Source organism: Colossoma macropomum, unplaced genomic scaffold (assembly GCF_904425465.1).
Source record: "Colossoma macropomum unplaced genomic scaffold, Colossoma_macropomum, whole genome shotgun sequence".
In the NCBI taxonomy this organism is placed as follows: domain Eukaryota; kingdom Metazoa; phylum Chordata; class Actinopteri; order Characiformes; family Serrasalmidae; genus Colossoma; species Colossoma macropomum.
In genome coordinates, this window is record NW_023494792.1 from 40106275 (window position 1) to 40363728 (window position 257454).

The following is a 257454-nucleotide window of genomic DNA, read 5'->3' on the forward strand; positions in this document are numbered from 1 at the left end:
GTATAACTATAGCTAATAATATTATTCAATATATCTACAAGTAACTGTTAATGTTATTACTGACATACTGTCAGTGCAGCTATAAATAAGTGTTAGTATGATTGTATTTACAATAGATATATATAGCTTATAGCTGCCAAAACTATTAGTTATTCAAATATTATTCAATAAAGCTGTGAAAAACTATTAGTTTTTAAATTTTAAATGAACAGCTACTAATAATTATTAATGTCATTCAATATATCTACAGATAACTATTAATACTTTTCAGCTAGTTGATGCTTTGTTGGTTTGCAGTGATCTAAACTGAAGATTCATGATCAGTATTGTAGACTAAGTTTGTCTGCCTACACTATACAAAATAAAGTTATCTAAACGGCTCTTGGCTTGGATGCAGAGTTCTGGGAAAAAGCTATAACTGGTATAGAACCTTTACATTATATGGAGTGTTTTAAGCTTTAAAAAGGTTCTTCACACTCACAGATCTCAATTATAAAGGTTCTATAAGGAACCAAAAACAGTTCTATTACATCGCTCCAGCAAAGCTGACATGGTTGCATTTGGCTCCTTTGTTATGTGCTTCTTTCTGAGTGTCATCATATAGTTCTTTTAGCAGTGTGTTCCCAGGTTTGGAAGTGTTTTGGCTCGCAGGCAGCTTCAGTTTAAACCTCTATTAAACCTAACAGCTCTTTTACACGTCTTCATTTATAGGCAGTGTTTCAGTGATGATACAAGAACAGGATCATTTGCCTGAGGGACTTATTTTCTGAAAATGTGTCTCTGTTCCTTTGAGGAACTGGTGCATCTCACTGTGTTCTCTATCTGCAGATAAGACGCTTCACCTTTACCATCTGCTGTTGATATGATACTAGAGCTGAACCCAGTCAGTCGAGGTTTAATTTCATGCTTATATTCTATTATTATCTCCATTAACCCTGTGATCCCACCTGAGAGCTTTTTTTATATTATTATCTGGATTGTTTAACCCTGATAGGGGCAGCGTCAGTGCCTGGAGTATTTTGTAGTAGCTGAGCTATGAAGAGCTGGGGCTACTGCACAGACACACAACATATGTATGATATGGATTTAAAAAAGAGAACTAATAAATAAAATTAATTTAAAATGTAAAATAAATAGGAATGTGAGATTGCAACTAACATAACCTACGCTCTCAAAAAAGATGGATCTTGTTCAGTGAAAGGAATGGTTCTATTTAGAAACATAAGTTCCATATAGAACAAGTTCATGCTTAAATGATTTTTTGCATGGTGAAATGGTTCTTCCTGGTTCTATATAAAAGATGGTGAAAATGGTTCTGTGTAGCACCAAAAAGGGTTCTACCATCATTACGATTTCAAGCTTGTCACAATAGATCAACCCCCTTTGGTGCTATATACAACCATTTTCAAAAAGGTTCTATATAGAGTCATATACAACACCCTAAAAATACATTTAAACATGAAATGGTTCTATATAGAACTCATGGTTGTAAATAGAACAATTGCCTTTACTAAATAACCTTTGAAGAACCTTCTATTTTAAGAGTGCATAATGCAGGTAACCCATTACTGATAAACTACAAACCAGCTACACTCTTAAACAAAAGTAAAGACAGTGGTTCTATATTGAGTCGTGAACATTTAGGGAACCATTTGCATGCTTAAGTGGTTCTTTGCATGGTGAAATAGTTCTTCAGATTGATGAAGAATGTGCTGTAGATGGTTCTATATAGAACCTTTTTGAAATTTGTTCTATATAGTACCAAAAAGCGTTCTTCTACTGTTACCTGACATTGTAAGCTTGACATCGTAACAATAGCAGAACCCTTTTTTGGTGCTATAGAACCCTTTTCAAAAAGGTTTTATATAGAACCATCTACAGCACATTCGCCATCAGTTTGAAGAAACATTTCACCAAGCAAAGATCCCTTTAATAATGCAAAGAATTCTTTGAGTGTTCATGGTTCTATAAATTCTTCAATAAAGAACTCCAGAAGAACCATGTTTTTAAGAGTGCACGATAAAATCCATGATGAAAACTCTCCCATATACCACACAACATTCACCATCGCCATACACTACACAGCCACGCTCTTAAACATAAAGACACCAAAAGGGGTTCTTTGGAGCAGTGCCATCATAGAACTACTTTTTTGAAAGATCCAACTATGTAAAGGTTTGGTATATCTTTATAATCAAGGTGAACCACTTTCAGTTGCCCAAAGAGCCGACATAGTTGATTTAAAGAATCGACTATGTAAAGGTTCTATATATTCTTAAAAATAGAGGTGAACCACACTGTGTTCCTTAAATGACTTTTCAGTGGATAATTTAAAGATTCTGTCATTTTCAATTTCCCAAAGAATGTTTCAGTGGATGTTATTTTAAAACCAGCTATGTAAAGGTTCTTCTTGAACGTAAAGATGAACCACATTAAGTTCCCCAAAAAACTTTTTACTAAAAAGCCCTTTAAAGAACCAACTATGTAAAAGTTCTATATATTCTTAAGAATAAAGGTGACGTAAAAGGTACACGTTCTGTATATTCTTGAAAAAATAGGTGCATAAATGTTTCATAGCTTTGTACAGTTCTAGGAAACTTCTTTAATTGATATATAAGTTTTATCTTATGTGAAAGTTCTTAAAAACACAAAAACAGTTCATCACACTCACACAAATCATTTACAAAAATCATTCCTTATAGAACTATATAGAAAACCATATAGAAAAGTTCTCGAAAGGGCTAAACATTGTTTAATGACATCACTCCAAAGAACATTTTTGCCATCTTTTTTTAAACACTGAAAGAATTCAGACTTTACATTAACTGTAATCAAAGAGAGGCAATGCTCTGGTTGAAGCTTACTTATGGGGAAATACTAACTCTTTTGTAAGTTTATAGCCTGATAATTGTATAAATGTGTCTAAAATAAGCACAGTATTGAGGAGTTGAAGGTATGTAATTGGATAAATGAAGAAGATTGTCTGTGTATAACGATACTTTGTGTTGTATACCATTACAAATGTTACCACTAGAGCTGGCACACTGATGAAGTGATATAGCCATTGGGTCAATAGCTACTGCAAACCGAAGCAAAAGGAAATGAATATGACTAAACCCAGAAGATATAAACTGGGGAAAACCTAAATTTGCCAAGTGTAAAGAAGAGAAAGTTGCAAAAGAAATTGTGACCCTGATCAAGTCAGTTTGATCTTCTGAAATAATTGATGAGACTTTGATCTCCAAATGCAGTGCAATAGCTTTGGTGAACATTCGTCCAAAAGTTGTAGACATTCCTTCTGAAATGGAGGGATATTAATAGAGAGGTTGTCTTCCCTTTGATGCAGTAACAGCTTCTATTCTTCTGGGAAGGCTTTACACTAGATGCTTTAACATTGCTGTGAGGATTTGATTGCATTCATCTACAAGAGTATTAGTGAGGTCAGGTAATGATGTTGGATGATCAGTTCTGGATCACAAACGTCACTCCAACTCATCCCAAAGGTACTGGATGGAGCTCCTTCACACCAGAGAACACAGTACCACTACTCCACAGCCCAATGCTGGGGGGCTTTATACCCCTCTCTTGCATAGCTGCTCGAGAGTGTTCTATTCTATTGGTCAATGCTTTTCTGTGGAGATTATACAAACTGTGGGTGTGCCAGTGAGCTCCTCTGTCAGCAAATGGTGATCTTAATGTAGCTCAATTCATTCATTAGAAGGGCTGTCTGAATACTTTTGGATAGATAGTGTTCAGCATTAAATGGATATTTAAATTACAAAGACCTGGGTAATTGTTTTTTTTTTACATCATTTAAAGGCACCAGTTGTACTTTACACTGTGTTAACATTTCATGATGAATAGACCAATAGAAGTGGTCCAAAACTACTTGGACTAGACTAACGTTATACTAACATACATTAAAGTGAAGATTTTTTTTCCTTTTTTTATAAAGTAACCATTACAGACATTAAAGGTTTTTCTATAATAGCAATGACATGGAAGCTCACAAAGGAGATTATTTGACTCACCTTTAAATAAGAGGCTCAAGGACAAAAGACTAAAGTGTATATAGAAAGAACAGTTGAACATTTTTATGAAGCTTAAAATAAAATCCATCTGGGTCATGGGATTTGGGACTAAAAAGGAAGAGAGACCAGATATCAGAGAAATCCGAGAAAAGTATGCCCATATGGACCATTTGAGCTGTCTGAGATGTGTAACGATAACTAAATATTAAAGAAGCTATTATTACTGTGCAGGTCATTGTCTATCATAGACGTAGGAGGAGATCAGTGTGATCAGTTTAGATAAATCATTTAAAGCTTGAAAGCCTACATGCTTTATCTCATAATTCATATGCTTTTCGATTTAGTATCAGCACTACATCCACCTCTTTGGATTTGTTATATTCTCTTTATATATATTTATTGTCTTTAGATAAGTTCTGTTCTCATTATTAGAAATACCTACTCTGTACTTCCACTCAGTGGCCACTTTATTACAAACCCCTACATTACACTGCCACTCACTGGCCACTTTACTGGAAACACCTACCTTGTACTTTCACTCACTGACCACTTTATTAGAAACGCCTACCTTGTGATTTCACTCACTGGCCACTTTATCAGAAACCCCTACCTTGTACTCTTACTCACTGGCCTCTTTATGAGCTCCACCTACCTTGTAGCTCCACTGTATAGGTGTACAACTACAGACTATAGCCCATTTATTGCTACATAGTTTATAAGCCCCCTCTACCCCTATCATTCACTGGTCAGTTTCAGTTCACAGTGTGAGCAGCTCTGTGATCAAAAATAGACTATTAATGAAGGGCTAGAGGTCAGCTAACACAAACTTTGTGCATCAACACGTGAGCTACAGAGCTACAAGAGAGGAGTTTCTGATAAAGTGGACTGGGAGTTTCCATTGTTTTACTTCTTCTTCTAAGCAGATAAAGCACAGTTTGGTTGCACAGGTTTTTAACCCACTGTGAAATGTCATGTTGTAGTCATTAGCATTTCCTTGACTGCTCGTGTTGTGTGATATATATGTGGTCTGAAGGGTTAGCATGTGGCCTTTGTCAGGCAGATTTGATGTTGAGTCATGAGAGCGGATCGTACAGTGTATCAGCGTGTGATGGTGAATGGAAAATGTCAGAGAGAGGAAAATAGAGCTGAAGAGCCTTTAGCAGCGACGGGGGCTGTCAGAGCTCTCCACAGTAACTTAGAGGCTTCAAAACACTGCATGTGCATTAGAGTTCAGACAACAACTATGAAGTGAAGTAACTAGGATTTTGTGACCCGTTCAGACCTTCACTGAGGCTTTTCTGCATGTGTTTTGCATTATCATTTTGTCACAGAAGGAGAGAAAGGAGATAATGAAATAGATAGAAGAAAGAAATAGAGAGAAGAGACAGTAAAAACAAGAGAAGGAAAAGGGAAGAAGAAAACAGGAAAATGGCAACAGAAAACTAAGAAAGAAAGAAAGAAAGAAAGAAAGAAACACAAAAAGAGAAATACAAAGAAAAACTAAAGAAAGAAATGAAAAAATTAAGAAAAATAAACAAAGAAAAAAAAAGAAAAATTATAGAGAAAAGAAGAGAAAGAAAAATAAGGAAGAAAATATTTGAAATACAAAGAAGGGATGGAAAAGGATAAAAAGACGAAAGAGTAGAAAGAGAGATGAAAGAAAAGAAAGATGAGAGAAAGAAGAAAAAGAATAAAAATGAAAAAAGAATACCAAAGAAAAAAAGATGAAAAAGATGAGAAGAAAGATCCAGAGTAGAAGAAAGAGAGGCAAATGAAAGACAAAACAGAAAGAAAGACAAAGAGAACAATATAGAAGAAAAAAGTTAAAAAAGATGAAGGAAAAAGAAAGAGTGGCAAGAGAAAAAGGAGAAAATAAAAAAGAGAGAAGAGGGGAGAAAAGGAAAAGAAAGACAGACTAGAGAAGAGCTTTTAAAATTGAGCACATTGGGACTTTTCCCACCATGTTGCTGTCCACAAACTGTGGTGCTAAATCTCAGAGAAGAGGAAAGAGAGAAAGAGAATTAAAAGTGAAAGAAAGAAAGAAAGAAAGAAAGAAAGAAAGAAAGAAAGAGTAGACTAATTGGAAAGAGAAATATAAAGAAGAAAAATTAGACAAGGCCCTTTCCTAGATTAGGACCTAAAGCTTTTTTCCCAGTCGAGTTGCTGTCCACTGGCTGTGGTGCTGAATCTCAGTCTGCAGCTCACAGTCTGGCTTTTAATCACATCACTCAAACCAGACTGGATTAATCATTCAGTAGCTTTTACTACCCTCAATTGATTTGTGTGTTAAATGTGTCGAGCTGTGTTTCGATTAGCTGTGCACTAATCTGTAAACGTTAAAAACAGTGATTAGACCAGCGAGATCAATTCATACGGGATTAATATATCATGATGCCAGACTGTAACAGAGCAAGACTTTTCAATTACAGGCTTCATTTCAGAGGCGTAAACTTTCAGATTCCATCTACATTTACTAACACGATTATTGTTTTTCCAGTTTACTTATATTTGGCAATAACTATATTGATGTACTGACTTTCATACTTGTACTGGTACTATATTATTCCTAAGTAGTATGTTACCTTACAGTATATAATGTAATATATTACAGCCTACTATATAGTATATATATATATATATAATATAGACGATACCGATCATTACATAACAGTGTTTAATTACAAATTACAAATAATCTGGTACATTAGCTATGTTATCAAGCCAATTTAGCTATGTCATTAACGTAAGCTGACTTAGATAAGTTGGCTGATTAACTAAGTGTTTGACAGTGTTGTCTACTATATGTTTCTGATACTTGGGATGTTACAGAATAAAAAAAAAGTATTGGGAGTAGATATTAAGAATGGAGAAATTTAGTATCTGTATCCTGAGTAACGTTTTGTAAAGACAATATTAAGAATAGAGTTAGTTTTAAATTTTTTAAAGTTAGTACACCATCAATGCTTGTGTACTAACATTTTTAATCACAGCATATAAAACAGCTTCTTTAGAGACACAGATGTTCCTGCTAAAGCCTGAGTAGACTGATAAATCAATGTGATGAGCCAGTTGTTAATCTCAGTGTTACTGGGCTCTGCTAAAGCCTGAGTAGACTGATAAATCAATGTGATGATCAGTTATTAATCTCAGTGTTACTGAGCTCTGCTAAAGCCTGAGTAGACTGATAAATCAATGTGATGATCAGTTATTAATCTCAGTGTTACTGAGCTCTGCTAAAGCCTGAGTAGACTGATAAATCAATGTGATGATCAGTTATTAATCTCAGTGTTACTGAGCTCTGCTAAAGCCTGAGTAGACTGATAAATCAATGTGATGATCAGTTGTTAATCTCAGTGTTACTGAGCTCTGCTAAAGCCTGAGTAGACTGATAAATCAATGTGATGAGCCAGTTGTTAATCTCAGTGTTACTGAACTCTAAAGGGATGATGGAACTGACCAGTCTCCTCAGTAGTGGACATGTTTTCAAGTGTTGAGCTTCAGCATTGGTGATGAGCTACATACACGTCATTCATTTGAAACCACATAGCTTCCCACCAAATTTGTAAGATTTTGTTATTGGGACATGGCGAATACTTCATGAGACAGTAGTGGGATTGTGGGAGCAGCAGTGGACTGAAGCATGAGATGAGAGTCAAAATAATGTTGAGAATTTTGTATCTTGATTTAACTAAGTGAAACATATTAACAGAAGAATGACATGAACAAAACTGCCAACCAGTAACAACAAGGAACAGTGTGAATTACCACTGCAGAGTTTTTCCCATGAGCCTCATTAATATGTATTATGAACATATTCTAAATGTATTCTGATAATGTTAGTTTTTTTACGTATGGTGTGGTAAAATTAACAATTTTAAGTTTCCTCTCTAGACATCTTGAAGGCTTTATGAGGTACTGCATTTGAACAGTTGCTTGTTGTGAGAATGAGGAGCAAAGCTCCTTTTAATTGGATTGAACTGACTACAGTTTGTGTTACTCATCCTCTAGCCCTTCAACAGTGGTCAGTTTCTCTTGGCTGGATATTTTTGGGTTGTGGTCCACTTTCAACCTAATGACAAGGAACTGTGGTTTTTAGTTTTTGTGTTAAATGATTTTTTCTTAAATTTAGAGATCTGTCTTTATTTCATTTAGTCAGTACTTAGCAGCCTGCAGTGTTTCCATCATTTAGCTGCTTTTCTTCATTTGAACTCATCTGTCTAATGTGCCTCAGTGAAGAGCTGCTTCATTTAAGACTCATTTGGAGGAGATGTGTGTGTTTTTGGAATGGTTTTATTTGCATGAAGTCTGTTGGTTTGGCATTAATTTAATCGTCCAGTAGGTGGTCAGTGGTGTATGATAAATCAGCCTAAATGAGGAGAAATTGTCCAGCATTAGCGTTCCCTGCATCCAGCATACGAGTCTGGAAATGGAGTCAGGACGTTAAATAATGAAGAGTGACATCCAGTACATCTGCAGGCGAATAAAATATAATCTACTTACAGAGAGAGAGAGGGACAGAGAGAGAGAGAGAGAGGGGGGGGGGGGACAAAGAGAGAGATGGGCCAGAGAGAGAGAGAGAGAAAGCAGGACAGCAGAATGAAAGCATGAGAAAAAAGGGAAAAGAAATATAGATATAGAAAGTCAAAGATAAAGAAAGAAAGAAAGAAAGAAAGAAAGAAAGAAAGAAAGAAAGAAAGTAAAAGAAAAAAGGAAGAGAAAGGAAGAATAAAAGGAGCAAGAAAGATATAGAAAGTCAAAGAGAAAGAAAGAAAGAAACAAACAAACAAAGAAAAAACAGTGTGAGGAGGGCAGAAAGAAAGGAGAGCATGAAAAAGATCAGAAAAGGAAGAAATAGCAAAAGAAAAAACAGTGGAAAAAGGATAGAACGAGAATGAAACAGAGAAAGAAAGAAGAAGTGAGCAAGTGGTCATTACAGGTCCTCGCTGTATATAATCAGGCTGTAATCAGTTTCTGTGTAAAGACTAATGAAGCTGCACTGTTATTATTCTGACACAGATCTGTTTCATATCATAAATATTCAGCTCTAATGTCAGAATTTTACTGAATTATAGCCTTTGTTATCATAACTGTTAGCTTACCTACCAGGCTGAATGTTACAGTCATAGCACTGAGACTGAGTTTTCTGTCTCCAGCCATACAGACATAGATAGTTTTTTTAAGTGCACAATACAATATTAATAATATTAAGCCATGTATAATTACCAGGCTCCATTGCTATTAAAGTGCATTAATTCTCTGGAGCACAAACCCACTTCTGCCTACTATTTAATTTGTATGGACTTTTCTCTGTACGCCTCTTTGTGTGGACATTCAGACACAGTAATTTAATTTCCCTCTTTTTTTTAAATAAAATAGAAAAAATCAGTGGTATTTAGCTCTGTGTTAATTAATGGAGAACATATTGGCTCACTTTACAGTTTTGCCTCCAGGCCCCCGGCAGCCTCTTATTCAAAACATCTCTAATTGAATGTTCGGATTAGGGCAACATTTTGCGCGTCGTGCCGGGAAACGTTTCCTGTCGATAAATGTGGCCTGACCTGTGTACTGCTGTTTTAGACTGGTTTATTTGTTACGACATATCTGGACAGTGTATTGTTTATATTACTTGTTGGGTGCTTCATAACAGTCTAAAGGACACATATTCTACTTCTCTCTTGCATTTCATTTCACTTATGATGCTTATGCAGTTTTATGTTTCAAAAACAGTCACAATTTATTTTTACATGATCAATTTCCAACCTCCCTTTTGCCTTTGAAAAAAACAGTCTGTTTTTGTTGTTACTGAAAATGTAAATGAGCTCTGTTCTAATTGGCTGTGCTGTACTGTGCCTTGTTCAAAAACCAGTGAAACATTCCTTATAACGTAACTGTAAATAAGTGGGGCTAAACTGCTCTACATTTAACTCACTTAACTGCTGTAAACTGAAGGGGTGGGGCTAAAGTGCTGTAAGATGAGTTGGTTGGGCTGAACTGCTGTGGGCTGAATGGTCGTGGCTAAACTGCTGCTGGATGATTGGGTGGAGCTAAAGTGCAATAGGTGGAGTGAGTGTGGCTAAAATAAAAAGGCTGTGTGGGTGGGACTGAACTGCTGCAGGCTGAGTGGGAGGTACTAAACTGCTGTAGGCTGCAGGTACTTGAGTTAGGTTCAATACAATTTACAACTACTGAGCTTTTCAATGCAGAAAAACCTTCAATCTGATGAAAAGAATAACATGCTACATGCAGTAAAATTACTTGACAGCATTTGTTTGCATAGGAAGTATATTACCAAGTGGAATTTAGCTGGAGTTCTCAACTAGTCGAGCTGAAGTTTTAGTAAATTGCAGACCACTTTTCTTTAAAAAATACTAAAACGCATTACTGAATGTAGCACTTTAGTTCTGTCCTTCAAACTAAAGTCTTTTTCCACAAAAAACAGGTTCATATTGAGCCTGACTGGTTTTAAAAAAAGGTGTTTACTTTTACAATGTAATGCCTGCAGCTAAAAACAAGACTAAATTAAAATTCTATACTAAAGACTAGGACTCCAGAGACTCAAGACTCACTTCAGAGACTTAAATTGCCCTCACATATCAAAGACTTGACACTCAACTCAGACTCGCACACAGAGACTTGGATCAGGCTCACACCTCAAACTCTCAAGACTCGACTCAGACTCGCACCAAGAGACTCAAGACTGAACTTGAGCTCTCACCACAGACACTCAAGACTTGATTCAGATTTGCACCTCAGAAACTTGACTCAGACATAAAGACTTGCAACTTGACTCAGACTCACACCTCAGAGAATTGATTCAGACTTAAACCCAGAGACTCGCAACTTGACTCAAACTCACACCACAGAGACTTAAAAGTCAACTCAGATTCCTACCTCAGAAACTTGACTCAGACTTGCATTCAAAAACTTGAGACTCAGCTGAGGCTTGCACTTCAGAGACTCAACTCAGACTTGTGCCTAGAGATTTGAATCGGACTCACACCTCAGAGACTCGAGACTTGACTCAGACTCTCAGCTAGAGACTTGACTCAGACTTGCACTCAGAGAATTAAGACTCAACTCAAACTCACACCTAGAGAGTCAAAACTCGACTCGCACCAGACTCACACCTCACCAGTTGAGACTTGACTCTGACACGCACCCAGAGACTCAAGACTTGACTCAGACTCACATCCAGACACTCATTCATGACCCGAATAAATCGAAATGCGAACATCTCTGCTCTCTGCCCCGAGTGTCTTGAGAAAGCCAGAGTGTAATTTGAGCACAGCTGTATGTGTTCTTCAGCACAGCACAGAATGTGGAGAGCAACAGAAAAAGTTTTGCATCTCGTCTCTCTGGAGAAAGCCTTTAACGTCTCTCTCTCTCTCTCTCTCTGTCTCTGCAGTAATCAGAAGAGAAGAAGAAGAGAAGCTGAACGCAGAGGACGTTCTGTAGGTTCTGTAAGTACCTTCTATAAAAATGTTATTTTTTTCTCACCACAATCCAATTAACGTCATAGCAAGTGCAATACATTCAAGACAACTGTGACAAGCATTTATTTTTCCTTTTAATTTAAAATAGAACTTTAGTTACTTTCAGAAACACACACACACGCACACACACACACACACACACACACACACACACATACTCCTTATATGGTCTTCTTTCCATTTTATCTTCATAAACACAACAAAATGGCCCTTGAGAGTGTTTTTTTTTATATTTAGTGAAATTCTTTTCACACACAGGTGTCACAATATTTTTGCTGTCAAAACCTCATGTTTCCAGAATAGTAACTTTATAGCAGAACATTCTTAACTTGTAACATGGTTTTTTACAAGTCATTTTGGACAATTTCTATTTGTTCAGTTCAATTTGACTTTTGTAGTATGCTCAAAAGTAAAAATGACAAAAATGGAGGTACACAATTTTTGAGTGACAGCAACAATACATATTCAAAGGAAACATCTACTCTCTCTCTCTCTTTCTCTCTCTCTCTCTTTCTCTCTCTCTTTCTCTCTCTCTCTCTTTCTCTCTCTCTTTCTCTCTCTCCATACATATATATATATATATATATATATATATATATATATGTACACATATATACCTACTACACATACCATGTGTTATACTTTAGCAGATAGGTTTAGCTCGGACAGACTCAGAGGCTCATTTATGCTATACCTTGAGGTGTACTTTAGTATACCTCAGTACAGTATAGTAATTCCCACAGAGATGCCAGCAAAAATTACTGAATAAATTGAAATGATATAAAACTAAGATTCTTCAAAAGATCAGATGTGATGTTCTACAAAATTAAACTACATTTGATTCTGATGTATATCTTAAAGAAAATCTTGATATGTATATGCATGTCACAAACCTTACAACACACTTAATTAGTTCTTACAAAAAATAAATGCCCACAATGGCCGTTCCACTACTGCTTATTAAACTGTGCAGTTAATACAGTGAAGCAGCTAACGTCCATGTTTGCTGGTTAGCTAATGTTTTCTAAGAAAGTTAGCTTTACATGGTAGTTCATCCAAAGCAAAATGGAAAAGTTCTGAACTAAGTCTCACAAAGGTAACAAGTTGTCTAGCTACTGTTAGCTGGCTAAGTAGCTGTGTTGCTGTCCGCTAACATCATTGTACTTGTGACAACGTAGCATAGCTAGCTTCTGTGAGAGCTAAAGTTACAATCTAATAAACAAATGCAGTAGATCTGCAACTATCCTAGAATTCTTTAACAAGCAAATGTTTATTTTCCTTCCAATTTAAAATAGCTCAAATGGGTAAGCTAATGGCTAGCTAAGCAGCTGTGTTGATGCCCACTTGTGTTGTCATTTTATTTGAGGCAGTCTACTATAGCTGCTTCGTGTAAGCTAACGTTGGCTGGTATAGCTAACTTAGTTGTGTCATTGTCCACTGATTAATTTGATGGTTTATTTAATTGGTTGTTAATTCTCATGACAGCTAGCTTCAGCTAACCCTACACTAATGCCAATGAGTATGCCTTTAACCCTTTAATGCTGTGGCTAAAGCAAATATTACTCTCTTTCAATCAACTCTTCTCCATTAATAACATGATTTTTCAGCACTGTTGTCACTTTCAGTTTAGTATGTAAAGAACACGGAAAGAGTTTTTAGGGGAGAGCGGGGCATATTCCTATCAGACAGATATTTCTCTAGTTTCACCCTGAAGACTGGTTTTAAAGTACAAAAGTAACCTTTTAGCTGTTAATGTCTTTCAGTTATTGAGTTGGGTATATATCAAAGAATTCACAAGAATATTATGTTAATCATTCCCACAGTGGCTGTAATATATCATGTACAAAGTATATCCTCCACACAGCAGGTTAGGGTAATTTAGACCTGCAAAGTAGACAATGAGTGAGCTCCATATCCCACCTTACAATTTCAAAAGAGTTTATTTTTTTAAACACAGATTAATCAAAAATATACTTTAATCTAAATAAAATATATTTAATTTCACTGTTAATTTCACTTTTTTCTGTTTCTGTTCTGTTTCAAAATAAATTTGATGAATATAATTTTGTGTATTTAGGTTGGAAAGCTTGTCTGCTTCAAACAACTAAGAATCGCATTGAACTAATTGTGTTTTACATCAATTTACCAGCATTTTTAGTGACTGTTACAGCTAACCCTCTCTCTGTCACAGTTAAGCCCACTTTTGAACTTAGTTGTAACATCTACACTCACTCTGTTTTCAGCTGTAGTGTTTATAAGAGGTTATTAATCATCTACAAAGGGCCACTCCAAATAAAGTGTTACCCAAAGTTTATGTTTTCATGTGTAGCAGAGATGTGTAGGTTTTATATACAAAAGGGATTAATCTTGCTAATTTTTTTTTTTTAATTTAGCAGAAACTGAAATGTGATGTGTTGTAAACATGAGAATGTAAATACGTGTATAAGAATACACTTCACACTTCACACAATCATTTTTTATTGTTATTCTAATGAAAATTGTGTTCTGAATGTGGTGCACACTCTCTCAGAAACTATGACAATGCATCCAACAATAAAGGCAGCATAGAGCTCTATTATACAGTGATAAGAAACGCAGTAGCACACAGAAATCTCCAATTCCACATGCTGGTCCTAGTAACTACTCTGGGGACAGATTTTAAACAGTAAAAGGAGACAAACACAAACACAACAAATGGATCGCTGGGGATATGCAATGGAAGACTTTTCTAAGATCATAGAGAAAGAGAAGAAGGCAGTGAGCTGTATGATCTCTGGGGGGAGAAGAAGTTTCTATTCAATAAGCAGAGAGTGTGTTGCTCTGGGACGGTAAACAGAACTCCTATTCCCTCCAGTGTGGATACAGTATACACTAATATACAGTAAGTGTTGTCAGACACGAGCAGAGCATTTTTTTCTCCCTGTCTCATGATGAATGGATCCTTCTGTCTCTGTCGCATCTGTCACCTGTGATTTATATACTGACTCAAACGCTGTAAAAAAAATAAAAACCCAAACTGCACAGTCGCATCCCATTAGCAGCAGTATTAATTACTCATTAAGCTCTAATCCAACCTTTTACCTGCACAGTACTGTGAGAAAACCCAGCTCCACGTTTGTGTAATCACTAAATTTCAACTACTGAAAATAATAATAATTTTTCCAATGATGATTTTTATGTTGTTTGATGTTTCTTTTTGGTTTCTTTTACAGTGAAGTTGAATGATTTAGATTTATCATGAGTTTAATGTTCACGTTTTTATGTCACCATCGATGCATTAAGAGTTTTAGAGTTCTGTCCATAGGCGGAGACTTATGTTAGCCACACCCCTGCATTTTAGAGCAGTGAGTGAGACTGCATCACTGTCCCTCATGACCACATGGGGAGCAGTTAGATCCCATTGTTTAAGTAAACTTTTTGTGTTTTAATGAAAAATATTATGATTGTATATTTACAACTGTTCAAAGCTATATATATATAAAGCATTAATTTGAAAACTTTTGTATTTAAATTAAATTTAATAATATAAAAATACATACAAATATTCATTTAAATTCAGTTTTCAAATGAATGTTATCTTTTAAAGTGTGATTTAGATGTTTCCATGTAGAGCCATCACTAAAACAATGGAACCTTTCTAAATTCATAATAGTATAAATATAATTCATTTTTATATAATTATTATTGCAAAAATGGTTAAAAATCATTGCATCCTCACTCTCAATTTCCAGTGCTACTAGTTTGTAACCTAGCCCAAAGCCTAAAGCTTTGTTTTGGTGGCAGTGTATTATCACTGATTCCATTCCCGCTTTAATCCTCTTAGATTTCTCCCCCTGATAATCCACATTGCCTCCTGGCATAACTGCTACAGTGCTGCGCTCATGTTTGGAGGAAAGAGAGGAGAGGCCAATCCTGTTTAGACTCAGAGCCATCGGGTCAGTTGGAAGAGGATACAGGTCAATGTAGCAGCTGTAAGCCTGACCAGCTAATTTAGCTAACACATAGATGATCCCAGGACCCACAGTTCCAGTACAATCCAGAAGGATTTGAGGGGTCTTATCTTCTACCAGCTTTTCATGTATATATCTTCTATACCCTCCCTGGCCACTTTCTCAGAAGCTCCTCTTTTGCAGCTCCATCTTGCTGGTGTACTGTTGGAGACTATAGCTCATCTTTTGATACACAGTTTGTGTTGGTCATCCTCTAGCTCCCATGTGTCAAACACAAGGCCCGTAGGCCAGATCAGGCCCGCAACACAATCCTAACCGGCCTGCAAAAGTATTTTAATTTTCTATTAATATTAGCCTGTTTCACAATGCGCTGCATTACAGTGCCCAGCATGCACTGCAACTGCACTGTGTGCTCTGACTCTCCTACCCCACCAACAATCTATGGGACAGCAGTTACACCTCAATTCTACACAATTCCACACCAATCATATCATCAAATGCACTAGCTGCATTTTAGCTGCAGTTCAACCAATATAAACACTTAACGTCAGCTCAGCAGCTCAGAAATTGAGCTTAATGAACTTGCTGCAAAGAAAAGTTGCCAGGAGTCTAGTTCAAGCAAATTGGTAGGTTTAAAAGACCTGGCTCCTGGGGACATTTAAATAATGAATATTTTAAGTATTCATGTAATATTTCAAGGTCTACTGCAAGCGCCTTGATTTTACTCCTGAAGTTTTTGCATGTTTTAAATAAACGATGGCCAGTTCGGGTTATTACACAACATTAATTAAAAATAAAATTAAAAAACATTTTTGTTCTGGCCCATGGATTTGTTGAGATGTTTTTTAGTATGGCCCCTTTAGTGGTTGAATTTGACACCCCTGCTCTAGCACATCATCAACAATCAGTTTCTGATCACAGAGCTACTTTTGGCTGAATGTTTTTGGGTGGTGGACCCCTCTCAACCTAGCAGTGACACTGATGGGTGTGAAAACCCCAGAAACACCACTGTGCCTGATACACTGGTACTTGTGGTGAATTGTGCATGACAACATATGGGCTACAGTCTCCGATTGTATACATACACCTAGTAATAAAGGTGCCAAAAAGGATTCTTTTGAGTTATGCCGTAGAAGAACCACTAAAGAACCTCTTTAAACAACCCTTCATTGAAAGATTTTAGGAAAGCAAGAGCAGTTAATCCCAAGAGCCCTTTTGAGAACCTTTAATTTGAGGAGTTTAGAGTTGATCTATAAGGTACATGGACCTCATAAAGTGGCCAGTGAGTGGAAGCTCAAGTAGCGGTTTCTAAGAAAATGGTCAGTGAGTGGATGCGCAAGGTAGTGGTTTCAAATTAAGTAGACAGTAAGTAGAAGCACAAGGTAGTTTCTTATAAAATGACCAGTGAGTGGATGCACAAGGTGTTGAGTTATTAGAGGTACAAGGTAGGCTTTTTCATAAAGTGGACAGTGAGTGTAAAGAGCTGTAATATCTTTCCCATATTTTCTTTAAATGCTGTTTACAACTTTGGGCTACCTCTTTATGGAGCATAGCCTAAGGGAAATAACTCATATGTGGAAGAATGATGGACTCAACTGTGTGACACCATAGACGTGGGTTGATGTTTTTATTAATTGTTTCCCCGGTGATCGATGGCGGTCGTTCCTTGTTCTGAAAGGGAGCTGTCAGAAATGCAGCGGGGAGGCGAGGTCACCTTGTTTTGAGCTTCCCTGATGACCAGCTAGATTGACAAGCCGCTCAGCCAGTTACTGCTAATCAGGAGTCCCGCGGGGTGGGAGGGGCTGGAGAGGGATTGTTATGCAAAGCAGAGTGCGTCCATAGAGAACAATCAGAGAAGTGGAGGGGAAATCAGCCCCATCTGTGCATCTCCTTTTTTTTCCAAACACGGTCAGATGTCACACAGTTGTACAGAAACTAAAGTTGTAAAAATTTTAATGAAAAACCAAACTTTTCTGGCTTTTATGAAACATACCATTAACTTCCGAGTCCATACAGTCCATATATATAGAAACAGAGCTGCATTAACAGCCCATGTTGAATTCACTGTTTTTGTGATGTTACCAAACAAACGCATGTACATACATAATATAGGCACCTATTCAGTTACAGTGGTGTCGGCCTGCCCATTCACTTCAATGTCATAAGAAGTGTTGCAGCCCTACTTTTGAAATTAGGTACTATACAGGGAAGCCAGGCGGAACAGTGCTCATTTACATATATCAGGCTTAAAGACAAAGCCTGTTTTATTCTAACTCATAATGATACGTTGGAAAATAGAACTACGACAGTTTTTGCTGCGTAAAAGCATGCAAATGTCATAAGTGGACCTCACGGAAAAAATAAAACTCAAGAATAATATATGATACGGGGCCTTTACACCCAAAGCAGCTTCAAGCTAATAATGAAAATTGTACAGAGGGGATATCTGTGGCTCTTCTGGAGCTTTTTGAAAGGATTAGCGTAGAGCTTGCCACTATAACACGCAGTAGCTCCTCTTCAGATTACATTAGGGGCACTTTTGTGTGAGCTTTTAGGGTGCTCCTTCAGCAGAGGACTCCATACCCTTCTCCATTTCACTCTCTCTCTCTCTCTCTCTCTCTCTTTCTCTCTCGTATTACCTCAACTAAACAAGCTTGCTCGTTCTCTCCACAGATAAGGCTATTTTTTATCCACCCCTGTTTCCCCGTCTAAAGGGACAGGCTATGCCCAATGTTCCTCTTTTAATCTTCTACATTATACTATTTCATTTCCTCTCTAATTCCTTAATCAGCGCGGCCGCAGCACCGATACAACTGCAGTTACACCAGAAGCAATTTCACATCTCCGATGCGCCACTCGATTTCTAGCCCTGCAAATTTTGCAATTGTTCTGTTAATAAGCCATCGTGGATGTATCACCGCTTCCATCACTTAGACCGAAATGAATAACTAATGCATCCATCAAGGGACATTATCTGAAGATTAGAGACAGCGCAGGAACCTTTGTGTCTTCTCCACTGCAGAGATGATCTCTTCTGCACTAACACAGGCAGGCATAGCATGGTTATGCAGTAAGAGTTTGCATTTTGGAGCTTGAGATGAAATGAGGCAAGCTTACAAATAATCACACCAGGAGAATTACTCAGATAAAAAGCATGCTGTGACTTTCAGGGAATTTTGGGTAATGCCTAAAGCCACAGTCTTGCAAGCTGAGCTCCTCATTTTGGTGCTGAAAAATGTTTTTGTTTGTTTGTTGAAGAACAGTGTTTATTGAGGAATGACAGTGTTTGGTGAAGAATGATGATGTTTGGTGAAGAATGATGGAGTGTGGTGGAGAATTTTGGTGTTTGGTGAAGAATGATGGAGTGTGGTGGAGAATTTTGGTGTTTGGTGAAGAATGATGTTTGTTGGAGAATGTTAGTGTTTGTTGGAGAATAATAATGTCAAGTAGAGAATGATGGTGTTGGACAATGTTGGTGTTTGGTGAGGAATGATGGTGTTTGTTGGAGAATGTTGGTGTTTGTTGGAGAATGTTGGTGTTTGTTGGAGAATGTTGGTGTTTGTTGAAGAATAATGATGTTCAGTGGAGAATGATGATGTTCAGTGGAGAATGATGGTGTTGGAGATTGTTGGTGTTTGGTGGGGAACAGTGGCGCTTGTTGAAAGACAGCTTTGGTTGGAGAATAATGGTGTTTGTTGGAGAATGATTGTGTTTGGTGGAGAATGACGATGTTTGGTGAAGATTGCTAGTGTTTTGTAGAGAAAGACAATGTTGGGGTATATGCAGTGTATCTATATCTATCTTTATTTCGTTGCATTATTGTTGTTATTATTAATGTTCTTAGTAGTAGTAGTAGTACTATTAGTAGCAGAAGTAGTAGTATTCCTTTAGGAACTATGTATCTATTGGTACTTTCTATCCATCTATCTAATAAACAGAGGTTTTTTGGGGTTCATTTCTTTTTCACGCAGGTGAATCTGTATTCTAAATGTGCAATTGTCTGACCTGTAGGTGACTAATTATTTATCTGGTGATTCTGGGTATGAAACAGACAGAAGCAGAGCTCTGCTGGTGTCAGAGGAATGATTTAATGCCGTAAGTAATTAGATCAGGAATCCAGTCTTGTTGCAGATGATGATACTCCTGTAGTGTGTCTGATTTCACCAGATCCATCTGATCCTGCACTCAGCTCAGCTGACAGCTCGCTCCACACAATAATTCAATTTCTGCTCTGCTCCTGTAGGCCCTGCAGTGGCAGGCAGACATTTTGAGATGCACTATAGCCACTGAACTGTAAGGTGTGTGCGTGCGTGCATGTGTGTTTGTGTGTGTGTGTGTGTGTCATCTCTGTGTCGTGATCTCTATCCACACAGAAACAGGCCAGCCCTGCGGGGAGGCTTTACAGCAGATTGTGCACACGCATGAACACTGATGGGCACACATGCATGCAGACGCAGGCTACATGCACAAGCAAGCACACACACAGACACACTCAAAACATGCACAATACACATGAGGCACACATATACACACAGTGTAGTCATATTTTGTTAATACAATACATTTTATTTATGTTTTGGAAGATCATTTTAGCTGTAAGTAAATATACCAATATGTATATAATTTATATAATTATCATATATACACATCATACATCATATGTATACACATCATGCATGGCTCACACACATACACACACTTAGACACATACACATCTGAACCAACGCTTCCATCTCCAAAATAGTACAATCTTTAAAAAGACAGCTCTTTAAGTAAAGACAGTTGTTCTGTAGAGAACCATGATCACCCAAAGAACCATTTTCATGCTTAAAAATTGTTCTTCAGATTGATGTAGAATGTGTTCTATATGGTTCTATACAGAACCATTTTGAAAATGTTTCTATATAGGCCCTAAAAGAGTTCTGCTATTTTTACGATGCCAAGTTTGTAACAATAGAAGAGCCCTTTTTGGTGTTATATAGAACCCTTTTTTCCTGGCAGATTGTAATATACTACAGGAAATGTAGGAAGTAAATCGGAATTTTACCTGCACTCTGTAAAGCTTATCTCACAACAATAGCTACAAAAGAACACATAAGTAGGCGGAGCATAGACAGGTCGATTTTACACCCAGAAGACGAAGAGCAGATTCTCAGAATTCAGTTAGTGTGCAAAGAGGTTAGGGCTATATCTGAGTCACTGCTCCAGATGTGGAGTCCTAAAGGAGCTCTCAGTCCTCACGCTCTCCAAGCTGAACCTCAGAGAGAAAGCGAAGGATGACTCACGAACTGTTTTATCTATTCGGTGTGTGTGGAGGCCACTCCATGCTGGCTTTGCTCGTGATGAATGCCAAGCAGCCTCGGGGGGCTTTGAAGTCAGATGCTAGCATTGATCTGTGGAGCTGTCCATCATCCAGACCTGCAGATTACTGTCCACCACCACCAACAACAACAGCAGCTAAACCAGCACTCTGCCAAACACAGCTTTGTGGAAAGACTGGAGGTTGGGTGAGCAGAGTTGTTTTATTTGGATCATTCCATTCGAAAGAGTCAAAATTCATAGCCGAGGTCAGGCAGGTGCAATGCAGACATAACTATTGTCATAAACAGGGAAGGAAAGAGATAACTGAAAATCCTGACATCTCTGAGAAGTAGATGGTTTTTAGGAGTTAAAAATCTGTTGATGTAGCTCAAAAAGGAAATTAGCATATAGCATATTTCTAAATCTTCATGTAGATGGTAGCTAGTGTTGAAGTGACGTGAAAAAAAAAATTAGTAAAAAAAAATTGTGACAACCGCAATTGAAAAAAAAAATATATGCGTGGCTACAATAAACCCAGATACTATTAAAAAAAAGGAAACATAAGAATGACTGGGGACAAGCTAAAACAAACAAACACATGATCTCATGAAATACAAACTACATCAAGGAAACAGGAACCACTCACAACAAGGCTTTAAATTTTAGGTCCACTCACAAACGTGTTCTTCTATAGGTACTGTTGTGACCTTGGACAGCTTTACAGTAGCTCAGTGTAGGTATTGTGATATAAACTGTAGCTCACAACTCAGTTTATATCACAATACCTACATTTAGAGTGAGATATTCATTCAACCTAATGAGAACCTGTAGCTCACAACTCAGTTTATATCACAATACCTACATTTAGAGTGAGATATTCATTCAACCTAATGAGAAACCTGTAGCTCACAACTCAGTTTATATCACAATACCTACATTTAGAGTGAGTTATTTATTCAACCTAATGAGAAACTGTAGCTCACAACTCAGTGTCTATCACAATACCTACATTTAGAGTGAGATATTCATTCAACCTAATGAGAAACTGTAGCTCACAACTCAGTTTATATCACAATACCTACATATTGTTGTGCTTTTCGATTTTGCTGTCAATATATTTAGCAATATATTGGAAATCCCTTAAGAGTAACTTCAGCTGGTTTACTGAAGCTAGCTAGTTAGTGTCAGAGCTGTGTAGGCTATGACAATAACTTTGCCAGCTAGTAACATTAGGAGTTCAAAATGAAAAAAAAAAGATATCAAAAAGATAGATAGATAGATAGATAGATAGATAGATAGATAGATAGAGAGAGAGAGAGAGAGAGACAGAGAGAGATCACACTCAGCTAGCTGACCTTAGCCTAATCATTTTACACACAGCAGCACAGCAGAAACCATGTTAAAGGGATCAAAGTAAGAGCTTTTTAATCTGTTCTTGAAGTGTATGAAATATCTGGGGCAGGTTTACTCCAGATGAGGCAGCGGTGAGTCACAAACACATGCTTTTCTGCAGCTAACGCTAAGCAAGATGCAGCTCCTGTGAAAGTCACACATAAAAAAGACATAAATAGCTGTCGTGCTGGTGTGTGTATCAGAGTGTGTTTGAGTGATTTAATTGGTTTCTGAGGGTCCATTGTCCTCATAATGACAGGAAAACTAGACAATCTGTGTGTGTTAACACTAAGAAAACATAAATAGCTGCTATGTCAGTGCATATGGTGGTGTGTGTGTGTCTGTGTGTGTGTGTGTGTGTGTGTGCGTGTGTATGTGTGTGTGTGTTTGTCTGTGTGTAGGCATTTTAGTCACTTTTGAATGACGTGTTAATTGACAACACAGTTTTGGCACATTTTATATAAAAATATCAGACATGGTGTCTGGCTTTTGAAGCTGAGTTAACTGCTTAGGTACTGAACTGCATGTGAATGCAAGTGATCTATTTTTCAAGCTTGATGCATAGCCAAAAAGAACATAGCATACACTATATCCATCCAAAAGTATCCAGACAACCTTTCTAATGAGTGAATTCAGCTTCTTTCAGGTGCACCCATTGCTGATATAGGCATTCAATTACACACACGTAGCTTGTACAATCTCCATAGAAAAGAATTGAGCAAATAAGTATACCATGCCCAATGCCAAGCATCAACTAGAGGAGTATAAAGTCCCCCAGCATTGGGCTGTGGAGAAATGGATCTGTGTTGTCTGGTGTGATGGCGCTCTATCCAATACCTCTGATATGAACTGATCATCCAACATCAGTATCTGAACTTACTAATGCTCCTGTGGCTGAATGCAATCAAATCTTCACAGCAATCTTCCAATATCTAGAGTAAAGCCTTCCCAGAAGAGCAGAATTATTGTTTTCAGACGAAATGCTGTCTTCAAATGTTTGGATGTCTCAGATTCAGAGTATGTAAGTAGAACACATTTTCTGAAAAGATATATTACAAAAAAAGACACTACATTTGAACACATTTGTGTTGAAAGTGTTGTCCCATAAGGACAGGAAAACAAGAATCTGTCTGTGTATGTGTACGTGTGTTCATAATGCAATCATTTGATGATCGTATTATCATCCAAATCCCTCTTCTACGCTTTAGTATGCAGTGTGGGTGGTGTGTTTGGAGATTAAGTTGAAGCTTCAGTGTTTTCTGCACCACACACACACACACACACACACACACACACACACACACACCACACACACACACACACACACACACACACACACACACAAACACACACACACCACACACAACCACTCCTTTACAGGCCCACTTTCATTCTGGAGGAAATAAACCAATTAAATCAACCAGGCGACAGAAACTTCTGACAAAAAAATGAGTAAAATCCCCAAATTTTCACCATGTTTTCATCCTTTTTTTCTCATTTCCGGTGGAATGGAGTGGACTGGACTCTTCTACTTTTTCATCCTCTTCAGCCTCTTCAAGAAATCAATAGAAATGATGAGAGGTTGATAGTGAAGTCCTCAGTCAAAACAGCCCATTCAAAGCCTAAATGTCACCACATGGAGGCTAAAGAAGATTTATTTAATCGCACAAAAAAGTGTGGTTTTCTTTGAATCCACTCCTTCCTTCCATTTACTTGGACTGCGAACTTCGCAGCGCTTTCTGGAGAGCAAGATAACGTCTTTTTCAAAGTTTGAGGCGCTAGCCATTTTCTGGCTGTCAGTAACTCACAGTAACTCTGGTATCATGACAAGCAGAGGGCTGTCATTATACCAGAATTTCGGCTTTGATATCAAAACCTAGTGCAATACTCCTAAACACTAGAATAAGATTATATACCCCGTATTTGAGCCCAATAAACCAGCCTATACACTATAATAGGAGATATCCATAAGAGACCTCAATAAAAACTCATATATTACAATAAAAAATAGTCTATAAACAACCATAATAAACACTCGTATACACTCCAATAGGAGATATCAGTCCATAAATCTCAATGAACACTTCTATACACTCAAATAGGAGATATTAGCTCATAAATGTTAATAAACACTCCTATACAAAAACTAGGATAGTAGTCCATTAACAACCTTAGTAAACACCCCTGTACACGAGAATAAGGGATATTAGTCTATAAACAACCTCAATAAGTGCTCATTTACACTAGAATAGGACATAATAGGCTATAAACAACTTCAGTAAATACTCTTATACAATAGAGTAGTAGATGTTAGCCCATAAACGTCTTCAGTAAACAATTCTATATACTACAATTGAAGATATTAGCCAACAAACAACCCCAATAAATAGTTATTAACACAAAATAGGAGACATTAGTCCACTAACAATCTCAGTAAATGCTACTATACTCTAGATTAGGTGATATTAGTCCATAAAAAACTTCAATAAACACTCCTCTGTGATAGTAGATATTAGTCCTTAATCAGCCACAATAAACAGTCCTGTACATTTCTATATTCACCTGTCAGATATAACATTAAAACCAAAATCCTTGTTTCTACAGTCATTGTCCATTTTATCAGCTCCAATTAACATATAGGTGCACTTTGCAGTTCTACAATTACAGACTGTAGTTTATCTGTTGCTCTGCATACTTTGTTAGCCCCCTTTTACCCTGTTCTTCAATGGGCAGACCACCACAGTGGAGGTATTATTTGGGTGGTGGATCATTCTCAGCACTGCACTTGGGTGGTCTGTTAGTATGTGTTGAATTTAGAAGAGACAAAACGTGTTGATATACTTAGCGCTGGCGTACAACTAGAACTAGAACTAGTACTACACATACTACTCCACCATATTCTATTTTTGCGTGCCCGTGTCCTTTTCTGTTCAATTTGCAGCTGGCAAACTTTATTCCCATTAGGTCTGACTGCAGCTTTAGATGGGGGAAATATTCCAAAAGAAGTGTAAGATGAGTTCATTCATGCTAGTGCGCCTTGCAGTCACTCTTTTTGAGGTTGGTCAGCGCTGGGCAGTTGCAGGGACGGATGCGCTGAGTTAATTAGAAGCTCGGCTGGTGATGGACAAATTCAGCTTTTGGCTTCTGACAGAGTGCCCCGGCTTGACCCAAAAACGCTCCGAAAAACAGCATCATTAATGATTTAAAAACAGCCCATCTCCCTCGCTGCATGGCAATCTGTCAACATGCTGCGGCCTGCTTCCCATTAGTTTTACCACAATGAAGTTATTGATTTCTGAGAGCTCTCTGAAATGGCTTCTTCTAATGTGCACAGACACATTATTTATTTTTCATTTCCACTGCTGAAGCTTAACATCTAAAAACAATAAAAATAAATCCCAACCAACACGACATGTCAGTGTTTTTGAACCATATCCATGGTGTTTACACATGGATGCACAGCAGATGTGCATTTTCTTAAAAGATTTTGATCTTCATGTAGGTGCCGCAAAATTTTAGAGTGGTATTAATCCATGTGATTTGATCCGGTTACCATCGTACAGGACACATATTGCACAGTATCTGTGTAAAAGTTGAACTTTAAAATGAGTGAACAGTTCCTGTGTAGTTGTTATAGAGATACAGTGAAATCACAGACTGGTACAGACACAGAACCTAATACATGTAATACATCTGCAACAGTGGATACCTCAAATGTTGTTACATTTTTGTTGCATGTATTATTAATGTGTAACTACACAAGTATTACAGACAAAATACAAAGTGAGACCCGTTTTTGCTTTTGTCATTTTTTGATGTCAAAGCAAAGAGCAAAAGATCACAAATGCAGATTCAAATATTTTCTTACGTAATGTGAATCAAATATAAATGTAGTTCATTATGTAACTACCTATGTAATTATAATGTAATTACTTTTAAATACTAGTTGTATAATTTCATTTGGTAATGATTCTTTAGAAGATGCCTCAGTGCATTATAAAATCTCAGATTTCACCATGTTTCGATCCAATTTAATTCACAAGTATGTTTAAAATACGCTGAATACACAAATGTAACTGTAAACATATTTTACATAATACTGGAACCTAGAAATGCAGCAACAAGTATTATTATTATTATTATTATTATTATTATTATTATTATTATTATTAGAAGCAAGTTAGTATGATTAAATATAAGTGATTCTGACATTCCAAAATCAATGCAGTTGAATTGCACCCCCTTATTGACATATCATTGAACTATGGGCTCCTATTAGTTAGGCCTTCAGGAGCTGTGCATCATAGTGACCACTAACATAAATAAGAAGTGACAGAAGAATCAGCCAATCATGTTTTAATTTACAGTGGGTGGGACAGATTTTGTGAGTAAAAACATCACCCTAGACCTTCTGGAAGTCCTAGATAAATCACTGACTGTGAGTACAACTGACCAGTGCAGTTCAGTGAGTTATTAGCAAAGGAAAACAGTGGTGGCAGCTCTATGCCAGAGCTTTTTATTAAAAAAAGTCACTGCAAATCTACAACGACATAAAAGACATGTTAATATGTCTGTCACAAGCTTCAAATAAAACATGAAATGGCTTCTAGAAACTTCAGATATCTGTGCTTAATCTAGAACAGCTAAAATACGTAGCACTAACATCCTATTAGAATCCTAATGCTAACAGAAATTAGCATAATCGTAGAGATGTTTTTTTTCCCCCTTTTTGGCCGCATTTTGACATTTATGTCCCAAACTGAAAGGTTTGCTCTAATAATCATGGTTTGTTACTGCTAATTGTCCATGAAGCCCTGAGTTACCTCACTTTACAGGGGAACACTCTGGGTTTGATGACGAGAGTAAAACGTAACTATGCTGCTCCTACTTGATCTGTGTTTCCTGTAGCAGCAGACTGATTGTGCTCGGAGGGATTTCTCAGCATGGCCGTCTGCAGCTCAAGCCAAAATGCCCAGCTGCACGGTTAATGCAACGCTGGCTCATAGCGCACCATAAATTGAACATCAGAAGGTAATTCGGAGTGTCTGTTTGTCGTGTTCAAACACGTTCAGGCCGTCTGCCTGTACAGCCGCATAACAACAGACGCTTCCAGGGGCTTTCCTCTGCTCTTATCTCGTCATTTCAGGGGTTTAGGGTTTTGTTTGTATAATCAGTACAAGCACAGCTACACTGGAATATATTATTGCCCTGTATTAGTTCCTCATTCAGCAAACACCTGACACAGAAGACAAGACATTTACTCAATATAGTTACACTGTATATCCAAAAGTATCCAGACAGGCCATTCTAATGAGTGAATCCGACTGCACCCATTGCTCACTCAGGTGTTTTACTGCACATGCACAGCTTGTATGATCTACATAGAAAAGTATTAACTAAAAGAATGGGATCAGCCACAAATGAGTTTAAGTTCACCATGCCCAATGCCTAATCTTGGTTATAAACCCCCTAGACTTGAACTGTGGAGTAGTGGAACTGCATTCTCTGAAATGATGGAGCTCTACTCAATACCTCTAGAATGAGTTGGGGTGGAGTTTGTGATCCAGAACTAATCATCCAACATCAGTACCTGGCCTCACTAATGCTCTTGTGGCTGAATGCAATCAAATACTCACAGCAATTTTCCAACTTCTAGCATAAAGCTTTCTCTAAAGAGAAGAGGCTGTTACTGCAGCAAAAGACAAACTCTTTATTAATACCCTGCATTTCAGAATGGCAAGTGTCTACAAACCTTTGGACATATAGAACCTGATGTATTTAGCCATTTGTGCCAGTTTCAGATGCAAATTGGACTAATAAACACTGGAGTGTGTGCATGGTAAAACACAAAATGCACTTCCCTCCATCAGGCATAGACATTTAAGGGTCGTGAGAGAACCCCGCAGAAAGTGGCTGGAGATATCACACACATTTTCAATTTACTAAAGTTTCAGCAACGTAGTAATGAGTATATACATCTGGGGACAACTTAAATACTTGGTAGTGGACTGAGATGAAATCTGCCACTAACTAGGGTACACCCCCTCTAAAACCCACCAGCAAATTCCTCTAGTGCTATTTTAACATCTGGAAAACAATGAATCAAAGCAAAACAAGCTAGCTAGCAAAATGCTATTGCTAGCTAAGGAACAAAAAATTCCCTTGTAGGAGGTAATGTTTATTTTCACCGCATGTAATGCATTCTCGGCACATGCGACACACATGAACTAGTGACAGGCGAAAGGTCGACGACTGCACCACCACCCTACTTTGTGCTCCACCTTCATGAATCATTGGATTGAATAAGAAATGTTACACCCAGTTTGATCCAAACCTAATAAGTCTATGTTCCCACCCACATTTAGCCCAAAATTCTTAAGGTTGTCCTCCAGGCGGTCTTGTTACCATATCATGTCTGGGTCCGCAAGACTAACATAGCATTGCATTAGTAAGTGGGGACTGTGCCACCCAAATATTATGCCAGGAAATGAGATCTGGATGCATTTTGAAAAAGGCAAATGTAAACACAAACCTGACTGGATCATCATCAGATCAGCTACAGTGATCAGTTAAAGGCAATTGTAAACGGGGCCTGTGCAGTTTCGTGTACTGTTACTGTTGGTTATTGCATGAAGTGAAAAACGACAGCAAACACAGCCCCTGTTTTGTTATTTTAAAAAAAAATCAGCACTGGCATTGCCACTTTGTTTCTCTGAAGTGCTTGATTGTGGATTTAATGAAAGTGTGTGTGTAAGAGCCAGGCCTGTCACTAGGAACACTGTTCAAGCCTCCAGCTGATTAATAATGCCAATGCTTCAGGATAAAATAGTGTTTAAGGAATCTAGTGGTTAGTGTGCATGCTTGTACTTCTCACCCAACTGTTGGGGGTAAACTGTTTTTGTGGAGTCTGATTTTTGTGCTAGTGCAGTACAGCGAAGGTTTATTTTAATGTGCACATGCAGAAATTGTTATAGACAAACATTAACTAAGTTTAGATGTACCCCATTGGTTAGATGGGTTTATATTCCAATGTATTGCTACTGTTTCTATTCTCATTCATTTTTGTTAAAGAGAAATCCAGCTTAGACCTATAGTTCCTAATGTGGGCGTGATGCCGACTAAAGAATGACGCACGACTATAGCAACGGATGTGAATACACTGATGTAAATACATTTTGATAAGTTCAAAGCATTGAGCCACAAGTGTGCAAAATAGAGTTGCTATTGAATCATAGTGTTGGCATAGCTCCAAGCTGGGCTGGTAACTTCATTAATGACTGTGTGAACTTTGTAAAAAATGGATTCTGTGCAAATTCACAGCCTATCATCTTCTGTGCCATGTTCACAGTTCTCTGTAGCTGCTTCCAGTCCTGGGTGAAGGTGTCGTGGTAGCAGATGCTTTAAACATTCAAAGCGATCTCGACTGCACTGCAGGAGAAGTCGGCTAATGTCTGTTTTAATATCATGCATGACTTCAAACGTCTCAGGAAGTAAATGTGTTTTTACATTTTGGTGAAGACCCCGTTGGTGTCATCTGTCTGTGTCAATCTCACATACAATATGTGCAGTCTCACACCTGGAGCAGTTAACTACTGTGGATGCTGAAGTTTGTTCAAGTTTGTTAATATAACTGTTGCTAGTTGTTGCCGGTGGTCAGGCGTAGTGGCTGTCAAGACGACTGAACTTGTGGTTTAACCTTGAAGATGTTCAGTTACTGAGGACAGTTGTGAGTGCCTGATTTTGTGTGGAAGTAGGGAAGCAATGCTGGGGAGGTCCCTGTTGAAAAAGCAGCACAGGGCTCCTGAGTGGCGCAACCGTCGAAGCGTTGGCCCTATCATCAGGAGATTGCAAGTTCGATCCCTGGTGATGCTACAGCCATCCGTAGCCGGGAGTCCAAGAGAGCACAATTGGCCTCTCTCTCTCTGGGTGGGTAGGATAGCCTCCTCCTTCTCCCCATCACTCAATGCGATGCTGATCAGCGCAGGCGTCTGTTAGCTGATGTAACAGATCTGGCGGTTGGCGCTTTCCTCCGAGCGCGTTCAGCTGTCCAGTGACGTTGCGTGAGCGTCAGTTCGAAAAGAAGCGGTGGCGCCTCACAGGTCTCGGAGGAAGCCTGTGTTAGCCTTCACCCTCCTAGCGTTGTTAGCACCGTGTGATTGGGGGAGTCCTAACTAGCGGGTGGAATTGGAGACGACTAAACTGGGGAGAAAATTGGGAAAAAATCTAAAAAGAAAAAAGCAGCACAGCACATGTTGACTAAAAAATCAATAATTATTGGTGTATTATCAAGGTATAATACACCGGGTTATAAATATTGGTCAATATTTTGGACCAATCTATATATCTGTCAGGCTCTGCCAGGTACCTACAGTGGGGTCCAAAACTCTGAGACCACTAGTAATATTACTATTTTGCATTCACGAGAAGGAATAAGGAAGGAATAGAAGGATTAAGACTAAAAAAAGACCTTTTTGTGCAAAGGCTTTAACATGGTCACTGTCTCATATTTGCTTCAGTTTGAATAGTGACCTAAAAATTCCTTCAATATTTCTTCTTCATTTTACCTGTGACTTTTCTTTGTTTTAAATGTTTCAAAAATCTAAAACTTTCTGTTGTTTAGCTCTAGGCTTAAATGAAAAAAAAATAATCCCTGATTTTCAATGTGGTCTCTGACTTTGGGACCCCACTGAATGAATAATGAATGAATACACCGTTGAATGAATAATGAAACATCTTCTACGACTAACACACTTTATTTTTAGAATTTCTTCTACTTAACAATTTAATCTCTGAAGTGTCACGATTGTTGTTCGTTTTAGCTCTGGAGTCATGTGCACAAAGAGGCAGTACAAGAGGCAGTACAAGTGGGGTTAGAAGTTAAAGAACATATTCTGAGAAGAAAATAGTCTCATCAGGTCCATATTTTCTTTTTTTTCTTGTCTTAATATGCCTGACTCAGCTCATAAATGTTTTAGAGCTTTTTTAAGAACTGAGTCAGATGTGCTAAAAGAACACCAGAGAATGGTGTCCCCGGGGAAGAGAGTGATTACGGGTAAAGTGGACACAAGCAGCCACCCGCAGAGCTTCCCTGAAACATCTCAGCCTGACAAACCAGAGTTATGTGCTATGGAGCCAGGGTTAAAGAGGAAATCCACTGAAGTCCTGCAAAATTAAGTGGTTAGGATGTGATGTGAAATGTTATGTTCTAGAGAAACATAGCAAGTCAGTGGTGGTGATAGAAACCAGACGAAACCAGAATTAAATGCTTCTACGCTCTTAAATAAAATCCATAAAGGGTTCTTTGAGCAATGCCATGGTAGAACCATCTTAGTTCCCTAAAGGAGGACTACAAACCTTGTTTATAAATGAGATGAAAGAACCTTGACATAATATAATGGTTCTTTACCAATATATGGCTTCCTAGCACCTTTATGTGGACGTTCCTCATGTCTTTAAAAAGCTGTTCACACTCACATACCTCACTAACAAAGAATGGTTCTCTTAAGGCCATGAACAAGCACCAGCGTTTGGTTGGTGTGCCGTACTCATGTTTGACCGCTGAAGGACACAAGAATGTTCTCTTCTCATTCATACGTATAAAAACTCCTGCATGTAAAGACATCATTGTGGACATCACGATCCCTGGATCTTATTACCAACACTGTAAGAAAATCAGAGTCAGTCTCTCCAATTGACCATTGCACATCAAACCACTCGAAATGACTTTGTTTACATCTGACGACAAAATTCTGCAGAAACTTGAAAAATTAAATTCCCCTTTAACTGAGTTTCTGTTCTCTGTGTTGTTTGACACTGAATGAGTGAATCTAAAGTGTCTGGAGATGTTAGCGAGAGAACATGTTATAATTAGACAGCTGGAACAGATAGCATCCGTCGCGCCTATAAAAGTGCGCACAATAGCAGCCACACAATAGCAGACACATAAAAAAGCACACAAAGAGCAGCGAGGATGTTCTTCCTGAATGATCTGGTGTTTAAATGCCTGTGGAGGTTATCAGAGCCCTCAAACAGATGTGTGTTTTTTTGTTCTGAGTGTATCTGTTCCCTAGAGTTCTCTGTGTGTGTTGCATATTTCTGTTTTTCTCAGCCCCAGAGTGACCTGCTCATGTCTCGAGGGAGCTCACAGCTCCGGAGCTGGGCTTTCCTGATAACGCCACTCAGCTACAGCTGCAAAATACTCAATACCCCAGCTATGAATCTCAGACCACACTCTCAAGGATCCTAAATGAAATAAAGGTTCATGGCTTGGTCACATGGTGCTAGGAAAAATCACTAATTGATATAGAAGTTTTATATTATGTGAAAGATGTTTAACTGTTAAAAAAGGTTCTTCACACTTGCATTCTGCACAAAACCTTTTTTTTTGTCATGTCACAAAAACATTGCAATTAAAAATGGTTGTTTTTTGCAGCTTAGTTTCCACATATGGACTGTATGGGCTGACCATCCCTTCTTTCCAACCCTTTTGTGCTGTAGATGGTTCTATATTGAACTTTTTTGAAAAGGGTTCTGTAAAACACCAAAAAGGGTTATTTTATTGTGACAGTTTGCCTTATAGTAGAACCCTTTTTGTTGCTATGTAGAAAAAAGGTTCTATATAGAACTATATACAATACATTCTCCATCGATCTGAAGAACACTCTCATAATGCACAAAACCCTTTAATCATGAAAAAGGTTCTTTGAGTGTTCATGGTTCTATATAGAAGTGTTTTCTTTACATGGACCTGTGAAAACCATCTTTTTTAAGAGCACAGGAGATGAGCTAACTGACATTTCTCTTGGACAGCCCTCAGGTTTGGTTTAATTTATCCAGCTAAACTGATAAATCTTGATTTATGAAACATCTCCCAGGACTTTTATTGAAAGGCAGTGACCTACAACCTAAAGGCAAGCTCAAGTTAAGCTCTAAGCATCTTTGCAGCTTTCTCTACACCGCATGTTTTTGGCATTATTGGTATAAGATGACATACCTTTGGGGTGTTTGCACTACAGAGGATTGGTGGAGGATTATGGGATGTGACTCAGCTTCAATCAATGAAATTCACACAGTGCAGTATGACAATAAAGTCCACTCCATTATTTAACACTGCAGACACAGACTGTTCTCTGCTCTGGCAAGAAATACCAGAGAATTTCCAGTGAAGAGAACTGCCACTCAGTAATGTCTTCTGGGTTGTCAGATGCTCGAAGGCACTCCAGAGAGAGTGCGAAAAAAGTAGGTTCCTATAGAGCTTTTGTGCAAAACCGTACTTTGTAAACACTTTATCATTTTTATACAGACACATGACTCATTCTGTCAACACAGAACATCATAATATATTTAAACACTGCTGTCATATCTTTGAGCACTTTTAAAGTTCAGTTGTCGGACTTTCTAACAGCGCCTGATGTACATTCATCACGTCAGTGAGTGTGAATTGTTTTACTCAGCCAATTAGCTGAGTCACCAACAAATCAGCTCTCACAAGCAGTAATGCTAGCCAACCAGTCAGCTCTCAGTAGCAGTAATACTAGACAACCAATCAGCACTCACTGCTAAATACAAAACCAGCATACAGTAGGTTGTGTTGTGGATGCTGGTTTGCTGTTCAACCAGCATGACCTGCTGCTACCCTGCTACAAAAAAACAGCAAATGTTGTGTTTTGGATGCTGCTGTTAATTAGTGTGCTAAGATTTCGTTACTTGTTAGCTATATTAGTCTCCAGTGCAAAATCTAAGAAGCAAACGTCAGATGCCAAATATGTCTTTAAAAGATTTGGGGTGAAAACATTAATTAGATTTTTTGCCAAACTATTGCTTCATGACACAGCGTACCAGAAGAGCTTCTATGTCATCTACACAGCTGTAAAGACTCTCACATACTGGCACAATACACTTTACCACTACATATTTATAGTTTATTTATTATTTTGTTGTTTATTGTTGCACATCATGTGCCTGAAATATATATGCCTGTAAAAATTTCCATTTACACCTATCAGGCATAACATTATGACCACCTCCTTGTTTCTACTCTCATTGTCCATTTTATCAGCTCCACTTACTATATAGGTGCACTTTGTAGTTCTACAGTTACAGACTGTAGTCCATCTGTTTCTCTGTGTACTTTGTTAGCCCCCTTTTACCCTGTTCTTCAGTGGTCAGGACCCCCATGGACCCTCACAGAGCAGGTACTATTTGGGTTGGGTGGTGGACTCACTGTCCACTGTGCACTGTCCAAAAACTCCAGCAGCACTGCTGTGTCTGATCCACTCAGACCAGCGCAACACACACTAACACACCACCACCACGTCAGTGTTACTGCAGTGCTGAGAATGATCCACCACCCAAATAGTACCTGCTCTGTGAGGGTCCATGGGGGTCCTGACCACGTAGAATAGGGTAAAAGGGGGCTAACAAAGTATGCAGAGAAACAGATGGACTACAGTCTGTAACTGTAGAACTACAAAGTGCACCTATATAGTAAGTGGAGCTGATAAAATGGACACAACGAGGTGGTCATAATGTTATGCCTGATCGGTGTAAATAATCACTGACATATGAAAACCTCATAGCTACATTTGTTTCCTTTTTTATTTTGGAAATAATGTATTTCCATTGTGTGAGCAGTTGATTATAAATGAAGAATAGAAAGGTTACATTTCCAGGAAAGTATTTCTCTTCTCCTATAAAGATTAGATAGTGATGCTATGCACATATGGCGATAACTTACTCCACTTTTGTAATGTTTTTGGCAGTCAAATCGATAACTTAAGCCAGAACTCAGAGTCCTGTGAGAAAAGCCTGTTAGCACATTGCCAGCGCCAGGAAAAGAGATGAGTGGTGTTAATGGTTCTGTAAAAAAGGACGCAGTTGTGTTCTCCCATTGGAGACGTCTATCAATGCTTTAAAGGGAAATCCCAGTAGAGAACTGAAAAACCTGCAGGGCCCCTCAAAGATAAGGAAGAATACGCTGTCTATATGCTGCAGACTCAGACAGGGAATCCTCCAGACTGCTTTAGGATCAGAAAAATGATCTAAGTGCCACAGATCTCAAACCACACCTGGATCTCCTAAAACGGGGTTTTGATCTCAAATCCTGGAGTTTCTACAAGCTTATCCAAGGCCTTTGATTCGAATTGTCCAGGTTTCAGCTGCCATAGAACTGCACTCATTCAGCTATATTGGTCACTTTATCAGGAACCACTGCCCTTAGCTTCCACACACTGGCCACTTTATTAGAAACACCCACATTGTGCTTTTACTCATTGGCCACTATGTCAGAAACCTCTACCTTTAGCTTCCACTTTCAGCTCCACCATGCTGGTTGATGCATACTTTGCATTAGTCACCCTCTTGCCCTTCATCGAGGGTCAGTTTCTGACCACAGAGCCACTCTTGGCTGGATATTTTTAGGCGGTGGACCACTTTCAATGTAGCAGTGACAGTTAGTGTCACACTCCACAGCTACTGTGGCATGGCTAAAGTTACTGTGAGGGATTGTGCTGCCATATATACCGACATTACAGCAAACAGAGAAAGAATGACAGTGTGTTAGCTGCTCAGTGACAGTGACAGAGAGAGACAAATAGAAGCAGAAATGATAAAAGGATAAACCTCACAAAGTCTATATTAAGTCAGAAGATTATCCAGATGTTAATACTGTAGCTGTAAGGCAATATGAGATAACATGGCAACAACTACACCCGATCTATCCTAACAGTGTGAGCATTTACACACATATAACATGAATATCATTAGAGATGAATATCTCACTCTAAATGTAGGTATTGTGATATAAACTGAGTTGTGAGCTACAGTTTCTCATTAGGTTGAATGAATATCTCACTCTAAATGTAGGTATTGTGATATAAACTGAGTTGTGAGCTACAGTTTCTCATTAGGTTGAATGAATATCTCACTCTAAATGTAGGTATTGTGATATAAACTGAGTTGTGAGCTACAGTTTCTCATTAGGTTGAATGAATAACTCACTATAAATGCAGGTATATTGTAATTATCTATTTACATTGATTATTTGTGAAGTTATCTGCCCTGAGATTTGCTCTCCACTTCTGAAATATAACAAATATTAGGTAATTCTGAATGTTCTACAGTCATTCTCAGTCATTTATAATCTTCTACAGCTCTGTTCATCATTCTGTACACATCTGACACTTCTTCATTTCATTTGCAGCTTCCTAGCATCCCACTAATTACCTGAAACCTGTGAAGTTGTACAGAGCGAGCACATTAGAATCATTTTATACACTTATCTGCAATCAGATTGGATTTATATTACTAAAAACATTGACTCCCACCTTCCGAATGGTTGTGTTTATAGTGAAAACAGTAAGCAGGTCAGTAGTTGGCAGTTTTGTTGTTAAGTGTGGTCCTGTCTGTGCATTCTGTAACTACAGTATCACATCCAAAAATACCAGCAAAAACCAGCGGCTCCTTCCACGTGATTAACACCCAGCACTGCTATTAACGTGACTGAGTTACAGCAGGTTTTGCCCAGGTTGCTAAGGAACAAAGCTGGCTCCTCAGATTCGTGTTATTTCTGATTTTCACGTCACAGCTTTCACACCTCCAGAGTATGTGCAGCAGCAAGAGCGATGAAGAGAAAAAGAGAAAAGACGAGAGGGAAGAGTGTGTGCTTTAACCACTCAATGTTTCCATGGAAAATCAATACATAATATAAAGCCATCAGGCAAGATATCACACAAACACTAAATAAAAGAGGGCCTCAATCAGGAAAAAAGAGATAAAAAGTGACAGAAACAGAAATGTGGCATCTTAAAGTGGGCCTATTATACTTTTCCAGTTTTTCCCTTTCTTTTAAATGGTTCGCAAAGTAACAAAGCTCAAAGTACCTGCCAGAGGGAGGAACTCTCTCCCACAAAAACAACTTTTCTCAGCTGCCTGAAACACCTAATTTAAAATTGCAGCCCTTTTCTTTTGGTACAAGGTGATGCAATTTTATAACACAGTCCTTTTTGCCTGCCTAACAACAAGCTTGGCACACCCTCACACAATGCACAGTAACTGCCAGGGGCCGAGAACAGTTTGCTCAGTTTTGTAGCTGTGTTGAGAAGACATCCCTTCACAGCCTGGGACGGTACATTTCTGCACATAGTCTGCCATTTTTATTGCTGCTGCTTCATTGTCCGTGTTTTATTCTTCACAATACCTACTGGGCTAGAAGGTGGGTTGCTGTAGGTAAATTTTGGGGTGTAAATTTAATGAGTCAAGACTTTTAACAGTTTAGGATTTCGGAATTGGCCCATTTTACCGCCCTGTTTGTCAAATGTAGGATTTGTATTTGATTTGAAGGAGGAGAGAAGAGTGTTCAAGATTCACAGAATGTACATTCCATTTACCGAACTCTCCTTATTCAACAGTGCCAATGTAAACAGTTTTCTGTTCAATGACACCTTTAAATGTATGTGCCGACCAGTTTTCGGACAGGCCTCCAAAACCAGGAGTGCCCAGTCAGTTTAGGGATTTGAGCCTGTGACCTCCTGGTTGCTGGTTCACTCATCTTGGCAACAAACATTAGCATTATACAAATACCTGCTGATTCACCATGAATTTAAAAATTGACTGATTATGCATTTACGTTTTTGAGATCAGCCATTTAACCTTGACTGCCCTATGGAGGAACGAGCGTGACCTTCAACCACTGAATATTCCAGAATTACAATACATAGCAAAGCGGTATCAGTCCAAAAATAGCACAGACACAGACTCCTGAATCTGCTTCCGTGTGGAAAATGACAAACTGACAATAGAACAATAAGAAAGTGACAGCGTATGGGGTAAAATAAATATAAATGTATATAAAGCTGACACTGCATCTGTCTGTCCTTCAGCCTGTCAATCTTCCCCCCCAGAGTGAAATGTAAAATGCTGAAATGTCAGCTCTGCTCAGCGACGGCATTTTGGCTGAGAGCACATTAGCATGTTCGGGTCACAGCGTCTTCCCCACAGAGCGGACCAGCACAAAAAAACATTTATTCCTCTAAACACTGTAGAGGACAAAGAGAGAGAGAGAGAGAGAGAGAGAGAGAGAGAGAGAGAGAGAGAGAGAGGGAGAGGGGAGAGAGAGAGACAGAGAAAGAGGAAAGAGATGGTAAGGGGAAAGAGAAAGAGAGAAAGAGAGAGATAGAACACAAATAAAAGAATTAAAAAGGACAGGGAAGAGAAAGAATGAGGAGCGAAATGGAAAGAAAAAGAAGGAAAAGGAAGAGAGAGGGAGAGGGGAAGGTAGGGCAACAGAGAAAATTAAAAATAGAGAAATGCAAGGAGACAGGTTAGAGTAAGAAGGAAAGAAGGAGAAAGGGAGGAAGAACAGAAAGAGAATAAGAGAAAAGGAAAGGGAGGACAGGAGGAAAAAGAGGGAGAGATTACAAGAGAAAAGAGAGGGAGATAGAGGAAGAAAGAGAGAAGACACAGAGACAAACAGAGAGAGAAAGAGAAAGAGAGAGAGCGAGAGAGAGTGAATCAGTCAGTATCGTGTCTGTCTATGACCCTACAGTGACCAGTGTTTTCACTCTGTATACACGCCTGAGTCAAACTGGCCTAAATTGACCCCGACCAGCATTAGGTCGAGAACAGAAACAAGCCTTCAGCTAAAGCTAAGCTAAAACTAAAGGCCTTTCGTCTGGTCAGAGTGCAGGTCAGTAGACAGCTGACCAGTCTGCTCTTTCTGCTTAAGTTGCACATAATTTACTCTACTTATAAAATCCACATAAACAGGCTTAGAAACCAGAGCATCCCAGACAAAATATCAGTTTTTCACGTAATTTCTTTTTGTTTTTTTCATAGCACACATGAAGACGCAGTATACACTGTCTGAAACAAAGCAGGGCTGTTAAAAGAATAGTTCAGCAAAAATTCAAATGTACATAGTTTTTCACATACCTCAGATATAGATGCTTAGTCAAGACTTGTTTGATGTACAAATTTGGCTCCTTTAGTTTAGCACATGACCTATGAGGCTAATGTAGCTAACAAACACAAGAAGTCAATAGTCAATCAAATCTTTTCCGTATATGTATCCCCAAAACTTCTCTCAACCTGCTCAAACTGCATCCAGGTCTTCATGAGGGATGCACAGACTTACGCAGAGTATGACTTGAACAGCCAATCGTGTCAGAGTCAATAAAGAAGGTAAAAGAAATCATACTACCTATATGCTTAAATATGCAGAAAATAGAGCATTTTTAACAGTCATAAAGTAACACTGTCACCAGAGTCAGATCAAACTAAGCTTAAAGATAGCTGGGTAAGCAAGTAATACTGCATCGTGAGACAAACCCCTGGATCGAGAGTGCTGAGAAGGTGATGTGTATTTTAAACTGTAACTTATTAGAGCATCCAATCACCAGCAATACATAACAAACCAGTTATAAATGTATTTAATTTGGACAGGTTTTAGACAGCTACAATTTACACAGTGGTAGTCATTATTATTAGTTAATCAAATGGCTAGGACCCACTAGCAGACCCAAAGTTTTATTGAACACTTCTGTATAAGAATAGCTCAGCCAGTTTGCATTAAAGTCCCTGCAGTTACTGAATAATAAGTCTTGGAATAAGCCTGGGATTTTAAGGGGTTAAACTATGATATAGTACCTCAGACAGCAAGATAGATGGCACCCCAAAAATCCTGGTTGGTTGCCCCCAAAATGATGGAGCCAGCCCTGCCTAAACCACATCAACAAGCTTGTGCTACTTTAATGAAGATCTGAATGTGGTTTGACCAACTGAGAGAAGTTTTGGGGGTGCATTTACAGAAAAGATTTGGGTGACTATTGACTTCTAGTGTGTGGTAGCAACATTAGCCTCATAGCTACAGTGGTAAACTAAATAGGGGCAAAATTTGGACATCGAATGGTCTGTACTTCTTTAATCAGAGACTTTTTCAACCATCAGGCATGAGGTCTTTTGCTGAGGATGAGTATAGGTCAAGATTAAACTTATTTTCATTCTTGTTGTCTTAACTAACTGTATAACTGTATTGATTAAGATTTTTTAACTAGTATCTACAGACACAGAGACAATCCACTTCACATTTTGATAATCTGATGAAAAGGGCCAGGAATGTGACCAAATATGGATATCTTATTTGGAGTGAACATATAATGTATTCTAATCAGATATATAGTACAGATATGATACAAATGGATGATCCACTTCTTATGTCTCTTCAGAAAATGAAAGTATTAATAGGGAGTTTGTCATCCCTTTGCTGCAATAACAGCCTTTACTCTTCTGAGAAGGCTTTACACTAGATTTCTGTGAGGATTTGATTGCATTCAGCTACAAGATCATTAATGAGGTCAGGCACTGATGTTGGATGATTAGTTCTGGATAACAAACTCCACTCCAACTCATCCTTAAAGTGCTGGCTGGAGCTCCATCACTCCAGGGAACGCAATTCCACTATTTACAGCCCCATGTTGGGCGGGGTTTATGCCCCTCTAGTTGATGCTTGGCATTAGGCATGGTGATCTTGCTTTTCTGTGGAGATTATACAAGCTGTACATGCCTGTGTTAGTAATGAGAGCAGCTAAATTAATGAGAGCAGCTAAATTCACCAATTCGAAAACCTGTCTGAAAACTTTTGTACATGTATGTACAGAGGTAGGGGACCACAGGAGGCCACAGGCACAAAAGAACATATTTGTGGGTGGAGCACAAAAAGGTCAAGGTCAGTTCACTTTTGAAAATTGGTTGGAAAGGTCAAGTCAGACATAAAACTCTTGGCTTCAACACAGGACAAAGTGCACTCTCTTTCCTCCAGGCCATTGTCTAGCAAGCCGCGGCCTTTTACTCCACAAACCCCTGCCTTACCACCAGGGCAAATGGCCACGTCTCAAACTTGCCAAGCGTCCAGACCCACCTGGAAGGGCCTGCATTTACAGATGAAAAGAGAACAGGAATCAGCAGGGCAGCCACTCTGCGTAATGATCGCCCACACCGGGGGACATAAAAGTCCTGTAAGGGCTCGGGGAGAGGGGTTGAGTCACTCGCTGTAGCCTCCGGACGCGGCTTTTACCGAAGCCTCACTGCCTTTGAAGCCCCAGCTCAGCCCTGATGCTGGAGAAGTGCATTAGAGGAATGGAGGGAGGGATAATCATATGGGCTTCAGGAAGACACAGTAATAGCATCCTCCATTTACTGCCCTTTGTCTGCCACGCACAAGTCCGATACGTCGAGCATTGCAAGCAGAGTCTGCTGCAGACACGTTAGTGGATTTAGAACATGTTTTTTTGCCAATTACAATATGTACAAGGAATTTCACCTGACACCTGCTGTGTCAACATACATTTCAACACAAAAATTATATAAATTATGCTATTTCATGATTTCATGTTTCGTCATGTTTGAACATTTACACTGAATTAAATACATTAGAAATTTTATATATACAGTTGTGTGCAAATTTTGGGCAGCCCTGGCCACATGACATTGTTGATTTTTGAAGTGAAAAGAAATAAACACAACATCTGCAGCAAATGTTTTAACAATTAACAGTTGCCTACAAATGGTAATGCACAGCTACGTTATATTTGATTAACTTAAGAAACAGAAAACAATAATGTGCACAAGTTTGGACACGCTACTAAGTCAACATATCAACACATACAACATATCACAGCTTGCAAACTTTTTTTTTTTTTGGTAGCCAGCTAGGAGTCTTTCTGTTCTTCCCCCAGTCTTTTTTGCCAAACGCTTTTAACTCGACAATATGCTTGGGCCATTTTGCATGCAAAGCATGTTTTTCAGAGACATTCAAGTTCATGGACAGTAAAGGACATTCCAAAAGCTGCATTCTGTAATTCTTGAAGCATGTCAGGGTGGATTTTAAGGTATATTTTGGATCATTGTCCTGTTTTAGAAGCCAGCTTATTTTCAGCTACAGGTTCTTGTCTGGCTGAGGCACATTTGCTCCCATAATTTGTAAATTGCCTCCCAACCTCAATGCAGTAGACCCACCAACATGCTTATCAGTTGGCACAGTGTGATTTTCTTTAAATACTCTTCCTTGGTTTCTCCATTTACTTTGGAGACTGTGGCCTAAAATAACCATTTTTACTTTGCCAATCCACATCACATATTTGTAAAATGTCTCTGGCTTATCTAGACAATGTTTTTTTTATACTTCAGATATTGACTTTTGTAGTGAAGTTGCATGTACGGTTTCCTTCTGATGACCCGTGCAGATTATGTTTGAAGCAATGCTGCACAGAATAAAATATGCACTACCATTCCTCTGTCAGCTAAACCTTCCTGTAGGTCCATTGCTGTCATATGGGGGTTTTGCTTTGCCTTTCTGGCCAGTATATAGCTGTTCTATCTGAGATTGTTCTTCCAGATCTTGCATTGACTTCCACAGTTCCCCTAACAATTCTTAATTAAAATGTAAGACAGTGGAAATTGTGAGCTGGAAGGTCTTTGGTATCTTTTCATATTCTCCCACTATTTTGAAGGCATCAATTAGCTTCACTTTTAGATGGCTGTTCAGTACTAGCAGAAGGTTTGAAGAGTCAGAGAATATGTTATTCTTTAATATATTACTCTAATACATTCTTAGACTGCGTTTTAAATGAAGCAGCCAATCAGAACAGAGCCTTTTACATGTATCAATTTTAAAAGCACAGTGCCAAAAAAAAGCATGTTTAATTATATTAATATAGTAAGGCAAAGATGTATTACAACAGTTTTGGTACAAAAAAACACACAAATATAAGCGGACCTCAGGCAATAAAAATAAAATATGACAGAAACATAAGATATGGGTTCTTTGCATATGTGCGAGTGATCAAAGAGGAGGAAGAAAAGCACACACACACAGCGTGAGAGGTGGTATGAGTCAGCTTAACCTTGTTAAAATGCGCAGTGTGCAGAGATCCGCTATAGAAAACACTCGAGATGCTCGGCGGATGACAGTACAATAGTGACCCACGGCCTGAAGGAGTTTGAGTTTGTGTGCTTCAGAGCCTGCTGTGTGTGTGACATGTGTGCCGCACTAATGCTGCGACCAAAGTGTGTCATGGTGATGCAGTATAGACGGTGTAATAACTAGTGTCAGTCCATCTTAGGCCTGAAACACACTCTATATAAGCGCACAAACACAAATGACAACACCCTGGTGAACATGTATGCTTCAAGTATTTCTCTTTGTTATTTCTGGAACAGCATTCCTTTTAACCCCTTTTTTCACAGAAGCTATGCAAATAAATGCAATTCCTGCATGTTTCGGAGGTCCCTCAGTTGAGCTATGCATTTATGTCTTCAATAATGTTGACAGAATGTATTTAAATTAAAATGAATATGATTTATGAAACCAGCACCAAATTGGATTTGCATTCTTATAGGTGCAAGTCAACATTTATAAAAATGTTTTTATTGTGTATATTATTTTGTGGCATTTCTATATCATATTTTAATATTAAGAAAGCTGCAGTTGTGCTATCTGTTTTATGTTGGCACACCTGTCTCTGTGAAGATATGTGGATTGTTTTCACAGCAGGGGTTCTCAGCCCTCCCCTTTCACCTCAAATTGCTTGCCAGCAGCTCAACACAGAGTCACGATAGTTAACAATTAACAGCAGCAGACAACATTGCAGACGTGCAGTAAATACGGACAGACCATGCAAACACTTTTCAGTAAACTCTTCTGTACAGTACACAATAACCATGCAACTATATAACCACAAAACACAGGACAGTAGAGACTAGCCACTGAACAGCAAAGTAGACCAGCTGCTGATCCACAGCAGTTAATATAACTATGCATGTATTGTCATGTATTTGCCTTTGTCACTAAGTAGGAGGTGTTCAGGAACCAGGAGAGATTGTCAGTGATGTGCCCTCCCAGGAACTTGAAGCTGTGCAATGTCTCCACTGTTGTATTATATTACTGCCTTATACCACTGCACTATTATAGTATTTCACACAAAGAGAGCCAACAGGGTCCTTATTAACCTGATAACAGAGTTATGGGTAAAGATGTTTTCTTTGACTTTTGTTAATTTAAAATATTTCAGTCGAATTTCATTCCAATGGCAGAATAACCGCCAGGGAGCCTGCAAAAAAAGGCTACCTACCTAATCACAGCAATCTAAAAGTGTGTGCAACAGTTTCTCATTAGGTTGAATGAATATCTCACTCTAAATGTAGGTATTGTGACAGGAACTCTTCAGTAGTCATCTATGACTTTTTGTTCACTGGGGTGTAAATGAGGTGACACAGACACATGAGGCCACATTCCCTTAAGAAAGCCTTTTCTTTCATCTAACCACAAATGTAAGAGTCTCGAGTTCATTTGACACTACGGGAACTTTGGAATTAGGTTCTGTGATCAGATAAGATAAAAACAAAACCTTAAGGTGGGTGTGGTGTAAAAGGAATGATGGTTATCAGAAAGGAACCTCATTGCCACTGTTAAGTATGGTGGAGGATCTGCGATGTAAAATCTGGCTGCCTCTGCCAAAAAGCTAAAACTGGGTCGTAGTTAGATCTTCTGGCAAGACAATGATCCAAAACATACATCCAAAGGATCTAAGACCCCAGAGGATCTGGAGAGATTCTCTACTGAGGAGTGGTCTCAGATTCCTTGCTCTGTACTCTCCACTTTAATCAAGGATTGTAAGAGAAGACTAATTGCTGTTATATTAGGCAAAGGGAGGCTGCACAAAGTAGAAATGCAGGGGTGGCAATAACTGTGACACATAGTTTTGTTTAAAGAAAATATGAAGGTTTTAATATTCTTAGACAAAATTAACCTCAATTAAAGGTTAGATTTCCCCTTTACCCCTTTTACCCATCTTTACCAAGGGTTTCAACTGTAGTTGGATTATGCTTAGTTTCTGGATCAACAAGGCTTCTAACCAGTCACTAGTGGAGATGTGGTAAAGGCTGTTTAATCACTGGTGTCAGCTCAGTGTTAGGAGAAGAAATTCCCATAAGCAGCTGAAGCTGTAGTGCCACTTTCTCTCTCAAGTGAAGAGCTCTAATGAACAGAGATAAAAATCAGAGCGCTCCTGCCTGAGCTACAGCTGCTAACCGCTGCTTAATGACAAGGTTACAAGAGGACACACAGGACGACATTCAGATGAGAAGGAGATAAATCGATAAATCTAAACTGAACATTAGACGTTTGAGGACAACTGATAGCTACAGTCATGTGTTTGCAAATGACCATTAACTAAATGTATTACAAGTACAAATATATGTGTATGTATGGGGCATATTATTATTAGATATATTTACCAATCTATATATAATATTTGAGACAATATTATATGATACATTTTAGACTTCTAACTGACTTGGACTTCAGTGTCTGATTCACTTGTACCAGCACAACACACACTAATACACCACCACTACGTCAGTATCACTGCAGTGCTGAGAATGATTCACCACCCAAAGTAGTACCTGCTCTGTGGTGGTCCTGTGGGGTTCCTGATCATTGAAGAACAGGGTAAAAGGGGGCTAACAAAGTATGCAGATAAACAGATGGACTACAGTCTGTAACTGTAGACCTACAAAGTGCATCTACATGGTAAGGGGAACTGATACAATGGACAAAGAGTGTAGATTCAAATAGATATTCCAAATAAACTGCTCTGTACATAATATACATATATCTGTATATATATGTATATATACACTGCATGTGAAAGATGTGTTATAACCCACAACCTGATATATAAAGAAGGCATGGCATCCCCAAACTTTTGACACTCTGCATACTCCCGATTTCTTAATTGCAAGCCGCAGTACCTCTCACCCACCAGTGGGGGGAGAGGAAGAGCAAAGCAACTAGCATTAGTCAAGCAACACTGCTTACACTACACATGTGCTGTCGCCATGGCGACCTCCTTCTGACCTAGTTGGAATCACATGCCCTTACACACACACATTTGCACACAGATGTATCATGCTTGTACACACCCACAAATACACTTACATGTTCGTAACTGGCTGACATCTGTGCTAGACCCCTACCCCCCACCATCCCACACCCCATATGACCAGCGGCCCACTTACAAGTGCCTTTTCAGTCCTAATTACTGCCCAATTTTGGTGTGTGACACACACACACCAGCTTCTCCTCATTACTCCATCTGTTCATTACAGACTCATTCTAAGGAAAATCCTGGAAAGGGTTAATTGTGTCATTTCATATAACGCCCCATTAATTTCATTTTCTGAAACACTCCGGCACAGTGGAAGTGCAGGGGCTGATGGGAAGGGTCTTTTTCCCCTGCTTTTCAGTCGGTTTAAAATGGAAACCCGCTGCAGTCTGACATTAAGCTCCTATTCAGCCTGTTCGTGTGCAGACAGCAGCTAGCCTGCAGTTAGCCCTGTCCTTAACTGCAAGCAGTCTGAAAGGAGAGCTCTTTGTACAGGCATTTCAAACCACAGTGAGCCTTCACTTTTACTGCAGGGTGCCCACTCATACCCAAACACCATGTAACACCTAGTGCTGTAGTTCTGAGAAAAAAAAGTGGGAATACTATAAATATGCACCACCTTACCACACCTAGGCTTGGTGAGTGTGTATGCATATAGTATTCAGAGCTTAGATTTTTGCAAGGTTTATGCCATGGCCTACTTAAACCAGAATCTCCCTGGGGCCAAAATTCTGTAAAGGGGCCCTTCTACCTGACCTGTGAGCCATGTAAACTATTTACACCCCAGTGGTACCACTACAATCCTCCCTCCTTTGAAACAGTTTGCTCCATCTGTTGGTCTAAGAATAAGTAGACCCATACAGAACAGAATGAGGTATAAACAAACATTATTTATAATGATAGATAATACTGTTATTTATTTTATCAGCTGCATCAGGCCCATTCAAACTGGCTCCACCAGATTTCCTTTTATACATTTTGAAATATAAAACACTATTTATATTATGGCTTGGCTGAATAAACGATGGTTATTATTTACTAAGAAATGTGCATTCATATTGCCCATAATGCCCAGAGAATCAACATTTTAAATTCAATATTTAATCTATAGTCAATGTCAATCCATGGCTTTCCAATTTGCATTAATCCAGAGTTGTAACTAAAACTTGACTGAGAGGTTAGATAATCATTATCTTCTTTTAAAATGATGTGTGTCTATAAGAACTGTGCCACCATGCTCATATACTGAGATCCCATTGTTTTGAAGTAAATATGTCCCAAAGTCTGAAAATCAGTGTGGAACATCAAGAATTGTCACTACAAAAACATATAATTTCTTCAAATAAGTAATTATCTTTTGTATTTTAATGAAAAATATGATTTTATGCGTGTACAACCATTCAAAGCTGTGTTTGCTTGTCATGTACTGGCTAGAGTTTTTGAGTTATGCTCAAAATTATGCAAAATTGTCACTGTAATTTGTAAAAAATTGTAATTGTTTTGTCAGTGATTATTCAATAATTCAATCATTTAATCAATTAGTCATTTATTTTTATTAAAATAAACATAAGTAAGGTATAGAGTTGCTCAAAGCAAAGGATTTTAGCCTAAAAGTCCAACATGGATTTGAGATGTCCTTCACTCACTCACCACTTTAATCACCTGTTACTGAGCTTAAATGATCTGCCTGTAATAAACACTTAAATTCTCTTATCAATTGATTTTTCACATTAGCATGCTTTACTAAAATTCAAATACATCAACAATTTTAATTCATTTTCATTAAATGTTCACAGTAGCCTCCCACTGACTGAAACTATCCAATAAAAACACTCACAGCACTGCAGTGACACTGACATGGTTGTGGTCATGTTGGTGTGTGTGGTGCTGGTATGAATATATCAGACACAGCAGTGTTTGAGTGGTTGAGAGTGGACCACCACCCTAAAATATCCAGCCAAGAGTGGGTCTGTGGTCAAAAACAGCCTCTACTTGTACACAGTAAAGTGGAGCAACAAAAGAGGAGTTTTTTATGCAGTGGCCGAGAAGTGTAGATCAGGTGAAAATGTGCAACTCCAACCTTCTGTAGAAAACTCAGGAGATGAATGTGTTGGGGTGCTAAATTTGCAGCTCAGCCTCTTTTTATCCCACGAAAACGCCTGACTCATACAACTGACTCACAGTGAAAGTTAATTTACTCTGTTTGTTAAATGAAAGGATGTGATTAAACAAAATTTGCTTATCTCAAAGTTAAAGTTAAGTTTGGGCTTGGGTTTTAACTGCTAATTTTCAGCTGTCTTTCACTTTCAAGCTTTTTTTCACTTAACTCAAAGAGGCTTTATTAACATAACAATGTTAACTTACAGCCTTGTCAAAGTATGCTTATCCTCTATGCAATTTCGTTGACGTTTGAAGCGCTCATGTAATGGAAAATCAAATTTTCCTCGCTTGAATGACACGCGAGTTTGATCTAGCATGTAAACAAGTTTCAGAACATGCTGTTTACTCAAGCATCCATACAGTAGCTGCAAAACTAGGAAATCAGTGATTTGTGGTGTTATAAAACATGCGTTTGCATATATCCGCCTATTCAGCCGATAGCAGTTTAGTCTCACTCATGCTGAAGTTATGAGGAGTGTCTCACTCATGCTGAAGTTATGAGGAGTGTTTCAGCCCGAACTGCTTTTTGGATGAGGAAACCAATCAGAACACAGCTCATTTACATGTATCAGGCTTAAAGGCATAGTAAGGAAAGCAGTCTGTTTGATTCTAAGGTATAACGAGAGCTTGGAAAATGATTATGTAAATTAATTTAATTATGACTGGCCTTGGTACATCAAACTCACACAAACTTGATAAGTGGACCTGAAGAGAACATAATTTAGCATTTAAAAGCCTGGTGTATTGAGAATTACTTATTCAGAGTACTATCTGTGAGAGTCCAAATAACCTGAATAGACTCCATTCTTTCATTCTATACCTGAGATTTCAGTCTTGTTAGGTGAAGCACTAACCCCGGGACCGGCTGAATGCAGTAGGATGCTGCAGGCTTGCGTGAGAATAAAAATCATCTTACCTCACATCATCCCTACCGAGGGGCCTCCAGCTCAAGAGCCTCGACACAGGGAAAGGCAGAGAGGGAATAAAAAGACTCTGTCATTCTCTGACATGATGCAACACACACCAAAACAGCCCCAGAGCTAGAGCAGAGTGCATTAGAGGTGTAGTCAGTTAAAGGGGAATTCTAGTGAATTTTCAAAATGTCGGCATAATTCAGTGGTTGGGATATAAACAAAGTCATCCAGAGTGGTTTGAGGTGAAATGGTTCATTTGTAGAGATATTTACCTGCTCAGATTTCTTTACAGTGGTGGTGATAGAAACCAATGCCAATATGCAATATGATGGTGGTTAAATAGTGGTAAATGTGAAAAAATAAGTATTCTTCGGTGACTGTTTTGCTTTAGGATATTCTTCTCGTATCTTTCCACCATGAATAGATTAAAATAAACATATTAAAATAAGACTAATTTAGCTAACAAGTAAAGGAAGCCTCTACTCCACCAGTCGGCACTGAAGCTACAAGGCTAATGTAGCTAACAAGTAATGAAAGCTTATACCCTACCAGAGAGCACTACAGCAACAAGACTATGTAGCTAACAAGTAGTGGAAGCTTATATGTCAGTTTGGCTTGCAGGTAATTAGTGTGCTAATAAGCTTTGATTAACATGTTAGCTACATTAGCCTCCTAGCTCTAGTGAGAAACTTCATTCACTAAACTTGACTAATTCTAGACTAATTGACTACCTTTGGGATAAGAAGATCTGATCATCTGTAAATCTGATTTTTCACCAAATTATCATTTTAAATCTAATACACAAATGAGTTCAAATGCACCTAGTGCTAATTCCGGCATTTGCCAGGTTTTTACCCACCTGAGCTGCCACCATCCTACTTGTATCGGCTCTGTTTGGAAGATGTCCGGCTGAATCTGATTTAGAAGCAGTGTAGCCTTTCTGGTGACAAAGCCGAGGTATGCTAGCGTCAGGCTGGATTTGACAGCCATTTACGTTAGCGTCCAGCATTCATTGCAGGACAAATAGGAGCAGGGGACCAAGTGTATTTAGCTAAACAAGGCTGATCCTGTGGAGGCTTGGCAACTACCTTCGAAGGATAAATGAAACAATAACACCGGGAACCGCAATGCCTCTGAGCATTTTTACCCCACTGCCAGGTGGTGGGGAGGCAGCCACTGTCTTCTGGTCCCCATCCAGCACCCTTGCTGGTCAGCAGGTACCATTCTGAGGTGTGTTATTACACTGTACCGCAGGAGAACTAGTGGCACAGTCAGGATCTTATGGGTCCCCAGTGCAAAATAACTTTATATATTTATATGTATGTACATTGTTTGTATATTGCATTTAATTCTAGAGAGACACCAAATCCTTGTGTGTGTCAACATACTTGGCCAATAAATCTGATTCTGATTAAAAACCCCCTTTTACTTTCAATGAATAAAAAAAAAAAATGAAAAGGCAGTTTGCTTATTTCGTCATGCAAATCAAGGCATGCCACTAAAATACTAACCTAAATGTTTATGTTAGAGTAACGTTCTAAGAATCTAAAGTGAATATGTCACTAATGAATATGTCATGTTGCAGGTTTAGGACATGTTTGAAAACAGTTGCCGTAGATGAGATGCTTTATGAACTGTGAAGCCATTGCTAGGAAATCCCAGGTGGTTGGTAAGGTGTTGCTAGGCCATTTCTATGGTATCCCAGGTGGTTGCTAAGAGGTTGCTTGGCCTTTGCTATGCTATCATACACGCTATTGTGTATAAACATATATGGTGTGCTTCTGCTTTTGGGACTTTCCCTTTTCTTTTCAATCTCTTTCTTTTGTTCTTTCTTTCTCTTTCTTTCTCTTTCTTCTTCCTTTCTCTGACTTTATCTTGTTCACCTTTCTGTGTTTTTCTCTCTCCCTTTTCTCACTCACTTTCTTTCTCTCTATCCTCTCTAATGTTTAGGAGTTCATCTCTCTCTCTCTCTCTCTCTCTCTCTCTCTCTCTCTCTCTCTCTTTCTCTCTAGTGAGGATGCTGTTTGCTAGTGATCACTGCTCTAGTTGAGTTATATCAGTGTATCAGCGCACATCACCAGTGAGCTTTTGGCTCTAGAGTTTTTTCAGGAGTGAGTCACCCCTGAAGCACCTTGAGTAGAGGAGTAAACACACTACTCGTCTTCATTGTCTTCATCAAGGTAATCCTGTTTACTCTCAGGGCTCTTGCTCTGGAGGACAAAGTAGTGCTCAAGAAGAAAACTCCGTCTCAGATGTAAGCAAGTCTTAAAATGGCCAAAAATCAATTTACCCAGTTTCTTCTCTTACCCCACATGTGCTGCTTCTTTAATTTTAGCACACGTAAGCAATAATGCAGGCAGCAATTAATGGAAGCTTACTAGCATGATTATTAGGGTGGTGCTAACTGCAAGCCTATATCACATACATTCACCTTAAAGTTGTTAAGTAACGTCATGTAGAGTTGTTTGTGTAGTTTCTGACACTGTGAGACACTGTTATCTGTAACCATTACAGCTGCTGGCTGAAAAGCTTGGTTAGGGTCAAGGACGGTTCAGAATTTGATGTAGCCCTGTCTTCACACCCTTCTTCAGAATCTGACGAAATGTGCTGCAGGTCAAATACTGTCTTATCGAACATCATCCAATGTGTACATTTTGTACGCGCTAAAGTAGAAACTTAGTAAACGTTAGCTGTAGCGTAAAGCGAGTCATAACTTAGCAACCAGTGCTCAGTGGAACAATGGGATAATGATACATTATCACAAATAACAACATGAGTAGAACACTTCTCAACGAATCAGATTGTGCCATTGGAACTAATTGCTGTGTGACACCCTTTAAGTGTCCTTCTCTACCTTCCATTTCTTGTAATGAAGTTTTTGAACCCCACCACCTTCCCATCTCCTCCCTGTTCCTCAGTACTAGCCTGGCCTTCTAGCTTAATGCAGAAGAAGAAGCTGCCCAGAACTCTTCTACAGAGTCATACAGTCATACACTCGATTCTCACACTACAAACTTATGTTAAAAGAATGGTCTAAAACTCATGGTCGATCACTGAGACCGCCACTTTACTTCATCATAGTTCATTTGCATTTGCATGTGGAGAAGATCACATTTGTTGCTGTTAAATTGCTATATTGCAGTTACAAGTCACTTACATCCATAACCCGTTGCATTTCGCTCTGTCGCTAATATAAACACTAGGTTAGGTATGTGGTTTGCTTAATTTTAGTTTTTATTTATATTTAGAGGGGTTGTGAACAATGACAAACATTTCTGCAAAGGTGCCAGTTTTGCCATTTTGGCTAATTTTCAACTCACTAAGCATAATGCTAATTTAAATGCTAAATATCTTCTGTCTTCCACTACTGAGCAACATTACCTTTATAGCTCCAGTGCTAACTAAAGAGACAAACTTCAGACACCAAAAATGTCTTGCCTGATTTGGCTGCTTTTGGAGTAAGTGGGAAATTGTTTATACTTTTGAATTGATTTGTCACCGAACCTTGCTTTGAAAGAGACGCACAGCTTCCTGCTCACATTGAGACCGTGAGCATGTGTGCATGAAAAGATGCACTGGGCCTGGATCAAGGCCACCTGTGAAGCGTTTGAGATTCAGAATGAGGCTGTGATACAGAAGGACAGGATTATTGAAGAAAATCTCAACTGGAGGACATTATGGGGAAAATGAAGGCGACTCTTTTTGAAATTAAAGCTTTTTTATGTGAAGATTGTGTGGGCTAGAGTCGTTTTGTGTTTTTAATTGGCTTGATGTGGAAAGCACAAACTTAAAGGTCCACTCAGCATTGCTAATACCTGAATGTTTTCCCTTCATGTCTAGTTTAAAGCACTTAAATCGATAGTTCAAAGAAAATACATTTACACAAGTTTCTCCTTAATCATGAGCGGCTTCACATTATGGATACTACTACTGTTTTTAGCAACATAACAAGCTTTTATTCATTTTTTTATAGGTGACGGTATGTCTTACAGGAATGTAATTAGAATTATCCTAATTGTTGGCCAATAGGTTCCATTACTTGTTAGCAACACTAAATGTTCAAAATGTTGGAAATGTTTCAAGAATTCTATGAACAAGAACTTAAAAATAATCTACTGAAATTTACAGTCACATTTACATTAATTTTTGTTAAGATATCTGTGTCAGAGAATAATACAGCAGTTACGAACAATATTCTCAATGAGTGATTGCAAGGATTTTAGATATTTCACCCCCTACAATGAGTAATTTCATCAACAGTTTCAGGTAACCTCGAGAAATTTGTAGAAATCTCTTTGCATAAAGGCAAGGCCAAAAACCACAACTGAAAGCCTTCGATCATCAATCTTTTAGAAGGCACTGTATCAAAAACCATTGTAGATAAACACCATCCATTGTTGCATCCACAAATGTAATTTAAGACTATACGATGCACAGTGGAAGCCATATGTAAACAATGTCCACTTCTCTGGACTTCAGCTCATTTGAAATGGACTGATGCACAGAGGAAACATGCATTGTGGTCTAATGAGTCAACCTTCAGGCCAAATAAGAAAAGGGCCATCCAGATTGTTACCAGCGTAAAGTTCAAAAGCCAGGATCTGTCACAGTATGGGGGTGTATTTGTGCCCATTGCATGGCTAACTTGCACATCTGTGAGGCCACCATTAATGCTTAAAGATGTATGCACCTTTTGGAGCAACATATGCTGCCTTCTAGATGACGCTAGACAATTACAACAGCATGGCTGCTTAATCAGAGAGTGTAGGTGCTAGACTAGTCTCCCACTGAAAGTGTGGCGTATTATGAAGAAAATTCAACAATAAAATAAAAGCCTGTACCTCTGCACAGCTGAAGCCTTGTATAATGGAAGAATGGCAAACAAAAATCCACTTTCAAAACTGGATCAATTTGGTGTCTTCAGTTCCCAAATAATTATTGTGTTAAATGCGATGTAAGACAGTGGTAAACTTCTTTGTAATGTGTTGCAGGCATCAAATTTGAAATCATTCTGGACATAACATGAACATTTCTTCATTTTTGTTTACAGCTTCCTAGTGTACTACTGATTATGTGAAGCCTGTGAAGTTGAACAGGACTAAGATACTACAATCATTCTATACACTTATCTGCATCTTGATTGGTTAAACATTAAAAACATTGATCCCAAACTTTTGCTCAGTAGTGTAGCAACTATATAAACTAGGATCAAGCATATATTAATATTATTTGTAATGTTATAGAAAGCATTTTTACTTTAGTAAATTATCAATTTCTATCCATTCACCACTTCCTTTGCTCTTTGAGAAAATGGACCATTGCTGGTTTCATTGCTAGGTATATGATCTGTTTCCATGGAATCACCCAGCACGTTCTCTTTATGGACTGTATTGAGCGTATGGACTGTACTGACTGTATGGACTGACACTGCTTCCAGTGTTTACTGCATGTTGTCCTGAAAACAAGAAGCATTATAGCTGATGAGCAATGGCAGCATCCCCAGAAATAAACATGAAGCAGAGATCAGTGTCATACTGTAAAGTCATGACATAACACAAGCTTTTGGGTTTATTATTACTCATTGGTTGAATCACATGAGAGAGGCAGGATTGTGTAGATGTCACAGTAGCTTTTCAGGTGTTCCACTGAGATGGGCTTTTATAGGAAATATAATGTGAAAAATGTACTTTTTTTAAATAATTGTTGAATGTGGGGGTGTAAAACCTTTTAATCCTAATTTAGTTGAAGCCTCCAAAAGAATAGGCATGACCATGATTTTGACATGCTTTTTTCCTCTCGTCAAATGGACTAATGTTCCAGTTTGATTCACCAAGTTCTTAATGTGGTTCTAATGTCAGCAAAAGCAGCAACAAATGCTATTTTCATTTCTAAACAAAGAGATAGATGTTATTGTTTTATTATATCCTAGGCTGTAGTGTAGTTTGTGGAGAGGGTTGAAAATCGATCCAAAATGTAGCATTTAAGTTACAGTTTACAAGTTGCAGTTAAGTTACAAACCTCTAACATAAACACTGAAACATTGTTAAAGTTTCAAAACATACTGTTTACTCCCCAGCTCATTTTGAATCATGGTAGTGATGTTACAACCCTGAACACATCTACATATGTCCATTTAGTGTATAGTAAATTAGTGCACTCATTCAGCCTACAACTGGTTAACCCCTCATTCAGATTACAGCAGTTTAAGAACATCCTTTCAGCTTATAACAGTTTAGCCCCACTTGTTTTGTATATATCAGTTAAGCCCCACCCATTCTGTCAGCAGCAAAATATCTCCACCAATTCAGCTAATAGGAGTTTAGCCCCTTCCATTACAGCCAACAGCAGTTTAGCCCGGCCCATGCAGCCTACAGTAGTTAAGCACTGCCCATTCAGCCTATAGTTGTTTAGCCTTGCACATTCTACATACAGAAGCTTAGCCCCACCCATTCAGCCTTCAGTAGTTTAGCCCCCCTCATTCAGCATGTAGCAGTTTAGCCCCACCCATTCCAAATACAGAAGCTTAGCCCCACCCATTCAGTCTGCAGTAGTTTAGTCCCGTTCCTACCTTTGGGAGTGTTGTTCCTGCAGACAATATATAGCAAAGTTACTGGAAAAATTGGGAAAATTATTGAACATGGTGCTGTTCCTGGCTGTCAGGAATCATTACAGTCATCCAAAGATCCACACATCTAAAAGGTGCAGCTTAAGTTAAACTTAACAGTCCCGGATTTATGCTCAGACTGCTTTTTGAACAAAGCACAATACAGGACAGCCAGTTAGAACAGAGCTCATTTACATATGTCAATCTTAAAGGCACAATCTGTTAAATTCTAGGGGGTACAGAGAAGCTGCAAAATGGTCATGTAAAATGAATTATGAGTGGCCTTCAGAGGAAAAAGAACACAATACAAGAAAAGTGCCCCTTCTTTCCTAGACTTATGATTGTGGCTCAGCGGCAGAGCAGAGGGAAGAACAGCCTGGGGAAAAGAGAGAGATTTAGAAAAGTCAAGGGGGAAAAAAAGAGAAGAGAACGGATTGACTCAACTCAGAACAATAAGACACCTCACTGTTCTCATTTGTCATCCTTTTCTATTTCGCACAACTCAACAGGCTTCCCTCTGTTCATTTATATTTCACTCACTCACACGTGCTCCGCTTTAGAAATGAAAGCACAACGCATGGTCCGTGGCTGCTGTTTTCATAAGAAACCCAGCAGAGTTTAATGTCTTTAGAGTAGCGAGAGGCTGCCTCGGTTGACAGTGCCTTCTGTCTCTGAGATTTACTGAAGATTCAGATTGCAGAACGCTCGATGAAAATCAGTGTGATGGAAAGACTCTCTCTTTGGTTAGAGATGCTGCTTGTTTTTCTACTATCGGCCTATTTGACACCTCACGCTCCACTCCAAATGAATGCAGGCGAAATAATGATTCCTCAGTACCAGTACCATATGCTTCAGTATGAGCTAGCAATAAAGATGTTCTTTATAGCTCTTTGAAACCACAATTAGTCATCTCTACAGGATTTTCATGCTCTCTTTAAACAGAAATCAACAAAAATACAATACCATTGCATATGTTAGGTAACTGCTCTGTACAGGGATGTGTGAAGAGGTTTTGAGTTTTGAGCAGCATACAAGTGACATATACACAGTGACATCATGCAAAATGTTGCAAAATATCAAACATCTGGTCTTGCGGGGCCACATTACAGTGCCTGTAATAGGAGTTTGTTGTGATCTAGCTCCTTTGTGAGCTCCATCAATCATCACCTACAGAAACTGAGCTTCCAGGCAGGACAAAAATTACATTTATAAAAACCTACAGTTTGATAACAATTGAGATGATTTTCATAAGCAAAAAGCACTTGCGATAGCCTCACAGACAAAACACTGCATCTGGCAGGTTCCAAAAAGCAAAAAAGATTTCCAGTACAGCCACTTTGCCCTGCCTAACTAACATCATAGATTCCTGTTGTCCAATAAGCATTGATCTTTGCTTCACTAAAACAGTGTATATCTGAATCTGCCATTAATTCACACTGACGCCTGGCTTCAAAATGGTTCTATGGAATGGGCTTCCATTGGCTTCCATTGACTACTTTATTTAGTTGTTAATTTAAACAGACCATTACAAAACTGTACTTTTCGTTTTAGCACAGTACTCTTTCAAAAAGCAGCTAGTGTTTCAGATTGTTTTTATTAGAGCAATTTCTTTGCAGACTTCTGCAGGTTTACATCCAGAATGTCTTCAGACACTTCAGAGTTCACAATCACATCAATGAACACGAGCTCACTGACACCAGTGCAAGATAAACAGCCCCAGACTTTGAAGTTTTCACCTCTGTACATTGCAGTGGTGGTTCTCAAAATGGCCCTCAGGGTCATCTAGATGGTCCAGACTTTTGCCCCAACCACTGTTTTTCAGTACACTTAGTGCAGTCTTCTCCACAAAGTCCACCATCAGTTTGATGTTGTGCTAAAACAAATACATTCATAAAATGTGTAACAAATATCATTTCATGAAGTATCCTTCCTGCTTCCTGCTTCAAACGATGTTCTGGAAAGCTCACAAAAGTACCCAAAAAAGAACACATTTGTGGGTGGAGCGTGGATAGAATTATAGTCAAAATCTCATTTGTAGACCAACACTAAACTCTGGCGTTTAGAAGCAGGCTGTATTTAGATCAGGCTGTTGAGAACAGATCCTCAGTTCAGAGCGATGTATTCCCACTGGTGTAGTACTGACAGTCATTATAAAGGTGACCTGTGTATGGTGGAGTGAGTCTGGCTGGGGCAGATGGTGCTCTCTGGTCTCCATCCAGCAGAGCAAAGCCTGGAGGACAGCGAGAGAGGACAGTTGGTAATCACTGTGGTGGCTGTGCGAGTTATGACGACAAGTCCAGGCTTGAGTAGACTGCTCTCACCCCCACACTGTGACTGACATACTGACAGCAAGCTCTCCAGTGTGGAAAGCAAAAAAAAATTACACATCTTCCCCTTTAACCCAAACACAGTTGATCAGTCAAGACATGTTTAGTGCTACAAGGCTAATGTTAACGCTTCATTTTAAGAAACACATTTTGAGGGTTTATTAAGGTCTTATTTTTTGTTCAGAAAAACCTAATTAGAGCTAATTTAAACTTTATTCATTATGACCTGTGTTACTGCATAATTGGAGGTCTGTAATGAGAAAGCCACTAACACTCGCATCAATAATTTTAATAATAAACACTGCAATTATTTTATTATGTAAATTATTGAGCATGTATTAAGAAACTAAATTCTCATCTTATTAGTTATTTACTAGTTTAACAATCTTAAGTGGCTGTTAAAACAAGTTGAAACTACAAATATTCAGATATTTGGCTGCCATGAAATGATCTTTACTTGAGAATATGGGATGCAAAGTGACTTACTAAGAAGACTATTTAGCTCTTTTAAGCCTCTACTTGACTTGACGACTAAAACTTTACTTTAGAATATGAAAGACATCTTGAAAGTATTAGTGACTTATTAAACTCTTTGTGGCTATAAAGCAATGAAATTCAGAATATGATGCTACCTAAAACCTATAGGAATAAAATGTCCATTTTAAATGCCTGTTATCCACTTACAAGATATGAATTTAGATAATTAATTAAATCTCGTTTGTCTTAGCAAAGTGTTTGTGTGATATTACAAATAATAATGCAACTATTACTGATTTTCACATTATGTGCTAATACAGTTCATAATTATTAGTTTAATGTACAGTGAATACATTTATTTAACAGCCAACAAGTGTCTAATTTGGGCTTTATTGAACAACGACTAAGATTTAATAACCCTTGCTTAAGTGTTCCTTAAAATAAAGTGTTACCTTAATACATAATAGAAGATTATACCCCACCAAATCAAAATCGCATTGTACATTGTGAGGGGGGCCGCAGTGTGTTTTTCTGAAGGTGGAAGGTCTTTTTCCTTAGTTTCTGCTTCTGGTAGTCTCATAACTGTCACCTGCTGTGCTAGAAAACTCTGCCACTCTTCTCTATTAACTAGCAAGTGTAGTGGCACTAATTAAAACAAGCTAAACTAAAAAAAACACATCAACATCTTTTTTTATTAAGTATATATTTCCAATGCAGCTATTCACATTTGACATTGGTATGCAGTCAAGAAAATTACACAGCTAAAGAAACATGTCAACCAAACAAAAGGTATGTGCAGTAGAATAGAATGACACAGGACAAAATATTGAACACAATACAAAAAAAAGCACTAAACCACCTGATTCCACTAATTAGTTCTCCTACCTGGGCTAAATAGAATCAGCTGGGTTAGTGCATGTTGATAGGCTAATACTTCCACTATTTGAAAATGGGGTAGCCAGTTATAAATGCAAGTAAACAAATCACCTGCTATCATGAAAGAAACATCTCATTATGGCTAGAGGCAAAGAGCTCTCCTAAGACCTTCGCAAAAAAGATAGTTGAGCAGCATAGAAATGGCACTGGTTACAGTCAGATTTCTCTCCTAAATGTTCCTATAAGCACTATTGTGTGGGGCATCATAGTATGGGGCTGCTTCACTTCTCAAGGTACCAGCAGAATTCAAATTATTGAAAGGAAGATGAACAGAGCCATGTAACAGGAAATTCTTGAGAAGAATCTGTTGTCATCCACCAGTATGATGAGGATGAGACCTGGATGGACCTTCAAGCAGGACAATGATCCAAAACATACTACAAAAAAGAGTCTCATTTGGCACCATAGGAAAAACATAAAGATGTTAGAGTGGCACCAGAGTTTACCTCAATAGAAAATGTATGGAACTGAAGATCAAGGGCTCCCCCAGAAACTTCAGAATTTAAATTCTGTCTGTGTAGAAGAATGGGCCAGCATCCCACCTGAACATCCCACCTGAACACAGAAATGAGTTCCTTTGTACAGGAAGCATCTTGTAGCTGTCAGTGCAAACAAAGGCTTCTCTTCCAAATATTAAATACATTTTAGCTCATGTTTAATTAGTTTTTTCCTATGTTACTACACTTTTTCAAGGATCTGCTGTGCGGTTGCATTGATTTGATTGAATACATTGATATGAATAGCTACATTGGAAATATGTTTCATAAAAAGTTATATTTCCCCCACTGTATGTCATACAGTTCACAAAACTTAGCGACTATAACCGTCACTGAAGGCCCGCCTTCCTTTTGATCTGATTGATCAGCAGTCACTCATATTGTAGGCAGAACACATAAACAGCATGTCTCTCCCTTGGAAAACAATAGAAGAAAAATAGGTCCACAAAAAATGTGTGTGAACTCCCCATTAATCAACACAGACTTGACTTACACTGTCGGCAAATCAGTGGTGAAAACATGAAAGCAGCAGCAAGCTGTTCCACGTTTGTTTTGTTTGTTTGTTTGTTTGTCTCCTGCTAACAGAAAAACATGCTTTGTGTGAGTTTATTGAGTTTAGTTCACTTGATTAGCATGTGGTTAGTCACCAGTCTGCAAAAATCAGTAGGAAAGAGTGAGATCTATATGTATCTATTATCTATACGAGGAGCCAAATGAAGATGTTGCGCCAGTTCAGTCCCCTTTCATTACTTACACCACTGCCTGCAATGGATTCTAATATGCTCATCCTGTACAACTTCACAGCTTCCAAGTAATTAGTAGGACACTAGGAAGCTGGAAACAAAAACCAAGAAATATTAGACATGCCCAGGATGATGAAGAGAGTGCTAGATGTTTCTAAAATGACTGTGAAAACTGGTGAGTATCAAGAATGAAGTTCTAATAAGATCCAAAAAAACGTCCAAAATTCCTCATATTTCAGAAGTGATGATCAAATCTTGTGGCAGAAAACCTGGCTTGCAATTTATGTTTTATCGTTTAATAACTTCTTGCAGAGGCCAATATGCATGAAATATTGAATAGCATATCTTGAAAAAACATTTTGTGTCTAGTTAATAATACACTATATGGCCAAAAGTATGTGGACACCCTTCCTAATTATTGATTGCAGGTGTTTCGGCCATACCCTTTGCTAACAGGTAAATAAAAATAAAGCACATAGCTATGCAGTCTCCATAGACGTACACTGGCAGTAGAATGGATCATACTGAAAAGCTCGGTGGCTTCAAATGTGGCACTATCATAGGATGCAAGCTTTGCCACAAGTCAGTTCGTGGAATTTCTGCCCTGCTAGATCTGCCCTGGTCAACTATAAGTGCTATTTTTGTGAAATGGAAGTGTCTAGTAGCAATAACAGCTCAGCCATGAAGCAGTAAACCACACAAACTCACAGACTGGGGCCACTGAGTGCTGAAGCCCAAGAATCAAGGACTGCTCCAAAAGAGGTCCAGAAAGACTTGGAAGCAGCAGGTACAGTCGTCACAGAGAAAACAATAGGCAATGCAGAAATTCCCAGACATACACCAAATTCTTGGGGAAAGCCTTCCCAAAAGAACAGAGGCTGTTAGAACCAGAAAGCGGGGGCAACTCCATATTAATGCCCATGATTTTGGAATGGGATGGGTCTCACAAGCTCAGATAAATCTCATGAGCACAGGTTCACAGATTTTTGTCCACATAATGCATTTAAATCTACTCTGTGTGACCCTTTACTGTGTATATTATGACAAAAATATCAATATGACAAGTCATAAAACAGTAGCAGTCTTCTTGAAGGCTGATTTTTGTCTGTATTTTTGTCCATGTTTGTAGATAACAGTATATTATCCAGTGTCACAAACCACACAATCAAGCTTCAGATTACTTGCTAGTATGCTTCTATTACTTGTTAGCTACATTAGCCTTGTAACTTCAATGTAAAACTAAAGAAACAAACATGTTTTGGCTGGTTGTCTACACTTGAGTAAAGGGAGGCGGAGGGGGACCGTTTAAATTTGATTGTTTGCTGAACTTTTCCTTTAGTTAGTCACAAAGTCATGCACTGAGGATAATTTTTGGTGAAGATTAAACTGAATTTTCATCCTAGTTGTTTTAACTTCAGAGTGGACAAAGTGGACAAAGCCAATGAAATTCACATTTTGCACTCTATCCTTGAAAATGGCTCAAACGCCGTCTTATCACTCAGCACAGAACGTACTCTGACATTTTTTTTTATATAAATTATTTTCTGCACACTTTCCAAAGATGCCATATAATTAGATTGCTTATGTGGGCCCTGCTGCTTTCCTCTTTCAACACGCCAATGCATGAATATTGATCAAAACATGACCAGAGAAGTGTTTTTGACATGTAATTGTGTTTTACACTGGCATACAGGCAGGCCAGTAGACATATCTAGGACCTAAGTGTCGGTCTCAGTAATCATCAAGTGTTGGAGGACTGTCACGATTGGTGGTTTGAGTCAGAGGGGTCAGCTTTCTACATCTCAAACTGCAAAACCCATTACACTCTTAATATCTGCTCTGTCATACCCACACAAGCTACTACACGGCCGTCACTCAAAGGTCAGATTACTTTTTCCTCTATGCTAGACACAAGACCAATGAAAAGCAACAAAACTTAGGCATTAGCATTAAAGAACCCATATCATGGACAAAATCCCAGGCTTTTTACATACTAAGGCTCATTATTCAGTAACTACAGTGACTGCAATGCAAACTGGGTGCGTTTTTCTTAGGGTATAAACATGTGTAATACAATTTTGGGCCTGCCAGTGGGCCGTTTAATGGGTTAAACTGCATTCACCGGGCATGTTTTATTGTAACTTCACTTTTGGCTTTGTTTGGCCTTGAATACAGTCTATTGCTCTAACAGTGGATATTTTCCTCCAGGCTAAGCCAAACATATGAAATGCATATGAATATTATCCTATGAATATGGTCATTTATCTGCTGAATTTCAGTGATTTTAGCTTGAAATTCAAATGAATGTCACTCCAACATCAGTTAGATTCCAGTCTCACTTGGTCTCCATGGAAACCAAAGCTCCAAAGCTAATGAAGACTGTTTAAAGGTAGCACCAAATCAGCCACCACTGTAAGGTTATTCACCAAAGTTGATTAGTTAATGAGAGGGTTTCACATAACCATCACTGAACAAACATTTAACCTATCAAGCTAAAAGCTAAATAGAGCTAGAAAGACAGTACAGACTAAGTGGTGCTGTTTGTGGTGTTAGTGCTAACTTATGCTCCACAGGTTAGATTCCAAAAAAACTGATGCTCTTCTGAGAGAAATTTAAAGGAAAGATGCTGAATGCATGTTTTCAATGGATGCTGTTGTTTCCTACTTGCTTTGTAGAGCTTTTGTGTAGTAATATGGAGGATTTGCCACTGAACCATTCATGAGATCGATGCTAAATGGTCATCATTTTACTTTTTCTGATGGCAAGAATTTTTTTTTTGTCTTCCACGTTTTCAACAATATATTCCTCTTATCAAAAAACGTATTTTTTTCAGGAACCTTTTATATGTCAGTATATCAAATAACACTGAGAAGTCCAGTGTCATCATACTGAGCTTGTGATGGAGGAGAATGTGATAATGTAGAATATTTCAGGCTAAACTAACCAGAACGCTCCCTGTCATCAAGATTGAAGCTGTCAGTTTTAAAGCTTCTAATGTCAGCCTTTTCTATGAATTTTGCAAAAAACAAAAAACATTTCTCTTTATCTAGTTTGTGTGACAGTGTGGCCATGTTAGGCTTAAAGGACCATGCCAACGACAAATAACACAAAACTACCATTGTTGAATTAAAGTTAACTAAAAGTAAACTTTTTTGACCGTGGCTCCTCTGAAGGCTGAAATGGTGTCAACTGGAGCTGACAGAGAAACCAAAACTCAAAATTAAAGCATTTTAGCTTGAAAGGCATTTATTAGAAGATTTTTGTCCCATATTCATGTCACTGAATGCTGTGTGTTCCTCTAGAATGACTCCACTAACGCTAGCTAAATCTAGCCTAACCTATTTCATCTTTTTCCTGACGTTTGACCTGTTTGACACTGTTAGTTACAGATGTAAACAAATGTATATGACCTGATCAGTAACTACTGAAGGCCAAGTTGTGTTTAGATAAAGGAAGATTTATATACTACCGTTCACTGAAACTGTACTTTTTCTGCCATGATGAAAAAACGGCTACAGATGTGACCAATTAATATTCATGCCATCTAAAATTTACACACAGCAGCCCATGTTCCAGCCCAGTAGGAAACAATGACAATGGAGCAGCAGCAATGAAAATGGCAGACTATGTGCAGAAATTGTATGGTTCCAGGCTGTGAAGGGGATATCGGCACTTTTCATACCTTTCCCAAGAAACCAAACTGTCAACAGGCATGGTTCATGTTCATCTTTAACTGAGGCTGAAGTTTTCACTATAACCAAAGTCACATACCTTTTATGTAGATGCATCCGAGGCCAAATTAAAATATTGAATAAAGGCATTCGATTGCACCTCTAACACAAAAAAACAGCTAAAGACTCTAAACTGAAGTAGAGTCAGAGTGATGGATGTTGGAGTGTCGTTAATACAAAGTCAATACAATTGGAATGTTTGCTATGTACACTGTATAAACAGAAGGGGATCCAGCTGGAACGAGGTCAGAACATGAGTAAACAAGCAGAAGGAAAGAAAAGAGTGAAGGATGAGTGTAGTAGCTGGTTATGAAAGGAGAAACCGCCGCTGAATTGTGGGTCACTTTTTCTTGTTTACTTTTAAAACACACACACACATAACCAGCTGAAACCGATTAGCTGCCGAGGCAGAGAAGAGAAGCAGGTACTGAATGGGCTCCTGAAGCTCTGCATCATTATTCGGGATGATTTACACGCCAAAACAGCTGCTGGATGCTCTGGCCACTGGCCAGTAGGCATAAAGACCCATCTTCCCACTGGAGGAACCAGGCTGGCAACAGTTCTTGTGCTCACCAGCTTTAGCTCCTACTGCACAGGTGGGACTACTGGGCTGGGGCGAGAGCGAATTTGGTGGAGCTGTTAGGATGAATCTTACAGAACAATTTGGGCTGTAGGCTACACAACTCTTAGGGTGGAGTTTGCACAGCTGTCGGGATGTAGTGCAGTTAGGGTGGAGCTTAACTGTAGGTGGGACTCCCAGATCAATAAGGGCAGAGTTATTACCATAGGGCTTACACAAATACTCAGATGGAGCTTTCAGAATAATTAGGGTTGGGGTCTGCAGACCTGTTAGTGTGAAGCTTGGAGCTTGCAGAACTATTGGGGTGGAGTTTGCAGAACTGGGGACAATATTTCGCAGCTGTCGGAAGAAAACCTTGTGTCTCTATTTTTGTCGTTTGTCTGTTTTTGGCATAATTTGAAAATACCTGTTGCTGTTTACATTGTGTGTAAATTTTGTGACCAAGAGAAATGGCCCAAAATGACTTGGAAAAAAAATCTGGTTCCATTGATTTACATTAAAAGTAAGTCCTGTAAAGTTGTCATTTTTTAGGTACAAGGTTTTCTTCCAACAGCAGCAATATGCTCATATGTAGATTTCATATTTTTTATACTGACATCAATTTTCAAAATTTCCTTTGCTTATGAGTTTTTCAGTCTGGCTTGCAAATCCATTGAAGTAGAGCTTACTTATCTGTTGAGATGGAGTTTACAGAGATATGTGGGTTGGGGCTTACATAATTATTGGGGTGGACTTTACATTGATCATTTGCAAGTTAATAACCCACCTCTCAGCCAATTACAGTGTTCTTTCCTTGTCAAGCAAAAGAGAAACACATTGGAACAAACCTGTAGTGAGAACTATGGTGGCAGTAAATTACTTTGAATTAATATTAGAAAATAGATTCAAGCACATGTTGTTCTGATCATGTGGAAGGTAAAGCTGTTTTTATTTCATTGCTGCAGCTGAAAATGGTTTGGATTAAACTCTATGGAACTTTGCTCAAAGCTTAGTTTTAGAACTATGAACAGACTCAAAAGTAAGCTAAACTTTACAGAAAATAAATGTATGTAAAGTGTATTTCCCAAATATCGTTGCAAGTGTAAGAAAATGATCATTTTTCTGTTGAACGTACTTTCATGTTTGGAATACATTTTAGAGCAAAACAATGTTTTTGAAATGCATCTCACATATAAAGAAATACAGGCCCATTAATTGTTTTTTTCATATGGGTGAGATAACACTCGTTTTAATATGATATCTAATGATAAATAGACTAACTGTATAGAACAATGCTATAAAGAGCTAGCCAGCTAAGTTAGCTTTTCTCTCAGTTTGGCTGTTGAGGTCTTCATACATGAACTTAGTCAGATTAAATAAGTACAGCAATATATAATGTTAATGCTCTCATACGCATGTTATCATTTGTATTGTTGGCTAATGTTTGCTACAAGACGATGAGTTGCCCTCAGCATCTAATGTTGCTCTGACAAGATTCAGCATTAGCTTTAGCATTAGCTCGAGTGTTACATCATCTGAAAGGACAGGTTTCTTGGCTCAAACCTGCTAAAGTCTTTGCTGGTTTAGTTAATGCAAACATGGTTTCCAGAATCCTTTTTTAATTTAATTTGACATGCATTCATATTTTGTCAGTTCTCAACATGTATATCTGCACTGAACATCCCAGTGCAGCTTGGCCTGAACTAGCATGAACATAACAACAGCACTTAGCAACTAAGTGCTATGAATTAGCACCTTTGACTGACTGTGATGTTCATTATGTCACTGTGTAATTTTGTTTAAATAGCATAGCAAAGCGATAGCAGTAACTCTCTAAAAGTTCAAATCTGTCAATTTAGATCTATAGCTAATAACATACTATAGCATAAATTGGATCCCTTGGTACATAGAAAAACTATGACAAAGGCTAACTTACAATAGCGTACGAGCATTCCATTCTTAAAGCTAACAAAGGAGCACAGACGCCTGTTAATTCTCTCGCTTTACCATTCTGAGAGTGTTTCACGAAAAGGCTATCAGAGGTGCCACCTATTCATGAGATTTCAAAGGACCATCTTTCTCCGTTATTGGCTCGGGTCCAAAGCAGAGATAAAGCAGCTTTCGGCTGATGGGACTGCCAAATGGCCCAGCACACGCTGGCGTTTTTTTTTTTTCGTCCCAGCTTCAGGAAGGTGTTATCTATTGTGGCAGTAAAGGGGCTGGGTTTGTTATAAAGCACCATGTTTTTCATATGCCAGTGAATAAATTGTCTGTCCACGATTTTCGTTTCCACACCTGTCAGGCCAAAGCAATAGCTTTTAATCTGTGCATCAAAGCAGTGAGAAACAGCCTCCTGATGGAGAGACGAAACGAATGACCCGTTCCCTCCCTCCCTCATTTCTTTCTCTCTGTCCTGGCTGCTTCTGCAGTGTTATCGATAACTGGGCCTCACTGGCCCGTCCAGGACTTATCACTTTTTCATTTTCAAATTAAAGAGTGAAGGACGATAGCGCTCGTCTCATATGAATGATATCCAGTCCATTTGCCTCAACACCTTCGCTGGCTGTCAGTATTGATACTGCTTTGAAGAAGAATTCAGCTGTGTGTTGAAAGGCTGTTAGTTTAGGTGATTATCTTCTATATACAATGCGTGATTTGCTGCTCAAATGTTGAAAAGCATGCAATAATAAGGCCAAAATATGAATAGTGCAATAAATTAGGCAGTGCATACATTAAGATACATAATGGTTCTTACAAAAGCAATGATAATTTGAACAGGTGCAAAACACCTTCGGAGGGCAGCGGTGAGTAATGTTTGTTTATTTGGTGTTTGTTAATAACACCTTTAGAGGGCAGCAGTGAGTGATGTTTGTTTATTTGGTGTTTGTTAATAACACCTTTAGAGGGCAGCAGTGAGTGATGTTTGTTTATTTGACGTTTGTTAATAACACCTTTAGAGGGCGGCGGTGAGCGACGTTTGTTTATATGACGTTTGTTAATAACACCTTTAGAGGGCGGCGGTGAGCGACGTTTGTTTATATGACGTTTGTTAATAGCACCTTTAGAGGGCGGCGGTGAGCGACGTTTGTTTATATGACGTTTGTTAATAACACCTTTAGAGGGCGGCGGTGAGCGACGTTTGTTTATTTGGTGTTTGTTAATAACACCTTTAGAGGGCAGCAGTGAGTAATGTTTGTTTATTTGATGTTTGTCAAATTTGGCAGTCAAGTTGGACCAGTTTTAACAGAGGAGGTTCTGAGTTGTAATTTGAGAAGAACTTCATCGGCTGATTGGTACAGGATAAAGTATTTGAGTAATTGTGCCAAATGACACACATTCCACATATGAATTTAAATTCATTTTGTCCCCTGAGGTTAACTTATTATGTTTGTGTGGTTTTATGTTTCAAACACATAACCCATTTTTACATGACCATTATATGACTCATCACATGATAGATTAAACAGGTGAAGAACATCAATAGTAAGAGGAAGCTCATCTCTGATAGGTGGACCCAGATGATCTGGGTTCTGGGTATTGGAGCCCTGAGAGTCATGGCTGAAGGGATGTGTTACACCATTAGGCCTTTAGTATGTGTCTACATGGCGAAGGATTGCCTCTCCATTCCCCGCTGCGTTTGCTGCAGGCACCGTTGCCCATCCCACAGCCCATCAACACCCCATCACCACCCCAGCAACGTACAGCATCTGAGATTCCCAGCTGCTCCTCATCCTGCTCCTCCAGCACATGGCTCCATTCCACCAGCCTACTAATGAAGCTAGCACGTCATCCGTGAAAATGATCCATCGATACAGGCCTCCCCCCACTCCCCACTATAGACAGAGAGCGAGAGATTACCTGGCTGATGGGAAAATCAACAAGAGGAAATGACACAGGCTCCTCGGGCTGTTTTTTTTTAATGCTTACATTTAGGGCCATCGATCGCTCGGGAAATCTTCACTCCAGGGCAGCCAGAAAACATTCGCTTGCTCTTTAGGTTTTGTCCCCTCAAACCTACAGATGGATCTTACACTCTGAAAAAAAATGAAGTACCAAAAGGGTTCTTTGGAGCACTGCGTTAGAAGAACCTTTGTTACTTCTAGTACTTTTAAATGGATGGTTCCTTAAAGAATCAGTTTTGTAAATGGACTAAACCTTTTAAAGTTTAAAGAATGCAAACTAGAAAGCAAAGAGATCAGGTGGAAAGATAAAGGAGACTTTTGCGTAAGTCTCTTGCTCCTTAGATATTTCTTCTGAGCAGAAGACCTCAGTAATCTCATGAGTTTTAGTAGAGCAAAAAAAAAGTAGAGTAGAGCAAGGTCACAGATAGCGCACAGATCTGCCTTATTGGTGATTTTACACTCATATGAGATTTGACTGATGCTATTTCTTATAAGGATTTTTAGAAATAATGCCATTAACCCTTCTGTGCCATTAAAGAGAAATATTTCAGCAAAAACATTTTCCTGAGTCCACATAATGTAAAGGTTCTTTTCCAGTTAGAACTGTACATCCAAGCCAAGAACAATTGAGTAATCTTTATTTTTAAATGTATAGCCCCATTCAGATGGGATTAAGCCTATATGGGGTCCTGGGATCATCTCCTCCTTTACAGGTGCTTTTCTGTGACTTTATTTCCATCTGGATTGGCCATTTTAGTGTTTTTCTTTCTCCTCCCTGACAAAATTACAGGCCAAATTACCTACATTTTTTCACCAATCTCAGTGGTGGTCTGATAACTTTAGCCCGCATCCGGATACACATCTCCATGTTTTTCCAGGCAGATTGGAAAAGAAGGTTACTTTTTTTCTGACTGCAGCTACTTTATTCTCAGAGAGCAAATATTTATATGAAACACTCCCTAAATCACAAAAAGATGGAAGGAGGTTTGAAAGTGTTTTGAGTTTCTTTACCACTTAATTGGCCTCTACACTGGGAGAGCATTAACAAGAGGAGAAAGCAAGTTCAACAGATATTGTAATATTATGATATCAGCTACAGTAATAAAACATTATATTAGCATATAAATGACATTATCAACTTCAACTTGACCATTAGTGACACAAATCCAGGCTCATAGAAAATACATGAAACTTGCTCTGCAATTTTATTGCCATCTGGATGTGATAATTTTGTCACTGGGAGTTTTATCACAATCCAAAAATTGTAAACATGTGCGTTATCATGTTTACAGTAAGGTAGTCTCATAAGTTATTTAACTCTTGAAGTTACTTTGGGTTTTTCCAGTAGTTAGTCTCAGCTTCTCCTACATGGCACAACAAAACAATAGTCTGTGACTAGTCAGTTTGATGATTTATGATTCATCAAGTCACCTTTTTCGTTAAGAATAGGCAGTTCTTGGCCACATTGAAACCCACGAGACTCTCTGACAACAGACAGGCATCTGACATGCAAGACTAAACACAACTGCACTCCATCAGTTGTAAATACAAGTATCAAACTCATGCATGTTCTACGTTTATGAGTTCAAGAGTTTGTGTTGAGTTGTGGTGTATCACCAGCAAGAACATTCTCTGTTACCATGGCAACACAGTATACCAAAATAGCAAACGATGCACCATTGGTAAATATATGAATGATGCTTCAAATTCTGAATTATAATGCATGTAAATGATAAATGACAGCGTATGGAAAACGGTGAAGCTGATATGCCCCTTACTCTCTTACAAGCTTCTTTCATTTTGGGTCTTTCATGGAAACCACATCAATCCAATCAAAATTAGGCATCTGGGTGGAGCCTGCTGGAGTAAAGTTGTAGGGAGGGGGCAGGGCTTATGCTATGGACAAACCCACACTCAAATTACTGGCCTTTTTTCTGAATAGTTTTCAGAATAGCTTGTGATTGTCGGGCATTATTTCGTTAGATTCAGCTGAAAAAGTTCGAGTGGAGAACATTTATATGACTGAATTTAACCAATCTGTGTCGAAAAGAATTAGATTTGAAAATCGCAACAAACTTAAAAATATGGATTTAATTACCCCTCTAGTAATTACTGAATATTTACTGTATATTGAATTTACATACTGTGTATATGTGCATTTTGTATTATATTTATTGTATTGTGTTAATTTGTTAATGCTTTGTATCCTGTATAGTCTGTTTACATGAACACCAATTACACCAAGACAGATTACTCATACATGTCAGTAAAGTGATTGTGATTCTGATTCTAAATGGTATCTGAATCCCAGGGCCTTCTGTGATTGCTGTAGCATGTGGACACTTATATTTGGACTTTTTGCAAAGTCTGTGTCAGCTTCTTTTTTCAACCTTTGACCTCTGTCTTTCAGATCAGAGCACAACTGCCATCAATTCGTGGGAAAGAGAAGTCCAGCAGCAGGCGCCGTCGAGTTAAAGGTTAGTCTCTGTTCTCTGGCTTCAAAGATGGTAGACACACACATAAACACACATAAACACACATAAACACACACACACACACACACACACACACACACACACACACGGTTTCATTAGAAATGCCAAAGGCTGGAGAATTGCCCCAGCCATTCACTGCCCAACACCTGCACTGCTTTCATCCACTGTCTGGCTGACACCTCCATTCTGCCTGAGCGTTATCTCTCACACCTCACCAAACACACACCGCACCGAGCCAGAAAACAACACACACTAATGTACACAACCCTGGGGAAATCAATACCTATTCCACTACACTCATATATATTTAGATCATCCTACAATTCTAGAAATATATAACAGGCCAGTGTCTCTCGCTCTCTGTCTTTCTCTCACTCTCTCTGTAAACACATAGACTGATAAAAGTGACACGCTGATTTGCCTGATTAAAATATGTACATATGATATATATATACATACATGACCTCCTTAAGACCAGACACACTGGTCATGTGTTTGCTATTGTTGCCGTATTGGGGATGGAGTGAAAAAAGAAAAGGATTTGTCAGGCGCTCCTATTCACCTTCATGGGTTAAAGAGTTGGACTAATGAAATATCGATTTCCTTCCTGGAAAGATACAAACAGTCCTTATTTGAAATATGAAAAGCAAAGCCATTGAGAAAAATGGTGAAATCCCAGAGGAGCAGACAGAGGCTTGAACTGAATCAGACTGTTGCATACTGGGGAGGAGAAAGGTTGACACTCATAATAAGAAGTAAAAAAGAAAGAAGTAAACAAAATAAAACAAGCATTTTTACAAATGTGTGTGTCAGTGCTGAGGGCCCTGAGCTCCCTTAATTTTTGTGTCAGATCCATGTCATAACCTAAAACACTGCATTGGCAAGCTGTAACTATAATGTGCAGCAGCTCCATTTCATTGTTTACAGGGCTGGCTGTAGCCTTTGTGAGCCATAAGCAGGATATTCCTGGAGGCCCTGCATCATGGTTTTTGCTTTTTAGGTCTCAAAAAGAGGTTCTGAAAAGAGAGGATGTCTGCTTTAAATTCATGTCATACCACGATTTCTTTTGTTGGGTGTTCTCATGCTCAGGTTTATTGATGCCTCAGACAGAGTCGGATCAGTGGCTGTTTGGATGGCCATTCAGGCCTCGTTAAAATGCCATTTTTCTTTTGCGCGTGGAGAGTTTGCGCCTTGGGAAGTCGGAGCTTCAACTCTGGCTGGGTGAGCTGAGAGAGAGAGAAAGACAGAGTGAGAGAGAGAGAGAGAGAGAGAGAGAGAGAGAGAGAGAGAGAGAGAGAGAGAGAGAGACAATTTTTCATCGTTATTGGGTGTGACATATCCAAAGTGGCAGAGCGGCGGGCGCCGGAGAGCCGAAGGAGGCCAAACACTCTTCCTCATTCATCCCTCGCTCCAGGAGCCGCCACAGAACCACCATAAAAACAAAACAATTCACCAGCGGCCATTACTGACGACGGGGTTAAAGCGAGGAGTGGATGCACACTTCTCTCTCACTTACACACTACTCACACACTCTACCTAAACAATTTTGCAGAGAGAGACAGAAATCCATCCCTCTATCTCAGGACTGAGCTTCTGACCAATCAAAGACAGCCTTCTGACCAATCAGGGTCGAGCTTCTCACCAGTCAGAGACAACCCTCTGATAGAGGTCGACCCCTCCAGTTGTTTTGGGTCACAGTTCTATCTTTGTGACATTTGTGGTGTCAAGCACATCTAAAATTTCCCTTTGCAGCTGAGGAATTAAATCATACTACATATACAGGAAGAATAAAATCCTGTTCCTACCTCGATCTAACACAGTATAATCCAGTTACTACTTTTTTCACTGACACAGTGGCAGGGCGACAGCTCTGCTTTTAACTGTTACAAATGCTTTACTGTCTCTTATGTAGTATGATTTCTTTTTCCTTCTTTGACAAGTAAGCCGCTCAACTCCTCCTCATGTGTCACACAATTGACTGTTAGTCATAAACAACTGTCTTTCCTGTGTACAAACCTGGATTAACCTCAGCCTGAGTATCTAAACCTCGATTAATTGAAACCTGAGTATCTAACCTGGATTAATCTCAGCTTGATTATTTCATCCTGAGTTAACAGAGAAAATGGTTAACCACCATTCTAAAACAAGTTAACCGTGTCTATGTTTTTAGGTTTTGTGAAGCTGAAAGTCAGAAACCATGTCGATTGTGATTCATGAGACAGATTAATGAAGGTAACAAGTCATGGAAGCTTGTTATCATGCTAATTATAATGGTACCAGCAGTTTGGGCCTCAAGACTTACTCAGGTTGTTTCTGACACTACGTGACACACTGATATCTTTAAACATTGTACACATATATTGTTAGCATAACTACAATCCTGAATTTTGATCTTATCACTGCACAGTAATAACTAAGGTGAAGTAAAAAGAGATTTATTCTGTAATCAGTGGCCAATTTTAAAATCAATCACCAGAAATGTGACATGAAGTTTTGTAATTGTAATGACGGAGTAGCAGTGAAGTTTCTCAGTAAGGTCATGCTGAAGGTGAGTGGAGTGCAGAAAAGAAATGAGTGTTTGTTTAGTCGTCCTCGTCATGAGCTGCACGTTTTATCACTGAAAGCACACACACTGATCTCATACAGTAATTACTGCAGTGTGTGAGTGTGGTTATGAATGTGTGTGTGAGAGAAAGAGAAGAGAGAGATGGAAGGAGAGAAAGAGAAGGAGGGAAGATAGGAAAGAGAGAGAGGGGAGAGAGACAACAAGGCAAACAAAGAGAGAAAGAGAGAAGAGATATAAAGAAGAGAGAAAGCAGAGAGAGAAAACAAGGCTGAGAAAAAAGAGAGAAAGAAGGAGAGAAGGTTGAGGGGAAGAGAGGAGACAGAAAACGAAGCAGAAAGAGAGATGTAGGAAAAAGAAATGAGAGAGTAGAGTGAGGAACAGAGAAAGAGAAGAAGAGAAGAAAAGAGAGGGAAGATAGAGGAGAGAATAGGGAGAGAAAGAAGGAGGAGAGAGAAAGAAGAGAGAGAGAAAATAAGGCATAGAAAAGAGAGAATAAGAGAGAAAATGAGAAAAGGAAGAAAGAATAGGGAGAGAGAGAAACTGAGAGAGGAGAGAGAGAGATGAGAGAAAGAGGAGAAAGAGAATGTGAGAGAGAGAAAGGAAAGAGAAAGGGAAAGAAAGAAAGAAAGAAAGAAAGAAAGAAAGAAAGAAAGAAAGAAAGAATAAGGAGGGAGAAAAGTAGAAGAGAAGAAGGAGAGAGGAGAATGAGAGGGGGAGAAAGAAAGAGAAATAGGAGAAAGAGAAAGAAAGAGAAAGACAGAAACAGAAAAGAGAGAAAGAAGAGAGAGATGGAGAGAGAAAGAGAAGAGAGAGAGTGAGAAAGAAAGAGTGAAAGAGAAAGGATGGAAAGAGGAGAGAGAGAGAGAATGAAAGAGAGGCAGTGAGAGAAAGAAACAAATTAACCTCATTAAACGCTTTTGTTCAGATCAGTGATTGTGACTCGAAGTTGTGGTTATCAGACGTCCTCCTGCTGATAACCGCTGCTCCGCTGATTGACGTGTTCAGTCTGTTTTCTAATCTTTACTAACTCACACTGCCTGTCAAAAGTTATGAACTCTCAACTTTTCTAAATGTTTTATTAGAAATGCATTTTTTCTTTGTTGCGTAGCGCAGAGTTTATTTTGTAGCTGTTGTAACAAAACCTCATATCTCCAAAAGTTACTTTACAGGAGAAGAAAAGAAAAACATTCTTAAAGCAACACTGAAAAAGTCTCTGAAAAAACTTTAAAAAGGCTAAAATAAAAAATGCAATCACTATATAATTTGTCAACATGCTTATTCACATGCTACAGTGAGATTGTCCTGTTAAAGACCAGGAAAACCCCTTCTGATGAAGCATCTTGAAGATGGGAAGAACTTTTGAAAAACTGTTTGGGACGGATGCATGAGGATGTTTGAATTATTTATTTTTTAATGCTAGCTGGCTAATGCAGACGGACGAATAGCTAACGTTACTGCAAGGAAGCTGAATACCATGTGTATTTATTAGTCACTTCATTAATGGCTACACATTATTACCGTGAGGTGATTCTCAATGACTTTATGCTGTATTTACAAAATGCATGCTGGGTATTGCAGTGAGAGAACACTGATGGATGAAAACACAAAATAATATAAAAAGAGGCTCAGAGATACAATGCTGCACTACAGAATACTATACAACACAAAGAATAACATATCTGCATTAATGTAACAAGATTTTATTTTATAAGTAATTTTGGACAAATTCTATTGGTCCATTTGTCATATGTTTACCGGTATTTTTACAGGGTGTGTTGAAAAAAAATGGTTTTAATGTGGCAGTGATGATATTAAAGACTAATTTAAATACTTATAAAATATTTGAAATTTTCTAAGAAAAAAATACTCCAAAAAAAAATTAACCAAACATCAAAAGTGGTGGCAGTGCAGACTTGCATGTTAGCATTTAGCCTTACTAGCTAAATCTCCATTTTTTCCCTCTGTCGCTATTGCCAAGTATCTTGACTTTATTGATGTATCTTGAGGCTACACATAGTCAGTTCCTGTTTCTGTTTCTGCTGTAATGTTGCATTACCTACATTGTATATGTGGCAGTATATGTGGAAGATCTCTTACAGTAACTTCAGCCATGCTACACTAGCTAGTGCTGTGGACTACGAAGTTAACTTAGCTAGCTAACAATGTTAAAGGAGAATTCCACCCCTTTTCTAGTATGTCACCATAAGTCAGTAGTTGAGTGTAAGCAAAGTTGTTCAGAGTGGTTCGATGTGAAAAAGTTCATGAATAAATGTACTGATGTCTTTACAGTGGTGGTTACAGGAACCAGGGGTTGTGATGTCAACACAAATATAGTCATTTTGTTTAAAATCCAAGACCACCAGTGGACCTACACGTGTCTTCTAAGTTTTCTTTATGTAATGTTGATCATGGTAAAATAAAAGGAAATCTGAAATGAAATGACATGAAACCTCAAATGAATAAGTTTACTTTTGGAGACTATATTCCTTACATTTCATGTACCTCTCCGCCATGAATGGATTCAAAAATGAAAAAGTTTTAGGCCAAATCTTTTCAAAACTATCATAAAAAATGTCTCAGACACCAGACAGTGTATTTATAACTGTTTCATGCAATATCTTTCAATTAGGGGCATTTAGAGGCATCAAACTATTCAGATGTCTGGTTCCTACCTCATATCATATACAGAGCATTTCTCATTACACTACTCTGAATGACTTTGTTTACAACTTAATCATTTTGCAGAAATGTTGAAAAATCAATGGAGTTCCTCTTGAAAGCTGGTGAACTTTCTGTTTAGGCTGTAAATCATACGTTAATCCCTAAAACCTTGATTACACAACAAATATTTACCAGATCTATCCTAACAGTGTAACACTATAAATGTGGGTAACTCTGACAGACTGAGGTGTGCTATACAGTTTCTGAGTAGGTTGAATGTAAAAGTCAATGTATGTAATCACATTTCAATGGCTATAGTAACTCTAGACTTCTGAAGGTTAAACTGACTCACAAAAGAGTAGGATTCAGTATTCTTTCGCACACTATTATCAGAAGTGTTTACACTCTCCAAATCTGGAAGTGTAACTTTTCTGCAAAGACATTGCAAATGTTCCTCTAACTTTCAGTGCAGGTGATTAGTTCAGCCTGTATGATCTATTACACAAACCTGAGCACCGTGCTGGGTCATTAGCTAGCTTAATATTGGGGGCCGGAGTAAAGAGAGAAAAAAAGAGGGAAACACTCTCTCCTTCGCAAATGAGACTTCTCTCCTCCATGTGTGCATTTCATCTGCTACCTCTTCTCCATCACAGTGACCTCTGTCAGGAAGGGAAAGAGAAGAACGAGTGTAATCTATACGAGATGAAGTAATGAGAACAGACTTCCATTAATTGTTCTTAATTGTTCTGAGCAAGCAGGACGTGAGATGGGTCTCAATTACCACGAGGAAAGACTCGGTGCTATAATCCTGCCATCGGAATGGTCCTATTTTACACTTGTGAAGTCATAATTATGAAGTTTTTTGTGTCCAAGTGCTTTCGAGCCAGAGACATGGTTAGCATGTTAGCTATCATGATCTATTTTATGAAATTTTCATAGTAGCCAGGCTCTGCTTTGTCAAAAAACATTGAGTATTTACTAGCCAAGCTTATGGTCAATGCATCACTAATGTTTAAAACGCATCACATTTGGTTAGCTGGGTGAACTGCAATGCGATGTGATCTGATCGTGACTTTTGTGATGAGATCACTCGAGACAGATGCTAATACCAGATATGAACAAGGCTATTGTGTTTGTTTGTGTGTGTGTGTGTGTGTGTGTGTGTGTGTGTGTGTCTGTTTCTGCTGTTGACAGTTGTATTTAGATGTATAAGATATAGATGTATTTAGATGACATGGAGATGAATGTAACGTTTTGTTGACCTTTCTGTAAAATATTGCGGAATTGCATTTGATTCCACTCAATAACATGGCTGTTTGTGGCCTGTTGAATATAACATATTGTACACCAGATGGATTGTATATTCTGCATATATATATATATTATATATATATATATATATATATATACATGTTTCTGCCATTTTTAAGGTACAATTTCAACCTATTGTTTGACTTTTCTGTATTAAAAGGAAATAAAACATAAAATGTAAAAAGTGTCAGCATTTGCATAGGACACCTGTTATGTTTTCTTTCAGTATGTTAAATTAAAGTAATAATCAGTAGTTGTGTATTAAACTGTGCAGAAGTTATTCTCTGCAAAGGATATGTTAACTTATTTTCAACAAATCGTCATTTTAGAAGGGGCGCACAAACTTTTGCTTATGACTGGATATATCTATATGGTGTGTGTGTTTGTGTGTGCTGTTGCACTGAAAGCTTGTTATTGTTCTTCTCCCACACCTCCTACATCACACCCACACATTCTCTCTCTCTCTCTCTCTATATATATATATATATATCTTTCTGTCTTTCTCTCTGTCTTTCTCTCTCTGTCTTACTCTCTCTCTCTCCCTCTCTCTCTCTCTCTCTCTCTCTCTCTCTCTTTCTTTATATTCCGTCCATAGTGATCAGTTAGTAAGATATTAGGTAGGAATTAGCAGCGGTGCCCAAAGGTTTTGTCTAGGAGGGTTAAAGTGTAATGAAACAATATACATTACACTATTTTTGTTACTAAATCACTAAAACACAGTGAGTGGTATGTAGATGTGACAGTGAGCATTGTGGAGAATGGAGATTCAAATAATTATGTTTTCTAATGCAACTGCATTGTTTGTACGCCAAACGATCAACACCAATCAACAACTCACTTCAGCAGTCCTCCTCCATTTCACATCTCGTGTTGTTTGTAAGCTGTGCAACATTGTTTTCTACATTTTCCATTTACTCTTCTTTTGAATTTCGCTCAAAAGATTGTGAGAATACCTAATTGTGAACTAAGTATCATAAATCGAATTGACTTGTAAGTGTATTGTTACACCCCTGGAGGTTATGGCGACTTTATGGAGAGCCAAAACAAATGGGACTACAATTAGGGGAGCCCTGGCCTAGACCATAACGCTTCAAAATAGAAAAATAAAATATAAAATCTGGTGTCAACACAGGGTGTATGATTACAACGCAGCTCAAAAATATGTAATTGCAATGGAATATGATCTAATTATGTTCCCTGGATAAAGGTACTGAAGACGTACCGTTGAGAGTACCACCCCAGTGACGCAGGGATACCTTTTTTTCTGAGAGTGCACAAAATAAACCTAAGCCCAACCTGAGCCCAGTGTTGTTCATGAAAGAGGCTGGAGCTCAGCCTGAAACCCAATATTTTTTTGGGACCAGGTGGACTCAGGTTGGGTAGCAGACCTCTAGTGTGTGTGTGCATGTGTGTTTTTGTGGCAAAGAGGACAGGACAGGGAGTGTGTGAATGGGTGCGTGTATGTATCTATTGTGACCCTACAAGAAGAAGCTGATTTTTTACAACCATTGCAGTATTGTGAGTGTGTTGCTAGGTGAGGCATTTTGTCATAGTGTGTGTGCGTATGTGTGTGATAATTTAATTATCAGAGGCTCGACAGACAAGGCTAATGAGTGCTGTCCAAATCCTGCCTAATCCTCAACTCATTCCACAAAGTGGACCTGGCCCCAGGGGCCTCCACACACACACACACACACACACGCACACGCACACACGCACGCACACACACACACACACACACACACAAACACACACACACTTAGCCCGCTGTCTGTCACTGTGTACGTACTGGCTTAGTATATCATTAACCAGACGGGCATTACAAACAAGAACACTAAAAACAACAGCAAACTCTGTAATATTTGACAGGCAAAGTGTTTGTGTGTGTGCGTGTGTCCTGTGCATGTGCACAGTGGAGCTCTGTCACTTTGAGGTCAGAAGGTCAAATCTAGCCTTCAATGCCGCTTTGGAAATGTCTTAATTGCATGTGCTGCGTAGAATAGCCAATGAGGCAACTGTAAGCAAATGCAGCAACTGACTCCGCCTCCTCCATAACAATCACACAGTAAATTAATCACTGTGGGAAATGTCTCTTCTATCTATCTATCTATCTATCTATCTATCTATCTATCTATATAGTAACAATGGTGCCAGAAAGTTTGTGAACCCTTTAGAAGTCACTAAATTTCTACATAAGTCTGACCTAAAATGTGATCAGATCTTTATTTATAACAATAGTTAAAGAAAATGCTATAAAAAAATGACACAAACAATTATATAAAAGTGTTTTCATTCATTTATTGCACAAAGTGATCCAACATTACATGTCTTTGTTGGCAAAAGTATGTCAACCTCAAAAATAATAAGTGTTGTTAGGGGATAATTTGGGTCAGAAAGTTCAATAAATAGGATGACAATCAAGTGTGATCCGGTATGTCAAGTGTGAGTGTGGATGACCCTGTCCTATTTACACTGGCATGCCAAAAGTCATGGGATAGCAGTATGTAAATTGATTATAAAGTGTTGTTACCTCAGGGTTGGGAGTGCCCACGCCTGTATAAGTTAAACACTGGCCAGTGTATAACAGGGTAAGGCATAACAGTGGGTGCCAGACGGATAGGACATTCCATTTCTGAAGTTGTGCGGGCATTTAATGTTCCTCGATCCACAGTGTCATGTGTGTACCAGGAAGACATCATAAAAGGCATTACCACCCACAGTGGACAGCGTAGTGGCCGCCTATGGGTGCTTAATGATCGTGACCAGCGGTGCCTGGCTAGAATTGTCCATGCAAACAGACAAGCGACTCTGGCAGAAATCAGGAGGCCCCACACACATATCCCACAGCTCAGTGCAGCTTTCTTTAGCTTCCATGGGATATGAGAGCGGAGGACCCACCAGAGTGCCTCTGTTAACACCATGACACCGGACACAGTGCCTCACCTGGGCTTGTTAGGTTGCTAACTGGACCCTAGAGGACTGGCAACATGTGGCATGGTCCGATGACTCGTAGTACTTATTGTTTTTGGCTGTTGGTAGGGTTCATGTGTGGCGCAGACCCCATGAAGCTATAGACCCCAGTTGTCAACAAGGTACTGTGCAGGCTGGTGGTGGCTCCATACTGGTGTGGGGTATGTTCTCATGGCATGGGTTGGGTCCACTGGTATGCCTAAAAAGGTCATTGACCAGTGACCGCTATGTTTTACTGCTTGGTGACCATTTACAGCCCCTCATGGACTTCATGTACCCTCTGAATGATGGGACATTCCTGCAGGATAATGCACCATGCCATGGGGCCAAGTTGTCCAGAATTGTTTTGAGAAGCATTCTGGAGATTTCTGATCAATGGTTCAGCCACGTCGAGTTGCTACACTTCACTGGGCTACAGGGGGTCCTACATGATACTAGTTCCTGTCCCATGACTTGACATGTCAGTGTATAAAACACATCACCTAACCCTAACCCAAACCCTATCAAAGTATAGTCTTCACCACACACATTTGTAAGGACACACCATGCCTTGGTCAATGGAGATTTCTGAGGATCTTGGAAAAAGAGCCATTGATGCTCATCAGACAGCAATTTCTGAAGAGTTTGGACTTCAGCAATCCAATGTGAGGCAGATAGTGTACAAATGCAAGGCATATAATATTCTGGGAGATCACAAAGTACCCTATGATCGCATAAAGAAATGCAGGGGTGTCTTGCACTGACCACCATCAGGCAAACACTGAACAAGAACAGCTTAATAGCAGGGATGAAGCCTTATCTTTCCAAGACGAACATTGCTGCCTATTCAAAGTTTCCTAAAGACCACCTGGATGAGCCAGAAGACTGCTGAAAGTCAAATGTTATTTGGGTTATTAAGGCAACTAATAGGACTTTATGGCTTAAATGAGAAACATTACTATCTGTTAAAACTGAACATTGCATTCCAGTAAAAGAAATTCATCCCAACTTTGAAACATGGTGGTGGCAGTATGACAGTTTGGTGCTATTTTGCTCTCATTAGATCAGGACTGCTTGCCATGATCAATGTAGCTAATGATTCTGGAGATTCAACAGGAAAATATCAGGGCATCTGTCTATGAACTGAAGTTTAACAGAAGGTGGGTCTTGCAGCAAGACAACGATTCTAAAAACACCAGTCAGTCTACCAAAGAATGCTTGAAGCAGAAGAAATAATGGGTTTCGGAATTTCCAAGTCAAAGTGCAGACCTTAATAGAATTTTTTTTTCAAAACAGAATTTGTGAGACAATACACACTTTTAATGAAATAATGTTAGATTTCATGCTCCAAAATGCGTAATAATTGTAGTTCCTTTTAACACAATCAGTGATATTCCTAAAAGTGATCATCAGTGCAAAATGAACTTCACTGCGCAGCTCTCAGAACTGGAAAAAACTGGTTTGGTTAGCCTACCTCAGAAGAAGCTAACGTTTGGTTATTATTCATCAGCTTCTTATTCAAATTTTCCATTCCACCTTAAATGGTGCAGGAGTTACACGCTGATGCCAGAGAAAAATTAAAATAAGAAGCTCTGGGCTCAAGTTGGTAATAAGCTTCAGCTTTGTCTACGTTGTATGGTTGATTAGCCAAGCTGTTGGAAATGGCGAATGAAAAGAGCAAACTTTATCTGGAAGATGCAAAGTTATCCTTGCATTTATCTCCTGTTCAGGAACACAAATCCCACACTAATACCTCATATATGCTATGACATCACTCACATGTCTCAGTTATTGGGGTGAAGGGAAAACACGAATTGCAGCAGCTACTTTTCCACGTTGAATTCAAGCAGCTGCTATGTGCCGATTCTGAACAGTCAAACTATAAACTTGCTCCACAAGGAGGTTTATAGCTTTCGATTGGCACCTCTACCAGAAGGTCAGAGCCACACTTTATATACAAAGATCCAAATGGAAATTAACTTGTGATGCTCAGTTCATTTAATTTTGAGATGTAGCATTATAGTCCACAAATAGTCCAGAACCATAGTCCACAATTTGTTGCTTACTTTTAAGCCATAGGAACCAGGGTTGGACAGAATACTTTGACAAAGTAGTGATGCCTGAATACACTGTCTTAGATGTATTCAGTAACGTATTCTATTACAATACATTAAAAAAGTAACGTAATCATAATACATTCACAATTTATCTTGGTAAAGCACACAGGGAAAAAATGTATTGTTTTACTTAATTTACACTGTTCCTCGCTGTTACTGTTTGGCAGTTTTATTAATGTAATTATTCTTTTAATACGCATTATGAAAAAATTTACTTCTCATTTAAATGAAATCCCAAAAATTTTCAACTTTTTTTTTTCTCTCACTGCCTGTTTTAGTCCACTGCTGCTCCCACAATCGAGCAGGAGTTCAGTAGAACACTGATGCTAAGCACATCACTTGCAAACACGTCCACTACTGTGGAGATTATCAGTTTGATCATCTCTCAAAAGAGTTTAGTACTGCTAAGACAAATTACTCGTCACATTGATTTATCTGTCTACTCAGGCTTTAGCAGTAACTCCAGTGTAAAGCTGCTGTTGATTGAGGTCCTCTTTAGAATTTGTCTGGCGAACATGTTTGCTACATGCCGTACACTGATTCTGAATACTGTCTTTACAAAATTTACTTGGACTGTATACAAATACTTAATCTCTGTATTCTGAATACATTTACCAATACTTGTATTTTGTTACATCCCAAACCTGATAATAACACATATTTGCCAAACAAACACTAACAAGATATACATATTGTATATTGTTTATAGATTGTATTTTTTTTTCTGTTTTTTATTGTCTTCTGATAAAATAACAAGCACTGATATCTTTTTGGGGAAAAATAAATAAATAAATGTAGAAGTTAGCATTTCTTTTCTAATTCTGTATATTATATATAAATATATATTGTGTCATTATCCAATAATGGCAACACTTATTTTCTGTATTATTGAATTTGCATATCATTATACCCTTAGTGAATATGTTTCAAATTGGTTCATGGTGACATAATCAAAAATCATGTTTTAGAGGCAGACTAAAAGTCATTATATTTTGATGGAAAATTATGGTAAAACAAGAATTCTTTTAGATGTTATAATATAATGAATCCATGATCATGACCAAAGACATGAAATAAAAAGGTGAGAAAGGTTTCAGGTTGACTCTACTCTGTTGCCACTCAAGAGTGAAAAACGTTTCCTTTCCCTGTTCTGCCTGGTTCAGATTCTTTTGCGGCTTTATGAATCTCCCTGCTGCGCTAACTGCTTGATGTCAAATTTAGTATCCTGAGCCCACATGCTCACGTAGACCTTCATTAATACTCGAGTGGCTCTCACAGTGTCACTCACACTGCCACACTCACCCTCCTCCACTCCGACACACCCGCACGGCTAACAGCGCCGCACACAGCGGCTAAATTTAGACCGCTGAGTCCGATCCAGTCGAGCGGAAGATCAGGGTGTATCACACAGAGAGGAGCTGGGGACAGGAAGGCCTCCGTGGTGATACTTGGCTGTTTTGGACAGGCTATCAGAGAATTCGTGTTGAATTCTAAACCGATTTAGCTAAAAATCAAATAGTCAAAGTACATAAGCACAGTGGCAGCCATCCTGAAGCCATTCTTAGTCGTGTTGTGTGTCATACAGTGTCAGAAACCACATAAGCAAGTCTATTTGAGATTACTTAACAACTCAACATGGTTTGAGGCAAATGTGCTAAGCTAATTAGCATGCTAATAATCTTCCATTCCTTGTTAGCCTTGTAGCTAAAACTAAATAAGCAAACTTCAGAAACCAAACATGTCTTGGCTGATCGACTGTTTTGGTGGGGGACTGGGGGGTTGATGGATGTTGTGTAAATTATTTTTTTGGAAAAACTAGGGCATTAATTTTGGCAAGTTTAATGCATTTTCATAGCTCCTAATGCCGTTTGGATCTCTTCATTTCAACACAACATCTGCAGAGTGGCATCAGATCCAGCAGGAGAGAAGGAGGCGCTGAGAGGAGAAACAAGTGGAGAGGGGGATTTATCACAGAGAAGTGTGAAAGGAGCACCTGCACTGGAGTGTGTGCCAGCCTCCTGAAAGAGGGAGCGAGAGCGAGAGAGAGAGAGAGAGAGAGAGAGAGAGAGAGAGAGAGAAAGTTTTTTCAGATGAAGCTGTTTCTGTGGGTTTTGGCAGGTTTTGTGCTGCTGGCGAACAGGATGTGTAATTAAACCATCAGCCGTAATTAGGGGAAGTTTTTAACACATTCAAAGCCTCTCTCTCTCTCTCTCTCTCTCTCTCTCTCTCTCTCTCTCTTCCCCTCTGTCTCTTGTCCATCTTCCCTGTCTCACTCCCCACTGTTTTCTCTCTTTTTATTCCCCTCAATCTATCTATCTATCTATCTATCTATCTATCTATCTATCTATCTATCTATCTATCTATCTAACTGTCTGTCTGTCTGTCTGTCTGTCTGTCTCTCCCCTCTGTCTCTTGTTCAGCTTCTTATTTTCCCTGTCTCTCCCTTCACTGTCTTTCTTTTTCTTTTTATTCCTCTCTCTCTCTCTCACCTTCTCTTTTCTCTCTCTCATCCTTTTATATATTTAAAGGAAAAACTGATGGCTTTGGAACATTTTTTGTTGCAAATTTTGCTGCAAATTCATTTTTCACTTATTGAAAACAGTTTAGTGCTGGAGTTTCTTATTAGGGCATGTCTCGGCCTGCAAAACGACGCACGCCCTCCAGAGGTTTACTTTGGAAAGTCAGACGTGAGGTCAGTTGCGCTTGGGTAAAGACGACTGATCTCTAATCACTCTCACTGTTCAGCTCTTTCACTCATACTAAAGAGCTCTTGACCTTTTTGTTTTCTTCCTGAGAGCTTCCTCTTCTTCTGAAGCCTCGCTTTGATCAACATCGTGTCTCTTTTCTTCTCCTTCTTTCTTCCTATGTCTCTCTCTTTCTTTGGGCCAGGTATATTTGCACTCATGACAGGCTAAAAATCTACCTGCAGATGTGTTCTACAGTAGTGAGGATGAACACTTTGCAGAATGTTGGTAAAAGGTGTTTCTGTCGATCCTTCCACTGGGAGCAGACAACTCAACACTATGAGTCTGAAAAATGTGTAGCTGTCAAGAAGATGGGGCCAGACATGATCTCGTAACCAGTGTACGGTACGAGACAACTTGTTAAACTTTCAGTGCCGGTACTCCCCTCTAAAACCCACCCCCAAATCCCTCTAGTATGTGCTCTTCTAAAGTATGGCATACAGTCAATAACACAAGCAAAGCAAGCTAGCTAGTGAGAAATGCTGTCATTAGCTCACATTCATTCTTCAAAATTAAGAAGAAAATGCCCTTCAGAAATGTCTTTTAATTTAGTGTTGCCAGAGGTGTGCTTAAACACAATCCATTCAATAAAACCACATCAAACATTTTGTCTGAAGAATATTGTTCTTGAATTGAATGCTTGTTTGCCAACAGGATGTGGTAAAAGTTTAATTTACCAAGTCTGGCCAGGACTTGGTTATATGTCCATTACTATCTGTAATGGAGGAGCAAGTTCCTTTTTTAAATGCAAAGGGGATTCCAGTGGCATACACTGGTCACAGCAAAGAAATGGACAAGAAAATAGCTTCAGGCAATTTAGAGAGATGGCTTGTTTGAGTAGCTGTGGACAAAGTTGCTCAGGTTTACAGCAGATTTTACAGTTTACAGTGTATAACTGTTGTCCTTTTTGCATGCTTTTTATTGGCTGTGACGGGTGGCGCGTTATTCAGCTCAAAAACAAATCTGAGTGTTCCTTTTTTTGGGAAGATAGCTGCCAGTTCTTTCTGCATCACTTTTATTCTGGCAGTATCATCAGTATCATTGTGAACCACAGAGGCTGCATACAGCTGCTTTCAACCCAGCATCAACTTTTAGTACTTGTCCATTGATATCTTCTAAATCTGACGCATAGTCTTGTTTAACAGAACTTTTTTACATTTCAAAAGGTCATGTTTCATTTTACCACATGTAACATGTAATGTAATGTGTTTTCAGCTGTGATAACTTACATTACAATCATGGGGCTAATGACAGACTTGTTGTCCATCTGCAATAGTCACGAGCACACCAGCGCCCTCTGCTTTGAGCTCCGCCTTCACAAGCTGTAGGACTGGTCTAGAAATTTCACTCGACAGTTTGTTTCCACCCCAATAAGTCTACATTCCCATGCACATTTAGCGCAAGTTTCTCATGGCTGTGCCCAGATGTGTATTCTTGGTACAAGATCACATGTGCTGGAAAACTGGACATCTGAGATGTAAAATAAGGGTTTATGGATTGATGAGTCTAAATTTGTAATTGGGGTCAATTGGATCAGGAAAAGTATAAAATGCAAACAACTTCTAAGACTGAACTTTGGAGGCAGGCAGAATAAGCATTTGTTGTGTCTATTTAGAAATCATTACATTTCATAACTTTTACATGATCCTCTAATTTACCTGGGACAACGTCAGTCTGTAGCGTTGGTTCCCACCATGTATTTCCCTCACACACTGGAAAAGTAAGTTGATTCCAGCCATTCTGTGCAAAGTTTGCTCCAGAGCAATGACCTCTCTTCATCTCTTTACACCTTGAGGACAGAAAATGATCTAAACTAGCAGTAGCTACTCATAGTATAGAACCAAATCAAAGTCTAGAATAAAATTGAAACAATTTACAAACAAAAATGCCACTAAACAGCTAACAACCAGTATTTTCTGGGTATTACTGTCCATAATGGAGGAGCAAGTTCCTTTTTTTAATGCAAGGGGGATTCCAGTGACATACACAGGTCACAGCAAACAAATGGAAAAGGAAATAGCTATCTACACATAAGCTATTCCACTTGTTAAGCTATCTAACGTTAGCTTCACGTAAATGTGTTACAATCGTAGTCTGTCAGGTCATGTTAGATAAGCAAACTGCCTAAATTTAACCATAGGAACGACTTCTAGCAATCTAAAACTACGAGTATGTTAAAGCTGTTAATAAATATGACAGTCTATCAAAACCATAAAGACAGAAGAAAAGAAATGACATTTATAAATGCATTCATCAACAGAAATGACTGTTCCATTTGCCACATTTTTCAAATTGAAATGATGGAACTCTCAGCCGTTGAACAGTGGGATTGCCTTATCTTGAATAGCCTACTATGTCAGCCATAGTGGCACCACTGCTAAATTTGAACAGTGCTAAGTTGGGTCTTGCACACCCCTGTAGAGGTAGTTTTTTGCACCCTTGTTTGTATGTATGGTTTTTTTTTTTTTTGGGACAAATTTTGCACCTGAAACCTGTTGTAAAAGGTTCAGTACATCTGGCTCTGAGTGTTTCTCTGTCTAATATATGAAAAGTCCCTGAGTTAGAGCTCCCTGTGGATATGTGGAGTACGTGTGCTCCGCTCTTTTCTTTTACTTCATTACTGTAGCAGCTGAGAGCACTGTTCTTAATTTATTTTCCTGAGGCTGACCAGACCCTCCTCCGCCAGCAGTGCATCTAAGAATATCGGATTAAGTGCCCTTCTGCTGGAACCATCTTCAAAAAAATGAGCACCCTGCCCCGCTTTGGCAATTGTACTAAAATTGAGCGGGCATGCACACGGTCCTCCCGCAAAGCTTCCAGAACAAATCCTAGTGACTCTATCAGGAAAAGGTTTAAAATGTCCAAAAAGATTTTTGCTCAAGACACTCTTGTGATTATACTCATACAGTAAAAACTGGTACAATACAGAAGTGGGCAAACTTCATGTTATGTTAGAAACTACAGCATTACTGAAGGATACCACATGTTAACTCCTCTTAGCCAGAAGCACAGAAGAAGCTTAGCTGTACCAGTCTACATCTGCAGAACATTCAGAAAACACTGACATAGTTTGACTCATTAACTGCTAGATTGGCTGAAGGAGTGGTCACATGTAAATGTGTTCAGGGTTGTGACGTCACAACCATAATTCTATAATTCAGAGGTCTAAACAGTCTGTTTTTTTAGCTTAGTTTCTATAGAAGGACTGTTAGTAATGGGGAGCTTTAATAATGCTTGCATACTACATCAAAGTATTTTATTTAAAAAAAAACATCTTTTTTTATTTGTCAGAGAGCTAAACAACCTGATATTAGATGATAGTTCAACTGAGTTAACCAACCTAAGACTGGATATTAGCAGTACTACTAAAACCTAACTAACCTAATGTTATATGCCAATATATCTATCAGAGAACTGTCAAGCCTGAGATTAGATGCTAGCCTAGCTATCAGAGAGCTGTCTAACCTGGGATTAGATGCTAGCCTAGCTACCAGAGAACTGTCTATCCTGTGATTAGATGCTAGCCTAGCTACCAGAGAACTGTCTATCCTGTGATTAGATGCTAGCCTAGCTACCAGAGAGCTGTCTAACCTGTGATTAGATGCTAGCCTAGCTACCAGAGAGCTGTCTAACCTAAGAATAGATGCTAACCTAGCTACCAGAGAGCTGTCTAACCTGGGATTAGATGCTAGCCTAGCTGCCAGAGAGCTGTCTAACCTGAGATTAGATGCTAGCCTAGCTATCAGAGAGCTGTCTAACCTGTGATTAGATGCTAGCCTAGCTGCCAGAGAGCTGTCTAACCTGAGATTAGATGCTATATCAACTGTTGAACAGGTAACTAAACTTGCATTAAGCTTTACTATAGAACTAACTGATTACCAAATTATCAAAGAACTGTCAAACGTAAAAAGTCAGAACAACAGGCTAACTATCAAACAATGAAAAATGTATGGTTAGACAAATGTGTGGTTTTCTATGAAGAGACGTCTAGCTAAATACCTGGAACTCAGTAATGAGAGATCTGGACTGATTTTAAATACCAGCATAGTCAAGCTAACTTTATGGTTAGACAAAGTGGTTATAGTGAGCTTATCACTGGTTTGACTTTCAAATAGCTAACAACCTGAAATTAGATGTTAGCCTAATAATCATAGAGCTATCTAACCTAATACTGAATGGCAACATATTAATCAGAGAGCTCTCTACTTCGAGACCAGATGCTACTGTCAGAAATTAGATGCCAGTTTCTCTGTCAGTGAGTTAATTAACCATATAGTAGATGCTTGGTTAACTGTGAGAGCTTTCAAACCTTGAGATGAAATGTTAAGCTATTAGAGAACTATCTGGCTTGAGATAAGATGCTGTCTTAACTTTCAGAGAGTGAACTAACCTAAGATTGGACGCTAGTTTATTTATTACTGAGCTAAATAACCAGATGCTATCTTAAATATCAGAGTACTAACCAACTTAAGATTAGATGTTAGCCTAATTATCAGAGAGCGTTCTAGCATGTTGTTAGATGCTTCCTTAACTGTTAGAGTGCTAATTCACCTGAGATTGGATGCTATCTTAACTATTATAGAGCTTGCTAACCTGCGTTAAGCTTTAGCATGTTCTAACCTGAGATCATACACTACCCTGCTGAAAAAGATCATTAGAAACCATCAGGATTAAAACCTAATGGTTTTGCTTTCTAATGGGAGTTGGCTTACAATATCACTTTCAGCCACTAGCTTCCTGTAGAAAATGTTTGGATCCCGTTAGGAAACCATCAGATGCATTTAGAATTAGCCATTGGTAACCTGGTAAACCATTAGGATCCTTTGCATTGATATCAACCCATTAAAAAAGACATAACACATTACAAAACCATCATAAACCGACAGAAACACTTATGGTTTCTATGGGTTTTTCAGCAGGGTAAATACTGGAAAATTAAAGAACATAATAAGAATCATCTTCTTTGGCCATTTCCAAGCAGCAGGTGAAAAGTAATTCCTCCAAAGGCTAAAATGCATGGCAATGCACCTCACTGTGTGTGCTCCACTGTAATCATCAGCCACACTACTACCTGTTTCGGGTAAATAGCGCTAAAATAGCCACCGTGGGCTGAGAGCTTTTTAAATTGTGGCCTATTATTTCAGCTCTGTAAAGATGCATTATCGTGATGCCAAAAAAAAAAACGGTGCGGACGGCCAGCAGCGCACAATTGTATCTCCAGTTCTGTAGTGTGCCATTTTCTAGACAGACAGCCTTTACTTTACCACCCTAAGAGAAAAATGTGTGTGCGCGTAGATGTATGTGCGTTTGCGAGTGTGTGTTGCCTTAGAGACAGAGAATAAGCCCTTTGTGGAACGAGGGTGTTGTGTTGTTTCTCTGTTGACTGCTCGTTAAAGCCAGCCTTGATGTTCAGCGGAGCAGAAACGGTCAAAATCCTGAAATTTCTCCGCCCTTTCCATCAAGAATACACACTTGAACACACCTTCACTCTCACGCTTGATACGTGCCGCTCACTCGAGCTGCGTCCCAAATCTCTACAGGCACACTACATCCATATCACTGAAGGTGAGACGACAAAGTCTACATCTGAACTATACAAGACAAAAGCCAAACAGTGGACCTTTAAGAATGAAGGTTCCACAAATGGTTCTTTGGAGCAATACCATAGGAGGATCACATTTGGTTCCCTGAAGATCCTTTCAGTGGATGGTTCTTTAAATAGCTATATTTGTAAATGAGATGCGAGTGTGAAGAACCTTTTTAAAGTTGAATGAATGTCCACATAGGGCTTATTCTCTGGCATTGTTACAAACAATCCTTTTGGCATACAAAAAACAATTTTGGTTCCCTGAAGAACCTTTCAGTGGTGAGGTCTTTAGAGAACTGTTTTTGTAATTGAGACATACAAGTGTGAAGGATCTTTTTAAAGTATGAAGAACCTTTACTTGATTGACCTTTCAATTAATGGTTCTTTTGAGATGTGTGAATGTGAGAATCTTTTAAAAAATGAAAAGAACCTCCACATAATGTAAATGCTCTAGAAAGAACCCTTGTGTTGATAAAGAATCTTTGCTTTATGTAAGGTTATTTAAACCTTTAAAAGGTTCTTCACACCTACAAATCTCTTTTTTAGGGCACTACAATGTGCCCATTATGGCATCTCTTTTTAAGACAAGAACTACTTTTGGTTTCCTAAAGAACCTTTCACTAGATGGTTACAAAAATAACCATTTTTGTAAAACAGATCTCGGAGTGTGAAGAACCTTTTTAAACTGTAATGAATGTTTACATGCTTTATTAGGTAATCAAAGTGGCTCAGCTTTGGCTTCACTCCAAATAACCCTTATTGTGGCATAGAAGAACCACTTTTCCCTAAAGAATCTGTCAATTAATTGTAGAGAAATATTTAAAAGACCTTCTTAAGCAACCTCTACATAAAGCCTATTCAAGAAACTAAAAATGGTTCTTTTTTGGAATCACTTCGAAGAACTTCTTTTGGCATAGAAGAACGATTTTTGTTTCTCAAAGTAACCTTTTAATAGATGTTTTTTTTTTTAAAGTACCATTTTTTGAAATGTGCTAATGTAGAGAAGCTTTTTAACCTTTAAATAACATAAAGGTTTTAAGGCATCAAAAGTTGTTCCTCTAGCAACTGATTCAAAGAATCAGTTGCTAGAGGCACTTTTGGTTCCCTGAAGAGTCCATTAGTGAACAGTTCTTTAAAGAACCATTTTTGTAAATGAGAAATGTAAGTGTAAAGAACTTTTAAGTTTAAAGAACCTCTACATGATGTGAAGATTTCTGTACCATTTAAAGTTTTTTTTCTAGAACTGCCATAGCCTAGAATAGTTAAGATACTTTATTTTTAAGTGTGCGAATATCACTTTTTCATATGATATTTGTGTTTTTTCTTTCACTAAAGAACATTGTTGCACAATAAATCATTTGTTAATCATTTGTCAGTCGTTGTGAGAAGGCCACAATATGCAAATGAGCGAATGAGTCCTGTAACAGATGACAAAGTCTTATCATGTCACATTATTGATTCACTAGTGCATTTTAACAAACTGCAAGGCATATCGTTTTGAAATACGAAAATATTTCGCAGGTATCATTCATCCCTACTATGTAGGCAGGTTCTGTGTGAATTGGGACGCAGCCCGGGCTCAGGGCAGAAGCCTGTTTGTTTGGAGCAGAGGGCTTAGTGAAGGGTAATCATTAAGCCCTGGCTCTTTGTTTGAGCTGGGTCTGATTTGCTGCCTGAATGATTATTGCATCCCATCCACCAGGCCCCATCTCCACTCAAAAGACACACACACAAGGAGCTTGCTTTGGAGTGTTTTTGACTACTCACACGGTGTGTATGAGCATAAATCAGCTTTTCCCAACAGCGACTTCAAATGTGTGTCATATGAGGAGAATGGCAATTGTCTCGTGCTGTTGTATCAAACAACTGAATTGTATAGTTCGATGGTGCTTTTTCTGTGCTAACATTCATTATTCAGCACGTGGAGGACTTCATAATCATAGGGGTGCATAGAGAAAACACCACAGTGCTGGGAATGAGGACTTTTGCTATAGCAGATATCAGTAAACTCAAAACACATTTATATACACAGAAACAGAAAAAAAGCTGAAGTACTCTTTTAAGAGCTTTATTGTCATCCAATCCATACAAAATGAAATGAAATAAAATCCTGTAGGGCAGGGTGTTCAAAGTTTTTAGAGTGCTGATGTCCAACAAGACAAAATAATAGACAAATAAAAAAGGTAGGGAGGTTTGTAAGTAAATATTATAATATTATACCATATACTGTTACTAATTACTTAAAAATACAATTTTAAAAGGAAAATCTATGGGATATTTTCTATTGGGACGTTTTCATGTCAGTACCTAGTCACAGAGTTTTCATCCATAGGCGGAGCCTTATTTTAGCCACACCCCTGCATTTTAGAGCAGGAAGTGAGACTCTCTGTCCCTTATGGCCGCATGGTGAGCAGTTAGATCTCATTGTTTTGAAGTAAAAGTCTAAAAATTAGTGTGTAACCTTTAAGAATTGTCACCATTGAAACAAACATTTTCTGCAAAACAGTAAACATTAGTGTGTTTTAATGACAAATATTATGATTTTGTGTGTGTAAAGCTGTGCAAAGCTGTGTTTGCTTTGTCATGTACTGGCTTGTGTTCTTATGAGTTATGCTTAAAATTAGCTAAAACTGTGACTTCTGAAACAGTCACTAATGAAACTTTTCCAAATGTTTCAGTAGTGACTTTTGGGAGCATGACTCAAAATCAACAGATTGGTTTTGTAGTGAATGTTCAATCATTTGTTTTAGTACATTAAGTGTAATTCAATACAGAGTCAAATTTTAGTCTGACATCTAAGTCAGTTAAAAGTTGGTTTAAGCTAGTTCGGTAAAATGATCTATAAGCAAACATGGTGCAACCAAACAACATGGTGCAGTACAATACACTGAATTACAAGACAATCATTAGACAGTGAGCACAATAGACATTAAATGCAATAAATATACAGTAAGTACAGCAAATACACAGCAACAGTCAATACAGAAAATACACAGCAACAGTAAATACAGAAAATACACAGCAACAGTAAATACAGTAAATACATGGTAAATGCACAATAAATGTGCAGTAAATATACAATAATTGCAGTAATTACACAGTAAATATACAATAAATGTAAATGGACAATAAATACAATAAATAAATAGTAAATATGGCAAATACACAGATAGTGAATAAACACTGTTAAAACAGTGAACGCAGTAAATACACAGTAAATACCATAAATACAGAAAATGCACTGTTAATACAATGAATACATAGTAAATGTGGTGAATACACAGTAAATATAGTAAATTCAGAAAATATACAGTTAATACAATAAATAAACTTACTGCAATTGGATGACAGACTGCAGCATAATAATAAATTACATTACAATAAATGAATAACTAAAAGTCCAGAACAAACCAGATTAACTATGTAACCTTCATGTAAACAAAAAAAATAGTACACAGTAAGTAGTCTGTACGCTGTAATAGGGCACATGCAGAGTGTGTGTATGTTTGTGTGTATGGCTGTATGTAATCAGTGACATTTGCTTTCTCTACTAGCTGAGGGCTTTTCTAGTATACGCTGTCATACTAACACACACACACATACACACACACCAACACAAGTGAAGGATGATAAGCTCAGTAGCTCAGGGTTTTAGGGTTTATACTGTGGACTTAAGCGCTCAAATATAAGATGCATTTTGTGTGTGTGTGTGGGTGGGTGTGTTCTACAGGGGCAGAAAACCTCCTTCTGCTCCCGCGTTCCTCTCTGAAGGTCATGACCTTGAAGGCTGATCTAAGTACACACACACACACACACACACACACACACACACACACACACATACACACACACATACATACATCTACCAATCAATACCAAGCCTAACGGCCTGCATGTTAAAGCTGGAGATAAACAGATTTAAGAATCTAACAAATTGGATTTTAAAAATAGATATACATTTTTAAAAATTTATTGAAACCCTCCACATGTAGTACTGTGAAAAAGACAGAGGCCACCCTTCACTTATTTGCTTTCCAGTCAAAACAGCCATTAGTGAAAAAATATAAATCATATTTTTTTCCATGTTTAATATGTCCATTCTTTGCCTTAATTACAGATTCTGTTCTTTTCAAGAGACTTGCTCTCAGTTTTTCAAAGAAACCTGCAGGGATATTTTTCCACACCATCAACATAAATATAATAAGTAGACAATAAATAATAAATAGACTGTCTAAGAAGGTGGTTGCAATTTTTGCTTCTCACCATCTAAGTGCTGTTTAACTGATGGTGACAGTTTCTGTTGGTCTACCAGGTCTTGCATGACTGTTAGTAGGGGTGTAAATCTCTGACCTCACAACAATTTGTGCTTCTTTTAGATGTCTGGTACCCAGCCAAGCAAAATATCAGGTTTTGGACTGGTTTTGGGCCAATTTTTCATTTACAGCTTTGGGCTTGGATCGGGCTTAGTTTGTTTTCGAAAGAGTGATTTGTTTATGCAGTAGATTTGTATAAATTTCACACACTTTCACACATTTTCAACAAAAACTGAAAAGAAACTGTTTGAAATTCCAGCTGAGTCAGGGACGTCTTCATTGTGGAAACATCATGACCTGGTTGTTACAACAGATAAAAAGCATTTCATCATGTGCAATGTAGAGCGTGCAATAGCAAGAGGACTGACACATTGTCTCTTCAGCAACACATTTACCAAGCACAGAGTTGCTCCCATTCCACAGTGGGTTTGGGTCAGTGTTGTGTTTCAAATTTAGGATTAATGCGGTGGCAATGTACTTAAATTTAAGCCAAATAAAACAGAGAAGCTTCTTTTACTGCTTTAATCCCTTTATTTTCATAAAGAGATGGAGAACATAGTCTGCAGAGAATGCAGAACTGACTTGAGGGGAATATTTCATACAATTTTATACCCTCCAAGCCCCCGTCTCCTCCTGAACTGGGCCCCTCTTAGTTCAGTTCCTTTCTCACCACTGTTTTTGAGCCCACTAAACAATTTATTACCACATATAGCATAATGTATACATTTCAGGAGGACTTCAGGGAGACTTGTGCCGCTCTACCCAGAACCTAAACCTTCACAGGTCACCAAGCTCACACGCAATGGAGCACACAACATACACCCCACATGGCACCATGAGGCGCAGTGGATACATACACTACAGTAACTGTCAGGCCTGGACGGTTGGGTCTCAAAGTCACAGGTGCAGATTGAGTTTCAGATTTAGCAGCACCATTATTGTCTGGTGGGATCAGGTCTCAAAGTTGCAGTTTTGGGTTGGGCACTAGTTTCAAATTCAACAGTACCACTCAGGCCTGGTTGAATAAGATTTCAAAATCGCGAGTTTGGGTCATTTTCAGGTTTCAAATTTAGCAGGTCGGGTGTCAGAGTCATGAGTTTGGGACAGGTTTGGGCTTCAAGGTTAGCAGTACCAGTCATGCCTGGTCGGGTTGGGTCTCAAAATTGCTGGTCAGATCAGGCTCATGTTTCTAATTTAGCAGTACCAGTTTGGTCAGGTCCAATCAAGTTTCAAAGTTGTGAGTTTGGATCGGGTTTGGGTTTTAAATTTAGCAGTACACTTTGGTCTGGTTAGGTTGGGTTTCAAAGTCGTGGGTTCAGATTGGGTTGAGGTTTTAAATTTAGCAGTACCAGTTGGTCTGGTCAGACTGAGTTTCAAATTGGTGAGTTTGGATCGGGTTTGGGACTCAGAATTAGCAGTACCAGTTTGGTCCAGTCAGGTCAGGTTTTAAAGTTGTGAATTCAGATTGAGTTCAGATTTTAAATTTAGTAGTAACAGATTCATCTGGTCGGGTCGGGTTTCAAAATCATGGGTTTAGATTGGGTTCACGTTTTAAATTGAGCAGTACCTGCAGGGACTGGTTGAGCTAGGTCTAAAAGTTGCAGTATATGGTCGGGTTTCAATTTCATGCCTGTGGAAACCTCTAAATTCTCTAGTGAAATATTTTGCTATGAGGACCTATTTACACTGTACTGAAATAAATACAATAAGCCAAAACATGTTTGTTTAGATGTTTGTTTGAATACATCCTGATAAATTTCGTTTTGTCCAAAACGTGACCACATACTCTACTGAATATTGTTATTAGAGATTATAATTCTAACAATCTATTTTAACATTTCAAAACACATGTTCAGATATTACACCCCTAATATAATTTCCACTCAGTCAGACACAGTCATGCTCACTGTAAAGTCCTTTATTGCACTGTTTAAAATAATAATTAAAAAAATAAATAAATAAAAAACAATAAGTGAATATAGAATATAGGCGTATTAAGTGTTGTGGTGGCTATTCTGGTCTCTGTGCGTTCTGACCGCTGCTTCAGGCAGCATTAGCATTAGCATTAGCATACGTTTACCCCGGGAATGCCCTTGACCAGAAAATCTCCTACTGCTTCTAAGCGAGTGATCGAGAGAGAGAGAGAGAGAGAGAGAGAGAGAGAGAGAGAGACTGAGAGAGAGAGAGAGAGGACAAGAGAGTGGGAGGGGCAAGTGTGCAAAAGGGGGTTGGGAGAGGTGAAAAGAGAGAGGGGGATGATAGAGGTAGAAAGAGAAGGGGGAGGAAAAGGAGAAAATGGAGAGAGAGAGAGGAAAAAGAGACAGTAAAAAAAGGAAGTGACTAAGAGGTAAAAGGAGAGGGAGATAGAGAGACAGAAGAAAAAGAGGAGATGGGAGATTTAAGGAAGGTAAAAGAGAGAGAAGAGAAATAGAGGCAGAAAGACAGAAAAAGGAAGGAGAGAGAGATAGAGAGAGCAGATGAGCAAAAGGGAGGTGGGATGAAAAATAAAAGAGAGGCAGAAAAGAGAGAGCAGAGAAAAGGAGAAGCAGGTACAGTAACTCAGAAAGATAAACAAACTACTAAAAATGTGAATCATACTGTTTTTGTGGGGGAGGGGCTCATAAGCAGACACGTGGGTACAGTGTGTGTGTGTGTGTGTGTGTGTGTGTGTGTGTGTTTGTGTGTGCGTGTGTGTGCGCGTGTGTGTTTGTGTGTGCTCGAGTGTTTACATCAGCCTGTACAAAGACAAAAGCAGGGTAGGCGTGAGTTTACTGAGCAAAGAGACAGAACGAGCGCGAGAGTCTGTCTAAAAGAGAGAGCATGTGTCAGAGAGAGACAACAAAAGAGAGACAGAGATAGAAATGGAGGGAGACAGAGAGGAAGAAAAATGAAAGAGAGACAAAAAGTGAAGGATGGGGACAGAAGGAGAAAGCGTGAAAGAGATGAGAGACAGGAAAGACAGGAAAGTGACAAAGAAAGGGAGAAAAGAAGAGGAAGAATGAGGGAAAGGCAGATATAGATGGAAAAAGAGAGATAGAGAAAAAGCGATGGAAAGAGAGAGACAGCAAAAGAAGTGAGGAGGGAGACAGATGGCAAGAGAAAGAGAATGTAAGATGAAAAGTGAGAAAAGGAAGCGAGAGAAAAGGAAATGAGAGAAAAGAAAGGCAAAGAAAACTGTATCTGAGTGCAATTAGCACAGTAATGAACGCAGAAGTCGTGTCATTAACATTTTCTTTACTGTTATGTCTGTTTATGTGTTGCTTTAACAATACAGGTGTAAATCTGTTAATCAACGAATCTTATACTGTATAGAACTGAGAGAGAAAGAAAAGAGGCTGTAATGGAGAGAGCTTGAGAAAGACAGAGAGCATTAGTCAGTGTGTGAGAGAGCAAGAGCGTGAGGGAGTGGGGAAAAACTGGAGAGTGAGCAAGCAAGAGAGAGAGACAGAGAGAGAGAGCGAGGGAGAGGGAGAGAGGGAGGGGTCAGGGATAGGTGGGCGGGTAGAGGAGTATGAGCGATGCTCAGAGAGAGAAACAGAGCGATAGAGGAGAAGGAGGAACTGAGGGATTCAGCGCATCGTGTGGATGTAGACGAGTGTGTGTCGTTTTCCTGCTGGAGAAAATAAACGAGTGTGAGAGCTGTGGTGTTTGGTTGCAGTCTGAATTAAAGCCAGAAGAGGAACCGCACTGCCAGGTAAGAGAAAAGAACCTTTACTGTATCATACTGTATCAGAACGAGAAGAGGGACTAGTGTGTGTTCGTGTGCTTTGTGATATCTGTACCATATGTGTGATTGATATATGTGTATATATATATATATATATATATATATATATATATATATATATATATATATAGTCGTGCAATGTGTGTAATGCTTTCAAATATATTGGACACACTACACTAGACAATGTATTTATGCTATATAATGGCAAAAAGAAACTGGAAAGACTTTAAAGTGCATTTATGTAAATTTGCTATAAATAGTATAGTGTATTGGATAGTAAACACATATGCACGTATGTATAAATATATTCGAGCTTATATACCCTATGAGAAAAAACTATGAGTACAAACTATGAGTATGATTTTTGTTCACTTTTTGATTTCTGTCAGTGTTCCACACTGTGCTGTTCTAGATTTAATTAAAAGGGACTAACTGTGCTCTCCTGCAGTTGATCAGTGTTCTTTAAGTGTGGATGATATCCAGTAAATATATAGATGTAATTATCTTAATCATAATAACGATACATGTCATTATATTACCCATCCCTATAAATATATGCATACAGTATGTGTGCGTGTGTATGTATTATAGAACACACTGAGTATGGTACATAAGTATTAAAAAACTGGACACCAAGTGGACTAGATTTTTATACTAAATTATACTAATGTATGCAAAGTGTATGATTCACACACACACACGCACACACATATCTATATTTATGTGATGCTATATGGTGCTATAAAATGATAAAGTGAGACAAACTGGATAGTGCATTTGAGCTAAAATCACCAGGCAGCGTGTGTGTGTGTGTGTAGACTACCGTGAGTGAAGTGTATAGCAGTAAGATTGAATTCAGGACGTGTTGTGTATTCGCAGCGGCGGTGAGGCACAGCTTTGAAGTAATGAGGAGTAGAGAGCCGTGTGTATGTGTGAGTGTGTGTGTGCTTTAGGGGGTTGAATAACTTCAGTGGCGTTTTCTCCCCGCTGAAGCGCTCTATTTCTGGCTCAGACTCAGGGGACTTCATCTCTGCACATGAATAAAGGATTTCCTGTCGTTCGCTCTCTCTCTCTGTCTCTGACTCTCTGTCTCTCATTCTTTCTCTTCTCTCTCTCTTTCTCCATCTCCATCGTTCTGTCCCTACTCTGTCTCTGCCTCTCCTCTCTTTCTCTCCTCTCTCTCTCTCCACTTGTTTTTCCTCTTCCTCTCTCTCTTCTTAGTCACTTTCTTTCTCTCTCTCTCTCACTTCTCTTTTCTCACCCCGCCCACATTTCTCTCTTTTTCCTTGAAAGCAGGCTTAGTGTACGCTTGGGTGTGTGACTTTAAAGCGATACGTTGGCAAAAAAAATCTAATGCCCTCAGTTTCTCCTCATGACCCCTGTGTAGTCGTTCAGCTAGTCCTTGTTTGGTTTTGAAAGCTTGCTTTTTTAGTTCTGAGCTACAAAGCTAATATAGCTAACAAGTAATGGAAGTGTATAACCCACCAATTAGCATGGTACTAGTTGCAAGTCCAATCCACACTTTTAAACCTTAAACCATGTCAAGTTGTTAAGTAAATAGGCTTATGTGGCTTCTCTCACAGTGTACTGTTTTCCATAAACATGGAGTAAATTACATTAGCATAGCTTGAAACAGGACTAACAGCCATCTGAAAGCCTGAATTGAGTCTGGCAGGTTTAAATATAATATGACCACAGGGCTCATTACACACCTGCAGCGTATGCAGGAAGCTGATGTATTTTTAGCAGGTTTACTGCTCCATCTGCTCCTGCATGGATGGACCACAGTGTTTCTAAAGGAACAGTTCAGTCATACATTTGAACATTGCTATGAATAAAAGCATTACATAAATGATATCCTGATAATGGGTGAATAAAAGCTTCCATTCATTGTAATTAAAGGAAAAGTTCAGTCAAAATGATAACATTGTTGATTATGAATGAAAACATATGGCTATAAATTAGCATTAAATGAAATTAATAATGAATGTAAATGACATCATTCATTCATCAACTACGAATGAAAACACAGCTACAAATTAACATTACATAAATGATATGCTAACTGGTGATTACAGGAACAATTCAGTTAAAAATACTGAAGTTGCTATTAATAAAAATGAATATCAACAAATTAGCATTGTGCATAGCACCAACAGTTAGCTAATGAAAGTGATTAGCTTACTATAGCAACATTATGTTCATGGCTACATTTGATTTTAGTTACCTTAGCATTAGCATGTTTGGACAAGTTATTCCTTTAACATTCATACACTCTTAAAAAAAAGATCTTAAGGGGTAAAGAAAATGGTTCTCTATAGAACCATGAACACTCAAAGAACCTTTTGCGTGAATAAAGGGTTCTTTACATCATGAAAGGGTTCTTCAGATTGATAGAGAATGTGCAGATTGATGGAGAATCCTTTTCAAAAAGTTGAAAAGGATTCTCCATTACATACAACAGAATCTCCATCAATCCGAAGAGCCATGCAAAAACCCCTAATCATGCAAAGGGTTCTTTGAGTGTTCATGGTTCTATGTAGAACCATTTTCTTTACTAAAGAACCCTTGAAGAACCATCTTTTTAAGTGTGTAGATTGAACACAACTTTAGCTAACAGGTTATAGCATTTCTAAACACTTCTGTGCACTACCAGTCCGTCTAGACAAAAACATAACAGAACTTTCCATAATTCAGTTATCCGTATTTCATTAAAAAGACACACTAAAACGCAGAAGGCAGGTTGAGTGCTAACGTTGCCAAAAATGAATGAAAGTGACCAACAGTACGTGAATGACATCATGCTGATCATCATGCTAGTAGGTCCTGTTCACGCTTAGGCAGATTAGGACGTTACATCAGTCTGTTTCCTTTAACATTCATTCATTCCTTTATTTAGAAACATGAATAAAAGGATGGAAGGAAAGATTTTATTGCAAAGCTTCAAACAGCTCATGTATTTGCCTCCATTGTTCTTCATAAAGGCGTAAAGCTGCCCCGAACACTCCTTCCTTTTCTTACGCACTTTACATAGAAATGAATTTGCTCTGGTTTCAAATGAACTCCTTCCTTCCTCCTTTTTTTTTACTCACTGTTCCTGAAAAACGGATTTGCACTTTCGAGCATGGTCAAGGTGGCACTGTGAGAGAACAATCAAGGACTTGGCTGCTCTCTTCTGAGCTTTTGTTATGCTGGAATATTCACATAAAAGAAAATGCGATGGATGTTTCAAGTTCATTTTGGCGGAGTGAGATTACGCACACTCACACTCACTCTTTGCTTTTTGTACCTTGTAAAGATGTAAAATTACACATGTCCTTTATGTGTTATTGCTGTATAATATACAGCAATATAACATGATATGAGAATATAAGAAAATGAGATATGACATAATATTAGAATATGAGCTTTAATATGAGAAAATCAGCTGTCTTTTACTTCATGTGAAAATTTTATGATGAATGAACCAATGGAAATGCTCCAATATTGCTTGAAATAGAATCTCTTAATAATAATAGAGTCTCATTCACTTACATTAAAAGTAAAAGAAAAACCATTTTTGCCGTCTCCTGTACCAATATAGAGATGTTTTCTTTTGGACAGTGATGATATGTAAGCACCCATATATGATAATAGTATGTCATGTATGTATTACAGCTCCATTTATTTGATTTCCAGTCAAAACAGCCATTAAGTACAAGATAATTGACTTGCATAAGAAGGGAAAAGTCAAAGGAAAATAATTGAAAACAGAGGAGTTTCCAAAACTGATCTGGAAGACCACCAAAACTGTCCCCATCAGATAAAGCTACTTAAAGCTTTCCCCTTTGAGAGAGAGGAGAAAGTTAAGCTGAAAAAATCCAAAGGTGTTTCTGTCCATCCTTCCACTGTGAGAAGACAACTCAACACTATGAGTCTGAAAGGATGTGCAGCTGTTAAGAAGCTGTTACTGAGAAAAGAAAATAGACCAACAAGAACATTATTTGCAAATAGAGTCCAGACCTCAACATCACTGAATGTGTTTGGGATTATTTGGATTGTGAGAAGCAGAAAATGCAACCAGCTTCTGACACTGAACTTTGGAGGTGTGAAAAATATCCCTTTTTTTTTGTTGAGAAACTGAAAGCAAGTCTCCCTGAAAAGAACAGAAGCTGTAATAAAGGCAGAGTGGACACAATGAATACAAGAAAACATTTAGATGTGATAGATTTTGTGTTAAAATAATATGTTTTCTGCTATTTTTCTGACACTGAAAAATGTATAACATGCAGTTAACAGCTGTTTTGACAGGAAATTAAATAGATGAAGAAGAGTGTCTCTGACTTTTGCACAGCATTGTATATGTGTAAGTATTTATATGTAATAATATGTCACATATCCAATTAAGTCTTACATGTAATGTATTTGTTTTTTTCTAATTTTAATCTTAACTTCAGGAACTAAAAAGAAATGGTTTTATTCCTTCAGTTTAAAAAAAACAAACATGGAGCTTTTGTAAGAAGTACTTTACGATGTGAGGACTGTTTTGTTCTGTTTTTGCTCTTGTGTGGCAGTTTTTGTGTTGTGTGTGTGTGTGTGTGTGTGTGTGTGTGTAGTCCAGCTGTGGTGTCATTAATTGTTAATGAGTGACTCTGGCAGACTCTCTATTGATATGCTGCTTTTGTTTGGTTAAGGCCTGCTGTTGTCTGCTCTTCTGGAAAGAAAGTAGGGCGACACAATATATCGCTTGCTAATTCCTATCATGATAGTGAGCTTTGAAAATGAGCCTGTACATAATCAATATTTCTTTATATCCTTTCTATTATACCCATACTGTATTTTACTTCAAAATGTGTTCATCATATGTTGTATTTCAATTGTATATTTGTTAATAGTGTGCCTACTTAGTCTAAATGACATGATAAGACAAATTCCTTGAATGTGAAGAATGTTTGGCTAAATAGGTTAAGATGTGTTTTTGTTCTGATTCAAATTCTGATCTAAATTTGCTGCTATATTGGTTTATTTTACATTTATTACATCCCTGATCAACCTCACATGATCTATAAGTGTTTTAATGATCCAGGAACATTTAAATTATTTTGATTAAAAAAACCTCCTAGTAAATAATACGCAGTAAATAAGATAACGAAAAGATAAACGAAAATATTGTTTTGTTGTTATCGCACCATGTATGGTACTAGTATATGTAATATTACTGAGCTGTGAGCTACAGTTTCTCATTAGGTTGAATGAATATCTCACTCTAAATGTAGGTATTGTGATATAAACTGAGTTGTGAGCTACAGTTTCTCATTAGGTTGAATGAATATCTCACTCTAAATGTAGGTATTGTGATATAAACTGAGTCGTGAGCTACAGTTTCTCATTAGGTTGAATGAATATCTCACTCTAAATGTAGGTATTGTGATATAAACTGAGTTGTGAGCTACAGTTTCTCATTAGGTTGAATGAATATCTCACTCTAAATGTAGGTATTGTGATATAAACTGAGTTGAGGATTAAAAATTGCTGTTCTTTGTTTGACTGTTAATGGTAGAGAGAATTATTAGCAGTGACATGAGAGCAGTGTTGGTCAGCAGTGCTGTGAGTAATCAACGCAAACACACACACACGGCCGAATTTCCGCCTACGGTCCTGGATGCATGAACCAGACGATTAGAGCAGAAACCTCTGTGACATTTCACAAGTGTGGTGAACCAGCAAGAGTGTATGCATGCAAGAGTGGGCAGTATCCAAAATTTGGTCTTCTCTTCAGAGACTGTCACACTGTCATTAAAGCAAAAGAAGGACAGAACAATATACTGATCAATTCTGAAATTAAACTTCAAAAGATTCATCTTTTTCGATCATATTGTTGCTGAATCTATAATTTGTAATAAAAAGGTTTGTTTTTATTTTCTTAATTAGAAAAGAATGCAAAATAGAAGCATGAGTGCATATGTACATCTGTATGAGTTGCATATGAATGTGCGCATTAGTGAGAGTGTTAATCTGCATGTGTGTGTGCGTGTGTGTTGTGTGTGTGTGTGTGTGTGGGTTGTGTGTGTGTGTGTGTGTGTGTGTGTGTGTGTGTGTGTGCATGAGTGTGAGTTTGATTGGCTGTCTCTGTATCACTCTGGGGGAAAAGATTAGAGTCACATGATCAGTGATGTGGGATTCAGCACCAAAATCTGCTTCACTTAATCTCCTCATACACACACTCACACACACACACACACACACACACACACACACACACACACTCTGAGGATTTAGATAATCCAGAGGTTTTGGCCTGCTGTCAGAAATTAGCTGTGTGATTGTCCAGTTTAGTGCTGACCCGCTGTAAGGTCAGTCATGTTCTCTCTAACTGAACTCCATTCACACACTGCCAGCATTCTACTGAACACATTCAGCACCACACTCATGCGGACAGCGGCGCAAAGACAGGCTGTGATTGGTGTGTGTGTTTAATGGAGTTGGTGCTTTTTGTACTGTTTTACTTTGAAATCTAGTTTATTTTTTGTTGTTTTTAAGGATGAATTTTGGTTAAGTTAGTAGGCTCTAATGTTCAGATGCCCCTAAGAACCTTCATGAACTAGACCAGGTGTGTTAGATTAGGGTTGTAGCTAAACTCAGCAGATCTCAGTATATACATATATATATATATATATATATATATATATATATATATATATATATATATATATACATATATGTGCTTGATGATTATATTACATAAAAATGATCTAAAGATTACAGGCTTGTTGTTTTTATCGTTATCATAAATCATCATCAGGGCTTCTCTGAAGGTCTAGAAGGCCCTGAGGGTTCCACACTGCAATAAAATACAACTGTGAAAATGAACTAGTCCAAATCATCCAGTATACACTGCAAAATGACGTTTAACCAAAAATACTTCAGATCAGCCTTTTTGCTGTTCCTTTCTATCGTGGGTACAGTCCACCCGAGATAACACTAAAGCACTGCTGCTCTCCTCCCATAATCCAGCACAGTGCGTCTCTCAGGCCAAATCAATATGACTAATCCCTGCTGGCCCATAGTGAACATGATTTATCATCATGACTGTGTTGATTCACCGTATTGATTTGAATGCACAATGTTTTACATCATGGTTACAAACCCCAGCAAAACGAGTGAATGTCGAGTAATGATGCTGATTTATTGTTCCATTTAAAGTCCACTACTGGCAATCTGTGAATGCTGGCTAACACAGAATAGAGTACCCAAAGGGTTTGTCTGGGACTGTTCTATTCCATTAATCAAATAAGCAGGTTCTGGCTTTGGTGGACGTTGATGTATGTAGGGCAGATTATAAACTATATCGCATGAACCAAAGTGACTTTTCAGATCAAAGCAGTTTAAAGCGATAGTTTGGCCAAAAACCTCATTTACACAACACCCCCCTTATCCTAAATGTAGTTGATCTGCCAAGATGAAATAGAAAACCACTTTTGGTTCCTTGAAGACCCTTCCACTCAATGGTTCTTTTTTTGTAAATGAGAGTGTTTCAAGAACACACACAGAATGTAAAGGTTCTAGACAAAGTGAAGGGTTTCCTAGCTTTACATTTCTGGCCACTTTATTAGAAACCATTCCCTTATAGCTCCACCTTGAACAGTGAACAGAAAACTCTGCAGTATGTCACCTAATTGAGATGGTGCATCAGACATGGTTCATTTGCATATGTTCATTAGCATAATTAAATAGGCATGAGGTAGGTGTGTTTCTGTAGGCTGTTAAAAACAGAACTCTGCCACGCTCTTTCTTTCTCTCTCTCTCTCTCTCTCACTCTCTCTCTCTCTCTCTCTCTCTCTCTCTCTCTCTCTCTCTCTCTCTCTTTCTCTTTTTTAGTCTCTTTCTTTTCTCTCTCACTCCTACACTGCTCTCTCTCTCTCTCTCATTCTCATCTAACTCCATGTGTGGATGTGTCCACCTGCTGCTGAAGGTTGAGGAGCTCTGTATTGAGGGCTGTATGTATAAATACTCTGTAAAACAGAGACTACATCACATCACAGCTCTGTTTGGTAAACTTTGTTTTTGTTTACACTAGATTTATGGTAAACACTCTTTCATTCACTATTTTGATGCTTTTTAGTTGTTTCCTTTTCCAAGATGTTCAACTGTGCTATGAGGAAATACACGATTACATGATTTTGTTCCTTTACATTATTTTGCACTTTTATTTTTGGCTATTTTTAAAGCAGACCGAATGTCGCCATTTCAGAAAGGTCCAGGTGGGCTTTCACAGCGGATTTTTCACAGGTGGGCCAGTAGGGGCTTCCAACAGATGGGCCCAATAATAGAGAGAGAGAGAGAGAATTAAAGAGAGAGGAGAGAAAGGCAAAAAAGAGGGAAAGAGAGATAGAGGAGAGAGAGTGAATTAAAGATAGAGAAGTAAAAGGAAGTAGGCGAGACAGAAGAACAAGAGTCAGAGAGGGAGAGAGAGAGAGAGAGAGAGAGAGAGAGAGAGAGAGAGAGAGAACGAAAGAGAGAGAGAGGATGAAGGGATTTTTCCGTTTCGCTGAACTGCAGCTGTCCTCTCTGTGCTGAAGCGTGTACATCAGTGGCCTGGCTGCTCCTCTAGAACAATGGACACTTGCTCTTTTTACATGATCTCATCCTGCATTCGGAACATTAAAGTCATAGTTCAGTTCTGTGAGAAATCAACGTTAAACAGTAAAATATGTTATTGTTTTCTACTCCTATCCCTCCGATCATAAACGAGCACTTGCGCCCTGGCAGCCAATCACTTCACATCCTCTCCTTTTTTTTTCCATCGCCACAGCCAGTGAGGTTCTTTTGGCTGCCTTTACTCTTCATCAGCCAATCAGAGACTTGTGTCAGTGTCCCTGTAGGTGTAGACATATAAAACACACCTGAAGAACCTTTCAAAGGGAGTTTTTTGAAGAACCGTTCTTGTATATGGATGTAAATGAGTGTGAGGAACCTTTTTAAAGTTGAAAGAACCTCTACATAATGTAAAGATTCTAGAAAAAACCTCTGAGTGGAGGTTCTTTAAGCGTTTGTAAAAAAGCTTCTTCACACTCGTACGTCTCATTTACAAACATGTTTTTTAAAGAATTATCAATTGAACGGTTCTTTAGGGAACCAAACATTTTTCTATGTCATAAAACCTTTTTTGTCACTTTGTTCTGAATGGCGTCTGCCCAGTGATGGACTGGCGACCTGTCCAGGGTGTTCTCTGCCTTCCGCCCTATGTAGCTGGGATAGGCTCCAGCCCCTCCGCGAGCCAGGAGGATAAACGGTTTAGAAAATGTGTGTGTGTGTGTTCTGAATGGCCCTGCAATGGACTGGCGATCTGTCCAGGGTGTTTCCTGCCCTCCACCCAATGACCCCTTGGATAGGGTCCAGCACCCACGGGCCCCAGGAGGATAAGCGGTTTAGAAAATGTGTGTATTTTGAGCTCTTGAGTTTGGTATCTGGGTGCAGCCTATCTGGGTAAAATGGCCACAGCTTATGATGTGGTGGACGCACCCACACTCAAACGACTGAGATGCCCAGTTTACTCTGTTAGGCTGAACTCAAATGTCTAGTCTTGATCACTGACTGTGGTTTCTATGAAAGACTATAAATGAGAGGTGCTCTAAGAGAGGAAAAGGTGTATCAGCCATACAGTTGTCCATTTTCAGTTTTTAGAAACTGTATTTCATGGAAGTCCATTCTTGCCAGCTAGAGTGATTCTTGCAACAGCATGACCAAACATTGACTTACTATGTCAAAAAATGATTCATTGCCCCAAAATATATACTATGTCCAAAATGAATTAATATGCAAAATATTGACATATTGTGTCATAATAATGACTTAGTATCTTGAAATGATTACTTACTTACTTGAAATTTGGTAACTTAAAATTTTGACATTTAGTAACTCAAATTCTTTAAAAAAATTGTTATTATTTTATTAAAATGTCATTGTTATTCATTAAGCAAGTCATTATTTTGAGATTCTAATTTCAAGAAAATAAGTCATTATTTCAAGACAGTAAGTCATTAGTTTAAAAAATAAGCCTTTTTTTAGAAAATGTGTCATTAAACAATTAGTCATTATTTCAAGTCAATCATTCGATAAAGAAGGTCATTATTTTGAGATACCAAGTTAATATTTTGAGAAAATAAATCACTGAAATACTAAGTCAAAATTTTGAGAAAATAAGTCATTATTTCAAAATATTAACAGAGAAGGAGAAACAGAGAAGGAGAAATAAGGTGTTATTTTCTCCTCTATGTGGTGGCAAAGGGCTTCTGTAGTACTGAAAACGTTACACCCTCAGTGTTTTAAAGGTAGTAAGTGAATATGTGTAAGGAATGAACAGCTGAAACACATCCACAACCTTGAGCACCACGACTCGCCCTTTGGCTCACGATTAAAAGAATCTATTTCTGAATGCACAGGATGACACACACACACACGCACACACACACATACACACACAAATACACATACACACAAATACACATACACACTCATACATTCACACACACACGCACACACACACACACACACACAGACTTCCTACCTGCCAGCCCCCATTAGCACTGTTATATAACAGCTTCTTTACAGCCTCCTTTATCTGTCCTCTCTTTATTCACATGTACTGACAAGCCTTTAGAAATGATAGCTTTTTCGCCTCTAATGACCTTCATATCATTTCCATTCGGTCAGTTACAGAAGCACAAAGGGCAGTGGACCTCCCACTACTGTGCCTTAAAGTGATACTCTGGTACTATATCGCATTTATACAATTACCCCTTTACCTATTAAGATTAGATGTAGTTACCTAGCTAGCATATATTAGCTGCATGCAAAACTGCTATACTGCACTATTCTACGCATAATATGTTTGTAGACACCTGCTTCTCAAGTGTTTCTTACCAAATGCTGGAACATTGCTGTGAGGGCTTGATTGCATTCAGCCACAAGAGCATTAGTGATGTCAGGTACTGATGTTGGATGATTAGTTACTCCACTCAAGCTCATCCCAAAATTCCGTCACTCCAGAGAACCCAGTCCCACTGCTGCACAGCGCAGTGCCGGGGGGCTTTTTGCCCCTCTAGCTGATGTTTGGCATTGGGCCTAGCGACCTTGGTCTCATATGTGGCTGCTCCAGAGCATCCTATTTTACTGGTCAGTGCTTTTCTATGGAGATTATACAAGCAGTGTGTGAGCAATTGATTGCATGTGTCAGCAATGGCTGTAGATTTGAGTAGCTAAATTCACTCATTAGAAAGGCTGTCTGGATACTTTTGGACCAACTGTCCTGCTAATTGTGGTGTAATTCAAAAAATTTGTGACTTTATTTGTGCCTGAAAGAGGAAATAATTGATGAAACTGGGTTCCTGTAACTCTAACATTGATCTTAGTCGATCAGCTAAGGTATGTTTGGTGTCTGAAAGTTTGCTTCTTTAGTCTTACGCTGGAGCTAACAAGTAATGGAAGCTTATACCCCACCTTAGCACTGTAGGAAAACTGAATAAGCGGATATATATAAATGTGTTGGTTTTTGTGACATCACAAAAACAAATCCAAATGTGCTGTTTTGTAGCTTAATTTCCATAAATGGACTACATCAAAGTCAGCTTTTCATGATGTAAGTCCTTTAGGTAACCTAAAATAGACCTGCTTTTGTGGTTTGTGGTTGGTTCAGTTGTGTAAATTAGATTTTTCTGCCGAACTGTCGCTTTAATAGAAGTCAGTGGGGAATTTTCTTAAAAGGTTGCAATGGATTGAAATCTTCAGAAGCACGGCTGTATTGACGATTGGGAAAGGAGCCGTGTTTTATCTGTAAAAGCTTGTCGTTTTTTTTTCCTCCTTCGTGCTTCTCTTGCTTGTCGTTCATTGACATGTTCGCTGGAGAGGCAGATTATTCGGCATTTGGAGTAATTACTGCTGTAAGCCGGCCATTTGCGAGGTCATATCTGCTCTGCGATCACTGAGGTCCAGCGTGGATCACGTTAAAAAGAGAAACGTCCTAAGTGCATCTTCCCTCCGCTGCTTTTCAGTCTTATCTACTGATGGCAAAGCCTATATATTTATTTATTTATCTATTAGTCTTTAACCCTTAGCAGTCTGGTGGCAGTCATTACTGTCAATCTGCAAGTATTTAAAAGTTTTGCACTGTTAAATATACTATTTGAATGTGATTATGTACAACCCTATTTCCAAAAAAGTTGGGACGCTGTGCAGATTGTAAATAAAAATAGGATGCAATGAGATGCAAATCATGTAAACCATATTTTTTAAGGAAAATACTACAAAGACAACAAATCAAATGTTGCAACTGAGAAATTTTATTGTTTTTTGAAAAATGTATACCTATTTTGAATTTAATGCCAGCAACATGTTCCAAAAAAGTTGGGACTGGGGGCATGTTTACCACTGTGTTTCATCACCTCTTCTTTTAACAACACTCTGTAAGCATTTAGGAACCGAGGAGACCAATTGCTGTAGATTTGAAAGTGAAATGTTTTACCATTCTTGTTGATATAGGATTTCAGCTGCTCAACAGTTCAGGGTCTTGGACTCTTTTAATACATGCAGAATGTGGTTTGTCATTGTCTTGCTGAATTAAGCAAGGCTATCCCTGAAAAAGACATCTGGATGGCAGCATATGTTGCCAAAACATGTATATATCATTCAGCATTAATGGTGCCTTCACAGATGTGCACGTCACCCATGCCATGTGCACTAATGCACCCCTATACCATCATGAATACTGGCTTTTGAACTGTGCACTGATAACAAGCTGAGTGGTCTTTAGCCTGGAGGACACAGTGTCCGTGATTTCCAAAAAAATTTCAAACATTGATTCGTCAGACCACAGGACACTTTTCCACTTCCCCTCAGTCCATTTTAAAAGAGCTTGGGCCCAGAGAAGGTGGCAGCATTTCTGGATCCTGTTTATATACAGTTTCTTCTTTGCATTTTAGTTTTAACTTGCATTTGTTGATGCAGCAATGAACAGTGTTCACAGACAGTGGTTTTCAAAAGCGTTCCTGAGCTCATGCAGTGATTTCACTACAGAATCATGTCTGTTTTTAATGCAGTGCCACCTGAAGCTCATGGCCAGCATATACTGGTTTTTGGCCTTGTCCGTTACATACAGAGACTTCTCTTCAGATTATGTGAATCTTTTAATGATGTTATGTACCGTAGATGATGAAAAGTAAAAGTTCTTTGCTGTTTTACGTTGAGAAACGTTATTCTTGAATTGTTGCACAATTTGATCGTGCTGTCTTTCACAGAGTGGCGAACCCCTCTCCATCTTTACTTCTGAAAGCCTCAGCCTCTCTGGGATGCTCTTTTTATACATTATCATGTTACTGACCTGTTGCCAATCAACCACCAGGTGTTTTTTTTTGCATTACACAACTTTACCAGCCTTTTGTTGCCCCGTCCCAACTTTTTTGGAATGTGTTGTTGGCATCAAATTCAAAATGCAAATATTTTTCGATAAACAATAAAATTTCTCAGTTTCAACATTTGATATGTTGTCTTTATACTATTTTCAATTAAATATATTGTTTAAATGATTTGCACATCATTGCATTTTGTTTTTATTTACATTTTGCACAGCATCCCAGCTTTTTTGGAAATTGTAATTTGGGTTATAATTACATATACAGTTAACCAGGGAACATAATTACATTTATGTTTGATTTACATTCTGTGTAGAAAGTCTGTATTTCTGACTTTTTCAGCTTGTATCAGTGTCGAAAAATGACAAAAAATGTTCCATCTTTCACATCAAAACTTTTCATCAAATTCAATCAGAATCAGTCCTCTTCTACTCACAGACACAAACGTGGAATAGATTAAAAGTTTCGAAGCTGCGCTTTCCACACAATTCCTCCACTTGTTTCAATGAGCTATGAGTCATTGAGAAATTATTCAATCAATAATAATTCAACATCTCGACTTGTTTCAATAGACCTCTGAGGTTATGTTGTCATTTTGTACCATTCCCCATTAGCATCTAGCAGAGTCCTGGGTCTAGGATGTTTTTCTCTGTGTGAGAAATAGATGGTGTTTTCACTGCTGTTCCACCCTGAAGTAAACATAAATGTTCCAAAGCTGATGCGTGATCCTCTGAATTATGAGGGCACTAATTTCCTAATGTGAGAATAGTTCATTGTGCAAGCTAACACTGCTGAACTAACATCATAAGACAGATAACCAATAGACATTACCCCATACAATCCAGCACGCTTTGTCCAATAGTGATAGTTAAAGAAGAACTATGTAAAATTGAAAGAAGTAGCGTTGCTAAGCCAGGAGTCACTCTGTAAAGCCTCAAATAGTCATTTTAATGTCAGAGGTGTTGGGTCATATTTCACAGGAGGTTTCCAGCCCACATCATACGTCTTTACATATTATCATAACGTGCACAGGCTCAGAAAGAAGGCCTGACTCAAAATGTAGGTCTCAAATGCATTGCTACACTGATGAACATATGAAGACAACAGTAGATCATTCACTTACATCCTCAGAAAAAAAAACGCCCACACGGGGAAGGAAGACGTCCACACGGGGAAGGAAGACGTCCACATGGGGAAGGAAGACGTCCACACGGGGAAGGAAGACGTCCACACGGGGAAGGGAGATGCAACTGATGCTACAAAATGTTCTTTTTCATGTTGCATGCAGTTACACATTTCCACCAGAGAGGTCTCCAAATCCCAAAATCTTAGATAGTGTGGCTTTAAGTGAATCAAAATTAGAATCGGTCTGAATTAGAATCAGAATCTGATTTGGGGTTAGAATCTGGGTCAGAATCAAAAATCCTCTGGAACAGAATCAGAATAAGGGATCCATTTGGATCTGAATCAGAATCATAGTCCATCAGGAATCAGGATCTGTTGGATTACAATAACAACCAGGATCTCCTGGATCAGAATCAGACTCAGGATCCCTCTAGATCAGAATCAGTATGGATTCAAGATCTGACTGGATCAGAATGAGAATTGTGATTCATCTAGATCAAAACCAGAGCCCAGTGCTAGGCTCCTAAAGTGCCCATACACTTTAAACAAAAAGTAAAATACATAATTTTATGATGATGAAAAATTTCAGAACTTCAGAAATGCCGGATTTGAGCACTTACCTACATGAATTAAACCATCAATTTATTAGAGCAAAAAGTCTGGATTGAGCAGTGTGGCTTGTAATGCGGAGGTAGCCAAAATGACGCCTGACCTCAGAGTCTATGAGCTACAAGTGAGAAATTATTAAACAAAGTGTGAAAAGAGAAATGAACACCGTGGGGACCTGTAAGAGGGTTAATATGAGAAATGTTCTAAGTGCGTCTCCACTTTACTCTTCTTTAGCCTTGTCTAGGGCTGGCAAAGCCTTTTTTTCAGTCTTTAGTCTTTGATACAATCTTTAACAGCACTGTCAAGGTAATTTATGCATCAAAGTGATTCAACATCGTTTAAAATTTCACACAAGGGCCAAGGAGATCAATGCAGAGGTCATTTCACTGGTTGCTTATTCAAAGACCAAACATCGTCCTCCTTTCAGGGCTGACTGAGGTTAGAGAGGTTTCTGATGAGTGCTAGACACTTTTCCAGTTCATTCGTCGTCCAGCAGGGGGTTAGTGCAAAATTCAAAAGCAATCAGACTCTTTTGTCCTCCATAAAGACCCGTACTGAATACCAAACGCCTCCATCAGCTCACAGTGTAGAGCACCATACGTCATGTAGGGAGCCATTTTGGATTCTGCATTTTCACTAAAGCAGCACGACAATCAGTTTTAACTGAGGAAAGACGAGCAGCATTTACTCTTTTTCTCTCTATTCTCTCTCTCACCCTTGTTCTCCTCTCACTTTCCTCTGTCTTTCTTCTTTTTTTTTCTTTCCCATTCTCACTCTCTAACTGTTTTTCTTGCTATCTCCTTTTTCTCTCTCTTTTTCCTTTATCTTTCCTCTTTCTTTTCTCCTTCTCTTTCTGACCCCTCTCTTTCACTTACTGTCCCTCTTGCTCTTTCTCCTCTTTCTCTGCCTCCTTTCTCTCCTCTAAAGGTTCTCTTTCTCTCTCTCCTTCTCCCGATTTTTCTCTCTGCATATCTCTTCCTTCTCTCTCTCTCTCTCTCCCTTTCTTTTGTCCTCTCCCCTCTTATCTCACTCTGTCCTTTTCTATTTCTGTCTCTCTTTCATCCTCTCTCTTTTTCTCCCTCTTTTCTCTCACACTCCCCCTCTCTTCTTTCTCGTTTTCTATCTTTTTCCCCCTCTCATTTCCCCTCTTCTCTCGCTTTCTCTCTTTTTTTTACACTCCCCCTCTTCTCTTACTTCTCTCTCTCTCTCTCCTCTCTCTCTCTGATTAATGATCAGTAGATAAATTTCATGCATTATTCATCTCTCTGTGTTGTGTTCACCTGGGTGTGTGGAATAATGCAGGCTGATTTTTTTTGGCACCGTGTCATCGTTCCTGAAAAGCTTCAGATAAATTAACAGCCTGATAAAATCAGCATATTCCCTCCATCAGTGTGAAGAGACAGAGTCAAGGAGAGAGAGACAGAGAGAGTGGAAGAGAGAGTTTTCAAGCTGTGGACGGCCTTTGGCTCTTCTTGATCCAGACAGATAGTAAATCAGTACTTCCCAATCCCAGTCTCAAGATTCCACATTTTGTGTTTTTCCCAGTTTAATACAACTAAATCATCGCAGCAGCTCTTAAAGCTCTTCTCTCTTAAAATAAAGGTTCCTATATTGTTCTTGGCTTGGACACATGGTTCTAGGAAAAACCTTGTAGGATATTTACATTAAGTGAAGGTTCTTTCAACATCTCATTGGCAAAAAATGGTTCTTTCTCATGTAGTAATCACACTCCTAGTCCTGTACAGGCTTGCGGAGATGCATACTGTTCTCAGACAGTGTGCATGTGTGCGTATGTGTGTGTGTGTGTGCGTATGTGTGTGTGTGTGTGTGTGTGTGTGTGTGTGTTTAGCTGTGCCGCTAGCACTGGGTCCCTGCGTGCCATGGCTGTCAGTGCGAATCGTTCGCCAGCCTGTCGAGATGAGAAACCCCCTTTGGGGGGGGGATGAATTACCCACGATGCATCAGGAGAGCACAGCACTCATGGACAGAAAGGGACAGCATCGTGATCCACCTGGATCAGAATCAAAATCAGAACCAGTATCAATTAGAATCAAAATCTGCATCTTTCAAAATCATACTCCGTCAGAATCAGGATTCATCTGCATCAGAATCTGAATCAGATTTATAAACTGTCTGGATCAGAAATAGGTCAGTCTGAATCAGAATAAGAATCCAAATTGGGGTGAGAATCTGGGTCAGAATCAGAAACCCTCTGGATCAAAATCGGAATCAGTATCTTACTGAGACAGAATCATGATCTGTCTTATTCAGAATCAGGATCCATCTGCATCCGAATCAGAATCAGAATTAGAATCTTTCTGGATCAGAATCAGGTCAGTCTGAATGAGAATCAGAATCTGAATTGGGGTCAGAATCTTTGTCAGAATCAGAAACGCTTTGGATCCGAATCAGAATCAGTATCTATTAGAATCAGAATCTTTCTGGGTCAGAATCATGATCTGTCTTAATCTGAATCAGGATCAATCTGTATTAGAATCTGAATCAAAATTAGAATCTTTCTGGATCAGAATTAAGTCAGTCTGAAATAGAATCAGAATCCAAATTGGGGTCAGAATCAGAAACGCTCTGGATCAGAATCAGAAACAGAATAAGGGATCCATTTGGATCAGAATCAGAATTATAGTCCGTCTACATAACTATTAGATTAGAAATCCATCAAAATCAGGATGAGAATCAGGATCCATCTTAATCAGAATCAGGATCTGCTAGATTACAATAAGAACCAGGATCTCTTGGCTCAAAAATCTAAATCTGTATGGATTCAGGATGCGACTGGATCAGAATCAGAATTGTGGTCCACCTAGATAAGAATCAGAATCACAATCCATATGGATCAGAAACAGAATCGTGGTCCATCTGGGTCAGACTTTGTCTAAATCAGTATCAGAGCCCAGTGCTAGGATCTTAAAGTGCCGATACACTTCAAACAATAAACCAGAAACATATTCTTATTACATGTTTTCATTCTTCTTTTGTTGTCAAATCCTCCTCTGTCTGCAGCTGGCCCAAATATATGACATGATTGCTTGCATGAAGGAGCAGCTGTTCATGGATTTCTGGTTCATTTGTTTACCCGCTGGTGTAGAAGCTGCATCAAAAAGTGCTTATACTTACAGCTTTTCTGTGGAACATGAAGACTGAGGGTTATTTTTTGCAGTTCTTCTGTTCTCTTTAAGTTCCTTTGTCATCTTAAGTACCTTCTCGTCTTTGTTCTTGACCGAGTCGGCCGCTGGTCATGAGAGAGCAGCAATAACGGAAATGACCGTTTTGGCTGCTATGACTCTGTGTGAGTGTGTTGGTGAGGAAAAAAGCCAGAGCGTGGCGTTGAGCGCGGAGCGTCACCTTTTAATGGAGCGAGAGTCAGAAATCTGCATTAGTGCTAAGGGCTTTCTGAGACTGAACTATTTATAGCACTGTGTGCACTCTACTGGAAGTAAACACACACACACACACACACACACACAGTAATGCACAGTGCACATGCACTTGTGCACTCATAGGTGCCACATGGTCAGCCATATTAGACCACTCACTGTCCATTTTATTAGAAACACTGACCTTGTGCTTCCAGTCACTGGCCACTTTATGAGCTCCACCTACCTTATAGATCCACTATATGGCTGATACTATGACTCATCTGTTGCTGCACAGTTTATCACCATCTGCCCCACTTGTCATTGGTCTGGTGACCACAGGTCTGCTGTTGTCCAGATATTAGTTGGGTGGTGGGTCATTCTCAGCACAGCAGTGACACTGACATGGCAGTGGTCATGGTAGTGTGTGTGGTGCTGGGACTGCTAGGTCCACCACCCAAATATATCCAGCTGAGAACGGCTTTGTGGTCAGAAACTGACCGTTGATGAAGGACGAGACACAAACATAACCTGTGCATCAGCAGATGAGCTACAGTCTCTAACTGTACGCCAGCCAGGTGGGTCTATATGAGAGGGGCTTCTGATAAATAAATGAACACAGGGAGTTTTAATGGCACAAGCACTTAAGCATCTTCAGGCCGAAGGACATCGTTTTCCACTCTAGATTTCATCGTGACCCTGTATAGCTCACCGGTAGCTGTTTGCGGCTGTGCGTCTGTGTGTGGTTGTGTCCACTGGAGCGTGGTAAACAGGGCTGCATGGTCCAGGAACCAGGCGAGGGAGGTGATCCGATACAGCAAAAAAATAAAGAGGCAAAGAAAACAAACCCTAAAGCTGGATCAACAGGACAAATAGAACATCACACTGTAGATCAGGGCAGGTGTGCACACATTCGGTGTTGAAGAGAAGCAATGTTGTCCACCCTCAGTGTAAGATTAGACTGTAAATAATGAGATAAAGCTGAACTGCTTTAACTGAGACACATCATTTTTCTAATGAAGAACAAAAAACAAAAGTTTCAGTCTCCTTACCTCTCTTTCCCTTCTGTCTCTGCATCATCTTCTTCTATCTCTCCCTCTCTTTCTTTTATCTTCTATCTCTCTCTACCTCTAAGTCCTTTTCTTCTCTTTCTTTGTTTCTCTCTCGCTTTCTTTATATATCTTTCTCCTCCTTCTTTCTCTCTTTCTGTAATTTTTCATTCTCTCTCACCTTTTTGTTATTCTTCTCTCTTTACTACTCTCTCTTTTTTCTCTTTCTCTTTTTTCCTCTCTCCCTACTACACTGTTCTCTCTCTGTCTTCCTCTCTAAGTCACTTATCTCCCATTCTTTCGTCTTTCTGTCCTTCCTCACTCTCCTTCAGCTTCTCTTTCCTTCTGTTTTTTCTTTCTCTCTTCTCCCTCTCTGTCTTAACCTATATCCATCTCTCTTTCTTTGTCTCTCGCTCCCTGCTACACTGTTCTCTCTCTCTCTCTCTCTCTCTCTCTCTCTCTCTCTCTCTCTTTCTCTCTCTCTCTCTCTCTGCCTCTCATTTTCTGTATCACTCCTTGCTACATTGTTCTCTCTCACTCTCTTTCACTTCCCACTACACTGTTCTCTCTCCCTCTCTCCCTCTCTCTCTTGCTCACTCTTTTTCACTTCCCGCTACACTGTTCGCTCTCTCTCGCTCTCTCTCTCTCTCTCGTTCTCTCTCTCTCTCTCTCTCTCTCTCTCTCTCTCTCTCTCTCTCTCTCTCTCTCTCTCTCTCTCTCTCCTTCTCTATCTCTTTTCCATCAGTTTATCTGTCTCCTTCGTGTTTACTCCTCCGTGGTTGTTTTGAGCAGAGTTTGGAGTTTCTCTTTAACGCAGTGTCACTCTCTCTCTCTCTCTCTCTCTTATCTGCTGATATCGCCATGGCTCCCAGAGTGCAGATGCGATGCTTCAAAACAAACTCAGCACTGCGCGTGTGCTCAGCTGAAAATGTCTGCTGATAACATTTTGCTCCCTCTCGTTCAGACTGCCAACCCTTTAGAGCGCTGAGCAGGACAGAATAGATCACAACTCAACAAAGAAACATTTATTATGTGTGTGTGTGAGAATATTATATGGGGACATCAGTCTGCTCTGCATGAGGAAAAATACTTTCCCCCCCAAAAAAAGGGTACGTATTGGGTTAAGTTAGCAAACACTTATCAGAGTTGCCAGGGTTGACAGTTTTCCACTAAATTTTGTGGTTTTTGATTAGATTTTGCAGAAAAATATATGCTTCAATGGACAGGCAAAATGTGGACCTATAAGGAAGAAAAAACAACAGCGACAACAACAACAAAAATAGATCTTCTTAATATCTCAGTAGTTTCTCACAGACAACATTAAGAACAGATGGAAAGACAAAGGAGACTGCTTAAGTCTCTCCTGCTACTCAGATATTTCTCCTGAGAAACAGACTCCAGTAATCTCAGACATGAGTTTTAGCATAGAACTCAATAAAGTCACACAGTGTGATCAGATTTGCCAACATAGTAACTCTTATCTTCATCTTCAACTGACCTAAATACAGAAACTCAACTGTTTCTCACCCCAGACTAAGAGCCTTCTTAGTTTTCATGCTGTGAGTAACTTTAACCATCTAATGTCTCCTTTTTGTCTAACACTATTTTTCCTACAGAATTTTAAATGTACGTAGTCAGACAAGTACTAATCCATGCTAATGCTGCACTATATGCATATATAGAAGTACAGAAGGTGGCCAACCTTAATGGTACAAAACCATTGCGATTTGAATTCAGCAAGGTCGACAACACTTTAAAAAAAGGAGAAGTGCTGAAGGAGAAGGAGAAGTCTTTTTTTTCTTTTCTGCACTCCTTTCTCTCAATGCATACAAAATGCACCAGGCGGGAATTGATTATTTCTCACATGTCTCCATATGATTCTCCTCTCTCCTGGAATGTGTAAGGGGAAGATGCTATATATAAAGTCTTAACACCATCCTCCGAGAGCCTCTGTTGCCGTGGCAACCACAATCTCCACACCGCGATCAGTTTCCCCCCACTGTAACAGTGAGGATAAGCTCATCATTTCTCTTTCTGCTTTTTTTCTGCTTTCTTAAAAGCTGATCTTCTCAATTATTACACTAATTCGCCTAAAGGAAAGTGACTTTTCTCAACACAACCAACCACGTTTCGAAAAGGATTTTTTTTACTTTGGCCAAGAAGTACAGGCTTTGGGTTATTCATAGGCCCAACCTGAAGGTTTCTGCAGCATAAAAACACAGAATATACACCATATTTTGAAAAAAAAACATTTCCTTCAAACCCCACACCTTGATGGATGTGGAGCCAAATTGTCCCGCAGTGGAAAAAACATCCAACATCTTGCAGGGAAGAAAAACACCCTCTCAGAAAGAATTAGATCTTGTCTGGTTTGAGGAAAAGCAGAAGCTTTGTAATCAAATATTCTTCTGCAGCTTTGGCTGCTGCTCCCTCCAAAGGAGCTTTTGATGGCCGCTGAAAAACAAGGCAGCGAAAAACGGGACTCGATTTTGAGGCCCTGCCTGCTGTGCGCTGTTAGGAGGAGAAACACAGAAATGCACATTTATTCAGTGCCGAAATCGTCCAGAGCTGCACCTCCTGGCTGTAATCGCAGCGTTTGCCTTTAGCGGTTTCATTCTGGCTTCTCTCCACATGAAATGTTACATTCAGGCATAAATATCCAGCTGCAGCCCTGCAGACTGACCTGAGCTAACAGAAGTAGAAGATGGCCTCTTCATGTTTGAATGGATGTGATTTCTTCGACATGAAAGGTTTGATTTGGTTAGTTAGTCAATGGAACTACTCCAACCCAATAAGCTAGCTAGCTAACACACTATAAAAAGTGGCTCATCAGTGGCTACCTAAAATTTACTTCATGTGCTAACAAGTAAATTAACTAGTTTTTTAAAGTAGTTGAAGTAAACTAGTTCAATTGCTTGTTACTACATGAAGTATTTTTTTTAAGTAGATCTGAAGAGCCATTTTTTTTACAGTGTGTTAGCTAACTAGCTAGCTTACTTGGTGCACACTAAAAGAGTGGTCTTAAGTTATCAAACTTTTTATCCAACTCATTTTAAAAATAATTATGTAAAAACAGACATTTAGCTGGCAATGTTAATGTTAGCTTTCCCAACCACGCTAGTTTTTTAACTAGATAACACACTAATTTACACTCTAGCTAATACACTAAAAAGATTTTAAGCCAGCCGTCTTTGTATAATGTTAGATTAATTTTGCTAACAAACACCCAACTACCCCAACCACATTAGCTAGTTAGCTGGCTAACACACACACATTAGCAAATTTTATGGAGTTTTTAACATAAGGGTCATTATCAGCATACTGTGGCTTTGAGGTCTCATAACTTTCAAAAAAAAAATCCCTAAAGTGGCTTAAGTTATTTTTCCCATGAAGTTTTCCTAAGATGACAAGGTGGACAGCAATTCTCGGACATGTTTAAATAGATTAATATTTTTATGAAAATGGCACAATGATTAAGCAAAATGCCTCAATTATTAACAACTTTAATACTTCAAGACAATATAGAAATTTTTAAAATGTTATTTATTTAAACACTCAAAACAGTTATTCAACTTAAGCATGCAGCACCTCAGACATGTCAAAATCCCCATGGTATAAAATGGGTGAAATGTGTTTTAAAGTGAAGGTTAATATTCCTATATATTCATAATATATTAATTGTTTCACAATATTTGTATTAAATGTAAATGACTATGCTGGAGACACCAAAGACACATTACAATGATATTGACCCATAAACATGTTTCTACAGTATGCCTTCTCTAAAAGTTTCTTTTCACTAACAAACTAACCTAGTGTTCTGTTGGAGAACTCTTATTTGAAACACACCAATCTGTGTAGAATAGAATTAGAGCTCTGTAGAATCAGGACTTTTTAACATATAGAATATAGAAAGTTAAATCTAAGATTGACCTCAGAATCGGAAAAAGTATCAAATCTGAAATGTGTATTGTTACATCTCTAAAATGCACTTTAGAAAGGAAGCAGAAAGGACATTTTGCAGCAATGTGCAGCCTCCATCTAGCACATCCATCTTCAGGCCAGGATGACAACTAACGATCCTCTGCCTCCAGCAGAAGACGAATGACCTTATTACTGCAAAGAGCCATTCAAAATAGGATCATGTCAGGCATGGTAAATGCCCCGCTTAGAATATACACACCTGCCACGCGGCGGTGTGGAGCTGAAACTCGCAGTGTGAGATGGAAAAAAATTCTGTAGATCTGACTCAAATAAATTTACACACACGCACACTGGGCGTGACACGAGCGGCCTATTACAGAAGACGCTCTGTGGTCTTCTGTGAGCTCCTCAGAGCTGTGTGCTGTAATAGATTGAGGGCACTGTGTGTGAAGTGTGTGTGTGTGTGTGTAGTTCAAGCTTTGCTAATATGAAAGAAAAAAACACTGATACTAATGAACTGATTTAGTTTTGTTGGTGTAGTGTGGAGAGAGAGAGAGAGAGAGAGAGAGAGAGAGAGAGAGAGAGAGAGGGAGGAGAGTGAGCAAGGAAAGAAATAGAGAGTGAGGGCGACAGACAGAGACAAAGAGAGATAGTGAGTGAGGGAGAGAGACAGACAGAGAGAAAGAAGAGAGAAACAGACAGGGAGAGAGAAAAAGGAGAAAAAAGAGAGAGTGAGGGAGAGATAAAGGAGAGAGAGTGAAAGAGAGAACGAGTGAGGGAGAGAGATAGAGAGAAAGAGTGGGGAAGAGAGGCAGAGAGAAACAGAGAGTGAGGGAAGTGGAGAGAGAAAAAAGGATGAAGAGAGAAGGGAGAGAGTCACAGGAAGGCAAAGAGAATGAGAAATGGGAGGGGAGGACGAGGTGAGAGAGAGAGAGAGAGAGAGAAAGAAAGAAAGAAAGAAAGAAAGAAAGAAAGAAAGAAAGAAAGAAAGAAAGAGAAAAAGATGCCTGCTGGGAAATTGGTGTCCATATGCATAATTATGGGATTAAGCAGATGATGAGTGATTATTGGTGCGTGTGTGTGTGTGTGTGTGTGTGTGTGTGTGTATGAGAGTCAAACAGAACCACAACAGCCTACAAAACACTTTACGCTCCATACAGTCCATATATATGGAAACTAAGCTGCAAAAACAGCTTCTTCTTTGCTGTTTTCTGATGTCACAAAAAATGACACATTTCCATATATCTATCTAGAGCAGAGCTCATTTGCATATATCAGTCTTAAAGCCACAGTATCAAAAACAGCCTGTTCAATTCTAAGGGATAACGAGAGGTTGTAAAACGGTTGTGTCAAAATTAATTGTGCCTGTTTTTCGTACACAAACCTGCACAAATATTCTAAGTGGACCTCAAGGGGAAAAATAAAATACAGGAAAAATAGAGGGATATAGGCTCTTTAACGGACAGAACATCTAACACTTCCAGGTTTTCCTGTTAGCATGTTATTTTCTCTCTGCTGCTCATATCAGGGGGAGTAACCTCATCATCCACCCCCCGAACACCCCCCAATGTCAGCCTGACCTAGAAAAGGAAAGCTTTTTATCACCCGACTGGCATGGCGATTCATTTTCATGTCAACAAGAAACAGTCTATAACCAGGCTGTGTTCACTTATCACAGAATTTCACTTTGCAGGTGAGAACCGCATCTCTAATCTAAGACTGAATTGAAGGACATAACCATTAATTTATTATTGGGGCTGACAGAAATGAGTAAGCATTGGCATATATCCACTGTCATATCGAAATACAGTCACATGCATTAAAGGGCTCATATCATGGAAAAAATGACTTTCCTTTCCTGGAAATAAATGAGTTTTATGTAAACATTGTTAAGGTTTCAAAATATACAATTCATTCTCCAGTCCATGTAAGGAAACTATGCTGCAAAAACAGCCAGCATTAAATTAATTGTTTCTGTGAAGTCACAAGCGCCAGCTCATTTACATACACTTACCGAACATCAAACATCAAACCTTGGGGCAGATGGGCTACAACAGCAAAAGACCACGTTGGGTTCGGCTTCTGTCAGCCAAGAATTGAAATCTAAGGCTGCAGTGGGCACAGGCTTATTTATCTTATATCAGTCTTAAAGGCACAGTAACAAAAAACCCTGTTTAATTGTAAGAGAGGTTGGACGTGTTAAAATGTGTTAAAATGAATTATCATCATTTTTGGTAAATAATCCACAAAAATGTTGTTTTTTAAGGAAATGTATGATATGGGCCCTTGAAAGTTAAAGGGGAATTCCACCAGTTTTTCAAATTTTCTAAGTTAATTGTAGAGAAACTTACCTCAGTTTTCATTACAGTGGTAGTGATAGGAACCAGAGGTCACAATGTCTACGATCCAATTATGGCCATTTTATACACTATTCAAAACCAAAAAAAAACAAAAAAATGGATTTCAAAAAATATGTTTTGGGCCAAAGACTTTTCAAATGATCATAAAACAATGTCTCAGGCAGCTTATTCATAACCATTTTATGTGGTAACTCTCTGTAAGGGAGCTTTTAGGGGCATTAAACTCTTCAGACATCTGGTTCCTATCACCACCACTGTGAACAATTCTGACTTGGTATTTGCATTTCACATCAAACCACTCTGAATGACCTTGTTTACATCTTTGTTTACATCTTTGACTTTTCCTTTTAAGTTGCCGAAAATACAACAAAGTTTGCTCATTTGCATCGGACAAACATTTTGAAGAGTTCCGTGTCCCAAAACATTTAACATCCTGTGTCAATAGTTTTGTGTAAATATATTTGATGGTAATTTGGGAGAAGGTCATGTCTCAGTTTGACCTTTGAGGGTAAAAGTGAAAGGGATATTGATACACCAGTATTGATCAGCCTGCTGCGTCAGACCCAGTGTGAGGTTAACGAGACAAACAGGAATTACTGTCAAAGCAAAGCTTCAAACTGGAGTTTAATTCAGTGCTGCAGGGGGGCAGGAGAACCAATCAGAAATCAGCGAAACACACTGCACACACCAGCGGGAGTGGTGTTATTGTTTGAAAGTGTTTGCTGTTGCAGTGGAAAAAAACAGCTTACAAGTTATTTTCTGGTGACAGCTTTAAATCTTTGGACTCTTTTCATTCTCCTTTGAAATTCCACTTTGACTAAAGCTAAGTCAATAAACAACCTCAAAGAAATACTCCTATATGCTAGATATGGAGATATTAGCCCACAAGCGACCTTGATAAACACCCCTAGACACTAGGTTTGGAGATATTAGTCCATAAACAACCACAATAAACACTCGTATATGCTAGATTTGGAGATATTAGCCCATAAACAACCGCAATAAACACACCTATGTGCTAGATCTGGGGATATTACTCCATAAACAACTTCAATAAATAATCCTATATGCTAGATTTGGAGACATTAGTCCATACACAACCTTGATAAACTCCATACACTAGAAAAGGAGATATTAGTACATGAACAAACTCAATAAGCACTCCTATACACCCGAATGTAAGACATAAGTCCATAAACAACTCTAACTAAACACTTCTATACACTAAAATAGGGGACATCAATCCATGAGCAACCTCAATCAACACTCCTAAATGGTATATATGCAAGAATAGGACATATTAGCCCACAAGCAACCTCAATAAACACTCCTTTACACTAGAATACAAGATATTAGTCCATAGTTGACCTCAATAAACACATCTATACACTAGAATAAGAGATATTAGCCCACATGTGATTTCAGTAAACACTCCTATACATTAGAATATGAGATATTAGCCCACATTCGATGTCAAAAAAACACTCCTATAGACTAGAATAGGAGATGTTAGTCTGCAAACAGCCTCAATAAACTCTGCTATATTAGAATAGGAGCTGGTCAGATAGGGTTAAAGTCAGTGTAAGCAGTTTGTCCAGTCTGAGTCTGTCTCTGACCTGCACTGTTTCTCTTTGTGTCACAAACAGTAACAGCTGTTGTACACTAAAGCTAATTTCCTCCGTCCTGTTGTTCCTCTTCTTGTTCTGCTGAGCTCGCTCGCAGCCCGCAGGTCCACTCTGCTTACAGCAGCAACAGACGCACACGCACGCTCTCACACACGTATACACACACACATCTGCTGAGCCAGCTGGACTGCGCCGGACACAAAGGTCACAGAGAGGTCACGGCAGGGCTATCAGTGTGAGTCGCTCAAGAAAATTATGGAGAAACTCAATCAGTGAGGGCAGAGAAAGAGAAAGAGGACAAGAAATGGATGGAGAAAGAGAAAGACAGTGATAGACGCAGAAAGTGGGGAACGACAAAAAATACATAGAAAGAGAAACAGGAAGAGAAAGAGAAGCTGAGAATTGAGAAAGAGAGAAATAGAGTTATAAAGAGAGAGGAAAACAAAGAAAGGCGGAGAATATAGGGAGAAAGAAACAAGGATAAATACAGAAAAAGAAGAAAGATGAATAGAAACAGATCAAAAAAGACAGAACAAGAGAGGTAGAAGAAGGAAGGAGATAGAGAAAGACACAAAGAAAGTGAAGGAGAGAGAGAAGGTAGACTTCTCATGGCTGACTGGTGTGCAGTGTGGCTGAGTGTGTGTTCGTGTGAGACGGACGTTGCAGTGCATCACACACACACTGATGGAGAGAAATGAAGGATGGAGAGAGTTCAGCATAGCGGGACATGAACGACAGATTGTTGTGTGAAAGGAGGGGCTATTTTAGGGTTCACACATGCACACCGTCTCCAAAACCCTGAAACACCAGTTTTAAAGGGTATTAATAGGGAGTTTGCCCACCTTTGCTGCATTAACAGACTCTACTCTTTTGGGAAGGCTGTACACTAGATGTTGGAATATTGCTGTGAGGATTTGATTGCATTCAGCCACAAGAGGTCAGGTACTAATGTTGGATGATTAGTTCTGGACCACAAACTCCACTCCAACTCATCCCAGAACACAGTTCCACTGCTCCACAGCCCAATGCTAGGATATTTATACCCTACTAGCTGATGCTTGGCATTGAGTATGGTGACCTTAGACTCATGTGCGGCTACTCCAGAGTGTTCCATTCTATTAACAATGCTTTTGTAGCCCTAGCAGAAAAGGCAGCATAGACCAACATAGCTGGTCACCAGCAAAACCAGCATATGTTGTGTTTTGGATACTGATATGCTGGTTAACTTGCATATGTGGTTTCTGACACTGCACGACAACATTTATCTATAAACATGGACTAAAGTACAGACAAAATTTTCAGAAAGTTGATGCTACTCTTTTTAGCCATGCTAACATAACTTTAGTGCATGTTTATAAATAACAGTGTGTCATACAGTGTCACAAGCCACATAGGCAAGTCTGTTTAAGATTACTTAAGAAGCACATGATGATAGGCATACAGTTAGCATGATGCTAATTAGCACACTAAAAAGCTTTTTAGCTACACTAGCCTCGTAGCTTCAGTGCAAAACTATAGAAGCAAACTTCAGACACAAAATATGTCTTGGCTGTTAGACATTTGGGGTAAGGAGGAAAATTAGGTTTTTGGCCAAATCATTACTTAAAAAGAAATGTTCGGCTCTAGAACAGAACGGCCAGCCCCCCTGGTGATGCTCCTCTATTTACATGCAGATTGCATGCCTCTCCTAATAGTACTTCTGAAGCCATCGTGTTGATTTTTCAATTCCGTGCCGCTTTACCCTCTTTGCTTCTCGGACCGTGATGGAAATTTCCATCCATTCTCCGTCATCAGGACAAGAGCTGCACGTACAGCAGCGCCGTCTTTCCTAATAACCACTCCTTTCTCAAAAGCTTTGGCCTTTTTGGAACAAGAGATGCAATCATGGTTTATACCTGCTGGGCATTGATTACAAGATGCTTTTTTTTTTTGGACAACTTGAAATCGCTCTGTTGTCATACAGTACACTGCAGTGGAGGCCAAAGCTAAAGCAATTTGCTTCAACAGCAGGGAAATACCCCTTCAACATAGTTAGAGGGAGCACAGCAAATGGATTTTAAGTTACATAAGACAAATGCCAGGCCTGCTCTGTTTGTGCCCAGAGCCAAAAACAAATAAGCTCAGGGCAGTAGTGGAAATCTCTTAGGCTAGTGGCTCTGAATCCTAGTAATTGAATTCACATTATAAAATGAATAGTTTTGGGTCTGAGTACCCTCCTTGGACATGTTTTCAGAAGCCCCTCTCCTGTAGCTCCACCCTGCTGGTATACAGTTGCAGACTGTAGCTTATCTGTTGATGCAGTTTCTATTAGGCATCTTCTAGTCCTTCATTGATGGTCAGTTTCTGACCACAGAGCTGCTCTTGTTTTGACTTGTTTTGATTTTTGGGTGGTGGTCCACTCAGCAGTGACACTGATATGTGTAAAAACTTGAGGAACATTGCTGTGTCTGATACTCTCATACCAGCACCACACACACTACCATGACTACTACTATGCTAGTGTCACTGCTGTGCTGAGAATGATCCACCACCCTAATGATATCTTACGGAAGTCCGGAGAGGCCATGAGCTGTTGTTATAATTTTCTGGATTGTTATCTTGAGATAACAAGTTAACTATCTTGTGATCTCAAGATGACAAAGGTGTTTATCTTGAGATAACAAGTTAAATATCTTGTGATCTCAAATTAACAACTTTTATCTTGACACTGCAAAATAATTAACTACAATATCTGGAGATAACAACTTTTGTCATCTTGAGATCACAAGATAGTTAACTTGTTATTTCAAGATAACAATCCAGCAAATTTTAACTACCTCATGGCCTCTCCGTACTTCCATAATATCTGGACACCAGCAGCCTCCAATGATAATTGGAGTTTGATCAGCTACAGTCTAGAATTGCTCATTTATATAATGGGGCTCATTTATATAATGGGTTTCTAAAAAAGTGGCCAGTGAGTGGAAGTGCAGGGTAGTTGTTGTGCCCAGTGAATGTATATTTTAACATAGTAATATGTACGAATTAGAATGGAAAATATTGGATTAGAAGGAAAAAAACAGATTATCATCACATATGCAGGAAAAATCTGTTTCATCTGGCTTCATAAAGACTTTATGAGAGTCTTTATACGTAAACATTGCTTGAAAAATTGGCCATTTAGAATACATTCAGGTGCATGGCTGTACTTTTCCAGCCAAACAGAAGGAGTTTAGCAGTTTTTTGTGTCATTTGGCTGAAAATGTAATATAATCATTTGTAGACATGCATTAAGAATGGCAGGCCTCTGTGTGTGTGTCATTTCCTCTCAATGGTTTTGCGCTCACAGCGGTGTGTGTGTGCTGATGGAGCCATTTTAAATCACGGCTGATTTCTCCCTCTCTACTCCCTCTCGGCCCGGCTAACAGCTTGTTCAGTCAAGGGTTATCAGCTGCAGATGGTTTCAGACAATAAACATGATCAAATATGGGGGTGGTTACTGCACGGCTCCGCGGCTGAAATATGATTATGATTCTGTACAGTTTCTCTGCATTTCTCTTCATTTGGTTCGTATACATTTTCACTCTTTCTTTTCCGTCTTCACTCTCCTTTTGAGTTTTTCTTCTCAGAAAAGAGTCAACTGAAACTGTGATGCATGCAGGAAGGCATAATTTAGCATGATTTATGATTGAACACTGTTCTTACTCTGATCATAGACCTACACTTAAAAAATATCTTTTCAAAGGAAAAAAGTACTCTGAATTCTATATGATGAAGTCAGGAAATTATAGGCAAAATTACAAAAAAGGACTGTTTGTGCTTTCAAGTGTAAATGTGGCACAAAAGAGGAATTTGAAGAAATGCAATTTGCTCTAATGTCTCAGAAATGACAGAAAATGAAATATAGAGCTTATGAGGTTCATATACACTATATGACCAAACGTATATGGTTACACCTCTTAATTATTGAGTTCAGGTGTTTTAGCCACACCCATTACTAACAGGTGTATAAAATCAAGCATGCTGACAGTAGAATTGCATGGCTCTGTCATAAGATGTGAAATTTCTGCCTTGCTACGTCTATCCTGGTGAACTATCAGTGCTATTACTGTGAAATGGAAGCCACGCAAACACAGAGCGGGCAGAGTGCCGAAGTGCATAAAGCATAAAAATGCTAGAGCTGCACACATACCTAAGATCACTATGTGCAGTGCTAAGCGTTGGCTGTTATGGTGTAAAGCACGCCGCCACTGCTCTCCGGAGCCGTGGAAACATGTTCTTTGGAGTAATGAATCAGAATCAGAATCACTTTATTTCACCAAGTGTGTTGCACACACGAGGAATTTTAGACAATTATATGCTTCCAGCAATTAGGGGAAGGCCCTTTCCTATTCCTAGACATGGTCTGATGAGTTTAGTGTGGAGAAAATCCAGTGGCCTAACCTCAACCCCATTGAACACCTTTGGGATAAATTCAAACATTCGAGCCAGGCCTTCTCTTCCAAGTTGGATCAGTTGGATCAGATCCCACAAACACATTCCAATCTTCCCACAAGACCAGAGGAGTGGAGGGTGTTATAGCTGCAAAAGGGGAGCACTTCCGTATTAAGGCCCACGGTTTTGTAATAGGATGTCCGACAAACTTATGTCAGTGTGATAGTCAGGTGTCCACATACTTTTGGCCAGAGAGTGTATGATATAATACATACTGTATATTTCACATACTGTATACACATACTCTATAACACCCATAAAAAAAAAAGTTTTCTAATATGTCCCATTGGTAAACTATGATTGTACATTTAATGTTATATTATTTTATTTCATGATGAATGGACCAATAGAAATGCTCCAGAACCACTAAAATACCTCTGTATATCAGCTTGCATTAAAAGTTCAGAACAGAGTTTTGCCTTCTTCTGTAAAGTTACTATTTGGGAGAGTAAATGAGATCTAGATAGGTTTGATTGGTAAATTATTGCTCTTGAAAGAATGCAAACAAATGTAAATGTAAGTATTCATGTCTTATGTCAGTAAGACCTTACTTTAATGCTACTTATATAGAGACTTCATAACATTTATATTAGCAATGAATAACGTATTTAAAAAGTTGTACTTGAATATTTATGGACAGCTTATGTTGCAAGATGGCGTAAGATGCTTTATGGGTTATGTTTTATGTATTGATATAAGGTCCCTTAAACTAACATGAGGGCAGTTGTTCCATTTGTAACACTGTTAGGAAGCATTATTCCCAAAGAATGGAACATAATAAGGCAGATACCTCATTAAGAACACCATATATCAGTGCTATGAAAGATGTTGATGCCCTGATGTTGATGCCATTTTCATACATGTTTTCCCTTAGCTTAAGGGCTCTTCTCACAGAACTAGCAAATGGTGATCTTTATTAGGTTTCTGGCTTATAAGTTTCATTACTTGGGAATGAGGCTTCCTAACAGTGTTATAAATGGAACAACTGTCCATCACTTTAAGAGCCGTATGTCAATATCCATTAAAAGATCTTATGTCATCTTGTGAATGCAGATATAAGCTGCTTGAAAATACTGTAGTATTGCGTTCTTAAATATATTATTCAATTGTTATGCACATATGTGATCACTATGTAGGTAGCCTTCTAATGAAGGGCTACTGAATTTTCACTGTGTTTGAATTTTCAGAAGTATAGATATTTTGCCATATTTTTAAAGAATATTTGTAAAGGTTATGATACCTTTAGTCAGAATTGACCCCAGTTCAGTCTGTGGCTGTGTCATGTAGTCACAGATCGTTGAGTGGCATTTTCCTCCTGAGTCATCTGAGCACTCCTCAACATCATTAATGGACTCAGTGCAGACATTAAGAGAAAAAAAGCAGCCTGACCAGAAAAACAGTAGAGCTTGTTAAAGTACTCCCACCATCCCCACCCATTAATGAACATGATCCATCACTTTATTGAAAAGCAACTGGATAGTCCACCCTGCAGCCGGACAATTCAGTGTCCATTTCCTCTCTTTCTGCCTCAGCTTTAACTGATTCCTGCTAGCTAATCGTGATTTATCGTGTTTACCCCCGGCCAATCAGCAGACTGAATGGTACGGCTAATCGCAGTAGCTTATTCTGGGCTATTCTGGCCTCATTTGTAAAAAACAGCTAGGGTCCTCCAGCCCTCAGTGAGCTCTCCTGTGATTAAGCCTTTTTAACATTACTGAAAAGATGGTTGCTGATCCTGAACAAAAAGAAGTAGACTGCTTGGCTCTTTAGCATTAATTGTGATTTTATGACCTACAACAAAGCTTTCTGTATCGCAATGACCATTTAGAGAATAAGGGCCTTTCACTGAGATACATTACCCTATTAGGCTTATATTATCATATTATCATAAGAAAGTAACTGGTACCTTTCACATCTACACACTGGCCACTTTATTGGAGACACCAACCCTGTACTCCCACTCATTGGCCACTCCAGGATCTCCGCTTGCCTTATAGGTCCTGAGAGGTGTAATTACATTATTGATTGCATAGCTACTTACATAGCCTACATTTCTGTCTTTTTCCCCCAACAAAAATAGCAAACATGTAAAAGATGTTTTTCCTTTGCGCAAAATAAGACTATGCTCCCGATAATAGCTTTTCATCAAATTCGTATCATAATAAAATATAAACAAAAGTGATATGGGCTGAAAGTCTAGGGTCTGCACTTTCAACACATTTTCTCTACTTGTTTCAATGAAGTGAGAAGTAATTCATATAAAAGCATGAGTTTGTTATCACCAACGAAAACTGTGACTATGAAGGCTTTATTTTCTCAAATGAATCTGTCCTGGCTGATTAATTACTAATGGCACTCTACAGTCCTCAATGCAAATGCTATATTGAGGTAAAGAGTGTTTGGTTCTGTCAGCGTTTGGCTCGTGACTGTGCTGAAGCGAAGGCCTACTCCAGGAACAATGCGTTCTGATTGAAAGCCACTCAGCCCACTCAGAGATGGAGATGCTCCTGATGGGGTCAATTGGAAACCTTTAGTGGGCGATTTTCCGTGATGGAACGTTCCGCCTCCTTCTTTCTTTCTTTCTCGTTGACTCTGTCCTGCATGACCTCTGTATTTGTGGTGTTCTTTGTTTTAGATTTCTTTTCAAGCAGAAATGAATTCAGCTTCAGAACAAGCCGTTTAGTTGCAGTTGTGTGGAATATAGCAATTCTACATTCATTCACTTTGCAATCACTTGTTATATTAAATAATTTTGTTCATTTCTTTACAGTGTATCATGTAGACACAACTGATAGTATTACACTAAATACTATTGCACATTATAAGCTGGTCACCAAGAAGTTATTCTTAAATGTTTATTCAATTCTTCAAACATTGTTCCTGAACAATAAAAACGATTAAAAAATGAATATTATACTATAATTGTCTATTTGCGGCATTTTTGGACACAATATTGCATATATATTATGATAAATATACCATAGGAGTTTTGCCTCAATCTCTAACCGCAAGTTCATCATCTGATTTAATGCACTAGCTAGCTAATATTTTAGGCCTGATCTAACACACTAGTTACAAGCTAGTAAGTTAGCCATGAGCTAACATGCTGGCGACTAGAGGTGGGTAATCCAGGCCCAAAAAGTAAAAACCCTCCACAGGATTTTGTTCCAACTGCCTGAACACCTTTGCTGCTGGTTTGAGCAAATTAGAGAAGTCAAGCAGTTGGAACAAAATCCTGGGGAGGGTTTTTACGTTTTGGACCTGGATTACCCACCTCTACTGACAACAAGCTATGTTATACCTGACCCAACATGCTAGCAATGAGCTAATACTTTAGCCTAGAGATAATTTGCTAGCCACAAGCTAACACGTTAGGCCTGATGTAATATGTTACCCCAGCTAGCTTTGAGCTAACTTGTGAGCCACAAGCTTTATTAGCCCTGATGTAATATGCTATCCACATACTAATATATTAGCATATGCGCAGGCATAGGTTTATGTACTGTAATATGCATATGCATGTATATTTGCATGGTATCATATTGTACAGCATGTATGTAGAACAGAAGTCTTATAGTTTCTATTGTATTCGGCTGTTTTTTGTAAGGGTTTTGAATGGTATTTTTTAAATCAATTTTATCGTCCATAGTTCTGAAATGGACCTTTGTGTGTCCATCATGATTACAGCACATCACCTCCCATTACTCACTCCCAATACAGCAGCTAATGGAGAAGCATGAAAGCTTGATTTGGTTTGTCTGGCTTGTTTGTGTGTGTACGGATGCTGTCAGAAAGAAGACAACGACTTAAATTACAGTCATCCACAATCCCAAAGTCTAATCAAACTGAGTTTAGGTTGTCCCCAAAAGAGCCATCGATCCAATCTTCATGCTTTTCCACCCAAGACTCTGCCCTTAATTCACACCGCTTACTAATTTACACCATCAGTCAAAATCCACCTGGCCTGTCCTTACAGCACTTTATCATTTCTCTTTTCTTTTTTGAGGAAACTCAGGGCCCTTTTTCCTTTTTCTTTTTCACTCTTTGTAAGACTATAACAAAAGCAGGACTTCACAATGGCTTAGTAAAAGAAGGCGAATCTCTCATATTGCAAAATGACAAGATGATTATTACTGCATTTCTTAGGAAACTTATTGTCTCTTCTTTGTGTAATCACAGATGGCCTTGCTTCTGATTGTCTCCTTAGTGAAGAAGCCACACATTCAATCAGATTTAATCATATTCCCTCTCTTTTCCTCCATCTGGAGTGAAAGAATGAAGCTCCAATCGCTCATTTTAAATAAAGCGTCCACATGGACTCCTGTAAAAGTATCATTACTCAATAATTACAGCTATTGCTGGTATTCAGGGAGTGACAAAAGCTGTCACCAGGGTTCTCCTTTAAATATGTTCTCTTTTTAAAGCAGGAATGAAGACTTCTTAATATTATCATCAAAAAAAATCTCACTTCCATCATGTTAGCCTTGGACTTTCAATGGCGTTTATTATTGTTGGACAGTAGGTCCTTTGCAATACAATATATTGTAGCAGCTTGCCTTTGGATGTTTACATATGTTTATTTGGAGGTAAATTCAAAGCATTTTATATTGGCAAAAATAAAAGCGTTAAAATATAAAAGTAAATACACAAGGCACAATGAAATGAAAAGGTATTTAGTATTTAGCCTGCATAAGAGAACAGAAGTGTTCATAACATATAAGATGAACATAAAACTATAAATCATTTTTTAAATTCAGCTTGAAAAGCAAAAGTTGGCTTGACAAAGCTTTTTGCTGAAATCCCAAATGGTTGGTAAGGTGTTGTTAGGCCGTTGCTTTGTTATCCCAGGTGGTTGGTAAGATGTTGTTAGGCCGTTACTTTGTTATCCCAGGTGGTTGGTAAGATGTTGTTAAGCCGTTGCTTTGTTATCCCAGGTGGTTGGTAAGGTGTTATTAGGCCGTTGCTTTGTTATCCCAGGTGGTTGCTAAGGTGTTGCTAGGCCATTGCTATCATAATCCAGCTGCTTGCCAAGATGTTGCTAGCTCATTGCTGTGGTGTTCCAGGTGGTTGCCAAGATGTTGCTAGGCCATCGCTTTGTTATCCAGGTGTTCCGGTGCCAAAAATACCTTAGTTTCCATATATGGGTTGTAAAGACTGGAGAATAAGTGGTATGTTTTGAATATTAAGAATGTTTACATACTACATCAAATGAAAAAAGAGGAACATTGTTTTCTTCATGTTATGGGCCATTTAAAGGTGTCACGTCTCTCCTTTTGGAAGGTTTTACATCTCAGAGTCAAACATGAGGCAGGCTGAGTCATTATGAGGACAGAAGGAATAAAAAAAGTGTTCATACACCAGACTAACCCCTAGGGAGTGAGAGGGAACAAAGGCGCGCTCCGGTCATAGAGCATGTACCCAATCCTCCCTTACTGCTCCACATTCTCACCCCCTCGGATAATGGAGCTATTTTAGCACAGCCTCAAGCAAAACTCCTCTCTTTTCCTCTCTCTTTTCTCTCTGTCTCTCTTCTTGTCCTTTTTAGTCCTGGTCAAGAGTTGCAGGAGGTTTCCTGCCGTGGTGTAGTGTATGTGATATGCAGCTATACGCTGTGCATCCACTAGGATTTCCGTATACTCGTCTGAAGGAATACAGAATTTTTTCAACCTGACCTCTATTTGTTGTATCGGAAGCATATAGTCAGTTTACACAGACACTAACTTTGACACATCTCCCTGCATCTAGAAAAGAATGGAAAACTCCTTAACTCCCCTTGACTTATAATAGAAGTCAATGAGCAGTTGCTGAATGCCACAAATAAACTCCAATTTGAAATACATAACTATATAAGGCAAATTTGAAACTTCAGTTATTTCACTCTAATATTACAGATGTTATGAAGAGACAGAGTGAGAGAATGTCTTACCAAAGCTGTTGTTATTAGTTTAGAAAGTTAGTTATCCTTACTAATTTTCCGACTCTGAAAAAGTAGTTCCGGTTACTTTTGCTAGAATATGTTGTACACATCTTTCAGTTTCAACGTAAAAATGACAAACACTGCAAAAGATGTAAAGCATGTTTTTCTTTTTAATTATAACTTCAAATCAAAATAAAATATCCTCTCTTCTGCTTACAACTACACATGTAGTATAGATTGAAAGTCTAGAAGCTGCACTTTCCACACAATTGCTACCCTTTTTTCGATGAGCTACAAGTCAGAAATAACTCATATGAAATTACAGCATGCTTTTGTTGATGCCACTCGTAACTGCAAAGAGTTTTGAACTCCCTACATAATCATCAAACCCCTCCACACACAGTCTCTCACTTTTTTCTGCCATCTCCGGTAACTCCCATTACTGAAGCTCCACTCAGCCGTGCCTAATTAATTACCCAGGCTAATTTAAATTTCCCACTGTCTGGCCTGCTTAGAGAGATCCAGGCTGGAAGACAAGGGCCAAACGCGACGCTGCTTTTTAAAAGAGCAGCTTAAGCCTCTCAGTCTTAGCAGCCATTTGTTGGGAATTAGCAGATGGCTTTATTTGACGGATTGGCCATGTGAAACGTTTAGAGCCGTGTTTGTTTTTGCCACTGAGGCGCCATGGGAACCATTTTCATTTCATACCTGAGCGGAGTGTCAGTCCTGTCTGTGTTTGATATCAAAAGAAATATTTTCTTAAATTAGAATCTAAAGTTAACTTCCTGGCCACTTTATTACCCCTCGGCCTTGCTGGTGTGCAGTTAGAGGCTGTGGCTCATCTGCTGAAGCACAGTTTGTGTTGGTCATTCTCTAGCCCTTAATCACTGGTCAGTTTCTGGCCACAAAGCTCCTCTTGGCTGAATATTTTTGAGTGGTGGACCCCTCTTAACCTAGCAGTGACGCTGACAACACTGCTGTGTCTGAGACACTCATACCAGCACCACAGACACTACCACGACCACTGCCATGTGATTGAGATTGATCTTCAATCTTCAGACTTGAGAACTTCAAGACAACAGTGGTCCAGTGATGACCAGTGACCAATGATGAATTGAGTAGAGGGGGGCTCGTATATTACAGACAGGCCACAGTCTGTAATTGTACATCTGTATAGCGAACCTATAAGATAGGTAGAGCTCTAAAAGTGGCCAGTAAGTGGAAGTACAACATAGGTGTTTCCTAATAATGTGGACAGTGATATAAATTTGGCCACCAATTTACAACAGCCATTTCAATCCCAGTCCCCAATATGATGCACCATTTTTGTTTTTCCTCTACCACACCTGACTCAGTGCATCAGTTGATTCAAGCCCTTCATAAGCTGGATCGGACAAAAACATCAAACAATGTAGTCTTGGTTTCCACATGGATTTGGATTTACAGGTTTACTGAAATATTACTGTATTGTATTGTTCCACACAGGGAGGTTAAAATAGCCACTTTGCCGTTTTGTTTGCACCTCTTAAAATCTGGGTTCTGGCCTTCAAAATGGAAGCCTTACTTTCTGTAAACACTATGTGCTATATTCATACACTATATTCCATAGTCTCTCTCTCTCTCTCTCTCTCTCTCTCTCTCCCTCACTGTCTCTGTCTCTGTGTGATGCATCAGTTATTGAGATGTTACAGTAGAGGGAAATCAATAACTATTCTATTTCTGCTGCTATTTTTAGCATCGTAACTGGAGAAAAGCCAGATAAGGTTGTTTATTTATTTAGTGATTTATTTAATTATTTGTTTCTTTTTGCAGAGTCAATAGAGCTTTTTAGGGACTGGAGCATCTAGACCCTCATGGCTTCGGAGAGAGAAAGAGAGAGAGAGAGAGAGAGAGAGAGAGAGAGAGAAACAGAAGCAAAAGAAAGATGGAGCAGAGAAAGAAATAGATTGGATAAGTGGAGAATGAATATGAGAGTGAACAGATCCTCTGTATTCACTCGTACAGCGGAATTTATCAACACATGACAATGTGTGTGTGTGTGTGTGTGTGTGTGTGTGTGTGTGTTTATTGTTAATCATGAATATTTCTTAGTAGTTTCTTTTCAGCACCATGGACATCTCCAGACCACACATGTGAGAGAGAGAGAGAGAGAGAGAGAGAGAGAGAGAGAGAGAAAGGGAGAGAGTGAGAGAGAGAGAGGTTACAGTGTGTTTAGATGTGTAAGGACTGAAGGACAGAAGTCATCGGTCAGTCAGTCTGAAACACAGCACTGTAGATTACCTGTCAGAATCAAACCATCACACAGACGCACACAAACACACACGACACCGTCTAAAACCGTCTCTCTCAATCATCTCTTTTTGTCTTTTATCTCCCTCTCCCACCTTCCTTCCCCAGTTTGTCATTTATTCCCACTTTTCTCCTCTTTCTATCATCACTCTAGTCCGATCGGTTTGTCTGGGTGGAAATGACTCTGTGCTGACTGAAGAAAGCTAAATGTAGCGACTGATAGCAGCTGTTACAGGCAGACTGACCGTGTGCACAGGTCAGAAACTGTTTTAAAGGAACAGCCTTACCAAATATGGCTAAACAATAGCTGTTATGAATACCACCAGTACAAGACACCAGTTATCATAATAGCATTTCTGTAATGCTAATTGTTGATGATTAACTATTTAATAATATTGATTAATGAATACTTCATTCAGTGTTAGCAACATGAACACCTTTTGGTGGACAGATTCTTCAAATCTGTGACATCGCATTGAGCAAAAATAACTGATTAGCACCTCCCCAGGATTTCGTTCCAGCTGTCTGGACACCTCTACTATGGGTTTTAATTAGAGAAGGCAGGCAGCTGGAACAAAATCCTGGGGTGGATTTTTACTTTCAGGACCTGAACTACTCACTTAAGCTAACTGGGGGTAAAAAAACAGGAGTGCAAACCAATAGCCACCAGTAAGCATGATGGCATTTCCATCATGCTAATTAGTGGCTACTAGTTGGAGGTGACTAACTATGTAAGCTAGTATCCACCTGTTGCATGTAGCATTTCTATAATGCTAACAGGTGGCTATTTGCTGTCATTTACTGTTAGCAATATGAGCATTTTTGACTGAACCAGCATGACCAAGTGGGTTGACCAGCATGATCAACGTTACCAAGTTAGTCAACCAGCATGACCAACATAACCAACATGACTAAATTAGTCAACCAGCTAGACCAACATGACCAAATTAGTTGACTAGCACTACCAACATGACCAAGTTAGCCAACTAGCATGACCAGCATGACCAAGTTGGTCGACCAACATTACCCGCATGGCCAAGTTAGCTGAGCAGCATAACCAACATGACCAGGTAAGTGAACCAGTATGACCAAGCTGGTTGACCATCTTGGTCAAGTTGGTTGGCTGGTTGGCTAGTAGGCCAGCTAAATCATTAAACTCAAATGAAAACATGTCCTATGCTGGACAACCAGCTAATCTGGTCTACCAACTTAAACATTTTAAACTGGTTTGGTTGATGCTCATCTTACAGCACGTTTTAAGGTATAGAGGAAATCTGGAGAAACTGTCACAGACTGCACATTGTTAAGTTGGTCTACTAGTTTAACTAACTAGTTGACCAGCATAGGATATGTTTTCATCTAGTCCAACTGGATCTTGTCAGTGACCTATAACATCACCAGCTTAGACCAGCTTGCATTAGTTGCATTTTCCAAAAGGAAACATCAAATGTAACATTCTTTTGTTACAAATGGGTGTAAAAAGTTTAATTCTTCTAAGAAAAGTAAGGAATCAGTTGTAGGGGAGATGCAGGATTTGTCCACTCGCCATTGGAAACTCCTAGTTTGTACATAATGAAGGGCTAGGGGGTGGCTAAAAGAAACTGTGCATCAACAGGTCTCTAACTGTACACCCACAAGGTGGAGCTACAAGAGAGGGATTTCTGATAAAGTGGCCCAGGAAAGTTTTCACAGCTAGCAAACATCCTCTAAAGGAGACATGGTGTTACGCAATGGAGTAATGCAATATTCAGATTCACACTTCAAGCACACAGCACTGATGGTACAGCCCTGTCTGTATGTGTGCAGTGCGCCATGGGCAGGATGTTCTGTCAATCCGTTAGTGAAATGCAGAGCGAAGGACGGTGTGAAGTGGACGTGGTGTTTGCTAAATGCTAAGTGCTGTGTGTGCGCAGGGCTGGATGCATATTGATAAGCAGATGATGTGTGATGCAGCCTGTGTGTGAAAAGGACATGAGCTGATTCAGTTTAACACTAAACCCTGTTCTGTTTGGAACAGGAATCAAACAGAATAATGTACAGCTGTCAAACAAAAAAGGAACTTTCACCTATAGACGTGGAGCCTTATTACTTTAGTGTTTATGCTAAATTCTACTATTCAATGTAGTTTCACCATTAATTATATATTTATTTATTTATATGTTACATTACATTTATAATCTATTTACATTCTGTACTGTTTTGATAATTTGCTAATTGCTGGCTACTAATTCTGCCTCCTGTCCTGACTTATCATATTTACAAGATGAGGGCACATGAATGCCACCACAATGTCATAATTACTAGCAGGAAACACAGATTGTTCAATAATTTCCAAGTTGGGCGTCATTTAAAAGGTAATTTCAGATGCTGTTATTTGTATTGTAAACTAGTTGTGTTTCAGTTATTCAGCAGCCACAAGAACACTGCAGCCTAAAGTCTTTTTACTGTACATGCAAAAAGACTGGTACGTGAACATATGCTATGGGATTTTATGCTTCTAACTGGAAAAAAACACACTGAGAATAAACTGCTAATCCATAAACGCATAATAATTTACTCTCTTTGATGATAAAAAAACAAAAGAAAACAAAAAACGATTTTTACAGGCTGTGCATTTTGTTTTCGACCAAAACCACTTGAACACATCTCGTATTATACTTAAGACCTCCAAACTCATAAGTATCAGCTTCCAATGAACAATTGAAGGTAGTCTAAGCCAGTTGTCTGCAGTTTTCTGCCATTTTCTCTATAACTTGGCAACTTGGCAAGTGGTGGAGTAAAGCAATAACCTTATTGCTTTTCTAAAACAGTGGCCAAATACGATAAAATACACAACACTCAGTTATTAGTAATAATGATGGACATAAACAAGGATTCCACCAAGAAATATAGTTCCTTTAGAGTATGGTATCATTGTCAAGCAACCATTGACTGTTGAATGAGGAAAAGAATGTTCAGTCACCCGTCGCTGTATACTTCCTGTCATATAACAACGAACATAACACATAACACAGCACCGTTTAAAGCAAAAACCTTCATTTATACGTACTTTTTGGTCACCAAATTACCACCACAAGTCTTATATAGCACCAACCTAATGGCGCCCCTTAACCCTGATGCTGGGGCTGATTTTCAAATGTCTCCCTTCTCCCTACATAGTGCACTAAATAGGAATTAAATACTGGCTGCTGGATCAGCCCAGGTCTGACTTTCCAGTGTGTTTTTAATTCACAGTTAAAAACGGGCACATTGCTCGGGACAGGCCACCAAAAATGGGGACTCTCCCTGGAAAACGGGGACATCTGGTCACGTTAGGCTACTAACAAGAATACAGGTGGCAACTATGTTTGAATACAAGCTAATAGCCACCAGTCAGGTTGATAGTATTTTGATAAAGGTAACTGCAGGTGACCAACTCTGTATACAGGAGCCACCAGTTAGCATGATAGTGTTTCTGTATTGCTAATTGGTGGCTACCAACTAGTAATACAAGCTGGCATCAGTTAGCATGATGATATTTTCATCCTTATAATTTTTGGCTATTTACTTTCATTTATTATGAGCAACATTAGCATTTTTGACTAAACTACGTATTTAAATTTGAGACAACACAATGAGCAAAAACAACCAAAAAGGTTTTGATCTAAAACATATTTTAACAATTTAAAAAGTTAAGCACAATAGTTTCCAAAGGAAACTTCTTGTCTGATTTAACACTATCATTATCAATATCACAAATAAAACTCAGAGGACACATGTAGGTTAACTGGTAGTATTAGTTAGTAAATAAAATGGCTACATTTGTATTGTAGACATTGTGACTCGTTGTTCTCATCACCACCAGTGTAAAAACAAGTTCTTGACAATGAAACTTATTGACATTAAACTATTTTGAATGACTTTGTTTACATCTCCATTTATGCTAAAATTATGCTAAAATTGTGAAAATCCACTTGCATTCCACTGTAAAAAGCATAAGTTGATTATTCGTGTTTATCTGTTGGTGTAGTCATGTAGCTTCCATTTCCCCAGAACAGAACTCCGTTCTAGCTAGGTTATTTTTTCCACTGAGCTGAAGCTGAAACTCTAGCAGTGCTCACCTCTCCATGGATGAGTTTATAAATGAGTTTTCCTTACATAACCTCATATACAGCCCAGTCCCAGAGAGATATCCCATCATGCTCTGTTTCACCTTGTCACTTCTCATCTTTTCCTCTGAGCTCCTCTTTCCTCTTGCCCTGAGCCAGCTTTTCATTTTTTTCTTTTTCTCTTACTCCCCCTCTTACTCCCCTTCTCTCCCCCTCTCTTTTTTCCTTTTTGTCTGTCTTTTTCCTCTTTTCTACCCTCTCTCACCTTTTCCTCTTCCTCTATTTCACCTTTTCCTCTTCCCAACCCCTTTTCTTTCAATTTCTTTCCTTCTCTCTCTTTTTTATGTTCCTCCTTTTTCTCTGTTTGCTGTTCCTGTTTTTCTTCTACCTCCCTAGCCTTCTCTCTCTCTCTCTCTCTCTCTCTCTCTCTCTCTCTCTCTCTCTCTCTGCTCTCTGTCTCTCTATAATTGTCTTAAATGTCTATCACTATTCTAGCTTCATTTATTCTTTACTCTGTCATTTTTCTTACAAGCCAACTCGTCCTTCCTGTACACAAATGGCCTGAGCTTTACTGGAATTCCTTATAATATGTTTTTAACTATTTCTGACATATATTAAGGCCTTTAATGCACTTTTGCATACATTTGCATTTGAGTTTTGCCAAATCAATACATTTGTTTATTTGTCTTAATTTGCATTAAGTACTATAGCTCTTACATATTTGTCTATCAACAACTTTAATAAATGTTATTATACTCAAGAATAGGATAAATGATTCCAAAAACAACCTGAATAAATGCCTCTATACACTAAAATAAGAAAAGTCCATAAACAACCTCAAGAAACACTCCTTTACAATAGAATGGGAGAATATAGTCTACAAATTACCTCAATAAACACTACTATACACTAGAATATGAGGAAAAATTCCATTAACAACCTCAACATTCATATTCAATAGAATAGGACGCAGTAACCTGTACATAACCTTAATAAATGCTCCTATGCACTAGAATATAAGATACTATTCCATAAACAACCTCAATAAACACTGATATACACCAAAATATGAGATATTTGTCCATAAACAACCTCATTAAACACTCTTATACACTAGAATAAGATGTAGTAGCCTGTAAACAACCTCAATAAATGCTACTATACACTAGAATAGGAGATATTAGTCCATAATCAATCATAATAAACACTTCTATTTACCAGAATAGGATATAGTAGCCTGTAAACAACCTCAATAAATGCTCCTATACACTAGAATAGAAGATACTATTCCATAAACAACCTAAATAAACACTCCTATATACCAGAATATGAGATATTAGTCTATAAACAACCTCAATAAACACTCCTATACACTAGAACAGAATGTAGTAGCCTGTAAACAGAACTATACACTAGAATAGAAGATATTAGTCAATAAACGACCTCAATCAATGCTCTTGTATGACATTAGCCCACAGTTTACCAAAGACTTGGTTTTTTAAGACATTGGAGTTGGCATGGCTGCATCAGTATCAGTGGAGGAGGTTTGCTGTTTAGCTTGTTGTAATAATGATTATGAAAATGTTGATGTTTGTTGTCATTATGGCGCTTTGAGTGGGTGTTATTTGAGTAATTTCCATCATTTAATAGCTTTCTTTGACTGATAATGGCAGAATAGAGGACTCGTTTCTCTATTATAAACACCACACAACTATGTAACCACAGCATCGTAAAATGGCAGCAAAATGTGTCACAAAATGGAGACTTAGCTCAGTCGCCTGAAGTCAATAAAACACTCCAGGCATCAGACAAAGAAGAACAAACATGAGTGTTGAGAGATTTGTGACCCGTCGTGATTGTAGCTGGGTTTTTGTGAGTCATCTGGTTGCAGGGTACAAGCACACTGCTGAGTAGAAACATAAGTGGATGTTTTAAAATGGTTGTTACAAAGAAGTGCCATTTATTAAAGCAATTGGCTGATGAATATTTAAATTGACTTCATTTTCCTCCTTATCCCAAATCAGCCAAGACATGTTCGGTGTCTGTTTTTCTATGCACTTCTGCACTAGAGCTATGAGGGCTAATGTAGCTAACAATAAAGGAAGCTTGGTTGCATGTTAATTAGCATCCTTTAAATTGCATTCCTAAATCATTTCATTCATCATTTATTCATTCAACCTCATCTGCATCTATTTGTCCCTTAACCTGAGACTTGCTTGTGTAGTTTCTGACACCGTATAACTCAGGACAACTCATTCAGGATAGATTTCAAGGTTCTGCTACTAGTCTTTAAAGCTCAAAACAACCTAGCACCTGGTTACATCACAGAGTGTCCGTCTGTTTATGTTCCGGCACGCAATCTAAGATCTGCAGATAGTGGCCTTCTACAGACAACCTCTGTACAATACAGAAAACATGGAGAGACTCTTTCAGTTATTCTGCTTCTAAACTGTGGAGCTCAATTCACCTTTTATTAGACAGTCAAGCTCAGTGCTCACTTTTAAGAAGCACCTAAAAACGTATCTCTTTAAATTAGCATTTAACTAAAACTGAATGTCTCATGGTTTTTATCTTGTAATTCAATCTTCTTCATTTTCTTCTGATTCTAATTAAGTACTAATGATCTTTTCTATAACTATGTTTTATCACCTGTCTGTAAAGCACTTTGAGCTGCCACTGGCATGAAAAGTGCTATATAAATAAAATTATTATTATTATTATTATTATTATTATAACACTTTTGTTAATCTGAATGGACAAAATGCTACTTTCACTTTGCTACATAGCTAAGAAAAAGTAACAGAAGCCTAAACCATTTTTACACATAATAGCATGTCACACAATCTTGGCCCTTTGAAGTAATGGAGAAAGTTGTGTATTTTTTTCACAAAACTGTTGCTTTACTACTACTGCCACAGATTAGCATTAGCGGTCGGCTGTGAATTGCACTGGATCGCTGGCTGTATGCCAGAAACGTCAATCACCACACACTTCTCTCTGTCAGATCCTGGCTTTAGTCCTGTCCATTGTGGCCCTAAGCCAGACTCTTAACCTTATGTTGTTTCCTCGTTGACCCGACAAGATCCGTTAGTTCCTCTTAGGCCGAGCTTCGCCATGTCCGAACATCAAAGGTGGACGGGCTTTAGCTGGAGCTGTCAGTCATTCCCTCCTCATTCACTGGCCAGTTAAAGTTCATGTTTAGCAAGAAAAGAGGCAAGGCACTGTGAGTGCTGCTTTAGGTCTTTGCTTTCTTACATTTTCATGACAAAACATGTCCAAAGCACACCAGCGCTAACCTACAGGACCAACAAAATGCTCCTGACTTTGGAAAAAGCTTACAAAACCTTCATGTTTCATTTTTATAACTGAAAAAAATAAGAATTTAATAAATAAATAAATAAATAAATAAATAAAAAATGAATGTGTGCGGGTGTGTTTTTTTTCCCCTCACTGGTAGACTAGGGCAAACAATGTGTCTCTCTCACTCAATGACTCACCTGTCTGCCAAAGGCTAAGCAACTCTAGCACACACACAGATAGACTCAAACATCAAGTCTTGACTCGAAGCCTGTTCCATATCAGATGTTATTCTCAAAAATACCTCTTCCCCAGTAATCCTTGTAAAGGTTTTGGGTTTCTGTGCTTTCAATTACTCGGCCTGCGATCTGCACCTCCCACAGTGGATGACTAATAGGTTTTAATGAGCTAAGGTTTGAGCACTGTCACAATAATGAGTTGATTTTTATGGGCTAGCTTTTAGTCTAGGCTACATGTAGGCTTGGTTACAGCCCTGCTGAAAAACAAAACAGCACAGACCAGCATGCTGGTCTAAGCTGGTTTTCTGGTGGTTCATGCCGGTCTTGGTTCTGGGTTAGCTGGTCACGTAGCATGGTCATGCTGTTTGACCAGCATACCAGCATCCAAAACACAACATATGCTGGTGATCAGTTATACTGGTCTGTGCTGGTTTTTCCAGCAGGGCCATTAGTCAAGACATGTGTGGTGTTTAGTTTTGTATATGAGGTACGAGGCTAATGTAGCTAACAAAGGAAAGGAAGCTTTTACTAACATAAAGGAAGCTGCAAAATTGCTGCGCTTAATCATGTCCTGCAAGCAGTATATTCAGGGCTTTTTCCCCTTGTCCTCACTAAGAGGTAGTGAAAAAAGGAAAAGCTTATATGCCTCCTATTAGCATTGTGCTAAATGCATGCATGATAATGAGAGGACTTTTATGCTTGTATGAGCTTGGTTATATGCTACCCCTGCTAGAAAAACCAGCATAGACCAGCATGCCAGGGTCACCAGCAAAACCAGCATATGTTGTGTGTTGGATGCTCGTATGATAAACCAGCACCAGACCAGCATAAACTAGCATAGACCAGGTTAGACCTGCATGGTGCATATACTGAGTTTCTAAGTCAGAAATTCAACCTTGCCTACATTTAGAGAACAAACATTGATCGAATTCAACAGTTAGCAAAGTAAATTGCATTAGTGTATTATTAGTGTGCTACCAGAGGATATCTGGATTTGTCTGCTACAGCGTTAACCCAAGAAGCCTCAACCTTCTCAGATTCACTTCTTTCTCCACTTCCTCCAGGTTGATTTTAGCCAAGAACAGCATTTTTACCAGAGTAAAGCTAGTAAAGGAGTAAGTCTTACATTCCAGACAGTATGTTCCACTAGTGCTTCTTCAACTATAGGTCGTGGCCCAATTTGGGTTGGGTCAGCACATGATGATGAATGTTTGCTCAAGTGAGGTGACGTTTGTAGACGAAAAACACAGGTCAAGTTTTGAGAACACACACATTAATGCCATCTTTGACATCAAGTTTAAAACTCACAGACTGTGACACCACATCAAATTTTTAACAGTCAGTTGGATTTGTCTTGTGGAGGCTGACCGATCTATGAGATATGTTGTCATGATTACTCCTATAGTTGATCTGCTTGTTTTTAATGCTTTAAGATTTGCTGCAGTTATAACGTCGTTGTTACTCATTTATTCAATTTCTTCCATTTCGTCTTGTCCCTGATCTCAGAGCGACCAAACAAATTCATTGGATTTGACCAGAACATGTCAGTGTGTCAAAAATAGCATTCCTTTTGAAAAGCTGTTTGTAATTGTGCTTACGGTAGAAGGGACATACCCCCTACCAATCAAAACAATAGAGCTAATATGATGGACAGGACAAATGTGAGAGAGGAGGAACTGATGGCTCTACCAACAACTTCCACTCTTCCAACAAGTGATCGTTTTTTTTTTTCTTGGGCCCCAGTTTGGTATCAATTCTTTCATTTTGTGTTAAAAAGCTTAACCCCTTAAATGGCGAGGGTCCACCGGTGGACCAAAGCCTCAAAACGGCATATAAAGTTAGAATACAGAAACAATTTAGCGACTGCATCAGCAGTAGCGATTCTCAATAGGGCTGAGATGCCATAACTTGTTTGTTTTGAATGAAGACGGATGGACAGTTGGTCCTAATCCCCTTTGTGTGTTTTCAACTTGGATGGAAATTTAAATTGTATTGAGGAGCACTGCACAGTACAGAAAGCCACTTGGGTCACTCATTTCCATAAGCTACAGAATTGCTGCTCTTAAATGCAACTTGCAAGCAACAAAGCTGTCATATTTAGGGCTTTTTCCCCTTGTCCTCAGTGAGAGGTAATTGAAAAAGGGGAGGAAATCTTTGTGCATGGGCTAAATAGAGTAGCAGTGGCCTCGCAGTAAAGCAGGGTTAATAACTTTTCCACTGCTATTACTCTGGAGATTGCCTTCAGCGAAGTTAAAACCTGCCACAGGACAGGAGAGGCCTAGGACGGCTTATTCTTATCTTACTTCACTTTACACACACACACACACACACACACACACATTATTACGAGGGAAAAAAGTCTATTCTGTCCTGTCCTTTCAGTAAAAAGTGTGTGTATGTGTCTAAAGGGAGGAACAGAGTATTTACAGTTATTTTGTATATTGTTGCTGTTGTGAAAAGACCTCACATTACCAAAATGGTAACTTTACAGGAAAATGAAAAACATTCTTTCCTGTGAATGGAAGTTAACAGAACAAAATTTATACCCAAATAATTTTAGCGCATTTTTATTGATCCATTAAGCATAAAACTGGTTAACAAATTAAAGGAACAGTAAAAGAAATCTGAGATTCCAACAGTGATGATAGTGATGCACATTGTATATGTGTTTTATATTATCTAAGCCACTTATCCTTCTGAGTCGTGGGGGGTGCTGGGGCCTATCACAGCGGTCATTGGACAGAAGGCGGGAAACAACCTGGACAGGTTGCCAGTCCATCGCAGGGCAGACACACAGACATATACACTCACACCTAGGGGCAATTTAGTATGTCCAATTGACCTGGCTGCATGTCTTTGGACTGTGGGAGGAAACCCATGCAGACACAGGCAGACCATGCAAACTATGCAAAGGACCCTGGTCGCCCGGACGGGGAACCAAACCCAGGCCCTTCTTTCTGTGAGGCGACAGCGCTACACAGGTCTTTATATTGACCTGGGGTGGCACAGTGGTCAGTTCAAAGAAGACATGAGCAAACCTTTTTTAGGAACACTTTACTTGAACCCTGCTACATAACATTAACATAATGATGCCATAAATATGCTGTCATGACTTGTCATGACAGACTTTGTTCAGTGATATAACAGTGTGAATTTAACATTTCTGATAACTGTAGTGACATATGTCATAATGTTTGATGTCAATGCTCATTTTGGCTGTGTGCTCTAGTCAGCCATCATGACCTCAAATATTATGACATCTGTCATGACAGTTACCGGTAGAGGTAGCATGACGCTGTTATATTGGTAGACAATCAGCTCTAACAGCTCATGACAGCATATGACATCTACCATGACATGTTTTTGATATGGCTGTGTCAATGTTATGTTACAGGGAAAAAGGGAAGTGTTACCACAGCTTTGTTTTTGCCATATACATTACTTCCCATCTACCATCCAAGAAATTGTGAAATATGAAGTCTGTGCCTCGTTGCCATTTTTCCCTTTTACAGAAATCATATGAAAAATAAAAATTGACAAAAGGGAAAAAATAAAAAACTAGTTAAAAAAAGTAAAACCTCTAGCAAGCGGATCCTGTTTAAAAGCTTTATGTAAGGCATCACTGTTTACAGAGTGAAGCAAATCAACACAAACCAAACTCTAAATAAGAGCTAAATAAATGTTCTTATGCAGATTAGTGTCCGTTCTGCGCAACTATCACTAGTGGAGTACATCAGTATGCAGTACATACAGTTACTTAATCTTTCTGCTGTTCCTTTTAAGATAACGCTTGCATTTTTGATTATGTAAATGGAACCATTTAAAAATGAGACGTAGGGTTTCTGCTGTGTTACGTTTTTTCTCGGCAGTTGCCTGATAACCATCACACAATCAAATAAAGTTAATAAAGTGCTGTTAATTGTTTGATGCGGCACGAGCGAACAATTTATTCTCTTTCACTGTGTTTAATTTAGTTCACTTCTTTTTTTCTCTCCATTTCATTGTAGTGCAATTATACTGTTAGAGCTCCCTCTGGATCAAAACAAGAGTCCTTGTTATGATTATTAGTTTATTCTCACTGTGAAGCAATTTTGAACTGTCTTATCTGTAATAACGGAAAAACACACCTCACTGTGGTCGACACAGAGTGTCACTCACTTACAAACATGCTGCGTTTCAAATGGAGTTTAAATGACCATCAATACTTCACCTCCATCTGTGTGACTTCTGTGTGATCTCTTTCAGCCTCTGTTCCCTCTCTCCTTCCCTCTAAATCTCTCTCTCGCTCTCTCTCTCAGTCTCTCACTCTTTCTCTCCTCTTCGTCTGTTTCTTTCCCTCACTTTCTCTGACATCCTTATTCTTATTTTTTCTGTTTTCTTTCACTTTCTCCTTTTTGTTTTGCTATCTATTTTCTTTTTACATTGGCTGTTTTTTATTATTATTCTTTATTCTATATTCTATATTTTTGTCTCTCTCTTTCTCTTCATCTTTCTCTCTCTCTCTCTATATATATATATCTTTCTTTCTCTTCTCTCTCTCTCTGTCTTTCTTTCTCTCTCTCGCTCTCTCTCTCTCATGCTCTCTGTCCTATCTCTCGGTCTCTCTCCTTTTCATTCTCCATTTTCTATTTTGGCCTCCCTTTCTCTTTATCGCTTTCTCTCCCTTTATCTCTCCATCTTTCTCCCTCTCTTTCCCTTTCTCTTTACCTCCCTATCTCACTCTCATTCTTTCTGTCCCTTTCTCTTTCTCCCTTTCTCCCTTTTTTCTCTGTTTCTTTCTTTTTTCTTTCTCTCTTCTTTCACTTTCTTATTCTTTGTTCATCATTATTTCTCTTTCTCTGTCTCTCTCTCTTTGTCCACTTTCTGTTCTTTCCCTGTCTTTCTTTCTCTACTCTTTCTATCACTCAATCTTTTTATCTCTACTGTTCTCTCTCTGTTTCTGTCACTCTTTTCTATCTTTCACTCACTTTGATGATGACTCAGTTTCTCAGTTTCTCTCTTTATCTGTCACTGTCACTGTCTGTCTCTCTCTCTCTCTCTCTCTCTCTCTCTCTCTCACACACACACACACACTCTCTGTAGATGTAGGAGTATACACTGCCAGCTAAATACATAACCACTAATTTACTGTAAATATTTTTTACATCTACTTTACAACTTCTGGAGTTTTTGTATAAACACCTTGGCCACTTTCTTAGAAACATCTCTCTTGTAGCTCCATCTTGCTGATGTACAGCTGGAGACTGTAGTCCATCTGTTAATACACAGTTTGTGTTGGTCATCCTCTAACCCTTCATTAATGGTCAGTTTCTGACCACAGAGCTGCTCTTGGCTGGATATTTTGGGTGTGGTCCACTCTCAACCTAGCAGTGACACTGATGTGTGTAAAAAATTGAGGAACACAGCTGTGTCTGATAGACCTGCACCAGCACCACACACACTACCATGACCACTACCATGTAAAATGTAGCTGAGAATGATCCACCACCCAAATAATATCTGGACAACAGAAGTCCTGTGGTCAGAAACGGACTAATGATGAATAGAATGGAGGGAGGTAGAGCAAAAGATGGGCCATAGTTTGTAACTGTACAACTTTGTAGTGACCTATAAGGTAGGTGTTTCTAATAAAGGGGCCAGTGAGTGTTCAACCACAGTTTTTTCTGGTTGCTACTGTTAGCGCGGTCATTTTCTGCTTGGCTGACCAACAGAAGCAACTTGTGCTTTTTTTCTCTCCCTTCACTCCACCACCATCCAAAAACCTTGATCAATTCTGCATGCAGGCCAAATTCTCTCCCCTTCTGTCTTTCTGTCTTTCTCTCTTTCTTCCTCTGTCTCTCTTTTTGTCTTTTGTCTCTTTATCTCCTTTCTGTTTTTTCTCTTTCCCTTTTCCTCTTTTCCTTCTTTCTCTCTCTCTCTCTCTCTCTCTCTCTCTCTCTCTCTCTCTCACACACACACACATTCGCTCTCTTCTTTCTCTCTGTCTCTCTCCTCATTCTCTTTCTCTCCTTTGTCTTCTTATCTCTACTTTTCTCTTTATCGGTGTCTTCTCACTATCTTTTTTTTCTGTCACTTTGTCTGTTTCTCTCTCTGAGTGTCTCTCTCTCTCTCTTTTCCCTTACTCTCTCTCTATATTGCGCTCTGTCATTGATTAATACCATCGATTAGTAGCACTAGCATCAATCCAAGGCTTGTTCTCTTGTTCTTTCTAAAGTTTTCTTTGTTTTTCTTTGCTTTTCTTTTCTTTTTCTCTGCCTTTTTGTGTACGTGATCTGCTATTTGACAAGACAATTACACATGATTAGCCTCTTCCTGCTCTGGCCCTTTTTAAACTGATTATCTCTAAGCGATGCCCTTCACGAATGCCAGATGCCTAAAGCCTGCCTCGGATAATCATTAGTGCTGAACTTTACATCCAATCAGTCATCGCCAGCTCCAGCATGGTATACATTTAAAGCGACAGCTCATTGGAAAATCAACAGTACACACTTCCACCACTAGTCAATCAGTGAAGTTTGCTTCTTAAGTTTTACACTGGAGCTATGAGGCTAATGTAGCTAACACGTAATGCTGATTAGCTTACTAAATAGCATTGTGCTAACTGCATGCTTACAGTTGCAATCATACAAGAAATGAGCAGTTTGCAAAGCAGGCATTATCGCAGCTAGACCAAAACTAAATGAAAAATAATCCTCCATTTTGTAGCATTTAGCAAGCTAGCTAACTTATCAAAACCAAAAACAGTAAAGATAATTATGCCAGACAATTATATGCTTGTGAAAGAATAACGCTGCAATAAGTTGTAGCAAAAAGGGTAACTGGCCTGGTTGGCAGCAGTAGGGTAACTGGCATGTAGCATTTTGCCAAGCAGCTAACCTAGCAGTTAGCAAGCTGCTGAACCCCCTAATTTAAGCAATAAAAACAAAAAGGTAGTGTAAAGACACCATCAAAGACAATCTCTCAGTTGACTGTAGCAGGTTTTTCGTTCTCCAAGTTTTTTTTGCGCAATTTTTTCCATTTTTGCGCATTTTCAAAATTTGAAAAAACACCCAAATGTTACAAAAAGAGTTTTATTCTAGGATGGAGAAGTTAGGATATCACTAAAGCTGAAATGCAAAAAAGGGTGATGGGAAAGGGGATTTTTTTTAATAGATTCTGGCGTATCGAGTAAGTGGGAAATGATTGGCCCTACAGATGGTCCGATTGTGGCACATAGCTTTTTGAACATTCTGAAATGCCTAATCAAAGCTCATTTGCAAGTTGGTTCTATGCTCCTAGAACTATCTGAGGCATTTGTGTTCTCAGATGTAAGGTGGATTTTTTTTAGCCCTCATCAGGTGGGCCATTGCTCTCCTGCCTGGCTTCTCTGAGCTACAAAAAACACAGCTGTAAAAAATGACAAATGGTTGTAAAGACAATTCTACTTGAAGCAAAAGCTGAGTTAAATCTCTCCATCCTGCTTGTTTCGGTACAGCCCTTAATCATAGTGTCCAACATCATCTAAAGTTTCTTTGCATAACTGTAGTGGATGGAAACACGACTTAATTTGCCTTTTTTTCTGCCAAAATTGTGTAATTGCACATATCATTTGTGAAATGTTTGAATGGAAACCTGGCCTATGTCTTTTTTCATCAGGGCTGATGTATTTATTTATAGCCCATTGAGAAGAAAATGTAAGGTTTGTGCTTATACACTACAAACATTAACACCTCCTTCATTTTGGATTTTCAATACTGCTATATGAAGGTCAGTGTGAACTAAACTTGATGTGAAGTTTTGCTTGTAAAATTTATTCACTCCAGACATCTGTGATGCAAAAGTGCTCATTGCAGCAACTTCCACTGAAATTCATATCACTTCACTCACAAAATGTAGCTGAGAAAAAGCTAGTGTGACTTTAAATCATCACACACTCCCCTCAAACAGTGTTGAGTTGTTAAGTATTCTCAGATAGTCTTGCTTATATGATTTCTGACATGGTTACAAAGACAAAAATCAGCCTTCAAGATGGCTGCTACTGTTTTCAGCTATGATAATGTGTTTGTCCATGTTTATAGATTACAGTGTGTCATACAGTGTCAGAAACCTCATAGTCTATTTGAGATTACATAATATCTCCATACTGTGTGATGATTTAGGCATGTAATTTGTACAATGCTAAATTGCATGGTGCTAATAAGCTTTAAGCCTCGTAGCTCCAGAGGTTCAGAACTTCAGACACCAGACATGTCTTGGCTAAAAGACTACTTTTGGAGTAATAGTGGAAAATTGTGTAAATTTGATTGTATCTTGAAACTATTGCTTGAACTAAAACCAAGTACTCTAGTGCTTTAGTAAACAGTCTAAGATGCAGGTTTGTTCCTGAGCTTGTCTGAAGTGTTTGTTGTTAGACTTGTCCTAAGAGAGTGAACTTGTCACACACTCTTAATCTGAGGGTTGAGATTTGAGTCTGAATACCTGCTTTATCACCTGCCCAATGGGAGAATTCATTAAGCTAACCAACTAGGATGTCAGGAGCGAGAGGAAAAGCTCTTTTCCAAAGTCACTCTCTCCATCCCTCACTCGCAGGACCAATCAGCGAGGTAATGGACCTGCATCCAGCTCCAGCTCCACTGCCCCTGCTCTGTAGAGACACCCTGCAAAACCACACAGGAGATATACAATCTTCAAAATAAAGGCATCCACAAAGCAGTGCTACACTTTTAAAAGAGATCTTCAAGAGTTCTTTTAGGAAGGAAAATGGTTCTATATAGAACCATGAATAATCAAGAAACCATTTGCATGCTCAAATGGTTCTTTACATGGTGAAATAGTTCTTCAGATTGATAGAGATTGTGTTGTAAAAACATTTTTTAAAAGGGTTCTATATAGCACCAAAATGGGTTCTTCTATTAGTACAGGTGTGACATACTAACAACAGCAGAACCCTTTTTGGTGCTACACAGAATCCTTTTCAGTTTCGCCATGGAAAGCATGCAGGTGGTTCTTTAAATGTTCATGGTTTTTTAGAGAATCATTGTCTTTACTAAAGAACCCTTGAAGAGCCATCCTTTTTAAGATTGTGTAGAAAAAACACTTTAAGTTCCGTGAAGAAACTTTCAATGGAAAAAGTGCCATTTTTGTAATTAAGTTCCATAAAATGTACAGGTTCCAGTACCAATGTTTTTCCTAGCACAATACATCAAAGAACCAATGCCAAGCAACAATTTAGGAAATTATTAAGCGTGTACTGTCAGTATGACGTTGCTCTATGCTTTCTAGAGCATTTCATGATCGAAGCAGAACATTTCATTTTTCTTGCATTGTGTATCATAGTGTTTACTTTTTGTTTTGTTTTTTTATTTTAGTACAGTCCACACGTTTATTTTTTCCCATTTTCTGTTTTACTATTAGTTTTCATTAATGGTGATAACCCTATATAGTAGGAGTGTCCTTTTCTTGACATGGAGCGAAAGGTCACATGGTTTTGATGCATTCAATTTGGAATATGTTCATCCTTTGATTCGTCGTTTGAGATTCAGCAAATTCACTAATCACTGAACCTCCGCTGTGTATTTTAAAGCTCACTGCCTTTCATTGATTGCATTATGAATGTATTTATGCTTTAACACACAGCAGATATACTGAAGTGGCACATCACGGTGACAAACGGACGTCAGCTCTCACTAAGTGGATGTAATTGATAATTAAACACTTCACTGAGCTCTGACTGTAAATGTGAAGACAGAGACCCATGAGTTCATTTAAGCCCTGCTGGAGAAACCATGGTGTGGGGTTAGGCTGCATTAAGGTTCCAGATGATGAAACAACACGCAACAGAAATGGACCTAGAATACACCCCTACAGTGCCTCGCCCAGCTACATGGCTGGAGGTTAACGTCTGGGTGATTTGGCAGCCTCCACATTTCCACACACAGAAAAGCTGTGCCATATCCCTTTCTCTGCCAAGCAGGGATGAACTGACCATTGGGAATTTTGGGAGTATTCCCGGTGGGCTGCTCTGTCTGTTGGCCGTACTGTCTGTCCACAAACAGAGAGAGATACACACACACTGAAAAATGTGAATTTACTTGATTGTGTACATCATTTGCACACGAATAAAACACATTACATCAACAAAATATTATCGTTCAGTTTACAACAACTGTGTCTGTGTGACATTTTATTTATCGTCAAATCGTACAATTCACCTACACCCTCAAAAATAAAACACCTTTTTGTGTGTTACTGGTATTTTAACGTATTTAGTGTTTTAATCTCTTGGAACATATTTTTGTGTAAACATACAGACTGTGTTAAGATATCTGGTTGAGATAAAAGTAAACACATCTTTTTAACGATATCTGTTAATAAGCCCCTCCCGGTCCACCAAAATGCACAGAGAGAAGAGAAAACTGATGAGAGAAAGTATACCTCTGTGAAAAATGAGACAACAATATGAAGAAATGTAATCCCTTGAGAAAGAGGCAGCAAAATGCCCACAAATTTAGTTTACTATTTCGACATCTTTAGAGTGAGGGATTGTAGCAGCAGGAGTTCGCAACTGCGGTACTGGTGGGCTGGTGTCTAACATAGTGTGGAGGGTTCCCTACCTTAACACACCCACTAAACCTGGCAGTTAATAGATGAGTGTAAATCACCAAATTGTGCTGGACACCAGCCCTCCAGGACTGGATTTGTGCACTCCTGTGATAAAGCATAGCAGCTTGTTTACAATGTCTAATGCTAAGTGCTGAAAAACCAGCACACACCAGCATGAATTCCATACTGGTCTGGTGCTGGTCGGTTGCTGGTTTACTCTGGATGACCAGCATACCAGCTTCCAAAATACAACATATGCTGGTTTTGCTGGTGACCAGTCATGCTGGTCTATGCTGTTTTTTTCTAGTAAGAAAGCAATAAATTTCACTAGAAGACACATTAGTAACAGTAAAGGCTGAGTTGAAGGTTTAAGAGTACAAATTGACCAGCTAATTTGGCCATATTCAGGTACTTAGCTAGTTAGCTAGCAAGGAAACAGCAGTTGTCTTACTTGGTTATGTGATAATTGTTTGTAACTGTTATACAGCTCAACCATTGTATCACTGAAGCAGCATGCCAGTTAAAATATTAGCAAAATACCTGATTTATTCCAACCTACGAATAAATATAAATTGCCTGGGTACTGTTAGTTCATATTTTAGCTAGCACGCAAGTGATGTAGGTACAATGCAGGTATTTTAAGGAAGATTGCATCGATTTTTCAAAATTTCTATATAAGAATGTAAACAGTCATTAGTTGTTAACAGAGACATTTAGAATGCTTTGATTGAGATTTCTTTACACTGATAGGAACTGAGTGTCTCAATGATACAACACAAATATAGCCACTTTATTTTATTATCCAAAACAGCCAATGACCCTACATGTGTCTTTTGCGTTATGCAATGTTAATAATATGAAAATACACACACACACACACACGCCATCTAAACCGCTTATCCTTCTGGATTGCAGTGGGGTGCTGGAGCCTATCCCAGCTGTCATTGGGCGGAAGGCGGGATACACCCTGGACAGGTCGCCAGTCCATCACAGGGCAGAATATGAAAATAGCGGTACATTTTTAAAAAAATATGTATTTCAGTCCAAACCCTTCACAAAACTATCATAAAGCAATGCCTCTGGCATCGGGCAGTGTATTCATAACCATTTCATAATAACTGTCTGTGAGGGAGCTATTAGAAACATTAAGCTCTTCTGACATTTGGTTCCTATCCTCACCATACGTTTCTTTAGAATTAAACAATTCACATCAAACTCCTCTAAATCACTATTAACATTTGAATCATTTAATTATGCAGAAATTTGGAAAAATCCATAGACTTCCCATTTAAATAAAATAACCAATGAGTGCACACTGAAGAGTTCAAGAATGGCTGGTGTCTGCCTGATTGTGGTGGGCCAGTCTGAACAAAAGTCCAATTTTTAATATGAGTCCATCTCTGCTGCCAGAACAAGGCAGAAACGACCCTCTGGACCACCTGAAAATGAAACTGTGACAGTCCAACCAAAACCGCCAGCATTCAGGCACCGAATGCAGAAAGTGGTGCCAACAGGCAGGAGGCGATGGCTCTCACTGCAGGGGATAAGCGGTGGGTCTTTCAGTGGCTGCTGTGGAGTTGGAATGACAGAGTGGAGTGTGAAACACAGTTGGAGAGAGTGAGAGAGGGAGAAAGAGGGATGAGAGAGGAGGAGGAGAATAAAAGTGAAAGACATACTGTGCTGTCTGGTGGAGCGGTAATTGGGTAAGGGTTTTAACACCTTCCTACAGCTTCATAGCGAGGCCAGACATGGTGGAAATGGGTCTCTGGAACCTGTTCGATTTTGATGTGAGCACAAGATGAAATGATACAACAGATAATCTCAGTTTAATCTCCCTTGCAAACTTGTCCTACTTGTATCCTACTTGTATCTTAATCCTTGGAGTCTTCCTTTCAGTGGTTGTTCCTCATGCTGTTGTGGGGTGGAGGGGGGGTTCTTTTCGGGTCTTGGTTCCTGTTTATGTTGTTCGGAGTTTCTCCTTTTGAGACATGATTCCTCTCAGTGTTTCTTCCTCATGTTCTTAGGAGTTCTTCCTGACACTGTTTCCCTCACTGATGCTCATTAGGGGCCTGTATCTACATGTATGGACAGGCTGCCTAATGGCCAAGTCTATTATAAAAGCCGATACAAGTAAAATCAAGCTGAACTGAGGGGAACAATATTTTGATTAGGTTCTGTTGTTACCAGAATGTATTTAACCTACAATAGATCAACAGAAATTATTACAAAAAGCTGGGTGACTTGTCATCTGCTGCCTTCATCTGTACGTCAGTGTTTTCTCTTTGTAGTTTTATTCATAAGCGCTGGTTTCTTATACAATAGAGAGACGGGGCTCTATTCACTAAGCTGTTTGTGCTGATGAGAAATAGATCGACTTCAGAGGGTGCTTATTTTGAATAGCAGAACAGATATTCTCTGGCCATTGTGTTAAAGGTCACCACCGAGTTGTAATATCCGTTCACATCAGTAAATAACTGTGTGTGTATGTGTGTGTGTGTGTGTGTGTGTGTGTGTGTGTGTGTGTGTGTGTATAATTAATCATTCAGTATCAGTCTGAAGGACGCTGAAAAAGGTGAGAAAGGGCAAGTATTGACTTCACTTGAAATGGAGATATGATCTGGGACTTGTGGCAGGATCCCCCAGTGAGAAGCTCAAAGATGCTTTTGTGCTTCTCACAACACAAGTAAACCTCAATTCACTCCAACCTTCTCCACTTACAGCTTTTAGGATAAAATATAACTATACCATGAGCTCTTGTAGTGTTGTAAGAGACAGAGAGGAATGGTGTTTGGTAGAGAAACAGGGTGTTTGTTGGAGAATGATGGTGTTTGTTGGAGAATGATGGTGTTTGTTGGAGAATGTTGGTATTTGTTTAAATCCAATGGTGCTTGGTAGAGAATTGTGGTGTTTGTTGAAGAATGATGATGTTTGTTGAAGAATAATAGTGTTTGTTGAAGAATGATGGGGTTTGTTACACAATGATGGTGTTTGTTGAAGAATGATGGGGTTTGTTAAAGAATGATGGTGTTTGCTGGAGAATGTTGGTGTTTGTTGGAGGATGATGGTGTTATAAAATGATGGTGCTTGGTTGAGAATGATGGTGTTTGGCAGAAAATGAAGGTGCTTGGTGGAGGATGGTGTTTCTTGGAAGTTTGTTGGAGAAAGAGGGTGTTTCTTGGAGAATGTTGGTATTTGTCTGAATCTAATGGTACTTGGTTGAGCATGATGGTGTTTGTTGAAGAACGATGGTGTTTGTGGAAGAATGATGGAGAACGTTTGTGTTTGGTCTTTGAAACTCATGGTGCTTGTTTGAGAATGATAGTGTTTGATAGAGAATGATAGTGTTTGTTTTAGAACATTGGTATTTAATGGGGAATGATGGTGTTTGTTGGCAAATAATAGTGTTTGTCAGACAATGTTGCCATTTGTTGGAGAATGATGGTGTTTGGCAGAAAAATTGTGGTACTTGGTGGAGGATGGTGTTTCTTGGAAAATGATAAAGTTTTTAGAGAATGCTGGTGTTTGTTAGAGAATGATGGTGTTTGTTTTAGAGCATTGGGGCTTGATGGAGAATGATGGTATTTGATAGCAAATAACTGGTTTTTAGAGAATGTTGGCATTAGTTGGAAAATGACGGTGTTTGGCAGAATAATTATGGTACTTAGTGGAGGATGGTGTTTCTTGAAAAATAGTAGTTTGTTGGAGAATGATGAAGTTTGTTGAAAAATGTTTGTGTTTGATGGACACCAATTTTTTTTTTTTTGATTTGACTGATATGGAGGGACCTTTAGCAACACCACTTTGCAGCTGATTGTTACACTGAGACCATGACCACCCCCTGGGGCTCACTCATGCTGCTTTGGCATTTAATTGAAGACTCTTTCTTTTGTCCCGGTAAATGCAAATTTAGCCTAATGGACATTATTTTGTAGCTCCTACCTTGTATGAGTAATTACAGGTCTTTTTGTGGCAGTTCTTTTATGTAAAACTCTGACTCACTCTGCAGAAAGCAAGCTAAACTTTACAGGTGTGCATTAGGTCCATTCAGAGAGAGCACGGTAGCAAACAGGCAAACACACACACACACACACTCATATACACACACAAATGTCCTCCTCAGTCTTCCCATAGTTCAGTGGGCCTGCCAGCCACCCACATGCCCAGAATGACACTCGGCTCCTGAAACTGCACGTCTCATTTCAAGTGTCACCAGGAGCTGCTGTCAGTCCTGATGATGCTCAAACCTCCTCCAGCCACGAACTTCTTCTTTCTCTACACATCCTGTTCTCTCTCTACACATCCCTTTCTGTCTACACATCCCTCTCTCTCCATCCACATCCCTCTCTCTTTCACATTCTCTGTCTCTACATTCCTCTCTCTTCAGTTCAAATCAATTTAATATTTAGTTTATCAACATCATTAAGAATTTACATTTGGATTGACAGAGCTTTGCCACAAGCAACGTGTATTGTAGCTGTTTGTAATCTTTGTAATTTTAAACTGGTGTAATGTTTTACACCAGTTTAAAATTACAGCTGCCCTTTACATTGAGTAAATATTTCCCGATGAATGGACCAATGAACATCATCTCACAATACAAAGGACAACTGGAATTTTCAAATGGTGTATAAAAAAAATACAAAAAAATGTTACGAGCAGGTTAGTGACATTCAATTAGTGGCTTGATGTTTTATTAAATTCAGTGGATGACTAGCTGCGCTCATGCTACAGGGTTAGGTTGAAAGATCAGTTCAGCTGCAGAGTCCAATCTTCTCAGTCATCATGTTGCAGTGCTACCTGGTGCCTAAACATGTCACCAGCCGTGCAATTTTCCAAACAATTGTCCCTACATTTAGGGTAATCTGAACCAATCAAACCCATTCTTTGTATACAAATGGTTTGATTGGATAAAAAGAAGCAGTTAAACTCCGTAAGGAGACGCGTGGATTTCGGGACATTTTGGAATGCATTTCTGTCCTGGACAGGCAACCAAAAACCTGAACAATCCAGGGTAATCCTGGACAGGTGACAGTCTGTAATGAGAAAAATGTGTGATATAACAGCCACCAATACAGTGCTTGTTGCAAAGCTTTGACAATACAAATGTAAATTTTTAAGTCAATAAAGCAATGTCAAAAAATCTATGATGAAAATGGGACTGTATGCTGTTCACAAGAAAAAAGGACCTGGGTAATAAACTTTCTTTAAGTTTTAAATCAGACTACAACCTTTGTTGTTTGTCTTTTTTACATCTTGGGTCAGACTGAGTCATTCCCCTTTGAATTTGGAATCAGACAAGGACTTTCTTTTTGAGTTTTGAATCAAACTGTGACATTGTCATTGAATTGTGATTTAGTCATTTGAGATTAGTTTATTTCTCAGAATAATTAAAGAAATGTCAGTGTGATTTGCAAAACGCTGGAGTAGTGCAGGAGTTTTAGACTGAATAATTGCTAGGAGCAGTTTGGAGTTTAAATGCTCCTATTAGTTTATATGACAGGCACAGCACATTTTATGATCTCAGCAGTGTCTCACTGCAGACGTAGATGATGGTCCCTCCCCAGTACACTTCTGAAATTGTCTATTTCTTAAACTAAATTTGAGTACTTTCTCCTTATATTCCATTATGATATTCTCTCTCTTGTGCTCTCCCTCTGTTTCTGTCTTTTTCTGGACTCAAGGGGAAATTAGCATGAGAAAACCTTCAGACATGTTAGCCTCCGCTCTATGCTGACCAGATTTAGACTGAAATCCTTGGCGTATTCTTCCTCCTGCAAAGTGACCTTGTGTTTTCAGAGTTTCAGAGAATTACAAGGCCAGTGCTTTTGTTTTCTTTGAGGCTGATTGGCATGGACAGCGTCTCAAAGCAAAGTGATGTCATGTGAAAAACAGTGGTTTGGTAGACAGGACTAAAAAATCATGGATAAAGCCATGTACTATCCAAGCTATATTTGAGCTAAGCTGGGTTGCCAAACTGTTCATTTAAGGCTTGGTGAAAGGACTGATTACACAGATGCTATGCACTCATGTGTTCGAACATAAGCAACTAATCATATTAGAAGTAACTACACATAACCAACTGTTGGCCTACAGTGTATCTCAGTGCCACTTTAATATTTGCCCACCTCTAACCACACCTGGTCTAAATCATCAGCTAATTATCAATCCCAGTTTGAACAGGTGTGTAATACAGTGTGATGCTCTAAAATACGTAATTACGCAACTAACCCGTCTACTTTATTGGAATCATGTATTTTGCGCCTTCACTTACTGGCCACTTTATTAGAAACATCTATCTTGTATTTCCACTGACTGGCCACTTTATTAGAAACACATATTATGTGCTTTCACTCACTGCCCACTTCATTAGAAACACCTACCTTGTACTTGCACTTACTGGCCACTTTATTAGAAACATCTAGCCTGTACTTCTGCTTACTGTCCTCTTTATTAGAAACATCTATCTTGTACTCCTACTCACTGGCCGCTTTATTAGAAACACCTACCTTGTACTTCCACTCATTGGACACTTTATTATGAACCCCTTCCTTATAAGTCCATTATTTCCGCATCAGTGCACATTGGTCCACCCAGCCAAGACCATCTCTGTCGTTGGAAAGTGACCGCTGATAAAGGGCTAGAGCAGGGGTGCCCAAATGTTTGTCTTGGGGCGACAATATTTGTGGTGGGCTGAGGTTCAAAATGACAATACAATCTACAAATTGGGGTTTTGAATCAAGTTTTTAAAATGTATTTTATTACATAACCCTATATTTTATTTCTAAAATACCCATGAAATAAAATTTTAAATTAGAATTTAGTAAGGAATAAGTTCTCTCCTTTGGTGAGGTGTTGTGGTTATGGTACCTCTCTAATAGGTCAAATCAAACATCTGTGAGCCAAACTTTGGGCACCCTTCTTCTAGGGCATAGCCTGAGGTCAGGAGGGGTTTCTAATAAAGTATAAACTGAAAAAAGTAATGCACTGAATTGAGATCTTCTCCACATGGATTAAGTATATTACATCAACACACTTTTATCTTTGCATTTACTTACTTTTATCATTAATTGTGTTGATGTAATATATTTGATTCATGGAGAAATGTTGTGCACATTTGAATGATATGAATTCAGTGCATCACTTTCCTTATTTACATCCATACAAAGGTAAATCATTCCGAAAGGGCGTCATAAACTGGAAAAAAAGTTGAAAAACTGTTCAGCTGTCTGCTTTACTAAAATAAAGGTCAGATTCACACTTACTCATCTGCGTCAATGTGACTGCATTCAAAGTGCAAAATTTCTGTCATCGTAAAACGATACGTCATCGTTAAACTCAAACACAAACACACACACACATAAAACACAGCAAACACATACCCACCCACACACACACACACACTCCATATGCACCATGAGCCATTATCCCTGCTGTCACCATAGCGATATGAGCGTGATGATGACAACCTGCCCAGAACAGCGGCAATAACAAGATCTATTGTCTCTACAGCCAACCTCCTGCAGAGAGACGATGACTACACACACACACACACACACACACACACACACACACACTCACCTAACCCAGCGCCAAAACACAGAGGATCACAGATGGGAAAAAAATAGAATGTAATCAACTTTGAAAAAACATTATTGACTAACAACAATTCAACCCAGCCAATCCAAAAACAGCGTTCAGAATCCGCTCCAGTACTTCAGTAATCTTTATGACTGTATGATCCTGAGTCGCTCCTGAACTCGCCCAGTGTGTGATTATTCCGGCTGAGTGTGTAACGGTACAGTGGGGTAATTATAGATGAGTTTGAGCACAAATGATTACAGAGGAGTTGGACAGTGGGTGGGAACCGTTTCCAATAAATTGGTCCAAAGGTGGGAGAGACAAGAAAACTTCAAAAATGTTCATAAAGCAGTTGAAGCTGAGAGAGAGCAAGAGAGACAGTGAGAGAATAAGAAAAACAGAAAAGAAAGAGAGAAAGAAATAAAAACAAGAACACAAATCAAGATAAAACAAAGAGAGAGAGAGACTGAGTGAAAGAAATAAGAAGGTGTGAGAGAGGAAGGATCGAGAGAGAAAATAGGGAAAGATTGAAAGGGAGAGAGAGAAATGGAGAGAGATAGATTGAACTTCAATCACTGAAGAGAGAGAATAGAGAGAGAGACAGAGAAGGGAGGGGCCAAAGACAAAAGAGAGAAAGACAAATGAGGACAAAAAAGAGGAGAGAGAAAAGAGGGAGATATTGAGAGAGAGAGCGGGGGGGGAGAAGAAAGATTGAAGTAAAAAAACTGAGAGAGAGAGAAAGATACACAGAGAGATTAAAAGAGAGAAAAATGGAAAGAGAGAAGAAAAGAAAGAAAAAAGAGGAGAGGAAGAGAGGGAGGGATTGAGAAAGCAAAAGAGTGAAACAGGAAAAGACAAAATAATTTAGACAATGTCAACATACATATCATGTGTCAATGCATTTCCCACATTTCATTCCTGTCTTCATTCTCCTTCAGCAGGGCTAAATATTTATTTACCTTTCTAAACAGCAGGTGGCAGTGCAAAATGTAAGCAAATGATTAGCAAGTAGCTATTAATGCCAACTGAACTTTTTCAGGTAGTCTTACTGAAATATTTTTAGTCTGGTGTCATGGTTTTCAGGTTGGTCAAACAATAATGGGCACCCCATAGAGAGTCTAAAATAAGTGGGTTTCTATGGAGTCTTAGTGTAAAATTTTAGTTTGTAAGTGCTTAATCGTTTTATACCTACAAATCGGCTTGTTTTCTCAACACAGAACGGTATAAATCATTTCAACACTGCAGTCATATTTTGAATGCTTTGAACTCTAGTTTCAAACTTTCTAACAGTGTCTTATGTACAATAACCATCCCAGTTAATGCAAACTGCTTTATTCAGCCAGTGATCTGATCAGCTCACCAACCAATCAGCAATCAGTAGCAGTAATGCCAACCAATCAGCAATCAGTAGCAATAATTCTATCCAATCAGCATTCAGTTGCAGTAATGCTAACCAATCAGCGTTCAGTTGCAGTAATGCTAACCAATTAGCGTTCAGTTGCAGTAATGTTGGCCAACCAATTAGTAGCAGTAATGCAAACTAATCAGCACTCAGTAGCAGTAATGCTAACCAATCAATACTCAGCATCAGTGATGCCAATCAATCAGCAATCAATAGCAATAATGCTAACCAATTAGCACTCAGTAGCAGTAATGCTAGCCAACCACTCAGTAGCAATAATGTTAACTAATCAACACTCAGCATCAGTGATGCCAACCAATTAACACTCAGCAGCAGTAATGCTAGCCAACTAATCAGTAGCAGTAATGCTAACCAATTAACACTCAGTAGCTGTACTGCTAGCATTCTACTTCCCTAAAACTTTTTGCTATATTGAGATATACTGATAAGTTTTCTGTGATTTCTGAGAGATTAATTAAAATAATTAAAGGGATTTCCCACAAATAACTTAAATGGCTCCCGATGAACGGGCCCTAGTCTTAACTGTAAAATAACCATGAAAATAGAACATTATAGGGAAAAGAACGCAAGATGCCTTGAAACTTTTGACTCTCAGTGTGCAAGGTCAGTGCAGCCTTTGTGTGAGTGTTATATGACAGGCTTCAATTTCGTACAGGAGTATGTGTGTGGGACGTGGTGTTTACACAGCTGCTTTCATTCATCTGCTACTTCATACAGAAGAAGAAAAGGCAAAGGTCACTGTGTGTACTCACATCTGCCTTTCTCTGACACTAACTGCCTGTTACGGGTCCTCTCTGTTGTTGTGCCCTGTGTCCTATTCAGATACAGTCATGGCATTTCTGATACAGTCACTAATAAAACTTGTATACATTAACAAACACAGAAAATATAAGATGAGAAACACTGCAATAATATTTATAAAATATTATTGTTGTAATAACACATCTTTTGTACATAGATGCCTCACAAAATGTGTGTAAATAGAACAGACTTAATCTGTGTGTCATCTGAGTTCATTTGTAATTTGTCCTTCTGTACTAATTTCCAAAGACATGTGTCCACAGTAAAATGAATATAATGTAATGTCTCCCTCTCTCTCTCTCTTAGCTTGTGCCTGGCTGCCGTAGCCATGAGTCGGAGGGAAGCTTTGGTGGGAAACCCAGCCCCCAGCGTGGGGCCTGAAACCCTCTCTAACAGCACAGAGCCTGCCGCCCCCGGAGGTGGGGGTCCGAAGGATGAGGCCTTCTCTAAACTCAAAGACAAGTTCATGAACGAGCTCAACAAAATACCATGTGAGTTACACATACACATACTTTCCTCTGGAAATGCCAAAGTCTTTTTTGCCTCTTTGCTGTTTTCCTAAATAATCCCAAATCTACTCTTACTTTCATAAGTCAGACAACTACAGCACTGATATATGGATTAGTGGCCTACACCCATTTCCATGGTTATGCTATAGTAATTTCCATGGTTACACTACATTTCTATAGTTTACACTAGGTCAACACCCATTTCTTTGATTACACTAGGTCCACACCAGGGGTCTTGAACTCTGGACCTGAAGTTGGATGATTTCCTTGTCCAAATATATTTATCAACCCTTGTGTGGTGTTCATGTTTTTGTTACTCAGTGGTCTTTTTTAAATCAATACAGTCATAACAATTTATGCAAAAATACCAGATGTTTAAAATATCACAAGTGGTCAGTGTAGGGTTCTCCTTTAGCAGCTGTAGCCAGTCAGCAGCCTGTCCATGTTGTCCACCCTCTCACACACACACACACACATATACAAACACATATACACACCCAGACACACACACACTAACAGCAGGCCATGTATGAGGAGAACAGAGTGAAGGACACAGCACCTCCACACTTTTATTCCCTGCAGGTTCACCCCAACACCACACGTGAAGACACTGAAAATGTGTTATTTTATATGTTCTTCACAGAAAATGAGCAAAGGACAAGGAATCTGGGGTTGAAATAATAATAAATTGTATCATTTTTTCTTTTCGTAAACATTGAAAATGGGTCCCACAGACCTGAACACCACACAAGGGTTAAACCTGTTAATTAACTGATGAGTCAAATCAGGTATATTTGAGCAAGGAAATCACCAAACTGTGCTGGATCTTGTCCAACAGAACTGGAACTTGAGACCCCTGGTCTACATTCATTATCATGGTTGATTTCCATGAGTGTGTTATACCTATTTTCATGGTTACTCCACACTCATTTCCATGATTACGTTAAATGTACTCGCATTTACATGGATACGCTACAGTCATTTTCATAATTGTTCTAAATCTATGCATTTTCATTGCTATGCTAGGGTTGCTACCCATCCACGATTCTCCTAAATTTTTGCTGAATTTTGGTTGTCTATCCAGGAAAAAATGGATAGTGTCTTTCTTGACACAAAATGTCTCTAAATCTATGTTTTTTGCAGTTTCTTCTTTTTTATGCAATCAAACTATTTGTTTTAAAACATTTTTTACCTTAAATGGGAAGTGGCTATTTATTTTAGACTGCATGGTGAGTCTACACCCATTTACATGTTTACACAACAGTTACACTCATTTCCATCTCTACATCCTTTTCTGTGGTTATGCTAATCTTTAATTACGTTTCATCAGAATGGTGCATACCGCAACAAAAAATGTTCATCATTCAATTTCTTTTTTCTCACTGTCTCATTTCTGATGTGCAATAATTTGAACACTTATTGAGCCTTTCCTGAAATGAATGGCACTTAATCATGGCAGCAGAAAACATGCTTCATCCGTCATTCATGTCCTTTATTCATTACCTGACATATTTTTTATTTATTTATCATGTTTAATAGCTCTCATTGTTTCATCATCTCATCTCAAACATAATGAATGAAAAAAAGAGATGCAATGTGAGCGTTTCCTCTTTCTCCAATCTGAATGTAAATAAGAGACTAAATGAGGTTTGGGATCCATCATTCATACATAGATGTTACGTCACTACTGAACACAAGACCTCACTTTCTCTTATCCTTGAAGTTTCCTTGCTAGTAAAAGTAATATACTAGCAGTAATGCAAACCAATCAACACTCAGTAGCAGTAATGCAAACCAATCAGCACTCAGTAGCAGTAATGCAAACCAATCAGCATTCAGTAGCAGTAATGCAAACCAATCAGCACTCAGTAGCAGTAATACAAACCTATTAGTACTCAGTAGCAGTAATGCAAACCAATCAACATTCAGTAGCAATGATACAAAACAAACAGTACTCAGTAGCAGTAATGTAAACCAACCAACACTCAGTAGAAGTAATGCAAACCAATCAGCACTGAGTAGCAGTAATGCAAACCAATCAACACTCAGTAGCAGTAATACAAACCTATTAGTATTCATTAGCAGTAATGCAAACCAATCAGCATTCAATAGCAGTAATGCAGAACAATCAGCACTCAGTAGCAGTAACGCAGACCAATCAGCATTCAGTAGCAGTAATGCAAACCAATCAGCACTCAGGAGCAGTAATACAAACCTATTAGTACTCAGTAGCAGTAATGCAAACCAATCAGTATTCAGTAGCAGTAATGCAGAACAATCAGCACTCAGTAGCAGTAATGCAAACCAATCAACACTCAGTAGCAGTAATACAAACCTATTAGTATTCATTAGCAGTAATGCAAACCAATCAGCATTCAATAGCAGTAATGCAGAACAATCAGCACTCAGTAGCAGTAACGCAGACCAATCAGCATTCAGTAGCAGTAATGCAAACCAATCAGCACTCAGGAGCAGTAATACAAACCTATTAGTACTCAGTAGCAGTAACGCAGACCAATCAGCATTCAGTAGCAGTAATGCAAACCAATCAACACTCAGTAGCAGTAATACAAACCTATTAGTATTCATTAGCAGTAATGCAAACCAATCAGCATTCAGTAGCAATGATACAAAACAAACAGTACTCAGTAGCAGTAATGTAAACCAACCAACACTCAGTAGAAGTAATGCAAACCAATCAGCACTCAGTAGCAGTAATGCAAACCAATCAACACTCAGTAGCAGTAATGCAAACCAATCAGCACTGAGTAGCAGTAATGCAAACCAATCAACACTCAGTAGCAGTAATACAAACCTATTAGTATTCATTAGCAGTAATGCAAACCAATCAGCATTCAATAGCAGTAATGCAGAACAATCAGCACTCAGTAGCAGTAACGCAGACCAATCAGCATTCAGTAGCAGTAATGCAAACCAATCAGCACTCAGGAGCAGTAATACAAACCTATTAGTACTCAGTAGCAGTAATGCAAACTAATCAGCACTCAGTAGCAGTAATGCAAACCAACAGTATTCCATTCAGTAGCAATAATACAAAACAATCAGCACTCAGTAACAGTAATGCAGAACAATCAACACTCAGTAACAGTAATGCAAACCAATCAGTACTGAGTAGCAGTAATGCAAAACAAACAGTACTCAGTAGCAGTAATGCAAACCAATCAGCGTTCAGTAGCAGTAATACAAACCAATCAGCATTCAGTAGCAGTAATGCAAACCAATCAGCACTCAGTAGCAGTAATGCAAACCAATCAGTATTCAGTAGGAGTAATGCAAACCAATCAGCACTCAGTAGCAGTAATGCAAACCAATCAGTATTCAGTAGGAGTAATACAAACCTATTAGTACTCAGTAGCAGTAATGCAAACCAATCAACACTCAGTAGCAGTAATGCAAACCAATCAGCATTCAGTAGCAGTAATGCAAACCAATCAGCACTCAGTAGCAGTAATGCAAACCAATCAGTATTCAGTAGGAGTAATACAAACCTATTAGTACTCAGTAGTAGTAGTGCAAACCAATCAGTATTCAGTAGCAGTAATACAAACCTATTAGTACTCAGTAGCAGTAATACAAACCTAATAGTACTCAGTAGCAGTAATACAAACCTATTAGTACTCAGTAGCAGTAATGCAAACCAATCAGCACTCAGTAGCAGTAATACAAACCTATTAGTACTCAGTAGCAGTAATGCAAACCAATTAGCATTCAGTAGCAGTGATGGTAGCATTCTACTGCCCAAACCTAGTAATGTAATAATAAACAAATACATAAATAAATAGAAAAATAAACAAATAAAATCAAACTTATCCAGTTTTCTCTTCTTACCCAAAATATAAGCTTGCTTATCTGGTTTCTGACATATGACTTACTGTTATCAATAAACCTCAAAAAAAGGTTGGACAGTATACAAAATGACAAGAGCAGAAAATAGTGATTAGTACATCTTCTTTGATGTGCACTCAGTTGAAAACTACAAAACAGGATATTCGATGTTTTACCTTGAACCTTTGTAAATATATGCTCAATCCAGTTTTGATGCTTGCAACATGTTCTCGAGAAAATGAGACAAAGCATGTTTACCACTGCGTTACATCATCTTTCCTTTTAACAACAAAAGACTATAATAGTTTGAGGACTGAAGACACTTGATCCTGTTTTGAAAGCTGAGTTTTTTGCCATTCTTTAGTTGTATAAGTCTTCAGCTGCACAACTGTACAGGGCCTTCGTTGCTGTATTCTCTTCATAATATGCCAGACGTTTTCAATGGGAGACAGTTCTAGACTGAATGCAGACAAGTCTATCATGTGGACTGTGATTATGCAGCCATGCTGTCGTAACATATGCAGAATGTGTCGTCTTGAAACAAGCAGGGATGTCTCTGAAAAAGACGTCATCTAGAAAGCAGCATCTGTTTCTTTAAAATGTGTTTATATCTTCCAGCTTTAATGGTGCCTTCACAGATATGCAAATTACCCACTAATTCTCCCCCCATACCATGACACACCCTGGTTTTGAACTATGCTGGTAGCAATCTCATTGGTTCTTTACTTCTTTGGAGAACACAATGTTCATTATTTCCATAAGACGTTGACTCATCGGGCCACAATTGAGGTTTCCACAGAATGTTAGTCAGTTTCAGATTAAATCAAGCCCAGAGAAGTCGGTGGGGTTTCCAGATGTTGTTGACTTATGACTTCCACTGTGCACAGTACAATCTACACTTGCTTTTGTGGATGCAGTGACGGATGCTGTTTATTGACAACAGTTTGTCAAAGCATTCCTGAGCCCATGTGGTGTTATCCATCATAGAAGCATGCTGTTTTTTATTTTGGTCACGTCTCAGATTTCTCCTGATTCCATGAATCTTTTGATGATGTCATGCACTATAGAGGGTGAAATGCTTAAGAATTTTACAATCGCTCATTTGGGGAATGTTGTTCTTTACCCGTTGCATTTTCTGCTGATGCATTTTTTGACAAAGTGACGAGTCTGGACCCATCCTTGCTCATAAAGAACTCGGCCTTTCATGGATGCTTCTTTTATACCCAAACATGATTGCTTCACCTGTTTAAGATGTTTCTTTCACAATATTTCTATTCTTAAAATGCTCATGCGCCAACTTTTTTGGAACATGTTGCAGGAATCAATTTCGGGATGAGTATATATTTACCAAAAACAATGATTTTGATAAGATAAAACATTACATATCTTGTCTTTGGACTTTTTTTTATTTAAATATGGGTCAAAGTGGATTTGCTAGTCACTACTTTTTGTTTTATCAGTGTATTTTTATTACATTATTGTACAAGAAGGATATGGACAAAGATATGAATGAAACAATCATTTTACATTTGGCAGACAATTGTATCCACAGCGGCTTACAATTTCATTTTACACAGGTTGGCAAGGGTAGTGTTAGGAGTCCTGCCCAAGGACTCTTACTGGTACAGTGTAGGGTGCTTTCACAGGTGGGGTTGAACCCCAGTCTACAGCATGGAAGGCAGAGATGTCACTCACTACACTATACCAACCATAGTTGTTTATTTTCCCAACAAATGAACACCTATATATTAAACTTATAACATGTTGCCAATATCTTTATTTCACATACTATTATAACTTTTTTGGAATTGAGGTTTGTATAAACATAGATAAAAGGATAGCATAGCTTAAAACAGAATTTGCAGCTCTCTTGAAGCGTGAAATTTGTCCATACTTTTGTCTATTTAAGACTACCTAACAACTTAATGCTATTTGAGGCAACAGTGCAATGATTTAGGCATGCAGTTTGTGCAATAGTAATCAGATTCAATTTGTAGCTACATTAGCCTTGTAGTTCCAGTACGAAAATTAGAGAAACTTCAGACACCAAACACATCTTGGCTTATCAACTACATTTGGTGTAAGTGGAATTGTGTAATTAACTATTCCATTAACATGATGCAGTCCAGCTGCATGCTACACTGTTCAAAATGGCACGTAGGCATAGGCTAAATATAGATGCATTCAGTGGCATTGGCTTGTGTGGAAGAGAGTCTGGTGTCAGGAAATGGCGGCAATTAAAAAAAAAAAAAAGCCTGGATCTGCACTGTTCTGTGAACCGCATGAATGACGCACATGTCATGTTGCTGGTGTGCAGATTTGTGTCATGGCACAGCTGATAAGGGGGTTATTTTCCATTCATTTAGCCCTTTGGGAAGTAACACCAGTCGCTAGTTCAGCTGTAGAGGAGAATATTGCCTTAAAGCCAGTGAGGATGGATTATGATGGACTGGAGCTTGTACGTGCCAGCTTTGCATCTCATATAGACTGAGTTAGGGAGCCAGAGTGGGGCTAAATTAAATTAGGACAGAGGAACATATTGGAGTTTTAATACCAGGCCAGGTAGGAGGCCTCTCAGTGTGGTGTAATGGGATTCCAGATGCTGTAGAATATTTTAGTCTTTAGTCTGTGGCCATTTAAACACAAGATAGATGTTTCTAATAAAGTGGCCAGTGAGTGGAAGCATGAGGTAGGTGTTTCTAATAAAGTGGCCAGTGAGTGGAAGTAGAAAGTAGGTGTTTCTAATAAAGCGGCCAGTGATTGGAAGTATGAAGCAGGTGTTTCTAATAAAGTGGCCAGTGAGTGGAAGTATGAGGCAGGTGTTTCTAATAAAGTGGCCAGTGATTGGAAGTATGAGGCAGGTGTTTCTAATAAAGTGGCCAGTGAGTAGAAGCACAGGGGTTCTACTGGCAGTGTAGGTTCATTTTCAAATTCTGTTCCCCATATTTGTGCATTATGTCATCATTTACATCCCCATAGCTTGTCAGTTCTGGACAAATGACTCCTATTTGGGGAACCACAGACGAAAGTCATGGAGTTGAATAAACTGAAAGTTTAACAAAGTAAATGGTCATAAGATTTTTTTTTCAGGTTATAGTTTTTCTGGATTGCTTACAGGCTGTTATTACACACTGGCACACAGTTTAGAATATCTAAAACGTCAGGGTTTTTACTTGTGTCAGTGTAGCAAAACTCAATATATTTCACTGCATTTCTCTCTCATTACAAACTGCATCCACACTTTTTTTGCAGAACACTAAACAGTTCTCCACCTCTAACCACCAATTTTTCTCCCATGAAATATTTTTAGAAGATGAAGAAAGAAAATGCACACATTTGGAGATTATTTACAGAGCTCTGACTGCAAAGGGACAAACATTACAGAGCTTTTCTCTACACTCCTGTATCAGTGAGAGAATGAGGAAAAAATAAAGTGTCATTTACCATAAATATCAAAATATATAACAAATATAATGCAAATAGATAGAGACAGACATTAGTGTCCAATAACATATAATGTATATATGCATGTTTTGCTCCATGTAGTAAAGCCACACAGTAATGTTCAGCAACTGAATACACCTGCCAGCGTTCAGCCAATGAGCTCCAAACCAGCAGCAGACTCACAAATAAAAACAGCCGCTAAAGGCACTGCACTGCTATCTGCTGTATGATGAAGCAAGAGGAGAGGAAGATGAGGAGTGTAGGGATGGAGAAGGTGAAGACCAGTAAGATGTCTGTGGTTTGTGCTGGGCTTGTGCTACCCAGTTGAAGTCATTCAAGCTTCATGCCAGGACCAACTAAGGCTCGGATTTACACCTCCTGCCCAATTCAGGATTTCTAAATCCAGGAGCACAATCTTCATCAGCAGATCACCCTGCTACAAGTTATAGAGGATGCATTTGGGAGCATCTGAGTCAGGACTGAAGAACTCATTTTAAATCATTGTAGACAGTTCATGGTTTTGTAGCCACAGATTCGCTTTGATCTTAATGTGGGTGAATCTTCTGAATGTGTGTAGTGTTTTGAAAATGTGTGTGAGCATTTGAGATCAGGAACACTGTGTCCTGAAATGTGTGCAAGCAATCAAGAAAAACTAAGCAGAAGCTCATGCACAGCTGCTGGAGAGCCGGCCTTAGCAATCAGGAGTTCAGCACTGAGGTCAGGATTCAGCACACTTTCACTCGGCAGCTGAACAGTCTGAGTGATTGCATGCATTGTGCATGAAAGACAGCAAAAAATCAGTTTCTGTGGTTATTTGAATCCCTACAAGAAAATACTTGGATTTTAATAGAAGCTTAGAAGCCACATGTATGGTTATGAGGCATTCTTGAGATTAATTTCATTAGAACTTCATTCTGGAGATTCATTTTATTAGAACGTCATCTTGAATGCTTAATTTATTAGAACATCATTTTGGATATTAATAGTAGAACTTCATTCTGGATATTTCTTTTGTTAGACTTCATTTTGGATATTAATTTTGTTAGAACTTCGTTCTGGACATTAATTTTTCTTAGAGTCAAGGCTAAAAAGAAGAAACTGCCTTAAAGGTTTTGTGCAATCTCTTATGACGCAAACACACACACACACACACACACACACACACACACACAGGCCACTTTAATTACCACTTTGCCTTACTGTAGACAACTGTAAAATAAAGGGTTGCCGTGTTGGACTCAGACGGATATGCCCCTTCTGAGCTGGAGCCAAGAGCCAGTCCATTATAGTGCCTTAAATTACTGTTTTAGTCACCCAACTCCATCACATTCACACACACACACACACACACACACACACACACACACACGCACACGCACACACACGCACACGCACACGCACGCACACACACACACACACACACACAGGCCATGCCTGACTGGGCTTCACTCTGCCTCAGACCACCGATTCTGTCAGCAGAGACAGATATGCACTGGAAAATAGGGACAAATGCTCACATGGATATACTGCACACACACTGGCTAGCATGTGCTACTGATTTATTCTGGGCTTGTGGATCTTCTGCAGCAACAGCCCTGTCAGGCCAAAAACCACATGTACACAGCCCTCCACTGCATTCCACTGTTCAATCTAAAAAATTGAATTGTTTATAACTAGAAACTACAAAAATCACTAATTAATGAATCTGTTGTAAAACAGCAGAGTGATGTGTTCAGCTACATGGTGAAGCCTGCACGACCTTAATGAAGACCTGGATGCAGTTTGAGCAGGCTGAGAGAGGTTTTGGGGACGTTTAGTGTTTGTTAACAACATTAGCCCAGTAGCTTCAGTACTAAACTAAAGAAGCAAATTTGGAATATGAAAGATGTCTTGGCTCATCAACTATATCTAGGGTAAGAGGGAAAATGTGTAGATTCAATTCCTTTCCTTGTCTTGTCTTGTCTTGTCTCATAATTCATTATTACATGACTATTTGATGATCTCTGTTCTGATTGGCTATTGGTTCTGATTGGCGGTCCAGACTGAAACACTGCTTCAGTTTGAATGAGTGGAGCTAAACTGCTGAAAAGGTGGATAGACATTGGTTTTCATGACATCGTGAAAATAGTGAATTCAAAACAGGCTGTTTTTGCATGTTAGTTTCCATGTATGGACTGTATGGTTTAATGTTTACATAATACATCAAAGTTTTATTTAAAAAAAGCAAGAACATTTTTGGTTATTGCATGATATGAGCCTTCTAAGGAAACTCCAATAGACTTGCCTATGTGCTTTCTGACACTGTGTGGCATACTGTTATCTATAAATACACTATAAGACGATGAAAATTGAACACAACTTAAAAAGTAACTTATTACACAGCTTTGCTTGAGCTAATTCAACCTAAGGACACCCAACTCAAACTTCTTGGTTTAATCAAAAGTTCTCCTAACTTACATTTAATAGTTCTGCATATTAGTTAGGAAAATAATATGGAATTTGCTTTTCACTCAATTCCCCCACTAGCTGGAATGAAGCCAGTTATGAACGGCTGTGGCATCGCTCGGGTCCAACCTCACCAACATTGTGTTGAAGTTGAAGTGAACACATAAATGGTTGGATTCAGGACCCCTGAAGTTATTAAGATTTCTGTGTCCTCAAAAACACTAAAACATTAGCAGCTGTACTGAAGGCTAAATTTTATCCATAATTTTGTTAATTTTTAGAGATAACAATTGCCTCAACATGGTTTCTTGACAGGTGTGTGATGATGCAAGTTGCTCATTTGTGGAGTTTGAAGCCCTATTACTTGTTAGCTACAACTTCAGACACCAGACATGTCTTGGCTGAATTCAGGGAAAATTGTGCCGGTGAATTGATTTAATGAAGGTTCCTTCCTCCACTAACACCAAAATGTGTGAAAAAGACGGTGACATGTAACATTAAAAATGCATCTGTTTGCTCCAACAACGACTCTGTGCCTCTGCAGGTGGGAGAGAGGGGAAAATAAATGTGCAAATGTGTGATATTTTTCATTCCATTTCACTTGTTACCAATAGCGTGATGTGTTTTTTCCCCCTGAACTTCAGTAAATATTCATGGTGGCTCATCTGTGGCCTGCTGTCACTGTGGCTCTTTTGACTAGCCGTCACACGACGCCACTTTCTGTTTGCGTCACCCTTCACACGTGGAGCTGTGTGCAGAATCACTTGGACAGGTAGCTGTCCATCTGCCACACACACTTTGTCACACTACCTATGCATTAAAACGCTAATCAGGAATAAGGACCATGGATAACCAACAGTACAACTACTTTGTGTCATTGTAGAACCAAAAAATCTATTCAGAATTGCAGGCATGAGGTGTACCTTGAAAAACACCTTGAACAGGTCTTGGATAAATTCACGGATCATGGTTTAGAGAGCAGGCCTTTGGGCGCAACAGTGCAGTTTGTTTATGCTAGGAGATACTGGAGTGTTTCCGGCTGGCACTAAAGGAGATTCTAGATATTTTTGCACTACCAGTACTTCAGCTGTGTGAGGACCACAAACTGACTGCCAGTTCCAGAGAAGTGCTTTAAATACAGGAATACCAAAATGTTCACTCCCATTTTCACTCCTTCATTAATGTTGTTTGTTGGAGAATGTTGGTGGTTGCTGAAGAATGATAGAGCCCGGTTGAGAATGATGGTGTTTTGTGGAGAATGAAGTTATTTGGTGGAGAATGATGGTAATTGTTGGAGAATTACTTTTTTTGGTGTTTACTGGAGAATGACGGTGTCTGGCGTAGAATGTTGGCGTTTACTGGAGAATCAGGGTGTTAGAGAATAATGATAATTGGAGAATAACATTATTCGTTGGAGAATGTTGGTGTTTGTTGGAGCATGATGGTGTCTGGTGGAGAGTGGTGGTGTTTCGTGGAGAATGATGATGTTTTGTGAAGAATAAGGGTGTTTGTTGAACAATGATGGTAACTGTTGGAGAATGATAATGCTTCTTGGGGGATGATGATGTTTGGTGGAGAATTGTTGTGTTTCGTGGAGAATGATGGAAATTGTTGGAGAATGATGACATTTCTTGGGGGATGATGATGTTTGGTGGAGAATGATGGTGTTTGGTGGAGAATGAGGGTGTTTGGTGGAGAATGGTGGTGTTTGATGGAGAATTTTGGTGTTTGGTGGAGAATAATGGTGTTTGTTAGATAATGATGGTAATTGTTGGAGAATGATGACATTTCTTGGGGGATGATGATGTTTGGTGGAGAATGATTGTGTTTGGTGGAGAATGAGGGTGTTTGTTAGAGAATGATGGTAATTGTTGGAGAATGATGATGCTTCTTGGAGGATGATGATGTTTGGTGGAGAATGGTGGTGTTTGGTGGAGAATGATGGTGTTTGGTGTAGATTGATGTTTGGTGGAGAATTACAGAGGCTATTGGAGAATGACGGTGTTTGTTACATGATGCTTGGTCAATGCGCTCTTGGCTCAAGAGCACTCGCAGGCTTCTGCTTAACATTCAAGCCCAGCTGTTATAGCCTCAGCGGAATAGCCGTCTTAGCTCTTGCCGTTCTGCTCACTGCTGCGGTTGCATGGCCCACTTGAGTACATGCAGTATCGAGTGGGCGATTGTGTCACAGCCAGCTCTAATGAATCTCCCTTGCTCCAGCCCAAGGCTCCTGTTTTCAATGACAATTAACCTCTCAGCACAGCGACAGCCTGAGCCATTATTGCGCACTCTGCCACAATTACTCTAAATAATGAAGACAATGCAGCAAGGCTCCAGAATACGTGATCTCTCCGAGTGTGGTCCTTAGAATCACTTTCTCTCTGAACTGGAGCAAATTTACATCGGATTTGTACAAAAGCCTCAATTTATGCCAATTTCATGCTTGTTGAAATGCACACTTTCCTGAGAATTTACAGCATTTGTTCCAGAGTTCTGTGTGTAGGATTGATTGTTAAACTGTGTTTCTTGTCTTGATGTTTGATTTTGCCCTGCACAGACAGAGTAGTTTGATTTGGTAAATTGCTTCTTTCAAAGTATCGAGTGGGAAAAAATGTTTGTTTTGATAACTGGCTATAAAAATTGGTCTCACAGTGTTTTCTACATGTATGTTTATTAATAAACTTATAGAACGTTACAAACAGCAGAAGCCAAAGTGAGAAGAACTCCACAACTAAAACAAGAGCTTTATCCTGGCTTGAATGAATGCAGATGTAGCTTACAGCTAAAAAACATTTCAAAGTTTAATACCAGTCATTTAGGTTACCTTGTTTACATCAACTTTATTGCATATAAATCGCTTATGAAAACAGTTCCTAGCAGGGTTAGTGTTGGGGTTAAGATCTCAAGGAACATTCATGTTTTTGATTATTACAAACAATGGTAGTGTAAACAAAGTCCCTTGGAGCTTTAAAACACATTTCATCAGGGAAGTGACTACTGGACCTTTTATCTAAAGGAAAGATCATCAGTTCCATTAATGGAGGGCCAACGTTCAGCATCATTTGGTGATTGACCTGCTAAAATGCATCTAGTTCAACTTACCTGTTAATTGCCAGGTTTAATTGCCAGGTAAAGCAAGGAAATTAGCAAACTGTACTGAAGACCAGCCTTTAAGACCAGAACTTATTACCCTTGGTTTATTACTAGGACTTTATTCACAATCATTGTCATCAAACTCCTCTATCAAACACCATCATTCTCCACCAAACTACCCTCATTCTCCAAAAAAAAACAAAATTATTCCCACCAAACACCAGCATTGTCCATGTAATACTCATCATTCTCCAACTAACACATTCTTCAGTAAACACCTTCATTCACTACCAAACACCAACATTTTTTATTAGACTCCATCATTCTCCATTAAACACCAACATTCTCTGATTCCATCTTTCTCAAACACCACCATTCTTCATCAAATACCAACATTCCACATCAAACTCCATCATTCTCCACCAAACACCACCATTCCCTATTAAACACAGTCATTCTCCATTAAACACTGTCATTCTCTATTATACACCATTATTCTCCATCAACTAAAAACATTATGCACCAAACAACACCATCCAACACCAACATTCTCCACCTAACAGCTTCAATCACTACCAAATACCAACATACTTCACCAAACACCAACATACTCCAAAATCAAATCAAATCAATCAAATCAAATCAGATTTATTGTCACATCACAAGAGTACAGGGACACAGGTGAGTGAAAAACCTGAGTGCGAGTTCCACAAATTATGCAGAGAACAGTATTTACACATAGATAAACAAAACTATAGATAGGATAGAAGAATAGATAAAACCAATTTAACTAAAATATATACATATAATCTTACACAATAACTTAAAAATAATAATATTGCACCGAGACATATAATATTGCACTGGGAATGTAGAGTGAGTGTAATCAACTATATACTATATATAGTAATGGATATTACAGTGCTATGTAGATGTGCAAATAATCACACTAGGTGTGGAGGTCGAAGATGGTACAGTAGGTAGCAGAGTATTTAGTAATCAGACTCCATCATTCTCAAACACCCACATTCTTCATTGATCAGGAGCACTGCTGTGTCTGATCCACTCAGACCAGCGCAACACACACTAACACATCACCACCACTCTGTCAGTGTCACTGCAGTGCTGAGAATGATCCACCACCCAAATAGTACCTGCTCTGTGAGGGTCCATGGGGGTCCTGAACACTGAGGAACAGGGTAAAAGGGGGCTAACAAAGTATCAGAGAAACAGATGGACTACAGTCTGTAACTGTAGAACTACAAAGGTCACCTATATAGTAAGTGGAGCTGATAAAATGGACAATGAGCATAGAAACAAGGAGGTGGCCATAATGTTATGCCTGATCGGTGCATCTTCAGAAATTATTTATTTTACTATAATTCCATAATTCAGTGACATTATTATTTATTCCAATGAAAATTATGTGATAGAGTGAACACAGTTTCCAATTGTCATCACCAACGTCAAGTGAGAGCAACAGTGGCTGCATGTTCCAACCAATGAGTTTATATATCTTATATCATACAAACAGTCAATGGTAAAATGTAGCCTTTTGCTCTCGTTCATACAGCTTGTGGATTCTTGTTACAGTGGAGGCTCCCAAGGGGAACTGGAGCTTTCCACTCTGCTGCTGCTTGTGTTAGCTTGCTGCTTGTTCATGCAATATGTACATAGTTCAGTTGTACTCTGTGGTTCAAAAATGTTGTAGATCTATATAAATTTCATGTTTAATTAAAAATGGCAAGGTTAATTGCTCCTCGAAGGGTGAACCCTAATTGCGTTAAACTAATACGTTGGTACAACAGATCAAAACAAAAACATATACATTCAATCACTTTCAGAATGAAAGGGCATATTAGAAGGGCAGAAAGGTTACCTGTGATAATCTCTCTCCTTCTCTTTCTTTTTGTTGTATAACATGTCGTACTACTGGGGTTAATTGACCAACAACGATCTGTCACAACAAATTAGTCTGGGTTGAGGAACATTACTCTGCTGGATCATTTTACTCTGCCTGGCTGCCTCTCGCTCTCTCTCTCTCTCTCTCACTCTTTGCTGAACACAGCAGCGCTCCCTCTATCAAATCACGTCTATTATGTTTGTTGGTGAGTTATTGAGAGTGAAGGAGTGGACCTCTGGGCTCTGAGAATTTAAGAATTCGGATTATGTTACTGATCGTATCCCCCCGTGCTTCAGACACCCACTAACCCGCTGGCTAAAAAACCTCTTATTGCATTCAGATCAGCCCAATATCTGTGTAATGAGAGTCGGGCAGCCTAAAGAGACTCACAGAATGCTGACCAGCCCCCTACTGCCTTTAACATCCCCACAGACACATTCCACACATGGCCGACGTCTCGAGCACTGATGTTAGCATAAATTACATCAGGCACAATTGGGTTTCCTCAGTGGCAGCCCAATAACTCAGTGACTTCATAGAGAACAGCTCATGTCTCCATTTCCTCTATTTAACCTTTAGAAGTCTAGATGTATTATTGTTGTATTTGCTATATATTTGATTAGCTTTGCATAATTATTTTAATGTAATTACATAGTAAAGTAATTCATGACTGAACTTCATTTACATTCAGTTTATATTCTGTTTTGACAGGTTTGAGTCTGCAACTGTCAGAAACTGACAAAAACCATGGCAAAAATGTTATAAAGAGCAGCAATTACTTTTCATCAAACTCAATGTCATTAAAAACTTCTCTTCTGCTTTCAAATGTGGATTAAAAGCATAGAATTATGCTATATCAGTTTCCATGGTTATGACGTCCATTTTCATCGTTACATTACACCCATTTCTACAGATACATTACACCCATTTTCATGGTTAAATTACATCCATTTCCATGGTTACATTACATTGATTGTCATGATGATATTACACTCATTTCCATGGTTACATTACACCATTACACCCATTTCCATGATTACATTGCACCCATTTTCATGGTTACATTACATCCATTTCCATGGTCACTCTACACCGATTGTCATGATGACATTACACCCATTTTCATAGTTAAACTACTCTCATTTCCATGATTACACTACACTCATTTTCCACAGTTGTGTTACACCCATTTCCATGGTTATGCTACACCCATTTCCATGGTTACATTATACACATTTCCATGGTTACATTACACCCATTTCTATGGTCACTCTACACCAAGTGTCATGATGACATTCCACCCATTTTCATAGTTAGACTACACTCATTTCCATGATTACACTACACTCATTTTCACAGTTGTGTTACACCCATTTCCATTGTCATGTTACACTGCCATGCCATGGTGACGTTACACATATTTCCATGATCACGCAACACTAGTTTCCATGACTGTGATACACCTATTTCCATGGTTACACTACACCTATTGTCATGATGGCATTACGCCCATATCCATGGTCAGGGCTACACTCATTTCCAAATTACACTATACCTATTTCCATGGTTGTGCTGCTCCATTTTCCATGGTTACACTACACCCATTCCTACAGTTGTATTACAACCTTTTCAATATTTACACTGCACCCTTTTCCACTGTTGAGTTACACACATTTCCATGGTTATATTACACCTATTTTCATAGTTACTCACATCCACTTCCATATTTCTGCTGCACCCATTTCCATGGTTACACTACAGTTATTTCCATGGTTACACAACTAGCCAGGTCCGTGGTAAGGAGTAATGTCTTCATGAGAAGACATGCACTGTTACTGGTTGAATGCAGTTCCAGTGAAAATAAAGAAGATAACGATCATTAACTTCGATACTAAAATGTCTCTCTCTTATACAAATGCAAATGTACGTATCAAAAGTTAAGAATCTGCACTTCCCAAATTTCTCTGCTTGAGCTTTGAGTGAGAAATAATTCATATAAAATTACAGCATGATTTTGTCAGTGCTGGCTGGTAGAATAGTCCACTTCTGATCCTGGCAGATATCTCAGCAGCGGTTGTGATTGAAGACAGGACACATGTTGATTTCATTTTTCCACAACAAGCTTTTGCAGCCTACAATCTACACTTCTGAAAGCAGTTTTGACAAGTGAGCATGATAAAGTGCTTTGTGCCAGTCCTACAGTTATTACTGTCTCAAATGTCAAAATTCTCAGATGGCTGCCAAATACAAGAAAGTAAGGATCTTTTTTCCTTTCTTCAGCAGTCATCTCTGATAAGAATTCTATCTGCTGTCCAGCTCAGACCCTTCTCCATCCTTTTCAGATAAAGCAGGACACACACAGATAATGTTTTCTTCTTATAGAGATAGAGGAAAAGAAGGGGAAAGAGTGTATGCAATGTGCCAGACACACGCTCTGCTGGAGGAGGACCCCTCGGTGGCAGACCGGGTGTGCGTGAGCCATAAGGACACGTGTGTCGTCCTTGAAAGCAGCGGAAGGAAGGCAGCTTATGGCTGTCTCCCCAGGACGCGGCAGGCTTTGCCAAGCTGCTGCTCCGGATGAGCTTTAGCAGGAAGCTAACGAAAACAAGGACACATATTGGATTATTGATGTGGAGCACCACTTTTATTTAGCATCCCTGGTGTATTATTTCATCTAAAAAGTGTTCTATAATGTTCAGATGATCCATACGGTCATTCTGACAGATTGTAAAACACTACAGGAAGTGTAGGGGGTGATATGGCTTCTATTGTTTCTTTTCAAAAGCACTCTATAATGTGTATATGATCCACACAGTCATTCTGACAGATTGTAATACACTGCTTCAAAGTGTAGGGGGTGATATAGCTTCCACGAGTGAGAGGAACAGGAAGAGTCAGAATAGTTCAATTAGTGGGTTAATCAAATAATAATAGATTCATCAAGTACATAAATAACAAATTAAATACTTCGTCAGAGCTCCTCCCTGCTTCTTTTTTGTCTATTTACATGTGAAGTTGCTACGTATAACCCTTTTGGCATCTTTATTTTAAAGCGAGTAAAGAAATGGTAGGAAACCGGAGTTGCTGTTGGCCGAGATTGCTCCAGCTGTGAAACACAATCATGCTATCCCACTGAGCGTGTCTCTGTGTGCGTGAGTGTGTTTCTTTGTGGGTGTGTGTGTGTGTGTGTGTGTGTGTGTGTGCATGGCAGAACAAGAGATAACCACAGCTTCAAGTTGAAGAGCACATGCTAGCGTGGCGCTCTCTCGGGAGAATAGACACTCGCACAATAGAGTTAATTAGCAAATGCTTCAATTGCTTTCAGGGACTCAGGTCCTTTTAATTAAGAAACACAAAAGTGTCTTTCAGAATGAGACATGTGCCTGATGAATTAGATAAAACGGCACTGGATTCTGCAGCACTCCGCTCGCTCGCTTCAAAACATCACACAGCCAAAGCAACAGGGCTCCAAACAGAGTATTAGACCAGAGAGACATATTAAAACAATTGTACGAATGGGAGAAGCATTAAAAACAAATTAATTTTCCCTTTGTGATGAGCAAAAGTAATCAGATCGGGGACAAAAACAATTCGCATAATTAAAAAACATACCGACTGTGTGTACGTACTCATCACACCAGTTCATTTGTTCAATCTTGGAGTGAATAATTCCTTCTCTTCTGTGCGGTTTCATTAAAGACGTGTCAGTAATGTCAATCGGGGGGCGTTACAGAGAGAAGTGTTTCTCTTCACCCTTTATATTCACCCTTTACAAGTTGTAGACATGAGCCGCTTCTGAGACTGCTATAGATTCATGGATGTCAATCCAAGTCCAAGGGACTCTCTTGCACATTGGTCTCACACCTTCCCCAGCGTAATAACTGTCAGAGCACGTGGCTGATAACAAAAGCATGCTATAATTTTGTATTATTATTTCTGAGTTGTTGTTCATTAAAACAAGTGGAGAAGGTCTGTGGAAAGTGCAGATTCTAAACTTTCAATCTATTACATACTACATTAAAGTTTGTCAGTTATTATGATTAGAATTTGATGTAAAGTTATTGTTGTGTCTATATTCTCTACACTTTTGCCATCATTTTGACTTTTTTTAATATGTCAAACTATTTTCTTTGCTTCTTCATTTTCATTCTAACAGCATTCAGCCAAAAATCAGGCAATTCATGACTCATTTACCGTAACCATGGAAATGAGTGCAGTGTAACCATGGAAATGGATATAACTCTACTCCAAGCACTGAAATGGGTCTAGCTGAACAACAGAAATGGGTGTAGTGTAACTAAAGGAATGATTATAGTGTAACCATAGAAATGAGTGTAGCAAAACCATAGAAATGATTATAATGTAACCACAGACATTGGTGTTGCATAACCATGGAAATTAGTGTAGCATATCCATGTAAATGGGTGTAGCCTGACTATGGAAATGATTATGGTGTAACCATAGAAATGAGTGTAGCATAACCATAGAAATGGTTATAGTGTAACCATGGAAATGGGTTTAGTGTAATGTTTCCCAACCCTGATGCTTAAAGCCCACTGGCTGGCGTATTTTTATCAACATCCCCTTACTAAGTTAAATTGGGTGTGAGAAACAAGCACAAACATGAGCAAGGTGGAGGGCCTTCAGGACCAGGGCTGGGACACACTGGTGTAGCGTAACCATGCAAACCTAAGTAGTGTAATCATGGAAATGGGTGTAGCATATCATAACCACTTTCTTTTGTTCTGGGCCGTTATTGGTAGACCTGCAATATTTACAGATTTCATACACAAGCCTAGATCACTTTGAAAGTGGAGCTTTTGTTGGATTACATGGATTACATTGTGATTCATCAAAACACCTATATAAACTAATCTGGACCTCTCACTGATCAACATCAGTATTGCAAAGACCGATATCACAGTAATACTTAACAAACGATGTATAGTGCAGCCTTGTGTGCCCCTGTATGGGTAATTATGGGCTCAGGATCTAAACAGCAAGGCAGAGGCATTCTGCTCACAGACTGAGTGACACTCAGGACGCCTCTGATTTCCAGCTGTCACAGAGATCCGCAGTGTGATTTGCTCTTTTCAAACCAGGGGCTGAAGGCACAGAGATGTGGGTTGAAAACAAAGCCTAATGTTTATTTATTATTTTTTTTTGGTGTGGAAACACAAATGTACAGTATTCTGAAGGAGAAAATACTTCATGAAAATTATAGGTCATTCTAGAGGTCAACTGGTCAGCAACAGAAAACAAATCTGCTAAATCTGCAACAGAAAAAGGAAAATCTAGACATGATTTCCTGCCATAAAGCTATGCTTCCAGTCACCCCAGTCACTTATTTCAGTGAATGAGGCTCTATTTAGTAATTTTGCTTTGCAGAAAGTCTTCCCAGGAGGCTTACAATGGAGGTTAATGAGGCATGAGTTTTACAAGTGAATAAAACCTTAAAACCTTGAAAATATGTCATTTTGAAAACTGCCATGCTGCCACTGAAGTGATCCATTATTCACATTCAGTAAGTGCTCAATTTTGTGTACTCAATTTTAAGGGATTGATTATTATAGAATGCTGTTGGATTTCTCATAGGAATGCTAATTAGCGTCATGCCTAAATCATCACACACTTGCTTCAAATCGTGTTGAGTTGTTAAGTACTCACAAATAGACTTGATCATGTGGTTTCTGACTCTGTATAACACACTGTTTTGTATGAACATGGACTAAAACATTAGCAGAGACAGAAACAGTAGTAGCAGCCTGAAGCCTGAATTGTGTCCATACTTTTGTCCACTTTTATACAACAATTTCATACAATCTGTGGGAAGTTAGAATTTCTTCTCCAAAAATAAAATCATTTTAATTCATGGGTAAAAACATCATACAACTGTTAGTTCTGATGGCACAATCTGATTGGTGTAGAAGCGTTGAACGTGTGTTGATATTTATGATAACAGCACATTTTTTCCACAATGGCTTTATCATTCCACTGAGCACTGGTCACTAAGTAATGACTCACATTACACTGCAGCTAATTGTTAGCAAGCTTTTACTTTAGCACGTACAGAAATAAGGGATACATTAGATAACCTTTTTAGTTCAATTGTCCCATGTTGTTGCCATATGGCAACAAAATGCAAAATATTTTTTAGACCTGAAGCCCATTTGGTCAGATTCTGAAAAAGAGTGTGACAGCAGGACTACGTCAAATTCTGAACCTGTTGTTTGCCCTGAGCAAGCTTTTCGGTCGGCAGCTTTGGAGAAACAACTACACAACAGTTTGCCAGAAACAAACAGAATACAATTCAGCAAACAAGATGGGCTGTAAAATGCTTTACAGACTGACTGGAACAAAACTAATTTTCAGTATCTGGCATATATTGATAAAGCTGAGCTAAACCTGATATTGAGACAGCTCTATATAGGTATTGATATAGATACTGAGACTCTATCTATAACCCAATAGGGCACTACTTTTTGTGGCAGACGAAATAGTCAGCATTAAAGCACATTTGATACAGTGTTTGTTTATCTTTGCTTTACTTTTTTCCCTATTTCGCTGAGCTTTTGTGTAAAAGGAATGGAGGGTTTGAGGCAGTGTGTTTTCATGAATAATATCATGGCTGTGTTGATCTGCTATACTTGTCTTCAGATTGTACCAGTGACCAAATCACAGCCCTCTCATGTTCTATTGCTTAAATAAAATAGAATTGTTGGCATTTGGCCAAAGCATGAGACGATGGAACTGCAATATATACTGTATAAGTAAACGAATACACTGCACATCATTCTTTACTTTTCAAAGTTAATGTTTTCACCATTTAGCTGAATTCCTAAAACATTTATGCATATACATTGGCCCCAAAAAGTATTTGGACATTTGTGCCATATTTAAAAATGTATTAAATTGATTGTTTTAGGAAACAATATGTCAGACTAAGTGGTGTTTGTTTTACATATTATAAGACATTCCAAGACATTTCTTTTAGGGAAAGGTGCCTTTTAAAGGTGACTCATGTGTTTCAGATTGTTTATTTGAAGACTCCATCAGACTTTGATGTTTCCACCTCTGTGCTTTATGGTACTCTTAGTGCAGTGTGGTTGGAATTCATTTCAACTCTTTGAGACCCCATGTACACCTGGTCGCTTCATGTGACTAGTATCTAGATTGTTTGCTGATAAGAGTTTAGCCATATGCACATTTACACTTGGTAGTCAAATGCGTCTCCGGTTAGTCGAGCTGAAATCCGATTACTGTGTGCGACGGAATGTATTGCACGGTTCCTGTAAGTCGTCTGCAGTTTGTTTTGCACAGTAGTGTCTGTCCATATTGCATTTAAGCCTTTTGTTTCATCTGGTCCCCAACCATGTGCTTTCTCTATAATTATCTTCCTCGCAGACAAGTTCTGGTTGTACTTGAAGGGGTTTTGGTTGTCGAATGTGTCTTGGGAGAGAAAGTTGCATTTACACTGCTATAACGTGGCTTAAATGCATCTCAGACCGCCTCCTTAAGTGGTTTGAGTAATTGGATTTGTATCTGTTTCAAATGCACCTTGGGTGTGTTCACACTTGCATTTTCATGTGGCTTGGCCTTATTCAGATATAATCTTGATTCAAAACACATGGTTTAAACAGGATCAGAGAGTCTACCATCAGTTTGATGTTATGTTAAAAGTGCTATTTTGAAATAAATATCATTTTGTTATACATTTTTGAAGTAAACTAAAGAACTTCTTTAAAGTTTTTGAATGGTTAAAGTGTCCAGATACTTTTTGGGGGCCACTGTATGGCTAATAATCTTGTTATGTTTTTTTCCTTGCTTAGAAGTTGAATGTGGCCTGTATATTGCAAACTGTAGAGTCATTGCCACATGCTGTTGCCTTATGCCAATAAAATGCAAATTTTACATTTTTAAACATAACACATAAAAAAATACTTTTTCATCTGTAATTTCATAATTCATACAGTAAAAGTGTAACAACTCAAGTTGTTAGGCACGTATGTGCTGCAGTTCGCACCATGCTAATTGATATGCTAATAATCTTCCAATAATAGTTAGCTACATTAGCCTAAAAACTAAAGAAGCAAACTTAAGACACCAAACTTATCTTGACTGATCAACTCCATTTGTGATAAGAGGGATTTTTCAGCAAACTATCACTTTAATATCATAAGCGCATAAAGGAGAAGACGCGTTTGGCTCTTCTATCAGCACCCATCCTGTTCAAGGCCAAGGCCAGGCGCTCCCTGATGACTCCAGCATTACTTTAGACCATCACTCACTGTTTTTCCTTGGAGGAGAGCACGTATCGATTTTGTCAACAGCGCATTGATTTTTTTTTCCCTCGCTTTCTCTCTCGTCTGCCACCCCCACCCCAAAGACCTCGCTGAGGGAAATGCTACGCTGCGCCAGTGAATCTAAACCTCCAGAGAAAAAGGGTGAGAGAGAGAGGGAGCGATGGTGATATTTCTCGTCGCTGACAAAAGAAATATAAAGTCTTCAAAGTGGAATGAAGAATCAAGAAAAGTTTGTGGCAAAAAAATCTTGCCAGCGCATTCTGTCAGGTCTGGGCAGTTTGATTTCTCCTAGCTGCTGGATAAAAGTCCTGTCACAACACAGCCTTAGAATCCTCAGGCCAAATTTACAAGAGCTTACCAAAGAAAAATCTTATGAAGGACCTTAAGACAAACACTGAGAAGTGTAGACGTAAAGTTCTCAAGTGATCTCTTAAGTAAAACTTAATTAAGAAAGTTTTTTTTTAATTGGGCTATGACACTATGTATCATATAACCTTTTGACATCCATTAAAGGAACAGCTTGACAAGAAGGCTAACATTGCTAACAAACACTAGAAGTCAATAGTCACCCAAATCCTTTCTGTAAATATATCAACAAAACTTCTCTCAGCCCACTCAAAACACATCCAGGTCTTCATTAAGGTTGTACAGACTTCTTGTTGTGGTTTAGGAACAGTAAGACTTACTGTGAGCAATAGAAATGAGCAAAACTTCACTGTGTAGCTGAACACAGCAGGCAGCTGTTCCAACCCCAGCAGAATCCAACTCCCCTTCAGAAATATCCCTTTCTATTCATAAACATGTATCTTTTGGTTGAAAATGCAAGATTACTACTTATTTAAATAAGTAAAAACAACAGAAATCATGAACGTTATCTGTGGCTCCTGCTTGACATGCGAATGGATGAATTTCGGACAACAGCTGTTCTCTATAGCGGCTGTCTGCTGTGTTCAGCTACACTATGAACTTTAGTTCATTTTTATAGTAAGTCGTACTGTCCTGTAAAACCATATCAACACTTTAATGAACATCAGGATGTGGTATGAGCAGATTGTACTTGTGGTATTAGTGGTTATTCTTAAAAGGGAAAAAGTACGAAAGATAGTAAGAAAATCAAAGGTAATTTACTTTTATTCTTAAGTCTAAAGCTTAAAAAAAAAAATCATTTAAAAAAAAAATGTTTGACACTTTTGTGAATCTGGGCCCAGATCCTGCTCTTTGCTGCTCTGAAGTGCATCAAAAACAAAACTTGGGGTAAATTTGTCCTGTTTCTTCTGGAAAAATTTGCCTGTCCACTTCACTGTAAAGATGCGACGTGGGTTGCCAGGTGTTTGTTGTTTTGGAGAAGCTGCAGAAGCTGTAATTACTGTACGCCTCTCTGAATCGAGGAATCTTCCAATGCATCTGTTGCCCAATTAATTCGGGCACATGTGCGCCGGGGGAGCATGTGATGTGTGCGGTCTGCTGATGCGTGCAGTACGGCTGCTTTTAGCTCCATTGTTCTGGACGCGTCTCCCCTGCGCTCGGCAGCAGGCTGTTATTCTTCCTGTCTGCGTGCAGAGGAGGACAGCAGCTTGTCTCTCACTGACAGCAAGCGCTAAAGCTGTAAGCTGTATTTAGTCTGAGACAGATCCCAAAAAAGACCATCAAGTACCCTAAAACTCAGCCTATAGACACAAACTTCCTGCTCACTCTGGTGAGAAACTCGTTTCACGGCTTTTATGTGTGATTATAATGTTTTGTTACTTAATTAGCAGAAAAACAGATGCATATATCCAGTCAGTCAAGTCAGAATACTTTAGTGCCGTATTGCCTTGGGCTTTAGTGACTTTGGAATGTACTGCATCTCACAAAACTTGATAAATCCACAGCATGAAGCCAGATACAATACACAAATACATACAATACATAAAAACAATAATAGTGAATGCCACAAAATATATAAAACTAGGAATGCTTGGGCCTCTATGGAAGCTCATTCCTACAGAAGCCCTCAAGGGCATGAAGATTCTCATCAAAAGCACTCACACCTAGTCTTGGTCTTTCTTTCTCTCTGTATGGAGACAGTAAGGCTGTGTAGGAGGTTCTGTATCAGTACAGAGAATGACAAGCTCTGGGTAAGAACTTTATATCGTGTGTATATGAACTTAGGTGTTTGATGATGCTTTAAAGTCTGTATCTGAACTTTCTGGAGAGATGTATTGTATTGTGTGTGTATGCATGTTTAACATCACTCAGACTCAAACAGAGCTACTGACTCAAACTGAAGACATTTGTTTGAAATACTTGAGTGATCCACTGTGGACAACTGACACAATTGTGCTGTGTACAATAAAAGAAAAGACCTGAAAAAAAGCCTTGAAGGGTAACATGAAAAAAAAATAAAGTGCTTTCCTGAGTTCCACTCAAACCTGAGTTTGTATGTATTTTCTGCCTGTGTATCATACTGCCCTGTGATGGACTGGCGACCTGGCGGCCTTCCGCCTTCTGGCTCCAGCACCCCCTGCAACCCAGAAGGATAACATAGATAATGTGTGTGTTTGTGTGTGTGTGTGTGTGTTTGTATATCATACCGAAAATGATGGAAACAATTTCTATTCCTACGTGAACCAGGTATAAAAAAATACGATTACTGGGAAACTAAGTGGTTAACATTTATGCTGCTTTCAGGTGCTCATCAGAAAGTTGTACATACTGGATGGTTAACTAGAAAATGTGATTAAACTCTGTTCATAGATACGCCTGACACACGGAAAAAAGAAGGCATGGAAGTCTGGAGAATTTGTTGTGTTAAAAAGCATGTTTCATTTGTGTAAAAGGTGAAAGGTCGTGTTATATATCACATCTCGTAAACTTGTGTATCATCTACAATTCCAAGTCTGACAGTAGAATGTCATGTATCACAGTTATATGCTATCCAAGCATATCTATCTATCTATCTATCTATCATGATAATTGTTAGCCACTTAGCTTACCAGTGAATTTTCTCACCTGGTCCCTGAAGGTTAAGGGGAAAAATGCACCCTACTTGTCAAAGCTGGATTAACATGGTGAGTGCTAAGCCAATATTTTTTTCATGCAAGGCAATATTTAAAGACGAGAAGTCAAACTTGCAGCATAAATCATCAACACTAAGTCAAAATCTTAAGTAAATAAGTCACATTTTTGAGAAAAGAAGTCAAAATTTTGGCAGAATAAACCAGAATTTTGAGAAAATTAGTCATTATTTTGACACAATAAGTCACAATTCTGACAAAATATTTCAAAAGTTTGAATAATGCGGGCTTTTTTTCTCCTTAGGAATGGGTTTGCATAGTCCTCAGCGTCTCAAAGAGCTAAATAGACTTGTTAAAATAAAATTAAGGCATGCAGTTAGTGCATATGTTGCATGTTTGTGCTTAGTTAATATGGTTGTAGTATGCTGTATATAGGCAATGTTCCAAAATACCCATACAAAAATGAAAAAGGGTGAAAAATAATCCTTTCTGGCAGCAAGTTTACTGATTGAAAAATACAGTGGTAGTAATTTACAGAAAGCAGCTGCTGTAATGCTTGTCAATCCTGGAATTAACAGTGCAGTTATTATTATTGTTGTCATTAATTTTATTTATATATTTTATTATTTTTACTTTGTTTATGCTTGCGGAGCTGCAGTACTCTAGGCAGACTATATCATGAAAAATAAAGTTATCCAGAATCACTTTAATTTGGTATCTGGTCCAATCACAGCTGGAAAGAGCAGCTTTTATAAAAAGACATGCTTAAAGCTCGGAGGGTGTGGAGGCTTCTCTGTGTGAGCCTCATTTGTTTTGACCAAATTTAACTGGAGGGACTGAGTCATGACCAAAAACCCTGGAGAGAAACAGTGGACAGTCGCTTGGCTTAAAAGGAAATACTTATTTAAGACAAACACCTTCTTCGCTGATTAAATAAATCCTCTGCCGCTGGTGATTGGCACAACAGTGTCAGGCTCCTGAAAGGTTTGTGCCTTTGCGAGGTGAGTCTAGAATGCCAGCATTTGTTACTCACACTAAATTGGCTGAGGGCGCTCACTTGAGTGTTTAAACGTCTCTGTTTGAGTTGAGATCATTAAGCTTCCATGTCTAGACAGCAACATGTTCTCTTTCAATTGATCAAAGCGCTGTTAGATGCAGACAGATGCTGTTTCCTTTGGGATCTTAGAATGTGTTCACAATAGTGATCCGGCACCAAAAAAGCACAAATGATGAAGCTTAGGAAGAAAACTCACTAAGAACATAATGTGCAGCCTTGTCGTATGTTCACATAGGCTTAGACTCCAATGCTAATCACATCAAGGTTAAGGTGAACACTTCGAGCAGATGACCAAACAGAATACAGCTAAAAAATGGGATCTCAATCAAACACCAGCGAATAAACATGGTGCCTGATGACATATTAATAATCCTTTCTTGAAAAAAAAACAGCATTGACCAGCATGCCTGGTCACCAGAAAAACAAGCATATATTGTGTTTTGGATGCTGGTATACTGGTCAACCAGCATGACCATGTTGGGTGACCAGCTAAACCAGCAACAAACCATAAAAAAAAAGCATAAACCAGTTCTGACCAGCATGAAATGAATGCTAAAAACAAGCAAATTAAGCAGCACAGGAAAGAAAACTGCACCGAAATAATGTCAGGCCTTGTAACATTCATAATGACAGCCATTTTATTGCCTCAGCTAGTTGCTAGTTGCTTAATGCTAATGCTAACATTTTGTACAGATAAACTGAACAGGGTAAGACTTCAGACACGTTAACTGCATTTACCATTCTAAATTGTATCATAGGCAAACACAAGCAAATAAAGCATTCCAGGAAGAAACTGTAATAATTTGTTCAGCATTCAGCCTTTAATGCTTAGTAACATAAGGATGCATTTATTTCTATCTGCAGTTCGGTTCCTGTGGTCTGGACCAAGGCAGAAAATGATATATTGTGGCATTTTATTTTTTATCCGTTTAACGTTCGCACTGACATATTTAACATTGAACCAAAAGATGTAAACAATAGTCAAATAGAGCACATAGATTTTATGCTTGTCTTGTTTTATCTTTGTCTAATCATGTTCTAAAGCAGAGGCTTAGTGGTTTTCCCACAAGGTGGGAGAAAGCGGAGTAAAATCACTGTAATATACAGCCTCGAGTGGATTACTGCTTTTATAGTGAAAACTTAGCACATTAATATGTAAATCATGTATGTTTTCATATGTCTGGATTATTTTACTCAGTTTTGAATTCAGAACTCCTGAATAGATGAATAAAATGTATGCATATGTCAAAAAGCATCCACAATTCGTCTGTTGTGGGTATCAAAGAAGGTCTGCAGAGAGAAGATGATGGCTTATTCCGTGTAGTCCGTTTACATCTTGGTCCATTTTGTGTTCATACTTCAAACAAACTGCACCAGAGTTCATGTGGAGCTCAGTGGGGCTCTTAGTCCACTTATTTGGTGCTCTAGGGTTTGAAAGTCAGTGTTCTCACTTGTTTTAAGGAACCACACTAAAACACTAACACGAGAGTTCATTTTAATTAAACCAAATGTGCCACCCTAAAACTGGCAAAAACACAATACAATAAGTTCAATAGGAAAACTAATAGAAAATAATAAACAGATATTCCTAACCGCAGACATTTTGACTCAGACTCCAATGCTAGCTGCTTAATACTAAGTCTTTAAGCAATTAGCATGGGCAACTAGCATCAAATGTGCCAAGTGTCAACACATCCCAAAGCTGGAAAATGACACAGCACAATAAGTTCAATAAGAGAACTCTCAAAGAAAATAATAGACAGGTATTAATAGTGGCAGACATTTTGGCTCAGACTCCAATGCTAGCTGCTTAATGCTAAGGCTTTCTACACTTAAAACTGAGCTGTATTCTGCCATCCTAAACTGCCATCCCAGGCAAGCAGCTCAGGAAGAAAACTCTCCAAGAAAATAATATGATGTCACTTATTCATAATAGCATGTAGCATGCTAGTTGCTGTATGCTAATTCTAGGTATCCCAAGCAAATGGGAGCAAAAAAAGCAACTTGTTGAAATTGTCAGGTTATGTGACACTAGCCATGGCAGCCATTTCATCCCAGCTCTTTGCAGTGGTTATTTACCGCTAATGCTAACAGCTGTGTCTTTTTCTTTCCTCTATTGCAGTGCCATCATGGGCCATTGTGGCTATTGCATTTGTGGCCGTCGTGCTAGTCGTGTCCTGTTGCTTCTGCATCTGCAAAAAGTGGATATTCAAGAAGAAGAACAAGAAAAAGGGCAAAGACAAGGGCAAGAATGCCATTAACATGAAGGACGTCATAGACGGGGCCAAAACCGAGGTAAAAACTCTTTTTTTTACTATGCATCTAGACTTTATAGTCTTGCCTTTTTGGTTTAATCACCACCAAATGCATGAAGTTGCTGATGATTCTATTCTAGCATTTCTATCACTGTCTTGCAGCACTATGCTATTACTGTTTGTGTTGTGTAACGTAGTTATTGTCTTGAAATAGCAATTAGGTCTAGATTGACAAGAAAGAACTCAAGAAAGAAAGAAAAATCTCTTTAAAATGTCTTTTGTTAACGCTGTTGCTTGACTGCTGACTTTAATTACAGGATTGAAAACCTGGCAGGGTAAAAACGACACAAAAGCGTACAGACTCTGCTTTCTGTTGCTAATAGCTAAATGTACATGTTTTTGTGTTTTGTTATGTTCTTTGTTTAGCTTTTTTTTTTTCTTTTTTAGTAGTGCTGCATATGATTATGCTGTGCTATAAAGTGGTATCAACCCAGAGAAATGACGGTGGCTAATTAAAAACAGGGGAGTGAGGGCAGTAACGCACCTCCTCCTTTTTTCAGACGCAACCGCAAATTACATCCAACACTGACACTCTGACCCTGGTTTGCATACTAATTGCATTATAACACACTACACTCTTCTAACAGAATAATTGACAAAGTCGCCTTAATTTGCCATGTAATGACACTGACTTTCAGCCCAGCACACATACTGAATTATAGACACAGCCTCTTAAAGCACACACTAGGGTGGTGCTTTACTTGGTGCTATGATGCAATGATTACTCAGAATTACCTGTTATTTCTCACATTAGTTATGTGCACAAAGTATTCGTCAAGAATCATTGCAGCATCATACACTGCTGTATGTACCTGGTAGTTACTATATACTTTAATACACAATATTTGTACCAGATATGATAATAACTGCATATTTATTTATTCAATAGTACATACTGTGAAAGTGTTATTTTACAGAGTTGCACTATCTTTGAGTCTTGTACTATTTGGACTGAATTAATTTTACTTGGGGTGTGGGGTAACCTAATTACTAGTGGTGTTTGTCAGTGATTTTAGTCCCATCATGTCAGTAATCACAGGAACAACCCCAGATTATATTAAATCCATGCTATAAAACAAGCAATAGAAATACTGACAGGTCATATTTTTCCTGTGCTATAACACAAAGTGTGAAGTAAACAATGCTGTAAAACAAACCTTAGAAATAACCCCAGGTTATATTAATCCCATGTTATTAAATGAACTATCGAAATAATCCCACTTTATATTAATCCCATGCTATTAAAATGAACCACAGAAGTAACCCTAGTCTATATTAATCCCATGTTATAATATGAACCGTAGAAAAAAAACTCAGATTATATTAATCATGTGCTATAAATCAAAACACAGGATTAACCCAGTTATATTTTTTCATGCTATAGAATGAAACATAGAAAAAATCCTATGCTGTAAAAATAACCCCAGTTTATATTAATCTCAAGCTATAAAAACGAACCAAATAAATAACCCAGGATTATATTAATCCTGTTCTGAGAAACAAAACATAGTAATAAATCTAGGCATTTACTTGTGATCTCTGTATACATCATCAAATATAGATGAATTTTTGAAGTGCACAACTCTAAAAATTAAAACTCGTAAAACTGATGTTAGCCCAAGTTAATGACACACTGCATCAGCCTGAAACAGCTATGTAGATGATAAATGAAATTATGACTGAATTAATGTTTGGACAACTGAACATATTGTGTTTGGAACTTTCTCGTGTGGCGGCACTGCGTAAACTGAGTAGCCAATCCCAGCTCTGTAATTTATATCCCATGCAAATTGGTCATAAACATTACAGACGTACTTTGGCAAAATTACATTACCCCACCACCATGTAAAACTAATCACATCCCAATAGTACTACCGTATTGTTCAATATGTTTGCTAGGTCTGATCCCATGTAAAATCCATATTTGTGAAGAAAATGTTGTTATCCTACTTAGCATTGTGACAGAAATATGTTGCTTTATGTATTGTAACATATTATACAATAATGCATTATTTTGTATTACTTTTTACCAAAGACTGAGGATCGATGCTAACATTAGCCATCCATGCTAACATTGACTTCAAGCATCTGTTGCAATTTAGCCATCTGCTGTAGGTACTAATGCTAATAACTAATGCACACATTCTACATGGAATTTTGAACAGGGAAGGAACCACTACAAATTACACCAGGTAAAGAAATACTCCAGCATTTTCAACCGAATCTCTGTCTGTTGCAACTGTACTGTATAACTGGTTCTTTTAGAGATGGGACAGTTTTCCAGAGAGAGGAATTTGTGGTAGGTTGTTTGCAGCATTGTGACATAGAAGGAGTTTTCACTATGAATATGAGAAAACTTAAAGAAAAGTGAAAGTAACCGGAACTACTTTTTTTTCTTGCTCAAGTGTTGTATATTATATATTAAAATTTATCCAACTGACAGAACTGGTAACATCTTTGTTATGTCCTTGGTAAGACATTTTCCAGTACTATAGTTTCAAATTCACTTTGTACAGTCACATATTTAGATTGTTTATTCACAGAATTCAGCAGCTGCCCATTGGCTTCTATTTAAATTGAGTCTTAATGCAGCAGATATAGATTTGGTTAAAGGATTGCTGGAGTATACCTTTAATCATCACACGCTCAGTCAAAACCTGTACAAAAAGTCGTTTTATGTTAAAGATAAAGGGATCAAAATGGAGCTTTAAGCCTCCCAGCGGTCATTTCTCCTGGTGTGCCCAGACACATGTGGTGGCCTCTGTGTGTGGTTGTTTTAATTTGTGTTTCTTCCTTCTATGTCCTCCTTATCTATGTTTTGTCTGATGACTTTTCGGGATTGGCACTGGCGGTAGGTTCCTAATTGCTGTTGGATCTTCTTTAGCCTGCTGCAATGACGTTTTTTCTAGCCTCTTGACAACAAACTTACTCCTGTAGAGAACAATATATGTAACTATGCATACAGTACATGTATATCTACACTATATATGTGTGTAACCCTGGTGTATGCACATATATATCTCTATATATATGAATGAATTGAAAAGAAAAAAGCACTTGGGTACGCTTTGACAAGGCTGAACCACACTGATTTCTCCTTTCAAGTGTATTTGTGATGAAAAATGGATTGTCGTAGGATGATTAAGCTGCCAGACTGTCGGCGAACTCTTTGAGGAGGACGTCAAAGAGAAGGTTTAGTTATTATTTATACGTGTGCTTCATACCACCGCCTTGAGCGCCAAAGCAGCCCTCATTTGGCCCACTTGAACTTTTGACTCTGACAAATGTCTGGCGGGAAAATACCACTCGACTCATTAGCTGTACAAATTATGCAAAAAGCGTTTTTTGAGTCGCAGTGACCAGCCTGATCTTTCAAAATCCTCAAGACACGCTTTTCAATTCGCCCCTCTTGTCAAGCGGTCTGAAAGGTCACCTCCACCGGAAGATCACATGCGATCACAAAAGACAGCAGATGATCAGCTAGAATTGTTTGAATGAACAGAATATTCTGGCCTTAATCATTTCTACCTCTTCATTAAGTGAGCATATTTTTATTTTATTTAATTCTACACTAAATTTAGCACACTTTGACCATCCTGAAACTCGAAAGCTTTCACTTTCCTCTGGTACACCATCTATGCGGACTGCCATTTACATTAATTAGCTTTCTAGGACTATCACTGCAAAAGATTTTGACAAAGTGAAATCATTGTAAATCTAGTCAACATGTCTAATATTTTCCTTCTGAGACTATTGGAAGAATATTGTAAGATCATTTAACATATTCATTTTATCTAGTAAAACTTCCTTAGGCCCACACAAGGGACTCCAGATCTAAGCTGTTTTTCTCTATGGGAAAAATGTACAGTGTCCTCAAAAATCGTTCTGTAATGAACACTAATGTTCCATACCTGATATGTTTTGTTCTCTGCATGCTCTTCTTCTGAATGATATTGGATTCTTTGTAATGCAAGGAGTCAAAATGATAATATCGCTATATACATGCTACAAGCAAGCTAACACTCCTGTTCAATGTCATGTGAAAGTAAGTCTACTACTACAATTATACATTGGAAATGCACTGAACATGTATATTTGTAACCAATCTGATTGCAGCCAGTTGACCTACAATACTCAATTACAACACTGTTATATAACACCAACTACTCAAACTGTAGCCCAAAACTGCCAACTACCACACTATGCAGGGTATTTTGGTGAGGTTGCCATTCTTGCTTTCACATCAGTTTGCAACAGTGTTAGCTTGCATGTAACAATATTTATATTTTGAGTCAAAAATTGATCATACTCAATCTCTATCGGATCCAGTAACATATGATGGAAAAATGTACACAGGACAAAACGTATCAAATTTGGAACATATTGTTTACCACAGATAGAGGGGATTTTTAAAAACTCCATTCACTTTTCCCATAGATATCCACAGCTCCTAGTATGGGAATGTCTTCACCTCCAAAATGATGCAAAAGAGGGTCTAATGAAAGATCATTTTGATTGCTTTAAGCATTATTTCTTGAAAATGATCTCCTAGTACAATAAACCAAACCAAACCAAGTAAAATATGTCCGGTAATACATTGATTCTTATGATATTTTTACGCTAATCTCATAATGAGAAATATTAGATATATTGACTAGAATTAAGATGATTCACTTGCCAAGTTATCATTTTTGCAGTGTTGATGGTGTTTTTGATTACTGTCCCCAATGCTTGAAAAATAAAAGGCTTGCGAGTTTCGGGACATAATTTTACACTGATTTGATACATAATATGTAAATGAGTCTACACTTGTTAAAAGGAAACTAATCAAGATTTTCCTGGACTTATTACATTTAATTAACTTCATGAATATGCCATCATGAATCTGCTGCAAACAGTAAATCAGAGCTGCTAACTGACATGTGACCATCGGTGATGTTCTTGTTGCCATAGCAACAACTCTCATGCTTTGCAAACTGTAGTAAAGAAAAGGTTACAAAAATAGTTTATTTTCCTAATAGGGATGGGATGATATGAAAATGAGATAAATGAGCTAAATTATCACAGTATTGTGAAAATATACTGAAACTATCTGTGCAAACACACATCATTTCACCTCAGATATTACACTGACATATACTGATGTTTTACTAAATACCAAGACATCAACTGCAGTTTAAGCAGAATAAACCATATATGAAAAATCTGATATTATATTTAGTCTGTTAAATAAATATTTTCTGCTTTTTTCTGATGCGGAAATATGAATAACTTGTACCTAATGGCTATTTTGTAATGAATGAGGGGTGGTCTTTGACCTTTGCACAGTACCAAATTACCATGTAAACTTGAAATGCAGCAAGAGAACATATTTGTAAAATGTGCATATATCAACATGACAAGTGTTGCACTTGCATTTGGTGCACGGTCATTAGATTATTGAATTATTGCATTTTTCATGTATTTTATTTTTCCCCTTGGTTGTGTACATTTATCTACCAAAATCAGTCATAATTCATTTTTACATGACCATTTTCCAAGCTGTTTTGTTACTGTGCCTTTCAAACTTATATATGTAAATGAGCTCTGTTCCGTCTTGTATTGTGCCTCATTTAAAAAGCAGTCTTGGCAGAAACACTCTTTATAACTTGAACAGCAGAAGTAGGTGGAGCTAAACTGCTATAAGATTAATATATAGATATTGATTATATATATAAATACACAGTTTTTTTGTGATGTCCCAAAAACAGTGAATTCAAAATGGGCTGTTTTTGCAGCATATTTTCTATATATGAACCAGGGAATGTTTTGAAACTTAAAACATGAGGAGAGTTTGGTTTCCCATGATATGGGACCCTGGAATATTTGAATCAGTTTGATTTCCATTGGGTTTTATCATTAAAACCAGTAGCAGTCTCATTCCTAAGTTCCAAATTATACATGCAGACTGATAAAATGAGAAAAATCTAACATTCACACTTGGCTTAAAGTTTGGTTTGTACTACTGACAGCAGCAGGAAAATCCCAGGAAAATCTTAATTAGCCCGAGTACAAGGTCAACATGACTGCAGAATGATACCGGAAAGAAAAGAAATCAATTTCGTTCAGCCTTTCGCTCTCACAGAGATTAACCCGACAGCCGACAGGACAGCCCCATGTTTGTTATACCAGCCCTGTTTGTTTTGTATATCTTTATTTTTCTTTTCACCACCTTCTGCTGGCATGATGCATATATAACGCTTCCATGAGCGTGGCGGTCATCATCATGGCCAGCCAGTGAAATTTTGAGGGGGTTTAGCAGATTACAGCACTGTTCTGGGGGAAATGAGAATGCCCTGCATGTTTACTGATGAGCCAGACTGACCTTTTCTTTTCTTGACGGCGACTTTTTCACACTTGAATGAACCGATAAGCTGCGTTTGCCTCATCAACAGCATGCTTTCTAATGACGATTGATTCAACTCTCATAAGACACAGCACAGCCACGGCACTACTTCAGGATAGACAGGGACACACATATCACCCAACACCCCCTCCACACACACACACACACTTGGTTGATGCTAGACATTAATATACCATCAAGAGAATTCTGATACACTTCTAAAACATCTGTCCCTACTCCCCAAAACTCCCTAAAACTGCTTGTGAGATGTTCTACCAAGAGAGTACTTTTTTGTCCAGCCATAAATTTTTTGAAGAATATTTGTACAGAATGTTAAAAATATACATACAGTCATTGTTTTAGGTTCAAATTCTGTATAGTTTTGATGCTATATGTGTCCTTTAATGGTGAAAACATAAACCATTATTTCTTTACATCAAAAGTTTTACTGTTCCTGTGAGGCTTAAGGCTTAGTTTATTGCCCACAACCCTTTTAACCCTTTCAAAACGTATTTACCCTGTGGGCAAAATTACGTTTCTTTTGGCTAAGCTGTTAGAATTAAGCATTTTTCTGTTGATCGTGAAGGGCTGCGAATGGTTGCCAAGCAGTGAAACACAGCGGTCACTGGTCAATGACGTGATTAGACAGACCAGTGGACCCAACCCATGCCATGAGAACACACCCCACATCAGTTTGGACCCACCAGCCTGCACAGTGCCTTGTTGACAACTGGGGTCCATGTCTTCATGGGGTCTGTGCCACACACAAACCCTACCATTGGCCTGAAACAATTGGTACCCTGACTCATCGGACCACGCTACATGTTGCCAGTCCTCTAGTGTGACTTAATGCAGGGTAAACAGGTTTCAGAAACAGGGTTGTGCACACTGAGGTACATATTAGAAGCAGTTTAATGGGAGCCTGGCCACTTCCTATTCCTACCATTATACCAAATACTCTACTGTATAACACTAGGGATATAGGGGTGATTGGTTTGCTGGCATTACTGCTACTGTGCGCTGACTGGTTGGCTAGCATTACTGCTTCTCAGCTCATTGGCTTGTAAAGTGTTTCACACTTACTGACATTAATGTGCATAGGACACTGTATAAAAGTCCTACATCTAGAGTTGAGCAGCTTTAAATTGTGACAGCAGGGTTAAAATATTTCATACTAATCAGTACTGAGAAAAGGAGTGACTGTATAAGAATGTATAGCAATTTACAATTTATATATTTTTTTACAAAAGCCTTATGGGTCCCCATTCATTTTGGACTCTCTTGGGAGTGCACAACTTGACAAACCTGGAAGACATTACTGAGCAGCAGTTCTTTTCACTGCAAATTCTTCGAACATAATGTCAGTGTAAATGAACTGTGTATAATAATTGTTATTACTTAAAATATGATAATAACACAAGTTAATGTTTTCACCACTATAAGACACATACTTCAACCAAATCATATAATGAGACATAAGATTTTAATCTTAACAACAATTAATAATTTGTAATGTTCCGTCCATGTATACTTTGAGAATTTATACTAGGACAAAAAGCTCTACTGGTGGAATGTCTTTTGTATTACACTGCATTACACTCAACCTCTAGCACAACATTTGATCTGCCCTCCCCCCACCCCACCCCCCCAACTTACTTCCACTTTGAGTAGTTTAGGGACCCACAGACTGACACTGGGGATGGGGTGGGGTTTCACAGCCCAAGGCTAAATCCATCACCGAGCATGTCCTGGTGTTAACCGCTGTGGTGTTTTTAGTGCTTGGCCCCCTACATTGCAAGCAGGCTGGTTCCGGGCAGCAGGCTGGCGATCAGCTGTGGCCGGACTGACTGTTGGCTGGGTGTCTCCTTCAGGCCCTGAAGGACGAAGATGAAGTGGAAACAGGGTTGACGGAGAACGAGAAGGAGGCGGAGCCTAAGGAGCAGGAAAAACTAGGCAAATTACAGTATTCCTTGGATTACAATTTCACCGAGAACACGGTAAGGTTGTTTTCTGGAGCGTTTTTCACTGTGTGTTGTGAGAGATGTTTGTGAGAGTTAACAGAATAAAGTAATTTTTGTGAGTATAGTCATTTTGCTTTTTTGTGTCTAAAGTGTCCAGCATAACTGGTTTTAACGTTACTGTTTTGTTCAGTGTTTGGTCAAGTATTCTGAGATGTCTGTCTGAAGTGTGCTTCTTTAGTTTGGCACTGGAGCTACTGGGCTAATGTAGCTAACAAGTAATGGAAGCTTATTATCATAGCGCTAACTGCATGCCATCACACACTCGCCTCAAACTATGTTGAGTAGTGAAGTAAGCTCAAATAGACGGACTTATGTGGTTTCTGACCCTGTATGACATTCAAATAACAGTATATTCAGTGCAACATGAGCCAATGAAAGAGAGAGCTGCTGAAGCTAACTTGATAGATTTAGCAGTTAGCATTCTCCTTCTAGCGTGTTGAGTTATCAGCAATTGAAAAGATGTGGTGGTGCTTCACGTGTCTCAGGGCCTTCTCCCTCACAGCTTGATAGCACTGTGTAACAGGGGGAGACATAGGTCATGGGATGGGAATTGAACAAAACCATATAGCTACATCAGCCTTGTAGCTCCAATACAAAACAAAAGAAGTAAATTTCAGACACAAAACATGTTTTGGCTGATCGAGTACATTTGGAGTAAGGGGGAGAATTTAATACTCTATATTTCTCTAAACTTCTTAATTTGATCACTGTTTTATTTCCTCCACATACAGTTAATTACATATGATTTACATTGACTTAACTGACATAATTATATTTAAATGTCTATATGTCACTACATTATTGTATGATTAATTACATAGCTGGGTATTACATTTACATTCAAGTCTGTGCTTCCAACTTTTTTTCATTTAAATCATGCACCTCCAAAAGAGGGCATGCAGAACATCTCACGTTCTTTCTAAACTCCATCAGTGTCAGCGCAATATCAGTCAGCAATATCAGTGACTGAGTCAGGAGCACTCAATAAAGTGAAGGATCAACTCAGATTTCCTATTACTCTCTCGCTCTTATGCTGTCTTTCTCTCTCTTTTCTCTCTCTCTCTCTGACTTTCTTACCCCTCTCTGCTCTTTTCTCTTTCTCCCTCTTTCTTTCTTTGCTCTCTCTCTCTGTCTCTCTCTCTGTTTCTCACTTTCTTCCCTTTCTCATTTTGTCTCCCCACCTCTCTCTCACTCTCTCTCTCTCTCTCTCTCTCTCTCTCTCTCTCTCTCTCTCTCTCTGGGTTGAGGAGCTGATAAATATCCTCTTGGCAGATGTTAGCTGGCAGATAATTGAGGCAGTGCGTGAAAGTGGAGCAACTCCACCAGCAGCTAACCTCCATAAACAAACCTGACAGAGTCAGATTATCTACTCCCAGCCATCACACAAACACACACACACACACACACACACACACACTAAGTGTGAAGTCACACACACTATATTTAAGCTTCTAGAAGCTCTGATTCCATCTTTCTTCCTTTTTTTCTTAATGTAACCAAAATGGCAGCTGGATATACTCTTATAACACAAAAACTGTCAGTGTTTAGTTGAAATTGCAGACCCTGCGGTCTTTCCTTCATAGCTTACTTGTCATCTGTCACCCCAGTTTCTAGTGCTGTAAAAGTTAATCTTTAAAAATTACAGCAGTTTTAGAATACATTTTATTTATATTACAGAATTATGTTAATAAATAGTTTGTTCATTTGACATAATTGCATAATTAATAATAATAATAATAATAATAATAATAATAATAATAATAATATAGCAGTTTGAAATATTTTAACTTGTTCTAACTTCTGACTGGTGCTCCAACACCATGAGTAATGTTTGTTTATTTGATGTTTGTTAATAACACCGTTAGAGAGCAGCAGTGAGTAATGTTTGTTTATTTGATGTTAATAATACCTTTATATGGCAGCACTGAGTAATGTTTTTATATTCAGTGTTTGTTAATAACACCTTTAGAGGGCGGCATTGAGTAATGTTTGTTTATTTGATGTTAATAATACCTTTATATGGCAGCACTGAGTAATGTTTTTATATTCAGTGTTTGTTAATAACACCTTTAGAGGGCGGCGGTGAGGAATGTTTGTTTATTTGATGTGCGTTAATAACACCTTTAGAGGGCAGCAGTGAGTAATGTTTGTATATTCGGTGTTTGTTAGTAACACCTTTAGAGGGCAGCAGTGAATAACGTTTTACAGTTGGGAGCTACTATGTATCAACAGCTAGGAAACAAGATGGCTAATCACTCAGTTTGGCTTGCTGCATACAATAAACCTAAAAAGACAATTCAGTTGGTAATTGCAATTACTTTTATGGCAATTAATCGTCAGCTAAAATTTCATGATCGTGATAGGCCTATTCTGTACAGGCTGGAGCCTCAAACACAGCCATAGCAGACACAAAACCACCCAGCCAACATCAGCATGACCCAGATTCAGCTCAAATAAACCAGACACACACATTAAAAAAACACACCAGAGAGCACAGGAGCCACCCGCATTTCTGCCGTGTATGTGTTTAAGCCCAATAAAGCAGTCCTACAGAGAGGGATATGAGGAAAGCGGGATGGAGAGGAAGATAGAGCCACAACAGGGAGGACTCAACTAAGCCTTGCCATTGTTTAAAGGTAATCTAGCTTTTCCAGCCCAGTAGAGCAGGGTAGGTGGGGTATAGAGAGGAAACAATGAGAGATGCTACATGGGGGAAAAGTCACACTGATGCTAGCTGAATTAACAGCAGTGTGGGTTAACCTCCTGAGGCCAGGAGACAAAGGATAGGAGGTATGAACTAAGCAATGGAAGAAATGGATATTTTCAATACATTATCAGCAATGAAACATTAACAAGTTATTTAATCAGTGTTCAATAGTTAAAAGTCAAATAGTTAAGCACACCAAACCCAGGCTACTAACAGCACATAAATACAATAAAAACATATGCAGTCAGGTCTATAAATGTTTGGAAGTTGGATGTTTGGAGTTAAATGCAAATGCCACATTCGACGAATAACAGTCACATCAATTATATGTGCAGACATGTTAGTTTGCTTGTAGCGTCTGTGTAGAAATATACACACAATATGCATGTCGGCCTCGGGATATTTTTGTTCACAGAGCAGAGCCAGCTGACTGCAGTTTAAACCAGACAGTGCTTTTTATTTCATAAAATAAAATTCAACTGCAACTAAATAGTTTAAAATAACATAAACAGTGTATTGACAGTAGCTCTACAATACTCAACACTGACTAATTGGATCGTCAGTTTTTCATGCTTGTCCTGCATTTGAATGAGCAAGAAATATGAGATAGATCAGCGACAGGATATTTGAGGTTTAATCCACTTGCTCGCTAACAGCAAGCATGATATCTCAGCAGCTCATATCCTCAGCATTTTTGCTTCACACCAAATTAGAAACAAATTGTCTTCATCCAAAAGTTGTTTCCACCTAAAATTTCTCTCGCTACCAGTCATTTCAGCTGACAGCACCCAACCTGGTGTAGACAAATTGTGTGCAGCTAACCCGCTGAGAACAAGAAATGCGGCTGCATCTTTCTCTCTCCTCGAGTTGTGAAATGCTTTGATGGCGTGCAGAGCCGGGAACAGGTTATTATGGATAAAATCCCATCAGGCCTGGCCTCCTACCTGTGTCTAAGTCTCAAAAAACACAAGCCTGTCCGAACTGTGCTAACACTACTGTCTACCTCCATCATACAAATAACAATTAGATATGCTAACACTACCTACCCTGCTCGGTCTATGCTGGTCTGATGCTAGTCTAGCTGGTCAGCATACCAGCATCCAAAACACAACATATACTGCTTTTGTTAGTGATTGGCTAATTAGCTTCCTTATCTGCTGACCAGCAAACCAGCATCCAAAACACAATATATGCTAGTTTTGCTGGTGACCAGGCACACTGGTCTAGGCTGGTTTTTCTAGCAGAGTAGATACAACCTGTTCACAGCATTTGTATACCCTAGTTAGAAAAGAACTTTGCTATATTGCATATAGACTCAAATGATTGGGATAGTTAATCACAATAAATCATATTATTTTGTGTAGTTAGTCATGATTAATCACTTTATCTGCTCAAATTTGACCCAGAAATAAAACTAGAACATGTTGTTATAGCTATATAATAAACTTCATCAGAATTCATTACTGTCAATAATTCAATAGCATTACTTTCATCATGTAAACGCAGCTTTCACATGAACCTGAACATAAAAATCACATGTGGACACAATTTCTAATTTTCATCATCAACATGTAGTGAGAGCAACAGTGGCTGCATGTTCCTACCACTAAGTGTAAATATCACATATCTCATATATATGGTTAATGATTAAATTACTCTGTGATTCTAATTCATACAGCTTGTGGATTCTTGTTACAGTGGATGCTCTTAAGTGTCCACTTTGTTGGTGCTTTTGTTAGTTTGCTGCTCATTGATTGATCCACAGATCTCCTGCGAGCACTGTTCAGTGTAGTCTGCTGAAGGTGCTGAAACTATCACTTTAAAAGCCATTTAAAAGATGTATTTGAACCAGAGAGCTACAATCACGGATTCTATCATAGCAGCATACAGCGTGCCATGACAGGATCTACCAAATGGGTGACTTGGGTGACTGCCCAGGGGCACCAAATGTCTAGGGACACCAAGAGGGTAGGCCTTAGCTGAAGAGCTAATGTTAGTTCAGTATTTAGTGAAGCATGAAGTCAACTCTCCAGCAAGCTGTGGGAGGGTCTTAAGTGTACTAGCTATGAGTAGGTGCTATGTGTGACAGAGAGATGCAGGTTTTCAGATTTCAGAGAGAAGAGGTATCATAAATCCAATGTCCAGGGGCACCAAAGGATCTTACACCTTGTGCCTTGCAGCATGCTGAAGCAGAGGTTCAGCCTGCACTTCTTCAGATGGATGGAAGGGTCAAACTAAAAAATGAGTTAACTGTGGTAAAACAATTGTGATGTTAATCACTTATGTAACCATGATAACAATGCCTTAACGTGTTATCATTGACACCCCTAACAAAGTACATATGACATGTACAGAAACCGTCTCATTTTCACTTTTTGTAATAAACCTCTCTGCCTTTTGTCTTGACATTGAGGAAATGTCATGCTCCATCACTTATTTTTAGATAATCAGATATTCAGGGTTTGTCCAGTTTTGGCTTTTGACCAGTCACAACTCATTCATGGCTTCATGAATGAAGTCGACAGCCGAGCTGGATGTGTGTGTGCTGAAAATGACAGCAGTTCTGGTGAAAGTCTAATACACACTGAGGAGCAGATGAAAGCTAGCTGACAGCATGATATCTGTGGTGAAATCTGGTTGACAGCATTAATCTGTCTGTGGTGAAATCTAAATGACAACTCCTAAAGTCATGGATAATCCTAAGAAGATGAAAAGATTAAAGACAAATTCCACAGATTTTCAGAATTTCTGCATAATCTAATGGTTGAGATGTAAATACAGTCACTCAGAGTGATTTGATGTGAAATGGTTAATTTGTAAAAACTAGAAACTTAACCCATTAAATGGACACCAGGGGCCCAAAGTTTTATTACACACTTCTATAACCTAAGAATAGCTCAGCTAGTTTGTACTGACATCCCTGAAGTTACTGAATACTGAGCCTTAATATGTAATTAGTCTGGGATTTTAAGGGGTTAATGACTCAGATTTCTTTACAGTGGAGGTGAAGGGAACCAGGGGGCACAATGTCTACAACACAAATGTAGTAAATGTATTTTATTTACTATCCAAAACCACCAGTGAACCTCCACATGTCTTCTGAGTTTTTATATGCAATGTTGATGATGGAAAAGCAGTATTACAGACAAACATTTAACTATGCAGGGAAATCAGTGGTATTCCTCTTTAAATACTCTTTGTTTCTTCCTTCTTTTGAGAAAAAAGTGACTGCCTATTTGTTGGTACGTTTATCCAGTCAGACCTTAGTGGGAGGGCCTTACTTAAGCAAGTAAAAAACATTAAAAAAAAAATTACAATGACAGATAGGCACTGCTTATATTAGAACAAAATACAGCAGACAGAAAGTATAATGAGAGAGAGAGAGAGAGAGAGAAAGAGAGAGAGAGAAAGAGAGAGAGCAAATTAGAGCAAAGAGAAAGAGTAGACAGTAGAATGAAAGAGCAAGAAAAAGTATGAGAGAGAGAGAGAGACAGGAAGATTGAGTGGCACACAGAGAGAGCAGAAAGCAGAATGAGAGAGCAAGAAAGAATGACAGGGACAAAGAGAAGGAGTGAGAGAGGTTGAGGTAGTGAAAGAGATTGAGATGGAGAGAGAGTGGGAGAGAAAGAGAAAGAGTGGGAGAGAAAGAGGGAGGGAGAGAGAGAGAGCGGAAGAGAAAGAGGCATAGAGTGGGAGGAAACGAGATAGAAGGAGTGAGAGATGTATAGAGAGACAGAGAGAAAGGGAGAGAGAAATGTAGAGAAAGAGCAGGAGAGATAGAAAATTAGAGAAACGAAGGAAGAGTGGAGGAGGAAGAGAGAAAAGGAGGAAAAGACGGAGAAAACTGAGAGAGGTAGAAACACAGAGAGAGAGCAGAGAGCGGAGTGACCTGTATGAGTGGTCAGTGTGTGACACCATGTTGATTGACTGACCATTTTATCTGAAAAGGCGTGACAGTTTCATGGAGAACAGCGGGTCAATCAGGCTTTAGCTCGTAGATCAGCTACTGAAGAGAGCACACAGTCTGACATCACATGTTTACTGGAATAGTTTGATGAAAAATCAAACTTCCCCAATTTCCCCCCTTTATTTACCAAACGTAGTCGATCAGCCAAATCATGTTTGGTGCCTGAAGTTTGCTTTTACTCTGGGGCTATGAGGCTAATTCAGCTCACAAGTAATGAAAGCTTATACCTCACCATTTAACATGATGCTAACTGCATGCCTAAATCACACACACACACGTCTTGCATTAATAAAGTTAATAATATAGCATCATCAAAGTTAGTATGTTAGCATTAATAAAGTTAATGAGTTAACATTTAAAGGTTAATACATTAGCATTAATAACATTAATGAATCCATGCTTTTATAAAGTTATTAAGTTAGCAAAATAATGCTAATGTATTAGCATTAATAACATTAACAAACCCATGATTTAATAAAGTTATTAAGTTAGCAATAATAATGCTAATATGTTAGCATAAATAACATTAATGAACTCATACTTTTATAAAGTTATCAAGCATGTTAAGTTAATAAGATATCATTAAAAAAGTTAGTATGTTAGCATTAATAAAGTTAATGAGCCCAAGCTTCCTAAGTGCTGCTACTCTGTATTAAAGGAATGTCTTATAAACTTGAAACATCTTAAACTGATTGGATGGTTTTACTGTTTTCTTAAGAAAGTTAATTTCTTAAAGTAAAGGAATACTTTGAATGACCCAAACAAGTTATGTTGAATTAAACCACTTCAATTGCTTCTTACCCCATGAAGTTATTTCATCATTTTTACAGCATACACCACAATTAACAGTCAGGTTCAAAAATAGAATTAAAAAGCTTAAAACAGAACACTTGACAACAGGGTCAGTGCTATTCCATGGGCATTATATCAAGGATATAGATAAAGTGCTCATTTTCTAGCAATTAATTAAAACTGAAAAGCAGTATCACTATTATATAGACAATATATCCTCAGTCACTCCTGTATGACATCTTGTTATCTGTAAAAGTGGACAGAATTATGTCACATAGCTAAAAACATTAGCAGCCCCACTGAAGCCTCTACTTTTGTCGATATTTATAGATAACAGTATATCACACAGTGTCAGAAAGCATCACACAGTTTGAAGTGAGTGTGTAATGTTTTCGGTATGCAGTTAGCACAAAGCTGTGGTGGGTTATAAGCTTCTATGGGTACAATAAGGGTAAAAGTGAGAAGTAATTAGACTAAATGTAAGAAGAGGCATTTTAAGGTGTGTACTTAAAAAGAGACATAAAAGAATGAACTTGCTATATTGCTATATTGTTAACCTGACCAGTATTTTACTTTTGACCTTTGGCCTCCAGCTTATAGTGGGGATCATCCAGGCGGCTGAATTGCCCGCCATGGACATGGGTGGCACATCTGACCCTTATGTAAAGGTCTACCTGCTGCCAGACAAGAAGAAGAAGTTTGAGACTAAAGTCCACAGGAAGACCCTGAACCCCACCTTCAACGAGCAGTTCACCTTCAAGGTAAGCGGCATCTATGACTGGGTGTGGGTGTGGTTTAAGGGCAGGGTTTTGGTTTCAGAAGTAAAGATGGGCTGTGAAAAGCTTTACAGGCTGACTGGAACAAAACCACATTCAGGTTAATCTGGTAAATACTGAGAAATCTGAGCTGAACCTGATATTGCAACAGTTTTATGGTTCTATGAGTAATGTAGAAGGCCGAAGGAATTGCCAATATTCAAGCACATTTGATGCAATGTTGTTTTACTTTTTTCTTTATTTTGCAGTACTAAGGAAATAGAACACTCGTGGTGTTATCACAAATAACATCACACTCGTAACACACTCCCTCTTTTATTCTGTTGGTTAATTATGGACGTTAGTCAGCTGACTTTTGTTATAGGAGCTACTTACTAGTAGGTCAACAAAATCTAGTTACGAATAGCAACAGCTAACATCAACATTGGCTAATGTTAACTAAAGTCACCTCATTTCACTGCTTATCTGGTAATGAACAGCTATAAAACTTTAATATTATTATGTCCTGATCAAGATTTTAGAATATTTCACACTTTTTGGAAATGGGTGTAATATAACCACTGAAATAGGTGTAGTGTAACCATTTAAATGGGTGTTATGCAACCACTGAAATGGGTGTTGTGCAACTATGAAAACAAATGCAGTGTAATGCATTTGGTGAAAGTGCGTATACCATAACCACCAAAATGAGTGTAGTGTAACCATGGAAGTGGGTGCACTGTAACCTTGGAAATGAGTGTACTGTAACCATGGAAGTGGGTGCACTGTAACCATGGAAATGAGTGTACTGTAACCATGGAAGTGGGTGTACTGTAACCATGGAAATGAGTGTATTGTAACCATGGAAGTGGGTGCACTGTAACCATAGAAATGAGTGTACTGTAACCATGGAAGTGGGTGTAATGTAACCATTGGAATTAGTGTTGTATAACTATGGAAAATGTTGTACTGCAACTATGAAAAATGGAGTAGTGTAACTATGGAAAATGTTGTAGTGTGACCATGCAAATGGATGCAGTGTAACCCAGGACATGCATGTAGTGTAACTATAGACATAAGTGCAGCATAACCATCAAAATGGGAGTAGCAATACAATGGAAATAGGTGTAACATATTCATGGAAATGCATCTACTGTAACTATGGAAATGGGTGCATCATAACCACACAGGTCTAGCCCACTGATCCATATATCAGTGGTAGTGGTATAGTCAGATGTTAAGATAGATCAACCCATGTTTCAGTTATATCAATTGTATGTTATAATATGACATATAATATAATGACATTATATAACTACAGGAAATGGTTCTTCTGCCAAGGAATTAAGTTTGTTAACAGTAGTCTATGCATTATGCTTCTTGGTGCATTAATGCAGAATAACAACTGCTGTGTTTAGTCATACATGTATGTTAAGTATTTTACAAAGACTTTGTGGCTCAGATTTTAGAAGGAGAACATTTTCTTTTCTTTTAGCTTTCCATTTGTTTAAACACAAGTACATTCAAATAGTAAACATGATTAAATCACACATCTTTACCTCCAACCTCATTAACCACCTGTTACTAAAGGATACAAAATCTTCTGTTTCTGCAGGCTTGATTTTTACTGTCCTCCAAACCGGTCATTAGCCTTCTGTTGTTCATGTTCAGAGTCTATTGCACTATATGCTTCATTTTAACTGCAAGCAGCTGGTGCATTAACAAGCCTCTGATAGACCGAGGTATGAAAAAAAAGTATGCATGATAAACCCTCTCATAGCTATTAAGAATCCTCACAGATGCAGCATTTGCTCAGCAGCAGGTGTGTTTCATCCCAAACCTGACTCAGTCTCCCTTTACTTCCACTGCATTATTGTGTCAACACTGCACACACTTCAGCGGAGGTAAACAGGAGCAGATGTTTGTTCATATTCTGACCAAATGGTGAATAGTAAATAATGACTGTCATTTTTTAATATACCTTGCATGGAGAGATCCCAGTGCACTGATGTTATGGGTGAAAATTGTTCGTAGATGACATTTTTATTGTTAGAAATATATAAAAACACACAAGATTATTCAAAAATTCTTGTAGTTTTTAAGAAATGGATAATTAGCACAAACAGCTTTTAGATATAATTATTTTTATTCCATTTGAAACACCATTTTTCAATGAAAACATTTTAGTCTATGGGTACAAATGCTCTGTTTTTAAATTAAATTGGTTTTGTCTATGGACACAATATTCAACTGAATATCTATTAAGTGTAACTGAACGTGAAATTGCTTGAGAAAGATTCTATTAAGTCTAACCCTAATCCTAAACCTAATCCTACCCCTAACCTCAAGGCAAAACCTACACCTACTCCTAAACCTAACCCTAACCATAATGTTGGTGATAATCAACTGAGTATGACCAGAAACGTTTGTTAATGATTTAAGTATCTGTACATCATCTATAGGGGACCATCCAAATAAAGTGTGGCCGAAATTGTTCTTAGTCTACGGTTAAAACGCTATCATTTTAGGCAATGGATAAAAACACTGTAAATAAATGTAGATTCAATTTTTAGTTTTAGTTTGTAGGTAAAACACTCTGAAATTGTTTTTGAACAAAAAGCTGTTTTTAGTCTATGGGTAAAATATATGTTTTTTAGTTTATGACCAAAACACTTATGGATAAACACTCTAAGGTTGTTTATAAGGCTAAATTGTTGCGGTCTATGGTTACAATACTGTAAAATTGTTATTTAGATAAAAGTCTATGGATAGAATTATTTAGATTAAACTATTTTGAGTCTATAGATACAGAAACACTCAAACTGTAGATGAAATGTTTTTTTTTTACATGCTAATGCATGTTATAAAAATGTGAGAATATTTACATCAATGCACTGTAAAGGCTGGATTATACTTTCTGCATCCAGTGTCGGGTGAATGAGGATGGAAGGGGTGCATGTACGTGTTTTATACTCACTTGCAGCATGTATCAGAGGCGTGGTGATATTCTTCTATCTGCTAGGTGGCCCTCTTCAAAAGTCTCCATGTTCCTGTTTGGTGACCCTTGCAACTTCCACAACGCGTCATTTATAAAACAGGCTTAAGTTAGAAAGTTATTTTATTCTATACTGCCTATTTTGCATCTACAAGAACCCTGTTCTTTTTTGTCTAAAGACCACTACATTTACTGCTGTCTTTAGCAATATTAGTAATCGAGTAATCTACTTATTATTTCAACTGTGTATTCAAGGCAAAACAATAAATATGGAATAAAATGAACAAAACCAGTCTATTTTACAGTAAGAAAGAGAGGAATATTATGAGAATATAAAATATACATTATAAACATGCAAACTGATAACTAATCACTGCTCATTCATCAATAAGGCAAATCTTAATTGATATATAATTTTGAGTAATAAATGATTAATTGAGTAATCATGACAGTTCTAATTACATTATAGTGAAGAACACTCAAAAATGACACTCATATCTATTACATATTACATATCTATTGTATTGTTGAAATAAAGATGCAGGACAGTAGGGAGAGTGGAGTATAGTGTGTGTGTGTGTGTGTGTGTGTGTGTGTTTAGCATCAAGGACAAAATAGCAGCCTGATGTCTTATCGCTCTCTCTGGACAATCAAGCAGTTTGTCACCATGTTGGAACAATTCCCTCGTATAATGAGTTCTGTCTGAAAAACAGCTCAATTTGAGGTAATCACAAATCAGATCACACACACACACAGAGTGCCATTCCTGCACCCTTGCAGTAGATAAGGCCAGTGGTTGACACGGGGACAAAGCTGAAGGTGTGATTAATGTATGATATCAACACATACACAATGCATATTTATGGCACATATTGCACTATTGCAAAATAGATTGTAATCTCAGTGTGACTACCCTGGTTAAACAAAGGTAAATAAAAAATAAAAAAATAGAACACATGCACACACACTTTGTGAAACTCTCTGACCTGGAAATGAGCTCTTCTCTCTTTTCCATGAATACTGATGTGGGATGATTTTTCTTTGATTGCGTTTCCTCAGCGATCAGCCTAATGTCAAACTGGCCCGATCTTAAGGTCATTTTCTCTGACTCCTACTGCCAGTTTGCAATCACTTTCTTTTGATTGTACCTGCCACGACTGTGATTAGACCAAATGAGGCACGTTTTAGCTCAGGGAAAAAAAGGCCTAGTGACTCAGATTTTTGCTAGAAATAGTTGGCAAGCAAAATTACGTTTGTTTCAGTGGAATTCACCCTGATGAACAATTTCACATTGCAAATTTCTGGTAGAGATGAAATTTTGTTTGCTTTGCAAAAGTTTCATTCTGGGGTTTTTTAAACCCTCTATTGTACAGTGTTACCTCAGGTTAACAAACTGACTTTCTTCACTTTACCATGGCTTGACGCATTAATGACAATGAAAGGGTTAATAATAAAACAAATAAAAATCTAGTACTTGGTCATGTAATCTCCTGGTGAGCTTTTTTAACCCCCTTTTTGGCATGGCGCAGTCTATGAATGACACACGCTTCTGCATCGGACAATAATAGAACTATTATGTGTTTTTTTAGCATTTATGGTATTTGTAGATCCACAGATTGTGTAGTTCTGATTTGTACCAAATATTTGTAAAAAAAAAAAAAACATCTGTTTCTTATGTGATGCTCTGTTCTTTCCATTGTCACACAATGTTGCCTGAAGGCAACCTACTTCAAAAGTGCCCCCACACACTTATTTAAAAATTATTTGATCAGGTTCATTTTGTGCAAATCAATCAAAATTTTCCAAACGTTGCCCTCATAACGCATTTATATACTAAGAATAACTGTGGTGACCTTTGACAAACAACTTCACATCATGGACTCTGATGGAGCAGGGCTGAAGAACCAAAATGGAGGAAATGCTAATTTTAGCACTGTCTAGACTTCACACTTTTCCCAATCCAACTACAACTAAATGCATTAAAGAGAGGTGGTATAGAGCCAGGAGGCTGGATTAGATGGTATAACTATCATTATAACTATCTCTGCTTTTGTGATTTTACTGTTTATGTGTGCGGGTTAGCTGGTTTGCTAACTGCACTAAAATGAATTAATTGTTTTCTTCACCAATCTTCCAGTGTATGTTTGGTCATGGATGTCTTGCAAGGCAATGCACACTGCAATTTCCTATATGTTGTTGCCACACAATAGTGTTGTGGTTATCTGGATTCAGTATATGTCTATTTAAGTTCAGCATAAGCAATACAGTAATACAGTAAGGTGCAGGACAAGACAGAAGGTACAAAACATGAAGACATTACAAGCACCACATATGTAACACATAATGACATAATAATCTGCTCTCTGTTGCCCTGTAGGTTCCTTACACAGAGCTAGGAGGAAAAACCCTGGTGATGACGGTGTATGACTTTGACCGTTTCTCCAAACACGATGCCATTGGAGATGTCAAGGTCCCCATGAACAAGGTGGACTTTAGTCATGTGACCGAGGAGTGGCGGGACCTCCAGAGTGCTGAGAAAGAAGAAGTAAGAATTAAGCATTACTGAACATCAATACATGCTACATCAGTTTGGACTGTCTCAAACACCTTTTAAAGGAGTAGGCCGACCAAACAAGTCAACATAGATATCAATAAATGGAAGACAGTAACCTCCGATTAGCATGTAATTTGCATAATGATAAATTGTGGCTATAGGCTTTTATTCACTGATAGCAACATAAGCATTTCTGACTAAGCTATTCCTTTAAATAAGACACAGATAATGGTCCCTTTCTAATGGATAAAATCCAGAGCACTCAGAGGATATTGCCTAGTTCCACCATCTTAACATTTAACACCATCATTCTTTATCAAACACCAACCTTCTCCAAACAATCATTCACCAGCCAACACCATTATTTTCCACCATACACCAACATTCTCCACCAAACACCATCAATCTCCACCAAACCACTAGAAAGTCCCACGAAGAGCTCTCAACATTATCAGCCAGAGGAGCTGAGAGCAATCCATCTCCAGTGGAAATGTCACTTAATCAGCTGGCCATGCCACACTCCTATTAATAAAAGTGTGACTTCCCAAGCACTGGTTCAGGAGATTCAATTTTCATGGTAAATGTCATGGTGTACAGCATTTAGGCTGTGGTTGTCAGGGGAACGTTGTTTTTGTGGAATGGTCGCTTTATGTAAAGGTTAATTATAACTCTGCTGGTGGGCAGAGCTGAAGGGCATCCACACGTTGGGAAAGGCCGTGCCTAGCCCTTATTCTGCTGTAGTTCTCCAGGCCTGGGTTAGCTGGGAATCAGCCATAGCACTTGAGAAAAAGAGTACATTGTCAATACAAAGGAAATTTTCATGCCAAGCTCTCAGACCTCTTCAAGCAAAGTTGTTATCTTGCAGTGAATTGGCTTCAAACACATACAACATTTGGGGATACTGAGCTTTTGAAAGATGTGTTAAAGGAGCAGATCAACCAAGCAGGCAAACATAAATGCCAAATAAATAAACTGAAAATAAATGCCAGATACTAACAAACAATTAGCATCATGTAATTTTATATCTTAATAAATGGTGGCTTTTCACTTTAATTCACTCTTAGCAACATGTCTGACTGAACGGTTGCTTTAAACAAGCCAGTGTTGGTTACAAAACTTATAAATTTTATCATTTATCCATGCTGTCCAGTAGATAAATTCCAGAGCACTCAAGAGAGTATTTCCTGGTCAAACCAACCTAACCTTCACAAACAACATACACCAACACTCTCCAACAAACACTATTATTCTTTATCAAACACCATCATTCTCCAACAAATACCAGCATTCTCCAACACCATAACTCTCAGCAAATGCCATAATTCTCAAACATCATTTACTAACAAATACCAACATTTTCCAACACCATCATTCTCCAGCGAACATCACTCTACAGCACCATCATTTTATAATGAATATCATTCTCCAGAAAACATCATTCTCCAACAAGCACCAATTTCAAATATTATTCTCCATAAACACCATTATTCTCCAGCAGACCTCATCATTCTCCAACAAACACCCTTATCCAATCAACACTGTTATTCTCCAAAAAACACCATCATTCTCCAACATTATCATTTGTTGTGATGTCAGCACTTACCAGCACTTTCAGGTGTTGAAATCACCTTTGGGCCAAAACAGTTGTAATACAGATCATAATTTAGGTAAAACCTGCTCTCATACCAAGGAAGACACTTTGATGAACCTCAGTTTAAAGTGGAAGTCTGCAGCTACAATATACTAGTGTCTACATTTGAATATACTCAAGCATATAAAAGTATTTTTAATTTAAGTAATTCCAGTGCTTCTGTGTCATCTAGGGAAGAAAATCTGTTATCCTTAACAATTTTGAACAAACTGAAAAATATAACCATTGCTATATCTGTGATAACCATGCCAACTCACCTCCTACAGCACTGCTGCAGTAACTCTACAGTGAGAGTTTCTGCCTGAACCTTTTGAAAAAAAGGTTTCCCTTTAACTAATGTTAGCGAAGCCAGATATCATGTCTGTATTTATAAACCTTCTTTATCACAATGCAGGGGGCTTCTATTGCTTGTATTATGTATTTGCATAAGGCATGCTGGGTATTTTAGTGAGAGAACATTGATGAATGAAAATGTGAAAAGGACACAAAATCATGAATTCTGTCAAACCGGTGAGGCTGAGGGTTACAATACTGTGCCAAATACAACATATTAAATGCCAGTTTTAGGTTTCAATGCCCCTTTAAATGTGCAAACAATTCAAATACACTTAAACATTAATTACCCTTCCATGATTCAGATAAACTATGCATGCATATTGCAAGAGAAAATATAAAAAATCTGCTGTCCTTTGAGATGTAACCAAATTTTTTTAAGGTCTAAATGAAAAGGTAAGAAATAAAAAGTATATTTTTTACTCTTGAGTAAAAGAACAAGTGTTCAGTTTCAATAATATTCAAGTAAAGTACAAATCTTTTAAAATAATTTGTAGTTAAAGTGTAGTCACTTACATTATAGTATAGTATAATCAGCCCCCGGTGGTGTACATAGAAAAAGTCCACTGGAAATGCACTTTTCACTGCTCTTGGAATGAACTTCTACACTCTAGGGTCCCACAGGACGTTCAAAAAAAAGACTAATCTTTATTTTTGGGATGCTGTGACACGGCTCAGTTCCTTCCACTTGTTCCAAACCAGGTTCCTTTCAAGTGTCAGTCAAGTTACGAACTTACAAGGTCACATGGAGTCTCTGAGATTTGATAAAGAGGGAAGGAGCCGCTGGCAATATTTTCTGAAACAGGCTCCTCTGGAGTTGTTTCTTTTCCTTGTGCTGCTGTTACTGTGCGTGTTTTTAAAAATGATGAGAAAAGTATGCGGAAGAGCGAGGAAAGTAATCAGAGCACGGTTGAACTCCTGTGTACTCGGTTTTTGCACAAAACTAATTAAGTGTTTTTGAAATGAGATTATTATGTGAGAATAATTGGATGATTTCGTGCGGCTGCCGTTGGATTTGTGCATTCCAGCACAGCATCTGAGCGAGCTTATTTACTCAGAAGAATTCGGCTAATTGAGCCGTAAACGTCGTTTTTTTTTAATGCGTTGATGACCTTTTAATGGGTGGAAAATTGATTGTTTGGAAGATGGCATGAGTCATTTCAAACTACAGCCAAAACTTTAACCTTTAGCTTCGCCCTGTTTATTAGCTCACTGCATACGTCTTTCATGCATACTAAAGAACATTATATGAAACATCCATCTTGCCCCGACACGTACATGTGTTCACGTATGAAATGCAATTACACAGTGCCAATCACAAACACCCTCATATGAGCACCAGTACTGAACCTATTACAATAGAGTGTAAAACATGGACAACATAACAGAGCTCAAGGACAGCATACATTTTGCCAAGCGCTTAAAAGTCCTTGTAGCTTATATTTCTCTGCCTTTCATTATGAGTGCAGCCATAGGTCTGTAGCCATAAGTCTGTAGAATAGAATAGAATAGAATAGAATAGAATAATAGAAGTATGATAGAAAAATAGAATTGAATAGAGCAGAATAGAATCATTTACAATAGCATATAATAGAATAGAATAGAATGGAGTATGACAGAAAATGTAATAGAATTGATTTAAACAGAACATAATAGAATAAAATAGACCAGAGAAGAATGGAATAGAACATAATAGAATAGAAAAAAAGCAGAATAGAATAGAATGAAGTAGATTATGGTATACTATACAATAGAACAGAATAACAAAATATAATAGAATGAAATGGAACAGAGCAGAATAGAATAGAATAGAATAGATAGAATAGAATACCTAACTAAATTAGGTCCCTGAGTTAAACATAGCAATAAAGACTAAAAAATAAGAGTTTATTCATGAATGTATTTATTGTCTGGTTGCAATAAACAAGCAAGTAACATAAGTATAAAATAATTGGAAAATGAGTCTAAAAATATAAAGAGATTTCAGTATATGTAGGAATATTTTGGTTGCAAGGTTAAGGAAAGAGTACAATTCTGAATCAAAGAAAGGGCAGAAAGTACATAACATCATGTCTAATAATGGCAATAAAAATAAATACACAGTTTAAGTCGGCTCTCTATGTGTGACTCTGTGTTGAGCTGCTAGTGAATAACGAGGGGTAGAAGTGTAGGGATGAGGACCTCTTGCTGTAAAAACAATTTACACCTTTCCACAAAGACAGCCATGAAATAAAACAGACAGCACAACTGCAGCTTTCTTAAAAAATATTGTACTGCAACAGTAAAAAAAATTAACAGTTACACACAATAAAGACACTTTTCTAAATGTTGACTTGCTTGCCCACCTATAAAAATGCTTTTGGTTTTATAAATCATAGACATTTCCATCAAAATATATTCCATCACTGTTGTTAAAGAAAAAATGTTCAACTAAAAGACCTCCAAAAATGCAGAAATTACATTTAATGGCTGTGCAAACAATGAGAGGTGCCAAACTACTACAGAATCCCTGGAGAATCTACAAGGATTCATGATCCACATTCTTAAAAAACAAGAGTAAAGCCAATGTTTTTATGTAGAACCAAACCAAATGGTTCTTTTTATGTGTAACATTCTAATGATGCTACAGTTGCCTCCACAAAATTATGATGGTCAGTTATCATGTTCTCTTTTGCCCCAATTCTTTTTGTTCTTCTTCCTCGTTTTCTTCTTCCTCCTCCCCTTCCTTCTCATCATCATCTTCTTCTTCTTTTACTTGTAAGGTCTTTTCTCTTTATTGTCATATATCTCCATGATAGAGTGCCTATTTTTCAGAACCTTCAAAAATGTTTTGTATAGCATCATTGAACGCTTTTTGCTAGAAAACCCTTATCTTAGTTTGATTGTAGTTAATCATCTTGATCTTCTGTGGACCATATGCTGAGCCTTCTATGTCCATCATCTCCTACAGCAAGAGAAGCTTGGAGACATTTGTTTCTCTCTGCGCTACGTACCCACCGCTGGAAAGCTGACCGTAGTCATCCTGGAGGCTAAGAATCTGAAGAAGATGGATGTGGGAGGACTGTCAGGTAAGAAAAGATCACAAAGTAAAATTATCTCTGTGCTCATCATAACCAGAATATCTTTATTTGTCAAGTACACTTGCATTTGTTTAGGGAAACTAGTACATAAATGGACGAAACAAAACACCAGTTTGGTCCCTTCAGGGTTAAAACAGAAAATTCTCCAACCAGGATTTATTTCCCCATTGTAACTAGGCAGATACAACCAAGAGAGCTCTCCTATTGGTTAGGACTAAAGGAGCTGGACTGAAGGCCTAACAGATTAACTGGCATCAAAATTAGTAAGCGACAGTGGATTGCATATTGATTTACAATGGGTGGGACCAATTTTGTGAAAATAAAGTCACACCAGTTCTTCAGGAAGTCTGAGATACTTTACTGACTCAATACAAGTTGTAATCTAACCAAGTTTCACTCTGTTGTTAGAAATGGAAATCAGCAGTGGTAGCTTTATGACAGGGTTCCTTACTGAAACAGTCATTGCAAAACTGTTACATACACATTCAAAATTATGTTAATGTTTGTTACAAGCTTCAAATAAAATTTATGGAATGCCTTACAAGTAGCAAATGTCGGTTTTTAATCCAGAATGACCAAAAATGTTCACCAGTGTTAGCTTACAATAGTGCTAACACACTATTAGAAATCCCGTAGGTCCCATAGGTGCTGATTTGGCTTCTACTACTTAGAAGCATTTTCCAGAGGGTGACTAGGGTGGGAAGGGTGCAGCGATCTCCACATACTTCTTCATCTTGGACATTTTTCATTCCACAGGTTTGAGGAGTACAAGACAGTGCCTAATAAACTCGTTTTCTATATTACTCATCTAAAAGTATCCAAACAGCCCTTCTAGTTAGTCAATTATTAAGATACTACCTTAATACTTACTACCAATTGAAGAGATTCATGTTCAATTGCTCACACACAGCTTGTCTAATCTCCTTAGAAAAGCACTGCCAATAGAATGGGTTGCTCTGGAGCAGCATGCCCAATACCAGTCCTTAGCTAGAGGGGTATAAAGCCCTCTAGCATTGGGCTGTGGAGCTGCGTTCTCTGGAGTGATGGAGCTTCATCCAGTACCTTTGAGATGAGTTGGTGTGGAGTTTGTGATCCTGAACTACCCGACCTCACTAATGCTTTTGCACAATCAAATCCTCACAGCAATGTTCCAACATCTAGTGTGACATCTAGAGGGACAAGCTCCTTATTATTAACTTTGATTTCAGAAGCAAATTTACAAGCTTTTGCACACATCACTTCTGTGAAACTTAACTCCCTTCATTCTTGTTGTGATGTTTTGCAGGTTTGATCTGATTTTCTGCTTGGCTTGTTATGATTGTAGCTTTTGGTTGTTGTGAAAAGCACTGTGTTCTAATGCAGTTTGTCAAAGTTTGATGGGTACGAGTTCTCGCATTTTTACAGGAAGTGTGAGTGTTCGGGCATGAACATGTCAAAAAATAGTTTAAGGTTTGTAACTCCAATTTTCCTTGTTATTTTGTAAGGCATTTTATTCAATGTCATGGGTTACTGGTCCTTTGTAATGGGGACTGCAAAAGACATTTTTGATAGCTGGTGCCAGACATTTGTTATTTTATTTCATAGTAGTGACTCTACCTATGCTGCCATTCAGACCACACACAAACACACAGTGCATTTAATCTGCTTCCAGAACATTCTGATAGTTTGGCACTGCTTGCTAAGAGTGTCCTGACTGGTTAAAGTTAACCTTTAAAACCTGTAACTTTTCATCAAAATGTAATGATTTCTACCCTGCCTCTAAAACGTCTTCCATTGTTCAGCCGTAATTCAAAGTTTGGGGTTTTTTTTCGCATTGATTGTCATACTGCAGTCAGTGGATATGTAAGCTACGTCAAGCATTTTTGTTCAACAGAATAGATAGAATAGTAAACATATCCCAAGAATATATGTGTAGGATAGATCTGGATTTTATACAGTGATAGGATTCCACCTTGTAAAATGCCAACCCAGCTAAGTCTCCCCCTGGAATCCATTAGCATCGCTAGGCTAAGCTGGTCATACACTATCGGTCGGCTCTGATAAGCCTTTCTGATGGAGTTGTAGGGGAACAGATAGGTAGGGGGAAGCATTAGTGAAGCAGGTTCAGATCTGGACATATCTCCAAGGGCTGTCTAAGCTGGATGGCTGTGCTTTGACGTTTTGCTAAAGCTAGCATTGGTACGTCGCTAGCGCATGCTATCAGAGAGCTGGCTAAAGTGGTTTCCAGCCAACCATTCAAGCTAATTCAAATCCATCTGAACTGAATGCATGACACGACTGGAAAGGGGAAATTTTCTGGCTGAACCTTTGTGGGGATTTTTTTTTTTCAGCCCGCTTGACTGAACACAAATTTAAGATGTCCATTTTCAAAGCAGGCCTGAGACTCGCCCTGGAAAGCATTTCTTCTTTTTTTTTTCATTTTGTGTGCATTTTTCAAAGCCTCCATGAAAATGGCATCGCTAATGGCGCAACGTGTAATTGTGGTTGTGGGTGTGTTATTGTCCCAAAGGGAGAGAGAGACTTCAAAGCGTGCCCAAAGAGCTGTCACATGGCTGGAACAATAGGCCTGCATATATCATGCCAATAATTAGTGACTATCTTCATCATGACTCAGAACCAAGAGAGAATAACTCATCGGCAGCCTGTAATTTATTCCTTTCTTCGCTCGAACCCTGTTTACCCTGACTAATCGCTCACTGGCGCAACTCAAAGACAAGACATGGGCTCTTTCAATTAGAATACATGTAATTAGAACAGTTTCCACAGGAGGCCATCAGGGCCCCTGATTTTGACAGCCTTCTTGAGCCATCCTGTCACTTTCAAAGCACAATTAGGTATTTTTGCTTTTTAAAAAGGCTCTCCAAGTGTATTTACAACATTTCAGTTGAAGGAAATCTAATTTCCTCCATTTCAATAATTGTGGAGCAGCCAAGACATGTTTGGTGTCGGAAGTTTGCTTCTTTAGTTTGACACTGGACTTACAAGGCTAATGTAGCTAACAAGTAATGGAAGCTTATCAGCATGATGCTAACTGCATGTCCAAATCATTACACACTCACCTTAAACTGTGTCAAGTTGTCAAATCATAGACTTGCTTATATTACATGACATTTACATAGAGCTTTTCAAAGACCCAAAGGCGCTTGCAGATAACAACTTAGATGAACATCAATGTGGTTTTAGTCTCACAGGAACTGAATGTAACATTTCTAAATGAGTCCAACAATTTGTGCAATGGTGCTGCATGGTCTGACAAACAACTAGCCTGTCGTTAGCCCATGGATGTAACGTAAGTTAGCATGGCTGAAAAAGTCACTGCTAAAAAACTCCAGTTAAGCATGTAGATGTGTGTTGTGTGGGCAGATAAACATTATCGCTGGGAAGGGAAAAATAGTAACTCTAGCCTTAGAAGACATCACTGGACTAGTGATAAATGGTAATATTGGGTTTCCTGCGGCTGTATGTGGGCTCCTCTATTCACAGTTACAATAATACAAACAGAGAGCGTGTGATGTCTAACGAATTGTCAGCTATGTTCAGGAAAGTCTGAACTGAGCTGAACTGAGAAATTTGGGACGGGTTTTAGAAAGGATTAAGTTAACCCCCTAAGTTAACACATCCTCTACAGACAACATACCTATGCACATAGTGCTGAGTTACTGTTTATGTGCTGAATGTAATATTTTGCAAAAATAAAACATAAAATGTGTCTTGTGCAAGAGTTATAGTACATTTTGTATTTTTGGTTGTATTTTTTCCTCTTTGTTAAACGCAGCAAATAAATAGAACTTGTGCACTACAATTTGAATTAAAAAGCCATTGAGTGTGTGAGAGTGTGGTAACTTAGTTTCACTGAAACAATCAGCAAAACATGTCATTTGACCAGAGGTGTTCAAACTTGCAGATTTTAAGATTGTATCACCTAAGATGTTTACAAAATGCACGGAAATTCACCAGAAACAACACACATTCTAACAGTTTTAACATTTTTAGAAGCTCTTTATATTCATAGTTGGCTTCAGAAGCCCAAATTAGATTCTAGTCTATGATGTTAAAATAAAATGTTTGATTATTGCTGTCTAGGCAAGTGATATCTTCATGATATTATAGGAAAAATCCATACACTCTTACAAATAAAGGTTGCCATTCGGGTTCTTTATGTTATGCCATAGAAGAACCACTTTTGGTTCCCTAGATAACCATTCAGCTATGTTTAAAATGGATGAAGGTAAAAGAGAAAGAGGACAACCAACCAAAATCAAACACAAATGTACTCTATTATCTTATTGCTTGTCTGCTGTAAGAACAATATGAACGTTTGTCAATTGTCATGTTGATGTTAAAAGAGGCAGATTATGTGGACAGTACCATAAGAATGATGGAAGAACCGTGGTTCTGTTGTTTGGTGCAGACTGGCGCGTTCACACCTGTTAAAATGAACTGAATTAATAAAAATGTTTCATAGGTCTGCAACAAACAAGGTAGGTGTGAAAGCGGCCTTAAACAGGTACAGAACCTTTACATTATCTCTTTTTCAAACAACCAAAAAAGTTTTTTCTGTGGCATCATGCAAAGAACCCTTGTTCTTAAGAGCATAGAAGATAACAGTACAAACTGTTCCAGGATCTGCACTCTGAGAAAGTTGATGCTTGTGGCCCAAGTTTTACACAATTTGGATTTTTGTTATTTCTTGTAGATGTTTTGAGGGTCTGACCTAAAAAACGAGTGTCTGAACTGTCACCAGCAGACTTTTGAAGTGCCGTTTTTTGCTGTTTCCTCTGCGTGAGGGTAGACTGTCACAGATTTCATAAACAGCCCCAAATATCAGTCTGCCTGTTGCCAGGCAACCGCTTAAAAAATCAAAAAATTTGCTGCAAAATCCTGCATCTCTCTTTTTATTCAATAACCTAAATAGACATAGTCTATCAGAATCTGTCCTCCACAGAAGTACAAGTGTATTTTTTTCCACATTCTATAGCCCACCATGGTAATAATAAAAATTAGTATATAGTATATCATAGTATATAATAGTATATTGTCATATTTTTAATAAGTTGTATTTTATTTATATAGCTTGTTGCTTACAAAATTAAACATGAAGGACAACAGCAATAACATAACATATATTAGCATATCAAAAGTGTACAAATAAACAGACATACATTAGGAAAGACCTATGAAAAATACAGCATGCAGACTGCTAACTGTGCAGCTACATGTTTCCCATATGGCACAGCATCATTATGCTAATGAACAGGGAAATGGTATGTTTTTCACTGGTATTTCACTAGGTGCAGTGTCAGTCTTGTTCAACAGGAGGCAGTGTGTGCTATCATTTCAAAATCAAAGATCCACTGTTTCATTTATTTGCTCTTTAAAACAAGTACGCTGATACACATCACACCAAAAACAGCCAGAGTTTTAATGTACATAACATAGACCACAAAAGTGCTTCACTTTCATAAAGGAATTCTGGATTTAGAATTCAATGAAAAACCAAATTCCACACTTAACATTAAGATTGTTTTACTTCTAATATTATATAGACCTCAGAGTTCAACCCACTTTTTGCTTTCTTTGTCTGTCTCTATCCCTTTATCTCCCTCTACTCTCTTTCTCCCTCTTCTCTTTCTCTCTCTCTCTCTCTCTCTCTCTCTCGCTCTCTCTCTCTCACACACTTTCTTTCTCGCTCTCTCTCTCTCTCCCTCTGCAGATAAAGAACGTTTTGATCTGTGGAAATATGAGGTGGAGACTGAAAATGCCAGAGATATATTTTATTATTTTTATTATTATTTTTATCTGCTCCACAGCAAATTACAGAAAGGAATGAGTGACAGGTTGGGAAGATAGCATGTGTGTGTGTGTGTGTGTGTGTGTGTGTGTGTGTGTACGTGTGTGTGTGTGTGTGTGCGTGTGTGTGTGTGTGTGTACGTGTGTGTGTGTGTACATGTGTGTGTGTGCGCACGAAATCAACATCAACAGAGAAAAAAATTTTTTAAAAATGCAATAAATTTGCCAGTGAATGATGACATGCAGAAAGTTGATAAAGCAAAGCTGCATATTTCATCACTGATAGAACAATCTGATGTTCAGCCCATAAGGCCACTGCGTCAGAAATGGTTTTAAAGAACTGCACAAACCACCACCACCACTCCACTTCCAGCTCTGTTCAGGGCCTCCAAGCACCACATCACCTGGCATCAACAGGATTAAGCCTAGTCCTGAATTACACAGGATTTTGAATAGAGATTTTCCATTGAAAAGAAAATATAGCCTATCACTGGGCTTAACATTAGACATGCTGGGATTCCAGAACTACTAGAATGGCTATAGAGGTCATTTTGACTGTTTGAATTTCAGATACAAACATATTTATACCAAAACAGAGAATTATTTTAAAACACATTTTTGTATTGTTGGACTATACAAAAGCTGCTGTGGGAAAATGTGATGTTTCTTGACTTTCTCAGATGGTGCTTAGCCATCTTCAGCACCTCACTCTCTTTTAGTCGCTGCTCAAGTGTTTGCTTCTCATCATTGTCCGGACCCCCTTCACCAAACATTTGTAGCCAGCCAAAGCTTTATAACAAATGTGATGGGTTTGTGTGCCTCAGCTTTCATTGTCTGATCTATTCCATTATACTGCTTCTGTTTGATTCTATTCTCAATCATTCTTTGCCAGTTCTTTCCAAATATGTTGTAAGGTAAATCAGATGAGGTGAGTAGGCTACTGAATAACTGCTGCTAAAATAATGTCTGACTTGTTGGAATAGCAGAAAAAAAAGATGGCTCACAGAGACAAAACACAGTCTAACGTATACAAATAAATACTTAGAACTTTTTGTCTTTTGTAACACTGATCTCATAACACTGTCATATTAAAATATGCACTAAAGTCAGAGAAGAGTAGAGTTTATTAGTGCAAAATCCAAACAAAGTGTGTGCCGTCTCTCCAAAGTCTGGCACAGGCACCGGACACACAAAGGATTACTAAACAATAAAGATGTCCACACACTGGTTTAACAAAGCTCTTCATTTATTATAGCAACGTTTCAATCACTGCGGTCTTTATTAGGTAAAATATCCACATAAAAAAAGGAAGTACATATAGGGGCCTCGTAGTGACATCACAAAATGACCAGCCCACCAACTGTCACATAACTAAAAACATACTAAATGTAGCCAAGTACAGCTTTACATGTATATTATCAGTTCAATAATTATTACATCATAATTCAATGAATTACACATTAAAACATTAAAAATTCATTTAAATGATACACAAATTTGTCATGAAACATTAACGGAAGAATTACATTATGAATTAAATCATGATATGTAGCATTCATTCCTTTATCTTTTTACATGTGCACAACTGAATGGAAAGTGTACTGTGTATTAGAGTAATGGGTGAAAGTGAAGGGTGAAGTGGGGCACTCTATGAGTGATAGAGAGAGAAGGAGGACTGCAGTGATGGAGTGAAAGATGAAAAGGAGCCATGTGTTAATGTTGCTGATGGACTCCAGCGCTGTGAGGGTGTGAGGGAGATTCTCTTTTAGATACAGCTGAGCCCATTCACACACACACACACACACACACACACTCACACTCACACACACACACACTCACACACACACACTCACACACACACACACACACATACACACACACCATTATGGCCACTCACGATGTTAAAGTGATAGTTCAGCAAAACATTTACAGTCCCTCCCACCTTACTTCAAATATAGTTAGACATGTTTGGTGTCTGAAGTTTGTTTCTTTAGTTTATACTAAAATTATGAGGCTAATGTAGCTAACAAGTAATGGAAGATTATTAGCATGTTAATTAGCATCATGTTAACTATCTAGATAAAAAGCATGTCACTTAGCTAAACGCAGTAGTAGCTCCATTTTGACACTTGAATTTTGTCCACACTTTAGTCCATGTTAACAGTCCAATAACAGTGTCAGAAACCACATAAGCAAGTCGGGAATTATTGAGAAACTTGACAGTTAAGCAAATGTGTGCATGCAGTTTGCCCCATGCTAATTAGGGGGGTAATAAGCTTACATTACTTTTCAGCTACATTAGCCTCATGCAAAATTAAATAAACATAATACCAGCATCATTTTGTAAAAGAAGTTACAATATTATGACATTCAAAATGTGTTTTATCACTTAGAAAACAGGGTGTTTCACACCATAGTTCTGGTCAACATCATAGACAGCATAGAATGTGGGATTCCTCAAGGGTCAATATTGGGGTCTCTGCTGTTTTTAACATATGTTAATGATCTCTACTTGGTTTTTGCTGACAACACCACTTTTTTCTGTCTGATAGAGATGACTATAAATTTCATCTGTACACATTGGATTGTCCATTATTGATCAGTGCTTCAAAGCTAACAAATTATCCAATTTGCACCAGTCTGTATTGTCCATCATACCTTTATCTCTAGGTCTACTTAACTAAACGTCTTTGTATACAATAGAAAATTACCTTAATTAGCTTTCAGAACAAAACAGCAAAACATATTTGTATAATATTAGAAGCAATGAAATCCTTCTACCAAAAGCAACATTATTGTTACACCTAGATGCTCAAACTATCACTTTAAGTCTGTTTAGCTGTGGTCTCAGAAGGGTCAGGAGAATGGAAGGTCATTGTGTGTTTCAGCTGAAGGTCTAAAATGTACACTTTTCTGGTCAGATAGTTTAGTGCGTTAGAATAGGTCAGTGCAGAGAGAGGCTTTTATCTTTTTAGGGCCCCTGGGGCTTTTTTGGACTCTAACAACTTTATTCTTTTATTTTCATGTTTGAATCCTGGTTGTTTTGTGTTTTTCTTTCTCTGTAACCTTCTGTGTCCCTGTGTTTAATGGGCTTTCTGCCTCTCAGCTCCTTTTGATGAACTAAAGCTTTCCATCTTTGTTCTTTGTAAATGCTTTTTTGGTGGAAATGCAAATCTCTTTAACATTAACATCTGCGCACATCTGTACATGCTGGCGTTCCCCAGCTGCTCCAACAGAACATGTACAGATTGATCTCCTGATTGGTTTGCCTGTTTTTAATTTGTGCTTGTACATGGTTAATGAGGTTAAATTTGCTCACTGTGCACGTTTACTAGAGAGAGAGAGAATGCACCTCTAAAATATAATACAGTGAATTTACTTGAGATTTCCACACAAATAAAATATACACGTCAACAGTAAAAGCCAAAACAGAATATATGTTATTCACATTTACACATTTCAGTCAAATAAATTAAGTGATTCATTTTTTCAGTGTACACTCACTGGCCACTTTATTAGAAACAGCTACCTTGTGCTTCCCCTCACTGGCCACTTTATTAGAAACACCTACCTTGTGCTTCCTCTCACTGGCCACTTTATTAGAAACACCTACCTTGTGCTTCTACTCACTGGCCACTTTATTAGAAACACCTACATGCTTCAACACCTAATGTAGGTGTACAGTTATAGACTGAAGTCCATCTATTACTGCAGTTTATCTTACCCTCATCTACACCATTCATCACTGGTCAGTTTCTGACCACAGGGCTGCTGTTGTCCAGATATTATTTGGATGGTGGATCATTCTCAGCACAGCAGTAACACTGACATGATAGTGGTCATGGTACTGTGTGTGGTACTGGTACGAGTGTGTCAAACACAGCGGTGTTGTTGGGTTTTTTACACACATCAGTGTCACTGCTAGGTTGCGAGTGGACCACCACCCTAAATATCCAGCCAAGAGCAGCTCTGTGGTCAGAACTGACCACTGATGAAGGGCTAAAGGAAGACCAACATAAACTGTGCATCAGCAGATAAGCTACACTCTCTAACTGTACAACAGCAAGGTGGAGCTATAAGCAAGGTATTTCTAATAAAGTGGACAGTGAGATAGCGGGTAATGGGTAAATGTTCCATGTTACCAGAGCTAGGCTTTTAAAGGACAGAAACATCAATAACAACACAAGTTCTGCTGTTATAGCTGACACAAGGTCATTTCTTTTCTGTGTAAAACTGTTTCTTGGCCTTGTGCAACAGGCATGTTTTTGTTTTCCAAAGATCTTAATTCCTGTCTAAAAGCTCAGTACATCCAGACCCTGGAGCTAAAGCTTAATTTGATTTTAAAAGCAAGGCTTTAGGAACTCACATGCGCTGCTCCAAGGTTTAAAGGAATAGCTCAACTACACATGCTAATGAGTGGAAGCCAGTAGGAACCAATTAGCATTATTTCCATAATGCTAATTATCTATCCATGCTCTGGCCACAAATGCTGGTGAGGGGTTGGGCAAAAAAATACATTCAACCTAATGAATTTAGAAGTTTACATGCGTAACAATGGGCCTCATTCACCAACTGTTCTCAAAAAGAAATTTCTTCTTAAAACCCACTTATGCCTTTTTACAAAGACTGTGGCATTGTCCAATGTTTTCTTATTTGGGATTAGTTCTTTGGTAAGAACAGAATCAACACACTCAAGAGCACAAAGGTGTGAACAATTCTGAGGTTTAAGAACACATCATGAATCTATCGTAGACTTAGGACCTTTCTCAGGAACACGTTTAAGAAAAAAATTAGGAAGACATTGGTGAATGAGGCCCAGTGTGTTTCTATGCTTTACTGCTGGACTATGTTGTTTTAGCTAATCAAACCTAGGCAAGGTTGGACGTGACAATGAATTTGCCACCATGCTGATGTTAGCATGACTGCACAACAAAAAATTGCAATCAATATATCCTAACAGTGCAACCTTTCACACACATTTATTTCACAAAATAAATATCATCTGAAATGAATAACTCACTCTAAATGTAGGTATTGTGATATAAACTGAGTTGTGAGCTACAGTTTCTCATTAGGTTGAATGAATATCTCACTCTAAATGTAGGTATTGTGATATAAACTGAGTTGTGAGCTACAGTTTCTCATTAGGTTGAATGAATATCTCACTCTAAATGTAGGTATTGTGATATAAACTGAATGATGTGCTACACATTGAATTAAATGTTTTACCAGCATTCTGTAAGGCTGTCTTTGCAACAGTAGCTAAGAAAGAACACATTTTAAGGTGGAGCCTGGAGATAAGAGTTGGTGGCATATTAATAGTGATAATAAGATATTTTTTTTTGCATCTTAACCATTTAATTATGTCTTATCTTTGGAAAACTGTTAAGTGAAGTGCTTCAGTCTTAGTAGTTAATAGGTATCGGAAAAGAAAAAGTGGTACCATGCCATCTCTACACAAACAGAACCGTTCCTTTAACTTCCTCCTTTCCTGTCTTTTGTTTCCATGTAGATCCCTATGTGAAGATTCACCTGATGCAGAACGGAAAGCGCCTGAAGAAGAAAAAGACGACAATCAAAAAGAACACCCTCAACCCCTACTACAACGAATCTTTCAGTTTCGAAGTGCCATTTGAACAAATCCAGGTAAACACAGCACTCTTGTTTGTTTCCAGTGACGCGATTAAGCAGCTTTTACACTTTAAACGTGCCAAATGTCATATCATGCCCTATGGGGTGCCTTTTTAGAAAATGTTGCAAAGAGGGTAATTTTAAAAAGGAGAGTAGATGTACTGCAAAAGGAGCAAATTGCTCCAAATTGATTCTGCGTTTCATGGTTCAAGACGTTGTCTCCGTGGGTCCTGCTTTTCAATTCAGAGCTCGACTGCTAATCAGAATATCCAAGCTCAACTCATTAAACTGAGCAGAGTCTCTTTCAAAAGGCAAGATAACCACCAGCCCTCTGGAACTTTTTGATAATATGTATAGCCCACACAACATTAACAAAACTGCGGCTGTGTTTGAAATAGCATACTGTGTACTGTATACTGCATAATGCATTCTATTCATCGTAGTAGTATCAAGTATGCGACAGAAGTTGTGCTACAGGGGCACGACTAGATGTTTCATTTTCAGTACATTCATAGTTGGTGATATGAGCTAGTTTGACTGAATAATAAGCAGTGTGACTCCACACATGAGACTCAAAAGCCGATGCTATGCAGATTTTTAGATGAGAGCAACTTTATTAATTTACTGTTTCAACTATGTAGTAAGTTAACTCTATTAAATAGATAAAGTAAACAAACCCACCTCAAGACCAGAAGACAGAACTGATGGGACTTCAGTGTTACACCACATGCAGCAACAGGACAAATTATTTCATTTCATGTCATCTATGTATCAATATAGGACTGAATCCCAGGCTAGTAAATTGTTCAGAGCGAACAAAGCAGTTACATTCTCCGAAATGACCACGTTGCATTTTGGGATGCAGTATCTTACAGAGCTCTCCCCTTGTGTCAGAATGTTTGGCTAGAGCAGTACGTCATCCAGGTGTATCTGATGTACTGGAGAAATTAATGTTGGTCACATACTGTGTACTACTTTCTACTTCTTTTAACAATCAGTATGTGAAAAGTATGTGGTAGGCTATTTCTAACACCGTCTGTATCCACCCACCACCCACCCACACAATCAGAAAAACTTAAGAGAAAGCTAAAGATGAGTAACATAGCCTAACCTAGCAAGCATGAGAAAAACTGAGCTGTCTCTTCATTGTCTGTCCGTCCATTCATCCATTTGTTAGTTTAACCAGCAACGCCAACATTCCCTGGAAGCATGCCCAGTAGTAAAGTGCATAAGAACCTTAGCTTCTTTAGGACATCACTGTATCACTGTTATCGGAAGAAAAAACCTCGTATTTCCAAAATGGTAACTTTACAAGAGAGGGAAAAAATCTTTTCTTTTAATGTAAGACAATGGAACCAAAGGTTTATGTAGTTATGGGCCATTTCTTTTGGTCCATTCCTCATGAAATGTATACACAATATAAAAGGCAACAGGTATTTTCAAATTATATCAAAAACTGAAAAACAGCAAAAATGGAGATACAAAGTTTTCTTCCGACAGCAGCGAAATATAAGTTGTATGCTTTTAGAGAGCCACCTGCATTATGTAGAACACCACCATATTCTCACAGTCCAAAGAAAAACATGTATCTCCAAAATAGTACCTTGACAGAAGAAGACTTTTAGTGTAAGTTCATGTAAATAGTTTTTATCCCAAGTGATTTTGGAGCATATTGGTCCATTCATCTTAAAATTTTAACACAGTTTAAAACAGCCACTGTGTTCAAATAATGTAGAAAAATAAAAATCGACAAAAATGGCAATACATGTTTTAGTTTTTTTGACACTGACAATATGTACAGCCTGTTTCATTCATTTCTCTTCACTCATGCTGTTGAGTTCTGCTTCATTGATATAGCCAGGAGTGTTGAACTGAGGGATGTCAATACCACATGCTCTTCTGAATGTTAGGGCCACACGTAGACAGTCCTCAGATATGTCTGAGTATCAGTTTTTAAGCCATGTTTTATTAAATATCTATCAGGTTTTTTTTTTTCATTCACACTTTGCTGGATACATAACATAACATAACATTCAATTTTACTATCATACAAATTTTTAATATTTTACGTGGTGTTCCCAGGGACCTTAACAAACCTGACTCAACATTAACAAATTTGAATTTTAGGTCTTGGAAAATATGATCAAAAACAATTATAATGTTTTCTGACATTCTAAAATCGATGCTTATGATTCACCACCTTCAGATCAGTGCATCAATGTATATTTTATTTTAAAAATATGAAAGTATTCTTTGTTTGTTCTTTGTTAACATCACATTCTTTGTTAAATATTATTATAAATGATCATCAATTACATCGTTTCCAAAATATATGCAGTTCAATCACCACCTTCAGATCAGTGCATCACAATGCCATTAATGCTTTTGTTTGGTTTCATGTCAAAAAAAACCTGTGAGTTTTATGTTGTCCAAAAAAAGTAATTAAGATTATCCCAAAATTGCCACATTACAAATCGACACATTCTTTCATATCTAACCACCATATCTCTGATTTTCCCTCTACAGAAAGTTCAAATTGTTATAACTGTTCTGGACTATGACAAGATCGGCAAGAACGATGCCATCGGAAAAGTGTTCGTGGGGCTGAACAGCACAGGAACGGAGCTTCGCCATTGGTCGGATATGCTGGCCAATCCACGGAGACCCATCGCCCAGTGGCACGTCCTCAAGCCCGAGGAGGAAGTGGACGCCCAATTGGCCGTTAAGAAATAAAGAAATCCCCCCAAGCCCTGCCTACATAGTGCTCCTAACCCAGTGTGTACATACCTCAGTGATTATATGGATCCTTCACGCCCTCTAAATCTTCTCTTGTCTGACAAAATGCCTTCTTTTATAATAGTTATTGGTATTTTGATTGCCCCTCAATATACACACACATAAACACACACAGAGTTGCGAGTTGTGTTTCTATGTGCGTTTCTCTATGTTCCTTTCCCCTCCTCTGTTTGTTCTGATCATCATCCATCCATGACCTTTAACCCCAGACCAAAATGCCCCCTTCTTTTAAGCAATATGATCTTGTGTAGATAGCGCATGAATGGAAAAAGTGTACCACAAGGTGTATATATCAGTATGCAGACAAAAATGATTTCTAGTTTTTGTGTTTGTATGTTGTTACCCGTTTCCTAATCTGTGTACATGTTGATGTTTTTAATAAGATGTTCTATTTTAAATTATGTAAATGCAGATATAGAAGAGCCAATATTATATATATATATATAAACAGGATTTAAGAATTCTACCTTATTGCATTCCAGTAAAATATATATCTATGAATATATATATACATATATATATACATACATATAATGAATTCCAACCTGCAAGATGCGAGTTGAGGGGTACTCACATTTCAAAGGACAATTTTAGGCTTCATGTTTACTTGAAGAACCATTCAAAAATAGATATGTTGAAAAATACAAAGAGAAACCCGTATGAAAATGTAATATATATTGTAATATATTCTCTCTGTATTGTAAATATTTTGGGCATATTCCACAATATAAACTCATATATGGTGGAATACATTGCAGTATGTTGCCATATATATTGCAACATATTGTATATATTCCACACCTTAAAATGAATATATCGTGATATATATTGCAATATGTTGCCATATACACTCCATATATATTGCAATGTATTGTGTGTATTCCACAATATAAACTCAACATATTGTGGAATATACTGCACTATGTCACAATATATATTCCATATATGTATTGCAACATATTGTGTGTGCATTACACAATGTAAACTCTATATAATGGAATATATTGCAATATGTTACCATATATATATTTCAATATATTGTGTATTCTCCACAATATAAACTCAATATATTGTGATATATTTTCAATATATTTCATTTTCTTATGGGTAAACATAGGCCATTAACTGCTATGGTTCCATGGGATAAATATGCAGCTGGAAATTATACAAGCACATGATTTCTTAAAGACTTTTTGTACTAATTTATCAAGCTGAGGACCTATGCTTGGACCACGATATTCAGAGGAATTTTTACTTGATGCAAACCAATCAGCCTTTCTTTCCTTTCAGCTCGTTTCAGCCCAAAAGAACCTTCTACTGGTTAACTCTTAGCAAAATTGGTCCTTAGTTTCAGGCCCCCCTCCCTCCGCTGCACTTTTACCTTACTAAATCCTTTTGTTTGAACCTTTCCCACGTTATTTTAACCAATTGTCACTCTCTTATAGCCCCTCTGGAATCTGACAACATGTAAAAATGAGTCACAAGCTGTAGCCATTGTATCCTTAAAGCTTGATTAACAGCTTGACCTTTTGACCTTTCGTTGACCGCTTACTTTCAATAGCCTTGTAGGTGGACTTCTTTAGTTCAGAATTTGATGCGGCGTCTTCAGAATGGACTCTAGCTTTAAAAGAAATATTGTTTTTTTAGATTGTCAATGTTGGAATATTTTTGGTAATTGCATGATTTTTTTAACTGACCTTTGCTAAAGGCTTTGGGTGTCGGCGAATTTTACTCACACTGGGGGTATGTGTCCGTTTCAGAAAACGCCCTCTGCCTTCAAGTCGGAACGGAAAAAACTCAAAAGTTATGCGCACGTCAACGGCTAAAGTATAACTTTGACGCTGGTTTGTTATCCAGGCAGGTCAGTATGTAATACTGCACCTGAAGAAAGAGAGACAAGCTTTTAAACACTGCCATTTTTTTCAGGGAGGTAAAGAAATGTATAACGAATCTCTCCTCATGCACACTTTACTTAGACAGTGGCTGTAGCTTTGGTTCACTGAGAACTCAAATGTCCTTTGGCCACAATGGTGCCCTAAAATAGCAGTCTTTGCTTTCCGTTGCCTTCTTGCAGTGACAATAGTGTTAGCCATGCTTTTACTGCCAGTCTTTTTTCTGCTGTGGCTACTGTTTTGCACTGTACTTTTGGAAACAACAATGGCTTACTGAAAAATAGCCTTCTTTGGATTACAGCAACAATGACTAAGGCTACGTTCACATTACAAGCATTTTTATTGGCCAGTTCTCAGATCCAGTCCTTTGTCTTTGTTCACGTTTGTCACATTTATGAGGAAGGGAGTCTACAAAACTAGACTTCTGGCTAGAGTTGTCCCCGTCAGCTTTTTAAGATACCTTTAGCTAATGTTAACTAGCCATTTGTATTTTATCGTTGTCTGTGGATGCTGATTACAAATGCTTTCAGTAAAATGCTTAAAACTAATGTAAACACTAGCTAACATTAACTGATATTGTTTTACCGTACACTGATAGCAGGGTGGTCCACTACATATCTAAATGTAGCTATCTGAGGAACTTAGCATTAGCTAGTCCTGTGTGGTTTAATTTTATCGTTGTCTGCATATGCATGCAGATCACAGCTGATTTCGGTAAACAGCAGTCTTTTGAAAGTAAATTAAAGCTAATGTTAGCCTAGCTTACTTTGTTATTAGAGTGGCCCACTAGCTACAGATACAAAGCTAAGGATAGCCATGTTTGATCATTTTATCGTTCTTTGTGCATGCTGACTCGAACTTTTAGTAAACCAGCAGAGCAGCTTGCTAATTAGCTAAATGTAACTGTGTTATAGAGCTATGTTAGCTAGACATGTGTGACCATTGTCTGTGCTGCTGAATGCAAATGAATCTGTTGTAGTAAACACAAGCGAAAGCTAATATGAACTAATGTTGCTAATTAGCCAAGCGTAGTGCACACAGCTAGAGCAACTCTGTCTTTACTCCATGTTTGTAGGTGTTTCTTACCACCACCCCACACTTCCTTCAAATCACATTATACATGTATGATGCAGATACAAAGCTCAGGAGGTGGAGGTCAACGAGAAAATTAAGGGAATTGTGGGGCTGTAGCGCTAAAATGAAGCTAGCACATGTCTTCACAGCAAAGAATATTTTCTCTGGAATGTCCCCAAATATAAAATGAGGACATCTGCAAGGTCAGACCAGCCATTTGTTCCACATCAGAACTTGTAATGTGAACATAGCCTTTCATTTCTTCCAGGACACCAGGTTAGAGAAAGGAACTATTAGCACTATTAGCCGAGAACTAGCCATGGTGGGCCTGTTTCTTGGGGCCACGTTTAAGCATCTTGAACAGTAACCGTAAAAGTTAATGGTCTGCACAGGTGATAACATTAGTCCATAATGTCCTTTAGTACGGGTCTGACAAGAGGACGAAGCGACAAAGAAAAAGTTTTACTCCATTAAAACCATGACTCTTATCTTGGAGGAACCTCTTGTATACTAGATGCTAGCTTCAGGAGGAGTTTCTAAATGTTTTTCAATGTTCTTGTGTAGGTGATAGCACTGTTATATTTAAAAAAAAAAACTTTAAAAAGCTATTTGTCATTCCATAGAAGTCTCTGAGGACTGCTTCGTGTATCACTGTGACTGCCGTGTGTGCTTAGAAATGTAGAGTTTTATCAGTAGGTAGCGACCAGTTTGTTCTGTAGTGATTGTCGTGCAGCCATTTCCCCTGCTACATACCGAGACCAATAAGAGTGGAAAGAGAGAAGGTGTGTGTGTGTGTATAGCATCGTCGGTTTCTGACCATTTTCGGTCAAGTCGGAGATTCTCAAATAAAGCGAGAAGATTTAGGTCGTTTCACACAGCGTTTCGTTGAGCACTGTGCAATACTTCTATGTTCATCCCCATAGTGTTAAAGTGGGTGGAGCTGCCCTGAGAATAATAATAATAATTCAAAAACAAAAAAAAAATCAACAAAAAAAAGACTAAAAGGGCTTTTCCTTATCCAGTTAGATGTACTATGATGTGATTAGCACACAGCACGTGTAGATTCTGTGTAATATCGGAGCTCAACATCTACAAACGTGTTTATAAAGGCTTCCTCCCTTTTTCCTTTCCCAAACCCTTTTGTTATTCCACACACAGATCCAGCCATTCAATATTATGGATTTAACTCATATAGGATGTGCCGAATTATTCAAATATAAATATATATATAAATATATATATATAGATATAACCTTCCTCCCCTCCAAAAAATATGTGTATATATTTTTATATTTGTCCTGATATACTTTCTTCATTATTATTGAGGTCACCATGGATACTATACGGAGAATCGTACGTTGTTATGGAAACCCATCTGTTGCAGTATCAGTATGGATTGACGATTTTGTTATTGTCGTTTTTAATTATGCTCACCTCTAATATCTGGTTATTGTTCCTTTTAGTGCCCTCTGGAGAATCATTTTATATTTAATATGATGAAACTCAGAATGTACAGTGTGGACTGTGTGTTTTTGTTTCTGTTTTTATTATTATATTTTTTTTTGTTCTTACTTCTATTGTGGGACCAAGTTATAGTTGGCACTTTCATTTCAATGTCGCAATAAATATTGACTCACACCTTTTTTCGATCATATCGATATGATTATGATTTTAGAACCCCTGTCGGGAAGAACCTAGAAAGAAGAATCCATCCCAAACATATTAAACCGTAAACATATTACGACAAATGTAACCACAGCTGTAGGTACGATAATTCCTACGTTAATCGTTTATACTATCGATATCTAATCATTTAGGATAAGGTTGTTTATAAAACAAAGCGCAGTTTTTTGTAGAGTGACTCTACAGCCTTCGCTAACGCAGAACTGGGGTGTGACTGTAATTTCTACACTGTTTCACAAAGAGTGTAGAAGTTGACACAGTAAGAGGCAGCACTGCTTTGTGCACTTCAGAGGTTTGTAAAGTAGCCTAAGAAAAAGCCATTTCTAGCCCTGCAAAGCAATGCCGACTTTTACTGCAGCCTACCAAAGCATGCAAAGCTGCTCAATTAAAGGAATACTTCAGCGTTTTTCAACCTAACCTCTGTCAGGAACATCGGTAGCGTACAGACGATTAACACAAACAGTCATTTTGAAATGTTTCCCTGTGTTTAGAAAAGAGCTGAAAACCTACTGACGCTAAATTCACTAATAAAAGACGATGGGCAGTTGCTGAATCTCGTTGCTAAACGTATTTTTGTAGAATACTTTCAAAGGTATTTATAAAATAAGCTGTTAAGCTGTATAATTTGTTCTTTCAGAGATGGAACTAGTAATTTTGCAGGAATTACTTACTGTATATATGGGCGGAGCTTTCACAGGCTATGCAACCAATGCAGCAGATAGAGATTAGGTCGAAAAGCGCTTAAGTATTCCTTTAAGACCACACAACACACACCCTGATCCTGCTATCACACAAAAAAGGATACCCAATGACTCGCTCTGTGACAAAGAACTCCTCCAATTCTCTCCAACCACTGAACTGAAAGCCACACTTAACCTTTCGAGGAGAAGCTGTGTATAGAATTAGAATCTGATGCTGTAGAAAGATCCCAGTTGCCTTTGTGTATATCAACTGCCTGCTTGAGTATTTTTGTGTGTGAAAAAAATTTTCTCTGTAATCTTGTAGAACTGTTTGGAGTGTTTTTTTCCTGCCATAAGGCCCCGCGGTGGCCGACGGTTATATTGCTGTGTATACCTTCATTTTTGACGAGGTGTTTTACAATTTCGTTTGAGTTTGTGTAGTGATTCACTCTGTGAAGTTTCTGACTGTTGTTATATAACTTCATATACACAAATGTTCAATAAAATGTTTTATTTCCTGTTGATACAGAACAGATTCTGGAGTAGAGTGGTGTTTTTTCCCTTAAATCTACAGCATCATGTGTTTTTCTTTTTTCTTTCCTTTTTGTTTCTTTTTGTCAAAAGAAAACCATCTTAACGTTCTTAATGTCCTCTTAACGTTCGACTTTTTACGGGACAGAAGTCAGCTTCTCCTTCGCCGGTTCTTGTTTGAATTTTCCTGTTCCGCTTTAAATGGTCCCTGAGGCGCCAGAATGTAGCTAACCATGTAGCTAACTGTTGTACCGTTTAAGGTGGAACAGGAAAATTAGAACAAGAAGCTGGTGAATGAGAAGCTGACTTCTGCCTCGCGCCCTTTTAGTGTTTGACAGTTTCTCGTTGCAGATTAAATGTAACAAGAAACTACCTGGGATGCTTACAAATGCAATTAAGCCTATTCATCTCCAAATTATCCATATTCGTCTTAAATCTTCCTCTTTGCCATTTTGTTAGCTACTAGCTAGGTGAGATTATTGTCTGCATTGCTATGGTGACCAGCAGTCTGCGACCATTTATTGTTAAAACGGTGTTGAACGATCAGCAGAGCTTTATTTTACTGCAAATGAGGATTATTTTTTTTTTTCCCAAAAAATCTAATTCTGCTCTGGAGCCGCAACAGGGCAGTAAAAGGGCCACATGTTGCCGACCCTTGGTATAGTCTTATACAAAAGTTTTAAACCCCCCCCCCTTTTGTTGATTTTCACATCCTCTACAGAGAACACACTTAAATAACTATTTTTTTGTTAATTTTAGTGCTACTTTCTATTTATTTGCTACGTTTTACATATTGGAAAAAATTGTAAAACACAAAATATACATATAGCATAACTTTTAATTAATTTAATTAATTTAATTCACCGATATCGGTGACTACTGCTCAACAGTGAACACATTTTAATTAAATTAATTATATACATAATGATAACATTACAGGAGAATGAAAAAACTTCTTTACTCCCATTTTGGGCCATTTCTATTACACAGTTCGTAAAAAGGCCTGTTTTGAACATGATCATGGTTGTGAAGTCAAACATCAACACATTGGTCTGTTCATCAAAAACAGCCTATTCTGGTGGTGATGTCTCAACTGTGAAGACGTTTACACATGAGCAGCGACTCATCCTGCAAGGAAAGCTAGTGTTTAAAATAGACTTACGGGGCTCTGATATGACAGTGATGATATGTAAATCATTTTGATTTGATTCATCTGATTTAATTTTAGATAGAGCAAATCATATGAAGCTTAACTTTTTTTTTAATTTGCACATCAGCTTAATCTCTTTTTGCCATTAATTTATGCCCCTAAAACCCAAATGAATTGCTTACCTGAGCTAGTGCATCAAATCAGCCCTAGTTTACTGTGAAGACGTCTCCACTGTACCTAGTTTGAGAGAGTGTTTCTGGTCTGTTTACACTGCCCAAATAGGCCTGATAAAATATAAATAATTTCATTTTCCTTGAGCTGAGCTTATTTCACCAAAAAAAAAAACAAGAATCTGAGAGGAAAAAGCCCTGCTGTTGTGACAAGGATAAATGACCCTGCCCTTTAAAGGCAGTTTGACCTTTGGGGCCTCTGCAGGACTCATGCTTTCACCGTCACGCTTCATGTCAGGAGGGTAAAACAACCGCGATGAAACCACACGGCGGGTTTACACCATGTTCCCTAAACACGGTGGAGAGAACACAAAAACTGCTTCACAATTAACACCTTAAAGCAAGCTCACTTAGCCAGTCTCCCATCCCAAATGTAGTCAAGCAGCCAAGGCATGTTAGGTCTTTTACATGGGAGCAACGGGGCTAAGCAAGTCTATTTGAGATTACTTAAAAGGGCACTCTGGCCAAAATGAAAAATATAACCATTGCTATGTTTGTTGTGAAGATCTGGTGCTACAGTAATGTCTAGAGCAACCCAAATGTTAAGAAGAGCCATTTTGTCCTTTCAACAAAAATCAAACCACTTTGGGAGCCACAACTGTCCACTTTGTCATCTTGGCTGTAAATATGTGCTCAGTATGTGCTGATGAACTCGTACAGGCTAAAAAATATAAACGAAAATGCAGACTTTTCTCTGCCTCAAGCTTTAGCTCAGCTATGACCGCTTTTCTCACATCTCTGGCAGGAAACTTTTCTGCAAAAGTAGAATTGTTTCTTGTAAAATGTCTCTCAATGTTCAACTTTGAACAAGGCTCAAATTAGCTTCTCATTCGCCACCTTCTTGTTCGAATTTTCCCGTTCCACTTTAAATGGGGCCTGAGGTGCCAGAATGTAACTGCTGCACTATTTAAGGAGGAATGGGAAAATTCAAACAAAAAGCTGGCGAACGAGAAGCTGAATTAAGCTTTGAGACTTTTTAGTGTTCGACAGTTTCTCGTTGCAGATTAAACATATCAGGAAACCAGCTGGAGTGATTATAAACGCAAATAAGTCCATTAGTCTCTAAATTATCAATGTTTGTTTTAAATCTCTTTAATTCTCTTTGCCTTTTCATTAGCTACTAGCTAGGCGAGACTGTTGTCTGCATTGCTATGGTGACCAGCAGTCTGCGCGCCGTCCTTCAGGGTTAAAGGTTGGTGAAATAGCAGTTATACCTTAAATCCAGCATTTAAGACCACTTATTGTTAAAACTGTGTTAGAACTGTGTTAGAACTGTGTTTTACTTTTTTTACCTAAAAATCTAATTCTGCTCTGGAGCCACAACAGGGCAGTAAAAGAGCTGCATGTTGCCGACCCTGTTCTAGAGTGATATTTTCCTGTTTAAAAACTAGGAAAACTCACTTCTAATGATTCATCTGTCAGGTGGGAGGAGCTTTTGAGAAACTGCAACTGCTTTGGTGTGGATTTTTGGATTTTGAATTTTTCTTCATTAGTTGGTGAAAGCAGAAGGAATGCAGAGAGCTAACGTTACTGCTAGAAAGCTGAATATAGTATTGCAGCTGTATAGTAACTGTCTTTCAAGTCATCATTACAATGGAGAGATTAGATTACTCAAACAACATGATGAGGATAACAAGCCAAAAGTTAAAGCTAGCGATGCTACCTGGCTATCTAGATATCTTACTTCAGTGTTGCTTCTTTAACACATAGTTCTAACACAAAATGGACACGAGAGACCATTAAAATAAAATGCACTACAGAATACTACATAAAATGAGAAATAACATGATGTATGAAACAAATGGAAATGTTTTGTTTAATTAACAAAAAAGTGAAAAAATTCCTTTAGTAGGTGTGATAATGTCTTCTGGTTGTAGTCCTTCAAAAAATAACATAAACAATAAAAGTTTTTTCTCTTGGGTAATGCGCAAGCTAAAGTTGGAAAGGCTGTGTTATATATTTGAGTTACATTAGATCAGAGCAGTGTGAAAGAGAGAGAGCAATCATTTCATGCCAGAAGATGGCAACCAATAATTTTTTTTTTGTAATTTTGTCAATTTTAATGATAAGTGAAGTATACTGGACATGTCCACCATACTGAGGCTTACATGTCAGTACATTTTAACATTCAGGGTTCCCAGTTTGAGGCAAATAGTGTGCTAATATGCTTCCAATACTTCTTAGCTACATTAGCCTACATAGCTCCAGTGTAAAACTAAAGAAGCAAACTTCAGACACCAAACATGTCTTTGTTGGTCAACTACATTTGGAGTAAGATGGGAAACTGTTAGCTTATTTTTTTTTGCCAATTGTATTAACATGAGCCACATAAACACAAGAGTCGTATTGTAGGAGCACTAATATGTATGATATGGCAAAACAGGTATTAATGGAGGGGTTACAGGGTATTTCTGATTGCTGAAATGCCTGTATTTTTATGGGATAAGGCTGAAATACAGGATAAAAAACATATCTGAGGTTGGTTGAGTGTGGAGCCCACAGAGATGCTAGTGGAGATTGAGTGGGTCCAGTTCTCCGGGTAATGAAATATGGGCTCCTTCAAGAGGAAGATAAGAGGCTGCATGTGTGTGTGTGTGTGTGTGTATGTGTGTGTGTGTGTGTGTGTGTGTGTGTGTGTGTGCCTCTCAAGGCTATCAGCTCCACAGGATCAAATGCATTTCAGTTTACATGACTTTGACCCTCCTAAACACCATTACATCCTTCTCCGTTTCCAGCCAGCAGTTTCATCTCAGTGTAGATCTACAGGCCATGCTTTAAAAGCAATGGATGGAACACAGGATAGACATTTTTATCAGAAAACGCCATCCTTGTGGCATGAATAGATTTCCATGACATGCCCATGCAAAGGTCACCAAGTTCAGCTTGCTTTCCAGCATTATCCTGTTACTACGTGATGATTAAAGAGTAGTTTGGCAAAAAATTAAAACACATTTACCAAAAATAGTTGATCAGCTCAGACATGTTTGGGGTCTGAAGTTTGCTTCTTTAGTTTTACACTGAAGATACAAGGCTAATGCAGCTAACCAGTAATGCTACGTTAGCATCATGAATTAGTGGTTTGGGGGTAACCTATGGTGACTAGGTCATCCCTAGTTTCCCGTTTTGTTCACAGAGCATTCCCTCATTTTTTTACTTAGTTTGACAAGATTAAACCTGATTAAACCGACAGTCTGTGATGATATGTGGTTGTTTTTCGAGCAGTGCTGGAATTTTAATTACCAATTTGATGATTCCGTTTGATCTTAATAGCTCATGTAGCAGTAATGAATGTGCGATGGTTAACAGTACAGCTGAGAGAGAGAGACAGAAAAACCCAGTGAAGCCTGTTTATTCCTCCTGTCTGCTCTTTATGCAGGTTTGTTGAGTTATACTTTTGTCAAATATATATGAATTTCATACTGTTCAGTAAATGGGAGACATGTATACCATTGCGTCGGCAGAGAGTAAAACACAAGGGAGGCCATGATCTGCTGCAAGAAAGTGCTCTTTATTGAATACCAGCAGAAAGGCCACCACAGCCCACAAGCTTCACCCTGACAATGAGCCCCCCATCGTCCTGTGTGCTCTTTATGCACGCACAGAAAATAAATGTTTCCTTAAGCTGATGTTTTGGAGCTCTGGTGTCACCACTTCAGTCACTTCAACTGGTATGAAAATTTTATCAGTCGGCCTTCATCATAGTTTAGTACAGTACAACAGTTACCAAAAATACTGTCCCCACCTTTTGTATTTCATAAATAAAAACATAGGTTATTTTAATGATATATTGACCTCCAAACTGGAAATGTCCCCAGTTTTCGTTTCAGAAATCTGGTCACCTTTGGGTATCCAGAAGTGGCAGAAGTACACAATCCATTATTCAAGTAAATGTACAAGTACTCTGGTAAATCTGGTAAAAGTTGAAGTATGGTTTCCGTTTCCAAGAGAGGGAGTCCAATCATAATTGGTCATAATTATATAATTGATCATAATTGATCATAATTGTTCTCACTCTCTCTGGGTAGGTAGGATGTTCCTCCCTCTCGTCCATCACTCAGCATGATGTGAGCCAATGCGGCATCTGTTAGCTGACGTAGTAGAATTAGCAGGTAGCGTTTTCCGAGCTGTCCAATATGTTGTGTTAGTGGCAGTTTGAAAAGATGCAGTGGCGCTTCATGTGTCTAGGAGGAAACACTTGCTAGACTACACCCTCCCTGCTTGGAATATCATGTATCATCGAAAGGGCAAGACCTAGTTAACGGGTAGGATTGGATACAACAAACTTGGGGAGAAAACTAGAAAAATCATACAAATCAAACGAAAATGGTAAATGTACTAGCAGAATTCAGGCAGCATGTGTAATGTTAATTGTTAACTACATTAGCCTTGTTACTCCAGTGCTAAAACTGAAGAAGCAAACTTCGTTGATGATGCCAAACATCTTGGCTGATCGACAACGTTCGGCATAAAGGGGGACAAACTCTGCGCATTTGATTTTTAAGTTTGACCTTTATTCAGTATGTTTTTTGATTCACTCTGTGGTCACTCTGAGACAGATGAATAGATTCTGTATGAAAAATTGATGTTGATGACTCTGAACTCTCTGAGCTCTACATGACACACTGTACATCATCTTTTCCCTCAACACACAGTTAATGACCCGTTAACTAGCAAACATTCACTTGAACATCCATTTGAGTGTGTGTAATGGGTTTGCTTCAGTTATTTCCTTTCAAAAACTGAAAAGATGCAGGACGAATCATCTGAAGCACAGAAATGGCTCCCAGCTGCTGCTGTTAATGAAGATGGGACCCAAAACTGACAGCAAATGATCAACTAAATGTCCCGGGTCAGACAAAACGAATCAGAACATTACTGCTCACGACTGGCACAGCCTTAGATACACTGACAATTAGATATCACAGTATATATGGTTTGTACGGTGAAACATTGTTGAACATATTGCAATATATACAATTTTTATATGGGCAGTGTAAGCAAATCAGTCTATTTTAAAGAGCCCTAGTCATAACCAAATGGACCTCGCCTTTTTTAAATATGAGTTTGATGTTGTAAACACAATTTAAAAAACTTTAAAAGTTTTAGCCCAGCTTTTTGTACGAGGTACAATCAGAAAAGAGACGAGCCAATCAGAACAGAGCTCAGTCACATACATTATATGGGCAAAAGTATGTGGACACCTGACCATCACATCTATAGAATCTTGTTTGACATCCCATTCAAAAACAAAACATAAACACTAATATGGAGTTGACCCCCCTTGGCAGCTACAACAGCCTCCACTCTTCTGGGAAGTTTTTTGGATTTTTGAGTGTGTCTGTGGGAATTTGTGCCCATTCAGTCGAAGGAGCATTTGTGTGGTCAGGCACTGATGTTGGAAGAGAAGGTCTCACTCATAAAATGGCATTCATCCCAAAGGTGTTCAGTGGGATTGAAGTCAGGGCTCTGCACAGGCTGCTGGAGTCCCTCCTCATCAAACTTGTCAGGTCTTTATGGAACTTGCTTTGGGCGCAGTGACATAGTCATGCTGGAACAGGAAAGGGCCTTCCCCCAAGCTGCTGCCACAAAGTTGAAAATATTTAATTGTCTAAAAATGTCTTTACATATTGCAGCATTAACATTAGCCTTTACTAGCACGAAGGGGCTGAGCCCAAACCCTGAAAAAGCAGACCATTATCCCTCCTCCACCAAACTTTATTGTTTGTGCAATGTATTCCAGTAGGTAATGTTCTCCTGGCATCTGACAAACCCAGATTCGCCCATCAGACTGCCAGATAGTGAAGCGTGATTCATCGTTCCAGAGTACACGCTTCCACTGCTCCAAAGTCCAGTGGTGTTGTGCTTTACACCACTCCAGCTGGTACTTTGTATTGCGCATAGTGATCTCAGGCTTGTGTACAGCTGCTCAGCCATGGAAACCCATTTCAAAAAATCTTGATAAGCAATTGTTTTGCTGTTGTTGCTTTGAGAGGCAGTTTGGAACTCTGTAGTGAGTGATGTAATAGAGGATAAGCGATTTTTGCATGCTTTGCGTTTCAGCACTTAGCACCCCTCTCTGTGAGTTTGCATGGTCTACTGCTTCATAGCTGAGCTGTTGTTGCTCCTAAACACTTCCATTTAACAATAATTACTCTCAAAGTTGAGTGGGCAGATCTCGCAGGGCAAAAATTGCAGAAAATGATTTTTCTGCCATGGATTGTTGCAGACTGAGTTGAAAAATGTTTCACATCAGCCAAAAAGCACCACTTGTCGTGTCCACTTTTCACTAAATAATCTAGCAGAAGAAGGGGGTGTGGAGATTTTAAGTGGAAGGCACAAGTAGTCAAAAACAAAATGGAGGAGGAGAAAATCATAACTGCGATGTGCGAGTGCCGAGAGCTAAGCTCTCCCCTATACCACAATTTAAATAAAAAATGACAAAATCTGCAGGACTTTCAGGTATTTCATTATGACATAGATATATGATGCTATAGCAGCTTGTTGTGATGTGATCTTCAGGCCAGATTTGCTAATGAGTTTAAAGTAACCCACAAATGTTAGGAAGAATGCTGTCATAATTGCTAGAACTCATAGCCAATGATTGTTTAGAGTAATACTAAATAATACTAAACAACTAACAAGGCTAAGAGTAAATAAATAATAATACAGAACCATACAGCTAACTTTATCTTCTTTATTGATATTCTATGTCAACTATTTGTTAGTTAAGAGATTAAAATTATGATTTCTGTGCAGCCAAGTTATCTTTATTCCGCTTTTAATATTTAGTGCACTTGTATTTACCAGAATGCACAATGTACCTTTATCAAGCAGAGTATATCATTTCTGTGTTTTTGACATATTTATTTGACACCCATATATCAAAATAAGATACATTTCTAGAGCTCCATGTGAAGGTGTGGCCCGCTACCTCCAACATGGTGAAAGACAGGCAGGAGAGTCAGGAAGGGAGTTTGATCTGGAGGTGTGACATGATAAAAGTAATCATATTTTCATATAAGTTTGTCCACGAAACAGCAGAGAAAATAACATTCAGAATAACAGCTGGTGTATGTTCATAAAAACATGTTCATACAAAGAAATTTGTGTCTCATATGCCTCAGCCAGAGCTGATTTAATGAAAACTGGAATATTTTACAGGAATTAAAGGACATGCTTTACAAAGGTATTGTCTGGGGAGAAAGCCAGGCAGACCAGAAAGCAGAAGCAGGTGTCCTTGGAGACAGGCAGGAAGAGATGGAGGTAAACCCTGGAAAAAGATGTGTTACCACCTGAGAAATGTCTGAATACCAGAGAGCGTTGCTCAATCATCTTGATCATCTCATTCAAAGCCTTCTGCCACTATTCAGATGTTTTTCTTGTGAGAAAAGGTATGAGGTACAAATGAAAGTCCATTTTGAGGCAGCAAACTGGTTTGGTGAACCATAAACATGATGATGGCAGCAGTTTAAATGGAAGATGCTTATCTTTAGATGGGCTTTCCACACCACCCTTTTAGATATGTTGGCTTGAGGTATGTGAACTACAGTAGTTTATGATTTTGTTTATAGCCATGAAATGGTTTTGATGACTTTGTGATAAACACAAACACCAGAGGTGTGGACTCGAATTTGATGAATTGAGACGACAAAATTGAGAAAGACTTGCGACTTGACTCAGACTTGAGCCTCATGACTCAGAAAGGCTCCAGACTTTTGCTTTTAGTTTGCTGAGCCAGTCTTAGTGCTAAGCTAGTTTTTATTTGAATCCTATGCTCTCAATTTTCTGAATTTTCTGAAAATCATAAATAAAGTATTATCTTCAAATATATATAATATTATATATATATATATATATATATATATATTGACTTGGGACTCAAGGGTCAAGACTCAAGACTTACTTGTTACTTGCCAGATATGTGCAGCAGTACTTAATTTAGAATTTAACAGCAAGTAATAAATATGAAATACTTACAAGTAATTTGCAACTTGCTTTGCAAGTTCAGTATATAAATCCAAATAAACTAAGAAATATGAAATATGAGGTATATTTCAGCTTTTTATGCTAAGAAGTTACACAGTCTTGAGTAAAACTAAGCAGTTTCAGTAAATACATGGATTCTCTAATACAAGTAACAAAGAAGAGTAGGTTCAAGGTACAAGTGTAAAAGGTAAAGGTGTAAATTGCAGGGTAGCCCCTACTGAGTGCTCAGTAAGTACATTTTCTCCAGTACATTAATTAATTCCATATTAATTGGTGCTTTGAGTTATGGTTATGCTCTGCATACCCACAAAGGTAACAAAACAGGTAACTGCTGTGTAATTACTATGCACACAGTTAGACAAAGCTATTTCACAGCCCTGTTTCCATCTTAAAACTGACTAAACATACCAATTAATATGGAAGGAATTACTGTACTAGAATAAAAGTACTTCTCTATCATTTATTCAGTCAGTTTATAGTACTTACCACTATTTTATAACTTATATATTCCTGAATCCTTACATACTGAATCTGCAAAGTATGCACCAAGTATTATACGTAAGTACTACATATGTGTCATTAAATGCTGCTGTGCTGCTGGTACTTTGTATATGTTACTATGTACATGCCAGAAACTTACTTGTAAGTACTACATATTTACCTATTCAAGACTAGTTACTTACAGTAACTAGTATTTAATAACACAATTTGCTACTGGAAAATGTACAAACATCCTGTACTTTAGTGACACCTGAATACAGGCTGCCTTCACAGCCACTTCTGCAACCTCCTGTATATCCACCACTGGGAAGCCAGGATCCCAAAGGCGCACTCCACCATCTGTCTGGCACGGGACAGCCAGTACTGTCTGTCTGTCTTGGCAGACTCTTACCAGGGCCTCATCAGATTAGTGTGGAGAGGAAAGGTTTTATCATCAACAAACACAAGTGGCACAGGTCCCAGATTGACTGTTCCACGGAGAGGTGCATCTTCAGGGAGGTGTAGTGTTCCCAAGTGAAGAGCTCTGCCCAGTGCAGAAGAAGCCAGTGTACCCCCAGCACTGCTTCACCTATATGTCCTGACATCGACTACTCTGAAGCAGCAGCATCCACCACTGTCAACAACAAAATGACCCCATATAGCTGTAGTACTGTGAGCCTGAAGTACTGCATGCTTCCCATCAACTGCACCAACACAATGTGTGAAATCCCAGAGCTGCTGGTAATCCCTGGCAATGGCTTTCCGGTCTTCCATCTTCAGCAGTGCCATGTACTGTGATACAAGACAACTCCAGATTGCTTCACACACATTGTGCACAATGCCTGCAGCTGTAGAAACCCCAACTCTAGTTGAAAGCCATGCTATGAAAGGAGTCTCCTGTGGCCACGTACCTGAAATAAACAGACAGAACATAAAAATCATGTGTCCTTATAATAAAAGTTTGTCCAGTTCAATAATATGAATACCATAGCTGGTACACATCATGCTCACCTCAGGTAAATACACAGCCTTCCAGCAGGACTGATGGCTTCCCAGTACCGGGTATCTTTTGATTGTGGGCCCAATCAGTTGAAGCAGGTGGTCAAACTGATCCTTGTTCAGCCTCAAGTACCCAAAAAATCACACATGATCAAAGCAAAGCTCACAGACAAGCTGGTGTCTATGTTTTTTGCTCCTTTGATGACTGTCATGTACCCATTCGAGCTTAGGGGTTTTTTCTCCCCCTGCTTCTCCTCCAAAAGCAGCACAATAAGCACTAAGTTCCTCCGTTTATTCAAGTTTATTATGTTTAATTTGAAGAATCTGCCTCAGTTTTGCAAAGTTGAACAGATCTTCATGGGTGGTTTGTGCTCAACTCCACGTCACACATCACACTAAGTGGATAGACTAAAGAAACTATCACTTATTGCACATTTTATACATACTTACATACATCATCTAAACCGCTTATCCTTCTGGGTCGCGGTGGGGTGCTGGAGCCTATCCCAGCTGCCATTAGGCGGAAGGCAGGATACACCCTGGACAGGTCGCCAGTCCATCGCAGGGCAGACAGACAGACAGACATACATATACCGGAGGAAACCGGAGTACCCAGAGGAAATCCACGCAGACACGGGGAGAACATGCAAACTCCACACAGAAACGACCCTGGTTGCCCGGCCGGGAATTGAACAACAGCGCTACCCACTGCGCCACCGTGCCGCCCCTTATTGCACATTATAACTAGGTTTAATTCTTACTTATCAGTCCATGTAAACAAACAAAGCTTAGCAAGTGCCTTAACCCCACAACCAGCAGACATATCATGTTTCTACCTTAATGTAAACTACTCACCATGCTAAGGGGGTTAAGAATGGTCATTGTCTATTTATTAGTTATTCAGCAAATGTCAGTGACAACCGTGTACAGGATGGTACGTATGGCAGTGAATTAATGTATATCTGAGCTGAGAATTTTTACATTGCATATACGAGCAACACTGTCCTACTCTTTAGCCCAGTGTTCTCTCTCCAGTTCAGTTTTACCCACCACCCCCTTTTCTGATTGGTTACCTTGTGAAAACTGACACATGATGAGTTTCTGCTAAAGTTAAACATATTTCTCTGTCTGCAGAAACAAATTTGCTCCACAGTGGGAAAAAGAAAAGTTCCAGGGTGGATCAAGTGGACCCCACAGAATCTGCATCCTGCCTTAGTATATGATGCCATTATGGGTGGAAAAGGCTCTGTTGTCTGAACTCAGCCTAAACCAGCAGAAACAGTGCAGGTCAGTGGGCCACAGTGCTCACTCTCACTCCATTTTTACAGCAAAATATCCACTGAAGTTTGCATGACCTCATTTTAATGTTTGTTTTTGCTTGGCCCCCCGAAAATGTCTTTAGTTCTCAATGGGACGTCCCTGTCAAAATACAGACAGAACAGAAGGCAAGAGAAGAAAGGAGGAGAAGGAGGTCTCTGTACGAACAGAGGACAGAGGAAAGGAGGGAGGGAAAGCAGGAGAGGCTGAAAAAGTACATGTGAAAGAAAAAAGACGCCTCTTTACCCATAAAAATGCAAATCCAGACGTGTGTGTGTCCCGGAGCTGTGGAGAGGGGCATGAAGCAATTACTGGAGCATTAGAGCGATAGCAGGAGAAACGTACTCACAGTGAGCGCTTTAATGACCGCAGTGCCATCACTTTATTAATATGCAGACATGAATTTACTGCAGGAGCTGCATCCTTCTGATAGCGCAACACACACAGAGTTAGGCTTGGGGGGTGGAGGGGGGTCTTAATATGCTGTGCTTCACAAGTTTG

General features: G+C 38.5%; 1 protein-coding gene across 3 annotated transcripts; it reads left to right on the forward strand.

The window, feature by feature from the left end:
- Positions 1–11446: 11446 nt before the first annotated feature.
- On the forward strand, positions 11447–239587 carry syt1a (synaptotagmin Ia). Of its 3 annotated transcripts, XM_036577185.1 has the most exons (10): positions 11447–11491; positions 71367–71433; positions 167870–168054; positions 197282–197454; positions 205731–205856; positions 213940–214107; positions 219474–219641; positions 224585–224702; positions 236017–236150; positions 238662–239587. In XM_036577185.1, the coding sequence occupies exons 3-10, from the start codon at positions 167892–167894 to the stop codon at positions 238866–238868; spliced, it is 1257 nt and encodes a 418-aa protein (XP_036433078.1). In that variant the 5' UTR covers positions 11447–11491; positions 71367–71433; positions 167870–167891; the 3' UTR covers positions 238869–239587. The 3 variants fall into 3 exon arrangements, with proteins under 3 accessions (XP_036433078.1, XP_036433079.1, XP_036433077.1); XM_036577186.1 differs by lacking the exons at positions 11447–11491; positions 71367–71433 and adding an exon at positions 99157–99393 and having other exon boundaries at positions 205740–205856; XM_036577184.1 differs by lacking the exons at positions 11447–11491; positions 71367–71433 and adding an exon at positions 99159–99393.
- The last annotated feature ends 17867 nt before the right edge of the window (positions 239588–257454 follow it).

Excerpts from the sequence above, each read along its gene's own strand:
- syt1a (XM_036577185.1), top strand. The coding sequence starts at position 167,892 with ATGAGTCGGAGGGAAGCTTTGGTGGGAAACCCAGCCCCCAGCGTGGGG. Across the intron at positions 168,055-197,281 it reads CGAGCTCAACAAAATACCAT|TGCCATCATGGGCCATTGTG; the intron begins GTGAGTTACACA and ends CCTCTATTGCAG. Across the intron at positions 224,703-236,016 it reads GGATGTGGGAGGACTGTCAG|ATCCCTATGTGAAGATTCAC; the intron begins GTAAGAAAAGAT and ends GTTTCCATGTAG.